The sequence below is a fragment of the Cheilinus undulatus genome, linkage group 16 (assembly GCF_018320785.1).
Source record: "Cheilinus undulatus linkage group 16, ASM1832078v1, whole genome shotgun sequence".
Taxonomy (NCBI): domain Eukaryota; kingdom Metazoa; phylum Chordata; class Actinopteri; order Labriformes; family Labridae; genus Cheilinus; species Cheilinus undulatus.
The window spans coordinates 33,625,971-33,880,970 of NC_054880.1; the positions used below are offsets into that span (position 1 = coordinate 33,625,971).

Consider the following 255,000-nt stretch of genomic DNA (forward strand, 5'->3'; position numbering starts at 1 on the left):
CGGGGGGAAATTGGCTCAGATTCTTCCTCTTTCTCCTCGCTGAGCCTCCTGCTCTCTAAAGCCAACCTTCGGACTGTAAACCAGCTCATAGAACTGTATAAACAACATGGTTGAGTAAGTCATCCTGCTGACAGCTTTCAAATAAACAGAAAGTCCACTTCTTTTAATGATCTGATTGTCAGGGACCTGTTGCACTGTTTACAGTCATCTCTTATGACAGAAACACAATCTTTCTAGGGGAAAAACAACAAATTTGTATATTTTAAATGAGGTGTGGCATCTTTGTTCAGAAAGGTGATGCATCAAAGGAGAGAAAGGAGGCTTTTATGAGGCTGTTTTGAGGATTTTACATAGACCATAATGCCTTGCAGCCACCTGCCAGCAGAGCAGGTCTCAGGTTGCCAGTTTGGCCTGGTGTGCACGTATATCAGTCAAGGAAATATTTAGTTTCTTTGAAGCTATGTTGGCCTAAGACTCCAACAAATCCATCAAATTACTTAAAGGATTAGTTCAACATTTTAGAAGCAACAGACACAGGTAGCCTAGCTGAGTATGAAGACTGCTGTTTGGGAGACAGTAAGCATGCTCACTGTCCAAATTAAACAGACACTATATGGACAAAAGACTTTGGCCACACCTGTTAATTATTGAATTCAGGTGTTTTAAGCAGACCCACAGGTCATCCAGCCATGCAGGCTCAAACATTTGTAATTCTAAATGGGTCATTCTGAGGAGCCCAGCGACTTCAGGCGTGGTACTGTGATGGATGCCACCTTTGCAATAAGTAGGCTGGTGCTAGATATTGCAAAGTCAGCTGTAAGTTATATTGTTACCCACGGCGATGAAATCGGCAGGGGGTTATGTAAAGGGTTCCGTATCTTTGTTCGTTTTTTTGTTTGTTTGTATGTGTACAAGATAACTCAAGAGAAAGTCGGAACTTCGCCAAACTTTCAGGGAATATTGGGATAGTGACAGGGAAGAATTGATTAGATTTTGGTGATGATCTGCACACCCGTTTGGTTTTTCTCGCTCTTCGAATTTTGAACACCATAGTAATTAATGAGAGTGTTAGTCCCTCGGTGGCGCTGCTTAGGCGTGGGTCTGCCGCCTCAGACGGCCATTCCAGGTCTGAGAGAGAGGAGAATTTTTTGGGTCTCCAAATTTTTGGCTACAGTTTTTAGTGTAACATTTGTCTGCAGTACACATTTATAGCCACACTCAGGGGGCTCCACTCTACTGCACTAACACTCTGCACCATAACAAAACACAACACAAGGCTCTACTAGTCACTGGATGGCATAAGAGCTTACCCCTTATGTTGTGTCTGAAACCACACACTCATTCCCTGCTCCCTATTTGCTGTATAGTGATCAGCATATAATGGACTATATAGTAGACTCATCTGCAAAACAGAAATATGATTTCGGTCACTAACCCGGCTGTGGGCAAAGACATCATCACCATCTCACAATTAAAATGTTTTGCAACAATGGCTTGTAGATTTCCATGAAACTAACAGTAGAATTTCACTGAAAACTGATACTAAATGTAACATATTTTCACAACAAAATAAAAATATTAGTAAATTAAAAAGTTTTGTGACTTTAGTGACAAAATAGTAGATATTTTTGTGTGTATTATCACTTTCTCTTGAATATAAATGATGGTCTCATGTCTTGTAATCATCATGGGGGGGTTGCTTCGTTTTGAATTCTTGACACTTTTTTACAGATTATATACTGTGGTAAAAACCAAACAAACAAAAAAGCCTACAAAATGTTTTTATATCCGTTCCTTGCTCCTCTCGTTGGTCCGTTCATCATGTTTGAGAGTAGCAACCGTGATGTATGATGGTAAATATTACTGCGCTAGTGACCATTGGTTGTTTACTACTTTTCACAATGCATTGTGGAATAGAATTAGAGCACTATGAATAACAATGCTCACTCAGAATTTGGACACAACTACAAAATGGCAACATATTGAATAGGGAGTGATTTCAGACACAGCCCTAGTCATGGAAGCTTGGCTAATAACAAGGAAATGTGTTTTTCCTGACCAGACAGGAACCCAGTTTAAGGCCCAGGGGGTCGAGCACTCAAAGAAAGCCTATGTGATGGAGGTGAAGTGAGCCCTTCCAGACTTTCATGACCAGACTGAGTCTGGAACAAATGTTGTCCATGCTAGCTGGCTGTCAGCTCAACCAACCAGTTGCTGATGGTGCAGAAGACAGATTTGATAAGCAATAAAAACAGTAGATGAAGTTTGTTTGGTCTCAATGGCTTGTGAAAAGGAGATCACCAGAGAAAACGTTGGCAAACAGTATTGCCACTGGACTGTGGAGCAGTGGAAACATGTTCTGTGGATGGGGCAATCACGCTTCTCTGTTTGGTAGTCAAGTGGATGAGTCTGGGTTTGAGGGATGCTGGGAGAACATTGCCTGCCTGATTGCATTGTGCCAGCTGTGAAGTTCGGTAGAGGATGGTATGGGGCTGTTTTTCAGGGGTTGGGCTAGGCCTCCTTTCTCCAGTGAAGGCTTTATGCTATAACATACCAAGACATCCTGAACAATGCTATGCTTCCAAATGTGTAGCAACAGTTTGGGGAAGGCCCCTTTCTGTTCCAACATGACTGCACCCCAGTGCACAAAGAAAACTTAAACTCCCTCAATTATGCAAAGAAATTATACCTGGTGTAGCAGTTACATTGTATAACCTAGGACAGTGGTTCTCAACTGACCATCGCCAGCAACTCTTTAGTGAGATATTGTGACCAAAATTTCTGATATTTTTCGACCAATTGGATTCTTTTGATGAAAAACAGTACAGTTTGTCCCTCAACATTTTATAAATCAAAGTAACATGCATGTTTTAAGTTAGCTTCATGGACTTTCTGGTCCAGCTTTATCTTCCAGAAACACCTTTTCAACCCACTGAAAAAGGCTCTGCAACCTTCTTTTAAGTCCCATCCCACCAGTTGAGAACCACTGGCCTACTATAATGACACTAACATTGCAAAGCAGCCCAGTGTCAAAAATACTTAAACATCCCACTAAGCTCACCTCTGAAATGTGGAAAATTCCAGAAGTTTTGTTCATTTGTGAATAAAAATTAACCGACAGTCTTAAATGTGCTGTTTCCAGCCATCCCTCCCAGGCGAGCCTCCATGTGGGTTTTTTCCCTGCTCTCTCAGATTCCCAGCCAGGTTCAGTATAAAGAATCACAACACGTCAAAGAAGTTCACAAAAGCACCAACGAGAGCAAAATGGAACGAGCCTGCAAGTGGAAAAACACTTCAAGATTTCTCACAGTGATCTTGAATTTATTAAGTGCCGGGGCTCCTTTCTACTGAGGGAAGGCAAACACTAGAGTATGACCTTTATTATTACCTTATCAAACCATAAAGAGCTGGGCTATTCCACGTTTATTTATTCTGATCTCTCCGGCTTTGAACAAGGAAGGCCTGTATTTCATTTACATGTTTTTAATTCTACAGAATCTGTTTTCCTTTACACACAGACTGCAGAAAGACAAGTCTGGTAAGTTGTTGTGACAAGGGGAATTATAGTTGATGTGTTTTTGCTGCAGGTAATGGCTGCCTTACTGATCCTTAATGTCAAATCAGAACTTGACAGTTAAGGCCCTACAAAACTAATAACATTTATTTATTTTATTTGTTTGATTGGTAAGATACAGGGTTTAATCTTGTGCTGAAGCAGCTCAGGAATAATGATGAGTGAAATAAAGGTGTGCCTGGTATGAGCCTGGTATGAAAGTGCATTCCTGAAAAATTCTCCAAATTGGAGGCCGATTCTTCCACCTTCCTGGGTGATTTTTTGGCCTGTTTCTCTGAAAACAACTTTCCCTAAACCCTCACAAGCCTCCCTCTCCTTTTGTTTAGCTCAACCTGGATTTAACAGCACCAGATCAGCCTAACCCCCACAGAATTTACCCTGTGGGCAAAATGACATAACACTCAACAGAGAGGGGAAAAAATCAACACTAAACACTGAGTCACAGCCTTGTAATTTGCCTAACACCTTAACCCTGTCTCCCTGCTGGAGCACAAACAAGCAGGGCTGCTCTTCAGCCCACTGAGCCATGAATAGAAAAAATATTCCCCTTGATTGTCTGATGGCTCTGTCACGACTTCACCAAGGGACCCTTGTGAATGAAAAACTGGCCTTATTGAGCACAAACAGCATCAGAAATAGGTTATATACCTTTCAAATGCTAAATTGGGTGTTTTTTGTGTCTGAAAGGGAAACAAATGTATGAAAATAAAGACATCAAAACACCACATCAGAGCTAATCTACACAAAAACACAAGGGATACACAAACTGAAGCACACAAACCCCAGGGCTGTTAAAGCAGCCAGGCATGACAGATCACGCTGCAGCTCCATTATTACATCGTGTTGCGATTAATAATGCATGTTTCCTGACACCTTAATTACCTCCGCCCACACCCTACACACACATGCATACACACCTTCAGTCAGCACCCTCACACACATCAACAGCAGCTGTGACAGAGGATGAGGAGCTGGAGGAACCTGCAGCCGTCCATCCCTGAGCAGCACTACAGGACATACTGTTCACTGGATGTCAACCACACACGGTGACTCACAGCTCGCTGAAATGTGTGACACTAGGAGACAGGACCTGTTTCCTGCAAACCTGACAGACAGGGTTAAATTTGCTGGAATGAATCACGATTCGAAAAAACTGTGCATGACTGAAATCTCAATGGAGACTTCTGACCTGCAGGCTGATATCTGCGGTAATGGTGTGGAGGTGTGTAATGATGGCAGCCAGCCAGCTTGACCCTATACAGGAAATGTGTGCAAACTGTTTAGTTCTGCAGGAGCCACAAGAGAGCTCTTAAAGATTCATTATTCTCACTGACCTGTCCACATCGCCTTACTTTTTAACTGAGGGTGGTGCTTAGACAGGTAGTAGGAATTCACAGGAAGTGTTGCAATTATCCACATTCAGTCTGAGACCAATTAGTCCGAACAGGCAAGATAGAAGAGTCATGATTGGAGTTTTCACTAAAAGTTAGATTCCCAAACTCAAAACTTTCCACCGTAGGTTGGCCATATTCTAAAACCTCCTATAGCAGGGGTGTCCAAACTATGATCCGGGGGCCAAATGCGGCTCTTGGCCCATTTCCAATTGGCCAGCAGCAAATTCTACAAAATAAGTGAAAAATGGTCCACATTAGAACATGAAGCTCATGCTTGACTGTAGTGTATATCTGATCTGTTTTCTTACTGAATGACCAGTAGTTTTGTGTTAGCTTGGGGGCTCGTCCGGGACTGTACCACAAAACTATACTCGTCTGTCAATAAGAAAACACAGAAAACTACATAGTCAACTGTGAACTCACACTCAGTCGTGGAGACGGTGGTGATGTCAGCATACGGTGAGCGGTCAGGATCACTCTCGTAGTGTGGCCAGGTTGTCGGCCAAGACGGGACAAGATTTTTGTTGAATAGTCTGACATGGTGCTGTCGTGAATGACCAAAAAATATTGTGTAGTCTCAGCCGGCCTTTAGTTTCAGCACAAGGCAGTGCTACTGTGCTACTTCTGTAAAGAAACATTTTGACGGGACAATTTATTGATCTATTGTTTTTTTTCTGGGCTTCAACTGACATGGCAGTTCTCTGATACATGGAGTTGCACTCTTATTCTGACCAGGGCAGATCCAGTGATGGCCAGGGCTAACCAGGTCTCATCTGAAATCTGATAGGCCTTCTTAAAATCCTTGAAATGACTGGCTAGTTAGCCATCAATTAGCCAGCATCTGGATATGCTGGATTTGCTTTGTGAAGCATATTCGATCAAAAAGCACATCTCTACTGAAATTAGACTGGATTCTCTGACTTCAATATGATAAAGGTGGGGTATATGAATGTGGCCCCGCCATCTTTATTTCCTTCAGTTTGTGGCCCTCAGTAGAAAAGTTTGGACACCTCTGTCCTATTGGGACAGTTTGAGTGACCACAGCTCCTCCTGAATGAGCACACATAGAGTGATTTTTCATCAGGGCACCTTTCCACATGTCCACCAAAATCAGCCAAAATTTTATTTAAAAATGCTTTATGGAGCACAAACTCAAATTCCCAAAAAGTTGGGACATTGTGTAAAATGTGATTCAAACACCGATTTGCAAATCCTTTAAAACCCAACTTAATACAGAACAAAGACGAGACATTTCATGTTCAAACCGGTCAAGTTTATTCTTTTTCTGGAAATATGAAATGAATTGGATGCACATTTCAAAAAAGTACCGGGGCAAAAAAGACTGGGAAAATCATCGAATTATTAAAAATACACCTGGAAAATTCCACAGATGAGTAGGTTAGTTGATAACACATGACAGTACCATGATTTGATATAAAAGGAACACACAAATACACAGCTTATGAATGTTCCTTAACATACACTGAATTTAGAGATTTCACCAGCTACAGTCTATGACATCAGATGATTCAGAGAATCTGCAGAAATCTGTATGCAGGGGGTTATGTCAGGACAGAGGAGCTGGAACACAGTATCATGGGTCTCTTAGAGTTATGCCAAAAGGACAACCATTAAAATCCCTAACAGCTGGTAGAAAGAAGGGGAGTAAATAAAAAACAATGTTGAATGTTTTACCTGTTTATTGATTTTGTAAATCAATCATGGTCAATAATTAGCCTTTTTTTAAAACAAAAAAATCCTGATAATGTCAAAGTGAAAACAGATATTCACAAAGAAATGCCAATTAAATAAAAATCTGTAATGTAAAATAAGCGACTACATAAGTATTCATCCCTTTTAAGTAAGTCAGTATTTCATAGCTTCACCTTTGGCTGCAATCACAGCGTTGAGTCTGTGTGGATATGTCTCAGTTAGGCTTGCACATCTGGACTCTGCAATTTTACTCCATTCTTGACATGAACAGCCCTCTTCAAGTCCAGCCACAAATTCTCTACTACATTGAGGTCTGGGCTTTGACTCTGCCACTCCAGAACATTTCCCTTGTTGTCTTTAAACCATTTCTGTGTAGCTTTCTCTTTATGCTTTGGGTCATCGTCTTGCAGGAAAATAAATATTTTCCAAAGCAGGATTGTCCTCCAGGATTTTCCTTTATTTTGCTGCAGTTATTTAACCCTCTAACTTCACAAGCCTTCCAGGGCCAGCTGCTGAGAAGCATCCCCACAGCATGATGCTGCCACCACTGTGCATTACAGTGGGGTTGGTGTGTTTATGGTGATGTGCAGTGTTTAGCGTCTTTTCTGATGGCCAGAAAGCTCCATTTTGGTCTCATCAGACCAAATAACTTTCTTCCACTTGGCCACTAAGTCTCCCACATGCCTTTTGGTGAACTCTTGTCCAGATTCAGTTTGAATTTTCTTCAACAGTGGCTTTCTCTTTGCCACTCTCCCATAAAGCTTTGACTGGTGAAGAAACCGAGCAACAGGTGTTGTATGCAGAGTCTCTCCCATCTCAGCTGCTGAAGCTTGTAAGTCCTTCAGAGTAGTCATAGGTGTCTTGGTGGCCTCTCTCACTAGTCTCCTTGCACGCTGACTCAGTTTGTGATCTAGGCAGATTTACACATGTGCCATATTCCTTCCATTTTTTCATTATGGCTCTAACTGAGCTCTGGGGGATGTTCAGTGCCCTGGAAATTGTTTTTGTATTCATCCCATGACTTATACTTTTCAATAACCTTTTCTCTGCGATGCTTGGAGTGTTCTTTTGTGTTCATGGTGTAATGGTAGCCATGAACACTGATTAACCAGTGACTGGACCTCCCGGACACAGGTTTCTTTGTACTAAGATAACTGAGACACATTCACTGCACTCAGACGATCCCCGTTTCATCAGTGGGACTACTAGCACAAATTGTCTGGCCCTCTGTTGAATTTTCAGTCTCTTTAAAGGGGGTGAGTTTTCATGCAGTCACTTATCTTAAATTACAGATTTTTATTAAATTGTCATTACTTTGTAGAAGTCTGTTTTCACGTTGGCATTAAGGAGGTTTTTGTAACTTTTTTTGTCATAGAGACAAATTATTTTGACCATGATTGATTTATAAAATAAAACATGTTTTATAGGCCCTGTATCTTAGAGCGAGGTTCTTGACATGCTTAAACAGACTTACAATCACAAACCACACAAGAAAACACAGAGACACTCTCACTATCTCTGATCGTGAGATAATGTCAGCACTCAGTGGTGCAACCCAAGTGTATATATAAACTAGCCACAGCTGGAACTAAACTGAATGATTCACACTCTCTGAACGACCAGAGTGATCTCCTTTGATAGGTAAGGCTAAACCAGCGTTGAAATTCAGAAGCCAGCATCTGTGACAATGTAAGCGTGTGTATTAGTGCCTGTTGCATGGGTAACTTGCACATTTGTGATTGCACAATTAATGCTGAATGGTATATGCAGGATTTAGAGCAGCATGCTTCCATTTAGACAACTTCTTTTTCAAGGACATCCCAGCTTAATTCACCAATGCCAAACCACACTGCACAAGGTACAACAGCATAGCTTTAGAGTGTAGTAGTGCAGGTACAAAAAGCATCTAATTCAGTAGATGTTTTTTCCACTCTTTCTTTCTTGCTTGTTCCCTTGAGAAAGGAGTCTTTGTTTTAAATGTTGAAAACCATATTACATATTTTGAGACTGGCCTCACATTACAGCTGAAAGTTTCTCTCCCCTCCTGGCTCATCACCTCTATGGTGTCATATTCACGTCCAACACAGTGCAGCTTTGCTCAGCTTTGTGAAGGTGCAGTTAACTTTTCCCATTCTCCCCTCACACACAAAAAAAACTAAGAGCAGGACAACTGTTTCTGTATGAATGTTGTCGGTATGCTTTTTAAATTAAACTTTGAGATGGAGCAGATAGCAGGGGTAAATGATGCGCAACTTTTGGAGGGATTAACAATAGGCCAAGAGTGTTTTCCATCCACATCCAAGATCTTAAGTGTTTATTGGGGTTCTGAGCGGCAGAATTTAAAGGCGATCTGGAAACTAGGGAAGAAAGGTGTTTCAATTGTTTCAGTGTGGGGAAAACAATAGGCATTCCAGGATAATCTCCATAAAAAAGACCCTGCATATGAATTCTGCTGGCAAATCAAAAATATTCTAGTGTTGGTAGTGTTCTGGTTTCCATTTGAGTCGGAGTATCATCCTCATGCATTCCATCGAGCTTGGCTATGAGATAGAAAAACAGTCCATTTGCAGAGAGAAGGCATTGGCTGTCATCTGAAATTGGCTTAGCGTTCAGGTCTATCACTCTGAGATGTGCATAAAGATGGACAACATATCCTAGCCTACCTCAACTGTACAAAGATTAAGCCAAAATACTTCTGTAAAAGGAGAATTTGGGTCTGCTTCTCCTCTGCTGAATGGATCAGTCTGGAGCTGTGTTTGTCAAAAGAGTTGTCAATCATGGCGTTACAGTCCCTTTTTGGCGAAACAACAATTCTAAAGGAAACTTCACAGTAAAAAAGTTGAACAATGGGGGAAATCAGGGGAAAAGGGCCTTAAGTAAGCGAGGTGGCAAAAACCCTGATGGTCACTCTGACAGAGCTCCAGAGAAACTGGGAGGCGATGGGACAAAGATCCAGAAGGAAAACCATCACTGCAGCTCTCTGCAACCTAGACTTTATGGCAGTCTCTTAGGAGAAGACTCTCCTGAGTGCAAAACACATGAAAGCCCGCTTGGAGTTCACAAAAAAGCACCTGAAGCTCTCCCAGACAGTGAGGAACTAGATTCTCTAGTCTAGTGAAACCGAGATTGAACCGTTTGTCCTCAGTTCTTAATTTTATGTCAGAAAGAAACCAGGCACCCCTCATCACTTGCCTGATATCACACCAACAGTGAATCATGGTGGTGGCAGCATCATGCTGTGGGGGTGTTTTCAGCAGCAGGGACTGGGAGACTGCTCAGGTTTGAGGTGAAGTACAAGGATATCCTCAATGAAAACCTGTTCCACAGCACCCAGGACCTCAGACTGGACCAAAGGTTCACCTTCCAGCATGACAATGACCTTAAGATCACAGCCAAGACAACACAGGAGTGGCTCAGGGACCAACTGAGAATGTCCTAGCGTGGCCAGCCAGAGCCCTGACTTGAACCCTAGTCAGGGCTCTGGGACCCTAGAATTTGCAAAGAAGAATGGCAGAAAAGCCCCCAAGTGAGCAAAGCTTGCTGGGTCATATTCAGAAAGTCTTGAGGTTGTAATTGCTGCCAGTGGAGCTTCAACTGTTTTAAAGAGCAAATAAAGTTTTAGCAACAGCTCACACTGTCTTCAGACAATTCAGCAGACCAAAAGAAAAGATGTCAAACAAAATCTCCCAATTTATCAGATAAATTCTGGAGGAAAAAAAAAAGAAAAGACACTCTTTGAGACATTTTGAGGAATAGTTTGTCCCCATGCTGGTTTCTGTATCATCTTAATTATGAATCTGTATCATCACTCTCACCAGGGACAGGCGTGTATGAATGAATTCCTTTGAAAGATTTGAGTGCCTGTTTCAATAACATCATGTGTACTCCTTTATGATGACACTCCGCCGCTGAAACTCAAACACAAACTTCATGAATGTTAACCCATATTTTCAACATCCTTCAAAACTGATGAAACGCCAAGAAACACGGGGCCTAATTTTCAGCATCCACTGAGTCTGTGGTTAAAGGAGCAACGCGCGGCTTTCATCTTCCTCCCGTGAGTTGCTCTGCAATCGTATCATTAAAAGCTGTGCGTTAGGTAATTTGTGAAGAGTGACAGGTTGTTGTTGCTGGCTGAATAGTGAGCGTGTGTACACACAAACACTCTTAGCTTTTCTCCCTCCTCCTCTCTTCCTCCTTCTCCCGCCGGCCTCGCCCTGGATCAGGCAGTGTGTTCCAGTGCATGGGAAATAATTGGTCATCCCTTTCATCATGGGATTATGGGAATAAATCTCCTTTTGGAACGCAGCAGCGCTAACAGTCATTGAAATCCTGTTACATGGGGTATTATCCAGCAATTAATTGCTTTTTCCAAACGCTAAGCTCCTCTCTGGCTCTCGTGTTCGCACACTTTGATAAATTTACTACTGGTTGACTCATTCTGCAAAGAGGTTGAGGGTTATGGGATTTGTAAAGGGGATTGGAAACAAATAAGAGTTTTGTCTCTGTAGATCTGCCGCTCTCTTCGCAGAAGTGTCATTAATGATGATACAGCCTCTCATGTTTTGGCTGGAGGAAGTACTCTGTGTTCTCACTTATTAAAAACAAGCAGGTCTGAGGATTGCTCACTTCAGAAAATTATTTAGTGGAGGTATGGAGTGTCAAAGAGGAGGTTCCTTTTGAACACTGGCGTTAGCTTATCTTTGATCAAACAGCACAGAGGAGATTAATGTTGGATGATGCTTTCATGTACCTTCCTCTCAGGCATGTTTGTAAAAGAATACTTTAAAATGTTCGGTTAAAATAAATCAAAGCGAGAGACCTAGTGAGAAATAAAGACTGACACAACAGGGAAGAAGGTTTTTAGCTATGCATTTGATTTATGGTTGTCATAAAAACTATTTAGTTACTTTTTTCAGATCCAGAAATGTCATAACCTCAGTGAACCCTGACCTCAAGCTAAAAATATTAACTACGATTGCATAGATCCTCATACCTATCACTATCAGGACCTGATGCTTATTTTTGTACAATACTTGGCAGTGCTGCTGTAGTGTGTGAACAACAGAGCTTCTCATTAAATAAAATAAAACTCTCTCTCTGGTCTGATGAAACCAACATTGAACTGTTTGGCCTCAATCTTAATGTAATGTCTGGGGGAAACCAGGCACCGCTCATCACCTGCCCAATAACATCCCATCATGGTGGTGGCAGCATCATGCTGTGGGGGCGTTTCCAGCAGCAGGGACTGGGAGACTGCTTGAGGTGAAGTACAGAGATATCTCTGATGAAAACCTGCTCCACAGCACTCAGGACCTCAGACTGGGTCGAAGGTTCACCTTCCAACATGACAATGACCCCTAGACTACAGTAAAGACAACTCAGGAGTGGCATAACAACTTTGTGAATGTCCTAAACGGGCCCAGCCAGAGCCCTGACTTGAACCTTATCCATCTTTGAAGAGACCTGAATATGGCTGTCCACTGATGGTCCCTATCCAACCTGACTGAGCTTGACAGGATTTGCAAAGAAGAATAGCAGAAAATCCCCAGATCCTGGTGTGCAAAGCTTGCTGGGTCATATGCAAAAAGACTCGAGGCTGTAATTACTGCCAACTCGGCCAGTCAAGTCAAATCAAAAAGACGTATAAAACCTCATTTGACCAAAGTTCTGTACAGGCACTTTGGTCACAATATTTAAAAAAAATCAAAATCTGACTAAAATGAACAATAAAAGTCAAAAGCATAACTAAAACTTAGAATGGGAGCTCACCAAAATGTCAAAATGCTAAAATATTATTAAATGCAATAGAAAGTAGGGATGAAATGACTTATCAATGACATGTAAAATGTAGTTACCAATGATTCAAATGTCCATGATTTGCTGGTTACGCCATTGTTTGTGTGCAAAGCTTGTTAAACTCTCTGCTGCTGCAGAGCCCTGACTAAAGTCAGAAAGCACAGGAAGACTTCAATCTGATGCTATTGTCACTACATTCAGTGCTAACTCCATCACTTAAACTCATCAGCAGTGAGCAAAGCAGAGATGGGAGTCTGGTTTGAGTCTTTGGGGAACTGGAATGTTTATTGTTGTACACACAGCCCTGACCATTTCACCCTGACCATTCCACCAACAGTGACTGTAAGGACATGGTATTCAAATCCATGTACTTTAACACAGGTTGGCCCCTCTTTTGCTATAACAGCTTCCACTCTTCTTGGAAGGCTTTCCTAAAGATTTTGGAGTGTTTCTGTGGGAATTTGTGCCCATTCATTCAGTACAGCATTTATGAGGTCAGGCACTGATGTTGGACCAGAAGGCCTGGCTCTTAATCTCTGTTCCACTTCATCCCAAAGGTGCTGGATGGGGTTGAGGTCAGTTTTTATCACTGACATGCACAGCATGGCTGTGATTGGTTGACAGGTGACAGGTGATCTGTGCATGATGGGTTGTTTTCTGTCAGATGATCTGATCCAGGATCAGTAAAGTGTTGTCTAGTGATTTGAAAGAAGTGACGCCAGTGTATGAGCCAAGGGGCACCCCACTCAGGATAAACAAATTTGGCTAAAAATGCGGGACGTCCCAGAGACTTGGCATCCCTAAGAGCTGCTATCCCTAACAAAATCCATTTTTGCTGTCAAACAAATAACAAAGCAAAAGACATTTTTATTCATTCAAACTTTCAGGTGATTACTCTGAAGATGACAGTATATCCTGCACAAAACACCACCCTAGTCTTGGAACATTAAGCTAACACTATCACATCAAATCTAGCAGCAGTGATTGTAGACAGTACATCACAGCTTTGTCTGTCATACTTTGATCTTAATCCTTCCCTCTGTCCTCCTTTCTTTCTATAAAAGCTGAAAAACAAACAACAATCACTTCTTGTTTCCTGTTTTCAGTCAGAGTTTTCTCATTCCTCTGTCGCTGACATCACGGCTCTGCCAGGCTGAGAGGAGACAGCTTGTGTAACCTCAGTAATGGCCCAGTGACAGCACGGCGGTGACGCGTGTGTTGTGACCACACCATGCAAACACAATACCATCCACTTCCCATTAGCCACAGGAAACCCCTTGAGTCATCCTGGATTGAAGCTCTGAGTGTAAGGGAAACCGTTTCAGTGAAATCATGTGTTGAAGAGCGACAGATAAAGACGGAGTTATGAAAGACGCTCTGAGGACAGAAAGGGAAGTGAGATGAGCTTTTCAAGTGAAATTCAGCTGGAGCTTTGAAAATACCTGAGATGCACATGACATTTCCACTGAAGAGGAGTTTCATTAATCAGATAACTCCAGCCTTTCACAATGGTTGATGGGTAAAATTACGTACGTCTGTTCTCCTTTAACACAATAATTTTCTTTTAAATCTACACATAACTCAGCCTGACAGCATCTTAAAAGAGCCTTGAATAAACTGGTGATAACTTATTTTTAGCCAAGTAGTATTTCTTAATAAAAGGGGCCCTGGGGGAAACATGACCCAATAATTAAAAAGTAGCAAAGGAGTGGCCATTATTTTATTTATCTATTTATTTAGGCTTGGATTTAATGTGCTGTCACTAAATTAAAGTAAATATAGTAAAATGAAGTTTTATTGTTGTACCTGAACTAACTGTCTCATAAAGTTGATAGAGTTTATAAAACGAAGTTTTTTGGAAGTGATAAAAGACCACCAACATTGTTGGCAGCCACAGGTAGAGTTCATCCAACAGAAATTGTCTATTGTTATTCTTTATAAACAGGGGATTTTTTTAATAAGATCAATTGCCCCTTTGCTAAGCCCCTCCCTAAAATGGCCAGTGTCCAATCCGAGGTTAGCAACTGTAACAATACACAGGACGCCTGGCACACTTTCAGCAGATGCTAGTGTACTGTAGCAGTGAGTTTACAGGACCTACAAATCTTTTCAGTGGGGTGTTGAATATTTTTGCTTTCACAAAGCCAAAAAACCAAGAGGAGAGATGTGAGATAAGAATAAAACAGTGTGAAAGACTGAGACCACATGAACAGAGGCAGTGATTTAGTGTTGGTAGTAAACGGCTATCCTTAACACATGTAAACTGAGAGCTAACTCAACATTAGCTTCAAATGCAACCATATCTTAAGTTACTCTGCTGTGCCATAGCAATGTTGCTACACTATTTGTCCTGATGGGTCACGTATATCTGTCCGAGTTCTGACCTGAGTCACAGACCGTAAAAACCGAGTCTGATAGTAAACCTGAGCTGTTGTTTCTCTGCCTGTTTACACAGATTACACATGATCAGACAGTCAAAATGACCTGTTAAAGTCATTCTTTCATCTCTCTGTATGTTAGTAGTTTAAACAAACATAATGAAAAACGTGATCAGCCATTTCTTACTTACATACAGTCTGTTACAACACACACACTGCCACATTTAACGCCAGCATTTAGCTTCATGTTAGCCCGTTAGCTACTACCATACAACAGCCAAGTAACAGACTCCAGAGAAAACACCAACAAACTTTCACAACAAATAGCTAACCAGCAGGCTGTTCTCATCAGATACCACATTAAAACTCAGCATTTAAATCCAACTGGGGTCTGACTGTTTTATTCTCCATAAGCTGAAGAACTCAACTGAGCTGCTTTTCACTTGAAACTATAAAATCCAACCATGGTGGTTTATGTGGAGAAGAGAAAGATAAACGTTCCCTGTAAATACTTTGGTGCTGTCCTCGATTCCATGAATCGACTGAAGAAGAAGTTTGGCTCATGACTGCTGCTTCATGCAGTCCTCCAGGTTTCAGCTTCATTACGTCCTCCATCGATGATTAAATCAGAACACCGTGTAACTTTGGCAAAAACATGTCCCACTAATAAAAGTGCTAATTCGGTTGGAAATTAAAAACATTTTCATGAATAAAAAGAATCAAGGTTATAATCAGGGGATCCTTTGCACATATGTAAGGTTGATTAAAAAAACAAAAAGTAATAATTGAATTGAACAATATCTTTGCCACATGAAAGAGTACATTGTGATATGTAATAAAAACTACAAACAGTGAGTTTTTAACAATATTTACTATTATTTTGTGGTTTGATCAAAATGTGTCGGATGTATTCGTCACCACTGTCAGATATTTATAAAAAGAAATAAAATCAGGCAACTGCAAGGTCAACTACATTCCTGTAGACCCAGTTTTCAAATCTTCAGCTCTACTGCATGCCGTCAGGTTTTCTGTCTGACAGTGGTGACAAAACCTCCAAATGGTCCTAAATGGAGGTTAGGATACAATTGTTGATCACAATACCAATATGACCTGAGATGTTTCATTAACCTCTTTTATATTTCTATTTATGTAAGTTCTCCTATATTTCTTCCATATCATCCACCCCTAGGGGATGAGGTGTGCCTTCCCTCTCTCATTTCACTATTATGCCATGTTCATTTGGCTTACGTCATTTGGGATGCACATAATGCACCTACTACCTACCTACAGAGCACATAAGATGTTTCTTCAGTGCTGTTGAGTTATTGAAATAATAGTCTCTTTTAATACTAAAATATGTTTGTTAAATAAAAAAACATTACATTTTTCTATTTAGACTTAAAGTAAACGTTGTATGATGTTAGATATTTTTAAAGGAGTACACGTGAAACAGTATAAAAAATGAACAAAAGTGAATATTCAACATTTAACAGCATATATGTGCACTAAGAATGCCAGATAATGATTTAAAAACTCTGAATATATATTAGACCAAATAAATAAAAAATAATTTGCTTTTTATTGTGTCTGACAGTGTTGACAAAAACAAACTTCTAACTGGAAAAATTCCTATTTTATAACAAAAATACAAAATGAGGAGGTTGCACCGGTACATTGCTGAACAGCCAAGACCTTGGTCTATAATGATATACCTTCAGATTTTGTAATTTAACTCACTTTTTATTTTCAAAATTAAAACCTGTTTTATCCAAATTCCCAAGAATCAGTGAGAAAGCATCCATACTCTCATTTTCCTGCATTGTCGTCCTTAGTTTTAACGTCACTGAAGACATTGTGCATGCTGTCGTCCATCTGGATCTCATGAATATTCACTGCTTTAATTAACCATGTGCTAGCTCAAGTGTCAGATATTTAGCCCAATGCTAACATATCTCCTCTCACGCCATCTACAAATGATAGCATGAATGTAGCTTTTACAAGTGGACGATTCTGTTTCCTGTAATGTTTTTGAATACTTTTCGCTACAGTTTCGGTAGTATTTCCTTCAGAATAGCATCTACTTTCACAGTGGAAAACTAGTTATTCAGCACAGTGGTTGTGAAAGCTTACACAGATGCAGTAACCAAGGGGGGCGGGGCTTAGCAAAGGTCAGTAGTAATGCTTTATTTAGCAAAATGTGCCAAAATTTGAGGTAATGCACATAAACTAGCCTAATTCTGTAAATAAACTTCATAAAAGAGCTAGAATCAGGGCTGAAGTCGGATTCATTTTCAGCCCTGAAGATTCACAGCTTAGACCAGCCCACTATAGTTCACATGCTTTTACTAGAGATTAACCTTTCAAAACAGATGAATTTGTCAGACTCCTTGTCTATCATCAGGCAAATCCATCAGACTGTCAGTGTCATTTGAGGAGAAAGAGGCATTACCTATGGGCGTGGTTTAGATATACTAGCTGATTGTTATGGATTCCTCCAGTACAGTGATTAGCTGAGATTTACCCACAACACAGTGAGAGTTTTATCAGAGCTGGACCACATTTCTGTATGAAATAAATATTAAAACAACACCTAAGGGTTTTCGTGATTTGAAAGATGCTTTCACTCTTTTGCCGACCTGCTTTGGCATACGTTTGTGAGAGTTTCGGGGTGGTGGTTAGTTGTACAGTGAGTGGTGGTTGTATACAATGGCTGCCGTGGTAGGGTCATTCCCACTGTGGGCTGGTGACATCACCAGTCCACGTATTAGCCCTGGCCAAATTAAACCAAGCCAGGAAAGAGGTGAAAAATTTTCCAACAGTCTAAATCCAAAATTCAGTCACATGTAGATCTCAGTGTTTTCACATGTTTACACCAACCATATTCCAACACATCTAGTGTGTTAAGACAAAAATGTTGGATTTCCCTTTGGAGGATCTTTAATCTGAACTGTGCCACATATTACTTTAAAACAAGAACAAAGAGTCACACCAAAAGCTTGTCTTGGCAGAGAAGATGTTATTGCATGTCTCCCTATCAGTCTTGGCATTAATTTATTAACCAGAGCTCCACCATACACGACTATGGCAGCAGTAGCATATCTGCTCAGGAGAAGCACATGCGCACAAGCTTAATTTGTCTTGTTGCTCTGATTGGCCTGGTACAAATGTGACAGACAGAATGTTCCTCCAACCACCTTTTAACATTTTTTGAAAAGTCTTGCCCTTTCCAAATGCGTTCTACAGGAGCTTTCCCAGATAAATATGAAACATATCCATGCAGTAGGTATATGAGACAGTCTATCTGGTGTGTCAGGTTAATATTAAAGTGGATTTAGTGCATTTATAGTAATACTATTCTAGAATATTTTTTTTAAAAAGTGTTTGTCAGTGGTAGTGACTCCTCCTCTCTCACTGTCAGTAGTATTGCTGTCAGCTAGGCTAATTATTAGACACTGCGCCTTTAAATTGTGTGAATTAGGCTTATGATTCAGTCCTATAAAACTAAAGCATAACTCTTGAGTTGTCAAGTCCAGACTATTTTAAAGGAAGTGGAGCATTATATATTTGTATAGAGCATTCGAAGGTCATAAACCAATCAGGAACAGTGAAAATTAAACTAATAAACACTTTCTGGAAAAAAAATAATGGTATGAATTTGTCATCATTTGGATCCAACCTGTGGAATTTTTGCAAACTACTTCTTCTGCTTATTATTATAAAGTTAGCTTTAGAATTAACTATCTTTCCTGGGATTGATGAAGTTCACCATTGGTTCTGTGAATCTGTTCACTTCACCTGAATAAAGTGTTGACAGTAGATTAAGAATTGTATTTTCAGCTGAAGCTTTAAAACTTCTCAGAAAAGCTTTGGGGAAGTGTCTGTGCTGAGTGTGTGCAAACATGACAACTCCCCAGTGTGAGAACTGATGTTTTCAATCAGTGGGGAACCATGTGGAGGTGTGTGTTAAAACAATTAGCGGTCATGTGAAGTCAAATCAGAGGGTAGCATGTTGTGACAATGGAAAGCATGTACTGTATTAAACTGGGGTTTGAATTGCACACATCAGTTGTTGCCAAGAATCTGTTCTTTCCAGTCAAACGAAGTCTGACTCAATCCAGCAGATCAAAGAAACAGTGATGGACAGATCGGGATAACTAGCAAAGGAAGGCGGACTTTTTTGGCCAGACTTGGGTCTGGAGGCCATCCACATGAAACAATCCCCCATCTTTGCTCCTGGTTTGATTGATTGTCCTTGAGGTCAGCCAGGGTTGTGAAAATATAACATATTCAGTGGAGGTGGTTATAGTGGGCTGATGACTAATTTTGGATGAGACCTCAGCTCCTGAGTTCACTAAGTTCACGGAGACTGGAGGCTTTTAGAGATGTACAGGAGAATAAAGGAGTCTGCTTTTTGTTCCAAACACAGAATTTACAGTCCAAAGAAGTAGAAATTCAATCATTATTATTGCAAGCATGAATATCCAACAGCCCATTCCTATCTCCCACACATTGCTTCTACATTTACAGCATACTGTCAGCTGTCCAAAGGCACAATGGTGATGGCAGACAACCAGACATTTACAGAAAACAAGTTCTACTTTCCAAAAATTCATTCAAGACAAAGTGACAGCAGTCAGTGTGATACAAATAGAGGAAGATGATGGATGCATAAAATTACAGCTATTGCATTTAAAATTCGTACTTCCTTTTTCCACAAATGACCTTTGATACTCAGAATCAGGGTCAATGTTTAATATTTACCATAACGGTTATAGATCTGGATAAGTCAGCAAAACTTGATCTTGTGCTGCAGAATGGAAATGGGCCCCTCTAGGACATTCACAGAGTTGTCCCCAGCCACTCCTGTGTTGTCTTGGCTGTGTGCTTAGAATCAGCAGCTGTTTTCCCATTACCCTTAGAAATGCGCAAAATCCAACTAGCATAAAAAAAAAGGTAACGGAAACACCTGAATTTCAAAAAGACACTCAAATATCCCTAAAAAGTTTTTGTGCTGTCATGAGGAGGTTTTTCAGCTGTTTCAATATAGAAATATATTGCAAAAGTGCAATGAAAACACTTTTCCACATTTTTCCATCATAGGACGTAATGTACGGTGTCACATGACCAGTCAATCTGAGACATTATGGCGCGGTATGTGTGGACAGAAGAGGCTACTGAGACTTTTCTGAACATCATACTTTTACCCTTATGCGTGGCCTGTGCCATACATCTAGACTTGCCTATGAACTTCAAAGAACTCTCTGAAGAACTTAGAGAAAAATTGTTGCCGGGCAACCAGAGCAGTTGGCAGCAAGAAAGATGCACTCTTACGTTATATCTTAGACTTGTATTTATTTCACAATTAAGTTGACAACATATGTTGAAACCTATGAAAACATGAAAGATGGATGGTCCAGGACACCTTTGAGAGAAAGAACGAGAAATTTCCATCAAGAAAAACCCAAAAAAAGGTGAAAAGAAGACCTCAGTCTCAACTACAACGCCTTGCTAGCTGAAAAGCTAGCAACAACTGCCAGTAACTGCTAGGGAACACTGCCTGATCAACAGGAGACTACTGAATGCTATCTATTGAGGTAGAACAGGGCGGCACGTATGAATGCAGCAGCCCGGCACACCATCACTAGCAGCAAAACAAAGCGCTACACTTACACTACAACTGACAGCGTGCCCACAGAGTTTATATCTTTCCTGATGGAGATTACCCGGAGAATGGGGCGCTCAGAGACTGACGAGAGGAGGACGTGGAAGCGCACAACACCTACTGCCAGTGGGGAGAAGGCAGCGACAGCATTGTGCGAGAAGGCGAAAGAAGGGCAAACAAGCCGGGCTGCAGGCTAAGCTAAGAGCGGCCCCACACAAACCTGTCGTACTGAGCATCTTTCTCCCGGATGCCCGCCCCCTCGCCAGCAAGACGGATGGAGTGAGGCTGCGGATTTCTAACCACCACTTGGACGACTGTGTTTGCTGCTACAGAGGAGACTGCCAAACGTAATTTCATTGTGTTTTTACAATGCAACGACAATAAATGACTTTTGACTATCTATCTAACTATCATCCATTGCCCTTGTTTGTTCAAAATTGTCAAGGCAACCGCTGTAGATTTAAGCAGAACCGTACCAACATGCAATGAATGTTTGTCTTTCTTGAAGCATAGTCTCGCCAGATGAGATTTTACAAAAATAACAAGGCTCATGCCCAAAACTCCCTTCAGTGAAAACACATTCAAAGCAAAACTGTACTTAGTCAAAATTTTGGAAATATCACTTTTATTTTGTGAATGAGTGTAAAGGAAACGCTGCTATCGTCATATTGGAAGGTGAGGAGGATCTCTCTGTACTTTCCCTCAACCCTGACCAGTCTCCCAGTCCCTGCTGCTGAAACCATTATTGGGTTCTATTGTTGAAATTATTTAATCGTGCTACTTTGTAACCCTTTTTCACCACTTTTTACACCCATTTTCACTACTTTTATCCTTTTTTGCCATATTTTTTGAGCTTTTAACCACATCCTACCACTTTTTGCCACTTTTTAAATAATTATCACATTTTTCTTCCCCACTTTCAATCAATTTTTGCCACATTTTTCCACTGTTCACCACTGTTAATGCATTAAAGTCACTTTTTGCCACTTTTTACCACTTAAAACACAGTTTTGCGACATTTTGCACCCTTTAATCCCATTTTGCACCTTTTTATTTTACCGATCATTTAATTATTTTTCCACTAAAGCTGTCTCAAATACTTCTTTCATTTTCTGGCATCCTGATAACTCACATTACTTTCTAAATGGCTTTATTTAGTGTACCATCCACATTCTTAACATTACTATAAAAAGGTAATTTCTGTTCTAAGAAAAGAGGTTTACAACTTGAAAAAGGCTGTATTGTATAATGGCATACATAAATAAAAATTATTTTTGTTGCTTTAATATGAGTCGTTTTTAGGGTTTAAAAGCAAATATGGTTACCACTGCTTAATACTTATATCAGTGTGATATTTCAGTTTTTTCAATACATTTGCAGTAAAAATCTAAAATTCTGTTTTCCCTTTGTCATGATGGGGTACTGGTTGTAGATTAATAAGAGAAAAAGAATTATTTGTGATATGACAAACTATTGTCATATCATTTCTTTCGGTAGGCTGGAAGTCAAATCCATAGTTCTTCCTAGTCTGACTTGAGTCCCAGTCACGCATCTGCAGCTCAGTCCAGAGCAGCTGCAATGAAGAATAATTAACAGTGATGGCTGGCTGTCTGCCAGATCAGATTGAACTATTCTCAGAGCAGATCAATTCCCCGGCCTCTCTTCCCCACTGCTGGTGGTGAGTGACTCAGCTAATTATAACGAGGGAGAGCATGCCCTGAATACTGTTTTCTCTCCGTACTCACTGACGTGGGGAAGCATCCACACTCCACAGACACAATCCCACGTACACTGAGGTACACACTGGCTGTCAGCTATATAATGCTACAACATGCAGCCCAACATAGACTATGTAGATAACAGATAAAGCAATGGTTCAGTCACCTGCACTTTAAAGATGTTAAAAAGAGTTAGTTTATCATTTAAGCTTGGCAAAAACTGGACTTTTAAAAGACATACTAACATGTCAGTCTGACTGAAATCATACTATGGCAACTTTCTGGAGGTCAGACCAACACACCTAGATAATGCCGTTGGGTATAAACTGGTATTTTTCCACCACAATAGACCAGAACCAGCTGAGACATTCTGATCCAGCTTCACTGTTCCTGTGAGGCTTCGACTAATCATCAATCATGAACATGGAATAAACAAGGTAGCAAACAAGGCGAAGTTATCACCATGGCCAGAGCTACAGAGAGAAACATATATACTTGAGACAGCTACATAATAAAATAATAACGAGTGTTAATGATGATGATAATGAGTTTATAAAATCATAATTTACAACTTTTTCAACTCTAAAATTTTAGGTGTTTTTTTCTTGTAAATTTACATCTTAAACTCAGAAGTTCAGAGTTTGGTTCCTCATAAATATATGGCTTTATAACCTAAAAAAAAATAAAAAGCTGATTTTGTTTTCTCAAAAATTGCAGCTTTTTTTTTTTTAAATGTGACCGATCTTCTTTATTTGTCTTTTGGGGTGGCTCTTTATGCCCCCCTTAGGGGTGGCCAGACCCCAGGCTTGGAACCAGTGCACTTACAGATTTAGTTAACGACTACCAGAGTCTCAGACTGGTCTCGTCTCTCAAAACGCGATATCTTGCGTAGTCAAATGGGACTTTTAGAGTGAAGAAGCTCCTGTTCTTAGCTGTTAGCTACATGCTAACTCTGTTGTTGTTGTGACTGTAGCCCAGCTCCCTCCCTAGTCAGTTTGTCTGTGCTATGTTTGACATTACATGTTTTGTTGGAACAAATCAACAAGTTTCTTGTCCATTTTAACATCCAGCTAGGCTCCCTGTTTACTATTGTTTACTATTGCTATGGCAGTTTATTTCATTTTACTTCCTCCTTCAGCTAGCTTGTTTCCTAATTGACTGTTCCTCTGTTTCATGTCACAGTCATGTCTGCTCGATTTCTGGTCCTTAATATTGAACATGTTTGATATTTAGGATCTAGGGTCGGAGAGCCTCTGATCAGCTCGTAGAGGGAAAAGTCGCTCACAGCACCTCAGACCACAGGATAATCTGGAGAGATATTCTATAGAACCATCTGATTATCAGGCCTTTGCTGACTTTCAGCCCAACAATGGGCATGAGTATTGTGTCATGTGTGGCCCGCATTGCTTGTTCGTCAGTTGTTTGATACTTCTATCATTAAATCTCCTCCACCCTGGTGTTTGTATACTGGGACAAATACAGAAGTCCAGTCATAGTTCAACTTAACTGTGCATGAACATGTACTGCACTGTTTTTCTGCTGTTTCATGCCTCAGGTTGCCTCAGAGGTTGCAGAAAGTGGGCATTAGTCATCAGAGCTATGCACAGTCAATATCTTCATCTTGTAACTTTGCAGAACTTTTGAGGCGAAAACTTAGGCTGAAGTAAGGCATAGGTGTGGAAAGTAAGCTGCCTGAGGTCACCATCGATGGGAAGGAGGATTTAGCTTCATTAATCAAACTGGAACGTCTGAATCACACAGCAGACTCCTATTTGTTGGTGGTGTGATAAACTGAATGATCAAATTCATGCAAAAATAAAGCAGCAGTTATGGGGAAACATTTAAAACACATTACAGATTACAGGAATGTGAGGATGTGATGGGATTTATTGTGGAAAGAAAGTTTTTCACAATCCTGTTTTCATGCACACTTTACTTAATTGAATTCATTTTCATGCACATTAAAGGCAGGCCTGTTTTCATTAACATTTACTGATGAGTTAGTCTATCTCTTCATCACCTGCAGCTCTCTCTCTGTCTGCCTGAACAGATGAAGGTATTTTGTGCACATTTAGGCCTTTTAATAATAGCGCGTACAATTATGAGAAAGAAACACTGCCTACATAATATCACTAATAAACTTTATCAATGTTCTCTCTGCTGTTTGTTGCACCAGAAAACAAGGAGTGGATGTTTTTTTAGATACCTGCAACCAGCTCTGGTAAAAAGTGAGGTGGATGAATTTCTGTGTCTGTGAAAGTGCAAGTGTTGCATCCCCAATGGCCTGTACTAGCCTATAAGCATGTTTACTTCTGCTGTAAATTTAGGCATTTTATTATGGAGCCTGATGGAAATTGACTTTTTTTCAAGCTAGCCTTTGGTGGTCATGTGATGAACTGCAGCCTTTAGCACCTCTGCACTGGCTTCATTTCTAATCCCTGAAGGTTCCTCCTCAGTAGTGTGGTGTGACCTTGTTAAGTACATAAAATAAACCTTTGCTAACATGCTGTTATATCACATGCAAACACACATGGCAACATGTCATGTTAATCCCTACTAACAAAAGTCCGTCCGTTTCATGCCTTTCTGTGTGTCATGTACAAACAAATAACGAACATGCATCATCACCATGATGCAGTGACACACCAGGTAGGGACTATTGTCGGATAACAATAAACCTTTTCGGCGTCCCGTAGCTCCTTAGTTATTCTCACTATGACTCCTCATTCTGCTGTTTGAACTTCTCCACAACAGCGAAAGACGAAACCTGTTCTTGTGCCTGCTCGACGGCATGACAAACGCACTTGCTCACAGCGTCGCGCACACATCAATCACAGTGAGTCACCTTATTCATAGGACGACCACTGCACAAAGAAAGAATGCAGCACCTAAAAATAACAGGCCATCATTCCTGTGGAATCTGCAGCCTCCTCCATGTTTGGACGGCCTGCAGAGACAGGTTCGCATGACCTTTCAGAGTCAAGCTTCTGTGACCTGCATGGTGGAGTGTGTGACCTCTTGTGGAGGAAAAAGAAAGATGTCGGAAACGCAGAGAAGAAATGGTTTAGAACGGCGTGCTTCCGTTTGGCCAGAGGGGTGGTGCAAAAAGGGGTTATAGTGCGTACAAACACATACACTCACAGGCCAGCTGGTGCTCTGTTTTAGTGAACGCTCAGTGAGCCTGCCACTGTGCCTGCTCCACAATAAGCAGTGGAAAAAGACTAGCCTTGCGCAACACACACGGTCATGCCTGTGCACACACTGCAACAAACACTCACACATGCACACCTAAAAGTACCTCACGTGGCAAATCATCTCAACATGCATCATCACAGGATTGTTTCCCAAACAGAACATATGCTGCAGCAGACCCTTCAGTCTGTAGTTATATACGGTCCTCAGGAATGTTGCATAATTTTGACACAAATTGTACACTTCTGGAGCGCTTATACAACTAGTTTTAACCTTCTGGGAGCCCAGCTGCTATGATGTTGTTTACGGCGCCGCGCTGGCATATTTTATGTGAATGCTTATAGCCCAGTACCACTGAGGCTTTATGGGGGTGAGTCATCTCCACATAACAAACAGGCCAAGCATGGGAAAATATCACGGTGATGTTAAAGCTAGAGTTAAGGCTCACACACTGCAGCTTTGTGCTGGCTGCAGTTCACACTTTAGCACAACTAGAGCTGTCAAAAGATTAGAATTTTAATCGCAATGAATCCTAGGATTTCTGTAGTTTATCACATCCTTTTAATTGCATTTTTAAAACTCGACTATTTTGCATTCAAAACTCCTTTTTTGGATTTTCTACTGTCTTTAACTAAGGGTCATTGACTTCCTGTTTGGATACAAACATGCTTTTATTGGTAGACTCAGGCCCGCCCACAGAGTTGGCTGGCACCCTCCTCCTTTATTCATGACATCAGTGTTATGTGTTAGATCAGTGGCATTGGCACTAGCACTGGCTAACAGTCTCTTCGTTTTGAAGCTAAGAAGTGTGTCAAGCTGTTATTGGGTTCTGATGTTGAAATTATTTATTCGTGCCACATTTTAACCCCTCTCACCACTGTTTTGCTTATTTATATCACTTTTTTAACCATTTTACCCATTTATGACACTTTCTGCCTAATTTCATCTTCTCACTACTTTGTCTGGCAATTTTTGCAATATTTTGCCACTTTCCACCCATTTTACCTCCATTAAGCCCCTTTTCAGGTCTTAATTAGACATTTGGTGCAACATTTTTGCCAATTTTAACCCATTTTGTCCTCTCTTTATTCCCCTTTCAATACCTTAGCCACCCATTTTTGCAACTTTTTTACTACTTTTAAACAATTCTCTTATATTTCTTGCCCTGTTTTGCCTCTTTTTCCCCACTCTTTTACCCTCTTTCACCACTTTTCCCTCATTTTTCCCCACTTTTAACCATTGTGGACCACTTTTAACGCATTTTGCAATTCTCTAACATTCACATTGTTACCTTACCAACATTACCAAAAATGTCGTTCTGATCTGAGAAAGGGGGTTTACATTTTGAACTAGAAAAGCACTCAGAGAGCGCAGACCTCCACCATTAGCCCTATCTTCAAATAGTGAAGAATCTTTTAAAAACATTCCTGGATCCAGACGGTGATCCGGATCACTCCCAAAATCTAATTTGCCGATTACTCCCTCCCCGTTGGGGTGGAGACACAGTGAGGCAAAGCATTGGCTTTGCTACGTGTGGACTGTCATGGCGGAAGCACCCATGGTCTCACCAGACGACTGAAAACATGGCATAGGGTGAATATTCCTCTATTCCTCCCAGCCTTGTGAGTATTCTCGCTACAATTCGCTGTCTTTCTCTGTGTTACGCTCCGACTCGTCTCCTTGACTGGGCGTGTGTCTTTCAAACTCTATTAACTCCACATATTTGAATAGAAACACCAAAAACTCCTGCTGGGATTGAAGTTACTCATGTCTGCCATCTCCTGGTGTAAAGTGGTAACAGCACAGACCTCCACCATCAGCCCTATCTCCCAATAGTAAAGAATCCTTTAAAAAATTCCTGGATCCAGATGGTGATCCAGATCACTCCCAAAATCTAATCAGTTCTTCCTTATGTCATTTCTGTCATTTCCTGAAAATTTAATTAAAATCCATCCATGACTTTTTGAGTTGTGTTGCTAACAAACAAACAAACAAACTAACTAACAAACCCACCCGATCACATAACCTCCTTGGGTGAGGTAATAAGTCTATATTGTATAACTGTATAAATTAATTACCTGAGTGTAGCTGCTTTAATAAGTGCTATTCAGGTTAAATACAAAATATAGTCATCACAGATTAAATTTACAATGGACCATGATTTTGCTGACCTCCTCATTGGTCCCCCTTTTCATTCTCCCCTTTATCCCCCTCATGGATGGCCTTGGCTAGACAATGACATGAACTTTATTACAGATAAAAGAACTGGTCATGGATTGAAAAGGAAATAAAAAGACAGTAAAAAGGTAAATGATGACTTCTGACTTGCCCACTGAGTTGTGAGTTTTGAAACTTAAATGAGGCTTTAAGGATCAGTGATGGACTGATTTTACACCACTGTGGCTGCAGGGAGATGCTGCAGTGTGCAGCCACATTGGATCAAAAGTAATGAATGCAATCAGTCTGGATGCAGTTAATTGCAATCAATTCAGTTAATCTTGCACAACATTTGGAGGACAACCAGTTCAGGAGCCATACAGGAGGTCCGTGTGGAGCACCTATAAAGCTGAACATGAGGGGAAAAAGTGAGTCAGAGAGGGAGTTTTAAAGATTGTTAATTATTGTCTAAAACATGTGCATGCTTGATGAAACAGCCATGATAAGTACGAGAGTGTTTCCTCATTCCCCTCACATGGTTAGAGTTTGTTTTATTTTTTTCAGTAAAGCAGGAATGTGGAACTTCATGACAAACATTCACGAAAAAAAATAATGTTTGCACCACATGCTCACGTTGTCTTCTGTGAAACGTAATACACTAGGCAGTTTCATCAGAGCAAAGCTGAGCTAACAGAGTCGGTGCCGTTACAGGATTGCTCAATGGTTGTGTCACCAGGAGGAGGCTGGACTGGTCGGGAGGAGTGTTTGAGCCCAACATCACCGAGGCTCACTCACTCTCTGCCTCTCTCTGAGTGTGAGGCTGCCTCTCTCTCTCTTCTTTCTCTCTCTCTGTCTTTCCCTCTCTCACTGTGGACTCTAGGGGAACGGGATTCTCTCACCAAAAGTACAAAGACCTCAGAGCAGCAGGCAGTCGCTCAGAGAGAGGAAAGGACGGTGGTTGGATATTTACCAAAAACGCGTAAATCTTCATGTCAAGTCTCACACGGAGAAATGGAGCACAGAAAGTGTAGTTTATTCTAACCGTCTGAGGACTCATCCTTAATTAAGTCAGGGTCTTATTTTTGCTTTCAATCAGTCTGTAAGGATGAACTTGCAGTGGAGCAGCCCGGCACCTTGCATCCGCACCGCGAGAGTCGCGCACAAGCGGCTGGACTCAGACGACCAGCCGCCGGCCAAATGCGCCAGGCTGAGCGCCGAAGCTGGGGACACACAGGGACTCCTTCTCGGAACCTCACCCGGATCCCCGGTCAGCCCACAGCTCCCAAACCCGGTCACCGGGACTCACCAGGGTCCGTCCAGGATAGGACCGTTTCTGCTTCTACCTCTGGCGGACAGAGAGAGCATGCACAGCGCGATGAACACCGACACAGGCGATGAGCTGCTGTGCAAGGTATGCATGCGCAATCTCCCTCGTTGTGCAATTTCTCTGAATGAATGGTGTTTCAAGACAGCGAGTTGCTCAATAGGTTGTCTGACATGTCATCAGTATTTAGCCGACTTTTTCACCCAATGTCACTCAATCTCACGCGAAATATGTGTGACACAGTTTGCGTAATAATAGGAGTGTTGCTTCATGATTTAGTTTTAAATTGGGAACTCTAACAGAGATTATTCTAAATCTGTTTACATCGGGGACAGATTCCTCTTACCTATATGTTGAGCTGTGTTGTGATAAATAGCCTACTTATCCTTGGCACTGTGGCTTCACAGTCTGTCAACTCAGCTCATTTGCATACACGTCACTGCAATACGCCACGCCGTGACACACACATAAAAATGCAAACATGTGAGACAAAGAGGGACTATCATGATAAGGATGTGCTCTGATAAGGACAGTGGCTTCTCTCTGTTCCTCATCCATGTTTTTCTTTTGCATGAAGGACCTGCAGGCGTTTGGCTTTGTTGATTAATAAACTTAATCGCTTCATGCTTTGGTGATTCATTTGTCATGCTCATGCATAAAAAGCAGAGCTGGAATCAAAGCTAATCCTACGCCTTTTTTTAACTCGCTGCCAAATTTTGCATGCTTGTTCCTTCTGATGATCATTAAGAACACACTGACCCGTTGCCTCTTCCTCCTCCTCCCTCACTCTCTCTCCTTCTCCTAATTTCCATCCCCCATCCCTTCCCCTCCTCTTCTTTATTCCTCTTTTCCAGGTCTTTAAAATGGGGGTGTACCAGGAGAAGATCAGACCCTATGGGATCCTACCAGCCCACAAGAATGTGGCCGGCATCAGGGACATCATCCTGGGCGAACGCAAGGCCTACGTGTTCTTGGACAAGGACTTTGGAGACATGCACACCCTTGTGAAGAGCTGTCGCAGGCTGGATGAAGAACACGCCTGCAGGCTCTTCAGGCAGGTGGCTTCGTCTGTGGCACACTGCCACCAGAATGGCATCGTGCTGGGTGACCTCAAGCTGAGAAAGTTTGTCTTCAGTGATGAAAAAAGGTGAGACTTGTACTTGGAAAATAACAAAATCCAAACCTGACAATCTTTGACAACACAAAAAGTTTCCCCAAGTCCCCATATTCCTCTTCTGAACAGGAAATTTACCCTGAATTTGCTTACAAGTTATGTTAGCTAACTAAATGTTACTGGGAACTGTTAGCCTTACTATTAAGAGGGTCTTGTAGCAAGCATAATGTAGGCTAACTTTGTAATTTGAAAAAACATACAGCAAATAAAATGCTATTCTGAACTAAAGACTTGTTTATGTGGTTAATAGCAAGCATAATATGCTAACTAAATGCTATCTGAAAACAAATAACCAGTTCACATGCATAAAAGCTAAAAAAAGAAACTTACTTTGAACCAACAACTAGTAACTGTGCTAACTACCTAGCATAATGTAGGCTAACTAAACATATTTGAAACTAATAACTAGCTGACATGCTTAAAAGATAACAAAATGTTTTTGTAACTTGGAACTTAACAGTACTTCCTAACTGGCTAGCATAATATTAGCCAACTGAATATTCTTTGGAACAAAGGGGCCAGTTAATATGCTAATGAACTAATAACCCATTACTGTGCTAAATAACTAATGTGACCTAACTAAATACAGCATGTCTCAAATTGCATTCTTCTATTTGAGTGTACAAATACTTGCAAGCTTCTTACACATGCTCATGTGTGAATTTAACACATTAACAAAAAAAATGTAGCACACTAACTACAGACCAGAACACAGTAACAACAGATATTTCTCAGATATTTTTTTGGTCCCAGTGGATTCTCATTATTACCACTTGCATGAATATGGATTATTGAGTGTCCTTGTCGTATACTTGTACATGCTTGTGAGGTGGTCTTGCCTCTGGCAATATGGCGGACACATTGACGTACCGCAACGGTGGCAAACACAGTCAATGCGGCGTCTATGTATGTTACGTTTATGGTTGTGCTGTTAGCATGATAGCGCGCTAGTAAACGTTAGCATCCGTTTGCTAGCTAATGCGCTTTTGGCAATGGCAGCAGATTTCAATCAAGAAAAAGGTATTGAAGGCGAAATATGTTTGTTTTATTGAAGTGAAAAGTGTTAACATAAAATGCATGCTACATGAGTGAAAATAGCTGTCCAACTTTGATTATAATCCACCTCCTGTTAGCGCATAATGGCAGTGCATGTTTGAGGCAATACTAGCCTGCTGTGATTAAGAGCTCTGTGCTTTTAAAGTGTACTCTACTACAGTAGGCTATACAATCAGAAGAGGAGACTATGCTCAATAGCTAACAAACTTTGATGAAAGTGCTATTTTTCCTAAATATGAGCAGATTTCCTCCAAATTGAAGCCCGCTTGTTAAAAAGCTTTTTGGTAGTGGTGAGCAGATTATTAGTGATCTAAGAGCAAACAACCTGTAGCAGGACAATAAAATGTTAGGCCTGTCATGTTAGGCCCGTCGCCTTGAGAAATAAACTTTCCCTGGCTGCTCTCACACTAAAATGCAGTGCAGTATGAAGTGCCAGTGAAGCAAACATGGCAGCAGCTGATACACACAGGCCATGTGTGCAGATATCCATGTGGGCACAGATAGAGTAGGAGGTTCTGTACTTGTGGAGGCAGACGGCATCGCTTCCCAGATTTTTCGCCCTCTCTGTCTGTCTCCCTTTCTCGCTCTCGATGTGTCTTTTTGTACGCGTGTAGTGTGTTTGTTCTGTGTGTGAATGTAGTGGGAGGTAGTTTGGCAGAGCTGCTAGACGAGGCTGCTGAATGAGACAATCAGCCCCTTCTGCAGTCTATAGCTTAGAATACATTTATTACTCATTATTTATTGATAAATTACATCATAACTATGCTGCAGATGCTTCCAACAAGGATTCATTCAGATCCACTTTCATCCATGAAGGAGGAGTTCAGTCACTTTTTTTTTGCTTTGAACTGGCACCCACACAGACACCGACACACATGTCTGCATCTCTGAGTGCTGCATTCTGTTGAGGAAGACACACAGAAACCCCTGCTTACAAAACTATTTGTCGCCTCTTTGCCCTTGCGTCACTCCCTTTCCTGTAAGAGACCGCTGATGCCACAGTCACCCCCCTTTCTCTATCCCCGGCCGTCCACTGAAACGTTTTGTTTTTTTTTTTATGGAGACTTTCAACAGTAACATTCCCCAGTCATGACCTCTGGCTTTGCAGGGTCACTCTGGATGAATGAGAGCAGACAGGCAGTGAGAGAAGTTGAAGTCCCTCTGATAGCTATACGGCTGCAGAGCGATGAGTCACAGTGTATATGTGAAGAGGCGAGGAGGAGGTGGGGGGGGTGCATAGCTCATTTTCTTCCTTTGTGATTGTGTTAGTCTGTGGATGTTTGCTGATTACGCATTCAAAGACGTAAAGCTCAGCCACCTTGCAAGCTCAAACATCTTTTTGTGTGCAAATCTGTATTTTGTTGGCCTGATGACAGCATGATGTTGTTAGACTGACCCATTTGACCCTGGAGATGCAGAATGACATGTATTGTACTCCACAAATCATCTTACCATGATGTGACTGTGAAAGCAAAGCTGCAGATTTTTCTGATAGCGTTGGCGTCTGTGTGACATCATGGAATTTAGCTCTCCACATCAACAAAATCTGCATTAATCTGACACAAGTCTTCTTCATATGTTTCCCAACTTGTCATGACCTCATTTATCCCGTCACACATTCTTACAAATTCTCAATCAGATATCCTTTCAAACCCGGACAATTGCATTTGTGATGCAATGTCGTGACCCCGACAAAGCAGTGCTGGAGCCGAGGAGTGAGAGAGTCACAACAATTTGACAATCTCCGCTCACACACAGACAGGCAGTGCAGTTGGAAAAGCCAGTTTAAGGAAGGTGACTAGCACTATGAAGCATGCAGAGCTTCACTGCAGGGCCAGCCTTCCTGTGCGTCACTGATGTGGCAACAGCCATTTGAGGGTAATTATGGGATGGCTGGCGCCGCGAGTGTGGGACCCAGGTGCAGATAGCCTCGGCTCGAGAGAGAGAGAGAAGATATGTACTCTCAACTGAAGGATGAGTCACTCTCTCCACCCCACTAACTCTCTCTGTTCTGTTTCCTTTTCTGTCTCCAGCGCTCAAAGTCTCCTCTCCTGACTTATCTTCTTCACTATCTCTGTGTTTAAATATCTGTTGCTTTCTCTCTCCTGCCTGTCACTCTTTTCATCCTCCTCTCTCAGGCTGTCGCTTTTCTCTCTCACGCCACTCCGTCTGACGAGTGAGGTGTCTCACGCAGAGATTCGACCCTCTAAATGTGGCATGAAACAGCACACATTCATGTGAGATCTCAATCACACGCTTCGAATTGAGGCAGAATGAATTTTTCATTACTAAAGCTGCAGAAAATTCGTAACTCTTGAAATTATTTAGTGATATTTTCCAAACATTTCCCTTCATATGCTGTTTAATCTTCCTCCTGTCAGTCATCTCAGACATAAATCTCATCTGTTTAATCACTCACAATCTTAGCTGCTCTGGTGCTGGAGCAAAATGTATGTCCTGTCATTAACACAGGCTAAATATAGCAGAGCAGGGTTCTGTAGTTGTGTATTTATAAGTGTGTTTATGAGACCTTGTGTGCCAGCAAGTCTTTAGAAATTTGCTTAGGCAGCTTCTCCAATGAGATTGAGTTTTGTACACGTAGGTCACGGCGAGTTCACGGATGTCTGTGTGTGTTTATTTGTGTGTGTGTGTGTGTGTGTGTGTATTTCTATCCATCTGTCAGTGTAAGGCTAAGGGAAGGATGCTTGTTTTTCCATGATGCAATCCATGTCTTACATATAACAGATCTCTGAAATGTTTGACAGAGTTAAACAAAGCCACTGTCAGAAATAGACTCACGTACACACAGTGGGGCACTAGTGCTTTAAATACTGGTGAACATGGGAAAATAAAAGAACATGACATCCTCAGGATAATATTCTTGCGTAATGCTGATTTAGATGGTAAGATGAAAGCTCAGTTCTCAAGTTTCACTACAGTGAGTAAAGTTTTCTCTGTGCTCAGGTTGTCCAGATTTTCAATACTTTGATTCAGTCAGGACCTCTTTGTAATGAAACACACATGATTTGCAGTTTATAAATTCCCTTTATTAGTTATTAATTTGCTGTCAGTGCTATTATTTATATTTGGCTGGCTATCCTGGGATCCCCTGCCCTTCCATGAGCCGATGTAGAAAGAATAGCGTGCTTGGAGCGTATTAGCTGGCTGTTGGCTTGTGTGAAATCAGTTGATTGCGGTGCTTGACTTTGAGACCTCCTTGAACTAATGCTATACACTCTGTTTTTTTTATTTTTGGGACCAAGTGCCAAATTATGCATGTGTCATGTAGGGATGCATGGTATTATCAGTACGAAGTTGTTATAAGTAGATATAAAAACATGTGCTGATATAATAAAATTTTGTAAATATTGGCATATTGTCATAATTTATTAAACTTTAAAGTCTGTTTCAAGGACTGGAATTGGTTCATTTGTTACTCAATTTTTCATCCCCTTGGGCAGAGCGTATTTGTGTTTGGATGTTTCCTGTTGCTCAGTCATCCCTGCTGGAGTCCTTTTGCTCATGCTTCTGGTCGATTGTTGTTGTTTTTGATGTGCAACACATGAGTGAAGTTATCTACTTAGTTAGAGTTCACGTCAGTGACTTTAGGTCTTCCTGAAGGATGCACAGTGCACATTCTTCATCACTTTGCAGTGCATGCTCTGAGGTTGACTCTCTGATTTGTTCTTCCGGAGCTGACCCAACCTGCACAGGTTTTCAAGAGGTCCTGCAGCTCTGTCCGACTGCAACTACATAAAAGTGGAGTTTAACTCTATGTAGTGTGGACTAACAAAAACACTGTTAAAGTGTTAGATTTAACTCTGTATACCCAGGACACCCAAGAGCTGATATATTGGGTTCCTGGGATATTCTGTTTTTATTGCCATGGTATTGAAAGTGGTATCTATATTGTTATTTCCACAAGTATCTAGGGATATACAGATGCTTTGGTTTAACATCTGTATCAGGTGATATCGGGCTGTTAGCAAACATTTGCAAAATTATGAGTCCTGAACAGATATCAGCTACTAATGTTTATCTGTTGTGTCTTATCAGTCTTATGCTGGCATCTGATATATCTAGCTGTAGAATCAAAGAGGAGATTTTTACAGAGCAGAAACAGTGACCTGTTGAAAAAACTCTGATCTGATTTCATGGTCAAATTTGAGAGAAAATTTTAGCATACTGGAAGTGTTACACCAATATAAGTTATAAAAAAAACATCAGAATCAGCAGCAGCTAAATCACTGTCAGTATAGACATCAATTATTACATCGGTGCAATAGAAGTTAACCATTTTGTTATAGCAGCCCCGCTCTGAAGAGATTATAGATGTGGTATCACATTTCTCTCTGCCCTTGAATTGTAACTGAAGCAGTCACTGGTGGCTGTTTTTGTACGATTGGGGATTCCCAGAAGTTTTAAACAAACTGACATACAGCTACAAGCGAAGATCTCTAATGTATTTTACATTTTGCCTTATAGGCTCTGTGAAACATCCTGACCTTGTTTTGACTCTTTCTTCACAGAACACGAGTGAGACTAGAGAGCCTAGAGGACTGCCGCGTCCTCGAAGACCCAAATGACGACTCCATGTCAGACACCCATGGCTGCCCCGCCTACGTCAGCCCGGAGATCCTCAGCAGCTCCGCGCCTTACTCTGGCAAAATGGCCGACATGTGGAGCCTGGGAGTAATGCTGTATACCATGCTGGTTGGCCGCTACCCATTCCACGACCCAGACCCGGCCACGCTGTTTTCAAAAATCCGCAGAGGCCAGTGCTGCCTGCCAGAGGGCCTGTCGCCCAAGGCCAAATGTCTGCTCCAGAGCCTGCTGAGGAAAGAACCCTGGGAGAGACTCACGGCGGCCGAGCTGCTTGCTCACCCGTGGTTCCACCAGCCGCCATCATCGCAGGAAGTGGCGCTGGGTGAACAGGAAGTGAGCTCGGCAGAACAGATGGTGCCGTCCTTTGACGTGGAAGAGGACGATGATCTGTTCTGCTGACGGACCTGAATCAGCTGAGTCTGGCTGAGGGACCAAAACAAAAAATGTTATGAGGGATTCATCCTTTTTTTTAACATTGGCACTTTTAAGGAACCCATTTGTGTACTGTTGAGTGTACATACACCCTCAAGCTTTCTACAAATCCTACTGTACTGTATTTGTTGTCGTATATGTGTTACTCGCTAAGGGCATTCTTCACAATGATCGATCATTGTGTCTCTATATGTGTGTTTTTAATTATTTGGTGCTAAAAGACAAAGACTCAGAATTTGCCAGATCATGTTAACAGATACGTAGTCTGCAGGCTTCTATGAATACTCGTGGCATACAGTAGTAACATTTCAGCCTCTTTAGAAAGTGTTAAAAGACTCCTGAACAGGCGGGGGCAGACAGGGATGTAGTTCCTCTCACTCTCCTACCAGGCCACGGGCCTCACCGGCTGACTCACCGGCACACGGGGCTCAAGGAAGGCCGAGCACAAGCTCAGAGTCTGGCAGCAGGCGGTGTCATCAGAGTGAGAAAGATGGTTAGCAGAGGACTGATGTGTCACACTCAGCAGGGACGCTACCAAGATGTTTCACTGCCAATCTGGCAACTACTCAGCATTTACAAATCACACAGCATGCACAGAAGCTCTGAGAAAGGCAGGGTGTTACTGGTGTAAGACTCACAGAGGAGAGTTTGTCACACGCACACTCAACAATAAGCTGTGACAATGAAATGAGTCTGTGTTTAAAGGCTGGATCAGACTGCACACATTTAGATGGATTTTTACAATGCCATCAGCACCCATGGTCAAACATCAGGAACAACAAATGCCCCTGTAGTCTAACATAATCAACTTTACCTCCAGGATGACCCCAATTCAACTAGACTGGCATGTCAGGATATTTTTGACACCCTGACCTGACGTCCATGACATGTAACCAACATTTCACACCAGGGTTAGAATTTAACTTTTTAATCTATTTGCCACTGTTGCTGCTGAATTAGAAAAACTACCAGCCACAAACTATTTTTGTTATTTTAGGAAGCACCAGTATTTGATAAGAGAGAGTTGGTGCATAAATTATCCAAACTCTTACTCATTTTAGACCTATTTTTAACCAGTTTGTCCTGCACTTGACCATGCAAACATTTGCTGTGCTTCCCAAGGGAGCACTTTAAATTCAGAGGGATTTTCTTGCATCATCAGTGTCAGAGTCGCTACACTCTTACTTTTGGATATCATTGTAAAAATTTGTGTCTAATGCAGACATGCTGCCTGATGCAGGAATGGCAGCTATGCTTTTACAGGCACCTGGCATGCTTTCTCAGGCCTGATCAAGCTCATTGCATACTGGGACCCACAGGACCCAGTTGGCAGGTCTAGATGCCGGGGATTGCCATGTGCATCATGGAGTTGTCAATTGGGAAGATACCTGGAGAGATGGGGTATGGGTCTGGAGAGTGGCTATCAGGAGGCCAGAGCAGCACAGGACCAAAGTTGAAGCAACAAAGTGCCGAACAGGCATCTGCTCCCACACTTGGCCTGACTCGCTAGAATTTGATATTTTGTGCACAGTTTCTGCAGTCACAAGCCAAATATTCAGGCTGGGGTTTGAATTATGTCGTTTACTGTAAAATCACTTTTAGGTCAGGCTTCTTTATTTACCTGCCCCAGCGGCTGGTAAGTTGAGAAAATTCCCTTGACACTGCTCAAACGTAGCTGCATTTTGCTTGTGTTGGGTGCTAATTTCCCATTCATAATGGTGTTTAACTTGGCTAACTGGGTTAGTTTTTTGATATGCGTCACAATCATACCTCAAGTTCTATTTGAAGGATCGTTGATCCATTTTGTCCTCCTCTTGATACATAGGGACGAGTCTGCAATCGTTCCTTCTGCTTTCGCTGGAATCACACACAGCCTTTCTGTTGTAGCCTCACTGACACTCCTTGATCCACCTCCTGATGACCTTCGTTCTCATGCAGAGCTGCAAAGACTTTAAATAGCATCATGAGGAAAGTGTACAATGACTGGTCTGGATCACACTTGTGTTGCTGGCCTGTCGACAGAAAGGGGCAAAGTTTTTGTCGCGTGGTCTGACAGTGCCATTTCAAAAGACAAAAAAAATTGTGCAGTCCGATCCATCCTTTAGGCTGATAGAGAAAAGTGCATTTCCAAGATGTTCTCACTTTTACAGTTAATTCTAGAAACTAAAAACATACTAGAAAACTTTGGTTCTCAACTGGTGGGTCAGGACCCAAAATTGGGTCATGAAGCCATTTTCAGTGGGTCACAGATGTGTGCCTTGGAACAAAATGTGTGGCAACAAGTCTATGTTGTGCTTTTATTTTGAAGGAAATATCTTCATCTCTTTGTTCTGTTACATTTTTTGTTCCATTGCATGTCCAAACTGCCCAATATTTCTTTAAAGATATTTCAGCCACAAACACTCTCGTCATACATTGTACCATTTCATTGCAAAATGGATCTACATTTTTACTTGGTGGAAAAGGTCTGCTCTAAAGGTGATCCCTGGGTTAGACAAGCAGCATGCTTTGACTTCTCAGGGAGTGCATTGCTAGAAACCCCTCTATAATAGATACATTAATGACAATGCATACTGAATACAATAAAATGAATTCAAAGCAATTAATCCATAGTAGCATTAATCACAATATAATGGTGCAACAAGCTTTATGCTATAAAGGAGGAGGCTGGGATGGAGGAGGTGAACTTTTCCAGCCGCAGAATTAATACAAGCAGGGATTAGTGAGAAGTGTGTCATATTAAGATACACAGCTGTGTTGAGAGGAAGAGCTGTGATTGGCTGTGGGAGCTGGGAGGCAATAATTGGGATCAGCTGGCCGTCAGCTGATCACGGCTTGGTGTATGACTAATGTGTCATGCATAAACTAACACTGAGTTTCATTGGTTATGACAGAAAAATTAATAAATTTGGGTCACAATTTGTGATTGAGGAGGTTGTGGTGGGTCCTGATGTGACACCAGTTGAGAACCACTGCTATAAACCATATATTTTATGAAAGATGTCTTTAATAATCTGTGTTTTTGCAACTGAAGGCTAACACTAATGTTTCTGTAGAAGGATTTCTCAGGTTTGCAGCAACAGAAAAGTTCAACAGTTAATAGATGCAATAAAAATGACCTTTTAAATCAACATTATTTCTGAACAAAACTGTCAAATACCCAGTTAAGGAATGAGAATGTGACAGAAAAAAAGGACTTTCTCAGCAGAGCTGTTGAACTTGATCATCATGTGGAGCTGTGCTGCTTTGACAAAGTCGAGCTGTGCTGAGTGTTGTGCCCATATCACTGTGTTTCATAAACTGAGCGCTTCTGAATCAGTCAGGCGATATTTGATGTCAGTTGTCTGATGATGACTCAACACTTGAGCGTGTCTGTGGAGAATGGTCCTGACCTTGGCTGGAAGAATCTGTTCTGACTGTTTCCTATTTTTAATGGTACTTTTTATTCCCTGTATTTTTTTTCCTTTTTGCCGCTGAAAGCTGTGCATCGATGGAGACTAGTCATAGTTGGTGACATGATGCACCACGTTTTAAAAAGACGATTTATCTTCGGTAGTGACAGGTGCATGAAGCGACATTTAGCCTTACAGTCTGCAGCCGGCTGTTTCATTCAGGCAGGATTATTTTGACAACAGTGCTAAATCTGGCATATCTGAGAGCTCTTGTTATTCACTTTTTAGGTTGTGCAGAAGGTTAATAAAACGTCTGTTGCAGTTCTTATTCTCTCATCTGCTTGAAATTTGTGACAATCTAAATTGAAAGTAATTTAATGGTTTTGTTCATACATGTAAATTCATGTGACATGTAGAGTAACTGACACGGGTGCACAGTCTTCATATTGCACTGTGAATTATGTATTTGTGACACAACCTGGAGGCTGTTCATAGTCCAAACAGGTTAAAGATATTGTACAAAGGATGTAAATATGTATATTTGGAATATGTGTGAAGATGTTGAATAAAGATCACCTTTTTCATATTCACATGGATGAGTTTTTTTATTGTCTGTCTCACATATATTTTAGCACTTGCATACGCAGCTCGACTGCATGCCTCGAAGGTTTCAGGAGAATTTTCTCTCCCTCTTCATCGCTGTGAGAGCAGCACACTTTCTCATTTTCCTTTCATTTCCATCCTTGCAAGGAAAAAAAGCTCTCTCTCCATCTCTGCCTCCAACCGTTTACTCTTCTCTGACCTTTGCATAATGTAACATTTAAACTCCTCAAACACTCAAATGTCAATAGTGGGTCAGTGTCTTTTCCTGGAATACACGAAGGGGATCATATAAAGCCACTCTGCTTCTTTTTTCCCCTCAGCTTCAGCGCTAACCGATGGAACTGGAGGTCAGCTCTTCATACACTGGACACCTGTGCTATTTAAACTCCAACATTCTTCTTCATTTTATCCACTTTAGTGGATGAATCATCATTTGACCTATTAGAGCCAGGCTTGTCTCTACCGTCTGTGTGTTATGACTACCTCAGGCAGAGCTGGCCGGGGCTTGCGTAAGCGTTGCGTGAGTGTTCATGTGCATACCTGCCTGCGTGTCTACCTCAGTGTATGTGTGAGTTCAAGAGTCAGATTAGGTATCAACAGGGTAGCTGGAGTGTCTCAGCTGCTGGGAAGCTGCCAAACCAAGTATTGCTTAACACATTAGAGCTGGGAATCTCCAGGGACGACTGCAGGGCCCCCAGAAAGTAGACCAGGACTAGGTCAAGAAATCAGGGTCTGAAGAGATGTTTGTTGTTTTAATTATATGGAGGCTGTCATTATTCTGTTAAATATGTCATGGGTTTTTGCCGGCATTTACCGAGCAAGTCACACTGTCACACTCACAAACCATTCATCTGAGACCTGATAATCCTTATTACAACAGGCTTAATAAAGCCGAGTCCGATTCAGGAAAAAAAAAAAAAACTTATCCTCAATGAGGACATTCTAATGCAGCAAGTGAGATAACAGAGCTACTTGGCTAAAGCTAAGCTCACAGCTTATTAATGTTATCTGTGAAGCTAAGTTAGCTTAAATTTGTTTGCTAAAGCTCATATTGCTAAAGCTAACTTAGCTATAGATAACAGAGATATGTAGCTAGCATAGCTAAGGTGAAGCTCACAAAACAGCTATGTAAGCTACATAGATGTGTTATATACAGTGCTTAACAAATTTATTAGACCACCACCCAAAGTAAGGTTTATGCCACAGCTGCCCTAAATTAACAGCATTGGTAATTACCAAAATCATTTTTTATGTTTCTGCAATGGTTAATACACCAATATCTAGAAGCTCTTTAACCCAAATGATATTTTTAATTCTAAAAAATAATGATTATTGTTATCCATGAATTTTCAAATTTACTGATTTACAAAAAAACTGAAAAAATAGTAATGCACATTATTATTTCTTGATTAATATGTCAAATTATAGTTATTTACTTGCATTCCTGAACAGAAAAATTAGTTTTAGTGGTTGAATGTTATGCTTGATTCATTTCTGACTTCTCAGAGAAGCCCAGTGAGCCGGCTCAAATTTGGGTATAAAAAGGTGAATTCAGTTTGAAATCCCTCATTCCTGTTCAAAATGGTAAAACGTGGAGAGCTCACTGAAAATGAAAGAGTTCGCATTAAAGCACTTCATGATGCTGGATGGTCTCTGAGACAGGTGGTCTAATAAATTTGTGAAGCACTGTACATAGGATTGTTCGTTTTAGCTTTGTTTGCTAACGCTTAAATTGCTAAAGCTAACAGCTAAAGATAACTCTGTGCTACAGCTAGTGTAGCTTAAGCTAAGCTCACAGAGTAGCTGCATAAGCTACATGTCTGTGATTTCTATGTGGCTTGGTTAGCATAAATTATGTTTTCTAGAGCTCACGATGATGAAGCTAAGTCAGCTATGGATAACAGAGCAAGCATAGCTAAGCTACGCTAGAAGAACAGCTATGTAAGCTAAGTAGATATGTTAGCTACATAGCAATGTGAGCTGTAGCTATGTTTGATAAAGCTCACATTGCTAAGATTAACGTAGCTATAGATAATTGAGCTATGTAGCTAAAGCTAAGCTAACAAAACAGCTTTTTGGCTATATATCTATGTTATCTATGTAGCAAAGTTAGCTTTAGCTATGTCTGCTGTGTGTCAAAAGTCTATATAAATGAGCCCAAAGTGGATATACAGTGAATTCATACATGTGTTTTTTAAGTTCTTCTATAATGAAGTGTGCATTTCAATATCTATGTCAAAATTTCTGCTCATTTCTCTCCTTTTCTTTGGAAAACAAGGTGGTTTTTCCAAGTTAACAAGGAAAATCGTTAATAGATTACCAAGGTTTACTTTCTCAATTTTCTTCAATCATGTTTTGCTCCATTTGGGATCCAAACTACAACAGGTTCTGATGCCTGACCAGTTGAGATCTACTGTACTAAAGGGTACTTCATGCTTACTTTCCACAGGGGCATCAAAGAGGGAAATTTTGCGGTGTCTACTTAATTAAAGAAAAGGGGGCTGGGGTGGGTACCCCCCTTGGCTCCCCTCTGAGTCCACCAGTGCTTTGGAGAAGACCATGTAAGATATGTTCCCATTGTTTGTGCTGGGCTAACCTTCTGATGGCTGTAGGGCTACTTTTTATCTTACTTCTCTCTGTTAGCGTGTGAATAACCATATTTATCGAGCTTTAAACAGAATGAATTAGCTGAAGGTATAGTCAGGAGTCACCCAGAGGTGTGTTGTGTTGTGGTGAAGAGTAAAACGAGGTCAGGTGTTGGGAAACATTCTCAGGTACAGTGTTTATCAGAGTGATGTCATCACATCTCTCAACCACAGATGTAAACTTTAACCTCTCCTGTGATCTGGGATTATTACACTTTCCTAACCACACAGTTTGAATAACAGACTTCACACTCTTCTACATGACGTGTTCTGCCTCTTGAATGGCTGTTACTGACACGGGAGTGTCATCAGTTTAACTCGAGCCTCCATGACCTCATTTGAAACACAGGGATGGTTGGGTGGGGGGTATGTCCTGGTTTTCCAGGGGATGTTAAAGATGTTTGAAGCTAGATTAAAATACACCAGAGGTGCATTCACACATATGCCCCACTTAATCATACAGATGTTTAATAAAACTTTAAATCAGTGGTGAGTGTTTTTGGCCATCTGTGTAAACTTTACAGGAACAGTATGTACTGTAGCTCTGGTCTGGCCTGCTCTGGTTTCCCTCATAAGGAAGGAAAGAAGCTGATGTGAAAGCCAATATTAAAGCACCTGCTCCAGTCTGAGGCGATTTTGGCTTTTGTGCTCCTTCCTGTAGCCTAACTCTCTGGCTCAGGACGGGCCTCTACTTATGCAATGGAAAAAGCTTCTTCTACTCAAACAGATCTTTGACCTGATTTATTTCAGACTACAGCTCTCTGGAGGAATGTGAAGTCTTGTGTTTATCATAGTTCTGTGATTACTCTGAATGATAGTAATTTAACTGTCACCTCTGATCATGAATGCATACCTGGAATTCATTTGAAATAAAAGCAAATCATAATCTCTGCTGCCATCTGGTGGTAAACTGCAGGTTTGTGGCAAAAAACATGTCGGAATTTATCTGACTCCTTTTGCCTTTCCTGGGGTTTCAACATTTTCCTAATTCCTTGGACAAATCAAGCCTAATGCTATGCTAGAGTATTGTTGAACTTCTGTGACCATCACGTGTCCTTTACACGACAAAATACAGAGTTTATAAAAAGTCTTGACCCACTTGGATTTATTACGCTTTTACTGATTTTATGAATAAATCATGGTCAATATTGTTTGGCTTTTAAACAAAACAAAACATTCTATGATGGCAAAGTCAAGACAGATTTCTACAAAGTAATGTCAATTAAATATAAATCTGTACTGCAAAATAAGTGGCTGCATAAATATTCACCTCCATCAAGTCAGTATTTAGTGGAGTCACTTTTGGCTGCAATCACAGCGCTGAGTCTGTGTGGATAGGTCTCAGTCAGGCTTGCACATCTAGACTCTGCAATTTTACTCCATTCTTCTCTTCTAAACCGCCAGAGCTCTATCAGGCATGCACAAGGATCGGGCATCAACAGCCCTTTTCAAGTCCATCCACAAATTCTCTATTAGATTGAGGCCTGGACTTTGACCTGGCCACTCAAGAACATTCCCCATCTTGTCTTTAAACCATTTCTGTGTAGCTTTCTCTGTATGCTTCAACTCATTGTCTTGCTGGAAAATAAATCTTGTCCAGAGTCATTATTCTCTTGCAGACCGAATGCAATTTTCCACAGTCTTCCACAGCTGGCCGCTGAGAAGCATCCCCACTGCATGATGCTTCCACCACTGTGCTTCACAGTGGGGATGGTGTGTTTGTGGTGATGTGCAGTGTTTGGTGTCTTGTTTGATGGCCAAAAAGCTCAATTTTGGTCTATATGGAAGAGCATAACGCAGGAACAGCACATGTTCCTGCTCTTACTCTACCTACAAGGAAAGCCTGACACAGGGAGAGAAGCAGCAAAAAGCCCAGAGCAGAGTAGGCATCAATAATAACAGAATGACACAGATTAAGTCAGATATAGCATAAAAGAGTAGCTGGGGTGGAGGAGGGTTGCAAAATACAGCTTTGAGAGGGAAGAGCAAAGCATAACCAGGCTAGATATGTTTGAGTATGAGTACAACAAGCATGCTTGTTGATGAGGGCTTGCATGAGATCCGCTGATCTTGATTATATAGCAGCGCTCTACTCCATGGCCTGCCTGAACTAACGCTATATGCTCGATTTGTTGTATGCAGAGTCTCTTCCATCTCAGCTGCTGAAGCTTGTAACTCCTCCAGAGTAGTTATGGGTGTCTTTGGCCTCTCTCACTAGTTTCCTTCCTGCATGCAGACACATGTTATGAGGACGGCCTGATCTAGGCTGATTTACACAAGTGCCATATTCCCTCCATTTCTTGATGATGGATTTAACTGAACTCTGGGGGATGTTCAGTGCCTTGGAAATGCTTTTGTATCCATCCCATGACCTATACTTTTCAGTAACCTTTTCTCTGAGTTGCTTGGAGTGTTCTTTTGTCCTCATGGTGTGATGGTAGCCTGGAATACTGGCTAACCAGTGACTGGACCTTCCAGACACTGGTGTCTTTATATTACAACCACTGAGACACATTCTTTGGACTCAGGTGCAGAGCGTAGCACGGGGGGGGGGGGGGGTTACTGATTACCCAGGCCCACAGTGGGGAAGGGCCCTTGAGGAGCCTGCAATGAAAAGTGTGTTTTGATTTATTTTTTCTTATCAATTAGTGTCATTATCAAATCAAAAGCGACTAAATGAATTGGTCAACAGACTGAAATTTGTACCAAATAGAGTAAAATACAATATTTGGGGGCCCCTGGTCCTCCCTTATAAATACCAAATGCTGTAGTCAAGCACTGCAAAATAATGCAAGTAAAAATAATTCAACCATAGTAAAAATATTTCTCACAAATGGGGAAATTATGGTTCAAAAATACATTAAAATGCATAGATATTTGTAAAAAGGATGCAACATTTGTTGCTTGGCTAGCCGTGTAATATATAATGTAATGTGTAATATTCTTTCCAGGGGCCCAAAATCTCAAGCTACACCCCTGATCAGGTGATCCTCATTTCACTAATTGTGAGACTTCTAGCACCAATTAGCTTGACCTCTGTTGAATTAGGTCAGGTGAATATTTATGCAGTCACTTATTTTCAGTATTTTTATTTAATTGACATTACCTTGTAGAAATCCGTTTTCACTTTGAAGAAGGTCTTTTAATTATTTTTTGGGGTCAAAATTATTTAGCCATGATTAATTTATAAATTTATAAAAGGGTAAATTTTGTATAGGCACTGTAAATGAGAATAAGTGCATAAAAACAATCATTATCTGCATGGCGGGGCATAATCATGTTTCCTCAACAGTGCGTTTCTCCTCTGGAGGTGAATTTGAATAAGTGTCCTCTGGGTCAAAAGGCTCTTAGATGCCAACAGGAGAGGATGAAGAGTGTTTCTATGATGAGGTTATTTCAAGCAGAGTGGCTCCTCAGGGCTCTCTGTTATCAAGAGGTTTTTTTATTCAGGAAAATAAAGTGAAACAGAAAAGAAAAGCATGGGTTAGAGATTAAAATATTCTGATGACATGGCTGTGAGTGGCCTGGTTTTCAGGGTAAGACTTTACAGACTGATTTAATCCAAGTTTCCTTAAAGAAAAGAAGATTATGTCAACCCTCCAATTGTTGTCATTTATCATCATCTTTATTTTACAGATTTGTCAGACTGATATCACCTCTTGCACCACTGATTTCATCATTCTAACAGCTATGACTTCTATTATACTTTTAGGGTCTTAGATTACACTCAGATTTGTATCTGGGATTAAAAGGAAAATGTTTTATGTCAAAAAAGATGGAATTTTAGGTGCATGTTATAATTAAAATGTCCACAAGAGGGCAGCATATTTATGCACCTGTCCAGGTTGTTCCTCATATATCCTCTGCATCCCACTGATCCTGTTAGCTAGAGGTTTTCTGTCTCTAATGTGATAACACAGAATTAATAACATTGCTTTAAACAAGGAACCCCATCAAACAGATATGATTGGTCATCTTCAATGATTAAATGCAATCAGAATGGGATCAGTGCTTAAAAGGAAATCTGCATGACTAAAGCACATCTGATCACTGAGGTTTTCATCACAATGCAGCATTTGTTGCCCAAACAACAGACGGTCCCATTCCCTCCCATATTTTTAATTTGAGCGTACAACATGAAACGATGTGGGTTTAATTGGGTCTGAAACTGCATCAGAGTGGTTTTATTTTAGTTATCTGCTTGTTAAAGCTCCCATCTGTCTGTGGAAACACACAGTTTCTCTTAGCCCGCACTCAGACAACGGAAGCCAAATCAACCAATCAGAGGGCAGTATGCTTTAAAACTAGAACACATGGTGTTTGACTATGCGGAAACCAGGTTTAGTAATCAAGACTGGTTTTATAAGAACATGATAAGGACAATTCTGCCTCACAGTCTGATGTATTTGTGGGGAATTTCTAAAGAAGTTGATGAAAAAGATGAAGTTGAGACATTAGGTTGTTCTCTATCCATAACAGTACAGTTTGGACTCAGATTTTGACCTTGAGTATTTAAGTTTACTGTTTGATTTGTCAAATACCAACAGATATGTTGAGAGAAAGACTGTGAGACAGGAACTCAGTAAACCTGTATAGGTATTAGCTTTGCACACCTGGATAGGGTAAATTTCTGTCATTCTTCTTTGCAAATCCAGTGGATGGATTGGGACTGTCGGTGGACCGCCATTTTCAGGACGCTGCAGAGATGTTGGATAGGGTTCTAGTCAGGGCTCTGTCTGAACCCCTCTAGGACATTCCCAGTTGTCCCTACGCCACTCCTATGTTTTCTTGGCTGTGTGCTTAGGGTCATTGTCATGTTGGAAGGTGAACCCTCAGCCCAGTCTGAGGTCCTGGGGACTATGGAACAGTCATTGAGGATATCTCTGTACTTCACCTCAACCCTGACCAGTCTCGCAGTCCCTGCTGCTGAAAACACCCCCACAGCATGATGCTGCCACCACCATGATTCACTGATGGGATGATATTGGGCAGGTGATGATGGGTGCCTGGTTTCCTCCATATTTAGAACTGAGGCCAAACAGTTCAATCCTGGTTTTATCAGACCAGAGGATCTTGTTTCTCACAGTTTAGAGTCTTTCAGGTGCCTTTTTGCAAACTCCAAGTTGACCTTCATGTGTTTAGCATTAGAAGTCATACGCCCAACTGTGATAAGCTGATTCCAATTATCGCCTCCCAGCTCCCACAGCCAATCACAGCTCTTTCTCATTTAAAAATGCCATAATCCTCACTAATCCTTGCTTGCATTAATGCTGATACAACATGCTGCTTCAGCTGGCAAAGCTTCCCCTCCTCCACCCCAGCCTCATCCTTTATAGCATAAAGTGTTGCACCCTCATATTCAGATTCATAATACTATGGATTAATTGCTTCTGAACTAGTTTTATTGTATTCAGTATGCATTGTCATGAATATATGTAAGGGGGTTTCTAGCTTTGTGCTCCCTGGAAAGTCAAAGCATACTGCTAATAACCCAGGGAGCATCTTTAGAGCAGAGCCTTCTCTGCCAAGTAGATCCATTTTGCAATAAATTAGTGAACTGTATGATGAGTGTTCCTGACTGAAAGCACAGATCAGTGGAGGGAGGCAGTGATGGTTGTCCTTCTGGGACTTTGTCCCATCCCTACACAGGATCTCTGACCCATCTCCGTGAAATGCTCAGTTTGGTCCATATCAAACTGTATCTCCCAAACTACTTTCAGAGACTTCTGGTACCACAAGCCTGCGTTGCGTAAGTGCAATGCTTGCTCCAATTAAGTAATGTAAATGTAAAATAACTAAAGTATATGAGAAAAGGCCGCAGTGCTTTTTCTTTTTTTTATCTCTTCAACATGTAAGGACATGGTTATCCAGCTTGCTCGATTAGTCTTTCCTGCTGGTGAAAGAGACCAAACAATCAAAGTGATTTATCCTAACAGCCAAACACTCAGCATGTGTTCCTCATCATATAAGCTCATCATAAGATCCATTCATCTCTAATGGCTGCAGTAGAACAGGGGATAGGCTGCGTGTCATTTCATGTGTGAGCTCCACTCTACGTTTTCCGCAGTTTCCCAGAAATGAATTATTTTGCCACCGGCTTCATCTTCAGTGTGATAACAATGGCATCAGTGACTCACAGCAGCTGCTAATGGGGCCAATGGAGCACGGCGGAGTGTTCTCTGAGAGCTCAGAGTCATTCATAAAACCACACTGACAGAATGATCACAATAATCTGGATCCCTGATGAAGACATGCTGTTCTCACTGTGCCAGTTCTGGATATTTCTGGTCAAAGACATAAGGCTGCTACAGCCAGCACCAGGCGAGGAGGCATCACAAACCAGCTGTAAAAGCATCATCTGACTACACACTGAAAGTCTCAGAGCCAGAGAGGTCTGGACAGATAAACTCGAATCTCTCTTAAGGCAAAAAAAATATGATAAAAACAAATCCAAGATATTTTCTAAATTAACAAGACAATTCCTGTACTGGACTCTTCTATTAATCCTGCCCCTGCTGGATTTCTGACTACTACCACTCCCTCCTGCTGCATGTGCCATCCACTCCTACCCGCCAGGGTTGCCAGGTCCGCGGTTTTCCCACGGAATTGGGGTACTTTTTACATACTGCCGTGGGAAGTGTTTTTTGTCCGCGGGTTTAGTGGACCCATTTTTGATGTCTTGTGAATGTGTATTTAATATCCAAGGCAAAATAAACTATTTTATTTACTCTCAAATACAACTAAATCAACCAGCAGAGAAGCAGGATAACAAAGAACATGCCACACAACCAAAGAGCCACACTGGCACACAGACATACAGGCCACACACAGATGCAGCACACCTCCACACACACAGGCAATATAGGTGGTGTGGCAGAGGTTTTACTGGCTTATGTTAAATTTCAATGATGGGCTTGATTTTGGGCTAGTTTTACTGGCCAATTTGCCACCTGGACCTCGCAACCCTGCTGCCTGCACCTGTAACAGGTGTGTGAAATCCTTCCTGGATTCTGACAATTTTATGTTAAATATATAGTATAACAGTGCACTTAATTGAAGGCAATATTGATAAGTTCACGTGAGCACCACCTTGGCAGAGTTTTCTCTCTAAATAAAGAAAACTCTAAGAAAGCAACCACATCCTTGTCCTATGTAACAGTGCCACACGTAGATAAACTAAAGTAGCTGGGAGTCCCAGTATGGCTTAGTAATAGCAATGTCAAAGTTATATTTACTAACCTTAATGACACATCCTTTATCACCATTTATTTAAAGTCCTACAGAGGTGGAATTGTTTCCTGTTCTCTTTGAAAGTTTTTGCATCATAAAAACTGCAGTTCAGTTCCATCAGCTTTTACAGACAGTGGACTAATCCTTACTTATTTAACGGCTTGCTGCTACAGTCCTCATCATTAGTATTTCATTCATTAAAGGACAATATTCACAGAAAGGCTTTTTCTTTCTCCCAATAACTGCACAATGGCTCAGCTTCTCTGTGTGCCTGTGCATATGTGTGGTGATTGGCCAAAAGCATAGTAAGGGGAGAATTAAAGCTGTGCCTTTAGACTTATTTACAAAGTTTTAGTGACACTCTTTTTGTTGGAGATTTAACAAAGCATTAAACAAGATAACACAGGAGAGGTGTCACACGTGCTGTTAGCATCATTCACTGAGAAATCATGGTTTAATTGCTGTTTTGTGAGCTGTCTGCCTAAACATGTTTGAATATGGGTCTGTCTCACATAGCAAGCATCACAGGCAGGTGGGCCATGTGGTTATCTGTCAAAGCTCCACAAAAAGTGCATGCACTAAAACATTGTAAATAAGTCAAAGGGCACAGCTTTAATGCGCTCCTTATTATGTTGTTGATCTTTCACCACACATAAGCACCAGTGCGCAGGGATGCTGAGCCATTATGCAGTTATTCTGGAAATAAAACACCCCTTTCTATGCAAATTGGCCTTATTGCATTAAGCATCCAATGATGAGGATGGTTACAGCACAGCATGAGTAAAGTGAAGATTAACCTACTGTCTGTGAGCTGATGGAAGTGCACTGCAGTTTTTATGGTGCACACACTTTCCAGAGATCAGGAAACACTTCTAATAATACCTGTGCAAAAGTAACTCAACAGAGTGAGAACACATACTGTACGTCCTCTAAGCTTCATTTTAAACACTTAAAGTTTTGATATAAGAATTCACAGTTTAAAGTACTAAAAAAAGAAAAAGAAAAAAAAGCAAATGCACCTTACAAGCAGCCTTCAACACATCACGAAATATTGAGTCAAGTATAAGTCTTTCACCAAACTCCCCCCTGGGCATACCCTTGCTTGCAGACCCCCCACCCCCTGCACACTATTTTCTAACCATAATAAAGTACCTAAATTAGTCACAAATTCACATACTAAGAAGACTCAGCTGGGGCGAAATATTATCGAATCAAAAGTAGCCCAGCAATGGTTGCAATGAGCAGGCCAATCAGAGCACCAACAAAGCATTAATTTGAAATCCCATTGCTTCAACTGTACTTTTGAGATGTCTTCATCTTTGAAAATTAAACACAGAGAAAGAATCCAAAAACAAATCCTCTTCTCCTCTGGAGCTTTTCGTAGAGACATTCAATGAAGCATTTCTCCACTCTTCTCCAGAGGAGCGACACTCACATATTTCCTCTCTCTCATGTCATTCACACTTTAGAGGAACCCACAGGAGCTCCTACTCTCAGCGCTGTCTCTTCAAAAGACACGGTGTCATCCTACCTAATTCCTGACATTTTACTTTACCCCCTACAGACCCGAGTACTTGAACACAATCACTCCAATCTTTCTGCAGCAGACCCACATCTGTGAGAGGAATAGAAATGAGGGGACTTTTTTATCGTCTACTGAAAGAGTTAGACCTTGGCCCAGGCAGGAGTCATGAAAATGAAATTCTAAACTTTCTAAAAACTAAAGCAGTTAGGAAGAGCTGACGTTTGTATTGTTAAATGTGTTTGCATGTGCAGTGTAAGCCTCTTAATGTCTAACCCCCTCTAAAATGATGTTAGCACTTTCCCTCATGGCAAAGGGAAAAAAGTGCATCAGCTGGAGAGATTAGCTCAAAATTAAACAAAGAGTGCAGTGTGAGGGGATTGGCCCTCCCACATAGGGAGGTGTAGAGTGGATGAGGCTGCAGCCGCTGTGGTCCTTCATGCCACTGAGCTTTGTCATGATTCTTTTTCTCTTAAAGAAAATCATATTAACCACTTTGTTTCCTATTTCACGGCTGCAGTGAAGAATTCCATGAAATTAGTTTCATTGTAGACCAAAAAGAAAGAAACTGTTCAGTTACAACTGAGCAGGACCTCACCTGGTGACCGAGCAAATAAAAAGTCACATCAAAGGTGGAATCTGCTGAGTTTGCATTTTATTGCTGTCCCTGTAGTTTTTGAATGTCACACAATTATCTTGATATCACTACCACCACATGATGGGAAATACTGCTCTCTGTCACCAAAGCACTGGTTTCCCTGCATGATTTTGTGCAGGATATAAATGCAGATAAGATGAACTGTAACACTTAAAAAACACAAATTAAATATCTTAAAGCTCCTGTCAGTTTCTTTTTATTTGTGCAGATTTTGCCCTGTCGACAATGCATTAAAACTCAATCTTAACTTATCAGTCCAGTTTCAAATCTGATTGGTGGCTCTATTCCCCATGCTATTCCTCTCTCTCTCTCTCTCCCAAGTTTCAGACTCTATCCACTGTCCCGTCTGAATCAAGGCATATAAAGCCAATAAACAAATGTTTAAAGAAATAAAAATGTCAACAAAATCTTTCTGCAGCAGGCAGATTTCTCCTTGCAGTTGCAGTTGTGTGAACTAAGTTTGCATACTAAGGATGCTAAGTTTGCAAAGTATGATAAGCATCCCTCTTGTAGATACAGATTTATTGCACAGTAACTTAGGTAAACCTCTTTAAAGTGAGTGACTGTGAGAGTCTTTGACATAGAAACGACGCACCGTCTCTGTCAACCGCAGCAGTCAGAACTGGGAGGTGTTTAGAGCGTCACAGAGTTAAACGTTGCAAGCAGTTGCAAGTTTCAACTAGTCTCTTCGCAAATCTTTGGTCTAAAGTGGGCTTACGACTCAATTGCAGTGTAGATACACTACAAAGTGTATCTACAGAATAGTCCTGAGTGTTAAGATGCAACTTTATGGCAGCAGCACATACGTACGTGTGAGGGGGTAAAAACACTGATATGGAGAAGAGAAGGCAAGACTCCTATTCTGCAAACCTTGCAAAGCAAGTGGATTTTCCAGACTCCATGACTGTTATCAGGCAAATCTATCTTGGAAAGCTCCAAACTATAGCATTTGTTTCTAACTGAACATGATTCGGACCAATAAGCATCATTTGAGGAGAACTAGGTGTATACAATGACTGGTAGCTGGAGCTAGCTGTAGGAAAGCTGCAGTTTAAGTGAAACTGGCCCACATTTCTTCATTAAAACAAGACACACACAGAAAGCTTGTCTTAGCAGAGATGTTTTTGCGTGTCTCTCAACCAGCTCTGCCAGTCAGCAGAGGGAGCTCTAAATCTTTTGGCCTCAAAACCAGGAAGTCCAACCTAATGTACAGTCTATGATGCACACCATGCATATTTCATTTAGCCTTTATTAATGAAGGGTGGCCTCCAGCCAACTTTACCATTCAGAGACCACTCCCATCCTCCCCTGCACCTGCACTGCCTTGGCTCCAGCTTTAGTAACGCCGGTGCTGGGGCCAACGGCACAAACAGGTAGTGCTCAGGACCACCACGGTCCACCACCACACTATAGCCGGCTTCAGGGGACTCTGGAGGGGAAAAAATCCTCCACCTCAAAAGATTACTCTGAGGCAGCAGTGCTGCAGGACTCTGTGGACATCACTGTCACTACCATCTCATCTAGAAAACCCTGTCTTTTCCCCCTCCCTCCTCTCAGCAACAAACTGCCCATTTATTGCGCATTTTTCAAAAGTGTGAAGTGGGCGTAGTTAGCGCTGAGCTGGGGGTTTACTTACACTTTAATAAATGTGAAGGTGAGTAAAAACTCATTCAAATCAAATTATTAAGTGATAGAAAGGCAGAGTGATTGTTCAATTATTGGATTATCACTTTATTTTCAAACTTCAAACATTTTCATCACCTATATTTTAATCATCATTTTTCATTCTTCCACCCTTGAGGCCTCTTTCCTTAAAGACCCCGTAAAGTTAAATCCAGAATGTGGGTTTTAACGCATAGATATGTTGGAATAAGGATCTACTTGTGACTGAATTTTGGATTTAGACCATTAGTAAGTTTTTTACTCCTTTCCTAGCTGGGATTAATTTGGGCAAATATGTGGGTCGGCGAGGTCACCGGTCTATATTAGGGAATGACCCTGCACTCCTTACACTACGATGAAATAAAATCACAGGGCAGTTTATCTCAGTACAGTCTGTTGTTAGCTGATGTCACTGCCTTAACTGAAATTTAACAGCGAGTTAAATGCTGGGTTTTTTTGTTTGTTGTGAGGTAAATTTGCCAAATCTATCAGCCACAGTGGATTATAGATCATTTAAAGTATCATAACAGAGATTTGAGCCAGAAAACCTCAAGGTGGAGGCTAAATGCTGGAGTGCTTATCTATTTTTAACTTGAACCAGATGCAGCAGGAACAAAAATCTTACTTGCTGAAGGTATGATTTTATCCATATTTCACTTGTCTTTAGTCCTGGATGATTAAAAGTAGCAAGCCGTGGCTTTGTCTCTCTCAAAGCAGTAACCATTTAATCCCTCCTGTCTGTTAGCATTGTGATGCAAGGTTTAGTAAAGTATCCATTGACAGACAGTCTATTCCTGACAAGTCTGCCATAGTAAAAGCCTCCAATGCTTATCGTCATTGAAGACTTTCATTTTGAAATTGATTGATTGATTGATTGATTGATTGATTGATAAACAGGAGAGAAAGTTAACTTCACGTAACTCAGAAAATTAGCTCTAAAGAATACCTGAAGAGTTAATACTGGATAAGAAAATGAGACTTTTTAACTCTAAACAAACACAGAGAGCTGACAGATCCAGCAAAGCACACAACTCCAATCTGGTTGTAACATTTTTAAAAATCTGAAGGGATCATATTTTTTGTGAGTGGATGCAGCTTCAGCTCATTCAACCGACATGCCAACACCATCCTGGAGCAGATTTTACTGCCTCATTTTTCATGATTTTGAAGCTGAATTTTGTAAACTTGGATGCTTTTTATTTTTCTTTTTACTAAAATTTGATCTGGTGGTTCATGGCACACTGGCCTGTCATAGAACAAAAATAAAATAAGTGATTTATTATCACTTTACAGTGTCTTCAAACAACAAATTAAAATGTCTGAGCTGTGAATGATACATGATAAATGAAATACAATCAAAATGATCAAATTTGTCATGCACTATTTTCATTTGTTTTTAAAATTGTCATTAAATCAGCCTCAATTAAATCAAATCAAACTATAATTTATCACCTTATTTCTAATCCAAATTCATTTTTATCATTTTATAATTCAGTGCACAAGTTTTCATCGCCTCCACTTTAATCATTTAATTTCTGTTACTTTCACTTTTGTGTAGCCTAAATTTTGATATTAGAAAATGTATTCTAGGTACTCTAAGACTTTAACATGAGCGAGAGTTACCTTTAAATCTAGACAGACTCTAATTCTTAGTAACTATTCTAACTTTTTGTCTGCACTCTTGTTAAATGCATCACTAATCTGTTATTCTACTTATTGGCCAGTCCTTCTTAGAGTGAGGAAAATGCTTCTTAATCATCCCTTCCTTATTTGCAGCTCAAGAACACACACAAGTCCACATTCAGCTCACACTGTGCCAAACATAAAAAGTTGAAAAGGGGATTAAGTCACCAATCCACATAGTTGCACGATGGCAGCCTCCCTTTCTTTCCATTTACTCTGAGCTCCCACCGGGTGTGCCGGAGGGTTATAAGAAGGGGAGCTGTGAAAGGGGTAATCTTTCACTGCTTTGCATAGCATGCAGCTCAGCTGCAGATAAGCTCAGATTGTGCAGCACATATGGCAAGAAATGTTTGACAGACACCATCACTGTAAAGGGATCTGTGGTCACACATCTGAGAGGATGTACACCAGCTGATAGGTTACACATCTAAAGATGCAAATGCATACATGTATGACAGGGAAGTGGGGCAATAGAGTTTCTAAATGACCTTCAAAACTAGCAGCATCATGACTTGAACTCCACAGAAAAGTCTCAGTATCTGTTTAACTTGTTTTGTATTTAACAGGCATGTGGTATGGAGGGTTGTGGAGTTCTGTGGTCCATTTATTCACTGCTTTGGCTCATCACAGGTAGCTGCTGCTCATGAGTCAGCGGGTGATGGATGGAGAGGAGAAAAACCCTCCTAGGCAGGAGGAATGACAGACAGATGGCGAGACGGGAGTTTAGAGGAAAGAAGCTAGAAGATTGGAGGAAAGGGAGCACAAAAGCAGCAGCAGGACAGAATGAAACAGGACTGCACAGAGGAAAGGAGCGTTGGAATAATAGAACAGCGAGAAGGCAAGAAAGGGTGTTGAACCACTCTGGGAGTGCAGTTTGCATGGCTCCACTCTGCGGGTGACTTTAATTACTTTTCAGCGTCGCTGCCTCTCCTGGTCATGAGCTGCATGCTCCGATCACCAGCCTCTGATTATCAGGCCTTTGTGAGGGCTTCTCCCTGCTGTCAGGCTGTAATTACATTGGCGCTGGAGAGAATCACAGAACGTCACAAAGCTTACAAAGCCATTATCCAAGTACTCTTGTTTTATGTTGATCTGAGCTGCACAGTGCAGAGGAATTCAAAGGTTAACAGCATACCAGGCACAGATGTTGTTAAATAATGTTATTAAGAGATTTTTGTGAGTAATTATTCACATTTCAATCCTTCCACTGAGGGCAAAAAAAAAGGGGAGTGAGTTCTACAGCTGGCTGGTCGATTTTTTGCAGATGACACCATGATTTTTGTTTCAAATTCAGATTAAACAACTCCTATTTAAGTTTCATATACTTACTTGCTATACTATCTTAAAAGTTGGTGTTAAACATCAAAATGTCTAATATGATTTTATCTGCAGGTAATATAACATCCCCCAAGAGTGAGCGTAGAATGGACCATGAGACCACAATGCTAGCTAGGTTAGCTGACAGGAAGTCTAGCACAGTGGGCGGGCTCTTGTCTGCAGTTAGGTTGATCCAAAGTTTGGTTGAGATAGCGATTTAAAAATGAAAGCCACCGCAGGTTTGTTTAAAAGCTTTTTGAGTCTGCTTATTGCAGTCAAAAAGCTGACATCACACAGGCTTTGCCCAGTGCTTTTTCCAGTCTATGGTCCCTGCGTGAACTTGGGCAAATGTGGGGGAGGTGACAGTGTCGAGGTCCTCCTTGAACTCTATCACCACTGTCCCATAACAAATACAAACATGACCTGTACAGTTTCACAGTTTCTAGACCCCCAAACTATCAATTTCCTTAATTTTACCCACAATGGTAGATCTGAAATCCATCACAATAGATATGAGTCACATGTACAAAAACATAACATTTTGAAATATTTTCATATTTGTGTATTTTGGGTCACTTTAGGAAAAGTCATCCAATTTCAGGGTAAAAATATGACATTTCAGGTAGTTTTACTGCTGTCAAATGTCACAATGGGTCATATTTGACCTGAACAGTATGGGTTAACTTAATTTATGTATTTTGATGTGTGATCTTTGATATTTATATATGCTTATTTGATTTATTTTTATTTATGCTTTGGTGGTTTAGTACCTTTTTACCTATTCCTTGTGTGGTAGGTTTCAACTGCGGAAGCCCTAAGAAGACATCCATGCATTTTTCATTTGTATCACAAATTTTTGCTCCTTTCCAAGATTTCACCTCATTTATTTTGTTATCTCAGGATATCACACAGGGCCTCCATTCTACTACACTCACACGTGTATTTAAAATGTCTTTCTGTGTACTGATATAAAAAAGATTGATATTCAAGTTAGAAATAGGTAATTCCGTGTGCTTTTTCCAAAACTGAGTTTCAAACAGAAGGGTAGATAAAAAAAAGGAAGTGATCACAAAAGCTATGATTCAGAATGATTCAGTATAATACAGGGATCATTGTGTAATGCTTATCTACAGTTGATGGTTCTGCTAACAAAGGCAGCCATGCCTCTCACACCCAGCAGCCTCCACAGTATAAGCTACGTGTTGGGGACAATGATTAACAGCCTCGAATTCAAGGATAAAGCTCTGATTTCCTGTTAAAAACCTCTCACCATGAACACTAACAAGGTTGCATGTAAAGGTGCTGATCCATCCCTATGGTGACACACTGTGACATGTCTTTATTCCCATCTCACCTTTGGGGAACTTTCTCTCTTATTCAGGAATGTCAACACTCCAGCTCAGAGCTGTTCTGGGTTGTTTTATAAGGGTGTTCATTAAAACCAGCTTATTACTTTAGTATTTAATAAAGCTCCCAAAGCTTACATCGAGCCAATAGTCTATGCATAATATGTCAAAACAGGAAGAGTTTTAATCTAAACAATAGAGTTGTAAGGTACATGCTAAATATATAAAATAGACTTGAAGGGTTTATGATTAAAAGAAATAGCATTTGAAATAAAGGAACAACTGGCCCTCTGTTATGTTTTATAGATCAAAGTGTTATGGAGCTCAGTAAAAGTTCAAGCAGGAGACTGTTTCTCCTCATCCACAAGTCTCCACTTGTTCATATCCTCCCTACTTCCATTTTTTTCTCTCTTCCCACTCTGGTGATCAGCTCATTATGGGTGATCACTCTCTTAAGTACTCAACCAATCACATTCTGCCACAACCTTATCTGACCAATCAGGATGCATCTGTCATATTTAAAATCTTTTATTCTCTCTTTCACAGTCAGCCTATCGTTTCAACCCTCCTCCATCCCAGCCACCTCCAAACACTTCATCAGCATCTAATCCAGATCCTCACAGGTCTTCTGCTCATTTCATCCTGCATACCTCAGTCTCTTTCTACAGGCCACCGCTTTGGTTCCCGGTTCAGCTTCTCAGAAGTCTTCTCCTCATCTGATCCTGTATCCCTCATCAACACCACTACCAGGGTCTAGACTCCATAGGGGAGTATCCCATTCCTGCCATTTGCCTCCCTACCCATCAAGTACATGAAATCATTACAGTGGAGTCTAATCAGCAAAGACTGAACATTTCTCTTTCCTTAAAATTTGTAAAATAAATTACTGTTGAAATTGTTTTAGGTCTCAAATTTGTAAAATAATTTTTTGTTAAAATTGTATTAAGTCTCTCCTGATTGAAATGTTGTTTCAGAAAGAGGGCGAGGCGTTTTTTAAGGGGAAGGGGTTGGACATCAGGAGGTGTATTTCTGTGTGTTTTAATCAAAGCTTGTGGGTAATCCATCCATCCATCATCCAAACATTCATCCATTCATTCATCCATCAATCAATCCATCCAGCCATCCAGCCAGCCAGCCAGCCAGCAAGCCAGCCAGCCATCCATCCATCCAGCCATCCAGCCATCCATCCATCCAGCCATCCAGCCATCCATCCATCCAGCCATCCATCCAGCCATCCAGCCAGCCAGCAAGCCAGCCAGCCATCCATCCAGCCATCCATCCATCCTTCCATCCATCCATCCATCCATCCAGCCATCCATCCATCCTTCTATCCATCCATCCATCCTTATATCCATCCATCCATCCATCCATCCATCCATCCATCCATCCATCCATCCATCATCCATCCATCCATCCTTCCATCCATCATCCATCCTTCCATCATCCGTCCTTCCATCCATCCATCCATCCTTCCATCCATCCATCCATCCATCCATCAGTCCATCCATCCTTCCATCCATCCATCCATCCATCCTTCCATCCATCCATCCATCCATCCTTCCATCCATCCATCCATCCATCCATCCATCCATCCATCCATCCATCCATCCATCAATCCTTCCATCCATCCATCCATCCATCCTTCCATCCATCCATCCATCCATCCATCCATCCTCAGTCCTCGTGGTTTCATGAGCTTTCAACCAAAATCACACGTATTTTTCCCTCCTTTATATGATTTTTCTCTCCTTGGGTACACCTCATTTACTGACAGTAAAGCACATCACAGGTTGGAGGCAAGACCAAACTATTCTATAGACATATGGTGGATGCCTGAAAAGCTACTTTAAATCAAGAAAGGGATTATTTGGATGGATAGTTTGATCAATTTGGTGCAGAGAAAGTCTAATCTCATGGTGGATTGATTTGCTTTCATTTAAAAGAATAATAGTATTTCAGTTGTACAGGGTCTCTCCAAGTCATTAGCCTGTAAACGATTCCCACCTCACTCCCTCATATAGCACCCCTGCATGTGAGAAATATATTTGCACATCCCTATATACACACTTGTGTCTGTCCCACGTGTTCTAATTGGTGTTAATTGATGTTTCTTTTTTATGCTCTTGCTTAACTCTCTTACTTTGTTATGATTTATTGTTGTGGTTTTTATACCAGGGGGTAGGAGCAATAGTTAAAAAAGAGAGTTCTTAGATTTTTCCTTTTTCCCTTTCCCAATCCCTCTCTCTCTCCCCCTCTCCCCCCTGCAATCACTCTCCACTGAACTAAAAAAAGAGGGAATGGTATGGCATGAAGAGAGAGCAGCAGGTGTCTATTGAAGTGTTGTCCAGCCAGGCGGCCCACCTGCGAGCACCCACATCCCACAAGCCTTTCATTGCTCACGTTTGTGTGAAGGTCACACCTCTCCGAGCCTTCTCATGCAGCTGCTCGGGGCCTCTGAGTCTCATTCTCATCTCACAGTCCAGAACATGCCTGCTGAGTAAAATCAAAAAACCCTGGCTAGGACAGACCTTCAATGACGCCAGAGTCAAAAGATTCCTGCGTTGATGTGCACCTGTCAAGGAGCACCTCTGCACGGTCCTGGCCATCCTCCTATCTGTATGTGACGTTTGTGTCCTCTTTATTAGATACATATTCTATTTCTTATTAAATTATAAAACAGACAGGCATGAGGAGGACGATGAAGAGCAGAGGAAGGAGGGATAACCTGGGTGTGTCCTGCAGAGAGGTGACTTTCCACCTCCTGAAGGATTTAGCATTAGCCTACAGCAAAATCCATCATGCTTCTTCTCTCCTCATGTGCTTGCATGTATTACACTTGGATACGTGAAGCCCTTCACACAGTGATCCTGTATCTGACTTAGCCGACTCTGCACCTTTATAAGACTTGCGTAAGTATGAGTCACTCTTTCTAGTGGACATTGACAAGACCTTAATTTCATCCTGCCAGTCTGAACCCCCACCGCTACGACACAAAAATGAGGTCAGCCTTTAATTAATGGAGTTAGGACTTCAAGGTCTTCAACAGTTTGGATCCAAAGTCTTTGAAGGTCGTTCAGCGCCACTTTTAATGTTAATTTACATTCCTTTCTGCAGAGAGAGACAGAGGAATGTTAGACTCCCTGTGCACATCGAGGCCTTTTTTCCGGCCAGCAAACGCCACTGTGAAGATTTAAAGGTCTAGGACAAAGCAGAGGTTGAGCTGAGAAACTGAGGCCACATTTACATAGAAATTATCCACTAAAAACTGAATGGTTTTCAGTTTCTAAAAAGTTCCATGTTCGGATGACATTTTGATAACAACCACCATGCACTCTGACAGACAAAACTATCAAAAATGCTGTGGATCAACAGAGTGTGAGGCCCAGCGTCACAACATAAAAACCAGATAAAAAGTTAACAGCTTTGCTAACTAATGCAACTGGCTTAAATGAAATGTTATTTTTAGTCTTGGAGAGGAACATTATGGAGCCTTGGCCACATGCCTACACAACTACAAGTTTAAATTTGGTGTAAAACAAACCAAAAATGACTGTTTAGCCATGTTTTTCTATGGAAATGTCCAGGTGGATTTCAAAATGTCAATTCAGAGAAATTACTTAATACTGAATATCTGAATAATATTTATGATAAAATATTTGGTGAATGAAACAGTTACACACAGGCCTAAAAAAGCTATATCACACAAAGGTTTCCGTTTATTTCCTACCTGCTGAAGCCTCTCAGTTGGCTGTTCAGGTTGAGTGAAGCATTGATGCAGCCCTGTTTCTGTTGCAGGTTAAGTCTCACAGACTCACCTGTCAGTGGAGTTGTTTTCGTGGCAGTGGCTGCCCTCCCACCTCTCAGACATGCTGTCACCTCAATCCAAGAAGAAGAGATATAGAGAGAGGTGCTCCAAAATACAACCGCTTGCTTCTGGTCGAAAGTGTGCCAAGATAACGCAGAGTAAACCTGCCGATAGCCAGTCATATGGGTGCGCTTGTTTTGCTTCCTAGAGTCTATCAGATAAGGAGAGGGTGAACTTTCTTGAAAACAACGCCCCTGTCAGACGTTAGAATAAAAAACAAACACACAATATGATGCATTAGGGATAATCTGCATTTTTATTGTTAATGAACTTTTGAGCTATTGTGCTTTTGAGATTTAATGAGGTCAACAGTTGTTAGATTTTGTAAAAACAACATAATATTAATAATACTATTGATAATAATAATAATAATAAAGATAAAAATAATAATAATGATATACTTTTAAAAGCTGTTAGCCTTTTTTAATTTGTCACAGTGCAGGTCACCAAACTCTCTGCCATCACCCTTTTGTATTGTTTTCTGTTGTAAATTGATACTGTATTTATTCTGAGTTTTGGTTGATCTTGGAAGGGTTTTTTTTCTATGGTGTAAAATAGTGTTCTGACAATAAAATCACATACCATGAGCTCATACATGTGGGTTTGTGCTCAAATTTAAAGCTCACATATTATGCAAAATTTCAGGCTTTTCTATCAAAAATATGCAACCTTTGCCTGTCCATGATACCCTCAAGATTCAGAACCCCACCCCCCTCCACCTTTCAGAAAATGTGTGCTGAAACAAGCTGTTCTCAGATTTTCCCCTCATGACCTCATGTGGGGAGTTAGCCCCGCCCCCAGGTTTGGATGGTCCTCCCTGCTTGGAAGAAAGTTCCACGGTCCTTTCCTGATCAGGAGAGCCCCATCCATGAAGCCACATCCATTTCCTGAGAAGGGTGGAGTCAGGCAGCTCATTAACATTTAAAGCCACAGACACAGCTTGTTCTAAGCAGGGCTGAAACAGAGGGGTTATTTTAGATATGCAAAAATCGAATACTGGAGTGTTTTTTCCAGCAAAAAAAAAACTTTACAAGCATGCTTTTGGGACCTCTGAGACTAATATTAACTTGTCTTAAAGGGCTAAAATATGTGAACTTTAAGTTTTGAAGGATTACAAATACGGTCTCTCTATTCTAATCATGTTTGCACACTGATACCAAAACTTTCGTCCATTATTATCTTGTCCGGAAGAGGTTTAATTTAATGCAAATTTGTCATCAGTCAAAATCATTTAGATGGTGAAGATGATTCAAAACAGCACCTGCTGCTTCCTTCTCTTTTGCTCCTGCCTCACACTGAAACCTCACTTAAAACACAGTGGATGGCTGGTGTATCATGTGGATAACAAACAATGGAAATATAACTGATAGGGACCTAAGGGTGCTTTCACATTAGGCTCAATTAATTCGAACCCTTAACTCCACTGGCTTACCCCCTTGCGTATGTACACAGTCTGATACAACAGGTGGCAGCATGCACGTAGTCTGATTACAAACCTGCCAAGGAGGAGAAAGAAGAAGCCGCTAACATGGCAACCACCCTGGTCATGACCCGAGCAAAGATTGTTTCTGTTTTTACCTAGTAAAAAAGTCCATCCTGCCATCAAAATCACTTTACAAGAAGCCAGCAATGTCACCCTTCTTGTCTACACTCCTATTGCCGTGCTGGGGAAAATAAGTTTTTACTATGACATCATATAGCTGATACAACTCTCTGTCCCAGGCGTGGTTGCATTCATCTCATCCAAACCATGCCAGGGTCCACTTGAATCTCACCCAAGACCACCTCCCCCATTGGGCCTGGGCCTGGGTGTGTTTGTATTCACACTGACTAAAATGAACTAGACTTTGGGCTCAAGTGCACTTGGATCCAGGACTGGGCTCCTTTTGTGAAAGCCTCCTAAGTTCGTATAGCCCCCAAACAGAGACTAAATTAAAAGTTGGTCTCTATCTCTCCAACTTGGCACAGCTGCGACATACAAGCTGTGAAAATCTCTGTTAGGATGGTTCAGAGTGCCAGACTTTATTTCGGATCCAATTAACGGATCCAAAAAATGCATGAGAAAATGACAGACTCGGTGTGCAAAGACCTTAATGGTGTAGGGAATGTCCTCATATGAGGATGCTGGGATGTAAAAGCTTACATTATGTGCTGCTTGTCAGTGGACTACCATCCCATAAACTGTGATGAATATTTCAGCAGCAAATATTCCTCCCCACATATTTTAAAATTTGTTAAATTGCCCATAATATAAACTACTAAAATAACAGAGAAAGACAGGAAACATATCCTCCTCTCAGAGTAACACAGGGACTCAGAGACAATGGCTAACTAGCTCCTGGATTTTCACTATTGGACTCAGTCGTCTTTTCATAAAGCATGACAGGAAATCCTCCTCATATATGAAAGCTGTAACCTGGCAACCATAGAATTGGCTTTGAAATATGACTGGAAGTATCCTCCAGAGCCTGGAGCTCAAAAATCTCACAGGGAGATTTTTTAAGATACATATATGTCACATTTGAACCGCCTCTCTGCTCATACCGCTAAAATAAAACACATCTTTGACCGAACATCATTCTTAAATCTGCTGTTGACTTCTCTGCCCACCCAGTCACCAATTAAAGGTTCCTATTTATACAGAATCCAGACACCAACAGCCCAGGTTTCCTGTTCCTTATCATATCACTGTGTGTCTCTTTTGTGCTCTCATGTGTGTGATTTCTTTCCAGTTTAGTCCACCATTAGGGGAGTAAGTGCCCTCGCTCGTCGTACCAACTTCCCTGACACATGGCGAGATTTTTGTCAAGCTTCTCCTGGAAAGCAGCAATGCTTCCAATTACCTCTGTGGAGCCAGCCAGCTATCACGGCAGCTTGACAGATGACTTTGACCTCAGCAAACATGAGGACCCTGTTTCATTTGACACATGCTGCTGCTGTTGAAGGGGGAGGCTATGGGAGCTGGAGCAGGTATGGAGGATGGCTTAGATGCAGACTGCAGAAAAGCAGGGAAGGACGGATAACCTACCCCAGTGGGATCTAGCAACATCAGCCTAAAATGAATGTAAATAACATACTGCACACCCTCCAATGATGGTTTATGCACTGTTTACTCTGCCTGAGAGCTCCCTCAGTCCAAACCTCCACACTCACAAACTCATAAACTGGCACAATCCCAGTAAAGCTAAATCCCAAACTCCCCATTCATGGCCTCACAGACTTAGAGAAACATTCAGCATATTTAATGCTGTCACACTGTGAGATCAAGTGCATGAGGACTCTTATATGCACCACTCAGTGGCACACTTTCAAGGAGTCCACAGGGTTGCAGACTTTTCTGTGGAACCTTCCCAGAGTGCACTGCAAACTTGGTGTCATTAAAGACGTGAACATCCTAGCAAAAACAGGCAAACATTACCTTCCTGAGACGCTGTGTACACATATGAGGACATTTTTACATTTTAACAATCAGAATTTTAGAGGTATTTGCCTCGAATTTCTATAGAAATTTAAGTAATTTGCAGTGAATGTTTGGAGAAATCTCAATTGAATTTTCTTCAGAATTTTGGGGAATATGTTTATATATTTTGGAGAATTTGATTTTTTTTTCTTTGGGGTGGGGGGGGCAGTTTGTTTTAAAATGTGTAGGTAATTTTGGGGGAATTTGAGTAATTAATTTGTTATTTTGGAGTTATTTGGGACGTTAATTTTTTTTTTTTTACTTTTTATTCAAATAGGTAATGTGTATGTGCTCTCTTTTCAGTTAAGGTTTAAAACTGTTATGCCATCCAAATTTGTCCAAAGTCAACAAAACAATCTCACACTCTGCATAAAGCAGGGTAGATCAACTCAGAGTTCAGGGTTAGACTCTGAGTTTGTTGAGCTTCCTTCTTGAAATGGGTCCAGGTAAGTATTTTTATTATAATTGTTTATTGGCATCTTGTTGCCGTGGGAACATGATTTTTCCACGTATTAGCCTCCACACGCTCATTCCTGGCATCATTAGAGGTCTGTGAGGGTCACTGTTCAGGCTTTAGACCTCACTAAACTGTGAGAGTTGAGCTTCCTGTGAGATGAGGAACTCTGCATGTATTCTGTCTCTGCGTGACCAACATAATACAAGCAGAAGGCTGATATATAAGGGAGCACTTTTCTAAACAAACACTTCTTTCTGAAAAATTACGGGAATAAAAGCAGCAAGACTCAACATCAACAAAGTGAACAATAAAAGGTCATTTCCTTTTCCTTTTCACTATTGAAATGACCCCATCTGTAATCATGCCGGCCTCCTTGTGTTCAGATGAAGTAGATTGTGACTCCACTCATGTCTGTGATATAAAAGTAGTATAATAGTTAAACCTTTACTCTCCTTCCAGCAAGATAAATCCCATTAAATCACTTTAATGTTAACATCAGTGTGACACATCTAAACATGAACTCCACAGACTGCAGTATAATTAGGGCACATTTTAGTTGTTTTCAGATCGTGGCACTGTACGACTCTTGGTGCTGTTATTAACGTTCCTCTCTGATATTGCCCGCTGCTAAAACACTCTCATGTTAATTAGAGTTCGGCTCTCCAGTCTTAAACTCCCCACACAGACCTGCTCCATCCTTTGTGTTCTGTGCTGCTGTTATTATCGTAATCAGCCTCTTGAAACTGTGGTATTTCCTCCACCCAGGCCGACCCACCGGGCAATGAGTGATGAAAATGTACCTCATGAGTGTGTGCTCATTATTCTCGGCTTTACACACACTGTGAATACAAATACAGAGATGATGAAACTGTGCACTTCTTCTGAGAAGGTTCTTTGTTTTTTCACTCTTCACTGAGCAAAAACAAAGACTACAGTGTGTTTTTACACTCATTCTAACTCTGTTTTTAAATAAGCACGTCTGGGTCACAGCAAAGTCACAAAATGGGCTGCCACAGTGATGTCTATCAGACATAGACATTTTGAACAGCTATGAACTCTTGTCTTCTCAATGAACATGCCTACAGAACTGGCTGAATCCGTGAAACAACCAAAAGAATAGGCCCTTGAGAAAAAACAGAGAATGGACCCCTAGAAAACTCAGAGAATAGGCCTCTGAAAAACCCAGAGAATGGACCCCTAGAAAACTCAGAGAATAGGCCTCTGAAAAACCCAGAGAATGGACCCCTAGAAAACTCAGAGAATAGGCCTCTGAAAAAACCAAGGAAGTTGCTGCTGCTCCTTTACCCCGTTTTGTTATTTTTAACCCATTTTAGTTATTTTTGCTGAATATTGCTGTTTTTTAACCTTTTTTGAGCTTTTTGGAAATTTTTGCCACTTCTTTTTGAGACTTAATTTAGTTTAATGCAGCTTTTTATTGCCTCTTTTAACTAATTTTAAGGATGCCTTCTGCCATTTTTAACTACTTTTTGCAGCTTTTATCACATTTGTGCACATTTCTTGTACTTTTATGCCACTTCTTTTTGCCTCTTTTAATCCATTTAGCTGTTTTTGGCAAATTTTGCCACTGGTTGCCCACTTTTATTGCTTTTCAGCTACTTAACGCTCATTTTGAACCCTTTGTTGCTGCTTTTTCTTCTTTTTGCAACTTATTGCAACTTTTTGTATTTTTTTGCTACTTCTTTTTGCATTTTTAATCAATAATTGCTTTTTCTTTCCATTGTTTTTTAACAACTTCCTGCACTTTTTCCACTTCTTGTTGCCATTTCTAACCAATTTTTGGTGCTTTAATCATGTTTTGCAACTTTTTTTGTACCTTTTGTGCTTTAAAGCTGCTTCTTTTTGCCTCTTATAATCCATTTAGCAGTTTTCCCATTTTGACATTGCCACTTTGCCACTTTCTAGCCATCTTATGTCAAATTTACTCCTTTTATTGCTGTGTTTGACCCCTTTCTAAAGTTTGTTGAGACTTTTTGGGCTTTTTTTTAATACTTCTTTTTGCATTTTTAACCAATTGTTGCTTTTTGACTGATTTTTCCCTTCTCTTTTACACATTTTTCCACTTCTTGTTGCCACTCTTAACCAATTTTTGCAGCTTTTATCACATTTTTCCAATTTTGTGTGCTTTTATGCCACTTTCTCTTTCAATCCACTTAGCTGTTTTTGGCCAATTTGCCTTTTTTTTGCCCAACTTTTCTACTTTTTAGCCACTTTTTGCTAATAACCACTAATAACCACTTTGCTAATATAGCAAACAATGAATTCTATTTATTCTAATTATTCCATTTATCTATGCTTAGTAATGTTTGACTTCACAGTAAGGCCATAATCACAAACATCAGGATGTTAAAAACATCATGTTAACATGTTAAAAACAGGGAAAACTTCAACAACTTCAATGGAAAACAATAACATAAATGTAAAAATAACACAAAAAGATTAAAACTGGCAGAATAGACAAAAAGTGCTAAAAATGAATGGAAAGTGGGGAAAAAATTGTTAAAAGCAGCAGAATGGAAAAAAGCAGCAAAAAAGAAAGTTGTGAAAATGCTAAGTGCCAACAACAAGTGGAAGTGGAAAGAGTTGCAAAATGGGCAAAAAACATCAAAAATTGGACAAAAGTGCAAAAAAGAAGAGGCAAAAAATATGGGAAAATGGCTGAAATGGGCAGAAAATAGCTTAAATGGGTAAAAAGCTGTAAAAATGAATGGAAAGTGGCAAAAAAATTGTCTTACAGTGGCAAAAATGGGCAAAAAAGTCTTTGAAGACATTGGCAAAATCACACTAAAACTCCAAAACAAAGTGGCAAAAATGGGCGAAAAATTGCAAAAAATTGGTTCAAAGTACCAAGAAGAAGCGGCACAAATGGGCAGGAAACAGCTAAAATGGACAAAAGGGGTAAACATTGATAGAAAGTGGTAAAAGTTGATGGAAAGTGGAAAAAATGGTTAAACATGACAAAACGGGATAAAAGTGTCAAAAAAAAAAAGTGGTAGAAATAGGCAACAAACAGCACAAAATAGTTTAAAGTGGCAAAAAGAAGTAGAAAAAATTGGTGGGGCAAAGTGTTGAAAAGGGGTTAAAAAGTAGCACAGATAAATAACTCTTGCAACACTTTTCAGGTCCATTATGAAGGTACTGTGAGCCAGGACAAACACTAGCACCAATGCTAGTGATCCAACACACATGGATGACATCTTCAATGAATCACAACTAAGGACTGGGATATGGATGTTAAGGAGACTTGGGGGGCTTTAGGAGCCAGTCTCTAGTGGACACGTGTTACAGTCTTTAAATGGCATTATATGAGATTTGAATGTTCTTATAGAAATATTGAAAACAACAGCTTTAAAGTAAGGGATATGGAAAGTTATAATTCAGACATAGATTTGGTGCCACAATGGAGGTCAGAGTCCTCTCACACAGAGCAGAGAGGTGACCCAGCCAGCTGTTGTCAGACTAGCTTCCACTCTCCTGACATCTGGATCCACACATTCATGCAAATGAGCTGCAATTAGTACTTGGACACTCATTTTGCCTAATGTTCTCCCCAGACGCCAGCAGATAAAGAAAGGCAAAGCCAAAGGGATTAAACAGGAGAGGATGACACATTAATACTGATGTGTCATTTTGTGCCACACGGGCTGACCTTTCTGCAGAGTTATGCACCACACCAGAGGAGTCTTTGTCTCTTCTGGCGTAGCTGTTAGGGACAGCACCTCAAATCATTAGCAGGAGAAACTCGGTGAACTGACAATCTCTGCGAACAAATGGCTTCTCTGAAGGGACAGGTGAAGAAAAGCCCTTCATTCTGCACAGACCAGGCTGCCAGTTCCTGAAGCTGATTAAGTCACGAGGGGCACCAGAGTCCCAGCTGGTTATCCAGCCTTAAAATTTAAATTCAGCTTTTTCTCTCTGTTCTCACTCGATGGTCTCAGATCACTGCCGCATCCCTGAACTCTGACCAAAACTGCTGAAGTGATTAATGAAAAACAACATCCAGATCGGCTTTCAGGCGTGATCGATGGCCGCCCCGCTCCGATTTCACAATGAAGATGACATTTGGAGCAATGCCTCAGCCCCCTGATCTCCAGACAGATGGCATGTGCCAGTTAGAGCGAGTCCTCAGCTGTGAGAGGCTGTCGCTCAACATTCCACCCATCTACTCTCTCACTCCACACACCATCAAGATTATATGACCAATATGTTCTGTTTCAGAGACCCTCAGGAGAATATGCTATTATGGCCTATTTGCATTATCTGTTCGCCCATTCAGATAAAACATTTCCTGAAGCAGAGGACGGCACTTCAGCTTCAAAAAGGGCAGGAAAACTGCATGTTTAAAGGAAGCACTTCTTCAAGAGTGTCCTTTGTCTTACATCAGTTTTAAATTATATGGCTTCATGCGCAGACATGCTTTTGGCTGACAGTCAGCAGATGAAGTGATCTTATTTGCAGATTACTGCACAAAATTACTCGCTATTAATTTGAAAAATGACAGTGTGGTGCCCTACAATTTCTTACCAAAAGCATTGCACTTCAAACTAGTAATTACTCCAACAGCCTCGTGAAAGTTGCCTCTCTTGATTTATTTTTTTAACAGGAAATTGTCACAGAGTGAGGAGAGTTGAAGAATGCAAATCAATTCTAGATTTGTGCACCACTGTCCCACATTTGATCCCTTCTTGTAAGCTTTTCTTTGCCTTTAACAGCCTCTTAAGACTCGTTATTTCAGACAGTGGAGCAGGAGGGATTCAGACGGCCACAGTTTAAAGAGAAGGCCACACAATGAGGATATAAACGAAGGCATGCAGACAAAAATCAGCCTCTATATGCTGTGCCTAGTAGACATACAGACATGGGGAAAAGTACATAATTGTATGATTAATTAAAAGGGTCATCACATACAATTATATAATGAATTGTCTATACTAATTAAATTATGGCTACTCCCATGTTGTATATTTGTTAATGAAGAACTTGTATCTGAAATATTTTTAACCATTTTCAAGGCCAGAGAAATTCATAATCTTTATGGAGCAACTCCACTCCCATTCAAAAGTATTGGAACAGTGAGGCCAATTCTTTCATTTTTGCTGTCAACTCAAAAAACATTTGGGTTTGACATCATAACATGAATATGAGATAAGAGATCAGCATTTCAGCTTTTCTTTCCAGGTATTTACATCTGGATCTAATACAGAAGATATCCCCTTTTGTTTGAACCCACACATTTTTTTATGTGAACAGAAGTATTGGAACATGTGACTGACAGGTGTGATTTGTTGCCCAGGTGTGTCCTATTACATTGATTATTCACAGAGTAAATGGCATTGAATGTCAACACTCAGCTTCAGATTTGGGTTTTGCCTGTGCAGACTGTATTAATAGTTATAGGTGTAACCAACATGAAAACTAGAGAGCTGTCTATGGATGAAAAACAAGCGACTGTGAAGCCGAGAGAAGATGGAGAACCAATCAGAGCCATTGCAAAAACATTGGCCATAGCCAGTACAACCATTAGGAATGTCCTAAAGAAGAAAGAAACCACTGGTGTACTCAATAGCAGTTGTGAATGGTTGGACTGAGGAAAACAGCATCAGTTGATGACCGAAACATTGTGAGAGCTGTAAAGAAAGACCCTAAAATAACTGTTAGTGTCATCAGCAACAACCTCCAGAGAGCAGGAGTGAAGGTGTCAGCATCTTCTGTTCACTGAAGACTTCATGATTGAAAGTACAGAGGAAGATGCAACACACTCATTATTAAGAAGAATAGGAAGTCCAGGCAGGGAAAAAGCACAGAAACTAGCCTAAAAAAAATTCTGGGACAAAGATTTATGGACTGATGAGACAAAGATGAACCTTTACCAAAGTGATGGAAAGTTTGGAGAAAGAAAGGATCTGCTCATGATCCCAAACATGCAAGCTCATCTGTGAAACACAGTGGAGGTGATGTCGTGGCTTGGGCTTGCATGGCTTCTTCTAGGACGGGCTCATTAATTTTCACTGATGATGTAACACATGATGGTAGCAGCAAAATGAACTCAGAAGTCTACAGAAACATTTTGTCTGACAACTTCAAGAAAGATGCAACCAAACTGATTAGGGGATCCATAACAACAAAGGAGTTCATCAGGGGCAAGAGGTGGAAGGTTTTAGACTGGCCAAGCCAATCTCCAGATTTGAACCCTACAGAGCATGCATTTGATCTTCTAAAGAGGAGACTGAAGGGAGTAACCCCCCAAAACAAACAACAACTGAAAGAATCTGCAGTGAAAGCCTGGAAAAGCATCACAAAATACGAATGATTAAAGACACTGTAAATAGAAATACGTTTTTGTCTTAACACACAAGATATGTTGGATATGGTTGCTGTAAACATGTGAAAACACTGAGACCTACATGTGACTAAATTCTGGATTTGGACTGTAAGAACGTTCTTCAACACTTTCCTGGCTTTGATTCATTTGGGCGGGGCCAATATGTGTACATTTTTTTTAAATCTGTGAGGATCTTATTTCTTCTGAGGGGGCGTGGCTTCAGCTCATTCAACAGACACACCCACACCATCCTGGAGCAGGTTTTACTGACTCACTTTTCATGATTTTGGAGCTTAATTTTAAAAACTTAGAGATGTTTTATTTGACTGAAATTTGACAGTAATCTGTCATACAACAAACCTTAATCCATATTCATTTTAACTCTACAGGGTCTTTAAATGTTTGACAGAACAAATGAGATCGTCTCCTTGAACAGTAAACCAGTATCAGTACCGTCAACAGTAAAATTTTGTGCCACAGATTGGATTTTTTAACACCACCATTTCCTGTTTAAATGCTTGCTGTGCTGTAGTGCACACACAAGGTAAAAACACTGTCACCACTGGCGTAGAAGCCTGATATTTAACTGACAGCAGCTCCAGCCATTAGCATGTCTCACTCTTGCTCTACTAACAGCCAGGTATCTACCCAATTGTCACTTGTTTGTATCATTTTAAATAAGTACAGTAAACAGGTCCAGCGTACTCTTTCCTTTCCATGTTTGATGGCTGTAATAACAGCAACATACAGTGAGTTTGTTCGCCTTGCTGTGTCTCTGTCAGTCTGTCTGGGGCTCTAATCCAAGCTGCGTGCTGCATTTGTGTGTCTTGTAATGGCTTAAACAAATGTTTAAAAGTGTGTTAAAGGTGTGGACAGAAAAAGCTGACTCCATGCACTGTCACGGAACAGTCTGGATTGTATGCTAATAATTTAATGACTCACACATCACAGAAGTGTTATTCAGCACCAGTAGAATGTAAATGCTCCTTTTTACTGATCTTATCCACATGTGAGGAAAAGAATCACAGACTAATCTTTGTCAGAACTAAAGAGGGACTTTGAACAGAAGAATCTGGAAACAAGCAAACTTAGAAAAAGGGTGAAGAGCACACAACAGGACATAATAAACTGGAACACTGCGCAGTCATTAAACCATTAAATTGAAAATATCACCACATTAAATAATATTACCATCCAGATGTTCAGATAGAAGCAGATAATTGACTTGATGAAGGGCGGTGCCCTTGTAAAACACACAAACAGAATTTTAAAAACGAACAGATCTTCAAATATACGTTGACTGATATAATTTATATAGATGTAGTTTCCTTTCCTCCATCTGCCTGCATGTTCAGCTGTGTTCAAATCTAAAGGAATGATGAGACAAGACTGCTGGGATGCTGCATCCTTTGACTCTGCTCTTGTGTCCTCCAATTTAGAAGCTTAATGGTGCGTTAAGAGAGGAGAAAAGCCTTTACTGCTGGGTTACAGTATGTAAATTTGCTTTTGGTTAGCCACCTCACATCATAAAGCAAAGTCACTTTCAACTCAAGTCAGTGACATGAATGAACACCACAGGGTGGCATGGCATGATTCTAATACAGAGAGAGCCTGAATAAAGAGCAGCCTAGGCTGGGTACCACTCTATAATCTAAGGCTCTATTACATCTACACAATACTTCATAGACAGACAGATTTCTGCAAAGTAATGTCAATGAAATAAAAATATGTACGTAAATAAGCAACTGCATAAATATTTTGTTTTCTACAAAATCCTATTCCTTTGATCTGTTAAATCCATTACTTACAGTGAATGTTTAACATGGAAAATGATTAAGAAAGAAAAAAGGCTGTCAATAAACTATCTAGTCTTAAATTCCCTCTCTGCAGCTGTCTCAGGCAGTGATTATGACAATAGAGTTACTCTAGTCTCTGATGGTCTTGTTAGCTATTATAGGTTATGAAATATCACTAGTATCAGACTCAGTTTGTTTCATAATCATTTAAAAACTTCTCACAGGTCCTTTAAAGAGGATGTGACCATGCACTGCAGACAGAAACAGTAAATTAATGCTATTTAGATACACATATAATCTATGCATAAGTCAGTGTCACTGCTGGTCCCATCTCCCTTTATCACAGATCATTAGTGAAACTTTAACACACTTACAAACCTGCTAAGCTACAAATGTGGTTGTTTAATTAGTTCAGAAGCACAATCTCAAAACCTCTGGGATATTTCAAAACACAATTTAAGTGATTTGGGTTTTCTCCCTGGAAACACAAAGACCTATCATCTCCAAATGACCAGTTCAATGAAGAACTGCCAGCCAGAGGCACCATGGGAAACAGCAGAGATAAACAAAGCCCCGGCACACAATGAAGCCACCTGCTTCTCTGGCATTTCACACATTCAGCTGTGCCACTTGACTCCGGACCTCCAATGAAAGGCCGCTGCTTCAGGCAACATTATGGGCAAAGTAGGCGGGCAGCTTTCCCCATAATGATAAAGTTTAGACGAAGACAAACTGAACCCAAGAGAGTGTCGTGAGGGTATCAGAGGACACAGCTAGCTGTCTTTTGTTAAACTAATCCTAGAGTTGATGTGAGAGGCAGTAAATGAAAGCATGAATAAAGTGATGTGGAACAACAGACAGGTAAGGGCCTGGTATAGTCTTGGTACAGTAACCACTGGCATACAATGGCTAATTTGGGCTAATGTTAGCAAACTTCAGAAAGAACTTAAAACAGATGAAACAGAGTGGAGCATTTGACTTAACACAACCTTTTACTATTTCTTCTTTCACTTTAAATTTTTGGCAATGTTTGCTTCATCACCCTTTCTTAGCTAACGCTAATAAAACTGTTCAGTCATTCCTCCTTTCACAATAGTCTTATCAGACTTCCTTGACATGCATGACGCTACATTTTCAGTAAATGTCTTTGAGGTACGGGGAAAATTTCCAGACATGACTCAAACAAATTAGACTGCTGCTATCAGCTAGAATCCTGCTAGAAACTACCTGCAGCTCTGGTGGAGAGGATAAATCAAACACATAGAGTTATTTCAGACAGACCAAGGAGATAAGTGCTGCCATATATTTGAGATCTGCTGATCTCACGCTAGCACTCTGATTCGCTCTGAGCATGCTAATGGCTATTTCCATCATATTGCCGTATCTAAACTGCTCTATGCTTTGCTGCTCCCTTCACAAGCTGCATTTTTCTTTTTTTTTCTCCTCCACCCCAGCACCTCCTCTATTCTAAATCTGACTTAGTCAGTGTCATTCATGTCACTGATGTCTACTCCACTCTGTTTTTTTTTGTTTGTTTGTTTGTTTTGTTTTGTTTTGCTGCTCTTCTTTCTGCCTCAGGCTTTCCTTTTAGGCACAGGAAAGACAGGAACGTGTGTTGTTCATGCTTGATGCCTTTTACAAAGGCATGTGGAAGGGCAGGGGGATCCCAGAGCAGCCGCACCGCCAAATGTAAACAAAAGCAATAAGAGCAGATTAAAACTGCTACACTGTAAACAGCAACATCAATTACTCAGAAACATTGAGTTGAACTAGCTCAGTTTTTTGTAACCTGTTCTAAATACCTATTATAAGCAAGTTACTTGTAGTTCTTGGCCATAACAGCTAAAGGGCTCGATTAACTTTAGTTTACTTGGGTTAAACAAATTAAGTTGTGCTTACTTACAAATCCAAAACAGCTATTTTGATGTTATTTCTATGAGCTGGTAGAACTCATTTCAGTTTTAAGTAAACAGTACTCAAACAATTGAAGTATTTTTGTTAGAACTCAAATTATTTGAGTTGAGACAAATCTGCAAAGTTTTCCCAGAATGCCTTTGGGCACTAAACCTTCATGCACTCTGTCTTCATGCTGCTATCTTGGTCAGGACCTTTTTGAAAAAGAGATTTTTAATCCCAACGAGGTTCTCTCCTGGTTAAATAAGGTTGAATTAAATAAATAAATAAAATGCACCACGAGTTGAGTTGCTGTCTCAATTATATAGATTCCATCTATGGGGAAAACATTATTGTTAATGATGTCAAAGACCGTTGGATGACTGGCTGTGACCGACACCACTCACTCATACCCTACTCACTATCTACTATATAGTTAGCAGCATATAGTGGACTATATAGTGGACTCAACTGCAAAACACAAAAACGATTTCGGACACATCTCCAGCTGCGAGCAATGACGTCATCGGCGTCTCACAATTAAAACGTTTAGCAACAGCGGCTCGTAGATTTCGATGACAACTGCTGAGAATCGAAATTAACGGTAGAATTTCACTGAAAACTGATACTAAATGTGATGTATTTTCCCCCCAAAAATAAAAATACAAATAAGTAAAAAAACTTGTGTTTTTAGTGGCAAAATAGTGTACATTTTTGTGTATGATAGAACTTATTTTTTTTTAAAGATGATGGTCTCATGTCTTGTAATCCTCAGTTACTCCGTTTTAAATCCTTAACATTTTCTTACAGATTTGGTTAAAACTAACAAACAAAAAAGTATAAAATGAAGTTTTTATATGTGGTCTTGTGCTCCTCTCATTCGTCCGTCATATGTTTGAGAGCAGCAACCTTTATTCCTGGTGGTAAATATTGCTGGGTTAGTGAGCATTGGTTGTTCATTACTTTTCACAATGCATTGTGGGATAGAATGAGTGGACTATATAGTGAATAACAATGCTCACTCAGAATTCGGACACAACTACAAAATGGCATATTCACTATATAGTGAATAGGGAGTGATTTCAGACACAGCCAAGAAAATAATAACATATCAGCTATTTTTTCAGTGGGTCATTAACAGCCATTGCTGCAAATGGTTGCACAAGTTAGTCCATCTTAGGTGAAATTATAACTTAAAAACTTTTTAGTGAGTACAGCTTAACTTTTTAAAGTAATCAGTTAAATATGATATTTTGAGTTCTATGAACTTATTGGTGTTTACAGTGCACTAAAAAGATTAAGTATTGCAGACTCAAGGTAGATGATTTAGCCTAAGTCCTGCAAACTCAAATTAACATTTGAATCTCAGTTTCAAGCACTTAAAATAATTTATTTTAAACTAGTAGTGAATACTTAAATGGTTCACTTAGAACTACTGCACACTAAAAATAAACAATTTTTTAACCTACAAAAGTCCAGTGTAGTTTACTTGTTATTTTTGAGGCAACGAGTTTCTGTAATTTTTTTTATAAGTAAGCTCAGCTCATCTTATTTTATAGTGTTTGAAGAGGAAAATGAATAACCAAAAATTTTGTGTTTCTTGGCAAAGTGGTCCTGCCTGGATTAGTGCCTGAGCATGGCCCCATCATATCAAATCAAATCAAATCTGTAGGCATTCTTGTTATTATTTCTCTACAGAAGAACTAATTTGGGTGTCTTAACATACTCAAAATCTCAACAAACTTTTCTGGCATATCAGTCCTGGTGAAAATGATGTATTTTGGTGGTTTCATGTACAGCATATGCAATAAAAAATGGCCCCACAGGGGCCAAACATGTCCTTTATTCAAGGCCCCCCTGCAAAGTTTGTCCTGCATGCATGCAAATCAGTATATGTGTGTATAATGTCCAGACAAAAAAAAAGGGCTTCGGCATACCAAGATATTTTGGACAGTGCTATGCTTCCAACAGTTTACAGAATGGCCTTTTCTATCCCATCATCATTGTTCCCCAGTACACAAAGCAAGGACTATAAAGACATGGTTTGTGGAGTACAATGTGGAAGAACTTGACTGACCCACACAGAGCCCTGACCATCCAGCACCTTTGGGATGGACTGAAAGGAGACTGTGAGCCAGACCTTTTTGTATAACATCAGTGCCTGACCTCATAAATGCTCTACAGAATGAATAAGCACAAATTTCAACAAAAACACTCTAATGTGTCCCTCAGTGACACTTTCGATTGTAGATTTTCTGAAATTCTTATTTCAACAACTAGTCCCTCTTTAAAGGTGAGAACTATATTAATATGTATAACTCACCAGGTCAGCTCCTCTGCTCAGTAAATCTCGAATTCCACAAAAAAATAATATAAAAAGAATCACATCCCTGATGCATTCAGGCAGTGAGCAGCAAATTCATGTTTCCAGTAGTTCTAACTGAGCTCAGGAAACAATCTCACTTAAGTTCCTCTCATATAAAGTTCACATCAACCTAAAGAACCCAGATATGCACATAGCTCTGCACTGCAGCTCACACACAGAACGCTTCTGCAGAAAGGATGGAGGCACTTCTGCAGATGCAGCAGTAACATCTGTACAGCTGCTCTCCTGTCTTGTTAAAAGCCTCTTGGTTCAATATAAAAGTGTCTAATAGACTTAGAGAAGCTGAACTTGACGAGACCCTGAGGAGGATTTACCATGAGCTAATTTGATTACAAGGACCATTAAAGCAAATGCAGCCATGTAGCTGCGAGTACAGCATACGTTATGTGCCATATGTAGCATACCGCACATGTCTGATTGTTTGCTGTGATTTTTATCAAACATGACTGAAGCATTTAATTTACTGCCATGAATGGTTAGAATGTTGGAAAGCTATAGAAACAATTCAGTTCAACAACAAGGTCTTTCTGCAAGGAAAACTGGTAAAACAGAGTTATTGTTGCAGAGAGTTAACAGAGAAGTACTTTTTTATATAAAGCCAGAATTTGTCAGGTTCTCTGTTTTGTCTATTCTTCAGGTTAACCTTGAGAGTATCACACCTCTCCAAGTTAGAGTCAAGCAGAAAGAAAGGAGTGGAAGCTACAAACAGAGCAGCACAAAGAAACGGTCTTTGGTGATAAGGCTTTAGGACTGAAACATTTCAGACATAACTGTAAGAATGTAAGTCTATCACTGCGATAATCAGGGCACAATGGGCATTCTTTCCATGGGTATTATGTTCCCCACATCAAGGCTGTATAATACATGGTATAACAATGTTCCCTCGTGTACTTTAGGGCTGCGATGAAAACGAAGCTCTCTCTGGAACTGTGCAATGATTATTCAGAGGCCTTTTTAATGCAACAGTAACTCAAGGTTATAGGTGGTCAAACCACCAACTTCTCATTTCCAAGTCCTGGTTTTATACTGAAGTGGACAGATGGTCCACAAAGCTGCTAACATTTATTGTTCTGATAGAGAGACAGTTGTTTTTGTCTGTTAATCTGCAAAACTCACTCGACCAAACACTGTTTTTCTGTTCAGGAGGCAAATGTTCCTTTATTTCTTTTCACTTTCAATTTCAGATAGCAATTTAATTTTTGCTCATTATCTGGATACTGGGAGCAGGGCTGCAACCACCAGTTAAAGGTCCAGTTCAAAAGCACAAAACATCCCCAGAGTTCAGTTAAATCCATCATAAAGAAATGGAATCAATATGGCACATCTGGAAATCTGCATCAGGCCGTCCTCACAAACTGAGTGAGCATGCAAGAAGGAGACTAGTGAGAGAGGCCACCTAGACACCTATGACTACTCTGAAGGAGTTACAAGCTTCAACAGCTGAGATGAGAGAGACTCTGCATCAAAGCTTCATAGGAGAGTGGCAAAGAGAAAGCCACTGTTGAAGGAAACTCAGAATAAATCTGGACTAGAGTTCACCAAACGGCTTGTGGGAGACTCCATGGTCAAGTGGAAGAAAGTTTTTTTTTTGGTCTGATGAGACTAAAGTGAACCTTTTTGGCCATCAGAAAAGATGCCAAACACTGCACATCACCACAAACACACCATCCCCACTGTGAAGCAAGGTGGCAGCAGCATCCCGCTGTGGGGATGCTTCTCAGCAGCTGGCTCTTGAAGGTTTGTAAAGGTAGAGCGTAAATGAATGTAGCAAAATGAAGGAAAATCCTGGAGGAAATTCTTATTTAGTCTGTAAGAGGACTATGGCTTGGGAGAAGATTTATTTTCCAGCAAGACAATGAGGCGAAGCATACATAGAAAGCTACAGAGAAATGGTTAAAGACAACAAGGAGAATTTTCTGGAGTCAAAGCCCAGACCTCAATCCAATAAAGTATTTGTGGCTGGACTTGAAAAGGGCTGTTCACACCTGACCCCTGTCTACCTGACAGAGCTTGAGCAGTTTAGGAAAACTGCAGTGACTCTACTAAATACTGACTTGAAGGGGGTGAATATTTATGCAGTCACTTCTTTTACATAATAGATTTTTATTTGTTTAGCATTACTTTGTGGAAATCTGTATTCATTTGGACATTGAAAAGGTTTTTTATTTATTTTGTTAAAAATCCAAATTATATTGACCATGATTGATTTATAAAATCAATAAAAGGGTCAAACATCCAACGGGGTGAAATAATAGCCTGGATTTTAACACATCATCCCTTAATTTGCTTTCACATGTTTCACCACAGCTACACGTGAACCAGCCATGCAAGACAATAATTCATTAAGCTGGCAGTTAGCCGACTTCCATAAAACTTCTTCATGCAGCCCTGGAAGGTATCAGACTCACAACCACATTTAAGCAACTGGTCTGACCTTTTAAAAAGCAAATAAAACCAAACACTTTAAGAATTAAAGGCTCTTTCCTGATGTAACAGTATGGTTAAAAACAAGCCTCTTAGTAAAGTAAGCACTTAAACTGGCACGTGAATATGCCATTTATTAGTTTCACCATTAGAAGCGGAGAACAGGCCAGAGGCTGCACTTCTGATAATTACATGATTTTAAAAAGAAAAAGGAAAAATTTGATGCTGCAAAAATGAAAGGCATGATCAAAATCACAGTAATTTAAAATGAGATAAATGGTCAGGAAAGTATTCCAAACACCACCAAACTTTCCCTTCAGTAGCTAGATCTTCTGAAACATGACAGGAGCCACATTTATAGAAGAGACAGACGTTTTACTTCAGACTCTGATGACTGGAACAATAATCACCATTTGTTTGTGATGTGCTGGTGTGAGAGTTTGACTCCCTGTGAGCTCCAAGAGGATAAAGTAACAGGACACACTATGAACAGAGCAAATCATCGTCACATACAGAATCAGGACTCTTTAAGACAGATGTGTAAAGCTCTTATAAAAACAATCATTCTGTGGAGAAATAAAGTCCTGTTGACTAAACTCAGATCAGTGAATTTTAAACTGCTAAGGCCATTAAGCATCAGGGCTGTTAAGGCAATAACAAAGTCGTATTTAGAAACCAGAATCAGTTCATTTGTCATGTTTACACCGTTTAAAGCTCCTGTGAGGAAGGCTGGGTTTGGGTAGATTTTTGGCACCCCATGTGGAATAAGAGTGAGTCTCATCTTGTTGATCTTGTCCTGTACATGTGTAAAGACTGGTAATCACTGTGGGATTTTGGGCAAAGATGGCCAATCATGGTGATATCTTTAGTCTTGGCTCTAAGCGATTGTCCTACATGGCACAGTAAGACAGGTTGACAGATGGCTGTTGTCATGGTGACGCATAGATAAAATTCTGACAATTTCAAAAATTTAGGATGACCATGTAACAATGTGACTACTGCTACGGCCTACATCGACTGGCCCTGTGGTTCTCAATGTTGGGGTCGCCAGGTGCCTTCCATGAAACAAGGAATATTCTACAATAATCTAAAACTGTATATTTTACCAATTTCTATGCAAATATATGCATAAAAATAGTTTAAAAAAAAATAAACACATGGTTATTTGGCGAGATTTATGCTAAAATCATATTGTGTTTCTAAAAACCCTTAAAATGTAATTTTCCAAACAACTTTTCTTGGATTTGCACGGCTGCATTCAACTCTGCTTTAGCCACCTTCAGGTACAGTGGGGGTCCTCGGTCTCTGGCACCTTTATTTTAGTGGTTGCAGGCGGACAAGTTTGAGAACCCCTGGACAAACCAACCAATTAGAATGCAGCAAGAAATGATGTAACAATAAACGCAATGCTATCGCTAGCAAACAAAAAACTTAGCATTAGAATAGACAACGCCAAAATGCAGAAGTTTGTGGGATTCGAACACAGAGGAAAATCTTGATATCAGGAGACTAAACATTTATCAAAACTTTGGTTGCAATTTCTCATGGAGGTGGTGTTGGGTCCTGATGTCCAACCAGTTGAGAACCACTTCATTAGACCATTTAAAAATGTTAAAAACATAGGGGAAAACAGACATTAAGACAGCCTCATGGGATTTTTTTACATCATACTTATCTAAATGTACACCCTAGACCAGGAGTCGTCAACTAAAATTCTACAAGGTCTGGTTTGAGAACAATTCCTGAAGTTTGAAATGGCTTTTTATGGAACTTGTGATATGTTTCAGTTACCTTGCAAAGCAGATGGATACGCCCGTATGCTCATGATTTCTCATAGTCTTGCTGAGGTGCCTGATCAGCTGGGAACCATTGCACTAGGGGATTTGGTCACGTGACTAGAGAAGTAAACAAATATGGAGGATGTTTGACATCCTCAGCTAACTGTCCTGTTCTGCAGCAAAAAACAAAAGCATTGTAGAGAATATGATCCGCTCACTCTCATCGACAATTACAGGTATAATATCTCAACCTGGAATTGTAAACATCAAACCTGTTTCAGGGGGCAAATTGGGCCTCAAACTGGTCTTAAAATCACATAGTGTAGTCAGCCTATGCTTTTTTTCATGATTTAAACAGATGTAGATTCGTTCCTGAAATGTAATACGGACAACTGCATTGCTGAAAAGGCTCTCACCTGTTATCTCACCCCAGGTTGGACACAATCATAAAAATGACACTATAGAAAAAGTAAATGTTAAAGCTGCTCTCATTTGTTTTTGTATGAGACGTCCTTATTAAGTTCAGTCTGTTTAGAATACTGTTTAAATTCCTCACAGGAGCTTTAAAAACAAACAGAAGTAAAATGAAGGCTTGCTATAGATTAAAGCAGGGTGTACCAGTCTGATAAAGGCTACTCTAGTACAACATTTGGCCCACATCAGTCCCCTCCTGGCTCACTTTTTATCGGTTCCACGCTGCTGAAATGTGCAGCCAGCTCCTGCAGCACGGCTGTCCTGCCCAGGTAATCGTTCCTCCTCTTCTCCATGATCATATCCTCCAAACTCTGGAACTCCAGCACGTGCGAATGTTTGTCCGACATGAAGATTTTCAACCTGTACGGCTGTTTGCCTATCCGGATCTCCCCGCCCATTTTGAACTCCCTCCTGCCGAACATGCACCAGGCTGCAAAACACTCCGAGTTCCTCCAGCTCAGCTCTCGGTCCTTTAAGCCCACCTGCTCCATGGCATTCTGCACCACCATGTCCGCGCCCAGAGCTTTGAATCTGTAAAAGTCGTTGACAATCCTGCACCTCCTGCCTTGACTCGCATCCGTCAGAAAGCTGTTCTTCACCTCGGCTCTGTGCAGGTGCACCACCTGGAAATCCCCCACATAAACAGCCCAGTGTGGGTACTGCCCCGTGGCCACAAACTCCACCAGATCCCCAGCTTTGCATTTGTTAAGTAGATTCTCCGGAGAGTACACCTCCAGGCTGGCACTCTTGGCGCTCTTCTCGTAAATGCACTCCTCTCTGTTGTAGACGGCGCACTCCACCTCGTCGCGCTGATCGTATTGTTTCTCTTCCTGATTCAGGTTTCTCGGTGTGCCATCCGCCGCGCAGCCGTCCTCCAGCTCGTCGTCATCGTTTGAAAAGATATAAGACACACCGATCCGTGGACCGTCCTCCGTGTCCACACCGTTCGGGTCCACTGTGGGAACTTCTGCGTAACTTAAATGTGACAGCCTGTCCATCTGGTTCCCCATGCCGCTGCTCACCTGGCGGCAGCCTGTCTATGTAACACGATCTGATGAGCTGTTACCGGTCGCCAAACATCACCACCATCTGTTACTGAAGCTCGCGGGGTTCAAACTCTCTCAGCTCCGCCGCCAGACAGGCTTTCATCCAAATTACGCATAAGAATAACTCCGTGAAACGATCGCCCGGATAGTCTGATAATTCCCATCAACAAGTGGATTTAGAAGAAGGAAACAAAGTGGTGTCGAGGAGGATTATTCCTCAGGTGGAGCCTTGTAGACTCTCCTGCTGTTTCCCTGCGTAAAGTTCCGCCTGTCAGCTGTCAGACAGGAAACACTGGGAGTTAAAATCCAAAGCTCCCTACTGTATTTACGCCTGGTTAACTAGTCCATGGCGCTGTGCAGCATGTAGATCCGTCCGACTGAAAGCAGATCTGTGTCTCGGCATCGCCACACTGACTCTCCTCTGACACACACACCCAGACACATAACCAGGCTTTTAAAGAGGAAGTGTGCGTCATTTTCATCACAGCATCTCAAATATTCGCTTCTTTCAAGACATCTTAACCGTTACTAAAATAATGAAATAATGCGTTTTTATCTCAAACTTCTATGGTTTGTTGCTCCACTCCATACAAAATGTTTTTAGAGTTACACGTTAGTTACTGCACCATAGTAATAATAAAGGTCAATGATGCTGATTCATTACAGATTTTACAAGAAGGCTATAGTTTAAATATTTCATTGACGTAATTAATAAGCGTTTTATGCAGTAGACAGGGGCAGGCTGCCCATGAGAGGGGATAAAGGGGAGAGTTTCTGGGACCCAGCCAAATAGGGGGCCCATGGAGGTCAGGAAAATCATGGTCCATTGTAAAGTTAAGCTGTAATAACCATATTTAATTTTGAACCTGAGTAATAATCACTCTTATAAAAACAACAATAAAGAGATTTATTGTTGCTGCAGTACAATCTAACCTAATTAAAATGCAACCCCCTTTTCTTAAACCCAAATTTTCTTTTTTACTAATGTTAACAATGTGCATGGGCAAACTGACTAGAATATTTGGAAAGTAACGTCAGATGTCATAGCTAAGCCATGATGTGCAAAACTGACAAGATGCCAGAGACCAAAGTACAAGGGAACTACAAACACGTTAAGAGAGAAATAATGAAATACGGGAGGGAACATTGTGAAAAATGGCAAAAAAGTGGAAAAAAATGGGTTAAAAGAGAAAAAAAAGTGGGTCAAGAAAGGCAGAAAGGGACCGAAAATAGTGAGAAGTGGTTAAAAATGGCAAAAATTGGTGAAGAGATGCAAAAATGGACAAAAAGAGAGAGGTTATGGTGAAAAGTGTTCAAAAAGTGACAAAAATGGTTAAAGAGGCATAATAAATGGGTCAAGAGAGGCAAAAAAGGGGGCAAGACATTGATGGGAAAATGGTGAAAAGCCGTTAAAAATCGCTACAATGGGATAAAAGTGGAAAAATGTGGAAAAACTTGGGAGAAAAGGACAGAAACAGTGATGAAAAGGGTTAAAAAGTTATTCCAACATCAGAACCCTAAGGCAATGGTTGGGGGTTGCATTGGGGGTTGGCCTAAGTTAGAGACGGGTCTAGAGGGTCACTCTTGGGGGTTAAAGAAATAAGGAAGAATGATGTCATTTTCCGTATTTTTAAAATGATATCATCTATAGCACAAAGGGTATTATTTTTCAAAGAAATGCTATTTCTCTGTCCCTCTGATATTTCCATCTTCACAGACATGTAAGGTTTTAAGAAAACCTGAGTTAAACAAATCAAAATCTACGGTGGCCTGGAAGTGAAATACAGAATTAACAAGTCTGAAACACTTTCACAGAGCCTGGAACAAATTTGTTTTAACCAAAATACCGTTACATTTCATGAAACAAATTTACATTAGCAAAAAATTTTTACAAATGACCAAACTAAAATACATTTTACAAACCAACAAGTCCAATTCAACATTAAAAAGTTGGAAAATTGTTATGAAATTGGAAACGAATAATTTTAGTCTTTGTCATTTTGTACCCGATTTTGTAAAATCATATCAAGTTTTGAAAAATGGTTTAGACTTTGACATTTTGCATCAAACTTTGTTCATTTGTATCAAATTTTGTAGACGTGTTTTAGATTTTGAAATATTTGTGTTGCACTTTTTGCACATTTGTTTGGCTTCCATACTTTACCATTTCATGTTGCACTTTTGGGCCACCATAAAAATCCTCTCTGCTTATTTCTACTTTTCTCTGATCAAATGAATTCCACCTGATCAATGACTTAAGTCCAACTGACCTCATCTGACACAGCAGCCTGACAAATTAAAGTTTGTATTATCATCATCATCATTATGTAGCAGGAGCTCCCATCAGTGGATTCATTTTTCATTGAATTATTCAGAATGTACGGAAGCCCTAAGAGGACATGCATTTGTTTTTTATGAGACTTTGTGTTATAATCAGAGATGGAGGCATCAGGAATTACTCTGGTGACTGTTAATAAGTTAACAGAATTCAACTTTGATAACAGTTCATGTACTAGGTCTGTTTAACAGTAACAAAAGTTCCCACTAATGCGAAACTTGTTTAAAGTCTGCCCACTAGGCCGTCAGCGTACTTTCTCCTCATCATCAGGATTATTTGCACAACTGCTGCATTACCCCATACTTCACTAGACGGCAGCCATTCTTGTGATTATGTAAACCATCAAGATCCAAATACAGCAGCCACAATCTAGCTGAAAGCTTGAATATTTAGTGATTGGTTTTACATCAAAGATACTAAACCTCTCAGTGTCAAGTATAAAATAAGTTCTTCCTTGGTGTTTTAACATGTTAGAAAGATACCCCCAACATTATTAAAACATCTTTTAAAAGGTCAGATATTTTGTTCAGTCCTTTTCTTGACTCTGTCTGGATTCCACCATCTAGTCTCCCCCGACATCAGACTGAACTGAGACAAAAAATTAAATATGTTCACGTTTCTTTACATTTTTGACTGCATTATTTTGTTTGGAGGTTTTTTTATTCACTCACATCAAAGATTCAGATCAAAAACCTGCAGTAGAGAAAAAAAGCAGAGCAGAAAAAGCTGCATCCTGCTTTCTACGGTAACTGTGGCTGCAAGAGTTTAAAGGGAACATCTGTGGATACTTTACTGTTTGGACCACCTGTCTCTCCTTAGATGAACTGAAGCTTTGCTGTCATTTACTCTCCTACCATCTCCTAGTGGGACCATAATCTCTCCATTATGTTTGTAGTGTTTAGTAGCCTTCATGTACTCTCTCTCATTATGGGCTCTTCTCTCACTACTGTATCCCACAGGGCCCAGAAATGGCACATGCTGCAGCAGTTTGTGAGTGAGCGTACCTGTCCTGGAAACGGTGGCGCTGTGAGTGAGAGATGCTAATGGTGTGAGCAAATTCAACACTAAAAAGAAGCAGCCTGTCTGAAAAGAGCGAGAAACCAGCTTTAACAGGGCAGGCTGACCTGAGTCTGACCTCAGCACTGAGCTGAGCACCCACAGGAGGGAACTGTTACAAAAAATGACTGCAAAGTCACCCGGTACAGTAGATATGACAGAGGACGCGTCTCGACAGCAGAAGTGATCTTTTTGTCCCTCATGAGTCTGGTTTAACAGGTTGAAAGACCTCATTGTCCACGGTGGACTCAGCAGATTAGCATAGAGGCTTTAGAGCTCTGCTTGAAGACTATCAGGTTAATTAAGAGACTGAGCTTTACCAGAGCTGCTCACTATCACACTGTGAGATTTCAAACCTTACGTAAGCCACACTGAATGGTCTTCCTGTTTAGTAATGTTTGACCCAGGTTACAGGGTTTAGATCAGATTTTTTCACACAGGTTTAGAGGTCAAGACAAAACCGGGCAAAAGGTTTTAGGAAATAGTAAATTCCCTGGCATTTGGTTTCCATCACAGAACTGCACATTTAAAGGGATACTTCGGGATTTTTGAAGTTGGGTTGGTATGAGGTGTTTGGCTCAGAGATCCGGCGCATGGTGGCTATACATGGGATTGTTTTATCCACGTAGTTTAACAAGATTTACGTAAAAAGAGGCTAAGAAAATATGTTGGCTCGTCTGAACAATGTGTCAAAAACTTGACCCATTTTTGCCTCTTTGACCAATTTTTCCACACTTTTTAACTGCTTTTCACCATTTTTGCTAATTTTTGTCTCTCTCAACCAATTTTTGCCATTTTTTAAACAAATTTTCTTCATGTTCCCTCCCCTTTTTGTCTTTCTTGACCCTTTTTGTGTCTTTTTAGCCATATTTGCCTTTTTCCCCAGTTATTTCATTATTTACCCCTCAAAGTTATTTAACCCCCAGTCCCTCCTTTCCCTCTCAAAGCCCTTTTTGGACATTGGATATATTTGAAATTATTAAACATGAAACCTTTTTTTTTTTGTCCTCAACTCTAGTCCTTCTCATGTATAGAAAATGTGAATTAATTTTCATTGTTTTAACCCTATAAATGCCAGTTAATTTACATGCTTCTTCTAGCCAAAAATGACAAAAAATGAATTATTTTACATTTGATAAATGCAAAGTGGATTTTTTTGTGCAGGGATCATCAGTCTGGGATATGTCAATGATTATCAGCAATGCTGATTTTGACAGACTATTACATTTTGTGCAGTTACAACAAATACACAAAAAAATCACACTTTCCCTCTTAAAGCCCTTTTAGGACATTGGCTATATTTAGGAATATTAAACATGAAAGAAAAAATGTTTTTGTTTTTTTTTTGTCCTGAACTCCAGTCCTCCTCATATACAGCAAATGTGAATTCATTAATTTACATAATTTTAACCCTATAGATGCCAGTTTATTTAAATAATGCCACTTATTAGCATGTGCACCTGTATAAACAAGTGGACGCACATGGCTGTATTGTTTACATTCTACTCTGCAGGGATTAGCTGTGTCTTGGGTCTAAACTTTTATTTCTGATGCAGACATAGTTGCAAAGTTCATGTTAATGAAACGGGATTTTAAATCATCTTTTATCTTTCACTTCAAAGACATAAATCAAAGAAAATGCCATAAGAACCGCTGATTATACCACATCTTTCTTGTGCGTAAACACATGCACACCAACACGCACACGAACATACCTTCAATATAACAGGAATACAGGATGCAATTTTCAAATGAACAATCTTTGTTTTTAACCCTCTAAATTGCCATAACCCTGAAAGTAGCATGTGTTCACCACTGTTGATTCATGATTCAACAAGGGAGGGCAATTACTTTTTCACATGATAGGTTTGGATTTTTTCTCCTTTAATAAATAAAATCATAATTTGGAAACTGCAGTTAGTATTTACTTGGGTTGTCTTTGTGAGATTTTAAAATTGTTTGATGATCCGAAACATTTTAGTGTGATAAATATGCAAAAAATCATAATCAGTCATCAGAAAGGGGGGAAATTTTTCACGGCACTGTTGTCTGCATGTTAGCATACCACTAAGAACAGCACTAGCCTTTGTCATGTTTCAATGTTTCCCTTTTTTGTCTTTTTCTACACAGATAAACTAGTACTACTTTTATCTCTTTTAGTCTTCAGTGTATTTAGTGGTAAATTTCTGTCGTGACCTGATGGTAATGAAACACAATTCAAAGTAACTTTATCTGCAGCTCTACTTCCACTTTCAGACGATAAGCAGCCACTATCATTTTACTATCACTGACCTTTCAAAAACCAGTCCTGCTCTCTGTCAAACCTTTTTATCCCTCTTTTTATTTCTCCCATTTCATCCTTAAACTCTGCAGCAGAGAAACACAGGTGGAGTGAAGAAATAAAAAACAGAGAGTGAATTCAGCGGTGAATTACACCTTTCCTGGGTGTCAGCAGCAGGTCTGAGGGTGTTAGCAGAGAAATGAACTGTTTGACTGATGAAATGCAGCACATTTGATATCTTCTCAGAGCTTCCTATCCTCAGGTGGCATGACCCAGTTTTCACCCCTGGTGCCCTGCTGGTGACACATTGTAATTTGTGGTGCTGGGAAATTACTGGAGCAGGGAGACCTGGGAGACATGAGCAATTAGGTGAGGGTCCACCTGGCAGGTGGTAGCAAGGCTACCAGGGTCTAAATGAGGGATAAAGAGGAGAGCTTTCTGGGGCCCAGCCAAACTGAGGGCCCATGGAGGTCAGCAAAATCATGGTCCATTATAAAGTTAAAGGGGACATACTCTTACTCTTTTAAGACAAATTCATATTAGTCTCAGAGGTCCCCAAAACATGCCTGTGAAATCTGTGGCTGAAAAAAAACCCTCTGTTTCATCCCCGCTCATAACGAGCTGTTTCTGTGTCTGTGGCTTTAAATGTTGTTGAGCTGTCTGACTCTGCCCCTCTCAGGAAATGGGTGTAGCTCTCTTGATCTTGCTTTCAGCTGGCAGAGGAGAGGAGGATCAGGAGAGGAGGGTGGAACTTTCTTCCAAACGTGGAGGGCCAACCAAACCTGGGGGCAGTCCTAGCTCCCCACATGACATCATGAGGGGAAAATCCAAGAACGGCTCGTTGTAGCACACATTTTCTGAAAGGTTGAGAAAGAGAGTGGGGGAGGGAATGGATTTTCCTATGACTTATTTTTTTTACATGAATAACATTCATTTTTTTCAAAGCAACAAATATCTTTATTTTATTCATTTGTGCTGAAGCTTATAACCTTCTTAAAAATGTAAATCCCTTTTCTGAAAAACGGAATCAAATGGGTTAAAAATGGCAAAAAAAAATTGGCAGAAAAGGCAGTGAAACAGGATTTTAGAAGTAATAGAAATGGGTAAAATGTGATTAAAGTTAGAAAATAGCTGTAAAAAATATAGGAAAATGTGGCAAAAATGGGTCATAAAAAAGTGGTAAAAGGATTAACAGTTGTAAAACTGGCTTTAAAGTGTATTAAATGTGTTGAAATTGTATTAAAAAATGGGGAAAATTTGGTTTAACTGGCAAAATGGGTTGACTGAGGCAGAAAAATAGGCAGTAAGTGGCAGAAATGGGTTGAACTGGCAAAAATGGGCACAACAAATAGTTAAATGTGGATACAATGGGTGTACAAAGCGGTGAAAAGGGGTTAATAATGGCAATAATGGGACAACAGTGGCAACAGTGGGCAGAAAGTGTCAACAATTGGTTAAGATGTCTCACAAATGTGCAGAAAAAGTGGTGGAAAGGGTTTTTAAAGTTGCAAAAACATCTTAAAAGTAAAAGAATGGGCATAAAATTTGATGAAATTGTGTTTAAAAGTGGCAGAAATGGGTGTAAATTATGCAAAACTGGTGAAAAGCAAGAAATAACAAAATATGGCAGGAAAAGTTGTTAAAAGGTGTTACCAAAAAAAAAAAAAAACTTTCAACATTAGGACTCAATATTAGTTTAACATGCTTTTCAGCATCAAAATGAGGTAACTGTTAGCCATGATGCTAGCACCAATGCTACTAATATTACACACATGCACTGATGACATCAATTAACTAGAAAAGCACTTAGAAAACGCAGACCTCCGCCATTAGCTCTATCTCCCAATATTAAAGAATCCTTTTAAAAAAATCCTGGATCCAGACGGTGATCCAGATCACTCCCAAAATCTAATTCGCTGATTACTCTCTCCCCGGTGGGGTGGAGACATGGTAAGGCAAAGCATTGGCTTTGCTACATGTGGACTGTCATGGCAGAAGCACCCATGGTCTCACCGGATGACTGAAAGTCATGGCAGAGGGTGAATATTCCTCTGTTCCTCCCAGCATTGTGAGTATTCTCGCTACAATTTGCTGTCTTTCTGTCTGTTGCGCTCCGACTCATCTCCTCGACTGGGCGTGCGTCTTTTAAACTCTATAAACTCCAAAACTTTGAATAGAAACACACCAAAAACTGGGATGCTGCTGGGATTGACGTTACTCATGTCCGCCATCTCCTGGTGGAAAGTGGTAACAGCGCAGACTTCCACCATTAGCCCTATCTCCCAATAGTAGAGAATCCTTTCAAAAATTCCTGGATCCAGATGGTGAACCAGATCACTCCCAAAATCTAATCAGTTCTTCCTTATGCCATTTCTGACATTTCCTGAAAATTGCCTGAAAATCCATCCATGACTTTTTGAGTTATGTTGCTAACAATCAAACAAACAAACCCACCCAATCACATAGCCTCTTTGGCGGAGGTAATCACAACTTTGGAGGGCCTGTTCTCTGGGTTTTGGTCAATTCTGTGGAGTGGCCTGCCTGGTAGTTTTTTGTGAAATAATTTTTTCTCTGTGTGCAAAGTAAAATAATGTTAGCATCCAAAATAAAACTAGCATGTCTGGAAAGCTGGGTTTAGAATTCTTTATCTGTTTAACAGCACATGGGAAATACTTTTTACAAAAAGGCCATTTTCATAGTGGGGCTTATAAATTCTTCCTCATCTGTAAATCATTTGGGCTGTCGCAGCTCTGTCGAACCTGCTGGCCACCGTACACAAAGGCAGGTGTACCAGTATGTACTTGAGGCAGATGGAGGGAGCGTCCGTATCTTACTCCTCCAGCTCCATCTGTTCCACCTGGCTTGGGAAAACAGCGTGTAAGGCTTATTATCATGTAATGTGATTGGCTACATGTCTGAGCTGCAGCACAAAACCGCAGGATAACAAACACTAGGAGCCATTTTCAAGGAGGAAAAATTTATTACATATTTATTTATACTTTCATATACTTTTTACATATTTATTTGTAATAATCATAATATGTATCTGGAGCAGAGGGTTGATGAGGAGCAGGGATGGAAGGAAAAGGCGTGTAGAAGGAATGTCACTTTCTTCTTTTTTACCGGTTTAATTATTAACTCTGTCATGATATTTACAGTCCCATTAAACAAGCTACAACAAAGAGTTTCTAAAATATATGGTGACATATAAAACTATCATTTTTCAAACACTGTGGTGGATTTATGCCAGTGGGACGGGGGGCAGGGATCCGAGATGACCGAGTACTGTAACTAGATAACAGACATGAAAGGTGGGTGTGTATGAAAACACACCAAAAGTGAGGTGTACAATACACACGCATACACAACATACGCACGACAGTTTCTACACAGTCTTCATGCTTCAACAGGACCTTTTAATAATCTCTTTTTTTAAAAACAACCACAGGTGGGCCAAGAACTGCAGAAGGCAGAGTCCTTCAAAATAAAAGAGAAACTAAGGCTAACTTTGAATGTGATAAAAAGCCAGGAGATTTACAGAGTTTATGGAGGGCCAACATCCATCCCACAGGTCAAAGCTTCCATCTCTTTAACCTCCTTAGACCCTGCATGCACATATAAGGACATTACATTTGGCTGTCCCACATCATTAGATTTTCTGCTATTAGAATTTTTGAGTCTAGAATCTCCATTAAAGTTGAATAAATTAGCTGGAAACACTGGAAGAATTTGCTGTTTAGATAATTTGGAGAATTTGCTCAGAAATTATCAGGTATTTTCATGGATATTCAGGGGATATGTTTGTGTATTTTGGAGAATTTCATTGAAAGATTCAGAGAAACTGCTTTGAATTTTTTGGGTATTTTCATGGAATGTGGGAAATTTATTCTTAAATTTTTGGGAATTGGATTGGGAATTTAGGGGTAGGGGTTGACCTTTAATATTTTCAGCAATATCATAGAAATTTGTGGGATTTGGGGATGTTTTCCATTGTTTTTGTTGGATTTGAGGAATTTCTAAAATAGTTTTTACAGAATTTGCAGAAAATTTGAAAGTAATTTTCTATTAATTTGCTTTGATATTTGGGAAATTTGCTAAAAAAATTGAAGGAATTTTTTTGGAAAAGATTTATAGGAATGATTAGGCTTTATGATAAAGTTTTGAGGACTATTCAAAGAAAAATGGGGCTACTATTAGGAAGGACTCACTGAGAAGCTAGTATATACAGCATAAGAGAGGGGTAGAGTTTCTCTGTGTAATTTAGTGATTTTTAAGTAAAAATGGGTCAAGAAACAATGTTGGCTCAAACTTACACTCTTTCAAAAACATTAAAAGCTTCTGTCAAAGCCCACATGCCCAAGCAGTACAGCTAAACAGGAGATGATGATTCACTGTGGTGGAAGAACACATGGCCGAACTTTGCATTGCAAAATAGTGCCAAACACAGAGGCTTTCTGGGTGAAAAATAAAATATTTCAAAAACTTTCATTTGAGCTGATACTGTTTCTTGGCCCATTTTTACATAAAACTCTCTAAATACTGCAGAGAAACCATACCCTTTTCTTCCCTGTAAGTACGACCAGTGAGTCCTTCTTAAAGGGCCAGCGCTCACTGAAATCTCCGGAGGGTAGTGCCCCTACTATTGCTACCAAATATATCCCTTTAATGGGAAACTTTAAAAATATGTGAAAGACTTTTCACTGAAAAATTTGGTAATTTTTTTGTAAGATTAGGGAATTTTTCTTGGTCTTTGAAAAGTAAAATTTCCCTAAAGGTTTCTGCTTAAACTTATCAGACCTTACTGATCCCAAGTACATGGAAGAAACTCAAATACTCTACAAACAAAAGCTCAGGTCTCAGGAGGTTAAACTACAGAGCACATTTTCTAAACAGAATCCCTTCAAGTGTGAGGCGATCTGGTCGAGAGTGCACCACACAGCGCTGCACACAAACTGGAGTGAGTCCAGAGGGAGATACTGGCAGCAGACAACAATGGCAGCAGGCCCGGGTCACACACAGACATGACTGTTCCCTCTCTCAGCTTCACAACAATAATCTAAATAAAGGGGTTGACTGGTGGAAGCTTGTGGCCACTTAACTGGTTATTTACACTCATTGAAATGCACATAAATCATCGCAAAAGGCAGAAACAGAATAAAAAAAAAAAAACTAAAGATGCAAAACCGAATCTAGAGTTTGATCAAAGACCTGTCAGTGTGAGATTGGCTGAGATGAGTCATAAGGCAACAAAATCAAAGAAAAACATTCAAAGATTCTCTTAAAATCATTACACATGAAAAGAAAATGGTCTTTGGTTCCTCTTTACTGAGAAAAATCATAAAAAACAGCAGTTTCTTTAATACCCACTTTTTTCTAACATGTCCAAGTTTCCAAAAGGAAACATTTTTTATGGCAAACACCAGCTCTGAATGAAATAATGTGCGCATAACACGGGATCAAACCTTTACATTAAAAAAACATGAAATTACTTCATCCACAGGCTTGGAGAAATCCTGCGCAGTGCAAATTATAAATGCCCCCGATACTGATTACAAGTGAAGAGGAAAGTATTTTTAATGGTGCGTGTTGTGCAACAGCATCATGCATCATCAGATCACTAAACATGAGACAACACAGGGGAGGATGGGGGTCTTTATCTGTACTCCAGGTCAAAGACGTGGTCCTCTTAGATGCATATCTTCGATTATTCCTGAAGAAGTTTGTTCAACACTTTTTTAAACATCTATACAATATCAAACACTTTACACTCGGCTTTCAATGATCACAACACATCCACTGATTGAAGGGGGGTGGGGGGCTCGTCAGCGGAGAGAAGACATCCGCTTAATCGCTCTTCCATGTGGCGTGCTGTTGACCTGCATTGTTGTTTTATACTGAGATAATAGCACCACTCCAACAGATAACACTGCCGTGCTACGAACACAAGGATTCACAGAGGGGGGGGGAGCGGAGGAGGGGTTTCAAACTAGTGTCTGAGGATGAGTCCTCATACGATGATGACAAAGTGCTGGCGAGGACTTTCCCACGATGGAATGAAAGCGTTTCCTCGTGAGCAGATATGAAGATGCAGTGTTGGACCTCGATTAAGAATCTTCTCATAAACTCTCTGTGGTTTTTTTGTGTGTGTCTGGAGGGGAGGGGTTAGTTTATGTGGGCTGGTCCTTCTGCAGAGCGGAGATGTCCAGAGGAGGCGGGGCCCGCCCGCTCCACTCCTTCAGCTGCCCGTCCTTGAAAAGGAGGTTGAGGGCGGGCAGGGGGACGCCGGACTCGGCCGGGGGCTGACTGAGAGGGTTCGACACGCCGCTGTCCAGGTCAGAGGTCAGGTTACCATTCTGCCAATAGAGGAGAAGGAGTCAGGGATCAGGACACAGAAAGGGGGGGCACACGTGGGAGCAGGTACAGGTCTCCAGAGAGGAAAAATGTCACCAAGAAGAAAAATGGCTTCTGTCTGATGAACTATCAGAGGAGATTTAGAAAAACTAGGGCTGTCAGTGTTAACACAGCATGATTAAGGTCTGAACTCAACACACTGAATCTTTAATACTGTATTCATCACATGCTAATTTATCATTTAAGGCACACTGTAGTTCAGCTACTGTAGCAGGGCAACAGCTTGATTCTACTAATCATCACTGAATCTAGACCGGGGTAATCAACTACATTTGAACATGGGCCAGATTTTGTTTTGACAAACGCTGTGAGGGCCAGACATTCAAATGTACTACATAAGATCAATATTTTGGTCTAATCTACATATTACTGTATTAGTGTTCGTATTTCCTTCCATTTGCTGGCATTAAAAATGGAAACTGCCAGTCACAGAGAAGAGATTAAGATATATGGCCCCATATTACTGAGGTTGTCCATCACTGTGTTTTGCACTACTATATTGTGTCCTAAATGGTGAGAGACGTGCAGGAAACAAGTCTTTTCTTTTAAATCAGACAGGGAAAATTGCATTATCATGCATTATCTTTACTAATGATGGCTGACAGGTGAATTTCTGTAAAATTGGGTTAATTGTAAGCCATTCCTGACGTTCTCAAGGAGTCTAAGTAGGATGCCTGAAAACAGACTCATAGCCTCTGTTCTCTACTTCAGAGTATCTGTGTATAGCCTTTAAAATGTATTGGCATTGCTACAGCCCTCCACCCTCTCTGATGTTACATCCAGAGGATTTTTAAAAACAGCGGGGAGAGAAAGAAGCAGGTAGTTCAAGTCGCTCCTCTGCTACTGAACCTGTAGCTAACTTTTCGTCATTGTTATGCCTGCCTTCCTCTTCTTCGTTGTTTCTTTAAAAGTGGTTAGCAAAATGTTACAAGGATTAGAGCCAGCTATACTGGCAGGTAATACTGTCATCTGTGGTTGCCGCTTTTCTCCATTCACCAAACTGTGAAGGTTGATGAATACAACTACTGTTAGACCCCTTATCATGACATCATAACTGTGTGAACATATGCAAATAGGGTCAGAATACTCCTTTAAATCAGCAGAGAGGCAGGATGCCAACATATAATCATAAACTACAGATTTTTCTGGAAGTTTTCATCTCTATTAAACAAGTTTTCCCTTGCTGCTTTCTCCACAGGGGGCTCCAAAATTCCAAAGTTCCCAAGAGCTTTAATCAGACTGAAAAACAGTTTAATCAACTAAAAATGATTATCAATTACCCCCAATTGACTCAATCTTCAAAATTGAATTTCCGGCTGCCCATATTTTCAAAATACATAATTTTATTTCATCTCTGTCAGTACTGCGGAGGAAACGCTTTCATTCATGTCCATGTGTCAGACAGAGCAGAGTGTTTTTACCTGGAATGACTGAACGAAGCTCAACACCTTCAGCGAAAGCTTTCGGCTGGAGTGAAGAAGCTCTTGAAGACTGAAAAAAAAACACCAAAAAAATTGCTTTGTGTCCTCACTGAAACATACTTTACTCATTCTAAAACCAAAGCTGTGTTTCTGCAGACGCTGGCTGGGCTTTTTTTCCTCACCTTTCGTTGCTGCACAATTTATGTGAAGCGATTTTTCGACACACTTTGCGGTTGAGCTCAGAGCTGAAGAGGGGCATGCCAAAGCACAGTTCAAGAGGGACCCACTCATCTTCGATTGAAAGAGCTGGAGGAGAGATTGGAGAGGGGTGTGAAGAACTTGCATGACGACATGAAACACCAGGAATACTGATAGTCTGGTTCTGGACCTGAACTGTCTCTTTACTATCTTATTTATTTATATAAATTTATTCAACAAGGAGAGCCTCCTTGAGATCATTAATCTCATCTTAAACAACACATTCAACTCACACCTTCAAATAAAGCATGCTAGGGATATTCTCAAATTTATAACATACTGTCTGTCTTTCCTTTGCCGTCCCCGTTGTTTTCCTCTGTCACAAGCTCAAAGGACTCAGTGCTGCCGTTTGTGTCCAATCCTCCACCCAGATGTGTGTCCCCTTGAAGAGAAGGAACAGGTTTCCATTCAAGAAAAGGCAAGTTTCTGGTAATGGCTAAAGCTCTTGATTAATAGAGCGTGCTCTTCTCACTCTATTGCACGGATATAAACAAGCACAGTGAGCAGATAAGCTGCATTTCCACCAGATGGTCCAGGTTGATTGAGCAAAAAAAAAAAAAAAAAAAAAAAAAAAAATACGGTAATCACTTGGTGGGCTGTGTTGATTTGAAATAAAACTGGAGTATCAACCAGAGTAGCCACATTCAGCACAGGCATGTGGAAGCTAACCTGCAGGGTGGACCCAAAGCTGGAGCTGCTAGCACTGCTAACATTAGCCACACTCTACAAACCAAATAACAATAACAAAAGTTGATCAGCAGACAATTTTAAATAAAGGGCACTCACATTTGTCTACTTTATCTGTGTTGGTTGGTCTGAATAACGAAGTATTTGACCTATGAAGAAAACGGTCAACCAGGAACATCTTCAGCGCCCACGTCTTTTAGAAATGCAGCTGTTTCAAGTTCATTTCCATTGCCATTTCATTTTTTATTTCCTGTCAATCAAGTGTTTTTTTGTGTTAGATTGATATATTTAGTATTTGTGCTGAATGCACAAATACTTTATGATTTATGTTGGATCTCTATAAATAATATAAAAAAGAGCATAACTTTAGACCATTGGTTCCCAACCTGGGGTCCGGGATCCCCCAGGGCAGATGCCAAAGATTTTGGGGAGGGAGGACCTTTGTCTGCTCTGAGGCTGCAAAAATTAGATTTGCAAATATTGACTAAAACCATAAAAAAGCAGTTCTTAATAAAGGTATTTTGATAAGAAAAACATGCAACTGCTTATTTAGGTTTTTATCAGTGAAACAATTACAATGTATATTGATTTTTGGTGACAGTGTGTCACTTTTTCTTCTCTCTTAGGTCCTGGGGGGGCTCCGCTTTTCTTAGGTACATGTAGGGGGGCTCAAAGGAAAAATGGTTGGACAACACTGGTCTGGACCTATATTTTTGTAAAGTGTCTTCACATGACATTTGTTATGAACTGGTGCTAAATAAATAAGCAGCTTCTCTCCTGCCCTACAGAAACATTTTGGTGACCTTATTATCATCACCATCAAAATAAACTACCTCTGCATTAGCACGGTTATCTATTTCAAACAAAATATTTGATCTTTGAGGAAGATTTAATCAGTAAATTTCAAACTAAAGGCTGACACTGTTCGATCCATGTCCATTACCAAAGGCTATCACAATCAAGGCTACAATTATGCAGACAAACAGTATAATTAAAGTGGACTGTGAGCACTCTCTATCTAATTTGCACCATCAGCGCTAATAGCCATCAAAGGTGAGGACATCCTAACTGATTTAACTTTGTGCCTTGTCCCACATTTACCTCTGCACTCTGCTGTGTCGCTGGCCCGGCGCCGGTGCCTGTTGTTGGAGTTTAGCATGGTGATGTAGCCGCACTGATGCTCCAGGTCAACGTGCTCCTTCAGCTTCTGCAGGGACTTGTGCGTGCACATGTTGGAGTAGGAGAACTCTGCACAGAAAGAGAACACAAACACTGAGTGTTGCTTCTAGATCCTTCTAGATTGATATCTGCAGAGCTCAGAACTCATGTTGAATCAGATTTTCTCTCGTGTGTTTATCCTGGGAGTTAAAGTATTAAAGGGATGAGAGACCAGGGTTAAGAGTTGAGCTAAGACAAGATACACAAATAGAAGGATTTTAGGAAGTTAAGTCCGTTTGTGATGTCTGACGTCTGAAGGAAGAAGTGTTTTTCTAAGTCAGCTCGACTTCAACAATATGAACATTATTATTCCTTAATAATACAATTATATGACGTTTAATACTATGAGTAAGTCCTGCTGTAAATGCTAAAAGCCAAGGACAGAGGGAAATTTTCATTTTTAGCATCACTTATTCTTTGACATTCAAATTCATTAAAAGCTGACATCCATTATCCTGTTTCTCTCTGTATGACTCAGTAAAATAATGTTCTTCAATAGGGAATTCAGGAATTGGACTGAATTACTTTAATAAAGGTATTATTTCCTCTTAATCTGGCCTAAAATGAGCACATGTGCAGTCTGCAGAAATGTTCAAGCTTACTGTATCTCATAACTCACCGCCTTTCAGATCGTCCTCATCGAAGGGGAACGGGATGTGAACGGTTTCTCCGTGGCCGTGCATACCGTGACCCTGACAGTAACATACACAGTACGAATCACACAGTATACACAAACATGTTATCACTGAAAACACAAAAGATGTGATACAAGGACTGTCAATGTTAACCGGTAACACATGCTGTGTATGTAGAGACTTTAATGCTAATTATTTTAATGCAAATTAATCATCCCTGTTATGACTTTCACGGTTCACATGCAAAGTTACAGAGAGTCTCTGTACCTTAATCAGCCCTTAAAAATATTAAATAATGACAACAAACCATGATGATAATCACCACAGAGAAAAGCAGACCTGTGCTTAAAGGAGCAGGTCATTACAGACTTAAGTATTTAATATACAACTCTGATTATGAAGCCTGAAGTTCCCCTGTCATTCTGTGGATTATCAGGGCTGTGAAAAATTATTTGCCCTTTCCTGTTTGTTTTTTGCATTTTTTTCACACTTAAATGTTTCAGATCATCAAACTGCCTGACAAAGGACAGTAGGCTAAAGATTTCAAAAAAGCAAAACATCATAGCACCATTCAAAGAAATTCAAGAACCTGGAAAGGGTTACAAAGCCATTTCTACGGCTTTGGGACTCCAGCTAACCATGATGAGAGCCGGCACCATATTTCACAAACTGTGAACAATGGTGAACCTAAGTCTTGTCTCATATTTGACTAAAAACATCCTGATGATTCTTAAGACTTTTGAAAAAATATTCTGTGACGAAACAAAAAATGAACTTTCTGGAACCCTAACCCTCGCTTGACAGTTCCACACACTTTTCCAAATATGACCAACTATGGCCGACTATCAGGCAAAAATGGAGGGTAAAAGCCCTCCACGTTGAACATTACATCACCTGCCTTTAATGATGTCACCCTTTGAAGCCTTTATGTTTCGCACAATCCAGGCCCCCAGTTGTCATTCCAGTCTAACCAGTAACCGACAAGATAAATTAGCTAAATGCTACATCAACATTTCCTTTAACAGCATGTTTATGACAACTTGAGGGAGAAAAGCTGTTAAATCTGGAGTAGGGGTTTAATGATATTTCTTAATAATCAGTAAAAATGAAGTGGTCAGTAGTTAGAATCTAGCTGTACAGTATACTATTCTGAAATGTTGGTTTGCTTTTATCACACTGAGTACATTTTGTTTGACAAAAATACATTTATTAATGTGTGAGATTTTAACTCATACTTGTATTTGGACATTTTTACTTTTGGTTTTGCTGCTTTTCTTGAGTGGGGGGCACTGACATTATTGGTTAACACATAAATGAACTGCAAAAGGTGTTTATCATATCATTATATACGTATTCAAATTTGAAATTTTCATTTTTTTCTGAAAATGAATATTGGTTTCAAATACAGTGCTTAACAAATTTTTTAGACCACCTGCAGGGTTTCCTCCAGGATTTTTGAAACTGTGGGGGAAGTGAGGGAAGCGGGGAAGTATTCATCCCCTTGGATTTCAAACTGAATTCACCCAAATTTGAGCCGGCTCACTGGGCTTCTCTGAGAAGTCAGAAATTAATCAAGCATAACATTCAACCACTAAAACTAATTTTTCTGTTCAGGAATGCAAGTAAATAACTATAATTTGGCATATTAATCAAGAAATATTAATGTGCTTTACTATTTTTTCAGGGGTTTTTTTTTGTAAATCAGTACATTTGAAAATTCATTGATAACAATAATAATTATATTTTTGCATTAAAAATATCATTTCGGTTAAAGAGCTTCTACATATTGGTGTATTAACCATTGCAGAAACATAAAAAATGATTTTGGTAATTACCAATGCTGTTAATTTAGGGCAGCTGTGGCATAAACCTTACTTTGGTTAGGGTTAGGGTGGTCTAATAAATTTGTTAAGCACTGTATCTGTTATTTTTTCATGAGCAACTAGTAATCAGTCTTATAGTATCAGTCTTATAGTATCAGTTCCCAAAAACAATATCAGTTCACCCCTAGTTTAAACACAAGCAGTATTGCAAAATTGTCAGGAATTGTGATTATCATGCAATCATGATACAGCATTGGTTAATATGTAGCATGAAATTATGCAATGTTCTCAAGTTCAATTTACAGAAAACTTCAACTAACAGAAACATCCTGAAGGTAAAATTGGGAATCATATGTGTGTTTACCTGGATTAGCACAGCAGAGTGAGTGAGTGCATCATTGAGCATTGTCAGCACATTGGATGTGGGGACGACTCCAGGATCGTGACCCCAGGATGTGATGAGCAACCTGTCATAGACCTGAACAAGGAGAAAAAAGCATCAGCTCTGAGTAAATTCAAGCAAAATCTAGTTTGAATATAACTTCTTGTTTAATAAGGAGTTCATGTATTCCTGTTGCACAAGCAGAGATTATTTCAGCGTAAGTTAAAGCTTTCAAGCTACAACTTAATTCTTACTCCTACGCAGGTGCAGAGTTCTGTGTACTGTAAGTGACTGGTTGTCAACATGTTTGTTAGTTTGGATGTTAAGCTGAGCTTGTCAAGATAAACCTTACTTATGTGATGCAACCTGCAAAATGAAACAAATTAAGTAAGTGACTTGACTGTTTCAGCTCTGGCTTTAGCATGTAGATTCAACATCAAACCTGAGGCAGAACTCATGCATACAGTGCATTCAGAAAGTATTCAGACCCCTTTCACTTTACTCATTTTTTTGTTATAATGCAGCCTGATGCTACTGTCTTTAAATTCACCCTCCACCGATCTGGACTTTATGACAGAGTGGCTAAGCAGAAGTCCAGTACGCAAAACACACAAAAGCCCGCTTGAAGTCTGCAAAAACTTCAAGCGGGTTGTCCTTCTGGAACTGGGTCCCATCGCTACACAGGATCTCTGGAGCTAATTCAGAGTGACCATCAGGTTCTTGGTCTCTTCTCTTAGTACTACTCTTCTTCCCCGATTGCTCAATTTGCTCAGGTGACCAGCTCTTGGAAGAGTCTTGGTTGTGCCAAACTTCTTCCATTTGAGAATTCTGGAGGCCACTGTGCTCGTGCAAACCTTCAGTGCAGCAGACATTTTTTGTAGCCTTCCACAGATCTGTGCCTGTCAACAATCCTGTCTCTGAGCTCTGCAGGCAGTTCCTTTGACCTCATGGCTTGGTTTTTGCTCTGATATGTGTTGTCAGCTGTGAGGCCTTCTATAGAGAGGTGTGTGCCTTTCCAAATCGTGTCCAATCAATATAATTTAGCACAGGTGGACTCCAGTCGAGGTGTAGAAACATCTCAGGAAAGATCCACAGAAATGGGAGGAACCTGAGCTAAATTTACAGTGTACATTTGCAAAAATTCTAAATTTTTGTTTTCACTTTGTCATAATGGGGTACTGAGTGTAGATTAATGAGAGAAAAAATAATTTTGACTGTAGCATCAGGATGAAACATTGCAAAACATGAAGGGGGTCTGCATACTGTCTAAATAAACTGTAGCTGGCACAGGTAACTGAAAATTTTTCTGTTCATCCTCATTATGCTAAGCTATAATGAGAATACTCTTCCTATAATCTGATGCCTCCCTTGACACAAGAATCGAGCAAAATACACAAAAAAAATTGCAAGGAAAAGTAGCAAAAGTGTCTGTCCTCTATACCCAAAACAAAGATTTTAGGTGAAGAAAAGTGTTTAAATAATAAAAAAGGCCAAAGAGTTTGCAGCAGTAGATGCTGCAGTGTTCTCATAAAGTGTCTCATTTACATTCATCCTCTTATGATAATCTCCCATTCAAATTTACATCTGCCCCCCCAGGATGATTAAAACATTTTCAAAGTCGGTACAGGTAGGAATCCGATGCCAGCTGAAACTTCAAGGTCACACTTTTAAGGTGTCACAAAGCAATAAAAGTCTCCAATCATATCTGTGGTCAAATTCAAAGGATATTTTCTTGTATCAAAAACTGGAGTTTCCGTTATCTGATATTAGAAAATATGTTTAAACCGTATGAGTACCAGCACAAATTTACTCCCTAAGCCCTGTACCTGTGCTCAAACATCCTAACCGACTTGTTAATCATTAGACCAGGCTCACCTGGAAAATATCCGGCAGTTTGCGGAGCCTGGAGCCTTTGGAGAGCAGCAGAGAGGGCGGGCCTTGGCCGGTGACATGGTACAAGTAGAGCTTGAACCAGATGGAGCTCACCTCAGGGATGGCCGGGCCGATGTGCTGGAGGAGAAACAAATATGTACACACCAATCTATGATTAGAAGGGAAAAACAGATGCATAGGCCTATATTTATCAGAAATGTTATCATGTAAACACTTCCACAAAAAAGAAACTGGTATGATTTAACGTGTCTGTGCTGGAGGAGCAGAGGCTGAAGCTGCTTTTAGAGATGTGAACAAAGAGAAGAGCTCATTAAGTTCTGCTTCGTTGGGTCTCAGCGGTGTGAGAATAAACATCAGCATGAGCAGCACTACCAGAGTTTAACTTGTCTTCCTCCATCTTTTTGAGCTCAGCTAGAATCTGGAGTGTGGCCAGGCAGAGGAATTACCGATGAGCCTCTCCTCCCCTCCTCCCTCTCTCTTTCTCTTTGTGTAGTTTTGTTGTCGTGGGCAACTGAAGGCTGAGCACCCACAGCCAACACAAATAACTCTGGGCTCACAAAAGCACACAAAGAAAGACAGCAAACACAGAGCACACACACGTTCAAACGCACACGAACTGGCGAGTAAAATAGACAAACACGGCTCCAACACAGGTAATATTTGATACAACAGCCCAGCACGTCACACAACATCCCTCAGCTCTGCCTCCCGCAGGCATCATACCTGAGGCGTGCAGCTGCTGATGGGTCTGATCTCGTTGCTGAGTGGTGCCATTGAGACAAGCAGCTTGTAGTTTTTGTTGAGGACGCGGCTGCAGGTGGCCTGGTCCAAACCCAGCAGGCTCTCACAGCGCAGCATGTCCAGTGGGAAACCTGAAGAAAGGAAAACAAGAACAGCAACGTTTCATGTGAAAGAGGCAGAAAAATGCAATGCTTATAAAACTAATAATTAAAGTGGTTGAACATGGTAGTAAGTTTTTTACTCTTTGTGCTAAGCTACACTCAACATCTTCAAAAGCAGAGAAAAGATGAAGTAATTTGATTTCTCAAAAGAAAGCATGCAACTGAGTTCACAACATGACTAAACTTCTGGGTACAAAGAAGAGGAAGAAAGGGCAGATAGAGAATCAGCTAGTTCATCTTCCCTATTTCAGAACACACCTCTTTCCTTTTCACCACAGAGGTGAGAAGTGTTCACACTAAAGAGACCTGTAAAAAAATCCTCTCAAAAGAGGACGGCATCAGGCTGACATTTAAAGCTCTTATACACACATTTACATGTTGTATGTAAATTTAAAGGCAAAGAGGTGTTTTTGAGCTAAGGAGATTGTTTATACATTGATTGATAATCAGGGATTCCACATAAAAATGTAGAATCTTTAGGTAATGATATTCCTGCTCCCATTGGCAGATCTGACAACCTATTTTTCTATACCTGCATCAAACTGCAGCAGAATACATGTTTTAGATTTAAAAATGTTACTTAAAGGGAAAAATCTGCAGTCCATGCATCCATAATCTAGACCTCTTATCCCATTCGTGGTCACAAGGGCTGGAGTCGTCCCCAGCCATCATGGTTGAGAGGGAGGCTACACCCTGGATTGGTCACCAGCCAATCACACAGCTAACATACATAAATGGAGAGAACAAGTGTGTGCACAGAATGGTCCTCTGCGGTTCTCACTGTAAGGCAAAAGTGCTAACCATCAAGCCATCGTTTAGCATCAAAGATGAGATTGCCATCCGGAACAAGCAAGAGTGAATTCCCCGTCCATGGTTAAACAGTGTCACTAGAAACAGAGCACAGCAGCCTCCAGAATTCTTAAACAGAAGAAGTTTAGCACAACCAGGACTCTTCCGAGAACTGGTCACCCGGTCAAACTCAGCAATCAGGGAGCAGCCTTAGTAAGAGAGATTACCAAGAACCTGATGGTCACTCTGACTGAGCTCCAAAGATCCTATGTAAACATGTGACAAAGTTCCAGAAGGACAACCATCGCTGCAGCCCTACACTGATCTGGGCTGAAGTGCAGAATGGCTAGATGGAAGCCTCTCCCCAGTGAAAAACACATGAAAGCTGCTTGGAGCTTTCAAAAAAGCCCATGAAGGACTCTGAGACTGTGAGAAACGAGATGCTCTGGTCTGATGCAACCAAGGTTGAACTGTTTGGCCTCATTTCCTCATTTCTAAACATTAAGTCTGGAGGAAACCAGGTACCATTCATCACCTGCCCAATGCCACCCCAACAATGAAGCATGGTGGCAGCATCATGCTGTGGGGGTGCATCAGGGAGTTGGAGACTGGTCTGGGTTGAGGAAGAGCTGAATGGAGCAAAATACAGATATCCTAAATGAAAACCTGCTCCGCAGCACTCCAGACCTCAGACTGATTCAGCTTCCAATGCGACAATGACCCAAAGACCACAGCCAAGACAACACAAAGAGGACTTTGTCAGTGTCCTAGAGTGGTCCAGCCAAGGGGGTCTGAATACTTTCTGAATGCACTGTGCTGATTTTGAGCTTTTGACATGCGTCTACACAGCCAGCATTTTAGAGTGGTGTTGTCTATGATGGCAGGAGGTCCATCCATGATTAAAATGTTCACAAGTCGATGGTTTTCATACCAAAAAGCTTTATCTCATATAAGATTACTTTGATTCTCTATAAAACAAACAGTAAGATTTGTATTCTAATTGCTAAAACAATGGCTGGCTGTTTTACATGTGCGAAAGCCTATTATGTTTCTGGAAGGTAAATGGTTGTGGATCAGTGGTAAAGTCAGTGATCTCTCTACCAGAAGATTAGGATTTGATCCCCTGTGTCCCCTGTGGGCCTAACACTGAGACCCAGATTTTCTCCCACTATGTAAGCATAGTGTGAATGTGTATGAGTGGGATTGACTGATATTGATGGAGACATTACATAGACGCCTCTGCTATTGCTGTGTGAATGTGGTAAATGACTAAATATGTAAGAAGAGCTCTGAGCAAACATAAGACTAGAAAATTGCCACACAAGCTCAAGCTCATTTAACACATTACCACAGAAAGGCCAAATATAAAATATAAAGACACTGCGGCATGTATGGCACTGTGTCTTAAGTCTTTTTACCTGCTTTTTGTGCAGTTTGACATTAACTCTTCAACTGTCTAATGTTCTATAGACTTATCAAACAGCCTGCGTGGTGTCAATCAGAATCAGATTTTATTTTCCTATGCAGCGCTGCACTGAAGAGCAAAGACTTGTCTTTGCCTACAGAGAGGTTTGTTGGCAGCACAAACTTCCCTCACTTCCACAATGAACGAACGCCACGATCATCACTAGACTTCTGTATCACTGTGGCTCCGCCAGCAGCCTCTCAGAGCGTTCTCTCGCCTGGAGCAGCGGCTGAGGAGGGCTGAGAGATAAGACAATCAGGAGTGAGGCAAGCAGCCAAAGCAAACAAACAGCATCTGGTGACACTGTGGAAGCTACACAGAGAGTTTCTCTGCTGCTCCCCCTAGAGACACGAGCAGAACAATACAGCTTCACTCTCACAGTCTGCCTGAAGATCAGAAATATGTGGCTGTGTTTATAGAAGGTATTCAGACTCAGGTGAGGGGTGAGAAAGTCACACAGATAGAGTCACAAAAAAAAAGACAGACATCCTCTTTAAAAGACTCACCAACCCTACTCAGAGCTGTCACATAAAAGTAACTTCAAAATGCTTCATTGCTTATTGACTTTGTAAGACCACAGACAAGCTAAGGTGGAGGTCATTCAAGAAGCGTGAAGCTCAGAATGAAAGCTCAGAGTCTATTTTAACCAACAGGCTCGGGGTGAATTCAAGTGTAAAAGAGACAATGATTCACCGAAAATCATCAGTAGTATTCCTCACCAAAAAACTGATTTAAACCCAGATCTTTATGATAACTTTGCTTAGAATTCACAATTTTTATTACCTGCACAAAATAAACAGTGGAAATAATGAGCCATTAGCTGTTTGAAGTAAACTTGCACATTTCCGTCCCTTTAACACAATTACTCTTCATCCCTAACTCGAACTCTTTTATGCAGGTCTAAAAATATCTTTGAAACAACTATTTCAAAATGATCTTTGCTTTTATTCCTTGATAATGTGAAACCCTGGCAGAAAAGTTACTTTGGAAAACCAAAAAAAGCTGCTGCAAGCTTACAAGCTAAAAAATCTCCTTACTCAACATTTTTCCATTTAAAATTACATTCAAAGAAATTTAAGCTACTGTCTGCCTTTTTTAACTATGCAGATGAAAATGAAATTATTAGCCCCCCTATGAAAATGTCAAATAGAGTAAGGAATATTTGACACAATTTTCCCAAACATCCTAGTTTTATTGTGAATGATAACATTATTTTACTCTGCACACAGAAACAAAATTATTTGACAAAAAACTGATACTGTGAGCATGTCCTTTGGTCAGATGAGACCAAACTAGAGCTCTCTGACCACAGAGACCTTGGTGATGTTTGGAAAAAGGAGGGAGAGGCGTATCACCCACAGAACACCATCCCCACAGTGAAACACAAGTGGGAGTATTATGCTGTGGGGATGCTTCAGTGGGTCTGGAACTGGGAATCTGGTAGAGGTGAAAGGAATCATAAAGAGATACGGATATGTGAAGATTTAGAAGGAAAACCTCAAGCAGTCAGCAGCTGAACTGGGTCTGGGTCGTCTGTTTTCAACAGGACAACACCCTAAAACATCTGTGGCTCCTGGTGAAGAACTAACTCCAGAAGACCAAATTGAACCTTAATGACTGGCCTGACCAAAGCCCTGACTTGAACCCCATCTGTGGGTTGAACTGAAGACCAAGGTCCATGCCAGAAGGCCATCAAATCTGGGAGGACTTGAGAGATTGGCCAAAGAAGAATGGGCTGGGATTCCTCAGGAGACGTGTCAGAAACCTGTTGAAAACTATAACAAACGACTGCAGGCTGTTATCCAGCAAAAAGGAGACACAACTGACGGCTAGCATCAGGGGATCATCATTTAGACATTCAGACCCTGGTAGTTTGGGGTTTTTTATTTTAATAATTTTGTTTCTGTGTGCAGAAACCACTTAGGGAATACTTTGAAAAAGATGAAAATTACCAAAGGGTTGGCTAAAAATTTCACCCTCAACTGTAGTTTTATGACAAGTTTCCGTCCAGCAGTAACATGACCACCTGCTCCAGTTCTCTATCAGTGCTGCATCTGCATCATATTTGATCATTTCATCCTCATCCATATGTAAAGGTGTGTATGAGGTCTGGACAAAAGAGGATGTATCTGCATGATTACCTATGTTCGGGATATCTGGTCCCTGGTCCTGAGTGAGCTCTTTGTTGTAGCGTAGAAAGAGGATAGTGTTTTTCAGAGTCAGAGCATGATCAAAGTAACGCTGGGCCTCGCCTTCTGCTGTGCTCTCCACCTTGATGCACAAAAAAAAAAAACAAAAGAAGGTGTGTGCATGTGCAGTACAAGGTGTATCTGTTCTTAAATATGTGACACAAACAAACAAAATATATTCTCTTCAGTCTCACCTTCTCCAGCTCAGCCAGGAAGCTGTCCAGCGTCTCATCAGACAGCTTACCTACCTCAAACATGGTCACCGCGTGACTCTTCAGGTTCTGACATGAGAAGGACAACCATGATTGACAAAGTCTGACGTGTTAAAGAATTCAGTCCTTAAACCCTTTGACTGCTGGACTCAATATACTCACTAACCGGAGACAGGTTTCCCATCATGAGGAAGGCTGTGAGGGTGGAGTCGAACAGGAAGGCGATCCTCTTTGTAGGTGCTGCTGGGATGCTCAGGCTGCTCACGCTGGCTGTGTCTGCTGCAGACGGAGATGTCACAGACAATTGGGAAAAACTCAACATGTATTTACAACGATATATACAACCTATCTCAGTAATAAATTTTAATTTCATTGTTAGCAACAGTCTGAGCAATAAATTAATAATGCCTAGCAGAGGTACATTAATTTACTTTAGATTAAAACATCTGTTAATATGAGATTGACTTTCAGAGACACAACAAGCTTTCTCCAAGATTAACAAGCATGTCTGCTTTAAAACACTTGAATTAAGGAAAGAGATACATACAGGCATGTGCACAAGGTCATTTGTTTTTATGTGTATGTCTGGTGAATGCAGGTGTATGTGTGTGGCCAGACAGACCTTGATCTTCCAGGCTGGTTGTGTCAGTGTCGGTGGCAGAGGAGCCTCCCTCCATAACAGGACTGCCCTGCTCCCAGGACAGCAGCATCTTCTGAGGGTCCATGGTGCTCCTGACACAGATAACAGAGGTATTTTACTAAACTCTGGGTGGATGTTGATTTGAATTATGCAACAATTTGAGGAATAAAGTTCTATTGGTGGATTATCATTTTCTTGTCAAATGAGAGAGGAATCCTGAAAATAAAAATGTTAAACTTCAAATCTTTGACTGTATCTGATTTTTAATTTCAGATTTAATGGGACAAAAGGGTTTCAGCACATTCATATAAAGAAAAAAAATTATTCTGTCTGCCTCCTGCACATCCAGCACATACTTGAGCCTGTTGACAGACGGGGCATTTTTCCAGGTGGGGTGGAGCTGGTCTGAGCCGAATGTCTGACCTTTCTTCACAGCAAAGCCAAGGCGACAGTACATGGAAACTGCATTCTGAGGAAATAGAAGAAATACAGTAAAAAGACACCCATATACTTGGAGCAACAGGAACATAAAGTGAATCGTGTCACAAGCTATCATTTGCATCAACAACCTATGATCTGTCATCATCCTGGACCTTCAGAGGTCAGCTGGTAGGTTGGTAGGTAGGAAGGTCAGTCGGTATGCTGGTAAGTAGGTCAGTAGGTAGGTAGTTAGGTTGGTAGGAAGGTAGTTAGATAGGTAGGCAGTAGGTCTGTACATAGATCGTAGGTAGGTCGTAAATAGGTGGGTCAGTAGATAGGTAGGTGGATCAGCAGGTAGGTGGGTAGGTAGGTAGGGTAGTAGATAGGTAGATAGGTAGGAAGGTGGGTAGGTAGGTAGGGTGGTAGATAGGTAGATAGGTGGTTGGTAGGAAGGCAGGTCGGTAGGTACGTAGGCAGATTGGTAGGTAGATGGATCAGCTGGTAGGTAGACAACTAGGTAAGTTTGTCGGTCAGTTGGTGGGATGGTAGGTAGGCACGTTGATCAGTGGGTAGGTTGTTTGGTTGGAAGGTAAGTCTTAAAAATGGCTTTTTCCCACCTAATTTGACATACAAGTCTAACCATTTAACTGGATATCTGTGTGCGTTCCTGGTAGCTTGGTAGATCAGTAGGACGGTCAGTAGGTAGGTACATTGATAGGCTGGACTTATTAAATCCCGGGAGAACTATCAGAATTTTAAACTTTGATACAATTCTAGTAAAAATCAGACACTATTGGAGTTACAGTTGGCCTTGTGGTTCTGTAGTACTTCATGTATGAGGGCAAAATATGAAAGTTCAACTTTTTGAAATTAAAATACCGGGAAAATAAACTTTTAAATGATATTCTGCCTTCTGAGATGCACTGAACTGTATAATGGCAATAATGAAACAGTCAACATACATCTGCAATTTAGAGTGTTTGACTACAGTATCAGTACCTTCAACTGCAAAAAAGGCAACTTTACATCACCTTTAAAACTTCATAGACATATAAAACCTTCTGTTTGAAGTTACTTTAGATAAATCCCTGAATTATGAAAAATTCAACAGATAAAATGTGAAGGTTGAATTTAAGTGAAGTCCAAAAAATGACCTGGATAATTGTTATAGAGGGAGCACTATTATAAAGTATTACTTTAAAAAGAAAAGGAATAAAATAGGTGAAACTGCTGGCTGCCTTTAAGTCTCCTCTTCAGACTGAATACGCCACCACAGTCAAGTACAGCCAGCCTGATTACTTTCTGTACCTCAGAGCCCCACAGGTGTAGGCTGGGGTCAACTCTTTCTCAACCTCTTATGGTATAAAAGAAAGCACAAGTTTCAAGTGTCTAAGGTTGTGAGAGTAGTCATCACACCGGAGAAAGTTCAGCTCAAAGTCATGCATAGTGGAGACCTCTCAGACGTCTCAATCATCTCAGGAGTTACAAAGTTCCTCCTGCAGCCGCTGCCTTCAGCCACTTCTCTCAAGTGCTGTTTTTTTGCGTCAGAGATTCGATGTGACTGAGGGACGGCAGAGTTCAGCTCTTCACGCTGAAGGTCAAAACACTCAGAGGGAGTTTTGGCTCAGTGTCTGATGAAGGGTGAAGAGGAAATGAGGGAAACTTGGTCAAACTGGAGCACAGACTCAACTGTTGCCGCTTAGCCCTGAGGCAGAGTCACAGGGCAAAATGGATCTAATCTGAAGCAACATGTTTGTGTGTCTGTGTGTGAGTGGAGGTCTACCTCCCACGTGGGCTCTTGTCTGAGTTTGTATCCTGAAAGTAGAAACCTAACTGTGGAGAAATTTCCAACTGCAGGGCTACAAACTGACAAAGTAAACATTATAAGACAACTTTATGAAAAGATACTAAAAACCAGATGTTTTACATAGTAAAATCAAAGCAATAATACAGTTAGATTAACTAGCATTTGGACAGCTACACATCTTTACCGTTTTACACCTATTTACCAGAAAAATGGATTTGAAAGAAAACAACCAAGATGTCGGTCTACACCACCAGGGGCCGGCACGCAAAGGCTGCTAAATTTGCCTGCCACCTGGTCCACACTACACCTGGCCACCATGCCCGTCCCAGCAGGTGATGAGTCCAAACAGTGGACTGCTCCCTCCAGGTGGGGTGTGAGTCCCTGTCTCAAGTGAAGGAGTTCAAGTATCTCGTAGTCTTGTTTATCAAGTGAGGGTAAAGGGAGCATGAGGATTGGTGCTGTATCAGCAGTACTACGGGGTTTTCTCCAAAGGGTGGTAGACCAAACCTAGCAATAATCTGTTCGACAGTTAGTAGTCCAACTACTTTTAATCCCCTGGTAATAGAGGTACTGTTAATAAAATGGCTGTAATTCCTAAATGGTAAAACCCTTTCAATTAAAGCTAAAAGTCTATACTTCAGTCATATTTTCATTGTTTTATTTTACATGAACTGTGATGGTGAACAGATGCAACCTGATAAAAACTGTGTCAAAGCACAAGTATTGACAATCCTACTGTAGACTCCCAATGTTTTGGCACTATCTAATCTTACCATAGTAAACCTTTAGAACTTGAATTTAATCTAACAAATTTCATTAAAATGGGTTTATTAGGGCACAGATGGCCTAGTGCAGTGGTTTCCCCCTTTTTTCCCTAAGTTATGCACCTTTCTTTTACCAGGCAACTGTGCTTCCTATCATCTTTTGTAATACTGACTGATGCCAACCTTCCACCTTGTTCAATCATTTTTTTGACGAAATCCTCAAAAATACATTTTCAAAATTTTCTTTAATACTCCAACAGGACCCAAAAGGTTAACTCCTCTGTGTAGTAAGCGTTTTATTTAAAAGTAGTACTTGAAAAATGGTCCTCACATTACATTGGTGCTCTCACTTTCTCCATACTTACTTTTACTAAGTCCAAGTCGATCTCCAACACGTTCGCCAGCTGAGAGTCATTGGGACAGGAAGGATGTATCATGAGAGGGAAAGACACGAAACATTTATACTTAAAAACATAAGTTTAGGTAACACTGAATGAGCACAGCATCTCAGACTTCGCAATAATCATTTTACCTCTGCGACATTTGTCTGCTCATCGATGGACACAAAGATTTTGTAGAGAAGTGTTTCAAAGTAATCCCCTTGCACGCGATTCATGACAAAGCCTTCCAACGGCGGCACTGAAAGAGGGCAAAAGTGAGACAGGACTGAAAAAGTAAAGTAATGCACATTAAGACTCATCAATTCTGACCAGTGTAAGTCCATTACCCATAATGCAGTCTGATGTTCTTAAAGTGTCACATAAGTTTATTAGTCTAGGTTACCAATAAAGGATAAAACACAATCACACTCTACCTGAGATACAGCTGTCATCAGAGATGGGAACGTCCAAATAAATAAAGCCTCGGTTGTACAAGCCTGGAGAAGAAAAACAAAGAATAAAACTCTAACATATTGTTTCCAACAAATTCTCCAACAGCTTATCCACCATGTGACTGACATTTTAGTAATCCATACAGACATGTGCTGGTGTACTAGAAAAATAGAAGTCAATCAGATGTCATTAAAGCAGCGACTCATATTCTTACTGTCCTGTGTCTCCTGAGTTTAATTGTATTTAATTGTATTTGTTCCAACTCAGTCAGAGGAAGAGGTTCATTACTGTCAAACTCTTCCATAATTAACGTTTAGACTGCACAGACACAACCTCCATCCCCGTGCTCCGTCTTTAATAATCTCCTGTAATGTAACATTGGAGTCAGCCTCCATGTTCACACTTAAGCTAAAAAGACTTCTGTCTCTAGTTTACTTATTAATCAATTAAACTTTTTAAAATTAATTTATGCTTTAATTTCCAAAATAAAACTCACATCAGCAGTTTTATTAAAGCAAAGTGAAGCTTCAGAGTTTGCTGTGCCGATATATAATTATCCCACTACCTTTAACTTAAAACATTTTACTGTAAATTAGTGGTGGGGAGTAAATTGGTATCAATACAGCACTGTCATCTCTGGTTTATATGCGCTCATTGATTGCAGTGCCCATGCGAATCATAGCTGGTACTTAAGGCCTTTGCACACTGAGTGTTGATTTTTTCTGATTTTTTTTTTGCACATTAAAAAGAAAATTGATCTCATGTTCTAATCATTGTTGCACACCATCGCCAAATTTTTCTGTCCATCATTATTTTTTCTGAACAGGTTTGATTTAATGCAAATCTTCACATCAATCCAAGGCATTTTATTGTGTGACTGATGACATCATGGGTCGCTTGTGCATTATGTGGATATCGACCATTGGAAATATAACAAATAAAGGCATCCATTGGTAGCCGATTCAAGGTTGTTCTCCATCTCTCCAGTTTGGCTCAGCGCTATGATGCAAGAGTGGTTGCTGTATGAAGATCTCCTCAAAGATGGATGAATCCAGAGTGATGTTAAAGGAGTGACAGAGCCACATCCTCGCTGATTATTTTTGTCCCAGTATGACGAAATTTGCTATTTTTTTGCAGTGAATACAAATAAGACGCAACAGACTCAGCGTGCAAGGTTTGAATGCCAGATTTTTCTCTGATACGGATTTGGAAGGCGCATCTGAAAATAATAGACTCAGTGTGCAGAGTGATATGTACCAGACAGCAGCTCAGTCAGAGTCCAGTTATCAGTATGTTTTCTCTAGCATTACAAGCCACCACGGTTCTCATTTATAAAACAGAAGAAGAATCCACACTAAAATAACATGTGTGGCAAAAACCCCACATTGGCATGCACAGAAACTATTCAGATTTGAGCATGCACATCTTCACACAAAGTTTTCATTATAAATCTAAAACCGCCTGGAAACGTGCGCAGCTGACAGCAAGCTGATCCCATTATCGTCTCCAAGCTCCCACAGCCAATCACAGCTCTTTCTCTTGACACAGCGGTGTATTTAAATGATGTACTTCTCACTAATCCCTGCTTGCATCAATGCTGATGCATCACACTGCTGCTGGCAAAGCTTAACCTCCCCACCCCAGCCTCCTCTTTTATAGCATAAAGCTTGTTGCACCCTCATATTCAGATTCATGCTACTATGGATTAATTGCTTTTGAACTAATTCTACAATATTCAATATGCATTGTCATAAATCCATGTGGTGGTTTCTAGCCATTTGTTCCCTGGAGTCAAAGCTGCTTGACAACCCAGGGAGCATCTTTAGAGCAGAGCCTTTACAGAGTTGAGGCTTTTTACCATTGTGAGTTTTCATGCAGTACTTAGCTAACAGCAAAGTACAAAACAGGAGAAGTAGCCTGTAAAAGAGACTCACTTAAAACCACATTGTACTCCATTGATCCAGCTAGCTGAGGTCCAGAATCAATCATCTTATCGATGGCTTTCTTCTCAGCTTGAGAACAGATCTGTATGGACACACAGGAAACACTTTTCAGACCACACATGCACATGTGAGAGTTTCATGGATGTTAAGACAGTGGTAGTGCAGACTCAGCCAGGATGAATATGTTTGCATATTTTAACCAAATGGTTTTAGGTGTTTCTTTTATCCTTTCTGCTAAAGAAGAAGTGTTGGAAACTACTTATCTTTTATTTTTAGTCAGGTGAGCTCTGCACACGCAGCACAGCAGGGGCTCATGGGATAAACAGAGGCTTGGCATGTAATGTGAATTTCAATAAGAGTATGGGCTAAAAATTAAGCTAACACACCTGAATCTCACAGTTTTTAAAGATCAACAGCAAGCACAAAGATAAGGAGAAACGAAATGTCATATTATTAACAGAATGAACAGAATTAGTTTTCTCCTACTGCTGTGTCAGTATTATTTCATCTATCCCAGCATGCTACAATTAAAGAAATATTAAACAATGATCTCTGAACACATACTGTATCATCAAAAAAAAATAAAGCACTTAAGTTCTATTTAGTGGTACTCAGGGTTTCTTCACACTATTAAGAATCAAATTTTAGACTTTTTAAGACCTTTTGAAGACCTGAGCTGAACAAAAAAATTGTGCAGTCAACAAGCAGAGGCATGTGAGATAGCTCTCTTCACCAGATAAAGCAGAATTATCTAATTTAATGCACATTCCAATAGATGGTTCTTTTTGGGTCATAAGAAAAAGGCAGCGTCTTATTCCTCGTCCCTCACAGGCCTTTCCATGACGTTCTAAAAGCATCTTTTGGCATTCCAGGGACAATGCATCTCTCAGAGCTGAAACTCTAGTGTTCAGTTACTCTCGTAAGCTCATATCTCACCCTGATATCGTCCTCTGTGATGTAGCCCGTCTGTGCGACCCACCACGGCTCCACAGAGATTTCCACTGGTTTGGCTGGTAGCAGGTCCCTCGCTGACTTTCTGCGGAAGAATTTCTGAAAAAGGAGACAAACGAGTGCACAGGCAAGATGAGATGGAGTCACTAAAATCTACTAAAAATGCTGTAAAGTTTCAAAGGAAAAACTAAAAAGGACTAAATCACTTCCAGTAGTGTGTTTGATGGTGTTTAAGACTGAAAGTTTTACATTCAATGGATATTGTAGATTCACAGCTAGATTAAAAAAGCAACACTCACTAAATTTCCAGCACTAATAACATATCAATCTAATGTATAAGGTTTGTGCTATAAAGGGTTGTTTGAAAAGGATAGAACAAGTCTTACTTTGGAAGACCTGCACTGATTCATTAGGTCGATGTACTGGTTTCTCCCGATGCCGAGCAGCCGCAGACCTGACAACCAGAAAATTAACAAGTCAGTAAAAACCAATCATTTCTCAGTAACTCCCCATGAAGTTGTAATTGCTGAGCATTAACGGTGCAGCCAATAAATCTGGCTGCATGCAAAAGTGTTTCAGGAGATTTTCAATTACAGTCTGTGAGGCTTTACACAAAAAAAGAGAGGAAGAATTAGAGCGAAAAGCAAGCTGGAGAATTAAGTTCTTCTGGAAATTTTAAGCTTCATATTGGAGAGAAAGAGCTTCATGAGTGAAAACAGTGACTCATCTCGAATGTGCAGAGGGAATGCATCCAAACAAAAACATACACCTTTTCTGAAACACTCCCTGCAAACACAAGCACCCAACAATGGCACATGCACCAATGTCCTAAAATAACACCAGTAAGCATGTGTCCATTTTCATCCTATACTTTCTGTGTCAAAAAAACCCTGGGTGGAAGTTTAACGGTCTCTTTAGAGGTGAGGGCTGCAAATTGTAGCTCTAATTCCCACCAAGCTCCTGTGATGCACAGGCCTGGAAACAACAGAGCCAAATGTGCAGGGATGGCAGCCAACACGGAGGGAGCAGTGAGGGATGTTCTCATTTCTGCTGCCTCCTAACGCAGGAGAATCATACACACGTCTCCTGCTGTTTCACCAAGACACAGACACAAACAGCCACCCACATAAAACCTCTCGTTGCACGCTCGCTCTCTCTTTCTCCTACTGTCTATCCATCCACCCACTTCTGCATGACACACTCCCAACGCTGCTCCAGGAGGACGAGAGGAGAGAGGCCTCCTGTGAGCAGCGTGGTGGCCTGCTGGCAGCCTTCTGTCTACACAGTGTGGAGGTCGTACACTGCCAGGACTCGGTCTCACAGACGGGCCAAAGCCCGTTTCACATGACAGGAGAAGGAATGAGAGTACACTTCACTCGAAAACTGACGCATGCTTAATCTGGTGTGTAATAATTCTTCTATGGAAAATCGCTCCTTAGTGATGCAGAAACACGTCACAAACTGAACGCTTTTGTTGCTCGGGGTGATTTTTCATTCACTGTGAAATGTGATTTATAACTGCAAATCTAAAAAACACTCAGACAGTGTTCTGGTGAAATACACAGAAATCCATTTAGGTTTATAAGACATGTAAGTCTGAGGGTTTTTGAAAACTCTTTCTCTTGAAACCATTGAAACACCATGAGTAGGGTCACCAGTGGTTTTGCCCATGTCCCTAATGCACGGAGGCCGGAGGCCTCAACACAGGTATCCTGGGTTCCAACCAAACCTGTGGCTCCTTTTCCACAAGCCATTCCCCACTTTCCACTGAAATAAAGGCATTAAAGTCCAAAATAAGTCTTAAAAAAGAAAACAGTGTGGGGTTTATGCCAGTTTTCCTCATTATCCACACACAAAAATCTTACACTCATTGCACATATCACAAAGCCATAAATTCTGATTTGAGTTGCAAATCCAAGCATATTGCAAAAACTCCAATCTTATCAGCTCTATTTATCCAATTTCAAGTTAAAATATTTCATATGACTTATCTATTCACCTGATAAAACAACATGAAGAACTTTGACTGAGAAATTTTGAGCAAAAATGTGGCCTACTTTGTTTGAATGAGTTAAACTGGAAGCCAGCCCAGCACACAAGAAGTGAATGTTAAGTTTCTAAAAACAGGACGTTAAATCTTATTTCAACAAATGCAGTAATGTGGCTTATGGTCAGTGTAATGAAATATAATGACTAGAAATTATACTAGTAGTATATGACTATGTAGTACATAAATTAACTCATGTAATCAGCTTAATTCTTATTAAACTGGGGACCCCTGAAGTTGATGAAAAGCAATTCCCAAACTTTTCAAACAGTGACCCCAAAGTAACAGTGTCAGAGACCGGGGACTCCCACCTTCCAGGGAAGGTGGTTAACGTGAATGATGTTGCACAAAGCATCAGGTAGAAATTCACATTTTAGGTAGTTTTTGTACATTTTACTTAGATATAAGCAAAAATCTCACTTAATAACTAGTTTTTATTTTAAATTGAACCCATTTTAACAATATTTTTACAATAATGGATAAAATAAATCACTCTAAGTGATATTAAACTTGTTTTTGTTTTTTGGAAAGCATCCTGCAACCTCCCTTAAGCATCTCATGACCACCCTGGGGGTCCGAACCCCAACTTTGGGAGCCACTGGTATAGGAGGATTACTGTTTACATCTTTGTTTGGTTGTTTAGGATGTTTTCTTTTTTTAACATAGATCTATTTCTTTATGAATATTACATATTTATAGTTTTATATTTAGTATTTTTCTTCTATAAGTATTAGCTGTATTCATTTATTGTATATATTCTAAGTAAATTTGTAACTAAAAAACAACTTTTAATTTTGACAAAGATAAGCACAGCTATAAATCTGTATTTTGATATCATAAAGTAATTATATCAATGTATTGTTTTACATATATACAAAGAAAATCTTAAAATTTTCCTATTTCATTTTTGCACATTAACCAAATATAACTCCTTCATAATGTTTTCCTTGTCTGCTTGTTTTTGAGTTCATTTTTTGTGTTTTGCACATTCAAAATAATTTTTTTATAATCTAAACCAAATCAAGCATTTCTGCTGAAAAGCTCCAGCCACCTCATGACCTTCTTTCAATCCCTAAAGCCAGGTGTACACTGTGCGATTTTCCTGCGATTCAGCCACGAATTTAGAGTCGCACTCTCAGTCGGATTGGGCGTCATTTGTCATGCTGTGTACAGGGGCATACGACGGCCGACCACAGCCCAGCTTCAACCTTACAACCTTACAACCTTACGACCTTACAACCTTACAACCTGCTCCCGACTGGTTGGAAGGATTTCTGGCAAGTTTGATATTTTGGTCGTACGACTCCAAACACTTCACAGTGAGAGCAGAAACGTGAGCAGAATAAACAACTTTGGGGGATTATTTTCCTTTGTAAATGGTCAGACAACATCCTAAATTACCATGACAACAGCTAGAATTACTTTTTGATGCACCCCCACTATGATAAAAGAAATAAACGAGCAGGAAATATTCCTCTCCACAGACCTGCAGCTGACACAGAGGTGATGATGTATGTGTGTCTAAGACAGAGAAAGATAGCGGGAGAGAGAGCAGGAGATAGAGGGGGGAGAGAGGGAAAGTGAATGGAAACACTTCACCCTGAGTGACTGAGTCTTTTTAAAAAGGAAACTCCATGGGTTTCTCTCATAGTCCGTCCCGACTTCAGTCGCACAGTGTGAGCACTCAGGTCGTGCACGACTGTCTGATCATACAGTGTGAGCACACAACTCATGCGCGATGGTCGTGCGTCGTACAGTGTGAGATGACATTCTGCCACAACTGTCGTATGGTCAGCTTGAAATCGCACAGTGTACACCCGGCTTAAGCTTCCCCTAATAATGCATGTTTTTCTCTGGATGTTCTCTTCTAAAATGGCAGTCCTTTACACCCAAGAGCTGGGAAACATGTAAATGAGAACAGGAGCTCATAGAACCCCAGTGAAGACATTCTGATAGGGAGGGAGAGGAGAAAAAAAGACTCACAGTCGGCTGCAGTGAAGTTGGGCAGGGAGTCGTAACTCTTCTCGCTGTTCATAATATCCTGGAGGCACAGAAAAAAGAAAAGGAGAAAAGAGAGACAAGGAGAAGGAGAATTAAACTCATTTTTCCTCTCACCCTTACTGTGTCCCTCTGCCTCTGATTAATAACAGGATTAGCAAATCTCAGCGGCCTTGCTAATTTCTACTCAGAGTTTTCATTAAGTGCTAAAGAAGGATTATCAGAATATGACATAGCCTTCAGGCAGTTCAGTGGGCACCATTAAAACTCAGTCAAGTTTAGTTTAGCACACACAGAAAAACGGGTGAAGTCTTTTAAGTGTGAAATCAACACTCAATGGTTTGGATTTTAACATTTAAAAGCTGGGGACATGGGTCAGATTTGATGAAATGAGAAGTACTCAGAATGAGGAACAATCAAATATGGCAGCTGGCATCCGCACACGTGCATTTTATTTAATATAAGGGTGCAGAGTGATGGATGTTTATCTTACACAAAGAGATGACAACAATTATCAGCTTCAGATGCAACAAAAGAGTTAACTGTGATTACAACTTTCCACAAAATACCCTAGTTACATGTAAAGCATGGATTACATTTCAAAATAAGTCGTGTGAACATATCTGTATTTAATTTACAGGGTCAGAAGCCAAGAAAAAGTCTGTCCTGGCTGCAAAAAACAGCTGAAACAGTAAAGACTGTTTCTCTCTCTTAGTGTGTGTGCTGTCGTTTAAGGTGTCTGTGTGTCAACTGCATGAGGCTTCACCAGACTCTCACTGACATCTAGTGCCTGACTGATGCCAACCCAGAAACATTACGTGTTCTCCTAAAACAGCTCAACATGTTACAGACATACCCAATATTTCCTAAACAGAATCACCAAATGGTCAGAAAAAGTGTGCCTTGTTTTAATGTACTACCATGTGTTAAAAATGTTTAAATTTGCAAATGCAAGTCCAAGACAAGTTTCTGCCCTTGTATGCAGAAGTTTTTTGAGCAAATTGCACAACGTGAAGTGCATGACTCATACTTATGAGCACAGGATGTACACTGAATTCTCTTGTATGGATATGTGCACACAACAACAGTTAAGCTGTTCATAAAGCCATTGTTTGAGCATGCCCTTTAACTATTTATATCGAGAAAAATGTGTTTTTATTGTTTTCTTTTGCACGGTGCACATGTCACATGTCTGAGCATAACAGAAAAATGTTTTTAGAAGTCTCTTTGTGTTCACATTTTACAACTGATCTGCAGTTTTTAGTTTTACTCATATTTTACAGAGGTGTGTCAAACTAGTACCAAATACACATTTCCTGATCAAATAAAAGCACTCAGGGAAACCAACTACACACTTTTATTGTAAAGCAACTGTCAGCGGTTCCATGTTTATTATCGATTTCACTTAGCTTTGGCAGCTCTATAAGCAAGTTTACACTTCCACAGAGTCTGCAGCTGCCTCCCTGACCTCGTCTATAGCCACTGTCCACTTCTTTGAATCAAGATAATAATCAGTTTAAACACAACTTTTAAAAGTTGTTTAAACCATTGTAATGCAAGTCACACCAGCACTTGGCTAAAGACAAACCATTTTTAACAGCCTTTAGCAGCCTTCCAATTTCTGTCACAGCCCAGTCACAATGCCTTCTGGGATACAAACCAACAATATGGTGGCGGGATAAGCCACAAGCTGCAGGAAGGATCAAAAAATGTATTATAAATTAATAAAAAGATGTCCAATATCAGAGTTACTGGTGTGGATTTAATCTTTAAAGACCCTGGCAAGTCAGTCAAGTACCAGGCTTGCTAGAAAATGTTCTGTAAGAGCTTTTGTATCTGCCTATAGAGGCAGAAAATATCAGCCTATAGTGGCAGGAACTATCAGCCTATAGTGGCAGGAAATATCACCCTACAGTGGCAGGAAATATTGGCCTAAAGTGGCAGGAAATATTGGCCTTTTTGGCAGGAAATATCAGATTATACAAGTGTTGTTTGTAGAGTTTTAAGCTGTACCAACAAGTCTACTTAAGCTGAAGTCTTTTTCTTTGTTCATCCTCTTTCCTTAAACTTGAAAATCAAGTAAAAAACAAGTAAGTGGCCATGATTGATTCTTCAAAAACTATTTAACTTTGTAAACAGGTGTCTCTCCTTGTCATATTTGACAACGCCAGTCTATGAGGTTTAAGAAAGTGAGAATTTATAAATTCTTCCTTTGGTCAAAGTTCTGTCTTTACTAGGCCTAAGTTATCTCCGGTGAATAATATAATATTGTATTTCTTAGTTTTTTGAGTAACAAAAAATACATTACACCTCACAATAGGGAGTTGTAAGAAACTTTCTGATGTGTTTTTTCAAAATTGTTATATTTGAATTAAGAGAGACTGGGAGTTTCCAACCTCATTAGAAGATCATTGCTGCAGCATATTTTAAAAAAAAAAACCTGCTCTGGGCCTTTGGGTTTACCCAGTGAGTTGTAATGAAGGAGCAGCAGGAATTAAAATCCTGTCTTTATTGTCTGAGGTTTAAGATCAATGCACTACAACCAAGAGCGCCCGGTACCATTTCTGTGCAGAGACAGGTATTCAGATGTTTAAGAGGCCGATCAAATGATTGATGTTTAAAAATCTATCCCTCTCCTGTGATCTTGTGTCTTACCTCCATGATTCCTATGTAGTATGAGAAGGGAGTGACTCGCAGCCCTTTGACCATGATGTCAGACAGGTGGTAGGGGTACAGCATCAGGTGGTCCCGGCTGTACTTCAGGAGCTCCTCGTAATACTTCCGCTCATCCTTCCTCACGTGGCGCACTGCTCATAAAACACAAATAGCAGTCAGGTCAAAGACAGGAGTGAGTTGTGTGACTTTGAGTGCACTTCTTGTCAATCTATAGCAGATCGATCAGGTTAACAAAGGAGCAATGATCCTCCTGAAGGTCACAAGGGGAGTAATGAAAGTGATCATGGTGGTATTATTACACAGCTATTAAAAGACCATTACACATTGTTTTAAATGGCATTACTTAACTGGCAATGCAATTGATTTCTCCCTTATTTAAGACAAGTATTCTAACAAATAGTGTCAATACCACATATTAAAATGGATAGAGAGAGTCTGTGATGCAAGCTTACACAGACTGGAGTAACGGAGTAAGTCAATGGCTTTCACACAAAACATGATTTATCCTTCAATCAATGAAGAGCAGGGGAAGCTGCTGTGTTTGGGATCAATGATACCAGAGAAATGTACCAGAGAAAGTAAAACCTGAGAGAACATTTAACCAGTCAAAAAAACATCTCATATGCCTCATTAATGAGCTATAAAAGGGGAAAATCTTTCTCCTGTATCTTTCAATCTCACAAACATCAGTAAGTGTGAGCTTAAGAGCGTGAGAAAGACATTTGCTCACCTAGGTTATTGCGGAATCGCAGCTGGTTGCGGATGCTGTACAGCAACACATGCTTCTCATACTCGCGCTGAGAGTTCCCCAAACTCTGCAGGGGAATAAAGAAAGACAGCACAGAGGTGACCATCATGTCAGGGCAACTTTCTATAGATATGTGCTACTAAACCCTTCTAACCTCACTTTACCCCTGTCTGAGTAAAGTGCACAAAAAACTTTAGGCCCTTGTGTCGCTTGGCATTTTCTTTCAGTTTACAGTCACAAACAGATGCTGTGAAGATGCAGCAATTGATTAGACCGTCTTATTTTTATAGTCTGATCTTATTACAGTATGGTGGATCAGGTATCAAATGCAGAAGCCCTGAGAGGACATGCATCTATAACACTTATTTCAGCTGTTTGTACAGGTCCTCAATAAATGCACTCATTATCCTAGGAGAACTAATGTTGCATCCCAAGATAACAAGACATCTTGAAAAAACAAACCAAGATTACCATGTTTTCACAAGGAAGCAGAGTGTGGATTTATGTCCGTAAAATGTAGACTGAACCGGTTTAAAAACTCCTTTAGATTTTCTTTATTACTACCTTTTTCTTTATTACTACCTTTTATTACTACCTCTTTATTACTACCTTAACTGTTTAAGGGATGTGTGTTATTATAGTGGCAGATACTGGATTCTAATTATCAGTATCAGCAGATAAATCATTTTCTGCTGAAATGTACAACCAATATATCAGCTGTAAATATCAACCTATATTGGCATAAATTTCAGCATATATTGTCAGTAAATATCGCCTACATCCCCAGTAAACATCAGTCTATATTGGCTGTAAATACTGGCCTATAGTAGCTATAAAAATTGGTCTAAATCAGCAGTAAGTATCAGCCTTAATCAGTGGACAATATAGACCCATATCTGCAGTACAAATTGGGCTTTATTGGTTGTAAATATAAACCAATATTTGCAGTAAATATAGATCTATTTTGGCAGAAAATATCCACCTATATTCACTGTAAATATCGACCTATATTAGCAGTAAATACTTAAATTAACTAAATGTGACAGAAGTAAAATTGCATGTCAAAAAATAAAGGAAAATTATTAATTTAGCACTAACTCTGTCAACATGAGAAACTACAAACAGCAGGACCAGGACCAGGCTGAGGATCATCATGCTACACAAAACAGTAGGTTCTACCAGATATTTTCAGTATGATATCAGTATCTGCAGATATGAACACTTCTGTTGATTTTTACTGATATTTTGGCAGTAAAATCCACTAGATCAGCTGTAAATAATGACTGGACAAACATCATCATTTCTTATAGGGCTTAGAACAATTTCGGAACATAATATTATTGCAATGTTTTCCCCCAATATTGTGATTTAATGTTTTTATTTAATTTAATGTGATTTTTTTTAAAGTTCCTTATCATATATATTTCTCAACAAACAAGCAAAAAAATATTCCTTATTATAAGGAACACAATTTTGGTAGATTGAACTAAAGCTGAACAATTTTCAAAAATACCTGATAACAACTGTTTTGATTCACTGCAAAGTCAATATGAAATGTTGATGATTTATTTTTTTCTAATTTTCAATAAGGATCATTAACATGGAAAGTGGGATGCTTTGCGAACTATTTTAGACAAAACTGTGACTTGAATGGTTGCCTGACGGGTAAAGCAGAACATCTCTGCCTAAAAAATGTATTAGACTGTTATTTTGAAATAGGTACATTTCAGGTGAAAGAAACACTGCATCTGGTGGGATTTGAAAACTGCATTAGCACAAAATGTGATTTAATCTAAATTTTGATTTATTGCATAACCCAAGTTACTTCCATTTAAAAATGTGTTTTAAGGACTTAAATTTGTTAATTTCGTCTTCCTCAGACTTTAAATTGTGTGTTTAAAGGACTAAAGCTTAAGGTTTGAACTACACTGAAAAATAAGTATAGACTTAAATCATTTTGTAATATCGGCATATTAGATATCGGTAAAAATTCAATATCAAGCACCCCTGCAAAACAGATTTAAACTTAGAGGGGAAACAACACTGAAATCACGTGAGAAAAGCTTTGGATCATTTAATTCGTATGAAGAAAAAAAAGAGAGTTGGCATAAGAAAATCCATGAGGTCTGGGTTCCCGTGACTCCACTTTGTGTTGGTGGGTTTCCGGACTGATCTGAGGAGACTGAGGGATGCAGGCAGCTCAGACAGCAACACAAAGCTCCTCTATGAGCAGCCATCCGCCTCCACTTCACTGTCACATGTTTACGTAAAAGCAGCACGTTAATGCAGGAGGAGGGAATCATGCCACTTAAATCAACCTTTACAGTTTTAATACATAATGCATAAATGTTTGAATGCTAGTCTGCAGGTGACATCCACGCGCTAGCATCATGTGGCGCCACCTATCAAACCCTCGGTCATGTGAGGCTCAGGGAGCAGAGTCTGCGGAGCTTCGACGGTGAAATGTCCTGATGGTCAGTCATGGCTCCGGCTCAGCGGTGAAACCCTGCAGAGGTGAGCGGGCTGCGCGACCCTGACAGCTGCCTCAGTGTGACACCCACACCGCGGTGACATTGACAGGTTCACCCCAAGCTCACTGCGGGACTCCCCTCCCACCCTGCCCCGTGGAAATGTAAAAACACAGTACCTGTTTGACATTAGCTGGCAGCTTGGTCCACGGATAATTCTGCCTGATGTGAAATTCCACGTCCGTGTTCATCGCTAGCTAGCTAGCAGGCTAAAACCAGGATCCCTCGAGACGGTAACGAACGGGCTCGCGGGGTAAGTCCTCCGTGACTTTACCCCCCCGACACCCAACAACCGAGCAGAGTGGCTTCCAGCTCCGGTGAGATGTTTTATCCGGTGGTTATTCTCCTTAACAATAAACGTCCACTTCCTTGTTGTATTTTCGAACAAGCCGTTCGTCACGCTCGTGGCTACAATCGTCACTTCCTGTCGAGGCGTGACCGTAGCTGTGAATGGAGCACGAGAGAGAGGACGCCAACGAGAGGTGATGGGATGATCAGCCCTGGTTAATGTCATGATTAGTTTTATTTCAGCGGTAATAGGGCGGTTTTTATCCTCACAGATACACTCGGCCTCCATGAGGAACATGTCAGCTGGAGTTAGGATCAGGGGCGGACTCTCCTGCCGGAGGCCCCCAGGGCAAGAACCAAGCACAGGCCAGGGACCCCAGCAAAGGTGCTTACTCTGTATTCTCCTCTCTGTCTGGAAATCTAACGATAACGCTGTAAGAAACAGTGTGTCAGCTCATGCTTTATTTCAGTCCGTAGCTCTCAATGCCAAACCCATTCAGTAATAAGACATATTCAGGTCATGTCAGCAGAAGAGTCCTCTGCCTCTCAGCAAAGACTCAAAGCCTTTGCTTTGATATTTCCAAATTTGCTCCTCTCATTAATTAAGAGAGCAAGGATTCAAGTCCTGATCCCAGATTCTAAAATGAATACTCTAGAAAAGTCTTTCTCAAACTTTGGCGCACTGGGGCTCAGTTTGAAACCTGAAAATCTTCTGGGACCAACCAGAATCAGAATCAGCTTCATTAGCCAAGTATGCAACAAGGAATTTGACTCCAGTTAGCTTTGCTCTCAGTGTACAGGAATCAAACATTAAACAAAAAGTGTTTAAAGTATAAAAAATTGAAGATTAGATTATGTACAAGCTCTTGTAGGTATATTCCCAGTGTAAGTCTATGTGCATTGATAATATGGTTGTAATTAGTGCAAAGAGTGAGAGAATGCTGACTAGACATGATCAGAAGTAAATATGCAAGTATGTAGGCAGATATACATAAAGTAGATAAGATCATTTAAGATAGTAGATTAGTGCAGTGTGCATAGGTAAGGCATTTTACAGTAAGCTTTCATACTACATTTGAGTTACAGTGAATAGATTAATTATTTACAGCAGGAGTGTCCAAACTTTTCCACTGAAGGCCACATATGAAAATATATAAGGATGATGGAGCCACTTTTATATGCCTCACCTTGAGTATAGTAAAGTTAGTAAAACCATTCTTATGATGGTTAAGATATGATCAGTGATCGGGTATGCTTAAATAGATGGTTAATGGCTGACATGGCAAATAGCCAATCATTTTAAGGATTTTAGGGAGGCCAATCAGATTTCAGTTGGCCCTAGTCGGCCCTGGCTACTACTGGTTCCACCTCTAAAACACCATCGATACTGCTATTAGCCTTCATGATCCATCAGGGCATTATAAATCAAAATATTGTTATTATTTTGCTTGTCAATATGTTTTCCATTTACAGTGTTGTCTTCATTTAGTCACAAAAAACTCAAATCAGTAAGTTTTTCTTGTCAAAATGTTTGTTTACAGAATTAGTATGGAAGTTCACTTTGTGCTGAAACCAAATAGTACAGTACAGTCAAGCACAAGCTTCATGTTCAAATGTGGACCATATTTCATTTAATGTTTACAGTTTGCTACAGGCCAATCAAAAATGGACCGTGGGCCACATTTAGCCCCCGGGCCATAGTTTGACATCACAGCATTTGAATATGGTAAATAGATAAAATTAGTTATTAGCATGGTAAGTAGATTAATTCATGCAAATGTGCATGTGAAGTGAGGCATTTTACTCCAGACTTCTTACAGCAGTTGGGTTACAGAGAATAGATTAATACATGCAACATTAGGGTTATTAGATGAAATCAGAGATTAGTACAGTAAATAGATAAATTAGTGCAAATGTGCACCAGAACCTCTGTACAACCACAACATGAGACTCAAAGACTTACCTTTCATTTATTTTATTTTTCTTTCATAAACAGGGAGTTTCAGTTCTAATGCTTTGGTTTCAGAAACATAAACATTACTCAGAAAGTGTCTGTGGGGTCACAAAGTACAATCAACAAGCCACTGTCATTAATTTTGTAATCTGGCATCAGCAGAGTCACTGAAATGTTCTTTTCTAATATCCATCTCTGTAAACATACACTATATTGCCAAAAGTATTCACTCACTCATCCAAATAATTGAAATCAGGTGTTCCAATTACTTCCATGGCCACAGGTGTATAAAATCAAGCACCTAGGCATGCAGACTGTTTCTACAAACATTTGTGAAAGAATGGGTCGCTCTCAGGAGCTCAGTCAATTCCAGCGTGGTACTGTGATAGGATGCCACCTGTGCAACAAGTCCAGTCGTGAAATTTCCTCGTCCCTAAATATTCCACAGTCAACTGTCAGTGGTATTATAACAAATTGAAAGTGATTGGGAATGACAGCAACTCAGCCACGAAGTGGTAGGCCACGTAAAATGACGTAGCGGGGTCAGCGGATGCTGAGGCGTATAATGAGGTGGCCGACTTTCTGCAGAGTCAAATGCTTCAGACCTCCAAACTTCATGTGGTCTTCAGATTAGCTCAAGAACAGAGCGCTTCATGGAATGGGTTTTCATGGCCGAGCAGCTGCATCCAAGCCATACATCACCAAGTGCAATGCAAAACATCGGATGCAGTGGTGTAAAACATGCCACCACTGGACTCTAGAGCAACGGAGACACGTTCTCTTGAGTGATGAATCACGCTTATTCATCTGGCAATCTGATGGACAAGTCTGGGTTTGGCGGTTGCCAGGAGAACGGTACTTGTCTGACTGCATTGTGCCAAGTGTAAAGTTTGGTGGAGGGGGGATTATGGTGTGGGTTGTTTTTCAGATCTGGGCTTGGCCCCTTAGTTCCAGTGAGAGGAACTCTGAATGCTTCAGCATACCAAGACATTTTGGATAATTCCATGCTCCCAACTTTGTGGGAACAGTTTGGGGATGGCCCCTTCCTGTTCCAACATGACTGTGCACCAGTGCACAAAGCAAGGTCCATAAAGACATGGATGAGAGAGTTTGGTGTGGATGAACTTGACTGGCCTGCACAGAGTCCTGACCTCAACCTGATAGAACACCTTTGGGATGAATTAGAGAGGAGACTGAGAGCCGGGCCTTCTCGTCCAACATCAGTGTGTGACCTCACAAATGCGCTTCTGGAAGAATGTTCAAAAATTCCCATAAACACACTCCTAAACCTTGTGGAAAGCCTTCCCAGAAGCTGTTGTAGATGCAAAGGGTGGGCCAACGTCATATTAAACCCTATGGATTAAGAATGAGATGTCACTTAAGTTCATATGCGAGTCAAGGCAGGTGAGCAAATACTTTTGGCAATATAGTGTACATTGTGGCCCACCAAACTCTATAGTATTTATGTCTCATATGACTGGAAAATTTTGTCTTTAGTTCAAGTGAAAGATACAAAATGCAGTGATTGCAGCTCCATTTTTAAATGTTGGAACTATCGGTCCTAATTTGCTAAATATCATTGCTTACATATAGCTTGTATTATCTAGTCATGACCTCAACTTGCATTTAACATCACTTCATACCAAGTATTCATGCATGTTAATAGTGTGTCACTTCCTCATTTCTACACTTCCTGCTGCTACAATTATAATGAAAATAAAGAAAACACAAGCAGCTTGATAAGTCTGACCTATCTTTAAATTTTGAAAACATTTTTAAAATGTGAGTAAAACAGACTGAGATTTAAAAAGCTGCATCAGTGCAATTGAACTTTACCTCATCCTCTATCAGGGATTTAACCAAACACCTAAAGAAATCTGTTTGTCAATGACACGTTTACTATATAATGAAGAATATTTTTTGTCTGAAATCATTTTGTGGTCTGTGAGTGTGGGATACATAGAACACACACATTTCGTTCATTTAGCAGCGAGTGTGTGTCGGTGTTTTTTGGGTGAAATAAAATACGTCAAAATTTTTCAATAAAGTGTGCAATTTGGCCAAGATTGGTTTTTTAGCCCATATTTACCTAAAAATCACTAAATTATGCTGCGAAACTGTACCCATCTGCTACGCTGTATAGCCTAGCTTCTCCTTCCTGTTTGAGGGGACAGCGCTCTCTGAAACTACTGGAGGATAGTGACACTACTATTGCCAAGTAGTATTGACAAGGACAGATTGGATATTTGTGAGAGTTTTTAGCAAAATGTCTCCAAGCATTCTTGAAATGCTAAGTTCACAAGCAAGGAATTAGCATGAGTCTCAGTGCCCTTGACCTATGACCTTTGACCTCCGTAATCTAATTCATTCATCTTCAGCCAGAGAGGACATTTGTGCGATGTTTGCAGAAATTTCTTAAAGCATTCTTGACTTATTGTGTTCACAAGAAAAGGGGTGATTATGAGGCTCAATGACCTTGACTTTTTACCTCCAAAATCTAATCAGTTCATGGTGGAGTCAGAGAGGATGTTTGTGCAAAGTTAGTCTTAAGCTAATTGATTCAGATTTCCCCAAAAAAGCAATCAGTCCGTTTTCTTAAGTGCAGCTATCACTAGTGAAAAATGTTTAATCAGAAAAATAAATAAAAGTGTAAAACTCTAAATGTCATTGAGAGATTCACCCTGACCTGTGAGCATGAAGCTGTCACCGGCTAACTGCTAACACGGTGTTCAGTTTCACTCCGTGACAAAGTCCACCAAAGCTGTGTGAGCTCACATGTCATGGTGTCAGACTCGCTGACAGCTCACTTTCTTGCAGCTATGTCATCCAATCTGTCCAGATGTAACTCCAGTTCTCTGCCATGTGCTGCTAAACAAACACGACAATATTTCATCTCAGTGCCTTGGGAGCTGCAGGGAGAGCACACGAGAGAGGGACAGCTGAAGATAACGGCTCCCTCTGAGATGAAGAACTGAAATCTGGTGGGATCATTCACATTTTTATATAGAAGAGATTATGCCCATATTCATCTTTCAGTAAGGTGATAACAACTACAACTTTCACCTCTTGATTTGAAATTAAGAGATTTCTACACTCAAGTTTCAATTTGAGATGAGCAGTGCTGGGAAAAAGTATTTGCATATTTGTCACACTTAAATGTTTCAGATCATCAAACTAATTTTAATATTAGACAACGATAACCTCAATAAATACAAAAGTCAGGTTTTTAAGGATTTCATTTATTAAGGGAAAAGCCATTCAAACCTACCTGGCTCTTTGTGAAACAGTCATTGCCCCCTAAACCTAATAACTGGTTGATCCATCCTTGTTGATGTTGATGAGTCTTTCCCATCACTGTAGAGGAATTTTGGTCCACTCTTTTTCACTGAATTGTTTTAATTCAGCCACAGTGGAGGGTTTTCCAACATGAATGACCTGTTTAAAGTCATGCCACAGCTTTATTTCAGTAAGTTTAGATTTAAGTCCAGACTTTGACTAGGCCACACCAAAACCTTCATTTAGTTTTTTCAGGTGGACTTGCTGGTGTGTTTGGGATTATTGTCCTGCTTCATAACCCAAGCTCTCTTGAGTTTGAAGTCATGAACTGATGGATGGACATTCTCCTTCAGGATTTTCTGGTAGAGAGCAGAATTCATGGTTTTGTCATAACAGCAGGTGGTCCATGTCCAGGTTCTGGTTCAGGCCATCACACTACCACCACCATGTTTGACTGTTAAAAATATGTTCTTTTGATAAAATGCAGTGAGTTTTACCCCAGAATCTTCATTTTTTTTGTCTGGTCAGTCCACAGAATATTTTCCCAAAAAGCCTTGAGGATCATGGATGAGTCGTCAGTTGCACTATTGGAGTAATTTTGGTAGGCTGGCCACTCCTGGGAAGTTTCTCCACTGTTCACAGTTTTCTTCATTTGTGGATAATGGCTCTCATTGTGGTTTGCTGGAGTTCCAAAGCCTTAGAAATATCTTTGTAACCCTTTCCAGACTGATGGATAGCAGTGACCTGGATGTCAGTAGCAGGAGCACACAAAAGACAAGGTATGTAAAGACAACATCAGCAGTGAAAATAGGACCCAGTTAAAAGCCTAAAGTCAGACATAATAAAAATAACACAATATGACGTACAGTCAGTAAGACAGGTCATGGCATAAACTGTCATTGACCACAAGCTTTAGATAGCTGTGAATGATTTGCATTTGCAGTACCAAGGCACTCCCAGGCCAGGCGAGATTTATAATCCCTCCAGCGAGTTCTGGGTTACCTCCCAGTTGGACGTGCCCAGAAGACCTCCAGAGGAAAGCACCCGAGGGCATTTTGATCAGATGCCCAAACAACCTCAACTGATTCCTTTCAACGTGTGAGATCAGTGACTCTACTTCAAGCTCCCTGCAGATATCCCAGCTTCTCACCCTATCTTTAAGGCTGAGCCCAGACGCCATCCTGAGGAATCTCATTTTGACCACTTGAACTCGCAATCTCATTCTTTCAGTCATTACCCAGCGTTCATAACCATAGGTGAGGGTTGGGAGGTAGATTGACTGGTAAATTTGTAAGCTTTGCCTTCCAGCTCAGCTCCCTCTGAGTGGCTGATGCTGCACCAATTCACTTTCAGTCTCACAGTCCATTCTACCCTCACTCATGAAAAACACCCTGAGATACTTGAACTCCTTCACTTGGGGCAAAGTTTCACTCCCCACCCAGAGGGAGCAATCCATCATTTTACGGCAGGGAACCATGGCCTCAGACTTGAAAGTGCTTATTCTCATACTAGCCGCTTCACATTCATCCCGGTGTCTTCTGGAAGTTCTTGGTGTAAGCCCATGTGGGCCGGGCATATGAGTATGACACAATAATAAAATAAAACTTCATCTCTTACTGGGAACTCACCCTACCATTGGAGACGCCGTTTATTAATCCAGCTGCTGACACTCTGGTTTGCTGTTGTAGGCCACATCCTTCTTTTTCATAATTAACTTAAAACAAGAACTTTAATTAAAAACAGTTCTGCTGAAAAAAACAGTGGGGGCACATCTGCAGCGCTGAGACTTATTAACACATACAGGTGTCAAGTTTAGTATCATTATCCACTCAGAGACACAATGCCACATCTTCAGCGCTTACAGCTGTTTTCCCTGATCAAGCTGGCCCATCAGCGCTGCTCTATATTTACCTTCATCCTGGGTTACACACATGAGGGAGGAGGGGGAGTGGAGGGCTCAAACACCAGAGGAAGATAGACAAGGGTTAGCAGCTCGGGGGCACTCTGATTAAACAGCCGCCTGGGTGGGCTCCATGGCTGAGTCAGGACCTGCTCATTCTCCCTCCCCTGGCTATTGTAAACACTCTCTCTGCTGGACACCGGCAGAGCTGTTAAGCCGGCAAACTGGGTACCAAACAGCTCTGTGTCACATGAGAGGCCTGGCTGGAGTCACAGTGGCCCGGGTTACTATTCTTAGCAGCAGGAATGTACACAGTGGCCTCATGGCGAGCTTCACAGCGCCTAACTGGGGGTCCTCGCCGTTTTTCTGTGTCATGCTCCTTTTTCCCTCCATGAAAACACGGAGCAGTCTCTCTCTGGATTATGTTTAGTGATTGGAGCTGATGTTTCCTCTGATCAGTGGACACTGTGGATTTTTATTGATTCTGTGAGAGCAAAGGTAAGGAAGTTACTGACGGTTCATCAGTCAGACATGTCTCTGAAACTCATCAGTTTTCTAGAAATGTCTCTTATTATTGTTTATTGTCACTGTGTTGTCATGTTTATCTATCAATAGTCTAACTGTGACCCCCTTTGAAAGATACTGATCCTGAATGTTGTCTTTTAGGTACAAGTGAGCCTAATTCTGTTTTAATAATCAAGCAGAGGCGCTCTTAAATTGTAGATGTTAACATAATTTACCAAAGCATCACAAAACAGCACACAAACCATGCATGTTACATGATTATTAATCTATAAAAAGTGGACTAGAATTTATCCTACATACCAGAGGTTTTTAACTTATGGGTCAGGACCTAATAGTGTGCCATAGAGCTGTTTTCTGTGGGTGCCTGGCAGTAATTGGCAGAGTCTATGATGTATGGAAGCCCAAAGTGGACACATATCATGTCCATTTTTTCTCAGTTTAGCTGCCAAATGTGAATTCCTATTGTTATGTCAATATTTTGACTTATTCATCTCATTATTTTGGTATAGCAAAGCCAGTTTTCACACACTAATGTGTTAATTTCTTCAGATCTCTAGAAAACAACCAACATTTACATATTATCATGGAAATGGAGTAAAATAAAATGTGTAACTGCATGTCTTCCTGTCCAACCTGACACTCCAGATATTCATATCTCCATGTCATGGATAATTTGACATTCATCTGGGAAAGCTCCCATAGAAAGTGTTTTCTTTGGGCAGGACTTTTTGGACAACCATTCTGTCTGTCATTGTGATGACCAGCCAATCAGAGCGACCTCCAGGCTAATCGTTAAATTGGCAGCAGCAGCACAACAGTGTCAATTTCATCGACTAAAACAATGACTTAATGTGTTCGTCAACAGCCTTTTTCCATGTTCAAACTATGGTCTGAGGTCCAAATGTGGTCCTCAGTCAACTTTTTAATGGCCCACAACTAATTCTTTAAATTAGTTAAATGAAATATGGCCCACATTAGAGCATGAAACTTATGCTACTTAGTATTATTTGTCTTTGTTTCAGCACAAGGGGATGCTACCATTCTGATAATGTAAACAAACATTTTGACAAGAAGAGTTTACTGATTTGGGTTTTTTTTTAACTAAATTATGACAGAACTGTAATGGTAAGCATATTAGCAACCAAAGTAATAACAATATCTCGATTTATAACGCCCTAATGGATTAAGACAGCAAATAGCAGCACCAGTGATTTGAGGAGCAGAGCAAGTGGTCACCAGGGCCAACCAGGGCCCCCTGAAATCTGATTGGCCACCCTAAAATCATTTAATTGATTGGCTATTTCCCTTGTCAGTCATGAATTTGCCATTTTAGCATGCCCAGTCACTAAGCATATTTTAACCTACATTGGACTGGTTTTACTCACTTAAATACCCTCACAGTGAGGTGTGTGAAAGTGACCCCACCAACCTTATATATTTCTGTTTGTGGCCCCCAATGGAAAATATCCCTGGACTAGACTAAGACTAGCCAAAAATAGATTCTTGGTGACTAAAACTGATTAAAATTAATTTTAGTTTAGTCATGATGACTAAAATGTAATTTAATTTTCATCAGACATTCAAAATCCATGATATTTCTCCACTGTGGGGGAATATGTCAAAACAGAATGCCTCTATAGCTATTCTGCCTCTCAGCTGTAGAAAGCAAGGATCCCAGTTTTCATCGACTAAAACTATAAAAAGGTAGAAATGACATAAATGTGACTAAAACTAAAATGCATTTAATTTAGACTACGACTGAGACTAAAGCAGCTACCACCTTGTTTTCTGTCAATGATGCCCATTGGTCAGAACCATTTTCAGTTTGACACAAACGTTGTAAACTTCAGCTTTGTGGGATAGATATTCCTGATGACAGAAGTGGAGGCTGGTAATTCCATCTGCTTTGCAAGGTTGCCTCCTGTCCCCCTTCTGTAATGCAAAACATTTTAAACATGGTTCCCTTGTCCCGTCTCTTATGTTTTGTTCCATCTATATCAGTGGTTGAAATTTTGGGGAAACCTGGGTCAGGATTTCTCACTAAGAAGGTGGTAGTTTGTCCTGAGGATAGACCAGTTGAGAACCAGCAAATTTAGCCGTTAGCTTGTGCTATAAAGATTTGATTTACTTAAGGTTTTAATTGTGTCTTTCTTACTTAGTTTTGTTTGTGCATTTTATTGATTTGTACAGCTTTTCCTTTTCATTATGTGGCCTACAGGCTGTGTGCAAGCACCCCTGTGTAGTTAAAATGTGTCCTGCAAATGTGTAAGCTTTTCCATCTGACCAAAAAAGGCTTATTCTGGAGACTAAGACACTACAATGCTCTATTCTTTTAGAGTCTTTCCCGTGGGAAGTGTCCATTCAATCATTTCAGGAGATCTTGGCAGAAGCTATGGGTGGGGTTATGTTGTAGTGGAAGCTGATAGCAATGGCTAGGGGTGTTGAGCTGTGCTGTGTATACAATGGCAGCTGGTGGAGCGATTAGCTCGGATGTAGCCACAGCAGCAGTTTAACCAGACCTCAACCACATTTCTTTATGAAAACATGAGGAGAGCCACACTGAAAGCCTCTCTTGGCGGAGAAAATGTTTTTGCATGTCTCCCAATAGACTTGAATGCCATCCAATCACCTTCTGAGAAGTTTCTGGAAAGTCCTGCCTTTCCCAAACATTTTCTATGTGAGATTTTTCCCTGCATCTGTGATTTAAGATGTTACAGGTAATAATGTAGAAATAATCCGTTTGTCACTGATGGTCTTGTAGGTCATGAAAAGGCAGTATTATTATTTTAATTTGATTAATAACCAGATAAAAACTCCTCACAGGAGCTTCAATGCACACAAAGAAGGATGTCATGTATGATCAGTTCTCCATGAGTTTTATTCAGTTGTTTTGATTCAGCAAGCCTTTGTTTAAAGGTTCTCCTGTTCCCTTGATGACTATTGTGAGGGGAATGGTTGCTAATGTAGCATCAGTCATGTTCACTGGTATTTCATAATGAACAACAATGTTCAGAGGTCCAAATATATCAGACAGCCTGGGCCCCATAAGTGGGAGTGAATCAGTAGCTGTCACAGGGATGATTAGCAGACTTACTGTCGCTAATAGCCCATTGAAATTCCTGCTCTTTAAACGGCAGGACTACGACAAACCCCTGACAGAGAGACGGTTGGATATATGATAGAGGATGAACACAGCGTATAGAAATAGTGACACCAAAGAGAGTCACTCTGAGAGGGGAAGAAACCTAGACGATGTGTTTATATTAGCAGCTGCTTCATGAGGACTATGTAGCTAAATGCTACATGGATGTATGAAGATAATTTAGAAGAGATAAGAATAGAAATCTATGAGTCACTAATCGTCCCGTTAAGGACAGCTGCTCCACCAGAGCGGGACAATAAATGAAAGGGTTCACAATCAGATTAAAGCCCCATGAAGTGTTTCAGCCTTGATAAACCAGCCGACAATGATGATTGGATGATTGTGCATTTTTGAGAAGCCAGCAGATTAAAACCAGGTTTTTTTTATGTATTCAGTCTTTCAACTAACAGATGGAACAATCAGCTGTTACCTCGAACATCTGTGATGGAGCAAAAACATCTCAAAATGACATTAGCATTTAAAAGTGAGCTACTATTAGACACATGATTTTAACCCTCAGAGACTCCTGATGCCATTTTAAGGCTTTTTATGCTAATTTTCTGTTTTCTTTTTTTAAAATCATTTTGGCTGTGTTGACACAACATAGATTTTGGAGGGCAAGTTTTTTCATCAAATTTTGAGGGGGTTCAATAACAAGTGCACTGTACTCTTTTTGTATACACTGAATATCCTCGTGACCAAAAATGGCCCATTTAAACCCATTAAAAACACCATTTTTGATCCCCCAGCCATGGAAGTTAAACAACATGATTTTCATGATTTAAGGCTTTCATGTGGGATTCATTGCCTCAAATTTGTAGTTTTTCCTAATAATCACAAAATACCAGCCAGTTTCCTATATTTAGCATAAAGGGAAATTGCAAGCTTTTTTCCTGGTTGCCAGTTGCTCAATAATGAGAGCAGGGGCGAAGCCAGGCGTGTTAAATATCTGAGGCTAAGCCCAAGATATAAGAAGGGTGGTCAAGGGCGGTCTCCTTTTTGCTTATCGGACAGTTTTATGCACTATTTCTATGCACTTTTAAACAAAACATTACATTTAATATGCTAACAAATCTATGCATTAGCCTGAAATAATACTTCACTGTTTACATCATTTTTTTTCCTAATCTGACGATGCTTAAAGGTCATTATCATTCTATAAAAATGATATACACTGCTGAAGTTCAATGATTTTCACTTCTGCCTCCTAAAATTTTCTGAAGTATATTTTCTAAGTTAATTTGCATAGTTAAGATAGAAAAAATTTACCATTGAAACTGCATTTCCAAACAAAGAACATTAAAAACAGAAATTGGGGTAACACATTTTTTTTTTTTCACAAAAATGCTGTAAATTGTATTTTTAGAACAATGTTGCTGTAGTGAGTGCAGAAGTTCTTAAATGTAAATTTTTTTTTTTTTTTTTTTTGATGAAGTTCGACTTTAAGAATTAAATTCCCATGTTGTGATCAGGAAGGTCCAGTTGTTTATGGCTTATTTCTTTTTGCATTCATCTACCAGATCACTCATAAGCAACATAACCAAGCTGAAAGATTTGGGGCTTTAGAGAAAACACTGGGAGCTTCAGCGCCAGAAACCGACCCCTCGCTCCGCCTATGAATGAGAGATTGATAAGAGTTTACATGGATGCCTCTGTGTATTGTGTGAAAAAAATGTGTTTGTGAGTGTCTGTAAGGGCACACAAGTCAGGGATGTCAATCTATTTTTCTCATAACTCATCATGCACACACACCTGTATGTGCACTCACATGCATTCCAAGTCAATAGGATGCATTGAGTGCATGTGAATGCATTCAGACTCAATGAACAGGGCTAAAAAGACCATATGACTTTGACATATATGTTCAGAATCATTAAATTGAACATCAAAGTACCTTTTTTTTTTCTCATCATCATAAGCACCCCACACACATACTGTGTGTAGCCAGTTTTCAGTAAAGCTTAATACAACCAAGTCTAGTCAGTCGTATTCCATTGGTTCTCCTGTTCTTTGACCGAATCACTCTTTTGTCCCGTCTCCACAGGATGGCCTGTAGACCACGAGAAGTTTTCTCATTCAAAGATTCAGAACTTCCCTCCCATCTTGTCGCCCAGCTCAACATCCTCCGCCACGAGCGCATCCTGACCGACGTCCTGCTCTGCACGGAGCATCATGAGATCCCCTGCCACAAGAACGTCCTGGTGTCCAGCAGCCCGTACTTCCGCGCCATGTTCTGTAGCAACTTCCTGGAGAGCAGCCAGGCCCGAGTTAATCTGAAGGGAATCTCCTCTGACGTCCTCACTGGCATTGTCGACTACGTCTACACAGGCTGCATTACTATAACCATGGAGATTGTGCTCCCTCTAATGCAGGCAGCATCAATGCTTCACTACGGGGGTCTTTTTGAGGCCTGTTCCATGTTCCTCCAGGAGCAGCTGAGTCCAGAAAACTGTCTGAGCATGATTCGACTCTCTGAGATCCTTCACTGCGAGAGTTTGAGAGAAAGAGCAAAGGAGATGGCTGTAAGGTGTTTCTCTGACGTCGCTGCAACTGAAGACTTCAGCGAGTTGACTCTTCCTGAGCTCATGTGTTACCTTGAGGACGACCGACTTTGTGCTGAAGAGGAGCAAGTGTTCGAGACCCTCCTAGCATGGATCCACCATGACCCGTTCTCGAGGCGTGGCGCGATCCATGACCTCTTCAAGAAAGTCCGTCTTCGCTACATCCATCCAACGTACCTTTTCCAGTTTATCGCCAACGACCCGTTGGTGCAGTCCTCCACCCTCTGCACTGAGATCATCGATTCCATGCGTCGCCTCATGCTTACAGTAAGCACCAAGTGTAGCCGCGAGCTCAAGCCGCTCTGGACCACACCTCGACGTTATACCTGTCGGGAAACGCTTGTGGTGGTAGGAGGACGCAAAAATAACGAACAGACCTCCAGAGAGGCTTTGCTGTATGATGAAAGGACTCAGCGTTGGCAGTGGTTGGCCAAGCTCCCTCTGCGCCTCTACAAAGCGGCTTACGTGTGCATTCATAGCATTCTGTATGTGCTGGGTGGGCTCAGCCTTTGTATGACATCCGGTGACAGCTCAGTGAGCGCCACAGTTTACACTCTCTCCCTCAAGACCAATCAGTGGCGGACGGCTGAGCCCATGTTGGAGAAAAGATACGCCCACCAAAGTGTGTCCTATCTGCACTTTATTTTTGTGTTGGGAGGCATCGGGGTGGACAAGAGAATCTCTCAGTCGGTGGAGAGGTATAACAGTATGTTTAACCAATGGGAGGCCATGGCACCGATGCCCACAGCTGTGCTTCATCCAGCTGTGGCAGCCAGCGATCAGAGGATCTACGTTTTTGGAGGGGAGGATGCCATGCAGAACCCTGTCAGGCTCATTCAGGTATAAAAAAAACACTGAAATCCACCTAATTTGTTGTTGGTAGACTTAGACTATATGGACAATAGTATTCAGACGCTTGATTTTATACAGATGTGGCAACAGTTTTCATTGAAACACCTGAATTCAATCATTTACATGCGTGGACAAATGCTTTTGCCCATATACTGTCTTTAAACTTAACTGATTTATAAAACAAGAGACACTTCATAAATTACCTTATCATGCAAGCTCCCAGCAAACAATGTTTTGCAATGTCAACACATCGTCGTCTTCTTCGTCTTTGCTGTGTTTCACCAGGTGTACCACATCTCACGCAACATGTGGTCCAGGCTAGAGACGAGGACGGTGAAAAATGTTTGTGCCCCTGCTGCTGTCATTGAGGACAAGATCTACATCATTGGAGGTGAATTATTATTAAGGAAATCTAAGGCCTCTGTCCAATAACAGCTTTTTTGTGACGGCAGCACTCACAACTTTAATCTCAGAAGTAATCTCAGAATTGTCTTGGCCTGTGACAAATCCAGTGAATGGGCCCTCCCTAGTTGTGATCTATTGACATATCAATGTGTCATGTGTCTTGGATCAGTAGCATTGGCGCTAGCATCCTGGCTAACAGTTATTTAACTTTGGAGCTGAAAAAATGTCAAGCTACTGGGTTTGTATATTGGAATAATGTATTCCAGACAGTCTTTAACCTCTTTTCATCACTGTTTCTGCCCATTTTTTCTCCAGTTTTCACTTTTAGCCCATTTTAGCCATTTAAATATATTTTCACCATTTTCCCATTCATTTTTGCCCCTTTTTGCCTCTCTTGACCAACTTTGTCTTCTTTCAACCAACTTTTGCCACTTTTGAACTGCCTCTTAACATTTTTGCCCCTTTTTGCCACTTTTTAACCACTTTTCGCCATGATCCCTCCCCCTATTCCTTGGACCTTTTTTTGCATCTTTTCACCAATTTTTTCCTCCCTCCCCAGTTATTTCATTATTTTCCCCTTAAATTTATTTGAGTTCCCTTATACTTTATTCTCTGGCATCCTGACATTTGTGCTCATCATAGCTTAGCTTTGAAATCTGACATTACTTTTCAAATATTTTAGTCAATTTGCCCGTGGACATCGTCAACATTAGCAAAAAGGAAATTTTGGTTTAAGAAAATGGGTTTACATTTTAATTAGTCCAAAATGTACTACAGCAACAATAAAGTTAATTTTTGTTGTTTTTATTAATGTAAGTGCTGTAGTCCTCAAGAACGGTCTTGGTATTGAGACTGTTCTTAAGACCATATATTAAATGTCTTGGTCTTGTCTTGGACTTGTACTGGCTGGACTCTGGATTTTCCTTGAAGACTGGTCAAGACCACCATTGATCTGCTATTCTTCGACTTCATTAATGTGATACTAAGGAAAGTACTTGCTAAAACAACAAATAGCTCACACATCAGTCAAAAATACCTCTGAACACAAACTTTAGGCCTCATTCACCTGACAAATCTAGATAAACATCTCATTTTAGGATATTTAAAATAATTCTGGACTTGTCAGTGGCTTTTAAATGCATACAAGGAATTATTTCTTACAAGAAGTTAGTTGAACACATTTTTTAAGATTTGAGATTTTTGCACGTTGTGCTTTGAAGAAGAAACAGGAACCTTGTTTTTATCTGTTAAATTTATTAGAAAGAAATCTAAAATTAAAGAAAGAATGCTCCTTAACTGTTTTTTTTTTAACTGGTTTTTTAAAAATTGATTTTTATAGTCTTGGTCTTGTCTCGGTCTCAGTCTTGATTCGATCTCGACCTCAGAAGTCTTGGTCTTGTCTTGGTCTCAGTGCAATCTAGTCTCGGGCAAGTCTTGGTCTTGGATAGTGTGGTCTTGAGTACAACACTAAGAAGAGTGATTATTATTCAGATGAAAAACATAAAATATTAACCTTGCAAAGCAGATGGATATGCCCATTTCCATGTTTCTCACTGGCGAATCCATCTTGCAAAGCTCCCATCTGAACCGTTTGGGCCTGGTTAGAAAGTGACAGGACCAATCAGCGTTGAGGGGCAGTACTTTTGGGCATGCCGGAGTCGTGACATATGCAAGCAGTGACAAGAGGCCGGTGCATTTATGGCAGAAGAGATTAGTGAGGATGCTGCTAAAGTGTAAGTTTTATCAGAACTTGACGACATTTCTTCGTTAAAAGAAGAACAAAGAACAACATTTAGTTGTTTTCTTTTCAAAACAACAAAAGCCGTGTACTGACATGTCTACAGTCCCCATGGTTTGCATTATGCAGCTATTAAAGAAGTTTATTTGTCTGTAGCGGCACACCTTGGTTTGTGGCTACGACATCACATGTTTTGTTGATCTGATCAGCCCATAAAGATGTGACAGACAGAACATTCATCCAATCACCCTCCGAGTTTTTTTTCAAATCCTCTGCCCTTTCCCAAACGCCATCTATGGAAGGTTTTCCAGTTGGATGTGTGAAAAAAATCCATCTGGCGTGTCAGGTTAATAAAATATGGTTATTACAGAATACTTAGCTTTATAATGCACCATGACTTTGCTGACTACCGTGGACACTCGCAGTATTGCATTTTTTTGCACTTCGGCATTGGCTTCATTTTTCAGGACCACGGGTTGCCACTTGGTTTTTATAGTGTTCAGATAAAAAGTATGGTTCTGCTTTAACACAGAGGTTGTAGTTCATTGTTGGCTGTGACCTTTTCATTGTTTTTGTTGAAAGATTTAAGACCAAAGAAAGATTGCTCTTTTGATTTCTAGGATACACCAGACGAATGATAGCCTACGACACCAAGGCCAACAAGTTCTTCAAGTGTGAGAACCTGAGGGAGCGGCGGATGCATCACAGCGCCACAGTGATCAACAACAAGATCTACGTCACAGGAGGACGCATCCTAAATGGCCAGGACGTAATCGAGGACTCAGACTGCTTCGAGTGTTACGACCCAAAGACAGACGTTTGGACTTCAAAAGGTTCTTTGCCATACAAGCTCTTTGACCACGGCTCTCTACCGCTAGTCTGTGTTTCCAATAGACCCAACCCACCCTGACTCACCACCCAGTCAGCCACTCTGCAAACACCCTAACTTCCCCTTTGCCAAGAGTGCTTTGGCCTCTAGCGACACAAATGGGAAACCATTTCAAACTGGCTGCATTCCTTCACGCGGCTCTGTCTCCAGACTCCACCATGACTTCGCGGCATGTTGAGCCAGGCGGACTTTTCCCTGAATCAAAGGGGAGATCAGCTGGACAGCAGAGGTGTCATTTCTGAGGCACCTGCTGTTGAATTTAGCTGTGGATCCAAGAGATGGTGGGTGTCAGACGCTCTTACATAACAGACAGCTGTTCAGGCACACGTAATCCAAATGCTCTTTCCACAGATGGCTGCTGTTGTTTGATGGTATTTAATAGTGTTAATGCTTTAATTTCACAGACATGTATACACAGAAATCAATGCCTAGCAACTGCAGCTGAGTTCCCTGCAACAAGTAAAGATTTAATAGTCAGCTGCTTTCTTATTCTTATGTAAAGGAAGCCAGCTTACAGCTTATAAATTTGCACTTTATAGAAAATACATTCCTCCTGGGCATACCAGCTTCTATTAGAGTGCACTTACTGGAGGAACAGTTTTGAAAAGTATTATATGATTGGTTTAAGGATGTTTATAAAGGAAAAAGGGGAAAATGCTCTGACTCTAGCCAATTAAATGTGAATATTTCTTGTTTTAACTCTTATATGAGGGTAAAATGAATTTATTTGGGTTTTAACTGATATTTCAGGATGCTTTCACAAACACTGATTGGCAGTTTTTAGATTTTCTTACATTTTGCTGACCAAAAAGTTTAATTTTGAACTCATAAGTGGTTGATGCTTTAAAACTGATACTGTTTTTTTAATCTCTTATGTGTTTGTTAGAGTTCAAGCGCCTTATGCACAAACATGGCTCAGTGAAGGCTTACTCAGAATTTCTCAGAGAAAAAGGCTTTGCAGGCAGCAACAATGAAGTAAGGACATGTGACAAGGCTGCCTTCCAGCACCAGTGCACGGTAGTAAGGGGATGCAATGACCTACTAAAGGCAACTATGGCTCGATATGGAAATGGGAGGGGTGTGCAGCATCTGAAGCCTTCACTGCATAGGTCACTTACATATGGTCTCTTATAAGCATGTCGACATATCTGAATTAAACCATACGGACAGAAGTGTTTGACCACACCTGTTGATTATTGAATTCAGGTGTTTCAATCAGACCCACAGGTGTACAAAATTATCTCCTAGCGATGCAGCCTCAAACGTCTGTGATCCTAAATGGGTCGTTCTGAAGAGATTAGTGACTTCAACCGTGGTGCTGTGATGGATGACACCTTTGCGATAAGACAGTTGATGAAATTTCATCCCTGCTGGATATTCCATAGTCAACTGTAAGTGATATTATTAGAAAGTGGAAGAGTTTAGGAACAACAGCAACTCAGCCATCAAGAAAAAGACCATGTAATATCACAAAGTGGAGTCAATGACTTCTAAGGTGCACGGTGTGTAAAAGTCTCCAATGCTCTGCTGATCCATAGCTGAAGAGTTCCTTCACTGGCATGAATGCAAACACTAATACTGTATGGCGGGAGCTTCGTGAATGGGTTTCTATGGCTGAGCCGCTGCATGCAAGCCTCACATCACCAAGTCCATACAAAATGTCAGCTGGAGTGGTTAAAAGCACACTGACTCTGGACTGTGGAGCAGTGGAAATGCGTTCTGTGGAGTGACCAATCACATGCTATTCTGTTCCGACATGACTGTGTTCCAATGCACAAAGCAGGGACCTTAAAGACATGGTTTAAGTCTCGGTTGGCCTTCTCCAAACTGTTCTCCAAGCCCTGAATTACAGCCCCATACCATTACCTCTCCTCCACCAAACTTCACAGTTGAAACAATGCAGTCAAGCAGTTAAGGCATCCTCCAAACCTAGACTCACCCATCTGACCTCCAAACAGAGAAGCGTGATTGGTCATTCCACAGAACACATTTCCACTGCTCCACATTCCAGTGTTGGCATCTGTGAAGCTCCTGCTGTTGTTTTCAGTGCTTACATTAATGCCAGTGGAAGTTCAGAACCCTTCAGCTAGTGTGTTGGTGACTTCTACACAGTCGTCGACCCCGGTTGATTTTACGTGGTCTTCAGCTTGTGACGGAGTTGCTGTTGTTCTATAAACTCTTCCACTTTCTAATAAAATCACTTACAGTTGAATGTGGAATATCCAACAGGGATGAAATTTCACCAACCATCTTATCGCAAAGCTGGCATCCATCACAGTACCACGGTTGAAGTCACTGATATCTCAGAACGACCCATTTAGGATCACAGATGTTTGAAACTGCATAGTTAAGTGATGATTTGAAACACCTGAATTCAACAATCAACAGGTGTGGCTGAATACTTTTGTCCATATAGTGTCTGTTAAATTCAGTTGCCTACAGCATTTATCTCTATTCAAGAATGCATCAATGATTTTCTAAATGATGAATAATGAGTTGCACTTGCACATTTGACTTACTGTAGTGTTTTCATTTGTATTTATGTTTTCTACTCTACAGTATGCTTTAATACTGCATTTCCTGTCTTGTCTATTTACGTATTTCTTCTTTTAATTTATTGCTTTAAATCTTAAATAAGAACAGAGTATTGTCTTGTCTGTGTCTTTCTTTGGTGCAGATTTAGATGCTGCTCTATTTGTCAGAGACAGTGTTGATTGAGTGCTGGCTGGCTAACAGTTCACATATTTCCATCATTCATTAGCACTGGAACTTTAATAATGATAGAGCAATAAATGAAACATGATATTAGAACAGTTTATCAAGTATGAAATTGAGTATATTACTTTAAATCAAATTATGCCTCTCCTGCACCTCTTGACCCTTTAGGCCACATTCCTGGCATACAGACTGCTGGTCATGAGGAGCAACACATGTAGGCTAAATATCGAGTTACCCCCTCAGAGGCTCACTGTTTGTGAGGAATGGCAGACAGAGATAATCATTTAATCATTTCATTCCTACTTTAACCCATCACCAGTCATGGTAAAACAGCTTAGTTTCACGTGACAAGAAACTAAATAAGACTCAGTCTCCCACATCATTTAGCACAGAAAAAGGCTTTCACCCCTTCCTTATTTACTATTTCTTGCATTTTTGTTACTATTAAATATTTCAGCTCATCAAACAAATTTCAACATTAGACAAAGATAACCAGAGTAAGTAATAAAGTCTGTTTTTTAAAGATTTTTTTTTAAGAAAAAATGTAGCCAGCTGTTACATCAAGTAAAAAAAAAAAACAACCTTTACACTGAGTGGTGTGATGCAAATTATGACTAATTTAAGTTTTTACATTCATTCGGCTCAATGGGGCATTTAGTTGAATTTTAATGTGCTTCATAAATAGTTTCCATGTTTACTCAAATTTATCAGAGGAGTCACTCAATGTGTATTTTATTTTTACAAGCTTGAGGTGCTGTATCAACTCCCTCATCCAATGCAAGGACTTTCAGTTGAGGAGGCTCAGCCTGCATGCTTGTAAAGTTACGAATCTTGTCATCCTGAGATTAGTTCTTGAAAGATTTTTGTTCTTTTCTCTAACTATGCCAAACACAGCAATCACTGGATCAGGGTGGAATACACTTTTGAAAATATCGGAGTGTTTGGAAGATTGAGCTCCATTAAGTGTACAGATGAGGATGATGTCAGAATGAGTGTGCTCAGGAAGCAGATGAGAGCTTGCATTTATCACAAATAGTGACACAATGCAACACCAACGCAACACTTCTCCCTTCCCCACCCACTCTTACCTGTCCCCAACTGAAGGTAAAGGATAATACCTGTTTTAAACTTAACATGTGCTCAGCATTGCTGGACTAAATTCTACATTTAGATTTCCAAGTTCAGCCCCCCTCTCATCATTATCATCATCAAAACGTCTTCATAATGGAAATAAGTCTTACGTCAGATATAGGAAATAAGATTGTCTTGAGTTACTGGTCTTAAACCTGGAGTCTGTACGTCTCCAGGTACAGACTCCAGGTACGTCAGTTAAGTGGCAGTTGATGCCGGTCTGCAGGCTCCCTAGGCTGGCGATGCTGTACTCCCTGGTCAGGAGATATGACTGCCTCAGGTTGCTATGGTCGCTCTTATCATCTAACGGCTGCTGCACGTTCATTTGGAACAGTTTAAAGATTTTTTGATCGGAACTACTTGAAAAGTTAGATAGGTGTCCACTGACAGAGGTTAATGGACACCAATGGAACTTCCAACGCCAATCTGAATTGAATTTTCAGCAAGACCATGGAATATTAAAGATTAAAAGTCAGAGGGCATGTAAACAAACTCCAAGCGTGCTGTATGAAAACAGTGTATAGTGAACTCACCACAAAGGTGTTAGTGCTGGTTTATATATTCACATGCCCTGACCTGAATTCAAAACAGAGATGGAGATGAGAAAAAATGATAGTGATAAAGCGAGTAAATCTATAGAGAAATTATCCATCTTAGCGTGGAGACATTTTTGCTTGGTATTAGTCCTCTGCTGCTTGTGGCAAGTGGAATGTTAATGGCCAGGACGGCAGGATAGTAAATGCATTATTCGACTTTTGTCTCTCGGAGCCTCGCCTTTATTGTGTTGAGGCTCGTAGCTCACTCATCTCCACTGTCACATCAGAGTAAATATACACCAGAGTTCCTCAGAAGTTGAGGGGGAACCTCGCTTTTAGCCGGCCCCACAATCTTATGTTTTTGTGCGTAGTGGTGAAGCCGGACAGTGTTAGGTCCCAGTGAGGTTCCTTTAACCAGCTTTGGTGCTAGCGAGTGGTGAGCACGATCAATGACAACTAGGGAGGAAAAGTTTTCTGAATCTCAGGTATGCACTCCCTCTGGAATGCCGATAAACCGTAGTTTCTTATGCCGACTCCGGCCTTTAAAGTTTTTGCTCTTTGTTGTTTGTTTCCAGTTTGTGAATGTGGTCAAGGCTTCATTGAGGCTGGTCCATGTCAGTTTGTTCAACAGAAACTTTAGCATAATCGTTGCGTAGTTTATTTATCTCCTCTCCCATCATGGCACAGGCCTTGGAAGCTTGTTGTTGTTTCTGAGTGAAGAGCCTTAATTACCTGTCTTGTAAGAATGGCTTCCTGTGAACGATTAAGTTTGTTTTGGAGTTGCTCTAAGGTGAGCTGGTCACCTTTCGCCGTCCTGCTCATTAGCTTAGCCGTCTTCACTCTCAGGATCAACCACATTTTTTGGAAAGCTAAGTTCAGTTCAACTATCCACACCCAGGCCTGATTACTGCCAGATGTGTTGAATTCAGAAATCCCTTAAATGGAACCAAAGTGAAGTAGGTTAAAAGATCTCCAACAGATACCATCTGAAGAAATTCAATAATAGATGAGAAACAAAGTCATTGACATCTATCAGCCTGGGAAGGGTTACAAAGACATTTCTAAGACATTTCTGGTGAGAGCTGTTATCCACAAATGGAGAAAACTGAGAACAGTGGTGAACTTTCCCAGGAGTGGCCGGCCTATCAAAATGACTCAGAGTACATGGATGACTCATCCAGGAAATCCCAAAATAACCCAGAACCACATCCAAAAAACTGCAGGCCTCATTTGATTCAGTTAAGATCAGTGTTCATGACTCAGCCATAAGAAAGAAATTGGGTGAGAAAGGCATCATGGCTGACCAGACAAAAGCTGAACTTCCTGGAAGGTGTGCGTCCAGTTCCATCTGGAGATGAACATCATACCAACAGTCAAATATGCTGGTGGTAGTGTGAGGGTCTGGACCAGGACCTGGACCACTTGCTGTAATTGATGGAACCATGAGTTCTGCTCTCTACAGGGTGACCAACAGTGTTAAAAGTCCCTATCAGCACTAATGGAAGTCCTCCTGTCCAGTTAAAACACTCTGATATACCAAACAAGCAGCTAAATGTCTAAAGTCAACCAGTCAAAGTGAAATGTTTTCACCCAGTGACAGACAGGGACCAGTTGGAGTAATTTACCATCAGCTGAGTCATCAGTCATCTGCTCCACTCGTTTAGCCAGAGCAGCATTTCAGAACAACAGCCAGTCAGACGTTTTATTGAGCTGCTGCTAAACGCTCTGTCCCACTGAGACTGTTTACCAACTCTGTGTTTGCTTGCTGGCTGTCCATAGAAACCAGTGTGAGGGTCACCCTTCAGGGAGGCTGTGGCCTGGCGGGTTATTTTCAGTGTCTGTTACTATCCTATCAAGGGATAACGTTTCATTCACAGTCCACTCTGTGAACACACTACTGGCAAATGTGCTCAGAAGGAGTACATACATGTGCTTTTATGGAAAAGCAACCTGACCACAGATGTCCTTATTCTTCATTGTTCTTTTTATCACTCTGGTCAGTTTTAGCCAAAATTCCATCTCTCACAAGTTATCCACTACAACTATTTAAAGATATGAATTGTGATTTTTAGTGTCCCAAGATTAAAAACTGTTAGTTTAGTGTTATACCCTGAAATCTTAGAAAGAAGAAAGGAACCATACCTACTTGAAGCAGCACCTGTCTGCATCAATGTGCTGAGATTTGGAAAGATGTACATCTCTAAGGCTTCACAGCAGACTTTATGAGGGCAAAAACCAAGCCATGAGGTCAAAGGAACTGCCTGCAGAGCTCAGAGACAGGACTGTTGACAGGCACAGATCTGGGGAAGGCTACAAAAACATTTCTGTTGCACTGAAGGTTCCTAAGAGCCTCCAGAATTCTCTAATAGAAGTTTGGCACAACCAGGACCCTTCCAAAAGCTGGCCAAACTGAACAATTAGGTGAGAAGGCCCTGGTAAGAGAGGAGACCAAGAGGCTGATGATGACTCTAAGATCCTGTGTGGGGATGGGACAAAGTTCCAGAAGGATAACTATCACTGCAGCCCTCCATTGATCTGGGCTTTATGGCAGAGTGGTTGGATGGAAGCCTCTCCTCAGTGCAAAACACATGAAAGCCTGCTTGGAGTTTGCAGATACCTCTATGTCCGGAGGAAAAGGCAGCCCAAGCACTGGCCAATGGATAGTCAGAATTAGGAATGAGAGATGTGGGGACAGACATGTAGGAAGGAAGCCACAGGTACGGGCCCCGCATACGTGGTGCCGGGCCATCTGCATCGCCGAGTCTAGGTTTGGCAGATGCTGGGAGAACGTTACCTGTCCGACTGAACTGTGCCAACAGTCAAGTTTGGTGGAGGAGGGATTATGTTATGGGGCTGTTTTTCAGAGGGTTTGGGCTAGACCCTCTTTTCTCCAGTGAAGGAGATGAGTTCAGTGTTGAAGAACTTGACTGGCCTACACAGAGCCCTGACCTCAACCCCATCCAGCACCTTTGGGATGAAGTGGAATGGAGATTGTGAGCCAGGCCTTCTGGTCCAACATCAGTGCCTGACTTCAAAAACTCTGCAGATTTAAGGGCACAAATTCCCAAAGAAGAAACACTCAAAATCTTATGGAGAGTCTTCCAAGAAGAGTGGAGGCTGTTGTAGCTGGAAAAGGGGGGTGGGGGGGGGGTATCCACATGGATTTGAACATGTCATTATAGTCCCTGTTGGTGTATTCCTGCATATGACAAAGTCGTGAAGGGGGGTAAAAAGTCTGTAATACACACCTTCAACCACCAGATGGCAATAAGGCCACACAGTGGCAGTAACTTGCACAGAAGCACTTCCCTCCATTGTTACTCTAGTGCCCTCTGCTGTTAAAAACAGGATTTCATATCCAGAAAAGAAAAAACTGTTCTCTTGAAAGAATCCTGCTGATTTTATTAGAACATCTTTGATAAAAACAGACCACAGTACAGCATGCATACATTCCATACAGAGGTCTTAAATAAAACGACTCACATGGAGGTTTAATCAGGAGCATGGCATCGTTTTACCTTATTTAACTTTTTCATTTACTTACAACTGTCCTAAAAACACACTGTATGAACGTGTCTAAGATCTTTTATAACACAAGAGTTCATAAAGCATATTCAATGACAGTTATACACTTCAAATGCCTACATTCAATTACATGGAGTGTTTCAACCATTATTTCTTTCTTACATACAACCACACACACAACTTTCATTCACAAGGAACCCTGGGAAATGGCACAATGGACCCCCAAGAGGTGAAAAAAAGATCTGAATAATAATTATTATTAATTAAGACGATAAACCCAACATAAACAATAACTTGGTCAAATAAAAGTGCGATTTTAGAGGAGTATCTTAACACTGAGGACTTTATAAACTATACAGTAGAAATAAAATCTTCCTTTCATGACACGAACATAATTACACTAATAATGAAGGTTTCAGATAAAGAAACTCCGGAGGCAGAAATCTTACATCGTGGTTAAACCATACTTCTACTTAGTAAAGTTTCGTTTTTATATTAAATTTCGAACAGTTAAGATATACAGCATGTACACACTGGTTACTCCACATTTCTGTGCTTCTACCACCCGGCCTGGAACATGACGGGACAAGAGACCTCGAATTACCGTAAAAATGTCTCCCAATGAGTTTATGACACATATTTACAGCAGGTCTGCAACTACAAAAGGCATTCAAAGAAAGAATTACATTTTGGCACCAGGCACAGAATTTCATTTACATTAAAAGTAAAGACCCATCCACAAAACAACCTCACGCCTTTATGTCACCCCTACAGCATGAGAGAACAGTATGTATGCTTTAAACTGGCTAAAAACAGGAATGATGGGACATTTGGCATAATTGTTGCTGGAAGAAGAAGAGGGGGGAGTGGTATAGATCTACCCCAATGGACCTGACAGCAGGAGCTACAGTGCATCATCTGTCCAAAGACAATGTGTTGTTCATCCTGAGTGCTAGAAGTAAACAGGAACTGAAAAACTGGATTAGGGGTGGGCCTTTGTACTATTTACACGTTAGAACTGCAGCTTTTGGCTTTCTGTATCGCCATATCTCGCTCTTTAGTCAAACATATCTCTTACAGTTCGCTTCAATCACTTAGCAGCCATTTTCCCACAAAACATTTTTATTATAAGAGCCATCTAAACATTGATGTGACTATTTTATCACTACCTTCTTTATTTACAACAATAAGAATCCAAGCCGATAACTGAACAGAAAATTTAGAGGAGAAAGCTAGCGTTGTTACAATTTAAAATCTAAACTTTGATAAGCTGTTTAACTTACTTTAAACAGCCAATGACTGAATTGAAGCAAGCGGTGTTTTTCAAAGTAGTAGTTATTGTGAAGAACCCGATGGAGGTAGCATGTTTATAGTTGATTTAGCTTATCTCTGGCTGGCGGGTTTATGCTGCAGCTACAGTTTACAGCAGCTTCTCTGATCTTGTTTAACTCTACAGCCTGGATCTTTGACTCACCATGGACTCACAACAAGACAGCCATGTGTTAAAACACCTTTAAACTGCTTTCTAAGCTATTATAAGATGAATCGCTGCAGCGCTGGGCTCAAGACAAACCTGCACCACAGCCTGCATTAAAGCCCCAGATGGGCAAACAGAGATGCTGAAAAGTGAACAAACATGTTGTATGTTGCTGTTATTACAGCCACTAAACTTGGAGAGGAATGAACACAAGTTTTACTGTAACTGTGCTTAACTACAACAGCATGAGTGGGTGAGGTTCAGTTACTTTACCCACCTGCTAATGCTAGAGCAAAACATGCTAATGACTGGACTCTGACTGAGCGGCTGTTTGTCTTGGCTACGCCATCGGTGGCAGCACTTTTACCTCGTGTGCACACAGCACAGCAGGCATTTAAACCAGTGATGATGGTGTTGCAAAAATCAGTTCTTTAGCAGAAATTTCACCTGTGACTGTGTTGATACCAGTTTATGGATTTGTGTTTGGATACATTTTTACTTTTTAGTCTTACTTTTTGCAACATTTCAATCCACTTCTTACATTAAAATCAGAAATCTGAATTTAATTGAGACCTGTTTCTTTTAATTTTCCTTAAATAAGCATCTCTACATGCATAGAAGTCATTCTATTCCAGTGCTTTTTCAATTTCTCGCAAGTTTACTTTGTTCTACTTAATCACAGACAAACTCTGCGCCTTGATAGCTTAAACACTTATGAAAATTTTTCATGTTTGAAGTTTTGCACCAGAAGCGGCACATTGTCGCCAAAAATGATTAACATATTGAAGAACAAACCTATAAGAAGCAGAACAACACTTTGCAGCAGTGTCTTCACTTTCTCCAGAGCTGTAGTTGTTTGTTTCAAGCTGAAATATTTGCTCTGATTGTTAACCTTTAACAAACCTTCAATAAAATGAATTTCAGCAGAGACTTCCTGACAGCTGACAGTCTACACTGCAGCTAATGTTAGCTGTTGTCTGGCTAACTGGCTTCTGGCTGTTTCCCTCCTAATTTTCACCGTTTACTGCCTTAACAGTTTCTGATCAGTAGAAATAAGAACAGAATGACAATGTTCAGAGGAAAATGGCCGCCTTGTGAATAAGCACCATCATTTAACCCTGCATGTGCTGAATTTTCAGACTCAGACAAACATGGCTCTCCTTTGTTATCTGGCAGCTGACCAGTCATGACCAATCAGAGCATGCCAACTTCCTGAGAGGGTAAGGTACGAGAACCTTTACTAACTTTGGAGTGGGGCAGACTGGCTGAACCAGTCCTGGTAAAAACTAGACTAAGAGGGGCTCATTTATTGGACATCTTAGCTCTAGGTGGGAAAACAAAGTGCTCATTTTTACACTTCACTGATGGCGTGCTCGGTTGGCCTGAAGTTTACGGAGCTGGATGACGACATGTAGAAGGATTGGGTTTTTCGATTCCGATTGAGACGGGCACGCTTGGTGGCGACGCAGAGGCTGCGCTTGCTGGATGAGATGATTTCTGTGATGAACTTTTTGCAGTCTACACAGATCTCCATGGTGACCCAGTCCTCGGTCAGCTCCTTGGGTAGCTCAGGCTCGTCCTGGGAGCGGCCATCTTTGCTGCTGTGCTTAGAAAACCTGAGGACACAGAGGAACGTTTAGAGACGTTATCTAATAAACAAAAATATTTAACATATCAAGTTTAACGTACTTGTAGACACTTCTGCGTAGGCTGTGTCGGCTGTGTCCAGATCCAAACGGGTTCTTCTCTGGATCAGCTGAGGCAGACGCTCCACCCTCTTCTTTAGGCACAGCACTTGGACCCAAAGAGTAGATGGGCAAGGTGGAGTAGGGCTTTGACGGCAGCCTCATCTGAGGTTATAAGATAAAGAAAACAGAGATGAAAACACTCCTTCTGTCCTAAACATGCTGTTCACAGAGGGTATCTCTCAGTCAGACAACATGTCAGTGAGATTATATAGAGCTCAGAATGTGAGTGAACATTCTCTCACCTTTTTAGAGCACTGGGAACAAACAGGCCTGGAGAAGAGGAAAAAACTCAACTGTTAATTCATAAACCTGTTAAATATGCTGAAATAAAAGAAGCATGACATCTACTCTGGAAAATATTACATCTTTAAAACAGAAAGGACAAAAATAAGGATAAGTTAGCATTTCAAACAAATCAAAGCAGCAGAAAAAGGATGTCATTTTTACAGCTGGCTTTTCCCTTTCCTGATAAAACCTTATGACTACATTCAGGGCTTGACATTAACTTTTATGCTCACCATCCATGGTGGCAAGTAGTTTTGCAAATATACTAGCCACCCTTCATTTCCACTAGCCAATTTTGTTGTCAGGAAACGAAGCGTTATATGCCAAATTGGGTACGTCTGGTATGAGATGAAACACATGCTCCATTTTCATGAAAGCCAGTGCAGCTGCACAAAAACACTTGACAGAGAAACATATGAGCTACTTTGCTGTTATTTTGGGGGGAATTTGACCCTTGTATGTTCAGATCTTCCTCACTGCAACAGGCATCTAAATCATGAACACTGAAGCTGAGAGACAAGCACAGTTAAAGTGAAACAGAGGTTGTAATGCTGTAAAAACTCCACTGGCCAAAATGGCTAGTTGAGGTCACTCTATTACACACCGTATCAGGCTGAAAGCCACCGTATCAGGCTAGCTGGTGGGTGTAAATGCCTACATTACCCACAATGCATTAAGACCACAAACTGCTGATATCTGTAATATGCTGCTAGTCCCAAGCACAAAATTCTAGCTAGCTCACTACTTTCTGACCCATAGATTATTTGTTGTCCAAAGTTTACCTTTTGCAGAACTGGCAGGTGTAAGACCAGGTGAAGAGAGAAAACTTCTTGGTCCGACATGAAAAGCAAAGCTAGAGAGGAGAGAATAAGGTAAGGTGAAGAATCTGTTTACATTGAATCAAAGAAGTGACTGCTCTGATGTCTCAAGCTGCACAGCTGCTGTGTACCTTTCCTTTCTTCAGGGCTGTGTAGACGTCTTTGTACTGCTGAAACTTCTCCAGCTCCGCCTTGACCAGAACCTGTCGGATGTGCATCACCTCCTCCACCGTCAGAGCCAGACACTCCACGGGGTAACAGAACTCCTCCTGGAGGAGAAACAGAGAACACATGAAGACATGAGAAAAAAGCAAGCCTTACATGTGAAGTTTCAGGACATGGACAACCAATAAAGAGTAACAGCATGAGATGATGCTGTGGGTGCTGATGAGACCAACACCATGTGAAACAGTGTCATCCAGTTCAAATTAAAAACACAGACAGCACACCACTTTACCAAAAGACCAGGCATGCAATGAGCTGATGAGAATGAAAACAACAGATCTGTATGATACTTCCACTGTATGAAAATGATCTGGAGAACAGAGCATGCTTGTGATGTAACACAGCCTTCAGTCTGAAGCACTGGGCTTGATTTCATTAAACCATTAAGTTTATTCCTGACCACAGGTCCATATTACAGACTAACAGCTTCAGCAGATCACTGATATCCTACGTTTGGAAGGCAGCCTGCACTAACACAGAGGACTTTTGGGACTGTTAAACCAACATCAAGTGATGGTCCTGTACAGGGATCTGACAATGCAATTAAAAACAGCTTGAACAGTTTATATCTACAAAAAACTGCAGAGCTCTTTTTATAGCCAGTGGAGGATGCATCTGCTTTTGGCTTCTTTTGATCGCCAAAGAAAGAAAGAATTCAAGAAACTAAAGATGTTTGAGGTGTGGAAATTTACTTGAACCAAATGTTTAAAAAATTTCTTAAAGAATAAATAAATCATGATAAACTGTATTGTGGGCTAAAGTTGGCCAGTGCAGCAACAATCCTTTATCCCTGAATATTTAAAAAGAGTTGGATTTTAGTAGAAAGTGAAATAAACATTTCAGTTCCAAAAAATAAGAATTTTCTGGCTATAATTTATGTATTAGGGTAGGCTTTACTGTTATGAAAAAAATCTGTTATGTGACATGTGCATATATATAATATCGTAATAGTGTGTGCCTGTGTTTGAAGATGCTAATAAATTGACAAAGCAACTCCAGTGAGCAATGGAGGACTTATTTAATAAAACATCTGTCACAAAAGGACTCACTATCTCACTATTCAGACTTGCTCACACTCACAGGTGTTCCCTAGGTATTCCTTAAAGTCAAACTGTAAAACATGCACTGATGGTTGTAATATGATCCATGACAATGGGATCTTAAAACACTTTAATTCCTCTGGGTGAATCAGTAAGGAAAAAAAATCTGAAGTTTACTGGTGATGACCTAAAGAGTTGGGTGCTGCAGCAGTAACATCAGACTGCATCAGTTAAACACATTTTAACTTGTGTTAACCCTTTTTATAGGATATATAGGTAAACTAAATCAGTTAGTGTTGGTTAATTTGGGTCTTTATGTAGTCTGCAACTTTTTATAAGCTTCCTGCAGAGCGACCTCATAGATAGACGGAGCTCATCATTGTAGAACAATGCAAAAAATATATATTTACAGCCGATCTTTATTTGTTTAAAAGTTCATGAAACATTACTTCATAGTCACCGATCCTGTCTGATGATTCTGTTTGATTATTATTTCTCAAATCACCTCTGAACAACTGAGGAAAAGAGAAACAGAGGGAGATAATCTAGTACTTCAGACAGACTGTTCCCTTCATAGCTCCATGTCATCGATATATTTCACAGTCATCTGGGAAACCTCCCATATAAAGTGTTGAGGAGGGGCAGGTGTTCTTAGAACCTTCTCTGAGGGTGATTGGACAGACATTCTGTCTGTCCCATTTTTGACAAGCCAATCAAAGCCACAAGACAAAATAAAGTAGGAGACGTGTGCAGCTCCAGAACTAACCTGAGCTCTTCAGGCTAATGCTACTGTAGAGTTGTAACGTCTAAAATTCCTGCCAAAGCAGGTCATAAGGCGTGCATAAACATCTTCTCTGCTAAGGGAAGCTTTCAGTGTGGCTATTTGCTCTTGCTTTGACAAAGAAATGTGGTTGAGGTCTGATTAAAATGCAGCTACACTAAAGCTACATCCAAGCTATTTGCTACTTTGGCATAAGCAATTGTTTCAACTGGGGGTCCACCCGCAAAAGTCCCGAGTCTCCCCTAAGTCCTTTCCTTTCCACTTTTCCCTAACCCCGATGAAAAACATTGCAGGGTCAAGGAGGATAATATAGGATAACATTTTGGAGAGGTTTAAAGATGTTAAAACCTGGATATCACCCAGTCCTATTGTGAACTCAATATCATGAAGCACATGCTATCATGGGTTAAGTGTTATGTCCCTAGCCCTGAGACTTTACCAGAGTGTTCAAATTCTACATTTCATAGCCTTATTTCCACACTATCAATCTGTGAGTTATTAGCTTTCAAGATCTATTTGTTTTTTATCTATCATTCACATATTACTCATTTAAAGCTGGGAGCAGATGCTACAGGTTTAATTACATTTCTATTAATATTTACCTATATTTAAATAGCATAATGCACCTCTGCATGTATTAAAATGTCACAGGTTCCAATTATTTAATGTCAGTCAGTTTTGTAAAATAGAAAAAAAAAAGTGATAATCTGGTGTTATTTTTCACGTTTACTCCTCCCCACCTTTTTCCTTTTGTTGGAGTTACTTTCAGCATGTCACTCTAGATTTTATAAGGTCGTGTTCATCCACCACAAGTCTTTTGAATTAAAAGTCACTCTGGAATTTTCCCAATACAGAACTTAGAGGTAAAGATGGTTGGATTTGATGACATGCAGTGACAGCGACATACCGGACCCTGAGCACCACCGGCTGCTTCCACCTGACCAGCAGACAGAGGGGACACGACATTTTAGACTGAAGCAGGCCCTTTTATCATATTCATGTTGATTTTAATCAGTATATAAAATCCAAACCTGAAATCTTAAACTGCTTTGGAGAACTCAACAACAGTCTCTAAAGCTGTAAACGAGCACCCAGACAGCTAAGTTGTTCAAAGAAATACTTAATTTTCTAAGAAATTCCTTCATACAGTGGGTCGTTTCATCTCACATGTGAAATGAACTTTAATTTCATAAGAGCCAGACTTCATAACAGGAAATCCCATGACAGAAAAACCATCTGACAGCCTTCTCTGAGTTCACAGGAGGAGGAGAGACGGCGGCAGTCTTTATCTCATGATTTAATTCTTTATGCTCCATTACAGACACAAAGCATCAAAGCTGAAGCCCACCATGGATTTTACACATCCATGCAGAAATCCTCTCTCCTGTGTCTCTGATAACCTGAGCCCACAGTTTCTCTCATTAAAAAGAACAGGTTATTTAGTATGAAAGCAAGTTTTAAAATGGGATTATAGTAATTCAAGGTTACCTCAGCTTTAGGATCCTTCTTCAGCTGCAGCATTACATGAAGTAGGAAATAACATAATTAAGTCTTTGGCATGAAACAGCTGACCAGAGTAAACATTTTAATGAGATATAATCTGAGTGTAAGAAAGGGAGGGCAACTCAAACAAAGATCTTTCTGTTTTATGTCTACTAGAGAAGCTCAACTCTGAATATCTTTATAATCTCAACGCATGTTTGAACATGTGCATGCATAAAAAAATTAATGGAGCATTCTGACAACACTGCGGCAGTATCACGTCTAGAAGCCACGTTTCTGTTCCTGTTATTAAACCCTTTCCCTCTAAATACTCTTCACACAGCTGCCTGTCCTGTGGTTCCAATTACTCGTATCAACATCACTGGAATCATACGACCGGCACGGAGTCATTCATCGAACCGATGATCTCATGGAAAACAAATGTCCAGTCACAGGACTCAAGTCAATTAAACAGATAAATTATTGTTTTCCACAGTTGTCTGCTCATTCAGGGTTCATTTAAATGTGGATCTTCACATGTTTGATGTTTTTGTCTAAGAAACTCTACAACTCACATGTTTGCTTGATAAATTTCCCCCTCTGCAGACAGATCTAGATGGAGCTAGTGTTAACAAGATTACAAAGAGCCATCTTTAGAAAGGCATTCATGTAACTTCATTAAGTGTTTTGTTTCCTAACAAGCGCAAAATAATCTAGTAGAACTATAACCCAAGAAAAGGGTGGATGATAATCTAATCAAAATATCCTTGATAGTTTTCCTACCAGAGACTTGGAGCTCTGTCTTGTAGGAGTCACAAAAGGCCGGACACTGGTGGGGGTCTCCTTCTCGATGGAGTGCCGCCTCTGAGGAGACTGACGCTTGTCTGGCTGCGGGGTGGCAGAGATGGGCAGGAACTTTGGAGGAGCTGGAGACACATGAAAACAAAATATCACATGGGTGCTGGCTGACCTGGCAGTTAATCCATACCTAAAGGTGAGTCCACTCCTACGTTTCTCACCCACACTATTGCCCTCCCCTTCTCCCTGATTTTCTACTCCTTCTGCTGTCCTAAAAATAAATTTTTAACACATCTTTCCCAAAAAGCCTAGTTTTATTTTGGATGATAACATTATTTTAGTTTACACACAGAAATAAAATTATTTGACAAAAACCAAAAACTAACAGGGTCTAAATGATGATCCCCTTTAGAACTGACCTTTTTTTCATGCTCAAAGCTTGTAAAATCAAGTCAAACTGAGGGCTATCTTCACATTTACACACAGTCTAAAAACTTCAGTAAGGATTTGAGCTGTCACTGGAAAAAGCATCATAGCAAAAAACAAGAAAACAAGAAATCAGTTCCGACTCGAGTCCAGAACAAGCCTGGCAGAGGTAGGAAGAGAAAGATTTCAAAGACTCTGGAAAGAAAACTAGTGAGAGATGTGTCTGAAGACCCCAGAACAACTGCCTAGACTCTGGTGAAAGACTTAGCCAACTCAGGAACTGTAGTTTCAAAGAAGAGCATCACTAGAGCCCTGCACAGGAATGGACCAAAAAAAGTCCACTTCTACAGAAGAGACACCTTCAAGCCAGACTGAAGTCTGCTAAGGACAACCTGGAGAAAGATTCTGATACTAGAAGCATGTCCTTTGGTCAGATGAGACCAAACTAGAGCTATTTTGACATAGAGACATTGGTGATAAGAAGGAGGGAAGAGGTGTATAACCCAAATAACACCATCCCCTGGAACTGGGAATCTGGTAAAGGTGGAAGGAACCATGAAGAAAGAAAGATATGTGAAGATTTAGAGAGAAAATCTTAAGCAGTCAGCAGCTGAACTGGGTCTGGATCATCTTTTTGTCTTAAACTCAACAACGACCCCAAACATCCATGGCTCCTGGTGAAGAGCTACCTCCAGAAGCCCAAGTGAACCTTAATGAATGGCCTGACCAATCACCTGACTTGTAACCCATTGAAAATCTTTGGGGTAAACCAAGGTCAATGCCAGAAGAGCTTGGAAACTTGAGAGACTGGCCAAAGAAGAATGGGCTGGGATTCCTCAGGAGACGTGTCTGAGACTTGTTGAAAACTAAAACAAACAACTGCAGGCTGTTATCAAGCAAAAGGGAGACACAACTGATTATTAGCATCAGGGGATCATCATTTAGACCCTAGTAGGTTTAGTTTTTTGTCAAATAATTTTGTTTCCGTGTGCAAAGTAAAATGATGTTAGTATCTAAAATAAACAAGGAAGTTTGGAAAAGCTATGTTAAAAGTTCCTTGCCCTGTTTAACAATGCGTGGGAAATACTTGAAAAAAATGAAATTTCATAGGGAAGCTAATAGTTTCATCCTCATCTGCATGTTGGAAGTATTTGTTTCACTTCAGTTCTTACCCTTCTTTCCTACGACAGAGTCAGGTGACGTGTCATCCAGCAGAGACGTGGACATGCTAGAGCTGCTCCGTGTGGGTTCATCCTGTCAAACAAACACAATGAGTCACATAAAGGCGATGGCTTTACATCATCTACAAAATATCACAGCAGCTCTTTTAGAAAACCCTGTTCATCTAGGCAGCAGTAATTCAAATGTAAGGAGAGCTATGTTTATATTTAACATGGCCTACATTTATTAAAATCTTATTGGAAGTAACACAACCATATAAATCATTTGCAGTTTGACCTTCTACTTTACTGCAGAACCGATCATCAAGTTTGTTCAAGCTAATAAATTAGAATTTGATGACTGTGTTGACATCTTACATCAGATTCAGAGCTGTCCAGCTCGGCCAGTGTGGGCGCTCTGAGCAGCCTCTTCCTCTGACTCAACGGCTGTACTCCGCCTTGGTTCGGTCCCGTGGTGCCGCTAGCCAAAGACTGGGTGCTTACGGCCAACTTCCTGGGTGCATCAGGAGTGTCTGTGGGTGAGTGGATATTGGTTACACACAGTAAATGATTAGAAGTGAGAGTATAAATTCCTATGAGCTGTCTGCATATCTGTCTTAACAGCTGGCCATCGTGTCTCCGGTGTAAACTATGGGTGTCTCTGTATTGTTACAGTATGATACTAAGAGTCTGATTACACATGGTGATTATGATAGTCCTTAAACATAAACTTATATAACAGATCTTCTCCTCTTGAATGTGTTCTGTTACAATAACAACAAAGGCTGGCGTAACATCCATGCGATATCGCTCTTTGAGAGCGTTACCTGGACTGCGGAACAAGTCCTGAGGAGTGCTGATGCTTTTCCCTGCACCTGTGAAGGATTTAAAGGAATAAAACCTTCAGAAGAGCCATACAAACTTAAAGATTTCCATCCCTAACACCACAGTGGGACCACAGGGAGGGGGTATGAGAGCGACAAACATCCGTCTGAGCAGGTGTGAGCTGTGAGGATGCTGTGCAGAAAGTGGGATAAGTTTGCACAAAGCACAAAGTGAGAGGGAAGTGAAGGGATGGACAATGAGTGCAGCCACAGTGCAAAAGGTTAGTTCCGTACATCCGTCTGGATTATCATGGTCGTCCTGCGAAAACGTAGCACCGTATTCAGCCTGACATCTGCCGTTCAGATCTCTCCTAGGTAGGACTGCTGACAAAAGTGTTATGTAACTTTCCATATTCCACAGTGAGAGCGGATTAGGGTGACAAGCGGGGTCGACTGGCTGCAGGGGCAGAGTGCTGACTGGTAATCTCACCCCACTGGCTCTGACTCAATGGCTTTCCCTCACCACCCAGACAACAGATTGTCTCTTTGAGTGGTTATAGTATCTAGTGCATATTGCATCATTCATAAATATAAGGATCCTTCTATGAAGATTTTAAACTACAACCCAGTATGAAGTCAATAAACACCCTCTGAGCCGAGGATGCACTGCACTGACCCATCTTTCCTCAGCTACATGTGTAAAGAACAGTGACAGAATTGTGTCATACACACTTGTACAACACAAGTATGAAATAAAACACGGTGTGTTTGTTTGTGTTAACCCTAAAATAGCTTGGAATGAAACACAAGGTACAACAAAAGGAACACAAAAGGTGACGTGCAACTTTACCTGATGAGTCGAAACTGAAAGACATGCTAAGAGGTCGCATGACTGACAGAATCACCCATGTTTGAGGGGAAAAAGAAAACAGAAATGGAAGAGGAAAAAAGAAATCCAGAAGAGTTTGAGTGAATTATAAAGTTAACGAATCACCAACTTCATACAAAGTTAAATTCTGAAAATCAATGCTTAGCCAACTTTACATGTGATTTAGTAACAACAGCTCTGAGTTAGCTTCATAAATCACTTCACTAAAGATGTTGTGTAAACTGTACACAAGAATGGTACAGACTGACTAAATATTTGCTGTTTTAATCTGATTATAGTTTCACATGGTTTTAAAACAAATACTGAACATAGCAGCAGCATGCCAGAAGGATTATCTCCCTCCTATGTGTACCATGCTTCATTTAAATACTGCAGAGAACTTTAAAGCTCCTGTGAGAAGTTTTTAACCATTTACGAAACAGACTAATATTAACACTGAAGTCTCTTTATGAACTACAGAAGCAAACATCATCAGAAAAAAGACTGATTTTTAGGAGGAGATTTTAAATCAGAAAACACTGCTTACACATTCAAGTATCCTGACCAGATAGACTTTTTCACAAATCCATTATACGGATATACACTATATGGACAAAAGTATTTGTCCCCAAATTACTGAATTAAGGTGCTCGAATCAGACCTGTTCCCACAGGTGTATAAAATCATCTCCTAGCCATGCAGTCTCAAACGTCTGTGATCCTAAATGGGTCGTTTTGAAGAGCTTAGTGACTTCAAGCGTGGCACTGTGATGGATGCCAGCTTTGCAATAAGATGGTTGGTGAAATGTCATCCATGCTGGATATTCCATAGTCAACTGTAAGTGATATTATTAGAAAGTGGAAGAGTTTAGGAACAACAGCAACTCAGCCACAAAGCATATGACCATGTAAAATTACAGAGTTTAAAAGTTTCCAAAGCTCTGCTGATTCCATAGCTGAATAGTTCTGAGCTTTCACTTGCATTAATGTAAACACTAAAACTGTGCAGTGGGAGCTACATAAATGGGTTTCCATAGCCGAGCAGCTGCATGCAAACCTCAAATCACCAAGTCCAAAGCCAGGCGTCAGATAAAGTGGTGTAGAACACACACACAGGACTGTGAAGCAGTGGAAACATGTTCTGTGGACTGACCAATCAAACTTCTTAATTAGGGGGTCAGATGGGTGAGGGGATGATGTGCTGTGACACTGAAGTTGGGCCAAAATCTGTCTGAATTTGTGTAGTGTGAGCGCGGCCTTTAAATATTCAAGGAAAGATCAGCAAAAAGGGAAAGGTACTACTTTTTTCACTGAAGGTCCCACATTCAACCCTATCCAAAAGTTCCTCACAGGAGCTTTAATACTAAAATCACTGTAGGATAATGCAACCTTATTGCATTGTTTGTTGTAAGATAAACAGATGTTGCACTAAACATCATTCTGCTCAGCTGTATAGTTCTTTAATTGCTCTGTTCTCACATTCTTTTAGGTTATACTTTGTTTGATTTTTATTATTAATCTACTTAAACACTATTTATTTGATGTTTGCATTTTGCACAAAAAACCCAAGAGTTGTCTGCCTAGACCTACTTGATAATAAACCCAAATCAGAGCCTGAAGTCAATAGTAAAGAGAACACTCTAGTGAAGTAAAGTAAACACTACAGAACCAACCATGGGAAAGTAAAAGTGAATACTAGCATATATGAATTAAAAAAAAAGTAAAAGTAAATACCTAAGGCAGCTGCAATGACAGGAATATAAAGTTAGAACCAAAGAACTTTTAGGTCTACTTTTACAAACTATAGTTTTCTTCAGCATGTCTGACAAACATCTGCAGGCTCTCTACTGCGATGTCATCAGTGCTTGTTTAAACACTCTGACACTTCTGATAAAGCGAGCCGATTCAGGGCTGTTAGAGTAATCATGACGGATGTGGTTTAGCATGATTCAGCCATGGTTAATGGTTTTTGTCCTGAGTAGATGGGTTAGACTCATGCGGTCAGATAACAGCCATGCTTTAAATGATTATAAATAAACAGGATTTATTCAGATAAAATAAAGAAGGCTTGGTTTTGAAGTAAAAATTTAGAAGAGGTTTCCGTAAAAGGGAATATTGGTATGTTTATGTGTGCAGCCATCTGCAGCTCACCTAAGCGTGTTCTGCGGATCATGTCCGGCGAGACAGGCCGGAGCTTCCTCTCAGCTTTGATGTCCTCCAGGAGGCGCTCGTGGAGGCTCGGGGGGCGTGGTGGGTGCGGTTTCAGTTTGCGGGCAGCGACCTAACATGAGAACCACAGAAGTGAACTCAAGAAACCCAAAGTGAGATTTTTCCCATCCTATCTTATCCAGTAAAAGGGCCTGTTTTTATGCATAATGTAATTTCACTGTTCACTGTGGCATTAGTCTTGTTGACAAAGGGAGAAACTGTGACTACACATGTGACTTATTGTTCCCATAATTCACACACCGGTATGTGGAATCTCTAGAGAACGCCATTGTACTTGTATAATAACTACATAGATGGATTATAGATGGTAACTATCACCATTTATTAAACTAAATCCCACTGTTCTGGATCCAAATCAGACCCCTTTACTAAATACTGTTACTGAAGGAGTTATTTTGCTTCCACATCAGTGGTGAGTCTAAAGAACTGAACTGTGCAGTTGTGTGGAAGCATGTTGTGTGATACTCACAGGGTTGAGAGGTGGTCGTGATCTGATGAATTCCAGTATGATCTCATGTGCACTCTTCTTTAACCTCGGTGGGATGTCTCCATTCACCTGGAATCACATTGTGTAATTTAATGTGAATCCTGATTTTATTTAGAAACTTCACAGACAAGATGAAAGTTCATGGAAAGCTTAAATGAAACAATTATATAAAATCAAAGACATATTTTTGTAACCATATAAAAACAGGGGTACACTGTGTCATGGGAATTTGCACAATCATACTTGATTACTACAATAACACAAAACCTATAGCTACTTTTAACGATGCTTTCACAGGTATTTTGATACCATAATATTGTTATAAAACTTGCAATATCACATAATATGAAAAAAATAGACAACTAAAGAGAAAAAGTTGTTTTGCTGCTGTATTTCTGGCCATTTCTAACTTTGCATTAGTTTCAGAAGTACGTATTATAAATATTTTGGTGGATATATGAGAAATAACAGGAACAAAAAGTTTTGAATTGCAGCAGCAGATTTCTCCAACCCATTTAGACTGAAAGCTGCATAAAAAAAACCCTTTCAAACCTACATATAGTTAAAAACACAACCCCATTAAACCTTAGGTTTTTTTTTTAAACTTCACAGGGTTTCGATGTTTAAAAAAAAACTGAATTTATCAGCCTCAACTGCAGATAGGGAAGTGAAATCAAAATATCTTTAAGCTTGGACCCTTAGTTTTAACTGTTAATAACTGCCTTTGGCCTAAACTTAATACAAATTTTTAAGATCATCAATTAATCAAACAAAAATCATTACCATCCTCCTCATGTCCCTGATCCAGGTTAGCATTCTCTTCATAATCTGGGCTGTTGGAATTGTTGTTTTTGTCTTCTAAAATACTGATCTAGCCATCATCTTTGTTCCTACTCAAGTTCAAAAACCTTGGCCTTCAGCTTTTCTGCATGGGGGCTAAAGAGACCAAGACCAATGTATATTTTCTGCCATCTGCTTTCCAGCATACATTTTAGTGAACTGTGTTGCAGTTCCTCAGTCGCATGTCTTAAAAACAACAAGATCATCCAGAATGCACTGGCATTGCATTGGGTCTTAATGGGTTAATGAGGCTGATACTACTGAATTGTAAGCTGAATAAACATAACTTTAGCATGTATTTGTATAAACCTGTTGTTCCTAAATGATGTATTAAGGCATGTCTAGGTATGCATTGTAAATATGAACAATAATTCATTTTTGCTACAACTTAATATCAAGTAAAGATACAATACAACATGTTAGCAAGGTTATTTGCATGGATGGCATGAAGTGCCCTGAGAATTTGGCTTTACCTTTGTTGCCCAGGCTGGCTGTAGCACTTTTTAATGTTTTTTCTCCCTCATTATGTTATAATCAATCATTTCAAGGAAAGAAGGGTATATTGCTTGATTAATAAATGAAGAAATGAAAGTGCTGGTTTGACTGTAAAGACTCCTCATTAAGGTACTCAGTGACAGTAGTGTCTTTATCCAGAGATTTTAGTGAGCGTTGCCCCTTCAAACACTTCAAATGCCACTACTATCACCAAGCGACTTATACAACCCAACTTCAAAAATATTGAAATACTACTTTAAAGACAAGTGACGGACAGAGGTGGTCAGTGTGACTCTCAGCAGGCTGTTGGTCTGCACTTCACAACTATTACAAAAGCTTAGAACTCACCTACTGCACCAATGGCTAGAACAACTGGAAACTCACGAGGATCAATAAAGAACTGCTCTGAAACTGAACATTGTGGACTTTGCTAAACCAATGAAATCTCTACATAGAAAGACAGTTCAAACTTTTTTTCCCTTCAGGAGAACCCCTTTAATAGACTATGACATTAATACCAGCAAAACCTGTATTCCAGATTTATGGTGTTGACAAACATTTAAAATGAATGAACCCATGAGGCTTTTACTTTGAAGGAAACAGAGTTACCCATTGTGATATCTCAATTTCAGCTTAAGCTGAAACATAGCTGAACATAAATAAAAAGCTCATGGTAGACCCACGGAGTCAAACACCCACCATGACTTTCCTCAACTTGTAGCGCTTGGAGCGGATGTCGTCCATCAGCATCTCGTATGGTGTGAGCTGGTACTCGATGGGCAGCGGGTTGTACTGACGCTCCTGAACTTTCTTCAGCTTCACACCGTCACGTAGATCTCTCATCACCTGCACCCAGAACCGTGCCTGGTGGGTACGGATAAAACACTAGTATTAAGAGATTAGTGATGATCTGTAATCATTCACATAAAATTTATGAAATTACTAAACACACAGTGGAAGAGTTAAATCTTCAGGTGCTCTGTGTAGTAAGTTAAATATCCTCTTACCCAGTCTGCATTCTGCAGATCGTCAAGGTCTCTGGCAGGTTCCTCCTGAGTCTCACCCTCCATTCTCCGAAGGTTCTGACCAGGAAAGAGAGCAAACATTGGGAGAGACATTGGACACGTGTTCTAAGACCAGGATATTTCCTTCTATTGACAGACACAGACTGAAGTTAAAAAGATATCTATGGCAGATTGCCCATATTGTCACAGCAGTCTGGCTTATTAGTGATGTATGTTTACATGAGAGAAAGTTCTGGGTTAATGGATCAAACTGGTGAAAGATTAACCTTCATGTTAGCAGAGTGAATATCTGACCCTTTCATTAAGGTTGTATAAATACTGTGAACAAATATTCTGCTGCTCTCATACACTCATGTTGACTTGTGAATAAGTGAATGGATGACTGAGTGAAGACAAAGCAGACCCAGGTTTAACATGGTGACAAGGAAATGAAGTACTACCCGGTTTAAGTATTTGTTTTTGCATGCAAATTAAGCTTTCTGAGATTAGACTGTGAGGAAAAAAGCAGTTTGATACCATAAAGCAAAGAAAATGGAAGGTTGGATTCTTCTAATTAAGCAACTTTAAAGTACACCACAATCTAGAAGAACATTTAAGTTTTTTACTGTATTTAAAACATTTAAGTTTATTACTGTATTTAAACCTTCAAGTACAGCTAAGACCAAGACTTAAGATATCAGTATCTGCCAATATTTCTGCCAATATTTACAACCAATATTTTGCCAATCAAAATCTGTTTATATCAGCTGTAAATGTCGGACAAATAAACAAGGAAGTCAGTGGAGTTTTAATCTGGCCCAACAGATCTATGTCACCTGAAGTCTTTTTCTTATTTTAAAGTCTGTTTAAAGGACTGGTATTTGTTAATTTGTTCATCCGACTGAAGTTTTAGCCTCTAAACTACAATTAAATGTCCTTATGGATGTAGGTATCAGCTAAATTTAATATGTATTCTATATAAATACCAAGGAAATAAAAGGAAAAGTCCAACACAGCCAGTTATGGGCTATTTCTTCTTGTAATTGTCAGAATTGCAGGCAATCTGCTGCACAATGTTTACAGTGTGTGTGTGTGTGTGTGTGTGTGTGTCTACAAACACATTAGCAATGATTCAGTACCTAAATGTGGTGAATTTATCATTTATATAATCCTTTCTCTCTCTTCCTCTAACAACAGCTTTAAAAATTGGACTTTTTTAACTCTTTGGTACCTTTTCACACTTAAATAATTAAAATAATGGAGAAACACACTTTTTAAACATGCTGACATATTATGAAGACCTCAATAAAAGCATGTTTTGAATTGATGCTATCCTGCACATTATCCACAGTTTTTTGTCCCTTAATCACAGCCCCTTTTCTTAAAACACCTTTCTGCTAGACTGACTCTATTTCCTTCTCGTCTACTACATTTCTGCTGCCAATTCATCTCCCACCTTTTCCTCACAGCACTTCTTTCCTTTCTTAAAAAAACAACAACGACACCAATTAACACCTTTCCACATCGAGTGACAGTTCCAGTTTATTTCTAGACTAGCAGAACAGACAGCAAAGAATCCTACAAGAGAAAACTGACAGAAAACATCAACTAAAAGAGAGATGCATTGACTGGCTGAATATAGAAGCCTGTGTGTAACTGTGACTGTGTGGTTTCTAATTATCAGTTAACTCATCATGTCAGAGAGCTAAAGGATGAGAAAGCAGACCCCAAAGCCTACAGGATCCCCCCACCACCTCCTCTAAGCTCCTTAAACTGCTGTAATAAGGTTAAACTTGATTCTATAACCGCAGATTACATAAGACTGTTTGTATGAATCATGCCTCAAGTAGAAGTCCCGGCCGGCTCCAGCTCCTACTGTACGTTGAAGCCGTCTGACAGGTCATGTGGTGACATCAACACAACCAGAGTAAACAAACCAAAACTTGTTTATGGACATTTAGTGTTTGATGGGAATTCCTTAGCAGGGAGGGGACAGGATTTTCTCACCATCTTCATAACCATGTTTTTGTGATAATAATGTTAATTATAATAATTACTATTTTTTTTTTGAATGAGAAATCCAAACCTAGAAACAAGCAGTTTTATTATTAGTCCCTCACTGTTGGAAAATATGAAAGAAAGGAAAAACTACACTTGGTCATTTTAGGCAGTTCAGATTAAATCGGGAATCACCAAATGGAAAACAAAAAAAGAAACTGTTTTTCATATTTGGAAAACAAAAAAGAACCTGTTTTTCATTGTTGGAAAACAAAAAAGAAACCATTTTTTATTTTTGGGAAACAAAAAAGAGAAACTTGGAAAAAAATTGTTTTGTTTTTTGATTCTGTTTTTGGTCCCAATTAAATGTGAACTGCGTGACAGAGCCAAGGGAAGGTTTTTTCTATGTTTTGTTTTCATATTTTTAAACAGTAACTAGGAAACAGATTGTGTCTTGATTTGGGATTTTTCCATTTCAAATCAAAATTCCAAACCAAGCTCTGCTTTGACATAATTTTAGGACCTCATATCATATCAGTTTGTAGAGTAAAGCCTGGTAAATGTGATGTTTATAGTAGTACTTCTCTGAGTCTTTGGACACCGTGGCCAAAAAGAAAGGAAAGAAAATAAAAACAGTAAAGAGCTAGACGAGGCAAAAAAGATCAATTTAAAGATGGAATGAAGTAAACTCTAAATTCACCACAGCATTGGCTAAAAATGTATGAAAAGACTTAAAAAGCAACAGAATTTACAGCTACCGAGCAGAAAACTTCAGTTGTTTATTTACTTATCACTCTTACATCAGTGGAAATGTATTATGTATTTATTCTGCAACAAAAAAAAAAAAAACAGCTATGATGCTCAGTTAATGAAGGCTACACACAATATTCTTTACTATACTGCTTGTTAGAAAAAGGAATAAAAGCATTTTGAATAAATAAAAATCAATACCAACACTATAGTTGATATGCTCTGTTATTTATTTCTTGCAGTCTATACAAAATAATAAAATGTGCATTTTAAATTAAGGATGCACAGCATTGGATGTTTGCCTACGTATGATACGCCTATATTTAAAGAGTAATTTCAGCCAAAACCGATAATAATGCAGAATTTTTAAATGTAGTTTAGACCAAAAGCCTCGGTTCTTGAAACACAAACTTCAAAGTTTGAGGATGGAAATTTAACAAGTTTCAGTCCCTAGAAAAGATTTGTAAGGACTAATGATGAACATAGGCCTGCTGGTCCAACCTAAAAATCACTGACTTATTTGTTTTTATGGCCAATATTTACAGCTGATATCAACAGACTGTTATAGCTAAAATATTCACTGAAAATACTGGCAGAAATTTTCAATATCATAGATTCCTACTTTAAATAAGTATATATAAGCAATATATATTCTGAATTAAATTTGAGCCTATACTTTTTGGGACATACAAACAAAAATGTTAAAGCTCTACCTCCTAGTGAATCTGGGGTTATCACCAAGCTGTACTGCAGAATCTACATTTGTCCAAAACCTCTGAAAACGTCCTGCATTCACCAGAGTGAGCTGCATGTGTAATAGCAGACTTTTTTACTTTTACTTTTTAACTTTACCCTGAAATGTCCCTGCAGGCTCCCTAGTATTTTTCCATCCCCTGTACTGATGGACAAAAGCTTCCTGCTGTGGGAGACAAGTGTGAACAAACAAGTCAGGACATTTTAGGCAGGTGACCCTGAAATGCTGCATGTGTGAAAAGATTTTGATGAAGAACTGAAGTTACTTCTCAATAGATTAAATCGACGTAACATTTCTTGTCTTTTCTTCGGTCAGTAAGGAGCACAATAACATAAAAAAGTAATGCTATGATCAAAAATGACAGGGTGTAGTTTTAGCTCAGCAGTCTGTGTGCCTCGTGTGTAGAAGCTACAGTCTTCGCCGTCATCCACAATGACAAGTACAACCCTTGACATTTGCAGCAACTTTCCTACCGTAATTTTCTCTCTCTTCTCTTCTCTCTCCTTCTATAGAGGCTGAAAATGGCCCTAAAAATCTCTAAATGCTGCAGCCTAGCATCAGTACTGTATTTGAACTACACACCAAATATGACTGTTTTGTTATCAATAACCGGGCACGCTCATCTGCTTCCATCGTCTGTGGTTTCTGTCTCTTTCTTCCAGGCTCAAATTTTCAAATGAATGACTAACATCAGTATTACCACACATCTTGGTGAACAGCTGGTTAATAGTCTAAAACATGTGTAAGCTCTTAGGGAACCCCTCATTAATCATACTAAATTACTCCAGCAGCAGAACTCCACTCAGGGAAATTAATCTGCCAATAAGCTAACAAAATAGTGAAAACAGAGAGCCAGATCACATCCACGTGTTCTGTTAAGTCAGGCAGCTGGTGAGAGTAATGTTGAGACCTTAATTGGGAGGTCAGACGGGGACACAAACAAACAGTCTCAATCCTTCCAGACCATTAGCACTGTCTGAATTGTTTTACTGCTGCATCTGGGCAACGCTTTGGTGTTTTCCAGTCCCAGCATTAGAGGCCCTGCTGGATTAATACATCCTGAATCCTCAGAGTCAGTCTACATACTGAAGCAGAGCAGGAAACACTAAAGTACATTAGAGTTTGGTACTTTCTTTTATCTCTCCATGAAACTGATATCACTTTCAGTTACCTACCTGCATGTATTCTGATATTTTTGGTCTGATAGTCAGTCAGGTGTTTAAGAGCATGACTCATCAAGCAGACTTTTTTGGAAAGAGTGAGAGCAGATGGTGTTGTTTTAGTTTCAGATTGGCCGTGACTTACCCTCACCAGATTTCTCATTAGCTCACAGATGTCACATGCTGGAGTTTCTTACCTCTTTGGCACTCTTGATCTTCTCCAGGAAGGTGCGCAGCTCTCTGGTCTCTGCGTAGAGAGCACGACACACTGCCTGGTAATGGTTGGGGGCATCTGATGGACTGGGTAGGTGGGAAGAGCAGAGCTGTGCAGAAAAAATTCACAAGAAATTGGTTAGATATAGTGGTAATTAAGGAATAAACAATGATTAAATATGACTGAATATGTTTGCATGCTTTCCACATATATCTTTCGACAATTAAATCAAGATAGGATCCCTGTACTCCTGAGCAATTCCAGTGTAACATTCAGAATTTTTTTTTCCAGAAATGATGACACATCTTCATGAAACAGACGCAAGAAAAGACAGAAAAAGTCAGTCCTAGGGAGACGAGGGAGTCCGTTTTTAAAGATCTTTTTTAGATGAGTCATGATGAGATGTCAGACCACATCCTCCCTCTACTTCTACTCTAATTTTAAACACTGTTATTTTACTGGAAACATGACGCAGATGCACACCATCTGTTGGCCATGTACATTAATGCTATAGGACTTCACTCCATCTGTTGAAATCACATGAAGTTATCAGCCACCCTAAATCATAATGTATGAACTAATGCTCTGACAGCAATTCTCTGAGTTAAAAAGTATTTTGAGCTGGCTAATTTGCAAAAAAATAACACTGTAAAGATGCTGATGTTTATTTAAAGTTTGGTCTGAAAGTCAACAAGAATTAGTTTACATTCTAACTTCATCAGTCATCATACATCTCAAAGACCCAAAGTCTAAGTCTGACCCTGAAGAAGCCTGTAGGATGAGAGGCGAAGCATCAAAAGTCTTCAAGTCTAGCTCTCTTTTAAAACAAGCTTTAAATGACTTTGGCCTGAGAACCAAAAAAGACATGCTAAAAGCATGATAAGTATTCGGCCTTTCCCATGTGAGAAAAACATTTAATGTTTTCAGTGTTTCTACAGAACACCAGTGTTAGGAATGGCCATCCTGCTCTGCCTGGTACAACACACCAGGACTGAATTTTCTGATTTAATGTTCCATTTATGAAATGTCAAATGGAAAAAGTTTTTTTTTGGTCATAAATGCTCAGCTTTGATGATTTCTGGCACATCTAAAGCCTCTAATTTATCAGTAAATGGTAAACTGATATTCATCATAAATTGTTTATCACTTGAGGTGATACTAATTATTCAGAGAGAAAAAAAACACTTTAATCACAATGATTGATATATAATAAAAGGGGGTCTGAGGAAGGAAACTTTGAGGATCATACACTGAATTTTGGCGAATATTCAACAGTTTGTGGCGGTAATTCAGTGAGAAAACCAAAGTCACTGATTATTAAGGCAATACTGGTATTTTCTTTATAAAGCTCACATTGTAGTGAACTTAAATTTCAAACAATTCTGTAATTATCTTTGATTACTGGCATATTTTTGGTTCTTTGAAAGAAATTAGCGATTTAATCATCTTTAATTATTGCTGAAAATTTTTATTTGCACCATTTAATGCCTAGATATGCACAAATAGGCTAAAGCATACTTAATTAGCCAGTAAGTGTTATGGTCTTTGCATGCAAATTCTGTGTTTTGCTGATTAAATCAAGAAGTACTTTCTGCATTTGCATGATGACAGCTATATATGTTTGTTCCCTTTCTTAAATCAGAAGTCACTGTAATCATTGAAACAATTTGGCCCTCTGGCATAAAATGATGAAATGATGTTTCTCTCAGTAACCAAAGTTGTCAATCTCTGACTCTTTCTGCATCAGTGACTGGTTTCATAGATTTTCAAGATCTGTCTTGTTTTTGCTGTCCTATTATCAACATACTGTGTTTCTTTATTCATCTACAATGCGCACAGTTATGAGTCTCGTGGTAGGTCAGAGTTTTATTATAATGTGCTAAAATGCTGTTATTTGTTAAGATGATGCCACTATTTTCAATAAAATATTCCAGGCCATGACACTAACTAACAATGTATTGGCTATAGAGGCGTAGTAGTTGACAGAGCAAAGGACAGAGATGCAGACATGCTGTCTGGGGCAGCCTTTAGAGACGATGAGTCTGAGTGGTTGAAGACATTTCTTCTTCTTTTCTTAATTATTTTACTAATGTCTCTGATCCCTCTCCCTCTGAGAGGCTGACAAAGACCGACAGACACAGTTTATGTACAGGCAGCAGCAGCACTACTATAAAATCAGCTAATTCCAAAGTGGACAAACATACACCCAAAAACTGACTGAAATCAAAAAAATCCAGCTAGAAAATGAAGACTGGATGAAGAGAGGCCTTAGGGAGATGTGCCTTTTAAAATTTAAGACTTCTCACAGGAAAAATAAGTCTTTTAAGGTTTTAAATTTCAAAAGTTCAATTTAAAACATTTTAAGGATTCACAACAAACCTGACTGTTGCTCAACCATAAAAATGAAGTTTGGTCCCTGGCCTAGATGAGGAAGTAAATCACAAAACTCAAACAACAACCAACAGAAAAACATCAGTATCAGCTAAATTGTTATATTAGACACTGCTATCAGCCCTGATTTTCACAATCAGTGCATCACTATTATTGATAAAGTATCAGACATGTAGATTTTTCTGAGGAACACATGATTGTCTGACACTGAATTGTAATTCTTCAAGAAGTTTTTGAGACATAACATAACAAGTGAAAAGGTCAGCCTCATGATGGTTCTAGAAAACATCATTACAGTCAGTAGGGTTCAACCTCTGAGAGCATGATCAGTCAAATCTGACTGTTGGATTATTTAACATGAAACATAGACTAAGGCCTCTGTAATGGAAGGAGGATCATGTGGCTAAAAACATCTGCCTGAATAAGAACTTTCAACAGTGTGAACCTGATGATCCTGTCAGAGCAACATAGCCTGATTAGCATCACCAACACACCATTTAAAGCCCTGACCCCTGAGGTATTTGACAGCCCATCCATTACTCCAGCAGGCAGCCTTTATGCTCACCACAATCACAGTCAAATTATCTGGAGGGACACAAAGGAGAAACCAGACCAATGACATGTTTTGTGTTCTTATGTTGGGCTTGGCTCACCACAGGCATGTTTGACTCAGCAGTATGCGTCTTCCTCCTCATTCATGAAGAGAATTTCACAGGTAAGATAACACCTGTGCAACCAGAGTATTTACTATCAACAGAAAAATCTAGCTGTGTTATTTTTTCCACTGTTTCTGCCAAAAACATGCTTCTGTATCAAGATTAATGGAAAAAAACAGCAGCCTAACAGGAGATAAGTTGACTGGACTGATGATTTGCAGTTTAATTGGTGACCTCTTTTGTGTGAAATGATTTGATAATCTAATGAAAAACAATTACCATCAGTGTGAGTCAAAACAATGGAGCCACTCCTCAGTTCGCTCTATTTCGCTAAAGCATGAGCAAACCCATTCAGCACATTCACTGTCTAACCATTCCTGTCTTATTTGGGTGCTTCGCCTAGCTAGTTCTGTCACCTTTCGTCAGCTTTATGTGTTGCTGAACCCTCACCGACCCCACCTATGTCTGTATGATAGACCACCAGAGTTCGCTAAGGAAGGAGGCCAGTCAGGAAAGAGCAGTTATCTAATCTAGACATGTCATAACAGCATTTCACACTCAAGAGAGGGATTGTTGGAGAAATTAAGGGTCAGGATAGACTCACACGGCACTAAACAGCACTAGCATGTGCTCCTCAACACGGTTATTATATGGAAGGAGCAGGCTGTATCTATTCCCTAAATACCATCATGTTTACATAGCTATAATTACAAGGATCATATTTAGACAGCATTCAGGGAATTAGCAGTGTGGCAGCCCCATCATGGGGAACATGGTGTGTTAATGCAGCGCCCGTTAACAGAACAACTGTCACAACATGTAGAATAAAAAGGAAAAAGATTGAACTAGAGCTGTTAAATTGGTTTATATTTCATCCTTAACACAACGAGCAATCACGCTTAAAAGTTTCAGAATTTATTCCTATAAATATGAAAACTATTGTAAGTAAACAAGCAATGCTTTCTCAGTCAGCAAGGGTATTTCCCTGTGCATGGGTAAAGAGATCCAAGTATAACAGCAATGCTTTCATATTAGTTGTGCAGATTTTTTTATACTAAGATGCAATCTTCATCATTTTAATAATCTATAGTATTTATGAGCTCTGAGTTATAAATCAAATTCAGCTCTTCTTTCATATTTTTAAACACAAGTGCTGAGACCAAGAGTTACCCATTTTTTGTGCAATTTAATAAGTGTGCAAGAGTTTGTTGCAACTTTTAGTAGATAAAAGCAAGAAATGACTGAATATTTTGTGTAGAGAACTTGAGAACTTGAGAACTTGAAAGATGCTCAGAATAATTCCTGCCTGATTTGACCCAATAGATACGGCCTAAAATAAAATTTGTCTTACTATTTACTACATCAGTATTTTGTCACGGTATTACAATGGTTTGAAGAGATTATTCAAGTAAATGCATTATTATGTAGTAATATGCATATGCATATTGTGTGGCCGTTCACAATAAAAGCATTTGGAACTAGAAAAGCACTCAGAGAGCGCAGACCTCTGCCATTAGCCCTATCTCCCAATAGTGAAGAATCCTTTAAAAACATTCCTGGATCCAGACGGTGATCGGGATCACTCCCAAAATCTAATTCGTCGATTACTCCCCTCCCCAGTGGGGTGGAGACACAGTGAGGCAAAGCATTGGCTTCGCTATGTGTGGAAGTTATCACAGAGAGTGAATATTCCTCTATTCCTCCCAGCATTGTGAGTATTCTCGCTACAATTTGCTGTCTTTCTCTCTGTTACACTCCAACTTGTCTCCTCGACCAGGCATGCCTCTTTCAAACTCTATAAACGCCAAAATATTGAATAAGTTACTCATGTCCGCCATCTCCTAGTGTAAAGTGGTAACAGCGCAGACCTCCACCATTAGCCCTATCTCCCAATGGTACAGAATCCTTTAAAAAATTCCTGGATCCAGACAGTGATCCAGATCAGTCCCAAAATCTAATCAGTTCTTCCTTACGCCATTTCTGACATTTCCCGAAAATTTCAGGAAAATCTATCCATGACTTTTTGAGTTATGTTGCTAACAAACAAACAAACAAACAAACCCACCCGATCACATAACCTCCTTGGTGGAGGTAATAGTAAATAACAACTACAGACTTTTATTGTGAAGAACTTGACCCAAGTAGCATGTCCTTCATTGATTTAATTTAGCTTTGGCTGCAGTAGCAGCTAAAAAGTTAACAAATGCTTCTCTGCTCTCATTTAATGCCACAGAGTTAAAACACCTCTAAACAGCTGTTTAAAGATGAGTCGCTATTGTGCTGCTTATGTACAACCCCAGACAAGCCAATGGCTGTATGTTGTGGTTATAATAGCCACCAAACTTAGAGAGGAAAGAGCACACGTTTAACCGGGTGATGTTTAGTTAGTTTACCCAGCAGCTTGTAAAGCTAGAGCAGAGCGTGCTTTCGACTGGACTCTGACTGACTTGTCTCTGCTATGACAGTATTTTTGCCTTGTGCGTGTATGTAATCAACCGGCTGATAACTGTGGTGTAAAAATCCAATCTGTGGCAGAAATTTTACCAGTGACAGTACTGATACCAGTTTACCACCTACTAGTAGGTTTGATTTTACCATATCAAAGTTTAAAAGCCTGGGACTGTGACACCCTGAATGAAGCCAAAACTAGCACCCTTTAGATTAATTGGAGTCTTTTTAATGATGATGAAAATGCTCATTAGATTCCTGATGCATGCAGGTGTTTTGAGCATAGAAACCAGTTTCTAGACATAGAGACTGTAAGTTATTGCTAGTTTTACTTTAGTTTTTTATGTTTTTGAAATGGTAAACTGTGATTTCCAGATATGAATAATATGGCTTTTGAAATCTAAATTACTGCCCATGATCATACCAAGGTTCTTCGCTTCTGTATTGCTATTTAAGGCGATGGAGCTGAGATGATACAGAGTACAAAGTACAGAGATATCCTCAATGAAAACCTGTTCCACAGCACTCAGGACCTCAGACTGGGCTGAAGGTTCACCTTCCAACAGGACAATGACCCTAAGAACACAGCCAGGACAACACAGGAGTGGCTTAGTGACAACTCTAAGAATGTACTGGAGGGGCCCAGCCAGAGCCCTGACCTAGACCCTACCCAACATCTCTGGAGAAACCTGAAAATGGCTGTCAATGGATTAAGCTGCACTAATAAGGAAAAAATGAAAAACACAGTGCAGAAAGGGGAACTTAATTGGTGGAAACAGAGACTTTTTGTTTAAACTACTGTGCTCTTATAGAGTTCTAGTTACAGCACTGGTTGCTTATTCAAAGGTGTTAACCCAGAGACTCCATCGTTAATTCACTTGATGTGTTTCCACTATAAACAGTCCCTTTCGGAAATGCTTGTTTTTCCACCTCTCAAGCATTTTTTACATACTTCAGCTTTTATTTCATTAATTTATTTGGTTTGTTTATGTCCAAAATGAAAATGTGGATAAAACTGGTGGACAGAAACCCTACTTTAATCCAAGTTTAGTGTCATTGCAGACTGAAAGTGAACATTTTCTGCAGCCTACCAAAATGAGGTCTCGATAGCAGCGGATGTTTGTGATGGTGCAGGTGCTAGTTGTGCAGACAAGCTCCTCTTCCTCCTCTCCTTCCTCCTCACACTCGTCTTCCTCCTCCGTGGCTTCGTAGCCCTCGTCAGGACACGAGTCACTCTCCGTTTCCTGAATGTTGGTCATCAAGTCGATGAGGCGCTCCAGCGGTGGGCTGAGTTCGCGCTCCTCGTTCTCCTTGAGGCCGTAGTCCAGAGCTTTGTAGATCATGACGCCTAGAGAATCGATTACCTGTGGGATAACAAATAGGACATTAGAGACTTTAACTCTCTCAAGCTAAAACAGCAGTGTGTTGGGCCAACACAACATACAACATGACATTCTTCTGTCAAACCTAAATGTGTTTACTTGCTGTTTTGTGTGTCAGTATTATGTTCTTCCTAGAACACAGAATGCACTTCTTTGTTTTCTCTGTCCCTGCTGCTCAGGAATAAATGGCACATCCTCCTTGTGGAGCAGACCCAGTTTCCCTGCACCTCTGGGTGACTTAAATAAACAACCATCTTTTACAAACTCAAACCACCTGAGCAGAGAGAATGACACTTCTTCTAGAAAAAGCTGAAATTAGGTCACAGTGTTCCTCTAAACAGCATGATTATTACCACAATCAGGGTCATCATTTCAACACTGCTTCACCTAAATAATAAGCTGACAATGACTGCCTTTTTACAATTTGCTCCAGCTCATTTTAAGTACAAAAAAAAAAAAAAAGACATAATTGTTCTTTACTGCTGGGTGTTCTGTGTCCTGTCCTCTCTTAATCTAACCACATCTCTGATATGAAGGACTGTGAGTGAGTACAGTGTGAGCTTAGAAAACATATAGAATAAATGACCTAAAATAACCTCTGGGAATAAAACAATGAACAAGTAAGTTTAACCAGAGTTCCCAGAGGCTCCACAAAGCATTGAATCTGAATTTAAGCAAGAGTTGGTGGTGTCTGAGCATAAAAAAGACTGAAAACTCATTTCTTATTTAATGCAGAATAAAATAATACTTTGAACCCTAATAATTCTAAAACAATTGAAATGTCTTTATTTCAAATGTAAAGCAGAGATTTATTTTGAAAACATTGCCTTTTCAGAAAGTTACAACAGCTTCAAGTAATTTAGAAAGTTATGATACAGTACAATAGAATACACTTTATTGTCAGGGAATTTTGTCTCATCATTCTAGGACAAAACTGGCAAAATTTCAATGCTGGCTTAAATAGTATTTTATAATAAAAGTGTTTTATTTTCCCTTTAGAAAGCCTCTGTATTTGGAACTGATTTATGATGCATCAAATATGCTACTCTGGGATCCTATAGTACAGGATGATTTATCAGCAGCAAGAAGCTGCAGAAAAATGCTGAAACAAAAAAACGTAATATGAGGCTTCATTTTTAATAGAGACCTCCCATCTCAACCAGTGCATTTAACAGAGGGATGTTCTGGTGGATGTCTCTCTCTGTTGTCCAGACGGATGGGGACTAAACACGAATTTAGGAGGAAAAAAATTGTCTGAATATTTTAGGGAGGCTTTAAATATACCCAACAAGCCCACTGAAGTTAAATCTATGTGTGGGAAACACTGATGTATTTACACTATAATGAAACTGTATTAATGAAATACGTCATGTGTTGGTGGCACATGTTTGAATCAGTGTTCATTTGGGTAGCTAATTTTAATTTTAGTCTTAGTCTTTAGACGAAATATCTTTTAGTTTTAGTCACATTTTATTCATTTAGTCCAAGTATTTATTTTCTTGCCTAAATCTGGTACCAAATCATGGTAGTACTTTCTATGCGCTCTGCCAAACCTGGAGTCCCTGCTTTTTACAGTTGAGAGACAGAATAGCTCCAGCTGCATTGTTTTTTGACAGATTTACCACCAGTAGAGAAATATCATGGATTTTGAACGTCCAACAAAAACTACATTACATTTTAGTCTAGTTTTAGTCGTCTTGATGAAAACTAAACTTACTTTTAGTCAGTTTTAGTCATCACAGATCTATTTTTGTTAGTCTTAGTCTAGTTTAAGTCATGAAAAAAATGCTGTCGACAAATAGTTATAGTCAACGAAATTAACACTGGCTTGAATTATGTTTTTAATGCAACATCTGCCAAGAACAACAGATAGAAATAAGCCCATGGCTATAATCTGGAGTGTATACACTGTCCAGATCTGCACTATAATTGTTCTTTAAACTTGACTGTACCTTTTAAATAATTATTATTAGGGAAGTACGATATTGGATTTTTGCTAATATCTGATATCCCAATAAATGCAAATTCAATTTAGGAGATACTGATACTTAAATGCTGTTCAGATCTAAAGATTTAGTTCTTAAAATACAATTTCAAAGGAGAGGTCTGTTCATCCTCCCTAAAACTCTATAACCTTATTCACTCATACAGCTGCAGGAATTTTCATATTTGCCGATAAAAATTTGCATCTTATTACTACTGTATGAGCACCTCCCAGTTTATCAGTTGTGACAGATCTGCTGTGTTGTGGTTTTGTTGTTACTGTGGGCTACAGATCACATATCAAGCCATACTGTGCCATGTCATATCCTGAGTTACCCTATAACTCCTACCCCTACTCTGGACTGTGTGTGTTTGTGTTTGGGTAGTAAAATAGAGTTGATTTGAGTGTGATTTTTATCTGTTTAACCCATCATGAGAGTTCTGTTGATGCAAATCTGCAGCTCAGCCTGAACAGGGTTTGATGTAGCGATCCCCCATGGTCATGTCTGACTGCTGTCTGTTCATGCTGTCTTTTGATTAGATAACATTTAATGGAGGTTGTACTTTCCCTGAGTTTGCGATGTGGGATGGGCTCCAGTGTTTTTAAAAAACACAACAGAGTTACCAGGGTATGTGCAAAAATTGGACATTAAAGGTTATACTTCTGAAGACCCTCTTAATATGTTCAAAGACCTCATCAATCTTCAGTTACTAAGCAGTTATATTGGCGAGACAGTTATGTGAATCTTTCATGCAGATTGTAAGATAGAAAATGTGACAACATAGACAGGAAAATACAGATAGTATTTGTTACTGCAGTATGCAAAAAAAGGCAGGGCAGTTAATTTGAATGTAATTTTTATCCCAATTTGTCAATATTTAACCTGAAATGTGTCAAAAATACCAGTTTAATACAATTATTTTTCAGCAGAGAGGTTATGCTTTACACATTAGGCAAACATTGAAGTGTCACATTATTTCTGAATAGTTTACAGAACATCCTGCTTTCCTTATTTTTGTATGTTTCTCTAAATCTAAAATTCATATTGAATTTGCAATTTAAGCCAACATAATCACAATTTCATATTTCTAAACTCAGTCAGCCCTGGTTTAATCTATTATATATTTTATTGGTTATAACATACAAAGATTTATTGTTTGTGTTTGTTCTGTCCAAATGCAAAGATAACTTTTTTGAGATGTTAGCAGTGCTAACCTTAACAGAGTCTGTGCTAGTATTACACTTTGCAAAAGCTTCACTGCAAAGCTGCTTTTTATTTGCAAAATCCTGTTAAATGTTTAAAAGGTCGGCCCCAGCCTCAGCTCCAACACCTTCACCTCCAACCACTTCTTAAAAAACGTACGTTTACCTTCATTTAGCTACATGCATATGTCACTTGATCATATAATTAACCTGGCAGGGACACAGCAGAGCTATAAGGATGTACTGATAGCTCAACAGACCAGGATATAAGTAAGCATACAGACTGATGTTGGCTCTGATGGAGTTCCATCAAAATGTGCTTCAAAATAAATGTCAAAAAAAGCAGAAAAAAAGAGTCTGTAACCTCTTTTGACAAATATAAAAACTGGAAAGCAGCTTCAAAATTTGAAACCTTGTAGTTTTGCATTTAAAACTTTAAAAACCTTTTAAAACTTTTTAAAAGCTTTACTTTTTGTTTAATTGAAATATCAACTTTTAATACTTTTGAAACCGCTGCAGCTACCCTGGCTACTACTAGGGACACACAATATAATTATTATGATATCAGTATCCACAGATGTTTGCTTAAACAGTGAAATATTGTATTGGCAGAAATGTCCAATCTGCCAACATTTAAAACCAATACTGGAGTTTCAGACGAGGCCAACAAAAATTGTTAATTTGTTCATCCTCAGAGTAGAGCTCAACAGTGTGATTGATTATTTTTTTAAGTTCCTCTTCTTATGTATTTCTCAACAAACAAACAATGGTTATATCATAATGAACACAATATTGGTGGATTAAACTAAGGCTAAATAATAAAAAATAGCTACTTCAATTAGGGTTTTGACTCTTGGCAAATTTGCAAATTGTTTTATTTAAGGGAGTGATGATCAGATGTCATTCTCATTTTTAATAAGACCAACAAAGAAATGTTTGCATGATGTGTAGAGCAGTGGTTCTCAAAGGGCTGGTTGGGATACAAAAGTGGGTGGCAAAGCGGTTTCCAGTGGGTCTTGTATGAATGTCAGGAAAAAAATTTTGCCGCAAAAAGTTTATGATGTATGGCCGTAAAGAACACCGAACATCTACATATTTTCTTAGGATTTCTTCTGATGGAAAGTCAATTTAAGTCTATTTCTCAAGATTTTAAATGTCATGAATGTCCTTTTCCTGGATAACGAAGTTGGTTTTTCTCAGATACTTAGGAAATTCTTTGAGAAATTACTACTTTTTTCAAGCTGTCTTTGGGAATAAAGGAGAAAATAAAATACATAATGCATGTCATTCTGTAATGATGTGCTTTTTAAAACATATTTCTTTTATTCCATCTCTTTTGTTCCATGTATGGTCCAAACTGTAACATTTTCATTAAAATACATTTAAGTAGTTGAACCACTGGTGTAGAGCAAAACATCTCTGCCTAAAAAAAATGTATTTAACATAATTTTTTGTCAAGGAAATATTGCACCTTCTGTGATTTGAAGATTGCAGTAAGACATACTTCGATTGATTGTCCAGCCCCACCTTAAACTTTAAATTGTTTGTTTTAAGGACTGAAATTTTAGGTCTGAACTACATTTAAATATCAGTACCAATGGGTGCCTGTGCAGCTCAGTGGGCAGAGCAGAGGCTGGAGTCCTTAATGCACTGGTCGTGGGATGGATTCCCATTCTTGGTGTATGTTTGGTGAATGTCTTCCCCTACTCTCTCTTTACTGCTGTCTTTCTTTCACTGTCCTTTCAAAAAAGGCAAAACAATAATCTTTAAAAAAAAAACACAAAAAATGTCAGTATCAAAATGGGTTTTGTCAGAAATTTGTTTGTAAATATCACAAATTAGCAAAATTAGAACATCTTGCATCCCTACATAAGACAATAAAGATTGTGCTACAACATGCAATCTGCACTGGCTTTATACCACAACTTCAAAATATTCCATTTCAAGCTCTGGTATCCATTCAAGATGAACTCTGCTAATGATTAAAACAACTTGTTATGATCTGCACACATTATTTTCTACCACCTATAAAGACAATGCTGTCCAGCATACCCGTGGTAACAACAAACACTCAAAGCTATTATACACAGTCTTAATACAGCTCTGAACTAATCAGCTGTCTGTACTTTAAGTTCTGGAGTGTCATTGTTTAGAAAGGGAGGTGTCTGAACAAAAACAGCAGGTTGATGCAGGTGAAACTGGTGTTTCTGGGCATGGCTGCCAAACCTGGGTGAGGTTAGCACCTACCAGAACAGAGGATGGGTGTGAACGGAGCGTGTTCACCCGTCCAGGAGAAAATCATTACATGCCTGTTATGTCATGCAGAGTTTCTACACCACCCTCACGTTTGGTTAAACTCTCCAAGATTCTTTAAAGATTGTTTTTGTGGTTTATCTTTAAAAGAAGCTTCACCGAATGGTGCACAACAGCCTTGTGGGTAAAGTGAGTCTGGGAGAACCAAACAAACTGAACTCTCACATCAACTCAACTCACACTTTTTCCAGGAGAAAGATCAGGTCTGGCGCCTTGTGATGTTATCATTTATCCACTATCTCTGTGTGCGGCTGATAATCCTGTACCCTGGCTAAAATAAATACTCTATTCCTCAGTGTCTTATTATGTAACCTCATAATCCATCTGTAGGACAACACGCTGTAGTGGGCGGTGACGCTGGGGACTGCTGGAGTGACTAACAGCACAGGGGGGTTCATTCATAGCAGCAGAGCTTTACATTGAAGTATTGAACCTAATTCAACAGTATCCATGCCTAATAGCAGCACTCAGAATAAACCAGATTTCTAACTGAGCAACATTTTTTTTTTAACCGTGAAGATTTCCCTTCCAACCCAAACTGCTTTGCAATCATTAACAGCAGTTTGTAGAAGAGACGGCTCAATGCATCACTGATTAAAGCTCTGAGGGAAATAATCTGGTTAAGTTATCCAAGGTTTGGGTGCACTGGAGGGGAAATGATGACAGCTCAGACTTGCTTGCCAATTACTTAGTCAGGTTCCCACAAAATTAAAAAGAAGAAAGTATGAGATAGCCACTTCACTTCAGTTCAGCTCTGTCTGTTACAGGATGTGAGATTTATTCAGGTTCATTAAGGTGTTAAATTAGAACATCATGTAAGAGTTCATTTTCTTTCTTGTGATTTACTTCAGAAAGTTAAACTTTCATAAAATCTACATTCATCTCATATAAAGTGAAATATTTCAAGACTTTTTTGTTTTAATCCTGGTGATTACGGCTTAAAGCTCACAGAAATCTAAACTGCACTTTTAGAATATTGTGGTCCAATTCTCAAAGGTTTCCTAAGCCTTCATCCTCTCACTCTGGTTCAGTCCACACAACCACAATCATGAGGAAGACTGTTGACTTGACAATGTCCAGATGACAATCATTAACACCCTCCACAAGGATGGGTGAGACACAGAGGGTTGACAAACAAAGCAGATTCAAGAACTTGGGGGAGCTTCACAAGGGGTGGACTGAGACTGGAGTCAGTGGATCAAGAGGGGAAACACAGATGGGTCCAGGAATTTGACTACTTAAAGAAAATGACGTCTATTTCATAAGACAAGTGTATTGAGGAGATATAAACATGAAAAGAAAAAAGTTTGCATGAGTTGGCTCCAGCACTTCAGTTCTTTCTATCAAAGAGTGCAACAAATTCAAGTATGTGTTTTTGCGCATTAAAAAGAAAAGGCTTCTTAATCATCTGATATGAAGATTGATTAAAATGAAGGAAGGAGGAAAAGGACAGCTTAGTTTTCTGATTACACATTCCAGTATCATCTGCAGACTTGTGACTCAGAGGAATGAGGAAAAGAGGCACAGCAGGGGACCGGAGGAAGAAGGAGGGGGAACAAGCATGCAGATAAAAAGTTGGGAAAGACAGCCAGAAAATCCACCGCTGGGTTTCAGACTCAAATGTTCAGTAGCTAACCACTAATTGAAACCAGGCTCCACCCTGGGCGAGGTGGAAGTCTGCCATGGTGGATGAAACACGCATATGTTCAGCCATCGCTGCAGCAGGTGGGGCAGGGAACATTTTTAGATGCTTCTTAGGAAATACAGCAAGAGATGAGTCACCTGGGTTTTAAAGAGGAATATAACAGGATTATAACTTTATGTTTGCTTCATACACAAATACCAGAGAAGTGAAAATACTTGAAAATTTACTCCACCCTCTCTGAAAACTAACTCTTATGCTCCAAAACACATCATAATGAACTCTTGTGTGAAATCACTGCTCCAGGCTGGTGTCTCCACAACAATCGGCTGTTTTATTCTGAATAACCTCTTCCTGTTAGAGCCTCTATCAGAGGAATCTTCCTGAGAATCAGCGACGAATACAAATGGATTTTTTCAACCTTCATTTCCTGAAGGAACCCAAAGTTCGCATCTAAAAACGTCATAGCCAGAACTATAAAATTCTCAAAAGCAGAACTCATAAAAATATGACGAAGAAATGACAACAGGAATTAATGATGGGTAAAAAACTAAATAAGAGTATGGGAAGAAATCAGCGAAGAAGTTCTTTTATTTGATCAGATGTAGTTATTTTTCTTACAGTTTACGCTATAAACCAGAGGACTGATTATAGACTCCACTGATTATCAAGGCTGATACTATTAAACACAGAGCCAATAATCTATAAGCATTTTATTTACCAACCACAGATATCAAATCGCTGATTAAAACATTCACTACTTTGGCTTCACTGTGAGGTTTGTCTTCCTCTCTGGATCTGTTGGTGAAATTTCATCCCTGCTGGATAATCCACAGTCAACCGTAAGTGATATTATTAGAAAGTGGAAGAGTTTAGGAACAAAAGCAACTCAGCCTGAATGAAAGACCATGTAATATCACAGAATGAGGGGAACTCAACTCAATATTAAAGTGCATGGATTTGAATACAATGTCATTACAGTCCTCATTAGTATAATGGTCAGACGGCCAAATACGTCTGTCTGTAATCAGTGCATCTCCAAAGCAATCTCTTTGAAAAATTATATGCCTTTCGTTTCACATAATGGTCCTCAAAAAAAAACACACTTTGGTACATAGCCTATCTTGATGCATTTCAGTATTAAGTTGTGTAATCCTTAAAAATACACTATGACGTGATTCAACATCAAGTCTCTATTGGGAAGTCATGTAGACTTCAAAAACAAACTTTGATGCATTTCTCACCAACACCTGCCAAACTGAAAAACCCTGCATTATTCATTCTGTGGTTAGCCTATTCATTGTTAGCCCAGCGAAAAGGCAACTGAGAATATTCAAAGTCCAAGGTTCTTAAATAGTACCCCAAAAGGTAAATTTGGTGTGCAGACAGGAGTTTGACATTCCATGTTACATAAAGATAACTAAGGATCTGTATATTCAAGGTAATTCTTGGTTGAAATGATATATTCTGAAGGCCCCCTGACAGAGCCAGAAGGCACCATAGAAAGGCTGGGCTAAATGTCAGCCTACCACTGACACATGTCAATGCTAAATATCAGTTATCAGTCTTAGGGCTGGTCGATTATGGCAAAAATCAAAATCATGATTAATTGGGCTTTTTACCTCAATTACGATTAATGAACAATTGTTCCACCCCCAACCCTGACTCTGTTTGGTCTGTAAATATCTGTATAATGTTAAAATTAATAACTGAGAGGAACATGCAGAGATGAACAATTATTGGTTATTTATTGAGACAACTGAAATCAAAATACACAGTTGAAATGAAACTACCTGGCTGTCTATAATGTGACTATACAGCTAGTAGTTTGTTTTTAAGGGGGTGGTGTATTAGCAGAGAGAGATATTACAAGGGAAAATAATTGAAATAATTGACATGGCAGGTTTTTGTTGGTTATAGGCTCTAAATGTCAGTTTCTTTTATTTTTCGATTAATTGCCCAGCTCTAATCAGTCTTGTGAACTACTAATAAGTTGTATTGGTATCAGCCCTGAAAAATCAACATCGGTCAACCCCCTCTTGTTCCCAAAGCAAAAACTGACCTTTTGGAAAATCTTAAAGGTTAGATGTAGCAAAAATATTACTGATCGTTAATTATTCTGCAAGTTGTACTGCAAATTGTTTCTTTTTTATATATGAAAAGGTTTCATTCGTGTGGGAACGACTTTGGCGAAGTTCTCATAAAAAGAAAAAGACCTTATCTTGCTCTGTGAGAAGAAACAGAGGAGGAACCACAGTAGGGAAAAGCATCAGTGACTCAAATATCACGCAGACGGGTGAAGAATGAGCCGTTTGTGTTTAGGAGAACCAATAACAGAACACTGGAGATGGGAAACAGTCTGACTTGGTTGTGTGAAGTAGTGCTGAACGATTTGGGGAAATAATTGTTTGGATTTTTTTTTGTGTTGTAATTTAACACTTTAGGTATTTTTCTAAGTTCTGGATCTTGTGATTTCTTTTTAATAAGCATAAGCAATAAATAATTCTATATTACAATTAGGGCTATCCCATATTGTATACATCAATAACCTCTTTTGTTTTTTTTTTTGGCCTCTACAGTAAGGCTGGTATCTAATATAAAACTGATGATCTCTGACATTTTGATCTGCATTATCACTGGGGTTTTAGGATTAAAGTTTAAGCTTGAGCAGAGAAGCTGCACTAAAGTGTCTCTGCGATCATAATGTCCCTATTAAAAGAGAAAACTTCTAGTTCTGATTTTAAACATGCCGAGTATGAAAGCAACAAAACTGTTTATTTGAAAGCAGATGTGTGCTTGCTGACTGCAGCATCTGCCCTGACAGAGTTTTTGGCTTAACACGATTACACTGTTGCCACTGCGGCCCACAAAGCAGACAGCCAAGCAGCCCTAAGCATTTTCTGCAGCAGTAAGAGCAGAGCCATCACAACACAGGCTGTTGCATAACCGCTAGAGCTCAAAATCTGCAGACTGGAGCAGCGGATGCTCAGCCTCCTCCATCCTGCAGCATCGCTAACGTAGTTCATGGCGGGACAGAGTCTGATGATGCACATTTTTGTCTTCTGGTCAAATGCTGTCGAGTCTGCGTTCATCTGAGAGGAAAACGCTGAGAATGGAGAAAGTGTCACTCTGGATCAGACAGCTATCACTGACATTATCTGTCTCCATGTCTGACTGCCAAGGTGACAAGAGCAGAGAAGCTGGAAATGTCAAACAGCAGCACAACATTTTATTCAAAACTGAGCAGTCCTCCATATCACTGGGTAACATGATAATAAAATCAGTTTTCAGGATTTAAAAGACCAAAACTCAATACATCTCTCAGGCCTGACTGGAACAGAAAAAACAGTAACATAGATATAAATGAGTACTCTGATTCAAATAGCTCAAACTGCTCAATAGACTGCACTCTGTGGCTTTGTGTTCAATGGGATAAGCAGATATGTGACCTCCAGAGCTGTAATACAAGAAGCACTGGTGCTTTTAGTGAAGCTGTTTATGTCACAGATATCTATTGATCGCTTAGGATAAAAGCAGCTGAACGATGGGGTCAGTGGTACACGGATGAAGGGGACAAATTGTTAGCCAGTCAATTACTCCAGAGGTCTGTTAAAACCTCATAAACACACAATCACGCCAGTCTCTAAGCCTAAAAATGTTATCCAATGCAAAAATACCTTCACTAGATAACACAAATTAAAAATACTTTCAAAAATACCTACAGCCATCATCAGAATTATATAAAAATGAGCCTCTTTCTCTTTAAATGTGCGTTCTGACGTAACAGCTGACAAGTACAAGAAACCGTCTTTGTAGAGACGGAGCTCATCGCCTGCAGTGACTGGTATAAAGGGGGGGATGGTTGACTGAACAGTCTCACATGCAGACACATGCAGCCCCTGTTCAACCAGCTGCACACCGTTTACATGCAAAAATATGCACAACTATGTTAACTGAGGAAAACCCGTCCAACCTTGAACCATCTGGTAGAGGAAATGGAAACAAAGATATGCTCTTAACCTTTACATTAACATTTAAATTAAAGAGGAGCACCAGCTCCATATCAGCCGGAGGATGAGAGAGAACACACTAAAAGACAACTGAAATCCAACCATGATGATTCCTGTCAAAAAAAACCAAGGTTTACCTCGTACATGAAGCCAGCTGGCCAAATGTTTTGGTCCAAAATCTGGCTTAAAGGCACCTGAGCAGACCTGGGAAACTAAACAACGTCTAATCGGATACTACTTCTAATCTAACCTAAATCTTTAACTCAGGATAAACTGGGTTAAGCTTGAAGGCGGAACAGAAGGTGTACCTCTCATTCAGATTCCTACATGTTTAGAGCCAGCCATGACGTGGGCGAACACGGCACTACCAGAGAGAAACACTAACTCATGACCAGCCGCAATGGAAGATTACAAAGAGCCACCTTGTTTGGTACCTTTTCCCTTTTGTTGATGACTGACAGACTGAAAGGTTTAAGTGAGGAAAAGTAGGTCGACACAGTGAAAGCTGGTGGAGAGCTCCAAAAGACACAGATGGGGCCAAGCAGAGAGTGATATTGGCGAAATCTGCTGAGTCACCTACAAGACTGAGACTGAGACAAACACAAGTCCAGAACATGACAGGGAGAGGCTTCAATATGAGCTCACATCAGAGGACATCAGTGAAAAGAAACACTTCAAGAGCCTCTCAGGACTTTAACCTCCTCAGACCCTGCATGAACATATGAAGACATTATATGTGGCTATTGGTTCTCTGCTTTTGTTTTCATTAGTCTCAGAGTTACTCTGATGACAACCTGACAGTCAGAGAGTCATAAAATAGAACTTTCATTTACAAGCACCTTAGCCTTGCTTTATGCAAAATATCCATCACAGTCTCCAACTACTTTACTGTACCTTCAATACTGTAAGAAGCTCGCTGGTTAAAAGCCTCACCTCATATGCACACTGGCACTAATCAGATAACTTAAACTATCTTATATTCCTAACGTAAATCTTTCCACATCCTTACATATTTCATACTCTGATCATGTCTAGTCAGCATCCTTGCATCTTTTGCACATGTTGCAACCACACTATGAATGCTCATAGACGTGTATATACTAGAAATAATACTTACAACCTTGAACATATTTAAATCATATTCTTTTATTCTGTAATACTGTTACTTTTGTGTGTAAAGTAAAGCCAACTGGAGTCAGATTCCTTGTTGCTAGGCAGATTTGGCCAATAAAGCTGATCTGATTAAATAATTGTGCAGAATATCCACTGAAGTTGAAGTAATTTACTTAAAATGTTAAGAGAATTTGCTGTAAAAATTTGAAGGAATTTTCATTAGAGAATTTGTTTGTGTATTTTTTTAGGGACTTGCTTGGAAATTTTGAGGTATTTTCAGGGAAATTTTTGGTATCTATTCAGGAGTTTAATTCAACGTTTTTGTGGAGATATGCTTTAAACATTTTTTGCACGTGTGGGGGATTTGGGAAATGTATTTGTATTTGTTGGGAATTTGATGTCTTTTTTTGGGGGGAGGATTTACTTTTGAATGTATTTTCATGGAAATTAGAAATAAAATATTGCAGATGTGCATGCTATTTATTTCTGTTTTGCTATACTGTCTGGTCATTGGGAAGGAGTATTATGTGATACATATAAAATTTCAATAAAATGTGTTAAAAAAATAAAATAAAATATTAATCACATTTTGTTATGGGATTAATATATAAATATATTAATTAGGTGTGCACTTTATTATCAGCATGATATTGGTATCAGCAGGTATGAAAATTTCTGCACATATTTCCTGATATTTTGGCAATAAAAACCTGTCTGAATCAGCTGTAACTATTTGCTGTAAGAACAACAAATTTTACAATAGACCAACAGACCTACAGTATGTCAGTTTAACTTTTTTTCTTTATTTATCATTATTCCTTACATTTCAAAGTCTGTTTAAAGGACTGAAATTAGTTAACTTGGTCATCCTCAAACTTTAAATTGGGTCTTAGGGACTTAAGCCTCAGGTCTGAACTACATTTAAATATCAATATTAATATCCGTGTCCACTATAATTTTTTTGTAAATATCAGCATTTGAAATATTGGCAAAAATCTGATATCATGCACCCCTAATATTAATAACCAATCATGAAACAAACATAAGCAACCCCATATTGACATAATGGCAGATTTTCCCGAAATGCTTACATGTAGCATGTGTCCATGTGGGCACTGGTAAAACAGGATAGGATGAGTAACCCATGGCTCCATTAATGGTGTGGACGGTTTGTCAGTGTGTCAGGAACTGTAATGTAAAGATTTCTGATGCCAGAGCTAGTGTTGCTAATGCTAACAGTGTAGCTAATGAGCCACACAGCTCCAGCTGTATTTGTGTCCCAGGGAAGGTGGGGACGGTGCAAGGAGGAAAATACCTGCACCAGATTTTTGATGCTCAAACCGTCTGCTTCTACACCTAGAGTGCAATAAAGTAAATTTAAAAATATTGATTCTTGGAAACTTTGAATCAATTCAGGATTGTAGAAATGAAGCATCCTAACATTGATCGATTTATTTCTGTACCTCTACTTTTATGGCAATCAAAGAATCCTAAACACTTTTTCTATTTTACATTTTTGTGTTTTATGTTTCTGTAAAGCAGAGTGTTTATTTCTAATTAATTATGACTTCAGCTTTCATTTACTGACACTAGAAAAGAAAATTATTTAAAAATGTCCTCTGGTTTTAGTAGATATCAGTGATCATAACCTAAGCTGCTCAATAACCATTGTGCAATAGTTCTGTATTTCCAAATGACCAACAAAGCCTGTACACTTGTTAATGGGAGTAAAGCAGCCCACAGCTGAACCATGGGATTTCATCATAGGATTTCATCCGTGCTCTGTCAGCTGAGGTGGGCGAATTCTTTTTCCCACTAAGCCATGTGAAACAAGAAACAGACTGAGCATGCCTGTGGTCACATGAACTGCAATGCAAACATAAAAGGCCATCAGACTGCTCAGAGTTGACAGAGCACTCTCTGTGTAATTACCGTATGTACACATAATGAAGCTTTAGGACAGACTTCTCCTCCCAGTATTATTCAATGAACCGTTCCTGACCAAACATGCCACATGTCCTCCTCACGTGGTTCTGATGATGATGTTTGGGTGTTTCAGAAAGCAGGAAGCGATGGATTTATGAATAAAGAGAGAAGAAGAAAACAGATGTGTTCTCTCTAAGAGCCTTTTCGAGTGCAGGGACACAATAACAGAAAACTGGGAAGAGCATCACGGGTCAGGGCTCAATCTCTGAACAACTCCAACAACTAGAAGGCTGTCATGCATGTTAATTTGTAAAACTGCTCTGAATTAATGCATTTTGCTGAATTCTGCAGTACTGTTCCTTTAGTTATGTGTATTTTTGTGAGTGGAAATCAAAAAGTACAGAGGGAGATTTCCAAAGAGTACACCTTTAGTTTTTTCACACGTGCACAGAACTCCTGGAAACCGTTAGAAATTTTGCTGCATGTGTGAACACAAATGGCATTTTCTTTCTGCTAGATGCCTGTAAATTTTCTGCACGAGTTGATGGGAGAGTACAGCAGGATGTATTCAGGAAAATTCCCCAAGAGTAAGAAGGTGGGGTTGACGACATTCGTATCCTGTGACCAGATCGCCTCCAGTGTGATCTACTAGAACATCACAAAAACAATCATTACACTTTTCTGTTCATGAAGATGCTCGTCTCTGCTCTTTTAATGAATCTGTGAAAATCTAAACTGTATGTTGCAGTAATATAAAGGCAAAAATCCTCATCATAGCGTCAGACTTTATTGCTCCATCTGACATTCAAGAACTTATTACTTTGTGTCCTGCAGCCCACAGTCCTGCAGTGAAAGCCTCACTATGTAAGGACAGGGTGCTTGGAATCTGTCATTTTTTTTTTTTTTTCTGGAGCTCATTTATGACAATGACTCTTGTTTTACTTGGTTCCCACTGAGCAGTAATGCAATATATCATCACACTCCTCACCTTACTACACCAACAGCTTGGCTCACTACACCAGGCCAGTGATAGTCCCAACCAGCATTGAATGATTCTGTATAGTCTAAACTTCCCTCTACTCCTAAACCTATGAGAAGATCCCAAGTAGCACTTTTAGGCTTTAACGAAGCTGATAACAATGGCTTCAGAAAGCTGCACAATGAGTGAGTCAAACTATAAACAGCAGTGCTTTAGTTTCATGCAGATTTAAAGCAAAAAGGCATTCTTGCAAATAAAAGTGGACCACTAGTATGTGACTCTAAGTGTTTTAAGTTGTAGAATCATCAAAAACATGTCTTTGATGTTATTCTCTGAAATCAAGGACTGCTACTGTTAATTGTGTACAATTTAATGGAGTGGAGAGCGGCGCACTGCGCGGTCTACTGGCAAGCTTGTCTGAACAGAAAATATTGTTTATAAACAATAAGACCGTGCCCCGGCAGCGCAGTGGTTAGCGCCGTTGCCTCACAGCAAGAAGGTTGCTGGTTCGCTTCCCGAACAGGGCCTTTCTGTTCGGAGTTTGCATGTTCTCCCCGTGCACGCGTGGGTTCTCTCCGGGTACTCCGGCTTCCTCCCACCACCAAAAACATGCTCATTAGGTTAATTGATCACTCTAAATTGGCCGTAGGTGTGAATGTGAGCGTGTCTGTCTCTATGTGTTGTCTGTCTCTATATGTCAGCCCTGCGATTGACTGGCAACCAGTCCAGGGTGTACCCCGCCTCTCGCCCAATGACAGCTGGGATAGGCTCCAGCCCACCCCCAACCCGGAATGGAATAAGGGGTATAGAAAATGGATGGATGGAAGACCGTGCCCAAACTTTTAGGTCCACCTCCTGTCCTTTCTGTTTGTTTCTTGGATTTATCAGTCTCCATGTGAAATATTTTTAAAGGTTGAAAGTAGACAGAGACCTCTAAGCTGGAGTAGCAGCATATCTGCAGATCAATGAATGAGAGAAGATGTCTGACTTTTACCTGGGTCAGTTGTTGCTGTTGTCCCCCAGTCCCATCAACAGACCTCTGTCGTGCAGCTGGCTGATAATCTAACGCATGCATTGTGTTCATTAGTGTCAGAGCAGGGGTGAATCTAGAATTTTGGGTTGGGGGGGGGGCCTGATTCAAGCAGAGGGGAAGATTAAGGCCCCGTCCACATGGAGAAAAATTCAGGAGAATATGCAAAAGTTTGTTGTCGTATTGGCATTTCATCCACATGAAAACGGCGTTTTGAGTGACTATAAATGATGCTTTTTGAAAACGGGTCCCAGAATGCACAAATCCATAAACGACTACTGTTTCGTCTCTGTGTGGACGGCCAACCACATCCTTCTTGAAACGATTACGTCACACATAGTGTAGCTCTCTTAAAACACCTGCACAGGTCCTACTTTACCTTTACCACCACCGCAAAACGCATGCACCATATGTTCTTAAATCCAACGCGGAGAACATCCTGAAGGGCAACTTTGAGTCAGTTTTCTGTAATCTTCATCTCTCTTTTGGTACATTTCCGAGGCAGCGTTACAGTGCCACATACAGGCTTGGCATATGCACTACAGCGTTTTCAGTCGTTTTCAGTGGTTTTGTGCTTACACAAATATTTCCTGAAACTATCCCATCTTTATGGAAAAAATTTAAAACGAAACGGCAATATATCGTTTTCATCTCGGTGTGGATGGGGCCTAAGTTTGTGTGCACAAAGACAATGAATTATTATGTATGATTACAAAATATAACTTTATGAATAACATTTACTTTGAAAAATAACTGACAAATAAAAGAGGAGTGAAAAATTAGTAGTAACAAATGTTAAGTTAAAGTTGCACATTTTAAGTCAGTAAAAAATAAGTCATTCAAAAATGTTGTCAAGACGTCTGAAATAATTAAAGTATTGTTTAATGTTGACCATTGTCTTTTTTTTCCTCCAAAAGTATCAATTAAGTTCAAGTGTAGGTACTGGTATCATTGTAAAAGTATCAATTTAGCCCCGGCATATTAAATACAACAAAGCCATATCCAACCCTAGCCTCTGTATCATAATAATAATATTAGGTAGTGGGAAACACCCAGACTTACTGAGCAGTGACACATTCCGTTCTAACATTACATGACAATACAGATTTCTAACTGTTTCTGAAGAAAAAGCTAACAGATATATATGCTGATATATATATTATAACACGGCCTTCTTGTGTTGTGAACTCTCACCCACAGAGTCAAGGATGGGAGGCTGCTGAAGCTTTATTAGTTCTGTCTGTGTTAATGTGAAAACTGAAGTAAGAATGCATGACAGAGGAAAAAATAAATCTATGACTGAATGACCAAAACATTAAAATCACAGCATACTCTATCTTCATGGTAATAAAGCTTCTGGATTGTGACTAACAACGTTATAAATAATCTTATATAACTGTACAGTAATGACTAATAATAAAAAGGTTGTTGTGAGACTCACCTCTAATGACGTAGGAGGAGATTTGTATTTATCTGTAATGAAAGAACACAGAGAGGAACAGTTATACACATTTATACTAACTCGAGTTAGTTTTTAATCATGCATGTGGTGATGTTTGACAGACAATAGAACAAAGCATGATTTATTCATGAGTGTGTACTGTTCAGTTAGGAAAGACATCTCTAAAACTAACAGGCAGAGCTATCACACCTACAGAGCACAGTGTTACAGGACATCAATGTTTAAACCTAAGAACGAAGAGAAGTTCAACTGTGAGACAGCGCTGAAGAGGACAGTAAAAGCAGAGAGTGAATAAATTATGATGTTTTCTCTGTCATCACTTCATGCTGCCAGAGGCAAAAGGGGCCAAAAACTGCCACTGGGATGGCTGGGTAAAATAACAATGACTGTTTAAACACCCATGGGAGAAGACACACAGCCATCACACCTTTAACACAAGCAAAACCTCAATCTTTAGCATGACTTTTGTTTAAAAACCTGAACTCTCCCTTTCTCTTATTAGACCAAAGATAGTGCAATCAGCTACGTCTTATCTCTTCTTCTGACACCGGCACTCTCAACACACCTGTACCTCTACATTTCTATCGAAACACTCAGAGTTCTCCTTTTTCCCTCTGAATACTTTCAGTTCTTCAATTAAATGCCATTACATTTATTAAATAAGAATTCACTAACTGCTGATAGTTAATCTCTTAAAAATAGTGGTATCATAAGATGATTGCTAGGTAAAGGGGAGCATCAGGGTTGAAAGTACAATCACAGCAATAAATGTGCAGACTTTAACACCAGTCCAGAGCGTTAAATTAGCTCACTGAGACACTCTGATATGACGCTGAGATATGCCCTCTCTGACTGCTAATATGATAGCTAGTTCAGTCTCAGGTCCATCACAGAGAAAAGGATTAGGTAGTTACCAATAGGATAATCATGCAGCATGTGATGATGTCCTTTAATACAGAAACTGAGGAGACATTTGTGAAAATTAGCTGTTTACAAACCTGTGCAGGTTGCTATAGCAAACAAATGAGTGAAAAAAATAAAAACACTCATCCAGTAACGGTCTGAAGAAACAGAGGCTCCTCTGTTTGTCTCAGCGGAGGAGAGATGAGTTGGCCAGGGCTCTTGTTTTTCTCCTTGGGTAAGTTCAGTCACAGAGCAGACATACTTGGAGCAGTGCTAAGAGTCACCCTGACGAGCCTATTCACAGAAATGTCAACTTCTGTGCTGCTACATTTATTCTGTGCATTTGATCAGCTTCAAATCAAACCTATAAATCTCAGAGATGTCAGAGGTTTCTTTAAGTTCAGTCTCTGACAGAAGAATCCTGACTCTTAGAGGATTAGTGGGGAAAAAAACAGTGATTACCAGTAATTCAGCCAGTATAGAGAATATCTGAGCCCGTGAACATCAACCTCTCTTGTGTAGAGTTTGCACAAATCTGACGCACATGTAAATATAAAATGGTACTTTATTAAAGTTCTTTATAGTTACTTACATAGTTTTCAAAAACTTAAACAGGGATGTGTCGACTAACCAACCAAACAGTTAAACAATTTTTTAGCGCTAAAATAAGTAGAATGTTATAGTAATTATTTATGTGCTTTTTCATTTCCATGCAGCCACTGTAGCCAGAGCTGTAACTTTGGGTAGCTGCCCTCCACCCCCCCCCACTCTACTGTCTGGATGTAAACCAGCACAGGGAGCAGCTGGTATCTCTTTGTAGTAGCACTGTTTGGCAGTATTTTGTTCTAGGAAAAGGAGATAAATACTGTCAGTGGGTTACCTGTATCAACAGATATTTGCTTATTAAATTCCTTAACGGTACCAGCAGATAGAAACATTTCAGGCAATATTTCCATGTACAAATATGTCCTATGTAGAAATAAATTTGTGAAGTTTAAGGCAGGACCAACAGATCTAAATTAGCTGAAAACTTTTTCTTTGCTCATGATCATTCCTAAACTTTAAAGTCTGTTTTAAGGACTGAAGTCTGAACAACATTTACATATCAGTATCAATAACAGTATTGGCTTAAATAAATTTTGTAATATATAAGCCAATGTTTCCCATTAATTACCTAGAATATGGCAGCTCGTCAGCGATATTTCGAACCGATATGCATTTATCATGACGTACAAAATGTCCTTAATGATGCAAAAGTAAAACTGCAAGACAAAAAATGAAGGCAAATACACATTTAACCCTAGCTCTCTCAGAATAAAAAAGGCACAAAGCAGCAAAATAGCAGCAAAGAAACAGGAAGTGATGCTATACGCCCTGTGGCAGTGGCACCCAGGCTTAAATGTTGACTGGTTAGTACTCATGTGACATCTAGCTAATCAGATTGCATTGTATAAAGCACACTTGATGAGATTGTGGAGAGTGAAAATAAAGCCAGAGCAGAAGACACACTTTGCAGTGGAACCTTGTGATTAACTGACTTTATCGATTATCAATAAAATAAAATGTCAATACCAATAATTTGCCAAACACCAAATATTGGCCAAAATAATCCAACAGACCAATAATCAGTCGACACCCAGTCAAGATGATCTCCAGAACCTTTACTGACTTTGGTTGGAAGGAGGAATCACACCAATATTGTCATGATAATCTCGTGGAGTGTGCTAAACAATCTGAATTTATATCTCTGTTCAACGGACTAGACTTGTGGACCAGGTCCCGCTGAGCTGTGATGCAGTGGTGTAACAAAACCTCATGAAACAACAAAATCAGCATGAATTAATAACTAATTGAATCAATAACTTTGATGTAATATAAAAAAAATGCACAGCAACCGTCTTTTCCAGGTAGCAGCGGTTAAGTGTATCTTTACAGTCCTGAATACGACATCCATTACAGACAGTGCGGAGACAGTTGTCAAGTACACATAATGTCTTAATCATCCTAAGCAGCATTGTTTTCTGCACTGCTATATGAAAAACATCTAAGGAAATATCTTGATGTTTAAATGACATATAGGCTAATGCATAATTGATAATGATAAATCTGGCTCATGTCAACCAAATTTTACTGGCTAGCAGATGAAGCTATCAGACTCTAGTAATTGGCCCCTCAACTGTTTAAATTAAACCCGTGTTAAAAGAGCGCATGCACCAGATTCCTCTGTAGCTATGAATCATTAAAGATCTCGGGGTAAACAAGTGTCTCATCCTGATGCAGCATCTCTTCTCAAGCTAGCAGTGTGTGGGAATGTTTTCATCCCTGCTCTGCATGTAAGCTGATGTGACTTCAGCAGGAAAAGCAGCGTGCATTCACATCAATTCGGCCTAAAATAACACTGGGCTTTTATACCTTACTACTTATTTGACTGATGCATCACAAAAGCACACATTCCACTGTGTTTGCTCTGATTTCTTTGCCAACTAAAACAGCAGACAACATCCTGATAAGAGCGGAATAACAACAAACCATGCTATGTTGTCACTGACTCATGTTAAGGCCTCGCAGAGGATGCACAAGTGCTGGTTTGGTGCTGCTTGGGTAGTAACCTTTTAGACTAGCCGCAGAGCTGCCAAGCTTAATAATAAGCCTCATGTCTCCCTCTCTCTCTTCACCAGGCCTAATGAGGAGAATCAGGACAGGGCCAAGCTGTCCCCAAAGTACCTCAGCCAGTAGCCAGAGGAGCAGCAGAGGACTCTCCCCATAATCTCCAAATTCATCTGCACTCAGACTCTGAAAGTCTCAGCATCCAATCATCACGTTTGTTCTATTTCTGCTCCAGCCAAGACTCTCAGCAGCACCGCTGGCTCTGTGTGCTTATTCTGAGTCTAACTTCCCATACACAGCAAACACAACTGGCTGGTTAAATATGCAGTGATGAAGGAGAGCGGTGCTAAAGAGAGAGAGATCAGGGGTGGGGTAAAAACAGAGGAGTGGGGGATAAGGAAAAAAAACATTTCAACTAATAAGTTCCCAGGAGAGAGGGAGAGAACCTAACCTTGATGCCTGAGGCCGTGCTGACTGCTACACCTCCTCCACCCATCCCCAGCTATGTCTAACATATTAATGGAATGTACCTGAAAGACCTTAGAGACACTCTGTGCACCTTTAACACACCTGGGCAGGAACAAGGAAGCCTCCTGGTTAGGAATGCTTGAATTGTTTTTGTACTTCTCAGCACTAAAGTCATGTTGATATCAGTGTTAACACCAGAGTTGCCGGCTGGTCCTTGAGACTCTGACTAATATACACTTCATTTTAACTCTAAATCTGCCCCCCACTATTTAATATTTATATTTACAAACCATTCTCTATAAACAGCTGATTCCTGCTTATAAGGCTAGATTTAATCATTGACTGACTGTATATTAGTATGGACAACACGTCTTCATTTCCTTCCATTGTACAACAGTGAATGCATCTACTGTTGATGTAGTTTGATGACAGGGAAACGTCTGGTGGGTTTATACCTAGCGCCAGCTTCCTCCTCGCCGCAAACTGATGTTCACCCACAAGCTTGGGGGGCAGTGTCTTCAAAAATCATGTCTGTAGCATGTTTTAATGGAAGTTAGAGGAAGAATAACATGAAGAGGTGACTGTTGTCTTTACTCTTGCTGCCAAAACAACACCATTCTTCTTTACCTACTGTGTGTGATATTTCAAGCCAGGAATCCGCGACTCTGCGGATGCGTTAAGCATAAAACAGGCTTAAGTTATGCTCGCACACCATGCACAAAGGCTGCTGTCCTCAAACAGACAGCCAGGGTTCAAATCCAGGCTTTTGCTCATTTCCTGCATGTCATTCCCCCTTTTCTCTCTCCTCACCTTCTGACTCTTCCTTTTAAAAAAGGACAGAAGGTAGTTGTTTTTCTTTGGTTGTGTTTTGATGCACACACAAGGCAAAAACAATGCTGCCCTTGGCATAACACAGAGATTTGTGACAGACAGCAGCTCACTCTGGGTCCAGTCATCAGTAAGGCTGGGCAATTAATCAAAATCTCGATTGGATTGCAATATGTACCACTGCAATTTTCAAAATTGCAGGAGGTACACATTTAACCTAAGATTTTTGTCTATATACTAGGTTAATATGATTCTTTGCAGTTGAGATGTAATGATCTGTACATCATGTAACAACTGGAGTGTCGTTTTTTAGAATAGTTTACAAAAAATCCTGTTTTCTTGTTTTTGTGTATGTTTTTCTTAATCAAAATGAAAGTGACACAAAAATGAAATTCCTGTCAAAACAACAATCCATTTTATATTTTCAATATGATTTGAAATAATTGCAATTAAGATTAAATATCTGGTCGATAAACGAGGCCAGAGGAGCAGCTGTAGACTCTGTAGTAGTGTAAACTGGCTTGTACCACTGCGAAAGTTAAATCAATGATTAGTATGGTCCTGTGACAAATCCTTCACAATAAAAATCTGTAGCTGTTGTTTTCTCAGGGCTTTTATTGTGAAGGCCCACATCAGGAAATGTGGTGTTTTTCTGTGATCTTCTGCTCAGACATGACTTTAGTCTGCCATCACAGGTTTGTTTTAGGGGGAGGAGAAGGTTATAACCCCTTAAAATGCATTTAAATGCATTATCTCTTCTGAATTTGAACGGCTGGGATACAATACTGTACAAAGGGCAAAAACATACTGTGGTTTGATATCTGGGCCATATCGTCCAGGCCTACCTTTAACTAACCGAAGCACACATTAAGGTTACGGACACAGAGGAAAAGATTTATGGCTGTGATGTTAGTATTCATTACATTTTCTCTCACCTTTCCTTCTCTACTCTGCTAATCTGCTAGCAAGAAGCCACATTTGTCAAGAGAGGTGTCAGCCATGATGCTCTGCATCTTTTAATATCAAACAACCAACAAAACTACATAGAAAATAAACACTTTGACATAAATCCAAGTGGTAATGACTACCTATATTGCAACATAATTCTGGTTCAGTAAGAATGATCCTGATTTGTTTAGTCACTTTTTAAGCTTGGTCTATGCTTCTGTCCAAGTCATAGTTGCCTAAGTCATTGTGAGCACTACATACTTGTGCATTGGTGTCCATGTTGTCCTGCATTATTCTGCAGAAATGCTTCTTGGCAGAGCAAATTGTTATGCCAGTTCCTGGTCCTCTCAACACATCAACTGCTTGTTTGTATACAGGAAACCATGGCAGCTTCAGCCAACTGTATCATTTTGGATTTAGAGCCAATAAACACTGAGCAGCAGTCGATTTCACAGCAGTTATTATAAAGAGGAAAAAGGAGATATCAAAGGAGATGGAAAGTACGGCCCATGAATCAGCTGAGGCAGAGGATGGGGGAATTTCTGCACTCTCTCAGCCACTGAGAGAGGCGTGGACGAAGAAACGCACGCCTCATATTTTTAGATGTCAGTGAGTAGATCTGACTAGATGTATTGCCGTCTGCACCCAATTTTCTCACACTGGAGTATAAGCTATATGCCTTGACTGTAAACATACACAGACCTGCTGTCACTGGTGACGTGGATCATAACACGTGGGGGGCAGGGGGTCATCAAAGTGACAATGCTAATCCACATCGCCATTCACCAATCCAAATTCTGTTGCTTTCACTGCATCAGAAACGCACCACAAGGCATAAACAATGCCACCACTAGCATAGCAGAGAGCTGTGACAACAAAGTCTGAGTCCAGTACTCAACAGATTTCACTCAGACACTAAAGAGTGGGATAACAACCCAAACACCACCTGTTTGTGTCCATGTGATTAATGTGAAGCTCAGTACTGAGGTAAAGGTGAGTTTTCTCCTCTCTGAGTTTAAGATCTGTAATAACAGCAACATGAAGCAACCACGTTTGATGGCCTGTCCGGCTTTTGTTTTTTTTTTCCATTTTTATAGACATTTGTTTCTACATATTTACTTTTCCTTAAGTGTAAGACTTTTATTTTAAATATTCGGTTGTTTAGTGGCCCTGTGCTGCTGTTGGTTGTCTACAGTTGTTGCTTCTGGTTTTACAGTTGTAATGAAGTTTCAGATGTTGAGTACAAAACATTACATTTGTTACTGCTTCCTGTTTCCATGTGAAGTCAGCACAAAGTCTCAAAAAAAATTATCAGGAATAATATTAAGTTTAGCATATTTTTAAATATTAGGACTAGGACTTAATGTAATCTTATACATAATTCCACCAAAAACAATACGATTGTTAGTTTTTATTAAAAAATATTTACCAGAATTAATAACAGATATCAGTGCTTATGCATCACCACTGGATCAGGACTGAAAAAGTGGATCAGTGGATCTCTACTCAATACACAGTCTTTGTTTCAAACCTGTTGTAAGGCAGATAGATGACAGAAGGACTATATTTATTAAAATATTAACTTTATGGCCTATATAGTATCACAGTACAGTCTAAAACCAAATATCATGATATAGAGTCTGGTATCATTAAGGTTTTCTTAATCCCATTGCTAAATCCATAATTGTTTTAACAGTGTTGGTGCCTAAACAGTGCCTGAATGGATACATCTCAGAGAAAAAGGTTTGTTAAAGGGCAGTGGGTGAATGAAAGCTGTCTTGTAATAATAAACGATTCAAAGACATATTTCAAAATGATGCCAATAGAACATAAGTAAAGGTAAATCAGCAAATTTCTAGTATGAGATGAGTGGAATTTTAGCTTTTTGGTGATAATAATAATAATTATTATTATTATAATAATTTGCCCTGCTTTATTCAAATTCAAACTGTTTTTATATTTTTACATTGTATATATTGATATTTGTTGTTTCTGTCTAAATTATTTTTCTAAATTCTATTTAATCTTATTAGTACATTTCAATGCGGTTAAGAGAGAAACGTGATTTGGATGCTCTGTTATGTCCTTTACATATTGCAGAATTGACAATAAAGACTAAGTCTTGAATCCAATAATAATATTAATAATAATAATAATACATAGATTTACAGAAATTCTTTTATTTAACCCTGTCAATTCAGTGTGCATTGTTTCCGTTTGGAGGTAAATATTAGCTCACCTGCAGTGGACCTCATGGCCCACAGTTCATCAGCACTATCTTATTCAGCTCATGTGCATGCGAGCCTTCACCTTACTATTTTTATCTAACTATATTAAGCGTGCTACATTCTCCCTAAGGTGCACCCATGATAATCTGAGCCTCCACCTCAGTGTAACAACATGAATATTTTGGGCTGAGTCATTTGGGCTGCTTTGTGCACGGTAGCCTTGATGCTGGCTTTAATGCTTTGCTATGGACTGGACCAAAAGGTGCTCTGGCTCTGCAGCTTGACTGCATCACATGGTTCATTGTTTACTGTAGCGTACTGACCACTGCAGGAACGTGATTTCAGGAGCAAAAACCCCAAAGCAGCCATTCTGCAGCAGCCCTGCTAACAGCCTTTTAGAATACAGCGATCACATGAGCTGTTTTTGGTGTGAATGTGTGTGTTTTAGATGGGACAGCGCATGTGTATTATTAAATCAGCACAAATCTCCTTGATGTGGTTCCCTGCAGCTATGCGGTGGTCTATGATGTATTATTAAAAGCATCAGCCTGTAAACACATTCAGCACATGGCTGGATGGAGACAGCAATAACAATATGGCCTCTTTATATAGGGATGCTCCATTCGTTTGGCCTGACAGAGATGTGAGGGAGTCATTCATGGCTGACTGTCCTTTAGCTGCGCAGTTTCTTAAATAACCCTCATGTTTGAGTTAAAATACCACCAGCAGCCTGGTTTTGGCTCATTTACCTGTGCTTTCATCAAAGTGTAGTCTAATAGTCCCGTCTCTCCATATCCTCACATTCCCAGGTCCCTCAATCCTCCTCGGGTAGTCGAGAGCCGAGGCACCGGCGGCAGACTTGGAGCTTTTCCTCCGCTGAGTCTGCGCTAAAGTCCGACAACATTGGTAACATACAGCCCACGCCTGCTCCTCGTTAATCGGCTGGCTGTACAGAGTCAGGATCTCTTCCAGGGAAACATCCACGGCGCCGTCACCGCAATCCACGTTCACGTCCGTGGTGTTCAAATCGGCGGAGAAATCCCGAAGAATAGTCGGCGAAGTCAGCATCCCGTCGTCGGTCCCCGGTCGCTTGGCCATTTTCACACCATTATACCCAGATAACAAAGCAGAAACATACGGGAATGTGTCGGTAAATAAACGCCAGAGAGTCACACAGAGTCAAGCGTTAACCTTTCAATCAGCTGTTTAATCTCCAGTGAGGACGAAGAGCACCAACGGCTCAGGAGCGACGGCTACCGGATAGCAAGCTCCGCGCCGTGTGGTCTCAGTGCTCGACGGTTTACTGCGCATGTCTTTGGTTTCTCTGCGCACGAGCTCGAGGCGGTGGTCATCATTTTTATACCACGACACTTCCGTCAACAGGTGTCTTCATTTTTAAATTTCCCACACATTGAAATAAATTAACTCGATGTCCTTAGAAATTCAGACCAAATTACTAATATAAAATGACATGTTTGAAGAAATCACGAGGCTGAAATTAATACTGTGATATGTACTTTATAATCTATTTTTAATCTTTTTCATTGAATTTTGAGGAATTTAATAGGAAATTTTGGGAAATTTGATATGATTATTAGGAAAAATTTGCTTCAAAATTTTCAGTAATTTTCATATAAATTTTTGGGGCACATTTGTATATTTTGGAGAGCTGCATCGGAAGTTTCGGGGGGGGGGTATCAGATGCTTGGGGAATTTAATAACATTTGAATTCTTGGGGAATTCACTTCAAAATTTGCAGGTATTTTCAGGACAACTTGGACGCTGGTAAATTTTTCTGGCTTAGATTTGATTGGGGTGTTCATGAAAATCTCAAGGAACTTGTTGGGGGAATTTTCCATCATTTTCATGAATTTTCAGAATTGTATCAAAAAATTTTGTGGGGATTTGTTGACATTTTTAGGGGAAAATTTTCTTTCTTTCTTTCTTTCTTTCTTTCTTTCCAGGATTTAAAAAAAAATCTTTTATTGGAATGTTTTGGCTGTTTGATAAAGTTTCACTGAAACAATTGGGGGGCATTTGAAGAAGATTTGGGCCATTTTAATATGATACTCTAAAAATACATTAAGGGATCTTTACAGATAACTTTGGTAATGTCTTTGAAATTTTAGGGAAATAACACCCTGGTAGTTTTTGTGAAGTAATTTTGTTTCTGTATGCAAAGTAAGAAAATGTAAGCATCCAATGTAAAACCAAAAAGCTGGGTTAAAATATCCTGCTCTGTATAACAGCACTTGGGAAATACTTTTGAAAAATTAAATTTCCATAAGGGGGTTAATAATTGTATCCTCATCTGTAAAACTGTTTTAAGTAAGATAGCGGTCTAGACTAATTACTGAACTGTAGAGCTGCTTAAAGTAACAGACAGTACATATCTTTACTTTCTGGGATTGAAAACTTCAGAACCTGGCTGTCGTTTTAATTTAAAGGAGAACACAGCGGTACATCCAGTGTGTTAAAATTTTTATCCATCACAAAAGTTTGCCTGTAAACATTTCAAAGCCATCGCCTCAGTAAGACTCAGACATAAACAGTTATCGAACAGAAAATGTGAGGTCAGACTCTGAATTCATACACAACACATTACCAACAGAACGCCTTTTCATTTGCCTCCAGCATAACTAAACATCCTTTAAGTGGTTCTCTAAATGTGGGTTCTGGTACCATTAGCAATTCTCCTGAGGTCAGCAATTTATAAGAAGATCCACACTGGTCAACTACGCCCTCTGCTGGCCAAATCTCACCACCTGGAGTATTCTACTTCCATGTCCTGAAAAGCCTAAAGGTTTTACATCACAGGGCTTGTTTTTGCAGAGGTTCGGGCAAAGAGAAGGCTGAATTAACTTCAGTTTGATTGATGCATGCAGATCAATGTAAGCAACACAAGTAACACATCTGATATCATATAACAAAAGAGCTGGAGACATCATAAGTTCATAAATAAAAACAGAAGCAGTGGAAATCATAACTAACTGTAGGCACATGCGGGTGTGTTTGTCTTTTAATCTTCAGCCCTCGAGCTTAAAAACTCCAAATCTGAGCCTCTAAACAGCACTTCAGGGTCTTTAAAATGAGAAATCACTTACAGCATTGACTGAGCTTCAACAGCATCATCATCAGCTCTCACACTTTAGTTTTCATCCACAACAAAAGGAATATATTTGCACAAAGAACTAAAGCAGACCTCTCAGGAAGGCCTCACACAGACAGCATTGGATGTGCAGATTGTGATTATCATGTGCATATGAGACTGGTCTGTTCTTGTTTTCTCTTTAAATTAGCTCAACACAGTGATGCATTCCCTGACCGGCACCGTAAGCATGGCAGAAAAGCATGGTGGAGAGCGGGAGCACTCTTTAAGGGCTCTGCTCTCTTGCCTCACACATGCATTTGCAATGGCACAATAAAGATGCAGCATCCCAAGATCTTTGGATGGAGACATGTGCAGGTGCTTATGTTGGAAATCGCTGAGCTGACAGTCACGCCACGAACATCTTCTCTCTTTAAAACTACTGTTCCCTCTTTCCTGGTGATCCTGCCTGCAGCTCCATCCACCTTCCTCTAGTTCCCAGATTCCTGGTTCATCTTCATCTTTCATCACAAGTGCTTCCAGATTCAGCCTCTCCACTGCTGCTGATGCTGGCAGGCTGCCCATCCTTTGACAAAGCGCTGGCCTCCTTTGAAGCTCTCCTTTTGGTTTCACAAGTGGACTGCTGTGGAAAAATGTAAGAGTTTGATTACTTAGTACTTTTATTTCCAGAGGGGAAGAGATAAGGGAAAAAAACAAACACTATAGTCTAGATTCATTTACTTGAAATAAGGATTTTACAGATTTTACAGATCTTTTTGTGAAGAGGAAAAAAACAGCAACTCATTCAATCAAAATCCTAATTTGATGTTTTTCAAGTCATGTTCCAGAAAGAGAGGTAACTAAAGCTCTGAGTCAGTTACTGTGGTACCTGAGTCTGTAAAGCTAACCTGCTCAGGAGTAGGTTTTCTTCAACGAACACAGAGTTTCTCTACACTCCTCACTCCCACAGAGACAAAATATTGTCTCATTAGTTCAGTGTGGCAAGGTGCACAGGTGTGCCTTAAAGAAAGTCTGCGTGTGCCTTGGGAATCTGTACAACCATGCGTGATTACTTTGAATAAACAGCAACTTAAGACATTTTTACATGTGTTTGCACTGGAATGATTTGATCCTATCACTGATTAAGATAACCATTCTTACAATATTATTGGTCTAAAACTCTTAAGCTATTTTTCTGTGGTATTTCTGGTGTTTTCCAATTCTGCAAATTTTGGATAATTTGGTGGAAAATGCCTTATAACTGCTGCAAAAAATATGGATTTGCTACAATATTTTTTTTTTATCAACAACTGAGAATAAGGCAGAAGTACCTAAAATGTGAACTGCAAAAACACAAATTTTAGACCATATTTGTGTTCTACAGTTGTTTTCAAATGGTGAAGGATAGGAATGTCTGCGTGTGTGTTGTGAATTTAAACAACTGTGCATTACCACTATAATGTTGCAAAGCTGGTGGATTGGCCAGACTCCCTGTCTGTCATCAGGCAAAGACATCTGCATTTGTGGCAAACCAGATGCTGATTGGTCCAAACCAATCAGCATTATTTGAGGAGAACAAGGTGGTAGCTATGGGCGGCGTTTGGTTGTTCTTTGAGCTGACTGCAACATCCATGTTACTCGCAGTTAGCTCAGCAGAGTATAAGCGGCAGTTTTATCACAACCGGACCACATTTCTTCATACAAGAAAAGATCAAGTCTTGCCTCTTCTGCCGACCTGCTTGGGCATGAGTTTACAAGTGTTACATGGGCAGGGGATGTAGCGTGTGTCTGTATATGGAAGCTGGTGGAGGGGTTAGCTCGGCTATAGTATTGGTATAGCAGCAGTTTAATCAGAACTAGACCACATTTCTTCAATAAAACAAGAGCAACAAGCCACATTGTGAGCTCTTCTCAGCGTGAGAAGACGTTCTCGCTCTTCTCACGACCGGCTGCCGTGTTTAATCCATATCATGATCCACAGTTCTTCAACTATGTTAGAGTTTACGGTAGGTTTGTTGCAGAGCTGCGCATGCGTGCTACTACATCACGTTCTGTCGCTCTGATTGGCCCGTGATGAATGTGACAGACAGACTGTTTGTCCAATCACCTTCCGAGTATTTTTTGAAAAGTCCTGCCCTTCCCAAATGCTTTGTACGGGAGGGTTCCCAGATGAATGTGAAATATATCCATGCAATGGATATATAAAACAGCTTATCCAGCATGTCAGGTTATTATTACTTCACCTATGCATCAAATGATGTAAAAAAAGAAATGTTTAAGAGCAGATTTTGCATGAATGCGGAGATGGTGTGCCTTAAGAGTTTGGCTTGATATCAGGTGTTCCTTGGGCAAAAAAGGTTTGAAAATCACTGCTTTCGTTCATTAAATCAGTGTGCTTTTCATTGTTATTCTGAATGAATTTCCTCATTGTTTCATCTAAACAAACTGCATAAAACGCACTTTTAAAATCATCCATGACCTGCTTTTGTCAGAGCATAAATGAAAGGGCAGTATTACTCTGCAGGAAGTTACATTTTCCTAAAAATATGTTCACACTTGCTTTTTGTCTGCATGAGGAGTTTTTTTTTTTTTAATATTTATCTTTGGGACTTTATTTGATAGAGGAAGGACAGTGGATAGACTCAGAAACAGGGAAGAGAGTGGGGAAAGACATGCGGTAAAGGGCCAAAGGCCAGATTCAAACCCGGGCTGCCTGCGTACATGGGTAGCGCCTTAAACCACTCGACCATCTGCGCGCCCTGCATGAGGAGTTCTAGTATGAGAAGGTTAAGGACATGGACTTCTCTTTGTCATGAGATATCATGGTGAATCATTGTATCAGTGCTCCATTAATGATGGCTTTTATAGTTTTTCACAGTTGCTAAAACACTACTTCCCATTCTCTGAACCAAATGGTCAGTCGCCTAGTTAGACACAATTTATAAAACTCATCTGCTCTTTTTGGCATAACTGTAAACACAGTCTCACTCACTCAAACACTTTTTGCATGGTGATGTACTTGTGATGGCAGAACGGTAACCGTTGGAGGCAGAAGTTAGATACAACTCAAGCACAGTCGTCACCATTTAAACACAGCCGGTCAGAACTGAAAGCACTCGTCTATAATAATGTGGAACCAGTTTAGACCAGTTCAGAGAGAAAAAGAGAGTTAAAGTCGAGATCAGGAATGGATGGAGACAATCTGAGAGTCTGAGGAGAAGGAGGAGGAGTGAGAAGTGGCAGGGAGGAAGACCAACACTTAGAACAGACATTTGTAGGGATACACTGTATTATCGGTTTCATACTTAACCAATATTTTGGCTATAAATATCTACATAGATCAGCTGTAAATTTCTGTACTCAGACCTTCATCCTGTTTGCTATAATGAATCAACCTGATGAAGGTGTGGGTAACTAAAGGTTTCAAAGCAACACAGCACAGGAGATCTTTGAATTGTGCCGGAGAAGTGTGCTGGAGTGTTTTGATAGCTATCCTATTTGCCTCTCCAGGTGTGCAGTTTATTTGGCTTGGTTCGGTTATATGAGACACTCCAGCCCTTTCTTATTCATGCCGTTTTATATCTGTTATAAAAAAAAACATGCATATGAAAAAAGGAGCAGGATCCAGCTTCCATTGCTAACAAAAGGAGCCAGCAAGTATGGACCCTTGTTGCCCACATTAAGGATAAAGACCCTTTATCTGCATACTTTAGGCAGGTTGACACCCTGATGGCCTGGGATAAGGAGGGCTCCTTGGAGCTCAACATCTCCAAAACTAAGGAGCTGTGCTGTGGGGAGAGGCAAAATCTGATTCCCCCAACCCCTCTTCGAACCCTTGACACTGAATGGGCAGGCAGTGGAGCAGGTAGACACTTTAAAGTACCTGTGAATAGACACTGACCTTCTCACAACACAAACTAAGAGTACAAAAACGCCTTTAACTGCTGGGGAAACTCTAATCCCTAGTACTCACCTTCAATATCACATCCTGGTCAGTTTCATTTCAGTTAAAAACAAATCAAAGCTTTCCTGGATCATTAACCAAACAAGTCAAATAACAGGAGAAACTCAAACTCAACTATCAGAACTTTATACCCAAGCAGATAAAAGGAAAGCCGACCACAGCACAGCAGATCTCACAAATCCACTGCAAGAATCCTTTCAGCTTTTACCATCAGCTATAAAGTCCCTCTAGCCAAGAAAAACAGTTATCAAAGTACCTTTATTTCTACTGCCATAAATTAACATAGACAAACCCCCTACCACTACTTGTACCACTATTAATACAAGGTCAATTTGCACCGAAATTGTATTGTAGCTTTTTTTACTCAGTTGTAGTGATGTCCTGTTTTCATGTCATTTGTCTTTGGTTAGCATTTTGCTCTGTATGTTCAGCTTAGACAATCTTCTAACATGATGGACAATAAAGTTTTCTGAATATGAAATCTGAGAAAAAAAGCTGCTTGCCTCTTCTTGAGTCTAATTCACCTCCACTCATTCCTATTGCCTGCAGCTTCACTGCAGCGTGCAGGGATAACAGGCCACAGTAAGAGAGGCACAGAAGTGATGTATGGGCATTTGCAGGGTTGCCAGGTCTGGGAGACAAATCTCGCCCAATGTCTTATAAAAACTAGCCCAAAACCAAGCCCAACGCTGAAATTCAACATAATCCAGTAAAGCCTCTGCCACACCACGTGTTGTTTGTGTTGCGTTCAGGTGTGCTACTTCTGTGTGTGGCGTTAATGTCTATGTGCCAGTGTGGCACAGCAGATCTTTGGTTGTGTGCCATGTTCTATGTTTTCCTGCTTCTCTGCTGGTTGATTTAGTAGTATTTGAGGGTAAATAAAGTAGTTTATTCTGCTTTGGATATACACATACACCAAACATCAAAAATGGCTCCAGTCAATCACGGAAAAAAAAATCTACCATGGCAGCACATAGAAAGTAGCCCAATTCTGCAGGAAAACCACGGACCTGGCAACCCTGGGCAGTTAGAATCAGAGAAAGGACAGTGAGTTCTGATAACAGGTCTTCACTGAGAATTAAGGTTTTATTTTGAAGAAAACAAAAGAAAGATTAAGTTGCATTTAGATAATGATATAAAAACCCTACTGAATACAGTGGTATCTTTTTTATTTTTGACACATGTCGCAAGAAATGAACCTCAAACACTGATAAAGATCATTTTAATCCTAGTTGGGATTTTTTTTTTTAAGTTTTAAGTGACTTTTCTTGTTTCTTGAAAGTAGTGGTGGGCATATTGATACTACAGTACTGATCTGAAGCAAACACCTGTGCTCTACAGAAAAATGATATATCAATATTTACTCATTTGGTATTGAGTAGTTTTAAAAAGTATTGATTTGATTGATAACACTCCTCTTCCAACTGTTTAAGTCATTTTCCTCTGCCTGTTGCAGCAGCAGCAAGCCTGCATGCAGACACATCACCTCAGTCCTGTATCAAACTGGACAGAGTGGCAGAAAGAAAACCAGCCTCCAGTTAAACCAGCCAGGCGAGTTTCCATCTCAAAACTGCAAAAATACCAATAAGAAGACAACATTACAACTAGGTGTAGTCTGCACCGCTGCCTTTCTGTCTAAAGATGTAGCAGGACAGTTTTGGTAGAGCCAAAGCAACAGATAGCTCTATTAGTCCTAAATACAAGTAGTGAAGTAAGTTCAGTATTGGACTCTAAAGATAAGTTCACACTGCAGTTAAAAGTGACACAAATCTGATTTTTTAATTTGGTCATACGAAACTCATATCTGTTATTTTCTCACAGTGTAAACAGCATGTCACATTGAATCTGATCTGATATATCACATATGGGCCACGTTCATATATGATAATAAATCTGATCTTTTGGAATTCAACCACAGTGTGAACAGCCAAACAAAAAAATCAGATCCGAGCAAAACATCAGAAATGAGCACTCAGGCCTGCAGTGTGAACGTAGCAATTACAAGTTATTTGTTCTAGTGAGCCTACTTTCTGAATTTTGTTCCCACTCTTAAAAAGAATTAGTCTTTTTATCCTATAATTCAGCCGCCTCTTCTTTCTTTTAACATTTTCCTCATCCAAATAAATAGTGCACAGATTAGTCCATTGATTATAAACAGTGAACTTTCAGTTCAATGTAGCCTATGAAATAACTTATTTCAAAAATCATATTAAATTGAATTTCAATCTTGCTTTTAAATAGTTTTTACTTTGAACACTTAGGACAGGGGTTCTCAACTGGTGGGTCAGGACCTGCGAAGCTCTTTCTAGTGGGTTGTGAATGTGTGCCAGGAAAAAAAAACTGTGAAAATGTCTATGTACGGAGTAAATCTATACATGCATGTTTTAGGTCTTTCTCTTATGAGTCTCAAGATCTCTACTAACCTAACTCCTTTCATTTGAATAATAAGCTGTTTTTTCCCATATTGGAAGGAAAAAATCCTGAGAAATGATCAAATTTCCATTCTTTCTTAGGAAAATGGTGTAAAATAAGATGCTTGTCCTTCTGTAATGATGTGATTTTTTTTACATGTTTGCTTTGTCCTGGCTGTTCAATAGTTTTTTCTATGTAGGGTCCAAACTGCAAAATTTTCCATATATAAATAGAAGTGATTTAACTTCTTCTTTTTTTAATCAGTTGTAATTTCTTTTTAGGAGGGGGTGGTGGATCCTGATGCCGACCAGTTGAGTTCTGCTGACTTAGGAAGTAGTTGAAACTAAAAATTAAGTTCACTATAAAAAGATCATATAAATATAGCTGCTTTTAAAAGTAAAAAGTATGGGGGACACCAGTTTGGCACAGTTGGTGGAGCAGACTGCAGTGCTCTAGGTTTGTTGCATGGCCTGCCCCACTCTCTCTCCCCATGTTTCCTGTCTCTCTTTTACTGTCCTATCAAAATAAAGGCTAAATGCTCAAAAAATTACCTTTAAAAACCAACAGTATCAGGTATGGAGTAAGCAGTATTGAGTATCAACTCGAGTATCTGCGATACTGGCCCTGTATTTCCTTTGTATCAGATGGATACTGAATTTTGCTGTATTGCCCACCACTAGCTCAAAGACTCGGGTCTGTAGTAGTAGTAGGATGTAGCAGAGACCCCCTTAGATCAGTGGGGGCCCTTGAGGTGCCCACACCTGTTACCTGTGCTACCTACATCACTCAGGGACCTCCTCGGTCTCCTCTGGTGGTTGGAGCCAGTGGACGTGAGGGCCTGCTTCCCACACTGGGTGCCTGTGTTCACCATCCTCTTCTCCCTTAGATTGGCCTCCAGGGCTTTACCTGAGAGAATCACATACAGGTAAAGGTTATCATCACCTGGATGAGGAGCTAATCTCGAGCTAGCCCCTTTCACCATTACGACAGTATTAGCCTGACAGTGCAAAACTGCTAAGTCAGGGTGTTGACAGCTGTGTTGTGACTGGTGTGGAGTCCTGTAGTATTTCTCTGTTTGCTGTATAAAGAGGTTGTACTATGAATGTAATCAAACCTAATGAAGCTGCTGTCAGTACTGGTGATAATATTAAAGGTTCTTACTGTTTGGCACAGGCAGAGAGGTCTCTACGTCCGTGTTTGTAAGCCACGTCGATTCCGTTTCTCTGGTCCAGCTCTCATGGTACCTCGGCTCGATGATAGCGTCCGCCCGACTTCCTCCACAACCCATCGGGGAAGAAAATCCTCCACGGCCGGGGTCGCGGGCTGAACAAGGCGGTGTGTCTCAAAGCATCCTCCTGGGTTTCTACTGCAGCTCCATCCGTGTTTCCTTCTCCATCATCGGCCGGAGGAGGAGCAGGAGGATGAGGAGGAGGATGCTGCTGCTGCTGCTTCCCACAGACAGCAGCTGAGCAGCGTTAGCTCACACCGGAGAACTGCGTCATCCAGAGAGGAGAGGGGGAGTTAAACCTGCATCCAAGCTGGCCGCTGATTGGCTGGAGTGGAGCTCAGCTCCTTCTGGTGTCATCATCATCATCATCATCACCACTACCACCACGGCCATCATCATCATGTTAATATTTCTCCAACAGTAGTTTAAGTTAGTCAAAGCTCCTGTGAAGAACTTTCAGGTTAGTTGATCTTGGCGCCCCCAGGTGGACACATGCTTGATCCGTCTCACTAATCTTTTCCTGACCATTCAGAAAGTATTCAGACCCCTTCACTTTTTCTATTCATGTTTCAGCCTGATGCTACAGTTGTTTAAATTCATTTTTGTAGCTCATTAATCTACAATCGTCACCCCATCATGAAAAAGTCAAAACAGAATTTCAGATATTTTTACAAATGTATTTTAAAAAACCTCAAATACCACACTGACATTTAGACCCTTTACCCTGTACTTAGTTGAAGCTCCTTTGGCAGCAATTACAGCCTCAAGTCTTCCAAGTCTTTTTGAATATGACTCAACAAGCTTTGGGGAATTTTCTGCCATTCCTCTCAAGCTCAGTCAGGTTGGATGGGGACCTTTATCTGACAGACATTTTCAGGCCTCTTCAGAGACGTCCGATAGGGTTCAGGTCAGTGCTCTGGCTAGGCCCATCTTGGACATTCCCAGAGTTGTCCCTAAGCCACTTCTATGTTGTCTTGGCTGTGTGCTTAGGGTCATTGTCATGTTGGAAGGTAAACCTGCAGTCCAGTCTGAGGTCCTGAGCACTGTGGAACAGGTTTTCATTGAGAGTATCTCTGTATTTATCTCTATTCAGCTTTTCCTCAACCCTGACCAGTCTCCCTGCTGAAAAAAAACCACAGCATGATGCTGCCCCACCATGTCATGAGTGGTGTCTGGGTTCCTACAGACATAACATTTAGGATTGAGGCCAAACAGTTCAATCTTGGTTTCATCAGACATCAGTCTGAAGGCTTTTTTTGTAAACTCCAAGTGGACTTTCATGTGTTTTGCATGGAGAGGTATCTGTCTAGCCACTCATTATAAACATTCCTGTTTCCTGAACTTAAACTTAAGAACCAAGGAGGGTATTCATAGCAGTCGACATTTTCAAAGCCTTTTAAAGGTCCTCAATAAATGGATTTTTATTGATTAACCTCTCATCTTTAGTGCATTCATGGTCTGTTGGAGCAGTCCCAGTGAAGTGCTAACATACAAACCATGTCAGGAGGAGTACAAACACCAGTCAAAAAGTTTTTTTTACAACACTGTTTCCTCCCATTTTGCCATGTTTGTTCCCACATTAAACCCATTTTTGCCACTTTTAGCTACTTTTACCCCTTTTAACTGCTTTAGCTGCCCATTTTTGCCCCTTTTGTAACTGCTAATCACCTTTTTTACCACCCATTTTTTGCCACTTTTTAACTGCTTTTCACCCTTTTAATACCACACACTTTTCCCCCCTATCCAATCATATTTGCTGCTTGTCCCTTTTTGGCCTTTTTTAACCTTTTTTGCATCGTAGCCCATTTTTGCCACTCTCTATACACTTTTCATCACTTACAGCCATTAATTTCTGCCAGTTTTAATGCACTTTGCCACTATTTAATTGCATTTCACCATTTATACCACCCATGTTTGCCACTTGATTTCCAATTTTTGTATTTATTCTGCAATTATTTATTTCCCCTTATAGTTATTTCAATTCCCTCTGCTTTAAATTTCTGGTATCTTGACGTATGTGCGCATCCTGGCTTAGCTATGAAGTCGGACATTACTTTCCAAATGGTTTAGTTCAGTGTGCCCATCCACATTGTTAACATTACAAATAAAAAGTTATTTCTCTTTTGAGAAAATGGGTTCACATTTTAAAAACACTATATTGCAATAGAGCATAAATAAATAACATTGTTTTTTGCTTTGATAGAAGTGGTTATTATTCAGGTTAAATATGAAACATAGCTATCACAGCTTACACTTTACAATGGACCATGATTTTCCTGACCTCCATGGGGCCCCAGTAATCTCCCCTCTCTGTGGGCGGCTTTAAGGGGGAACCAAAAGCTTGTTTTGGTTTAATCTTCTTAATTCTCTTCCTCCAAAAATCAAACTTCTCTCTCTACATCTAGTAAACATCCAAGTGTGAATGAAATCCACTTCATACTTTTAGCCAAAGTCTGGTATTTTCACATAGAGTATTTATTTTTCACATTTATTATACATGTGGATAAATTTTCATTTATGCTGACGATACAGTATTTTCACATAGACCTATCATTATTTTCCTCAAACTGCATCTTGTACAGAATTTAAAAGTACACCATAAGCAAAACATATTGCTTCCTTATACTGTAAATGACTTTTCTGAGTGGATTATAGCTAAAGTGGGATCAACATCTACTTGTAAACAGGCGTTCCGTACACAGAGCTAAAAACACAGCACTTTCAAGAACTGAACAAACGAAAAACACATTCACTGATTTCAGAGGCTTTAAATAAATACTATATTCAACATACATTTATTTTCCCCAGTAAACCCCGTATGTGACTGCTGTTGTTGCTTTCAGTAATGTGTAGTGACAGTAGAAAACACTTAAAATGAAGCTTGTCCTTGATTGCAGTGAGGGAATGTCAGCCATCTTGGTGGGTGTAAACAGGGAAGAAATTCACTTTTACAGCATGGTAGAAACAGGAAGACACAACAACAAAGAGGGCCCACATTAATCAGGTATATTAAGGAGAAGTTCTGATCTTAAATCGATCTTGCTTCACTTAAAATCACCAAACAGCACTTTGATTCCACTCCAAATAATTAACATGGACCCAGGAATGTAGCAGGAGAAGAGCAGGGAAACACAGCAGGCGAAAATCAAGGTGGGAGTGGAAATAAATTAAAGCTTGGGGATGTGAAACTGTCACATCAGAGCACAACTCCACAGAGATGATGATGATGATGATGGATTTAGACTTTGGAGTCCAGCAGGTTGCAGTCGATCTTGTAGTAAACATAGGGGTAATATTCCTGCTGGCTCAGGTTCAGTCCAGGGATGTCCATAGAGGCCTGCAGGCACAGAAAGACAAATAATAACACATTTAACAATAGCAATAAATAAATAAGCAATAAATCATTCTATATAATAAAAAGCACAATATTTGATCAAACTAGGTCTAATTATGATTATCATATTGCATATTTAATATGAATGGTATTGAAGGGAATGATCATTTTTATGTTATTCTTGATGTGATAAAGACAAACATGTACAAAAACAAGAAAAGTAGGATTTTTCTGTAAACTATTCTAAAAAAAAAAAAAGACCTTTGGTTGTTTGCATAATGTGTTAATGCCATCTCTGCTGCAAAAAAATGTATTAAAACTGATTCTGAGAATTAAAACTGAGAATATCTAGATTCTGACAAAATCCAGCAGCAATGACTCACAGATTCACAGAAGCAGAAGTAGCCCTTTATTCTGAGGGACAGACAGGAAAAACCAAACTCATCATGAGTGCCCCCTGCCTTCTGTCTTGCCATAGTCCTAAAACAAGCATAAATCCCTTTAACCCTGGTATCACGTTGATGGCAAGTGTCCAACAAACATAACTAGCAACTCAATTTAGTCCCCAAAACATGCTAACTCAAAAAAATCATTGATAAAATACACTACCAAAACACTGCTTATGCCTAGCATGACACTGTGCATTTGGTTTTCTGTTTGTCATGTCTGACAGGGGCGGTGTATTCATCCTCACTGTGTCTCATAGACTCCAAGGAACAAAACAAGCGCACCCATGTGATCCTGTAGCCTGTTTTAGTGAAGCCATGTCGGCCACTTTTTGAGAGGTTTTAGTTGGTAAAACATGGCCAAAAGGAAAAAATACAATTACGGAACATTTTTTTTATCTTTGAGTAAATTATCATTTCTTATTGAAATAAGCATTCAAACTTAGTATTTATAATATTATGTTTTTTGGTTAGCACAGTGGTTCCCAAAGTGGTCCTTGGGCCCCTCCAGTAAGGCGCATCATGGCTAAGCAATACTAGATGACTTCAGCACTGCAGAAGAGGCGCAGTTCACAATGTCAGCTCAGATTCAAATGTTACTGAGAGCCTTGGCCACACTCCTTCCTTCTGCAACAACCTACCTGTGTAATACATTTTTTTCTGCCGTTGCCTTGATTAAGGCTAAAAAAGAAAAAAAATCAAACCTGGACAAATGAACAGAGACTGTCAGTCTCACAGCTACACCTGAGACTGGAGAAGATCTGTAGCACCAAATAAGCCAACAGTAGTCACTGAAATTATAACAGGACTTGTTAATCTTAAAGATTTTCATTAAGTTTTTACTTTCAGGGAATTGTTCATATTCAGAAAGTCAGATTTTTAAAACTTAAAATTGTTAGGTTTTATGTTATGGTTTGAAATCCACCTGGGTTTCTTTACAAAAGCATTGATAAAAAGTCACTTTTAGTTTGTTTAACATAAATTTTTTTCTTGAATATGGTCAGGCATGTAGCACTGGCTCCAATAGTTTTTGAAGCTAAAATATCCCAGCCATAACTAAATGTTATTGTTCAATACAGTTCCAGACATCCTTTTTTAAAGATTATTTTTTGGGCTTTTTGCCTCTATTTGATAGGACTGCTGAAGAGAGTAGGGGCAAGACATGCACCATACAGCACCAAGACGCAGATCTGACCCCATGACCAGTGTGTTGAGGACTACAGCTTATATGTAATCACCAAACCTGAAGACTGAGGCTAAACCTAAACCTCTGTGACTCAAACATATTAGTTGGAACAAGTGTAGTGCATCTATTGGTGCACCTTCACCTCCCCCCAAATCTCTTGTATTTTGAAGGGGACATATTTAACCCTTTTAAGACAAGTCTATATTGTTCTCAGAGGTCCCCAAAACATGCCTGTTTGTTACTGAAAAAACACTCTAGTATTGGATTTTCTGACTCCGCCCCTGACCACACCCCTCTGAGGAAATGGATGTGGCACTCCTGATGTTACAATGTTACAAACACTTTTATCCAAAGTTTAGGACCTGACTGGGATTTGAACCATCAATCTCCCAGATCAAAGTCAGCAGGGTAACCCACTATCCAGCGTCTCAGCTGGCAGCTGAGAGGAAGATCAGGAGGAGGAGGGCAGAATTTTCTTCCAAGCAGGGAGGGCCAACCAAACCTAGTGGCCGGGCTAACTCCCTACATGAGGTCATGAGGGGAAAATCTGAGAACGGCTTGTTTTAGCACACATTTTCTGAAAGTTGGAGAAAGAAAGGGTGGAAGGGAATGGATTTTTCTGGTATTTTAGGGGATTGTGGACAGGCCAGGGTCACATATTTTAGTTAGAAAAGCCTGAAAAAGTTATATTTGCATATTTCCCCTTTAAAATCTAAATGTTGGCAGGTATGGCATAAAGCAGCTACATCAGTGTGCCAAGTCAGCTGTATACCTCACAAAAAGCAATCTTTATTGTAACATAAAAATCACACATGGCAATTAATGTACAAAGGATGTCGATGACACTAGTGTCACTCTGATCCTTCACTGTTTTTAAGTGAATTTTGATTTCTACATCCAGTGGTTTAGTAAGACAGTCTGCTCCTCTTATCTGCACTACAGAGGAATGTAAAGGTCAGACAGAACTGATGAAAAAGAAAATTACTCTGATTCTAAAATGTGTATACTCATGGGTAATTGTTTGCACATTTTCCCATAAAGTTTGTTTGATCACAACCTCTGCCTGAGAATTTGAGTGTGTTTTGTTTTTTTGCATTTTTTGTGCAAATGCAACTTTTTTTAAATGAGACCTGAGGGTTTTTTAACATTTGAAAGCATGACCAGACTTCCTTCAGTGAAGAGTGCGATACTCACATCAATGATGGCTGCGCTGCTGTCCAGGTGTTTGTACAGGTCATACAGCACCTCCCTCAGCTTCTTCATGTTCTTCTTGTTTGGCTGCAGCAGCATGGCCTGGAAGTTCACTGGCAGCCCGTATCTGTGAAACACAAGAAAAAGGCGAGGTCATTTTCATACAGGGAGACTAAACAGTTCTTACATTTAAAGCACTGAAGAAAATCCCTCATTCAAGTGAACCAAATATGTCGATTAACTCCTCTTACCTCAATACTGACTCCACAAAGACACGCAGAGCTTTTATGTGAATCCACGCAATGAAGGCCTCACTGAAATTCACTTTCAGCCATCGTACCAACGGGCCCTTGGTGCACAGAAACGGAATCCTCATTCACAAACGTGAGCAAAACGTTTGACTTAATTTTTAATCAAATGTTTATAATAATCCTCACTGTGAACCGTTATATAAGATAAGTAAGTAACCGTATGCTCACATTAAACACTGAATTAGCCTTCTCTTTATTACTGTTTGTAAATAGAACAACGGACATACAAACTGTTTCTTCTTGTCAGTGGACAAACGTGTCATCTCTTCTTTGTCTGCCTTCATCTCCTCCTCGTTGTACTGGAAATCACGCACTGTAAACCTACGGGGTCAGGACACAGCAGAGAGCGTACAATCAGAGAACAGACACAATGAGTCATGCTAATTGAAGAGTCTGTGGAGTGCAGACAGTGTAAAACAGCTGTCTATTTTTTAAAGAACAAAGAGACAGTTTATGTGTCTATAAATAGCCTACTTCAATCGTGAGGTAACAGTTTTATGATCTATCTGTGCTTGGGATGAATAAACAACTAGAAAAGCACTTGGAGAGCGCAGACCTCCGCCATTAGCCCTATCTCCCAATAGTAAGGAATCCTTTAAAAAATTCCTGGATCCAGATGGTGATCCGGATCACTCCCAAAATCTAATCATTTCTTCCTTATGCCATTTCTGACATTTCCTGAAGATTTCATCAAAATCCATCCATGACTTTTTGAGTTACGTTGCTAACAAACTAACACACAAACAAACCAACCAACCCTGCCAATCACATAACCTCCTTGGCGGAGGTACTTACAATCAATCACATGGTTAAAAAAAAAACACAAGCCCAAAAGAGACTATTTAGAGACCAAAAATAGGTCTCTAAACAAAATATCATGCTTAATAGGTTTTACTCAAAAACACTTGGAGAAGCTTAAACTAAAACAAATGTAGAATAATTTACTTGTTTTCTCTGGCCTTGTGCTTGAAGTCATCGATAGCCTTCCTGAAGAGAGTCACGCTAAAAAGACCGCTGTCGTTGTCTTCAAACAGAAGCCTGGAGGACAGAGGAGATGCAGAAAAACAACCCCATAAATGTGGGAACAATGTGTAAAAAGTGAAAAATGAGGATGAAATTATCCTTAACCCTTTAACTCCTGAGCCTCTGGACACGTTCTTATTTTAACTATAAATGGCACAGAAGATGTCTTTTAAGTGCTTTTGCCCATTATTCTAGAGTACTTTAATATCTGGAAGTTGTGTACAATGTACCGCATGTTTAAAAAGTGTTTTTTTTTTTTTTAACTGTTTAAATTAAAACTGAGTTTCTGGGCTCTTTTCTTATTTTAATCATAAAAGGCCGAGAAAATGTCATGTGGGTACGTGCTTTTGCCCATTTTTCCACAATACTTAGAACTTTTAATATATGGCAGTTATTTACATATTACTGCATGTTAAGTGTTTTAACTGTTTAAAATGAAGAAACACAAAAAATGGGGGAACTTTATGCTAGAATCTTAGTGGGAAAAGGGGAAATTACAGAAATAACTGCATGCTGGCTGTAAAGTGTGCTTTAACAGCGCGTCGTTGACGACGCGCTAGGAGTAAAAGGGTTAATCAAGTTAAACTGAAGGTTATCTTCACATTTACACACAGTCTAAAAACTTCAGTAAGGGTTTGAGCTGTTAGAGAGAAAGCATCATGGCACAAAACCAAAGAAATCAGTTCAGACTGGAGAAAAAGAAATGTTGATTTTCACAAAGCAGGAGAAGGATATCTAAAGTTATCACACCTTTTCCAAGAGTCAAGAACTGAAGTGAGAAGAATCATCAAGAAATTTAAAGAGAGCCACACAGTCCAGAACAAGCCTGGCAGAGGTAGGAAGAGAAAGATTTCAAAGACTCTGGAAAGAAAACTAGTGAGAGATGTGTCTGAAGACCCCAGAACAACTGCCAAGACTCTAGTGAGGGACTTCGCCAAGTCAGGAACTGTAGTCTCAAAGAAGACCATAACTAGAGCCCTGCACAGGGATGGACCAAGACAAAGTCCACTTCTGCAGGAGCGACACCTTCAAGCCAGACTGAAGTCTGCTAAGATTCTGATACTAGAAACATCTCCTGGGATTCCTCAAAATACGTGTCTGAGACTTATTGAAAACTACAACAAATGACTGCAGGCTGTTATCCAGCAAAGAGAAGACACAACTGACTATTAGCATCAGGGGATCATCATTTAGATCTGGTAGGTTTTGTTTTTGGTGGAATAATTTTGATTAAATAAGGTTAGCATCCAAAATAAAACTAGGATGTTTGGAAAAGCTGAGTTAAAATATCCTCCTCTGTCTAACAGCACTTGGAAAATACTTTTTAAAAAACACAATTTTCATAGGGGGTAAATAATTTCATACTCATCTGTAGTTAAAATATGGTACAAGATTGTGACCTTTGACCTATGCATTTACAAGAATGTCTCAGACATACAGATGTATGGAGGATAAACAGCCTGAAACCATGATGCCTCCTGGTTTAATGTCATTTAATATGATGTCTTTATTCTATTTTCAAGTAAATATTCTACTTTGATGTTTTTTCGGTCTTGTTTTACATTTTACACAATTATTAAAAGCCAACTCAATAATACCAAACTATCCCTTTTAATCACTGGGAAATCATAGTCAGTGTTCACTTTTATATCCAAATCTTCATCACGGGGAACTGGACTTGACTAAAGTCCTGAAGACATTTTGCCTCTCGAATCCATCTTCAAGGACCTCAATCAAGTCCAGTTGCCCACTTGACAAAGATTTGGATAACCATGACTTGGATGTATGAGAACCTACACAGGTCATGTTTATGTGGTGCTTGTTGTTACCTATGTGATAACATCTTGTCAATGACAAAAAAGACTGCCATATGGTGTTCATCATATCTACAACCCAAAAATTAAATATTTTGGCAAACAAACAATCTGAATCGTGTTTCCTTACTTAGTGGAGCGAGGCACGACCATCTCAGCCAGGGTTTCATACGTCTTCTGCCAGTCATTATAGCCCGTCCTGTGAGGATGGACAAGGAAAGTTAACAGCTATGTACAATATTAAGATCTAAAACATGAAATTCAAAGCTATGCACCAGTACTGCAGTTTAAGGAAATTGTTATTAAGTCATTCAGAGGTCTCAATTGCTTAATTTTATTAAAGAACGGAGGTGAAGTGCCCTTTAAAAGCCTGATTACAAAATCTAAAACCAAAACTATAAATTCTTAACACAGGGCTCAAACACCTTTCCAAGGACAAATTCCAGCACTTTTAAGCATTCAAGGAGCTTTATTGTTCTTCTGCAGCAGGGAGACCCTCAACACCGGCTACATGCATGGTTTAGACTTCTGACACCAGGGAGGAAGTTTACTGAGGCCAGGAGAGCCAAATCTAACAGGTACCTGAGCTCATTTGTTCCATCAGCTGTAGGCACTGCTGCCATTGCTTTTTGGACTGTTAGAGTCACGTATTGAAAGCCACTACCTGTTTATCCTTGATTTTATCCATTGGAGTTAGGTCTTATAAATATATATTTATGTACTTCTATGATGTGTATGGCTTGTGGGGACATCTGTTGCAAACAGTTGCCATTTGTGGACCATAAAGACTTTCTAATCTAATTCAATTTATTCTTATCATGAGGAGCGCACAAGCAAGACTTCAATTTCAATGTCATCTAAAATGCAAGCACATTTTCTTGAATTCAAGCCTTTTCAAGGATTTCAAGCATCCGTACAAGCTCTGAAAATGGCTGTTAACTAACATATATTGATGTAATTCCTTGTAATTTCCTTGTATTTATTAACATTATTATCTTATTTTTGAAGGTACTGCCTCCAATTAAAATTCTGATACAATTCTCTGCATTGATGAAAAGAAGAGAAGACTCTCTCAGATTTGTCTGAATGTTGAATTAACTCAATGAATTTGCTGTGGACACGGGGGGGCTTACTTTGGGACAACCACCAGCATGGTAATCAGGTACTCTGAGTCCAGCACAAAGTCCTCTTTCTTCACGATATCAGCCAGACTCCTGGTCAGCAAGCTCCCCCTAAAGGACCCACAACACTCAGTTTCAGACATCAGTCAGGATAAAGGATATGAAGCTCAGAACTTTGGTGCAAATTAAACCTAAACTTTCTGAGGTCTACATTGTTGATATTTTATTCAGATTATTCTTTAACTCACGCGTTCTTCCTCTCCAGGTTCTGAAGGTTTCCCTTCAGGTTGTTGTAAGCTGAAGCTCTGGCCTTCAGGTCGTTGTCTATCTGAGTCGCTTGCTGTGATTAAAATAATTAAGAATGGCAGCAGTGAGCAAAATGGTTGTGTCCATGTCTGAATTTATGGGACAAAATAAAAACTCTGGTTTGTCTCTATTGCGCCAAAGTCTCTCTGGTGTGTAACATTTATCTAGTGTCACCTATTAAAGGGAAAGTAAAAAAATAACATTAAAATGATGGCTAAATACCTTGGAGATAATCTCAGAGATGTTCTTCAGCGACTGTTTGATTGGATACTTAGCCATGTCCCACTGAAATCTGGTGATATAGGTGACCAGGTCCACTGTGGAAAAAGAGATAAAAGCCATCAATAATGATCAATCAGTGTCCAAAGACTTTGTACTGTACTGTTTCATGATCATATACCTGCAGACAGAGCTCACTATCATGTCTGTCTCTCTAGACTCATTAACAGCATCACTTTGATTTCTCAATCACCTCTCAGCTGTAAACTACAACCCTGTTTCCTAAAAAGCTAACAGACTGTTTAAAATATAAATACTAGGTCACTTACTGGCAGACCATGGTCCCCCTCCAGACCCAGAAACGGACCTACCTGACCCAGATGACTAACCAGTGATTTAACTGTGTCAAGCGCTTAACTTTGACCTGAGATGCTTTTCTTGTCTTTCCCGTAACAGAAAAAAATAAAAAAGTGGTGATTAGCCGAACACTGATCCTCATATTTACCTCCAAATAGTACAACATGCAACAATATGGGAAATTAATACTATTATTTCAAATTTGATGCCAGCAACACTTTTTGACACAGATTGGACAGGGTCATATTTACTTCCATATGGAATCATCTTCTCTTTTAACAACACACTTCAAGTGTCAGGGACATGAGGGGACTAGCTGTAATCATTCTGAAAGCTGAATGTTTCTTATGCTAGTCCAGGGTAGGACTGTATGTTATATCATATTTCTGCTGCAATGGCGATGTGCGCATATGCAATAATCACATTGCATGGATATGCGATAGTCAAATGACCTGGTGCACGTCACACAATCGCTTCTGTCATTTGGATTCTAGCCAAAATTGCATGTTTTCTCTTTTTTGTGGCAAACTTGCATAAAATTCTGTCTGAAATCACTACCAGAAGCCACAGCAGTGAGCTTTGTGCAGCAGAGTCTGTATGTCTCCTCAGGCTAAAGCTGATGCTGTTGCTGTTTCTGCACTGGTATGACACTTCAAGTAGACTCTAAGTTACATCAGGCGAGTGTATTCCTGCTATAAATGGCGACTCATCCTGATGCTTGCTAATAAATGGTCTGTTCATGGCTGGGATGTGCTCATTGTCTATAAATGTGCACTTGTGAGCATGACAGTCAAAGCACGTCGACCCTGTGAGCATTTATTTAGAAATGGTTTATCACATGTAAGGAACACAGTGGTGAGTTTATTTGTAAAGCTGATGAAGAAACGAGTCTACATCCACCTGCTCTGTCTCTTCTTATCCTTATCCTCTGTCTGTGAAAGTCGCCATCAGACAGCTGCACAGTGTGAAAGTCAAAATCCGAAAATGGCATGAAGACCCAGTAAGAGAGAAATGTATATTTAGGGCCGAGCACCGACCAAGGGTCAGCGAGGACCCTACTGTACCTGTATACTTAATTTTTCTGTACGAACAATTGCTAATTTGGGTTCTTTGACATGCAAAAAAAAATCACCAAACTTTACAGAAAGTTACACCTCAGTGGAAATTTTTGTATGTTGAATACAGAATGTGTATTCAATGTATGTGTAGAATCACGCAAGTCCATTGAGCAGGGGCCCCAAAGGTAAGATAGGGGACTGGGTAAGAGACATGCGCTTAAAAATCAGTCCACATATGTATCATGATTAGACAAAAAAAAGTGTCATGGGGCCATTCTCTAAAATGTACAGAAAGCACAGTCCAAAAAGGTAAAGGTCCAATTCTGGCGTTATTGGGTTATTCACAAACTAGCCCGAGGGATTTCATCCAACTAACTCCAGATAATTTTTTTTCTAATACTAGACAACCTGGAGATCTAAAGTTGTGCAAACTGTGACTTTTTCCCATAGGGTGGGGCCATGACTGGAACTCAAACTTAGCTACTTTTTGTACCTTTTTTTGCAGTAAAATATACCAATAATGCCTTATAACTTTACTGCTTATGTCAATATCACCAAATTTCACACACATTGACCTTGAATACATTCATGAATCAGTGTCATTACCTTGTCAAAGTGCCCCTTCTGGCAATTGAACATTTCCGCCAATTTTTTTTTTAATTTTCTCATTAAATATTCAGCCCCCGTACACAATTCAGCCTAGGCTTAGGATTTTTGGTCTTCATATAGGACATCAGACCCACAAAAAAGCCTCTTGGACCCACACCCAAATCCCAACAGGAAGTCCACCAGCTTCATCTCAATTACAAAATAAGGTATTTTTGATGGTGCCAAATGACTTTAACCTATTAGAACTTTAGTATACAATGTACTAGGATCTTCTGCCTCTCTAAATATTCAAAGGTTAATTTCTTTGTTTTGATGTAGTACCCCAACTGGCAAGAGGAAGTGACATAATTCAGCCATTTCTTTATTGGCAAACAATCGTTATCTAGCCTTTTCACTGGAAGTCAGTGTAACTCTTATATAGAACTTGTGAGTTGCATCAAATTTCACATGATTATGGTCTGGCCCTCTACACAATTAAATGTGTATTACATGTGTTTGCAAATGTGCCACCTACTGAATTAAAGCAGGAGCATCTCTGATGTATAATGTCCTGTTTTTGTTCTCATTTATACGATAAATAACTGTCCTAGGGGATTGAGATGCTTTCTGTGCTTTGCTGCAGCACACTGTATGGGTTGCTTACACCAAATTATTCCCACACTCCCGTGGGTGCAACACACCCCAACATGAGGAGGGGTGTGAGGGCCCTTCAGTGTGGCTTACAGCCCTAGTTTTTATTCAAATTCAATAAATGTACATGTATCTGGTTTTATCTATTCTTGTTCATTCAAAATAAAATCACAATATATATTGTAGAGAGGAATGTTACTGCAATGTCTGCTTTTTTCTGATCTCATTCAGCCCTAGTCCAGGGTCTCCTCTGTCATGTTTGAGCCAAATATTATCAAATGGTGACAAACCAGGACTGCAGTCAGGGTAGTTTATAATTGAGACTCTTTCATTACAGAGCCATGCAACTGTAACGCATCCTGGGTGTGGTTTGGCATTGTCTTGCAGAAATAAGCAAGAAAAGGACATGGTCTACTTGGCAGAATATGTTGTTCTGATTCCAGTTATTATGGCTCAGACTTCATGGAGCCTGTGCACGTTACCCATGCCCTGTTCACTAATACACCCCCATACCATCAGGGATGGCGTTTGAACTGAGGATGGTCTCTTTTCTATTCAGCCTGAAGGAAGTAGTGTCCATTATTTCCAAACACAATATAAATTTCAGACTTTTCAATTCAGTTTTCCACTCATTTCAAACTAACTCAACACAGAAAAGGTTTAAATATTATTATGGTTTCCTCTTGTAAGGCAAAGGTCGTGTTACTAAGCTGAACCAACTGATCCAGATCTCAAAACAGAATTCCCTATCATTATGAGCGAGGATGGACAGATAACAGATGTGGAAATGCAAGCAAGGTCAGGGTTTTATGTACCAATCCGTACAGACTCCTTGAAATGCACCATTTCTCAAAGCAGTGACCCTGATCCAAATATCTCTGGAAAATGGGTCGTACCATCAAGAATGATTTCACAGTAATTATCTTACCTCCATTAGCAAGCAGGTTCTCTTGGACTTTGTCTCGGCTGTCCTCTAGGACATCAGCCATGTACTGAGCCACCTTCTTCACCACACTGAAACAACATGGGGCAAGGTCAAAGGTCAAAGATACACATAAAGGGTAAGAAATCAGGTCAAAAGAACTTTACAGAACTGGACTTGATTAAATGAGATCCAGTTTACCTTTCCACAAAAGTGTCAAGTTTTGCCAGTTCATCCGACAGACCGACCAACACATCTAGAGTTCCAACCTGGAAGAGATGAAACCCAAAAATTAACGTTAGCTTAGCTTGTGGACGATTTCCTGCTGTGAGACACAGAGATGACTGCTTTATGTGACCTTGAGATCAGGGATGTTGAACTTGTTGTTCACAGAGAGGTTGTTGGTGCGCGTTGTTGCCACCATCAGCTTGTCCCAGGTCTGCTGGCAGGTCTTCTCCCCTGGCGCTGAGATCAACCAGAATTCTGTCATGGCTGCTGGTGAAAGGTTTGTTCAGCCGCCCTTTAGAAGTGAGTAGGTCACTGTGGGAGAAAGAGTAGGAATGAAGATAGACTGAGACACTGGTAAACAAAAAGAGAGTTAGAGTGTAAGACATTAAATACATGTCAACTGTCAGAAATGAGAAAAAGATTTTACCATCGTAGATATTCCCTTAGATAACCCATAAAGGAGAGCTTAATGATCATCCTGGGAATTTTACATTAGTTATGTGTTAATGAGTGAGGGCCTTAGATTTGTTGAGCTTCTAATTTGTTGCATTAGTCAAAAACATATCTCTATAGGTTGTTTGTAATAGCGTGACCCTGAATGTCTGTTAGGGATCAGGAAGTGGGAAAACAGTCGTCAAGAATGAATGTGAACTTAGGAAAGTTAGGCTAGTACTTTACAGCAGTAAACAGACTTGTGCGCTGCAGTCATCATCCAAAAATGTCTACATTTATTGTGTGCGATCCCTACATTTTACCAAGTCTTTTTTTTCCCCCACAATTTAACCCTCAGAGCTCTCACCTATTTTTTTACCGTTTTGTCTCACTTGGACTTATTTTTTTAAAAGGCTGGTAAAACATCAACCCTGTGGTGCACAGTCAAGCTCTAAAACTATTTTTTTCAGGACAACCTGAGCTTTAAGAATATGTGTGCTGCAGAAAAGTCACTGGAAGTTTTTTTTAAAAAGTTACAGGACTATAAAGACAAGAAAAAACTAAACAGAAATTAAAACTCAAGATTTTTATTTACTAAACACACAGTCAACAATAGTGACTAAGGGTCTTTTTGCACAAACTTATTCTCCCATCTCTCTGGGAGTGAAAAGTAAATAAACGATCACTCTGTGTGCACTTCCTGTCTGCAGTGACCAAGACATGCAATATTGGAGTTACCCGGTTGATTTTTCTTTAAAGACCCCAGGAAGTCGTCCCAACTTCCAGGGTCGCTAGAAAATGTTCTGCTATAGCTACAAAGGCACGGATAGGGTCATTAGAAGGGCACAACGGAGGGTTTTCAGAGGAAAGTAAGAGGCTGTGAAATTATAGTTCAAATGTTACTTCATTTTGAATAGCACATGCCTCTTGTCATATATGACAGCATCTGTCTCTGGGGGGTTTAACAGATTTACCTGGCATAGAGGAGATCAACATCACAAATACTCAGTCCTGCAGACCTCTGAGTGTCACCTACCAACATGAAGGGAGGTAAGAATCTGGAGGAGTCTAGTACAGAGCTAAGAGGCTAGCTGAGCCCCTTTAACATATAAAGAATCCTTATTTTGTCACAAACATGCCTTTAATAGAAACAGTGATGTATTATCAGGGCCTGACCATTGAATCGGCAGGCCAATTTAATCAGGCGATTATAGCCTATTAAAATGACCATTAATCAGCCAAAAGTTAGCTGATTTATGATTGGCCTGAGGCTATCAAATACGGTTTGCACATCTTAACTAAAATCAAGATAAAACCCACTAACTAACGAATGGTTTATACCATTCAATTATTTTCCCAAATTGTTCAGCCTTAGTGTAAACCCCTTATTAATTTTATTTATAACATTTATTTGATAGGGACAATGCAAAATAGTACAACTCCAGCCCCTTACAAGCAAGTTATGAGTAACTGATGTTTCAAATATAGAGACGGTAGTCATTGCTAGTTTCGATTTCCTGTCCCAAATTAGGCTTTTAGAAAAAGAAAGAAAGGTTAAAGATAAAGCTTACATAAAATAAAATACAAGCATTAACAGTTATTTAAAAAACAAAAACTGCAGGAAAAAAATGTAACACATAGATAAAATTACAAAATTGGAGTAATGCTCACATCTCTGATTTTGTTTTAGCCAGCCTTTAACACTTAAAAAAGTCTTCATATTTTGTGTTCATTTTGTTTCAGCTGATATTGCGTTCCACTTTTGAGAACCTTTTATAGAAAACCCTGCTGTCCCACTGGCTGTGCCCCTGGTGTTCCTACCACTAGTTTTCCATAGAAGTTTGCAAAACATTTCTGCTGCTACCTTTTGTAAGCATTTTAAAACCGGTTTCAAACATGAGAATTTTATAAAATTATCAAAGCTAAGAAAATGATAGTGCGTCAATAAGTGACAGTGGAGCAACCTCCTGGGTTTTTACCCATTATTTTTAATGCTTGGCTATACAAAGATGCAACAGGCTCAATCATAGTCAGTTAGGCTTGGCTCCAAATGGCCAGAATACTGGCTGGTGCATGAGAAAGACTTAAATTAATTATTTCTTTGCGGGCCCCTAGTAGATTACCTACTTTTGCCTAATGGTAAAGTCATCTCTGCTTATCAGCTGGTTTTGGTGAATGCAGTAGAGACAGTCTGTGGACAGCAAGTATTAGGAGGGGGTCTATCTGTCCTTTGGCATACCAGCTCTCATCAGTGGTATTATGATGATGATCTATTTATCTCTATAAACAGATCTACATAAAGACTGACAACACATTATTGATTAAACATTTCCGCTTTATTCTGAAACATAAAGGCCAATAATCAGTTAACTTTTCTTGAGCTAATTTTTGAATATCATGACATTTACTTCAAATCTTATCCTTACCAGTTATGTAAACGTGACTTCTGCTTACTGTACTACTACTCTACTTAATGAAACTAAGGTGTCGAAAAAGGTGAATATCCATAAATGAGTCAGGGTCACATCATTTGTTCCTCTTCTGACTTCTATTTTCTCCTTCTGTATACTTCCTCACATTTCCTTGTGAATAAGAAGGAAACTAAACTCTTGTAGACAGACAGGTCTCCATGTCTGCTGATGGTCTGTCATATGATCAGTTAGTGGACTGTAAAGGACATGCTAAGTACCTTTACGTCCTCTCACTAAAACACCGATGACCTGACGTTAGTAAACACAGATTCACGTAAGGTTTGACTCGGTTCTATTTCTATATCGGTAATAAACACCAAAATGGAGCTGTTACGTTGTGGAATAAATTCAGTGTTAACGTTAGCTTGCTGCTGACACTAGCTTGTTTGCACGCAGCCTCGAGCCGTCACGACGTCATCAATCGGTGAATTTCACAACTTACCGGTGAGTTAAAAGGCCTCGGTGATCGGTCCAAACGGTGATTTTTACCCAATTATGGCAGTTCCCTGTACATAGCGCAGATAATCGCTGGTTTTCGACTCAACGGTCCTTCAGCAGTGCATCTCACTCACAGTCAGCTGATCAGGTTAGTCGTTCTGCGCATGCGCAAAGGTTACTGCGCACTAAGCTGCCTTTACGTGACCGAGATGGATTCCGTTTGTCCGAATTGAAAGTCAGAAAAAAGGGCAAACAGATAAAAAACAAGAATATAATGTTTATCATGTGATGTGATCATTATTTACATCTTTCTGGGTTTTTATTTATTCTGAATTTTTATGTTTCTGGGTTTTGATGATGTCTTTCCAAGATGTTGTGTTCTTAGGTTTTTTTTAGTGTCTGCTGGGTCTTTATGATGTTGGGGTTTGGTCATTCTTGACCTGTTCTTATGAATGTGTTGTGTTATGATGCGATGTCTTTTTTGTTATTCTGATTAATGTCAATGCACATTGTAAACCTCTGTTTTAAAGGTGCTATACAAATACAGTTATCATTATCATTAGTTGTTGCATTATTATCATCATTATTATCATTATCAATATTATTACACCAACTAGTAGTGAAACTCAGATTTTCACCAACACAATCTCCTTCACTAGAGCTTGTTTAAATAATTCAGTCCACATAATTCTCTTCTGAGGAATAACAGCAATATTCTGACTGACCCACTGTCTTTGGGAAACTGTGATGGACAAAGGAATTTAGACCTAATGGATGAAACAAGTGATTTTCTAAGCCATGGATAATTTTATAGTAAATTCGATTCCTTAATCACAGTTTTAACAGCTGTTTGTTGGATATTTGGATTATCATGTTGCAGATTAAATATGTAAAAACATTTGGTATGTTTGAATGTTAAAGAACTTCTGGTATATTTTCCTTCGTATTTTCTGCAAGAGTAATGTACTGTATGTAAGACACTGGCTTCAACATGGACTGTAAAATTCAGACGATCTTACGATTTCAGTAAGGAAATTACTTATAAACATAAGTCGAAATTAAAGGGGTAGAATTGAATAAGTTTATACTTCTTCCTAATCTTTTTTGCTCATTGCCTGATTGTACTTAAATGCAGCACGGGTGTTTGTCCTGAATCCTGAATCGCAATAGGAAGGCTGCACTGCGCCTCAACGGTGACCTCTTCTGGTCATATATGACTACTACGTAATTTAACAGTAACTGGATAGGGAAGTGTGGCAGTGAATCTGTGTAAATACACTTAATTCAGAAAGGATTCTGAATAATCCCACCTGGAGATTGCAGGAAAAAAACACCACATGTAAGCCAAGTAAGCTTTCATATGTTTTCCACTGAGGAGGGACTTCTGTCTATCTGCTCTGCCATAAAGCCCACTTCAGTGGAAGGCCTTGTCCTTTTGGAACTTTGTCCCATCTCCACACAGGATCTCTGGAGCTCAGTCAGAGCACCCATCAGGCTCTGTCTGGTCTCCTCTCTTACTAAGCCCCTTCTCCCCTGATTGCTCAGTTTGGCCGGGTGACCAGCTCTTGGAAGAGTCTTGGTTGTGCCAAACTTCTTCCATTTGAGAATTATGGAAGTCCCTGTGTTCTGGGAACCTTCAGTGCAGCAGAAATGTTTTTGTAGCCTTCCCCAGCTCTGTGCCTGTCAACAATCCTGTCTCTGAGCTCTGAGGGCACCTCCTTTGACCTCATGGCTTGGTTTTTGCTCTGATATGCATTGTCAAATGAGAAGCCTTCTATAGAGAGGTGTGTGCCTTTCCAAATCAGGTCCAAACAATTTAATTTACCTAAGGTGGACTCCAGTCGAGGTGTAGAAACATACAGAAATCCAGACAAGAGGGAGGAATCTGAGCTTAATTTTAAGTGTTCTGGCAAAGGGTCTGAATACTTATGTCAATGCGGTATTTCAGTTTTTTCTTTTTCATACATTTGTAAAAATTTAAAAAAAAACTGTTTTTTATTGATGGGGTACTGAGTGTAGATTAATGAGAAAAAAATAATTAATTGATGACTCTTACACCATAATACACTAAGCTTTGTGTAAACCTTATATTTTGTGCTTGTGGGAACGGCTGTATTGATAATTTCTTATTTCTGCTGTGGTTTGTTCATATCTTTTGCTTCTAGCTGGAAATTGTATTTCCGTCTTGAACACAGTGAAAGCATTTAACTGAAGTCAACGGAACTGAAGCACAAAATCAGATTTACCACCGTCCTCATGGACCCTAATTTGAACCTTAAGCAAAAACTTTTTAAAGTTGGCATTTCACACTTTGTTATGGTGTTGACAAAAAAAAACTGGGAAGATAAAAAACTTAATAGCTTTACAAATATGTAAATCAAAGCTTTGTTTTCTTTTAACAGGTTTGATTATTATCGTGTTTCATTGCAGATAATTCTTTTTTCTGTTAACTCAAACTTAATAGAATAACTGTCATCAGGTAAACATTAAGAACAATATAGATTTGATATAGATGACTCTATTGTTTACTCTCCCACATAGATCTGGCTGCTTTCAGTGCATATCTTCTTTTTCTCAGACATGTGGGGTTTAAGGCCCAATTAGATAAGCTAATCCTGCGTGCCCCGGGGCCACTCTCATGACTGTACAGCATGAACTTTTACATTTCATCCAGTCATTTGGTCTCTAAACATAGGACAGAGAGGAAGCATGCAGAGAGCTCATCAAAGTGCTTTTCAGGGGATTTTCCTTGTTTGAATCCTGTCAAGGCTCCATTTTTCAAACACAGTGTCAGTTTGAATGAGTATCATAAAATAAAGTTGTAGAGCAGGCAGATAGCTACTGAAACACTGATAAAGGTCATGCTGTACATTATTCCAAAGCTACAGTCTACCAGTACAAGTCATAGGACTGAGGTGGCTGCAGGCTAAGTTATTATGCTCATTATGTCAGGCGTTCAAGCAGAATATACTGAACTCCTGACCACCATGCTTTATCAAATCATCTTTTAAATATAAGTCTTCCCATTAAACTAAGTTGTAGGAAATCTCAATTACAGCAGATGGAATTTAGCAAAGTGAGTGTGACAAAGGCTTTAGAGCAACATATTTAATAAGCTCTGAATGGTAATGATCTCCAGATTCCATGAGGTATGAGCAGAAACAGGCTTGATGTCAGAAAGCAAGGACAGAGAAATATTCTGTATGTTTCTTAGGATTAACTGTTCATTTTAGAAACCAAACCATTCTTTCAGCCTCCATAAGGTTGGTTTGGGGTTTTTCAGTGAGAGAGCTTTTGACCAGCTGACCACAGAACTTTCCTTATCATGCATATGCGCTCACAAATGTGCCAAGGATGCATCATCCTGCCTGGAGTCCTGATATCACACAGGACAGACTGTGGGGTTTATCTAGGAGCTGGGTCTCTTCTGTGCCTTTCTTTTGCATCTCTTATCAGAATGCACACATGCAACCACTAACACACTTTCTCTGCTCTCATACTGTTCACAAGTATTCTGCATTTTGATCTGGTTGTGAGCCCAAGTTTACCTTTACTTCTCTTGAACAGCTGCTGCACTCACACTTTCTCCACTCATGCACATCACAAACTACTGACTACCACTCCTCATAGTGTTCATCTGTTTGGGCTAGTGAATAACTGCTTGGATAATTGATTCTGAGTTGAATAAATAATGTTTCAGTATGGTGTTCTCTCCCATTGTGTGGTAACTTCCTATTGGCGGAGTCATGACTACAAGAAACAATCACATAACCTCCAGGCATCTATGGACAACAGGGCAGGCTCTGTAAGTCCTGCATAGTTTTGTTGTCTCCTCCAGTATTTGAAAGGTTTCAGAATTCACTGTGAAAATTCATAAAAGTTTCAGAACAATCCAGGCTGAAGTTGGCATTTCTGGCACAATGAGGAGCATGCATGAGGATGAATAAAGCTTGAAGGAAACAAACCTGTGGGCTTGTAGCCTCCATCAGACCCTGATCATGGCTATGAGCCCAAAACTTCTGATCATTAGAAAAAGTTGCAAGTCCAAACTCTGAAAAAATTCCAAAGAAGAATAAAAAAATTCTCAGCCAAATTTCTGAAAGTTTCCATGAATCTTGATGAAAGTTTGGCCAAAAACAAATGAACGAAAAATCTAGGAAAATTCCTTGTGAAATGCCCTGAATTCCTGACCAGAAATCTTTGAGATGTTATGTAAACTCTCTGTACACAATTTTAAAAAATCCAGAGACAAAATAGGAGAAATTTCCAGGTAAGAATTTCCATATATATATATAATATTTGAAAATCCACTGAATTTAAATGATAATTTATTTAAAATAATAATTAAAAACAAACTACAAAAAAAAAAAAAAAAAAAAAACTACAAAGCATTTGCATGCAACTTTATGGGAAGTTTGGATATTTTTTTATATTATCAGGAATTTCTCAGAAAAGTCACCAGGAATTCTCAGGGGAAAATTTCAAAAGTTGAACAAGGGGGTTTGATATAGGCTACAACTTAAAGTCTGGGGTCATGACCCATCGATTTTTCGTTAAAAATTTTCCGTACCGTTGTAAACATAAAGTCATAAAAAAATCTGTGCCATCTGAAAAAAATGTAGTCAATAGGTCAAAAAACTATAATAATAATAGTGTAACATTTAATATTGTTCCGATTCATTTTTTATTCAAACGTGTCCTTGGAATAAAAAAAAATCTTTTATCTGTGACTCAATTTTCCTTTACGGTTTTTATGACATTTACATGAAGAAAAAATAACTTTAAAATACAGCCTTATCTTACAGCCCTGATAGTGTTTTTATGGAGTCTGTCACTTGTAAATCATTTCTACTGCCGTTATTTAACAACAAGTGTGTCTGAATCGTGTCGTGTAAACAAAAGCAGTGGAGGACATCTACGCAAAGTTTATGGTTACGTAACGTCAGCGAGCTACAGCGGCCTGTGTTTTTCGGAAATGCATATTTGGTGTGTTCTAAAAATCCTGAAAGCCCATTGGTAGAACTGAACGTTAGCTCCCGCCCACAGGCCGTTGATTACCTTTTCCACTTCCCCTGCTCGGCTCCAGTAGTTCTCCACCCATCAGCCGACAGAGAAGACGCAGTTCAACCGACTCTCGTCCTTCGTATAAACATATGGCAAAAACAGCCTTCTTTCTTTCTTTCATCGTTGTGCCCACTACTCTTTAAAAATTCCGCCGAAAAAGAGAAGACGATTTTCCAAAACATTCTGGCCGTTATCTCACGTAAGTAAAGCCGAGCACTTCGGTGGAGTTCCTTGGATTGAGCAGGCGGACGTTAACATGGCGGGCTGCTCTTTCTACCTTCTTGCCGCACATGACAGACCGATTCATTGAATTCAGAGTTACTGACATTTCTCACTGTAAATGTAGAGATAGTATTGGATTATGAAGCTTCGTCAACACCACAATATAATGTTGATTATACTTCTGTTTAAGTGTTTGTGGTTTGTATGCTGTTTTTAACAGAAATACACTGCTAACGTAAGCTTCTTCCTTCGACGTGCTGTCGGCCCTAGCTCAGCGTTAGCAGCTCTCGCGCTGCCCGGAATTTCTAAGCGGCGTGATTACTGGCAATGGCGTCTGCTGTGTTTGCTGTAGCTGCGTTTAACGTATTAAATGATAGTATTAGTGACACTTGGTCGCTCTGGAGATTAGTGTTATTGTTTTGGTGACGCAGTGCAATAATATGTCATTTTGTCAATGAGTTATTATGGCGTTTCGTGTAATGTCATTATTTTATGATAACATATTAGCCCATGCTATAAACCCATGAGAAGCGGTTAAAAGTAAATATCCAATGTAATGGTGATGTCAAAATAATTCAAGGGGATTTATTCGGTTAAAGTGAAGTCACGCAAAGTATCGCGAGAGTTGCTTCAAAATTACTGTGAAATTTTGACCAATGATAAATAAAAACAAACTGTGATAATGGAAAACTAATAATATTATAAGAATCGGAATGACCAGTGAGTTCAGCAAATTGCCCCTAATTCATGAGATCTTGCTTTTGATCAACACATGCTGCCTGTTCTCCTTTTATGGTGTGTTTGTTATGCATTGTAGTCTTATATTGTGAATGTTTGTCTCCAGGGCTCCCCTGTCTCTGCACAGGTGTATGAGCGCTACCCAGAGGGCCTAGGGGCGGCTCTTTACCGGGAGCACTTTGACTTCAACGCTGAGCCGCCTTGGGATCCTAGCTGATAGCAGGACAGGTCCATCTCCCGACTTGTCCATGTGAGTGACTCACCGTTTCTTGTACACACAGAAAAGCATGCTTACTTACGCATACACCTGTGGCAAAGTCCAGGATCATTGTGTTCTAGTTGGAACACTTACAGCCTAGATTAGACCAGTGTTTATGTTGGATTTTCTATTGGAACAAATGACAGTACTTATAATATTTAGGGCTTGTTTTGGCATAAGAAAAAAATAGATAACAAGCAGGGGAGGAAAAATTGCACAACTATTGTACTCAAGTTAAAGTACAGTTGATTTGGTTAATATTTAAGTAGTAGTAAAGTACTGGACTAAAAATCTGTGCCAAAAAAGTATTTTTAGTTTACTTAAAGTATTGAGTATGTACTGAACAGTATGATCTTTAATCATTCATAATAACATGAGACTATAAATCTTCAACCAGGATTTTCAGGTAAAGTCAAACCTCTTATGATAAAGTCAAATTCAACAGCTGTTTATAAATGTGATGGTGAATCATTCTCACTCTATGTGCTTCTGTGTAGTCAACAAAAATGGAAAAAGAAGAGTGTTGTACTGAAGTAAAAGTGCAATTTCTCTCGCTAAGTTTTTCTGATTGTGGTGCTAAATTGATACTTTCTAATACCGTGCCAATGCCTAAACAATGCATGAGTCAGTACTTTTGACAGATAAAAACTGTGTTGAAAGTCAGCATGAGAACAAAAGCCGTTTCAATTTCACAAATGATTCACTGAATAGCTTTAAAAAAGCCAGTAGAACATGGGATAATAAAGTAAACCAGTGTTATTTTTTTATTTAGAGGCTCAAGCAAAATTCATAGACTGGCGTTGTGTCAGAGACAAACCATGTTTTAAATGTGTCAGTCAGTGTGATTATTTCCTCAGTAGGAAAATGTAAGCAGAGCAGAGACATTTCTCCAGACTGCAAAACAATTTAAAGACATCCATGCTCTGCTGTAATAATGTGAGTGCACATAAATCACACAGTTTCAATAACATAGTTTTGACTTTTCGTTTGGGGTGTTAGGGTATTGAAATGAGGTATATTCATCTGTGTTGTAATTTGGTCCGGTAGGTATTGAGTGTGTTGGTACCAGTACCATATCGGTACCAAATTTCAGTACTCATCCCTAGTTAAAACTTAGTTTAGAAGAAGTAAAAGTTCTGTTGTCAAAATGTACTCATAAGTACAAGAGCACACAAAGCCTGTGAAGCCCTGTGAACAAGATGTATATTTAAAAGAGAACGAGGACATGGGCCTATATTGAAGCTCATATGCCCTTTTCCTGTTGAATTTATTTCAAAGTTTAAACTACAATGTGCAAAAACAGATGAGTGTTGTTATTAACAGTAGTAATGTTTTTGTTTCGTCTTTTTCTTCCTCTCCAGTTTGTTGCATACCGGCAGGACCCATTGGCTCAGTCGTGACCCTTGACTTGCTTATCTGATCTTTATGATTGTCGGCTTAGCGGAATACGGTTGAGATGAAAGGACTCGCTGACAAACCCAGCTACATCATTGAACTCCTGGAGGGAGGAGTGACTCTTGATGATGTCATTGATGGACACATCTGCGAACAGACTCTGGTGAGTTCGGCTTTAATTGTCTAAATTGTTAGATGAAGAAATTCCCACAATGCTTGAGAAAGCTTTCATGCCCCTGTCATTGGCACTTTTTGGTGGATCGGATTACCTTTGTTTATTTGGAGACATAAAAGTTGTGAGTTAAAATGTTTACGTCTTCCAGGGTTTGAGTCCTATGTGTCAGGTTTTGTTGGTTAAGTTATCTGATTTGTGTACTTAGTGCAGCCTTGTGTGTTTTCAGGTGGAGAAGAGTGCATTTGTGGTGGGGGACCTTGGTGCCCTGATGCAGCAGCATGTGTGCTGGCAGAGTGTGGTGCCACAGCTGCAGCCGTACTACCCAGTCAAGTGCAACAGCAGCCCCGCTGTCATTGAAGTGCTAGCCTCCCTGGGCCTTGGCTTCGTTTGCACCAACAAGGTAAACTTTAATCCTTACAGAGCCATATTAAGCAATTTTTTCTTACCTCAGAAGGGCTCAGTGACAGATCCTCTTATGAATGCACCAGACATTTTTGGGGCAATTTCATTAAAAGCACTCAATTGATGACTAGTAAGCTGATGACTAATATCCTTTCGACTTATGCAATGCACCTGGTGCCGATGTGAACGGGCTTCTAGAATCTGCTAACACGTGTGTCCTCTTCCACACAGGCTGAAATGAGCTTGGTGTTGGAGCATGGTGTATCACCAGAAAACATCATTCTGTCTGGTGTGTGCAAGCAGCTGGCACACATCAAGCACGCTGCCAAGAACAACATTCAGCATCTTGTGTGTGAAAATGAGGCAGAGTTGTCCAAGATTTCCCGCCTGCACCCCAATGCAAAGTAAGTGAAGGCATTAAGCAACAAACATGATTTAATTAATCAAAAACAAAGACTGTTTAATGCAGTTATTATGATGATGAACCCATTTTGGATTAGTGATGAAATAACCTTTGTCTCATAAAAGAATATACAAGTCTTGCTTGTATGCAATGTTTGTTTCGCATTGTTAGACTAGGCTGATGTTTGGTCTGTGTGTAGGTTGCTGCTGCAATTAAGCACCAAGGCCCACGCAGCAGAGACCAGCATGGCCTTTGGCTTCTCTCTGAAGAGTTGCCGACACCTGCTGGAAGCAGCCAAGGAGATGGGGGTCCAAGTGGTTGGGGTTACGTTCCAGATCCCCAGCTCCTGCCAGGACCTGCAGGAAGCCTACACCCATGCACTGTCAGATGCCCGCTGTGTGTTTGATATGGGAGTGAGTACTCTTTGAAAACTGTATTTTTTGATTCTGACATGATTACAGTCAGAGATGTAAGTCAGTTTGAGATTTTTTTTTTAAGTTAAAAACTGGCTTTTTTCCTGCCTTTCTAGGCGGATCTGGGCTTTAACATGAACATCCTGGACATTGGTGGTGGATTTACTGGCTCAGAGTTTCAGCTCAAACAGGTAAACAGCTGCTGTGTAATAAAGGATGCTTTAACCAGACTTAACAGATGAATATGTCACCAGCTGGCTTTTCTTTCAGTAGCTCAGATGTCACCTGATTTTCTTTTCACTCACATTAGTAAAGTCTGAAGTTTATTTCTGAAATAAGTTTATTATTAAATGGGAAGTTATGCCTGTTTATTGTTGATGTGGAAAATCTCTGAATGTTTACCTCCCTGCTGTGTGTCAAGGTTGAGTCTGCAGTCAGGCCGTGGCTGGATGCGTACTTCAGCCCTCTGTCTGGTGTTCAAGTGTTGGCCCAGCCTGGCAGCTTCTACGTGGCCTCGGCATTCAGCCTGGCTGTCAATGTGATCGGCAAAAAGGCAGCAGCTCCTCAATGGGACAGCCTCACTCAAAGTGAGTTACTTAATTCTATCCTGAGTTCTTTGTCCTCTGTAGTCCAGTTAATCTGTCTGTGAATAAGTGCATACAATTTTGTCCAGTCTTAGAAAGCACAAAAGGGTTTGTGTTCACATTCCAGTGTTGCATAACAAAAGCAAAGGTATCAGAGATCAAATCTGATTTAGATAATGCACCATGTTCTATATGTCTGACCAGATGCCCTCTGTATTTGCACAGGCGAGAACAATGAAGATGCAGAGTTCCTGTACTACATGAATGAGGGTGTTTATGGTCCATTCAGCCGCAAGCTGTTGGGAAACACCATCACTGCCCCGTCTGTACACAAGGTTAGTAGGTCTCCACCCAAGAGAGTTAACCCCATTTAGGACTGAATGAAGTATCTGATAGCAGCTCTGTTGAATGTAGGAAAAAGAGGTCATGCATTGTGGGACTCAAAGGAAGCAGGGTCAGAATTGCTTTGGATGGTAATTCATGTTGCCCCAGATAATGACCCTGCATTGATACATAATTTGTAACACATAAAGGATGTTTAAGTATTTCTGAAGTAGTAACCATCAGATGTAGAATAGCTTTGGCTAGTGATGTAAAAAGTAACAGGTGTATGCAGCCCCTTTTTATATTGTTTGACCGTTAGCAGCTAGTAGCTGGTTAACACTCTCTTATTTTGATGTTTACTGACGTTATCGATCAACCCCTTTCCTCTCTGCAGCATGCGCTGTGTGCCGAGGAGGCGGTGTATCCCAGCAGCCTGTGGGGCCCATCACTGGACCAACTGGACTGTGTGGTGGAGCGCTGTCTGTTGCCTGAACTCAGTGTGGGGGACTGGCTTCTCTTCTCTAACATGGGGGCGTGCGGCCTGGAGGAGTTAAGCTCCTCCCAGCTGCCCGTTTATTACACTGTCTCCACCTGTGACTGGTGAGTTTGGACATGAATATTTACGGCAAGGTTTTTTAGTACCAGTTTGTTTTAAAACAGTCATTCTGTTCATTTAATGAATAGTACAGAGATTTAGAGATTAATGAATTTATCAAAATGTAGGCAAACATCCGTACATTGTCTAACCTACACAAACATTTAAATTGATTTGTCCAGTTTAGACGATGTGCAGGAGTTCTGGAAGTAAAAACAAGATATTGCCCCAAAAATGACCTAAATTTTTGTTGCAATGGTATTAAACCGGTATCACTATCAATTGGTATTTTTCTCATGGATCATATCAAAGTTTAAAATTCTGGTGCTGTGATATATAAGACTGTCAAAGACATTATAAGACTGTGACAGAACAGTCCCTGATGCATTTTTTTTTTTTTGTCCATAGGTACGAAATGCAGGAGGCCGGTGTGGCTCTGGACAGCGCCGTGAAGAATTTCTCCATGGTCCAGTACAGTGCGTAACTACCCTCTGCTCCTGTCCCATATTATATTGCACGTCCTCCTTAGCCTCTGCTTTCACCATGTGAGAAGAGGGGTCAGTGGGGCATATGGGACAGGGCGCTAAATATGGTCAACATTCCAGCCACGTTGGAAAATGCAGTGTGTCCGATTATTTCTTCCAGGAATTTGACTTTTTTACCTCTCAAAATTGATTAAACATGGTTGCAGAATACCTCAAATATCTAAAATCCAATCTGGAAGATAAAACGTCTCGATTTCACTCCTCCCTCTCACGGACTCTGAATAGTTGTCAGCTTCAAGAACTCTAGCCCAAGCTCAAATGACATTATGCAACAAAATGGACGACTCTTTGGAGATGGGACCCCTCAACGTGTTTGGGGTGGTTTTTGTTTCCTAAATCAAATCCAGTTTACAAAATGTACAATTAATTTGAATCATGTTCACTATTGATTACCTGTTGACAGTTGTGTAAATCCTGTGTCCGATCGACTCCAATACATTTGTCTGTAGATGATTTTTGAAGTGTTTAAAGAATCAATGCCTCATGTGGATTCTGTACTGCAGACCCTTCACTTTGCATAGTTTAAACAGAAATTAAGATAATGATGTAACCTCTTTCTTTATTGCAGCTCACCTCGATGCATTTTTATTTATTGGATTCAGATACTACTGGGGCATATTTAAAGCTCCATCTTTAAGTGTGTTTTGCCCAGGTGTTATGCTGTGGCCCATCTAACAGTGTTTTTCTGATAAGATATTGATGTGTTTTTTAACGCTACATGGATTACGTGTGCTGTGATTTCCATTTGTGACCTCAGTGGTGTCCCTTTACTCAAAAAGGCATGATCCAACCCGATGCACTCCTTGCCTCTAATAGAGAGGGGTCAATCAGGTTTAAGATGCACAAAATCTTTTGTAGGTTAAAAAAAAATGTGATATTGAACAACACAGCCCTGGTTTTCCAGATCTTCATTGAAGGATTGGTCCTTGGTGGATCTGGAAACCCAGAAAAGGAGCGGTTTTTGGTGACACAAATTCCTTTGTGGCTAATGTGGATGTGAAAGACCTGCTAGTTGTACACAGACCTCTCTGAGGCAGTGCAGACAAAAAGCCAGACGTTTCCTCATGCCTCTCTGAAGTTATGAGGGAAATAATGCACAGTCTCATGTACAGCTAAATGTCTCATGTTAAATAATATTAAAGGTGACCTGACTTAACTGCAGTTTTTGAAGAATCCTGCCCTCGTGTGTTACAATTGAATAATGTATTAATTACTTGCTTGTCTAAGGCACTAATGGACCATAGCCTGTTTTTGACTGTAAATTGTGCTTGTTAAAGTGATGAAAGTGATTAATTTAATACATTTCTGACTGAAATCATCTCTGGTCTTTGTGTCATCATTCAATGTTTTTTTGTTGTTGTTGTTTTAATCAGTGTTGGACCAGTATGAGTCAAAGCATTTGGTCTGCTGTGGAGTTTTTCAAGGGTATGTTTGTTGTACACCAGTTAAATGTGCTGAAAACAATGTGTAATCCAGCTTTGGCCCTGCATTTTCAGCCCTGGCTGAATTCCAAGGTCTGTGCGTGATATCGCATGGTAATCTGTAATTGATCACAACACTTAAATTAGGTTATGCAATATTTTCTTTAATGTAGACTTGCACAATTATCTGCTAAAAATGGAAAGTATATATGGTTTTCTTTTTGATCAACAGATACTGTTAAGTCATACAAAGCAGTTCTTAAACTCAGAATCCCCAAGGGTCCTAGAAAATTCTAGTAAAGTCTTGAATGTGACATTTAAAATTCAAGGCTTTAAAAAGTCTTACTTTTACCAGTGAGAGGTCTTAAATTTTAAGGGCACATTAACTAAGACGTCATAAGAACCTAGTGTCCTTTTTTGCATTTCTAACTGAATTTTCTCCACAAATTAAGTATTCTCCAGAATTCAGCGTTGGATGCTCAAAATATTCTGGAGGAACTCCTTTTATAGTACTTGCTGTGACTAAACAAAATGCACTGATGTGAAACACCAGTCCAGTTCTTTACCAATTGGGCTAGTGTTTCTCACTTAAAATTAATGCAGACCACTCTTATTTTAGCAGGTCTTCCCAGACAAAAAGCATCATTCTGCGTTATAATAGTTGAACTATTCAGAATCAGGTCAGCACACCTGCTAAAATGTGTTGTGATAAATATCACCAATAAGACATGTTGATGGAATATAGACTTAAATGTGCAAGAAATCATCAAATTTGGGCATTTTTGGCCCAAAAATGTATTTGCTCTGTACCATTTCATAAACATTTGATTAAATCAGGAAATTCAGCCCTGGTCCGAGAAATTACATCTTTCATTTTTGACAGCAAAAACTGGTATTAAAATTCTCAGTTCAGGTCTTAAAAAGGTCTTGAAAAGTCTTAACTCGTATTTTTAAAAGTGTGTTCACACCCTGAATCTTTAAAGGCTGAATATTTTTCATAGTTTTTGATCAGTGCTTTTAGTTTAAACACTACATGTTTCTCTGTCCTAATGTTGTTTTAATAGATCTGAAAAGTCTGATTAAAGTTTGGATTTACAAATCTGTAGTCAGAATTGAGCATGAGATGGGCTCTTTGTCATCAGGTGAATGAAAAATAGGGATGCATGATATTGGATTTTTGATGATATCCGATATGCCGATATTTACAGATTAATTTTAGCTGATACCGATATTTAAATATGCTTTTCAGAAAAGAAATTTCGATCCTTTTGGACACACTGTAAAGTTTGAGGATGACCAAGGAAAAAAAGACTTTAGTCCTTAAAAAACACTAAATTTTAAAGAATGACGATAAATAAAAAGACCTCAACTGACATATGTCTGTTGGTTCAGCCTAAAACTCCAATAATTTGTAAGTATATATGGACAAAATTTACAGTCTGTATGCTGAAATACAAAGGCAAAATATCGGATGTAAATATCAGAAGAAACTTTAATATCTGCCGCTAGAGACCAGATCAATAATGTCGTGCATTCCTAATAATAACACTTTGGTTGTGTACCATGAAAGCACTTTTTTCAGCCATAACAGCAATCTAAATAAGACTAGCTGCTGCTTTTGAGGTCCCTACTTGATAAGAGAAGTATGCGTTAGTGCTAATTTTCACAAATTGCCGGTGTAAAATGCCACTGATCTCTGTTTCCAAAGTAAAAGTGATTTATATTAATTCATACTATGGAGTACATACTGCAAACCTGACATTAAAAAAAAACAAAACAAATATACTTACTTAAAAATATAACAAACAAGAAAGGTGCAAGACAGTAGATCAATGGCCAGTATCCATCCTTCTATCTCTAAGGCAGAGCTTTTCACTGAGAAGTTTGAAATTCAAGGCATGAGCCGCCCTATTACCAAAGACACAGTGAAACACAATGACAGAGAATATGCAACATATTTCATGAAGCCACAGGAGCTTTCGTGGCTTCTTCCCTTTCTAAAAATCATCACATTAAAAGTGGAACATTTACCTTTGTACACAAAAGTTAGTTTTCAAGGCCGTCTGACAAACTAGAAAGCCACACCTGCAGATTTGGTCTGGTAGTAGATCTCCATGCCTCGGCTATCGTATGTTTTCATTGTAACAAACAATATACAGCCATGTTTGTACCCGTGTTGCTCAGTTTACAGTTTTCATGAAAAACTCTTAGAATACATAGTTTAGGGCACTCATTCCCAAAGTCTGGGTGTTTGACAGGATATTTATGTCTGCAGCACATATTACAGCCAAGTGCCCCACCCTGCAACACACCCTCTCTACCATAATAAAACAAAACAAGGCTCTACCAGCCACTGGTTTGCAAATGTCTCAAAGTAACAGTCATGGATACTAATTAAAAAAAGAGTCATTGTTCCAGACCAGCTACTGAAGACCCAAGGGACCAAGCATGCAATGAAAGCCTATCTGACGGAGGTAAAGTTGCTCCTCAGACTTGATAAGCATCGATGTACGGAAAACTATGTTGTTGGGTCACGATGGCTTGTACTTCCTAAAAAGTGGGTCACCAGGTAAGGTTTGGGAAACAATGGTCTAGGGTAAAGTGTTAGCTTTTCACCCATAACATATGAAAGGGTGCACAGTACCCTCTCTCCAGAAAATCTGGATATTTTGGGCAATCCCAAAGGCAATTAAACAGTGTACCTTTTATTCCACAATTAGGAGAAATATCAGGGATAGTGGGATCATATTTAGTCAGTAGGGTTGGCGTTATGAATGTCCTCATTTCCACTTAAATTGGATTGATTTAAAATGAGTTTCTATGGATTGTGTTGTGTGTTTTCAAACAAATCTGCGATTCCTCAACTGTGATTCTCACCGTGCCAGTATTTTATTCTCTGATGAGCCTTGAGGGCCGTCTATAACTATTCAGTCAAAGCGAGGCATCTGACCCCTCTTAGAGTGGTACTTTACGGCCATTCCCTCCACAGAGGTAAGATAATGTAGGGGTAAAGATTTATGAGTTCTGGATATAAAGCTTCTAATCTGTTTTTGCTGAATGTCACATTTTTAGTCTCAGATCCTCAAAAGACATGAGAACATTATTGTTAAATAGATCTGCAATTTAAGATAACCTGTATCTGGTCAGATTTGGAAACCCATCCCTCATACCAGGTATAAAGAAATTGTTGCCTCAGATAGGAGAGAACTGGGATAGCTTTGGCTTTTCACCTCTGTGTTTGTGCACTTCATAACACACCTGTATTACATTTTTAACAAAAGGATTCTATCTATCAGATGTGATACTTTTAAGACCTTTTTAAAGACTAAGTTTTAAGACCCACTTACATTAGGGACAGTCATGTGTATCTTTTGTGCACAATGTAAGATAAAATGTGACAACATGGTCAAGAAAATGCAGATAGTTTGTTTTAGATGTCTGCAAATAAAGTAGGGCTGTCAAAAGGTTACAATTTTTAATCGCGATTTATCTCAGGATTTCTGTAGTTAATCACAATTAATCACACCCTTTTAAAAGCATTTTGAAATTCCATTATCTGCATTTAAACAGTTTTTGTGTCATTTGGATTTTTCTACGGTCTTAAACTGAGGGTAATAGACTTCTAGTTTAATACAGACCTGCTTTTACAGGTAGACCAAAGACTTTAACATGAACAACCCTGGAAAAGGACGTGGTTATGTACTGATGACTTATGCCTTGCCCACTGAGCTGTCTGCCTTTTTTTTTTTTAACTGGAATGAGACATTAAAGAGCAGTGAGGACTTATTTTACATCACTGATGCTGCAGGTAGATGCCAATGTAGAATAATTGTAAGCAAAAACATAGTGTGTTAATTGTTGATTGTAGTTAATTTCAATTAATGCAATTAATCTTGAAAGCCCTATCTATAATATATGTTATGTGTTGTTTTTTAGTATATTATGCATGAGTTATATGATGTATATATATCATTAATAATAATCTTTTTTCATAAACAGATATAAAATAAGAATTATATATATTATGTAAATATGAAACATTTTATTAATTTGAACAATTTTACATTTCTGTTTTTTATTCTCTCATCCTTGTGCATGAGTGGGGTTAGTATTAAAGGGATATTTCAGTATTTTTTGAGTCGTATGAGAAATGTAGAGGCATTAGCCTCCAGTGGCTTCAGTGAGCATTGCTCCTCTGAGAAGGACTCGCTAGTTGTACTGCTCAGAAAGCAAGGCTATACAGTGTAACAAATGGGTACAGTTTCTACCTGGAATTTATTGAGTTTTTGGTCAAATCAGGCCACAAAACAATGTTGACTCAAACATATTCACTATCAAAAAAAGATTTAAGCATTTTATTCAATACCCAGAAAACCTCTGTGTTTTTGTCACTCCTTTTAATGCAAGAGCACATAAGCGGTGGCTGAAGCCTGCATTGCAGAATAGCGGCAAAACACAGAGGCTTTCTGGGTTCAAAATAAAATGCTTCACAACTTTTCAATCGTGTGTACGTTTGAGCCAACATTGTTTTGTGGCCCATTTTTACCAAAAACTTGGTGAGAAACTGTACCCATCTGTTACACTGTATAGCCTAGCTTCCTCACCAGTACAACCAGTGAGTCCTTCTTAATGGAGCAATGCTAACTGAAATCACTGGAGGCTAATGCCACTACTACTGTTTTGTACCTCATACAACTTAACTTAATAAATACTGAAAAATCCTTTTAACAGTGGGGTTAGTATGAACACAGTGTTAGCTTTTCTCACACTATGAGACAGTTACATATTTCAAATCAGTGCTATGTTTTAGACAACAAGATGGTTATTAAGGTGAAATAAGGTTGGATTTGGTAACTTCTACATTCAGCTCAGTAACTGATTTACAAGTATGTTGAAGAAAATTACTTTCATGGGATGAAAATACACTTTCCTAAAGATGGCATATCTTTTGATATGATCTTACAAGAGTCTTTTAATTTAAACTGAAATCCTTAAAACTACTCATATGAGCCAAAACTCAACAGCTTTAGGACATCCTGTTTCCGCTGAACTCTATGGTGACTAAGAAAAAATTAATATCCCATGCAGATTTAAGTTTTTAAGTTTCATTTACCTCGTCCGATTGTAATTGTTAATTCAGAACACTGTAAGTCTCTTTGAGCTGTACCTTATATTACCTATTTCTAGGTAACTAAGTTTTATCTCTGTAATGGTTAATTATTCACTGTTACATTACCATATTTGTTTTGTAAATATATTCATCTTCAATAAAGGTAAAAAAAAGTACTGTGGCTCCTAATGTTTACACAGCTCTTATGCTTATAATCTATGCTGTAATTATCCATCACACTTTTCTCAGCACCATCTCTTCGCTCAAGTGAAGCAGTGTGATGAATGTTGAAAAAGATCCACTTCAAACTTGATGAACAAGCTCAGATGCAGCTTTAAACCTTCTGCAAAGGCAATGCAAACCTCGGGGATGTAAACATATGGACACTAAAGAAAAGCCCGGTGTAGTGGCTGACAGTGATACAGAATATGTCACGTAAAAAGAGAGATTACATCTTGAAGGGAAGGCGGCGTATGACAGAAAGGAGAGAGGATCTTCTTTAAACTGTTATTCTTATTAGGCACAGCTTGACTGAAGAAGACAACCTCTAAGACAAAATTAGGCTAAATACCGAATCTGTACATTATACAGCTCTCACCCTGTGAGGTTAAAATGTCCAACTCTTTCATATATCAGAGTGACGTCTCAAGGTCGGCTGCTCTTAGACGTCTTAAAGAGATTCCCACCTGTCCGACATCATCACTCAATGAAACATTAGAGAGCCGCCAGTCAGTTCAATTACCATTCAGAGGAGCAACACCTCCATCATGTTTTTTTTTTTTTTTTTGCTTTACAAGTGCGAATGTTTTTTGTTTGTATGCGTCTGGTGAGGCTAATATGTTCCTCATTGTTTCAGTATTGCTACCAGCTCTTTTAATTTCACATATTGAAATAATTACCAATTATTCATCCTCTCACACAACAGCCTGTCGGGAGCCATTTATTTTGAAGCACACATCTCCCAGGAAAGGGAACTACCTAACCACTACAGGGTCTTAGAAACTAAAAGTTTCTGATTCAGTTCAGCAAAAATGAAGGGAAAAAGAAAGGAATTAAAAAGTCTGTTTCCATTTTTCATATTTATCAAAAGAGGTTGTGGGCTTAGTTTTTGTGCTTTTAGTTTTAATCAGGAGTGAGACTTTGAGGGACCTCCACTAGATCCAGCTTTACCACATGCTTGTTTTTGTTCTAGCCTGTAGATTTATCAGTGCATCCTTACAGCTCTGCTGTGTCCATAACTAACAAGTCAACTCAGCGATGTGTGCACGT

General features: G+C 39.8%; 8 protein-coding genes across 14 annotated transcripts; 3 read left to right on the forward strand and 5 right to left on the reverse strand.

Moving 5' to 3' along the window:
* Positions 1-28,357: 28,357 nt before the first annotated feature.
* On the forward strand, positions 28,358-40,131 carry trib1 (tribbles pseudokinase 1). The gene is made up of 3 exons (XM_041809203.1): positions 28,358-28,998; positions 29,766-30,058; positions 35,671-40,131. The coding sequence occupies exons 1-3, from the start codon at positions 28,693-28,695 to the stop codon at positions 36,143-36,145; spliced, it is 1,074 nt and encodes a 357-aa protein (XP_041665137.1). The 5' UTR covers positions 28,358-28,692; the 3' UTR covers positions 36,146-40,131.
* Positions 40,132-80,994: 40,863 nt separating this feature from the next.
* lratd2a (LRAT domain containing 2a) lies at positions 80,995-84,550 on the reverse strand. The gene is made up of 2 exons (XM_041808063.1): positions 83,315-84,550; positions 80,995-81,340 (listed from the first exon to the last, which is right to left on the reverse strand). Exons 1-2 carry the CDS (start codon positions 84,117-84,119, stop codon positions 81,264-81,266), a joined length of 882 nt encoding a protein of 293 aa, XP_041663997.1. The 5' UTR covers positions 84,120-84,550; the 3' UTR covers positions 80,995-81,263.
* Positions 84,551-95,135: 10,585 nt separating this feature from the next.
* On the reverse strand, positions 95,136-127,866 carry fam91a1 (family with sequence similarity 91 member A1). The gene is made up of 24 exons (XM_041809211.1): positions 127,590-127,866; positions 124,925-125,009; positions 124,174-124,325; positions 121,504-121,561; positions 117,860-117,927; positions 117,459-117,572; positions 116,514-116,604; positions 114,561-114,623; positions 114,279-114,385; positions 114,112-114,150; positions 111,112-111,224; positions 110,738-110,847; positions 110,282-110,394; positions 110,098-110,184; positions 109,856-109,985; positions 105,282-105,430; positions 104,541-104,675; positions 102,648-102,761; positions 100,445-100,517; positions 99,709-99,855; positions 98,201-98,302; positions 97,845-97,968; positions 97,663-97,732; positions 95,136-96,183 (listed from the first exon to the last, which is right to left on the reverse strand). The coding sequence occupies exons 1-24, from the start codon at positions 127,659-127,661 to the stop codon at positions 95,998-96,000; spliced, it is 2,502 nt and encodes an 833-aa protein (XP_041665145.1). The 5' UTR covers positions 127,662-127,866; the 3' UTR covers positions 95,136-95,997.
* A 203-nt stretch (positions 127,867-128,069) lies between these two features.
* On the forward strand, positions 128,070-146,244 carry klhl38a (kelch-like family member 38a). 2 transcript variants are annotated; one of them, XM_041809574.1, is made up of 4 exons: positions 128,070-128,143; positions 140,600-141,956; positions 142,254-142,359; positions 144,732-146,244. In XM_041809574.1, the coding sequence occupies exons 2-4, from the start codon at positions 140,601-140,603 to the stop codon at positions 145,019-145,021; spliced, it is 1,752 nt and encodes a 583-aa protein (XP_041665508.1). In that variant the 5' UTR covers positions 128,070-128,143; position 140,600; the 3' UTR covers positions 145,022-146,244. The 2 variants fall into 2 exon arrangements, with proteins under 2 accessions (XP_041665508.1, XP_041665509.1); XM_041809575.1 differs by lacking the exon at positions 128,070-128,143 and adding an exon at positions 135,259-135,386.
* A 6,530-nt stretch (positions 146,245-152,774) lies between these two features.
* spire1a (spire-type actin nucleation factor 1a) lies at positions 152,775-208,576 on the reverse strand. Of its 6 annotated transcripts, XM_041809299.1 has the most exons (20): positions 208,043-208,576; positions 199,291-199,322; positions 181,359-181,631; positions 174,756-174,881; positions 169,900-169,974; positions 169,592-169,756; positions 167,540-167,626; positions 166,993-167,122; positions 164,825-164,866; positions 163,978-164,025; positions 163,529-163,683; positions 163,163-163,244; positions 161,550-161,692; positions 160,773-160,796; positions 160,192-160,221; positions 157,370-157,507; positions 157,203-157,273; positions 156,378-156,405; positions 156,077-156,237; positions 152,775-156,003 (listed from the first exon to the last, which is right to left on the reverse strand). In XM_041809299.1, the coding sequence occupies exons 1-20, from the start codon at positions 208,389-208,391 to the stop codon at positions 155,739-155,741; spliced, it is 2,424 nt and encodes an 807-aa protein (XP_041665233.1). In that variant the 5' UTR covers positions 208,392-208,576; the 3' UTR covers positions 152,775-155,738. The 6 variants fall into 6 exon arrangements, with proteins under 6 accessions (XP_041665233.1, XP_041665235.1, XP_041665234.1 ...); XM_041809301.1 differs by lacking the exon at positions 164,825-164,866; XM_041809300.1 differs by lacking the exon at positions 160,192-160,221.
* Positions 208,577-209,800: 1,224 nt separating this feature from the next.
* On the reverse strand, positions 209,801-218,228 carry si:ch211-215i13.3 (brain and acute leukemia cytoplasmic protein). Its single transcript, XM_041809736.1, has 3 exons — positions 217,919-218,228; positions 217,539-217,663; positions 209,801-211,024 (listed from the first exon to the last, which is right to left on the reverse strand). The coding sequence occupies exons 1-3, from the start codon at positions 218,043-218,045 to the stop codon at positions 210,899-210,901; spliced, it is 378 nt and encodes a 125-aa protein (XP_041665670.1). The 5' UTR covers positions 218,046-218,228; the 3' UTR covers positions 209,801-210,898.
* A 2,209-nt stretch (positions 218,229-220,437) lies between these two features.
* Positions 220,438-236,231, reverse strand: atp6v1c1b (ATPase H+ transporting V1 subunit C1b). Its single transcript, XM_041810046.1, has 13 exons — positions 236,086-236,231; positions 232,871-233,052; positions 232,714-232,781; positions 232,519-232,604; positions 228,940-229,034; positions 228,660-228,751; positions 228,424-228,522; positions 227,421-227,489; positions 225,399-225,491; positions 224,681-224,774; positions 224,394-224,491; positions 224,146-224,269; positions 220,438-221,322 (listed from the first exon to the last, which is right to left on the reverse strand). Exons 2-13 carry the CDS (start codon positions 233,000-233,002, stop codon positions 221,224-221,226), a joined length of 1,149 nt encoding a protein of 382 aa, XP_041665980.1. The 5' UTR covers positions 233,003-233,052; positions 236,086-236,231; the 3' UTR covers positions 220,438-221,223.
* Positions 236,232-241,177: 4,946 nt separating this feature from the next.
* azin1b (antizyme inhibitor 1b) lies at positions 241,178-248,518 on the forward strand. Its single transcript, XM_041809176.1, has 11 exons — positions 241,178-241,344; positions 242,212-242,355; positions 243,726-243,922; positions 244,161-244,334; positions 244,568-244,740; positions 244,939-245,152; positions 245,269-245,343; positions 245,574-245,739; positions 245,962-246,071; positions 246,455-246,660; positions 247,064-248,518. Exons 3-11 carry the CDS (start codon positions 243,821-243,823, stop codon positions 247,137-247,139), a joined length of 1,296 nt encoding a protein of 431 aa, XP_041665110.1. The 5' UTR covers positions 241,178-241,344; positions 242,212-242,355; positions 243,726-243,820; the 3' UTR covers positions 247,140-248,518.
* The last annotated feature ends 6,482 nt before the right edge of the window (positions 248,519-255,000 follow it).

Bases quoted from the DNA above. Each gene is read 5' to 3' on its own strand.
- trib1 (XM_041809203.1), top strand. From the start codon at position 28,693: ATGAACTTGCAGTGGAGCAGCCCGGCACCTTGCATCCGCACCGCGAGA. The intron at 28,999-29,765 runs GTATGCATGCGC...CCTCTTTTCCAG, and splicing joins GCGATGAGCTGCTGTGCAAG to GTCTTTAAAATGGGGGTGTA. The intron at 30,059-35,670 runs GTGAGACTTGTA...CTTTCTTCACAG, and splicing joins GTCTTCAGTGATGAAAAAAG to AACACGAGTGAGACTAGAGA.
- lratd2a (XM_041808063.1), bottom strand. From the start codon at position 84,119: ATGGGGAACCAGATGGACAGGCTGTCACATTTAAGTTACGCAGAAGTT. The intron at 81,341-83,314 runs GTGAGCCAGGAG...CTCTGTTCATAG, and splicing joins CAGCGTGGAACCGATAAAAA to TGTGTCCTGTTACTTTATCC.
- fam91a1 (XM_041809211.1), bottom strand. From the start codon at position 127,661: ATGAACACGGACGTGGAATTTCACATCAGGCAGAATTATCCGTGGACC. The intron at 100,518-102,647 runs GTAAACACACAT...TGTTACTGTCAG, and splicing joins ACTCTGCTGTGCTAATCCAG to GGTCACGGTATGCACGGCCA. The intron at 99,856-100,444 runs GTGAGTTATGAG...CTTTCTGTGCAG, and splicing joins TGAGGACGATCTGAAAGGCG to AGTTCTCCTACTCCAACATG.
- klhl38a (XM_041809574.1), top strand. From the start codon at position 140,601: ATGGCCTGTAGACCACGAGAAGTTTTCTCATTCAAAGATTCAGAACTT. The intron at 141,957-142,253 runs GTATAAAAAAAA...GTGTTTCACCAG, and splicing joins ACCCTGTCAGGCTCATTCAG to GTGTACCACATCTCACGCAA. The intron at 142,360-144,731 runs GTGAATTATTAT...TTTGATTTCTAG, and splicing joins CAAGATCTACATCATTGGAG to GATACACCAGACGAATGATA.
- spire1a (XM_041809299.1), bottom strand. From the start codon at position 208,391: ATGGCCAAGCGACCGGGGACCGACGACGGGATGCTGACTTCGCCGACT. The intron at 169,757-169,899 runs GTAAGAGGATAT...CGTACCCACCAG, and splicing joins ATCTGCAGAATGCAGACTGG to GCACGGTTCTGGGTGCAGGT. The intron at 157,274-157,369 runs GTACACAGCAGC...TCTCCTCTCTAG, and splicing joins CAGCCCTGAAGAAAGGAAAG to CTTTGCTTTTCATGTCGGAC.
- si:ch211-215i13.3 (XM_041809736.1), bottom strand. From the start codon at position 218,045: ATGGGTTGTGGAGGAAGTCGGGCGGACGCTATCATCGAGCCGAGGTAC. The intron at 217,664-217,918 runs GTAAGAACCTTT...TGATTCTCTCAG, and splicing joins CTCTCTGCCTGTGCCAAACA to GTAAAGCCCTGGAGGCCAAT. The intron at 211,025-217,538 runs GTAGGTAGCACA...ATTTTTCCACAG, and splicing joins CGAGGAGGTCCCTGAGTGAT to CAGTCCACTTGTGAAACCAA.
- atp6v1c1b (XM_041810046.1), bottom strand. From the start codon at position 233,002: ATGACAGAATTCTGGTTGATCTCAGCGCCAGGGGAGAAGACCTGCCAG. The intron at 224,270-224,393 runs GTAAGAGGAGTT...TGTGTTTCACAG, and splicing joins TTTGTGGAGTCAGTATTGAG to ATACGGGCTGCCAGTGAACT. The intron at 221,323-224,145 runs GTGAGTATCGCA...CTGTGCCTGCAG, and splicing joins GCAGCGCAGCCATCATTGAT to GCCTCTATGGACATCCCTGG.
- azin1b (XM_041809176.1), top strand. From the start codon at position 243,821: ATGAAAGGACTCGCTGACAAACCCAGCTACATCATTGAACTCCTGGAG. The intron at 245,153-245,268 runs GTGAGTACTCTT...CTGCCTTTCTAG, and splicing joins GCTGTGTGTTTGATATGGGA to GCGGATCTGGGCTTTAACAT. The intron at 246,072-246,454 runs GTTAGTAGGTCT...TCCTCTCTGCAG, and splicing joins CTGCCCCGTCTGTACACAAG to CATGCGCTGTGTGCCGAGGA.